At 54.1% G+C, this 243,793-nt stretch overlaps 3 protein-coding genes and 2 long non-coding RNA genes across 6 annotated transcripts; 1 reads left to right on the top strand and 4 right to left on the bottom strand.

Annotated features, from left to right (window-relative positions):
- Positions 1–17,727: 17,727 nt before the first annotated feature.
- On the top strand, positions 17,728–143,626 carry PBX1 (PBX homeobox 1). Its single transcript, XM_040564720.1, is given in 10 exon segments — positions 17,728–18,605; positions 21,201–21,274; positions 118,729–118,973; positions 122,013–122,203; positions 122,834–122,969; positions 125,846–126,005; positions 132,913–133,025; positions 134,489–134,578; positions 141,875–141,904; positions 141,906–143,626. Coding segments are annotated over 10 exon segments (1,293 nt in total). The 5' UTR covers positions 17,728–18,414; the 3' UTR covers positions 141,969–143,626.
- A 9,864-nt stretch (positions 143,627–153,490) lies between these two features.
- LOC121074119 lies at positions 153,491–156,015 on the bottom strand. The gene is made up of 2 exons (XR_005822140.1): positions 155,827–156,015; positions 153,491–154,300 (listed from the first exon to the last, which is right to left on the bottom strand). It is a non-coding gene; the product is annotated as an uncharacterized LOC121074119 (long non-coding RNA).
- A 5,632-nt stretch (positions 156,016–161,647) lies between these two features.
- LOC121074101 lies at positions 161,648–172,230 on the bottom strand. 2 transcript variants are annotated; one of them, XR_005822128.1, is made up of 4 exons: positions 172,172–172,230; positions 164,682–164,892; positions 164,013–164,324; positions 161,648–163,688 (listed from the first exon to the last, which is right to left on the bottom strand). It is a non-coding gene; the product is annotated as an uncharacterized LOC121074101 (long non-coding RNA). The 2 variants fall into 2 exon arrangements; XR_005822127.1 differs by having other exon boundaries at positions 164,682–164,895; positions 172,172–172,202.
- Positions 172,231–172,234: 4 nt separating this feature from the next.
- LMX1A (LIM homeobox transcription factor 1 alpha) lies at positions 172,235–201,638 on the bottom strand. The gene is given in 9 exon segments (XM_040565784.1): positions 172,235–174,116; positions 174,612–174,727; positions 174,729–174,783; positions 174,888–174,957; positions 175,034–175,111; positions 175,213–175,382; positions 177,839–178,071; positions 200,447–200,633; positions 201,099–201,638. Coding segments are annotated over 9 exon segments (1,146 nt in total). The 5' UTR covers positions 201,175–201,638; the 3' UTR covers positions 172,235–173,955.
- Positions 201,639–207,893: 6,255 nt separating this feature from the next.
- RXRG (retinoid X receptor gamma) lies at positions 207,894–226,223 on the bottom strand. Its single transcript, XM_040565779.1, is given in 14 exon segments — positions 207,894–207,960; positions 207,963–208,057; positions 209,050–209,155; positions 209,461–209,530; positions 209,532–209,553; positions 210,330–210,462; positions 210,729–210,859; positions 211,591–211,642; positions 211,645–211,749; positions 213,985–214,164; positions 214,815–214,850; positions 214,853–214,957; positions 217,646–217,921; positions 225,637–226,223. Coding segments are annotated over 14 exon segments (1,410 nt in total). The 5' UTR covers positions 225,686–226,223; the 3' UTR covers positions 207,894–207,910.
- Positions 226,224–243,793: the final 17,570 nt, after the last annotated feature.

Genomic DNA, 243,793 nt, shown 5'->3' with positions numbered 1-243,793 from the left:
AGCGGTCAGTCCGCTCCGCTCGAAGTGCCAGCCGTGTCCTGCTGGAGCAGGCTATAAAGCCGGCCGCAGCTGTATATCTTTCAGAAAATGGACCTGGTTACACGTGTCTTTGGGCAAGCTGACACAGGGATATAGTTTAGGGTGAAGACAGCAGTTCAGGAGCAGAAATCAGCATTCCTCACCCTTGCCAATAATGAAATCTCTGGCGCGACGCGGGGAGCTCCGCGGCCTTAAAGGTGCGAAATGGAGTTGTTCAGTTGACTTATAATGGAGCCGGGCCAATTCCGAAGCGAGCGCTGGATTTTATTCTGGGATTTTTATCTTTAAAAGGGGATTTGCAAACACTTTAAGGGGGGAGGGGCGTGGTGGGGGGAGAATATTCATTCAGCGTAAAATTGCATCCTGGCCAAATTCCAGTTTGGGTAATTACATTCTCTTTCTGTAGTGGCTACAGGACAAAGGGCCATTCATCACGCTCCAAACTGCTGCAAAGGGCTCCCGTGTTCCTCGGGAGAACTGGTTGCCTTTGGCTCTGAGCGAGAAAGTTTTTCTCCCCGTGGTCGAGGCCGCTCCAGAGAGTAATGGAGCTTGGCAGGGTTTTAGGATGCTTTTGGGTGAGATATAGGGGCAAGCATGTTGTCACGTGCCGCTCGGCCTCCAGCAAACCTGGATAAGTAGGACACTCAGAAATAGGCTCCTTCCAGCCTCCCGTGGCTCGCCACTCGCCCCAAGGACACGCTTTACTTTGCAAAGTGCCACCGGCGCTCCAGGGGAACTCGCTGGAGCAGAGGAAGCTGGATTTCCTCTCGGCAGATCTGCCGTTTTGGAAGTGCCTATGGGCTCAAGGTCGGGTCACATCCATCCGAGCAGGACGCAGGGACTTGGGGTGCACTTGGGAGCGGTGCGGACACGCTGCCATCCTCCTCCCAGGCCTCCACCCAGCCAGGGAAGAAACATTTGCAACCCTTCTTTTAGAGGGGGTCACCCTTCAACACCAGACCTCCGTTTTTGGCAAAAGTGATCCAGCAGCCAAGCAATAGGGCATAGTTTCCTCATCTCCTCGGCAGTACTCTGCAGCTCTCCGCTCGGCGAGGCCTAAAAAGCCCGTGGTTGGGTGGAGGCCGGGCGAGGAGGCAGCAGCACAGCAGCCCGGCGGGAGCATTGTCTGCGTGCCACCCACGGGCTGACCTGCCAGGGAGCATCCTCGGCCTGTGTGCCTTGAGAGTGTCCCTTTAAAGCAATTTGTAGACTGTTATCCTGTATCATTAACCTAATTAGTGTAATTGCCGCCATTTATGTAATGAGTATAAATACTGGAGGAATCCCATAATTAGAAGATGTAATTAGGTAATTAATAGATGACATGGTAACAAAAATCCAGGGGAAACTTTGCAAGGTGGACGCTGTGTGTGTGCGTGCGTGCCCACGGCTATGCAGGCACGCGGGTCCTGCCGGGCTCTGCTGCGGCTGCGCTCCGGGGCTGGCTGCAGGTGGGAGCCCCCCGATATTGCACTGGCTGTGCAGAGGGCCTTGGGGGGCCGTGAGAAGGCTCTTACACACTACAGGTCTTGCACAGAGCCACCTTTTGCCCAGGGGAAAGAGCGTGGCCACACAGCAGTGTGGATGCTCTTTGCTTTCAGATCCCGGGAGGAGCAAGGTGAATTGAGAAGAGGTCTGTGGCTTTCCCCCACTCAAGGCTGGAAGGTGGCTTCAGGTTGTGGTGCTACAACCAGTGCTGGAATAACATGAAGGCCAGCTCCTATGTGTATACCCAGAGAGACGAGGAGGAGCCCCAGGGTTGTGTTTGGCTGCATTATAAAGTCCTGGTTTAGTTCTCTTGTGCATCTGGCTTAGAAAAGCCATCAGCGCTGGAAATTGTGCTTGTGCTGTGGAGAGCTGACAAGGTTTCTGCTGTGCCCGAGGAGCGTGCTTCAAGAGACTCCTGAGCTGTGTTTTAGCTGGACTCTTGCTAGTTGTTGAAATGCTGACTTTTTCCTGCTGCTGCTCGCCTCTTGCTCCCCAAGGCCTGTTTGCATTTCCCGAGTAGTTACGTGCCCAGATGCCTCTGAAGAAGATAAGTCACGGTTAAGGAAAGGTTTTTGTGTTGTTGCTGAGGCTTGTTTGGCTTCCCAGTTTGTACCTGCCAGGAGCAGTCGTGGCAGGAGGAGAAATCTTCACAAAGACAGCTTGGGCCACGGGTCTGGGGAATGTGTCTCCGGGAAGGCCTGTGGGATGCTGAGCACTGCCTGCATCCCGCTGTGTGCTGGAGGGACAAACTTGACTTGAAGGGTGTTTTTTTTGGGGGGGGGGTTTCTCTGCATGCCATCTTCACCTTGGCTGCTCCATGCTGGCTTCCTCTGAACACCCCACAGACCCGATGGCTTTGACTCTTGGCCTCTCTGCCTCCTGTTCGGCCTGTGTCCTCTCCGAGGGCTGAGCTACTTCGCGCTCCTCACAGGAGCATGGCTGCCAGCGAGAAGCGACCCCAGGACCTTCAGCACTGGAGGCAGGGGCCCTAGGAGAGCTCAGAGGGGAGCTGGTGCGGGCGGTCAAAGGCTGCTGAGTCCCCAGGACCAGCAGCTAGAGGGAGATATGACCTCACGCTCGGGGCCGGCCTCCTCCGCACCGTTGATTCCTGTCGCGATGCCAAAGAAAATCCACTCGCTTTCCCAGTGTTTAGGGTCCATGTAATGAACCGCCGTAATGCGGGCTTCATTATGTGGCATAAGTAATTCTCGAGATTAAAGACTTTTAAAATGGCTCCTGCTGGAGTTCCTGCCAAGGTATTTCTGAGCCGCTATCTCCGTGGGGAGGTTTTATCAGGTGTATTGTGATCAGTATGTACGGGTCCAGTTACACCAGGAAGGCTCTGTCTAGACACTTTAATTCCAGTACAAAAAGGACCTTTTTTTTTCCCTGTTAGCTTAAATTCACTTGCAAACGGCCTTCACAACACTAGTGCAAGAGCCTCCCTGCATGGAGCGTGATGTTCAGACCTGTTTGAATCCCTACTCCGCACCAAGGCCTGCTCTGCCCCGGGGCCAGGGGCTTCTGCCCTCCCTGTCTGGGGTTTGGCAGCACCGGGACGGTGGGGACTCGGGGGCCAGGTCCGAACCACCCTAACTCAGACCCCACCAGAGCAGGCATTGGCCCTGCTTTGTCCCTTGCTCTCCTTTTGCAGTGAAAACCCTCTTTGCCATGTGTTTTTGTCTCCTCTAAGGCCTATCTCTGCCCACATCCAAGTGTCACTTTTTTCCTGCAGTTCTCCATTTCCAGATGTGTCTCATCGCTCCCCCACCTCATTGTCTTCCCTTTGCAGTCCTCACACTAAGTGCGAATACCCTTTTCCTTTTCGACACGGTTCCAGGCTCAAAGCCTTGCCTGAATGGTTGTTCCACCTGCCTTTCACACTCTAATTAAAAGAAAAAATCTGAAATTTCCTCCCTGTTCAAGGCTTTAAGCTCTTCAGTCGTGTTAGGCATGTTAATAACGTCCTAGTTCTGCCCTAGTTTTGTGCATCTTTTCCAGTGAATGTATCTACCTGGGATCGATATGAAGTTATTTTCTTTGTAAAACTGTGGATAAACAGGCATCAGAGCAAAGCCCTGGGAGCAGGTAGGGGCTGGAGCATCCCCAGCTGGCTGGCTTGGAGCAGCCACGGGGTAGCGGCCGTCACCAGAGGAGGGAGGAAAGCTTCAGCTGGGAGTAGCTAATTACGTTCCTTGGTAAGATTTGTCATGTTACAAAGCAAAATGGATCCAAGGAAGTCACGTGGCTCGTGCTAGGTGAGAGGATCACAACATTATATATATATTTTTTTCTCCTATCTATCTGTCTACGTGCTTATTGCAAGTTGGGTTGCCAGGAATGGTACTGAATAATTACCCTGTACTACCTTACGGTAACCTTTGTAAGAAAGTTGTTTAGGCGGGGAAACTGTGTGAACTACTCATTAATATCTTATAGGTCAGAGTTAAGGATGTTGCATTGTGATGAAATATGTATTTCTTCCTACTTCTTAGGAAAAAGGGCTCCCAAGACAGAGGAAGATTTATGATTATCTTAATTAGTTATTTCCTAGCTTTCAAAATGTTTGGGTTTCAGAGATGATATGATAGATAATTAACTTGTTGTCATACAGTGACTTTTAAAATGAAATGTTTGTTCTGAAAATATTATTTGTCTCAATATGCATCCTATGTATGCCATGGCACATACGCATGTGCATATAGAGATAAATATGAGCATGAATTTCCCTGCAGCATTCCCCCACCAGCTGCAGGAGCATGGGGCGATGCTCCCACGTTGGATGCTGAGCAGGGAGTGCAAAGGGCATCGCTGCCACGCAATGCTCTTGCTGCGTGTGTCCCTACCCTCCTGCTGGAAAGGCGACCTGTGAAGGGGACGTTTTCTGCAGAAAAAGTAAACGCTAAAGGAAGGAAGCTGTGTCCCTCGGTGCTGCATCCCACAGGGACTGGAGAGGAGCTGCAGGGAAGGCAGAGGACAGGGTGGTGCTGAGCCCAAAGGGTATCAGAGGTGGGTCCTGGGCCCACGGTGCCTCATTGCTGCAGGGGGCTGCTACAGAAGCAGGGAGGTCACCTGGAAGTTGATATCTTTATTTATTTATTGTCTTTGGGGGTTTTCATCAAAACTTTATAAATAACAGGCGAAACCCCTGGGGAAAACCCTCCCAGCCAGCTGCCTGTTGCAGATCCTCCAGGAAACAGGAGGTGGAGGGAAGGAAGGCTAAATTTGGTGGCTCTTATTTTTAACAAGGGCTATTTCAATCTGTTTAAACCCATGTGAAATATGTAGAGCCATGAGAAACTTTTGCTGGTGCCGTAGGGGCTCGCAGAGCCTGGTGCCCCTGGCTCTGATGCCAGCAAGGCCGTCGCACGGACAGGGATGAAGTGACGTGTTCAAGGCCCCTCAAGATTTCTCTAGCAAAGCCAAGAAACGAGTTTGCGTCCCTCAAATCCTGGGCTCGAAAGCTGCTTTTATTTTGCTTTATAAAAAAAAATTCCGTGACAATCTTTTTCTTCCCGCCTGGCCCTCGCTGGAGCCGGCTGTCTGCAGCACCTGAGGTGGAGGCACATCAAATGGCTTGGCAGCCTCCCTCCAGCGCTCCCCTGGCACTCTTTGGAGAGCAAGGGTGTTAACCTTGGTGTCTTGGCCACCTTCCAGGCTAAGTAATTACATTCGGCCTCCATAAATTAGCCCGCTGACCGCAGCCGTGGAGCTGCAGCCTCGCTGCCTCTGGGCTGCGCGGTTGCCAATGGGCTCCACCCCAGCACCGGCGGCATCTCGGTGCGTGGAGGACAGGCACGAGGAGCGGGGTGGACATGCTCTTTCTGCCACATTTCCTGGGGCAGGTTCAAGCTAAAGCCGTCTGATCGAGTCAGAGCTGAGGCAGGAGCGTGGCTGTGTGGAGGATGCAGGTGTTAGAGCAAACAGGTCTGCGCAGGAGGAGGTGTGGTGGCACGGTCCAGGCCATCTTGTCAAGGTCCCTGTCACAGGCTGGCTGTTTGGGTTCTGGTTTCTGAGACTGGATTCTGTGGGTTTCAGGATCCTGGTGCCTCCTTTTTGGTGGAAGCTGTGGCTCTGGCTTGGGAGCTGTTTGCAGGCTCCAGGGGTGCTGCAGCACAGGGGCTCCACCTTTGCGTCGCTCCTCTGTGTGTGGGAAAGGATTTCAAGAAACTATTGACCAAATGAAACCTCCGTAATGCTTCTAAATACTCAAACACATTAGACATGCCTGCCCAGCTCGGAGATAAATTAGAGCTATTATCACTAGAGCCCAGACAAACAAACGGAGGGCTCTCTCCAAACAAGCCATTCACTCAAGAGACTGGATTTACAAGGGTCAGGGAAGCAACGTGAGCTGCAGGCACCTGCTTTCCTCTGAAACCTCTTTAAATTGGCCATATTGACTGGGGCAGAGGGAAGGCAGAGAGTGCCTCTGCCCTTGGGGACGGGGGGAGCCTCACCCATGCGGGGAGCGCGGCACCATGACGTACTGGCTGGCGTCCTGCTCTCCGTGTCTGGAGAGCATCCGACCCCGATCCCCTTTGCTTTTCTCCCGAACGTGGTGGTTGTGGGAGTGAGGGGCTGGAGTGCTTCGGGAACGCTGAAGCTGCTTTGCTTTGCTCTCGGGGTTTTGCTTCTGCTTTCACGGAGGGGTGGGGAGCCGCGCTGGTGCTAAGGTGGCGTTGAGAGAGAGGTCAGATCAAATCAGCATCTTGGGCATCAGTGGAGCTGCCTGAAAGGGTAAACATAAGCCGGAGCATGTATTTTGGGCTTGGTTTCATGTGGCGGAGGGAGGAAGGAGCAGACACAGAGACTAAAAAGAAAAAAAAAAAAAAAAAAAAAGACCATTATTTTGCTTCCCTGGCTGTGCCCCAGTGCAGGGAGCTTGAGGTCACGGCTCACCACAACAGCTGCGATGGCAGGGCTGGTGCTCTGACCCCATCCCTGGCTGGGTTCCTGGAGATGTGCAGTGGTCAGTGTGGGGTCTTGGTGCTTGGCTGGGCTCCAAAACCCAGCCTTGGTGCAAGTGGGGGCAGAGCTGGGGGTGCTGCAGCACCGCAGCCCATCCGCTTGCCTATCACCCGCGGTGGCTGCGCTGGAGGGTCTTGTTCTCCGAGAGGTGCTCCTGAACCCACAAATGTGGTCCCGAACTAGTGCCCCGCTTCTTGGAAGACACCCAGGCTCCATGCACGACCTCTGACTGATGATGAATTTGCCATTTCCCTTGGTAACGGGGCCCGGTGATTAACTACCCTCACTGTTCAAAATTGTCTTTTATTTCCCATTCAAGGTTCCCTCACTCAGCGATGTCAACTCCTGCTATTTATTTTGGGCTGTGCTGCTTGCTGCGCCTTTTACCTGCGAGCCTAACGAACATGCCAATCTCAGCTCTTTTCACTCCGTGGGTATCTGGACTCAAGTCACGACGAAGATTTCCTCTGACTGCTGAGCAGACAGAGCCCTCTCAGGCTTTTGCAGGGCTGAGCACAGGCAGAGCAGGAGCTGCGCTCACCGCTGCTGTGAGCATCTCCCAGCAAATGGCATTTTATTTAAAGCCCCAGCCTCTGGACTCGCACCATTACAAGGGCCTTCTGCTTTATTTTTGCTGGCTTAGTGACTAATTATTGAAGCTGCCAACCCACCAGGGCACCACCAGGCTCGGGCGGGGCTCTCCTCACATGTGTGTGTGTGGTTCCTGCAGGCAGGGCAGACCCAGACCCGAAATTCCTGTGGCTCTTTCACCTGCATGGTACTTGAGGGGGTGTAGCTGATGAGGGTGGCCTGTCTGGCCTCGACAGCTCTGAATTTCAAGTCTTCAACATCGACAGGTTCTCCTGTATTGCTGGCTGGGCTGAAGGCTCCCCATCAGCATCACGCATGGAGATGGATGGAGTTTGCTTTCTGTCACACTCACTGGCTTCTTTCAAGGCTCTGAGGTCTGCTGGGTCGCGTTGACCTCCCTCCGCTGGGCTAAGGCATCCCAGGAACGCCACAATTTGCATTTTGCTCATCTTCCGCGGCTTTTGTCGCCCTCTCCATGTCTCCCGGTGGTGGTGGTGGGTGGAGCACTGTGGTGGCCAGGGCATCATTGCTGGGACAGCTGAAGCAGTGACTGCCCCAGCGTCATGTGAAGGAAAAGCTGCAAACAGAAGAAAAACTTGGATGACAAGTGGTAGTAATGGTTTGTCAGAGCGGAGAAGGGTCTGCCTTAGACTGACCTAGACAGTGGTGGTGGCACATTTGGGAAAGCCGGCAGGTCTTTTTAAACGGGGAAGTATAAACGGGAGTGTTTCAAACAGACACAGCAAGATGTCTCGTTTAAAAATAGTGAAATGAAGTATTTCCCCTTTCTTCCTCCTTCTCTGCATTTCCTCCCAGGAAGGAAAAAACAAACAAAAACCCTATCTGCGAAGCTGGATCTGGAGCAATACCAGCTTTGGCCGCTGACCCAAAGCGCTGAAGCACCCTGGTACCCAGGTGCTGAGGGTCAGGAGAGCCCGCAGGGGCTCTGCCCCCTTGAAAATGCTCTTGCTTATTGATGTGGTGTGGGGGGAGAAGTTTGTGTTTATGTGTCGGCAAATGGATTGGTTAAAGACAAAGAACCAAATGAATGTTCTTTGTTTTCTGTAAAGCAGAAAGCGCATCTTGGCTTTCGCTTACTGCAGGAGCCATTCATGTTTTCTCTGCAAGATGGGTGCCCTCCCTCTGCTAAGTGGTTTGTGCTTGCACCCAGAAAAATACCCCGATCCTGTCTGGGGGGCTAAAGCAGTGCCAACCACTGGCATCCGGAGACCCCCTGGCTTTGGACCCAAGCCCTGCGGTCCTGCGGCAGCTCTGGGTGCGCGCCAGCGGAGGTCACGGCCTGAAGCTGCGGGGAAGTTTGGGCACAAGCTGCGACTCCATCGCCGTGTAACACGCTTCTTGGGTTAGGAGAAGCTTCCCTGGCAAGCTGGGAAGGCATCCAAGCTGGGGAGCTGTTGTGATAGGAACTGACAGGGCTGGAAATTTGATTTCTGACTGCGTGTGTGCGTGTTTCTCGTGAAGGAAGAAGAGGGAGAGGGAGCCAGGCGTACTTTGAATCCTGCAATCATTAAAACCAATTCCACTTTTCCTGCCCCTGCCCACCTCCTGATATGTGTGTGAAACAATCTTTACAGCTACACAGCCATCAGATGGTATCGACCCAGCGGTGGAAATTGCTATTGACTGCTGCTGGTGCTGCTCTCTGCACTTCCGTGGCTTTTAAAGCGACACTATTCAGGTGATTTCTCTTTGCTCAGGATACAGCCGTGCTTCAGACGGGCCAGAACAGGCATGTGTGTGATGTGTGTGTGATGTGCGTGTGCGATGTGTGTGCAGCAAACCCCTGCTCCCCCTGCATAGCCAGGGGAAGGGCGTTAGAGCCAGGGGGAAGAAATGCAGGCTCCAGAAACGCTCGCGTAATGGGAAGATTTGGAAACGTGCTTCCTATCTTTACTCCATCACGAAGGGATTCTTGCATCCCACCACAGGTTTTCCCTTTTAGGTCCGCTGATTAAAAATCTGCTGCAATTCCAGCACCAAACCCAGTCTTCTACCTTTACAAAGGATCCGTCCAGTCCTAGACAGACTGAGGGACTGGAGACATCGATTTTCCTGTTTTAAGGTGCACCTCTGATCCTGCATTATGAATTCTCTCTCATCTGCACCGGGTTCCAAAGGAAAAAGCAGGAAATAATATTTTCCTTTTAATGTAAGTGGTTTGTGCAGCCTAACGAACTCCTTTCATCATGAAGCATGAGAACAGGGCTCCAGCTCAGGACCGTGAAAATGCACATTTTGTTTCCTCTGAGGCAATTTAATTGATGGCATTTGGTTATTCCAGCACTTGGGGTTGGAGCTAAGTGGTGGTGAGGGGAGATGATAAAAAAGCTGTGTAAAAGCTAAGGTTAGAGTCTGATTCCAGCTCCACGGAGTAAATCTTGTGCAATGCCATTCTCATGTTACCAGTATCGCTCGAGTTTCTGGTGTGGAGAAAGGCTTGAGCCTGAATGGAGTCAGCCTGACCATGTCTGCACAGGGTGGTGCTGCTTTAACTCACTCTGGCATGGAAATGACTGACTTCCAGAGCCTGACACCAACATGCAGGTGTCATAGCTCCACCAAGCTTTGCTCCTGGTGAAGGTCTCTCCTGCTGTTGCTTGCGCCCATCCATGCACAGGTGAAGAGTGCATGTTCAGCGAAGGTCTGGCAGAAGCTGCTGAGGACATCGTGTCTTGTACTGTCGTCTTCTGGAGCAGGCTGAGATGGTGGAGTGTCCCAGGGGCTGTTTTCTCCTGGGATGTCGCTCCAGGGCTAATGGCAGCACTGCAAGCCTCTGGTCCATCTGCAGCATTCACTAGGCTGGCTTGGACAGTGCTACACGATGGAGACTATGAAAATAGCCTGACCGTGCTCTGCTAAACGACACTTCTCTGGTCAAGGAATAAAGCTCCTTGTAACTGTTGTTTCCCCACGCTCCAGCCCACGCCTTGGGAACCGCTCTCCCTGGTTCACACTGAGCCTTGGTGTTCGTGTGCTGAGTCTGACCCTGCTCAGCCTGCCTCTCTTTCAGCTGCATGGGAGAACAGGGGTGAAAAAGAAAGGTCTGGATGTCTGAGAGCATGTCTTTGGGGAGGTTTGCATCCCAGTGAGCCTATGTTCCTTTGTTGCCTTTGCATCTGCTGCCCAGCCTGGGCTGGTCATGTCTGACACATTTTGGCTGGGGGGTTGATGACTGTAAAACACTCATGTTCCCACTTAGGCAAAAGCAAAAGGCTGCAGCTTTTTGGCCTCACCTCCCTTTCCCCTCTGCTCACGGTGGTCTGTATCTCCCATCCCATTCGATCCCACTGCTGGGAGCCCAACAATGCCTGTTCCATGGGACAGCGGGGACCTGGGAGGACTCTTCTGCTCTCTGATCCTCCTTGGGCTCTGCTAGTATCTTTCTCTCTGCCCTAATTCCTGTATTGCTTCAGAAATAGACTATTCAACTGGGGAAAGAACAATTAGCTGGAGGAAGGGGCTGAGCAGCCTGCAATGTGGAAGGAGTTTCAGCTCTTTTATTCCAGGCCAGGCAAGTGTGAGCCTAGTGGGGTCTTCCCTTGAAACTCAGGCTCCTCTGCAACACTCGCTTGGGGACCCTAAAATTTGAGAGCTAGATCTTCATTGTGAGTAAATTGGTACCACATCAAATGAGGTTTATTGATTTACATCCTTTGGGGACCTTCCCTGCTAGGAGACTGGGGGGAAAGCAGCTCGTTAGAGTCTTTTCAGTCTTGCGTGTCCTCTCTTTGTCTTCCCTATTGCTACAGGCACAGCTCCCTCATCTTCTTTCCAAGCGCTTGGAGAATATTTTCTGCCTCTCTCCCAACAAGCCCCATCCTGTGGACACCTTTATCTTGCACTTCCATTAAATTAAAGGAGGGAAGGTCAGAGGTGCTGCTGAACAGACCAGTGTGGGAGACCTAGGGAGGACAACCTGCTCCTCCAGCCCCGCTTGCAGCTCCACGTGTCCCACACCAACCGGGTGCCGCCGCGCCGTGGATGCGCCCTTATCGAACAAGCAGCCTTGGAGAGTTTTTCTTTCTTCCGGGCTTAACCTGCCTAAATCTTTTCGGGGCGAGATACGATATGCGACTTGACAGCGGTTCTAGGTGAGATTTTTTCCTCCTGGGGAAGCGTGGTAAGAAATGAAGCTTTGTGGGTTTTCTGCCCAGTCGACCAGGAAAAGTAAAGTCCCCGGTGAACTTGGGTTGGGGCTGGGGGCAGGAGAGATGCTGCCGCGATTTGTGGTTACAGTCTCTGCAGCACTGCCTCCTTTCTCGCAAGTGAGAGGCTTTGACACCTCTTTATGACCTGGGAGCCACAGGGAAGTGGCGGTGACTTATGGTCTGGACAGACAAGGTCATGGGCAAGGGTGGTGTGAGCATCTCTGGTCTGGCTGACTGCACAGAAAGCCAAAGAACGGTGAGGAGCTGATAGGAATTAAGTGAAATCCTCATTTTAGGCTGCTGGCTATTTGCAGTTTGGCGCTTCCCAAGGAGGTGTGCGGTACGGCAATATCACTGTTGGTAAAAGCAATAGGGAAAATGGATGTCCAGTTGTGGAACCGATCTGTCCTACAACCTTCAGGGCCTGCCAGGGGACATGATTCGTGGGCTGTGAAGAACCAATATGGGACACGACCATATATCAGTGATTATATCGATCACTGTCTCGGACCCGTTCAGCCAAGGGCACCAGCACCTTCAGGGAGGAAGTTTCCCTCCTGCTCTGGGAGTCTGCAGAGGGCGTTGAATGCGCGGCAGTGACTGCGTGAGAGGGGAAACGGCCCTGTTTTTGGGAATGCTGCGCCCGTGCTCGAACCAATTAGTGGAATGGAGCTGAGTAAAGCACAGGAGGGACCAGACTGATAATAAGCAAAGTGCTCAAATATGGGAAGTTGGGGAAGAAGCCAAATGAAAATGAAATGAAAGGCTAAGGTCCAACTTCAGCAGTTGTGTAGGAAGGAGGGGACGGATGATAATAGGAACACTGGGTCAAAACCCCGCTAGGGAGACTGGAAGAACCTGTGGGAAAGCCAAGGGAGGAGGTGGGAAGGGATTTTATCAAAAAAGAGAGTCAGCAAATTGGATCTGTTACTGCCACAGAGACTTACATGTCTCCCTGTGACCTCACTAGCTCAGAGAGCAGCGAGGGTCTCCTTGGCAGACCTTTGCATGAGGGGAACACTTCCCACCAGCTTCACACCGCCGAGAGTGAAGTCTGAAGCCTGTGCCTCTTCCTTTGCAGCCCTTCTCAGCCTGGGACTTCTGTGAAAGCTCAAGAGAGGAAGAGCAACTTCTGCCTGGAGATGGCCTCCACAAAAACCTCTTGAAAGTAGGTGATGTTGTGGAAAGCATCCCAAAACCATGAGCCTGCATCTGAGACACAAAGAAATCGTTCTGGTTCACGTGCAGCAGCAGGGTTTTCTTTCACACTGTGCTCCAAGTAGATACCTCTGAGCGATAACCTTGGCTCTTGCTAGTGGTTCACAAAAGCAAAGCCCTTCTCCTTATCCCTCCATTTCCCCATCTGTAACAGAAGGCTAGGGGCACGCCTTTTTTTAGCAAAGTGTCTGAAAATGGGCTTACTGTAAAAATGACAGTGGTGAAGAGGTCTCATTTGGAGGCCTGACTTGTGAGATCTCATGGAGGAGCTGTGGCATGTGGTCATGTGCCTGTCCCTCTAATGCGGCTTTCTCTTTTAAAAAGCACTGTGCAGAATGTGAGACACACTAGGTAAGAGTGAATTTAACGGCTATTTCCTATCCTTTGAGGAACATCAGTATTGGCTGAAAGAGGGAAAAAGACCTTTTTTGTTGAGACCAGAATAGACCTGCTTTTACTGGAGGAATCTGTGAGTGCTTTTGCTGGTATTTCCTCTGATAGCTTTTACCTGACTTGTTTTTCAAAATCCCTGTTGAAATTTCTCAGTCTTCAAAAACTATTTCCGTGCTGAAATTCAAGTTTGGGGTCTGGAAAAATGTCCAAAATGATTTTGCAAATGGCTTGCTGCGATGTCAGAGTCGCGGAAATGGGACATGCTGTAAGGAAAGTCACCTATTTATTTCTGGGAGGGCAGAGAATTTATTTTAAACAATGCCATTTGCTTTTCAATTACGGGCGTTTTTGTGGAAAAACATTGCAGCAGTCTCTAAGAAAGAGCACGTGATCACAATTAAAGAATGTGTTGTGCTGTATCAGAAGGTAGCATTTAAACTGAGGAAAGCCTGAATATTGACTATAACTCATTGTAATTATACCATCTATTTCAAACATGTAAATATGTTTGGTAGCACTTACGTGTTTATGTCAGCCATTGGGAAAAACAGTTTTCCTTTTTGGTAAACTTCTGATGATAAGGATTTTGTTACTTGCATTTGAATAAGCAACAAACAACAAGTTTAGGCACAACACATTTTTATGCAGAAAGAAGTTGATCCTCTCTCCTGTCACTGCAGAATTTTCCCCGTATTAAGGTTGTTTGTAATAATATTGTGGATAGGAAATGTTAATAAACCATACAAAACTGTACAGTTCTGAACAGAATACACCATTATCGTGTCAAAGTTGGCGTGATAGAGGCTTGAACATGAGACTGGGAGTGGGGTGACTGGGAATCTGCTTCTGGCTCTCCTGGGCCAGGTGAACATCAACAAAACCCTTCTCGTGCCCCTTTCAGCATCCTTTAGCTGCGAATACCCGTATTTGGCTCCTTTTGGGAGGGCTCTGAGATCCACACATCAAGATTACTCCAGAAGACCCAGGCACTTTGCTAAAGTTAACACACAAACCCAGCAAAACCTTGAACGCTGATTTAGCCTGGCACAGGGAGTGAAGACAGGTCTCTGCTAAAATGGATGAGAAAATTCCCTTTGCTTCTGGGGACTGGGATCCTTTGCCAGGGGAAATTATTCTGAGCCTATTTCCCTTCCCTTTGACATTTTCTGTCTTATCAAAAGCCAAATGAGTAAGGAAGAAGGTTAATGACTAAGCTGACAAATAAACATCCAGTTCAAAAAAGCAACAACATTTCCAGGAAAAATTAAGAATCTCCCCTGAACAGCAGCTAGGAATTTAAACCCTGCCACATTTAACCCGAGAGGGACCATCCATTTGGAGCTCATTGTGCTACCAGGGCTGCAGCTGACTGGGGAACAGGACAGGGGGTGGTTTTTCCATGGAATATGGTACTGGAAAATTGCAGAAAAGGGAGGAAAATTAATTTGGTCATGAAGAATGGAAAAGAGCATCATCACTGAGGTATCCCAGGTACCCATCCCCTGAAGTGGGGCTATATATCGACTACGGGGTCTCAGTTTTCGGACCTCAAAGTAAAAGAGTCCGTGGAACTCAGGCTGTCCTCACCAAAATGCAAATGTGTAACGATTCACCGGGCAGGAGACTGGTTTTCATCCTGTTGTGGCATGGGCATCAGGGAATGATGGTGGGGAGATGCTTCCCTAGTGCTCAGAGAAACAGTGTGTTTGGCCTCAATTTTCCAGGGCTTCGCTCCGCCACAGTAACGGTGCATTAACAACAGCTTGATTTTCATTCAATAAATAATAGGAATTATGTCATGATGGAGCCACGATTTTAAACAAGAGGCTCCCGTAAATGTTTTCTTCAGGAATCTGTGATAAACCAAAGACAGTGTCAGACGTACTCACAGGGAGCAGGGACAGCAGACTTGGACTCTGTCCATCTGCTTCGCCATTGAAACAAAACCACTTTATAATAACCACAGAGGAAAGGAAGCGATGCAGCTTGGCATATACACTTATACTATGTGTGGTGGAAATGTTTATTCTTTATTTCAGGAAGATTTAGTGGGTGTAGAGATAATAGAGCACAGCGCTTGCTTGTGTGCTTGTGTCTTGGGGAAGGAGGGGTGGTGGTGTTTGGGCTTTAAGGGAGTTCAGTGTCGGCTCCCGAGGGGAATATTTTCGGTAATACCTATTGCAGTCTCAGGCACTTGGAAGGCAGAAGGAGACAGTGGGATGAAATGTGCTTTTCAGGAGAGGTGTTGTAAAGGCCCCAGGATTAGTTATCTCTGACAGGAAGGATTTTACAGACTCCGGTAGACGGCAGAGGCAGAGTCCTGGCCGTTCCTGACTGCTCCTCCAAGGCCCCGTGCTGGATGCCTCCTGTGGAGCAGCTTGGGCCGCAGCGTCCCTCTCCCCATGAGACACCACGGGGTGAGCCTCGGGCTCACCTACCCCATGGACAACTCCTCTCGCCCCCATGTGAGCCTCATCTCCTACCCGTGACGGCTGTCCTAAGGGTCTTCTGGCTCCCACTGTCTGGCATCTACTCAAAATACTGCAGGACCATGCTGTGACTTTGGAAACGGGGAAAGATTTGCAATAGAAGAGTCTGGGGGGGTCAGCAGACCACCGCATCCCATCCCGTGTGCCCCGCTATCCCTGGGGTGCTGCTGTCCGTCCCCCCAGCCTGGCCTGTCACACCGCTCCCTGTTCTGTTGTGCACGTGGAGCTCTGCTGTGCTTCCTCTCCCTGGAGCTGCTCAAGATCAAACCTAAACCCTGTGCTGACCTCTGGGGATGGGAGAGTCCCTGCCAGATTTTGAGACAGCATATGTTTTAGACTTGGTGTGCGAGCAAGGGAGTGAAGAGATGACTAAGTGTCTGAAAGTTTGGGCCTTTGGAGAGAAGTCCCTTGGCTCCTGGTTCCTTGGATTAAGTTCCATTTCCTGTGGAGCCATGGAGATACTGGATATTTTCTCCTGTTTTTTGGCATTTTTGAAAAAGTAAAAAATATATAGATATGTCTTGGGTGAGAAAACAAATTTTTGAAAAATTTTGGCAAGTTGAGAAACAAAAAAAAATGTGTTGAGTGAAACATTTCATAGTGACAAAAATCAAAACATCTCACTTTGCCTTCAACCACTTTAAAACATTTTAATGGTTTGAAAGGAAATTTCAAAATGGAAAGTCATGTTTTGCTTAAAACACTGGAAAGTGTTTCATTAACGAGGAAGAGTAGAAGCAAAACAATTGCCTTATTTTTTTTTCTTTCCAATAAATTGGACAGCTCTGTCCCCGACCTGCACTGAGGTCAGGGGCTGGGGCTGTCTTCCCTTACAGTACGAGGGACTTGGAGCTTGGCAGCCCTCGCGTCTGATGAAGTCATCTCCCAAGCAGGAAGTTTTTCTGATTACCATAACTACCTTTTACATTTTTTTAATACAACTTTTTTAATACAACTTCAGCTGTCCCTGCTCACCCGCTGATGCCTACAGAAGTATTTTTGGTGACGTGGCAGCCTTGGATCCAGGAGAATGCAGAAAGGGGCTGGGGAAGTCCTTCACCTCTTGCGTGCCATGACACCATGACAAGTAGATCTGAATTGCAGTCTCCATGGCCTTGGGATCTCTGCTAGCTTCCCCTGCCCTGAGGATGTACGGTTTGGGCAGAGCACTGGCTGCAAAATCACGTGTGGGACCATCAGGGTGTAAGTGCCATGCGCCAGGCCTGCCTGGGACACGGCCTGTCCTGACTCCTAGTGGGGTCATCATAACGTCCCCCAGCCAGAGTGGCCCCTGGGCTTTAGATCGTGGAAGAGGAGCAGAAGAAGGTGAGGAGATGCTGTGGATATCCTTGGCCTTGCCCGGCTGCCCCAGCAAACCCCATTTATTTGTGCCCCTTTCCCCTGTCCGCTTGCTGGGCCACTGAGGGTCCCCTGTGGCTGCAGACAAGATGTTGGCATGTGGCTTAGGGAAAGCACTGCCACCACCATCTTATGGGGATGATACATCCCTATGAGCCCCCTCTTCCACGCCTGGGGCTGTTTTGGTTTGCTTCAACCCTCCCCATCCTTCCTTAGAGGATCTCAACTGTTGGCTGAATGCTTCCAGGCAAGTCATGGCTCCCTCCCTGTGGCGCTGCAAACCCCAACGCCATTTCATCGTGCGCAAGAGAAAGCCAAGGGCCTGCCTACTCAACAGCCACATCTTTGGGACGAGCTCTGTGCCACAAAACGGCTCTGCTCCCTCCATCTCCCCACGGCAATGGGGTGAGGGAACGGCACCCGCTGCGGGGCCACCTCTGCCACCCCACGGCCACGCACCCCAGGGTGCGCGTGGGGGGCACGGGCACGGCCCCTGCTGCTCGGGAAGGCCCGGCTGGCCTCGTGGGTGGAGGATGAGGAAGGAGCAAGCCAGCAGGGCGAGGAGAGAGGGAAGGAGCTGCCTGGGGGGCACGGAGCCCCTGTCAGGGGCAGCGCCTGAGGGGAGAACTGGGGGAGGGGGGGGCTGGTGAGGAGGGGGCGCTGTGAGGGGGGGGAGGGGGAGGAGGAGGGGGAGGAGGAGGAGGAGGAGGAGGAGGAAGGCCGTGGCCGCTTTAAGGCGCGGGCGGGGCGCGGCCCCCGGCCCACCTCTGAACCCGGAGATTGACGGGCGGCCGCCGAGGGGGCGGTGCGGCCCGCGGGGCCGGCCTTCCCGCCGCCGCCGCCAATGGGGCCGGGGGGGCGGAGAGCCGCCGCGGCCCCTTCCTCCCCCCCGCCTCCTCCTCCTCCTCCTCCTCCTCGGGCTCCTCCGTGCCAGTTTGAGGAGTCCGGAGCCGAACAAAAGCAGGCGGCGAGGGCCGGGGCCGGGGGCTGCGGGGAGCGGTGCGCGGAGGCCCGGCCGGAGGGCAGCCCCCGCTGCCGGGCACCGAGCGGTGCCGGCGGCCACGCAGCCCCGAGCCCGGCCCGGCCCGGCCCGGCCCGGCCCGGCCGGAGGGAGGGTGGGGGAAAGTTTGGAGCCCTCCCCCGGCGCGTCGCAGCCTGCCCGCCGCCGAGCTCCGGCCCTGACAGCGCCCCGCTCGGATCCGGAGCCACTCCGGAGCGGCTCCGGAGCGGCCCCTGCCCCGCCGCCCCCCTGCCCCCGCCGCCGCCTCCCCGGCCGGGGCTGGGCTGCCCTGCTTTTGGAGTCGCCGCCGTTTCCCCTCCCTTCCCCGGAACCCCCCCCTCCCTCGCTCCCTCCCTCCCTCCTTCCCTCCCTCCCTCCTCCTCCTCCTCCTCCTCCTCCTCCAGCAACCGAAGGGATTTTTTTTCCCCTTTCTTTTCACCCACCCACTTTTTTTTTTTTTTTTTTTTGCGGTTTTTTTTTTTTTTCCCTCCTCCTCCTCTTCCTCCCCGCCGCGGAGCTGGAAGCCGGCGTGAAGGATAAATAACAATAAAAAAAAAAAAAAAGGCAGCGCAAAGAGGAAGAGGCTGGGGAGGAGGAGGAGTGGGGGGGGGGAAGGCACGAAGAAGAAGAAAGCGAGCAAGAAAAGAAAGCGAGGAGCCGAGCCCCGGCGGCAGGGAAGGAGGCGGCGGGGCCGGAGATGGACGAGCAGCCGCGGCTGATGCACACGCACGGCGGGGTGGGGATGCCGGGGCACCCGGGCCTGTCCCAGCACATGCAGGATGGACCAGGCGGGGCGGAGGGGGAGGCAGGCAGGAAGCAGGACATCGGAGACATCTTACAGCAGATCATGACCATCACGGACCAGAGTTTGGACGAAGCGCAGGCCAGGTGAGGCACCGCGGGGGGGGGGGGGGGGGGTGTGCACACGCACACACGCGATAATTTGGGGGCAGGTGCCGGGGAAGTTTGGCCGGCCCGCAGCGCTGCCGCCGCCTTTTGTGCGCCCCCGGCTCGCCCTTTGTTGGCCGCCGGGGGGCAGCCCCGGTGCCCCCCCCCCCCCCCCCCCCCCCAACCTCCCGAGTCCTGCGGGGAAAGGCCGGGGGCGATCGGGGCCGGGGGGGGCGGCTCCGGGCATTGTTCGCTCTGGTGGGCGCTGCCCCCCCCCCCCCCCGTCCTCGGCAACTTTGGGCCAGTTTCGGGGCTTTGCGGCGCCGTCCGGCAGCAGCGTGCGAGGGTGAGGAGCGGATCCCCTCCGGATCCCCTCCGGATCCTCCAGGAGCTGCGGGTCCCGCTGCCGGGGCCCTCTCTTGCTGTTTTTCAGGCCGTGTTTTTGTGCTTGGAAGGCGTACGTGGACCTTTTCCTTTTTATTTTATTATTATTACTATTATTATTTTTCTTTTTTGATTGCAGAAGTGTTTAAAAAGGACGAAAAAAAAATAATAAGGCTGTGAAATGCAGCAGCTGAAGTGCCCTCGGCTTGGAGCAGTGCGAACCTCGCGCGCGCCTTCCGAGGTGCTAGCAAAAGTTAAGGGGGAAAAATATCCCAATTAAAAGCGCCTTTCAAAGAATAACGCTAAGAAAGTCGTCCGGGGGCACCCTTGAAATTTCTCCTGCTAGGTGTGGTGCCGTTCCCCTGGCATTTACGCTCCCAGCTGGAGCGGATTGCTAGAATATATTGTTCCTGGAAAAACGCACGGCGCAGTCCAACAAACCCGCGTCACGCCAACTTCCAGGGGGATAAAAGTGCCCCCCAAACCCCAGCTTACCTCCTGCCCCCCAGGTTGCGTGGGGCTCCCGCTTGGCGAGAGAGTTTGGGCTGACCTTATTCAATTTTATTTTTATTTTTTTGATCTTCGTGCAGGGGCAGAGCAGCTCTCAGGAGGAGGAAATAGTGCACTTTCCTCCCGGCCAGATGTGGGGAAGCGAGGGGGTCTCCCTCCTGAAAGTTGCAGGAATGGTGCGTGTTCCTGCGTGGATAATTTGGGGGGGGGTTAATCAGATCAATAAACCCAAGCCAGAGCAGACCTAGGAGAAGGCAATATGGTTTTGCCTCGCTGGGCTATTTCAGCTGCTTCCTCGCAGTACTTTTTTTTTCTTTTTTTTTTTTTTTTTTCCCTGAGCTGCCAAACGCACAGTATTTATCAATGATGTTTAGCTTTGCATTTCCTGCATCCATCCTGCTATTTGCGTGGATGTTTTGCTGCTTTTTTTTTTTTTTTTAAGCGAAGTTTTGGGAAGATGCACAGCGTCAGTATTATCTGTAAGAGGGCCCCTACAGCATACGGACGTGATTTGTGTATACCCCGATGTCTGCACCCATCTGGGTGTGCTGATAAGGGGACGCTGTGGTTCTGCGAGGGTATATACCTTTGAGAGACTTCATCAGAGAGATAAATCTTTTTAACATGTTGTGGGTGGTGGGGTAAGTAGTGTGAATGTTTGCCAGATGTTCACATCGTCTTTGCGTGTAATTTCGGTTGGTAAACAGAAATCCCGTAACTGGCGCCTGATAGGAACAGCCCTTTATACAACTGAACCCGTGGCAAAATGATCGTATGGGTTAAGGAAAAATAAATAAATCCTGCCTCAGCAGGCACACGGTGGGTTTTAAAGCCGGCCGATTCAAACCACCCCCCCAGAGTCTCTCCTTTCCTCAAAACCCACGGGAGACCGGTCAGCTCCGAAACAACAACCACTGAAAAGAAAGGCAGCGAGCAGGATGCCTTCCACTTCCCAGAAGCATCTGGCTGTGTTTTGTTTTTTTTTAATGCGTTTACTATCCCAATTGTAAAGAATTAAATTTTAACACCTGCAAATAGGCTGGCTGTATGCAAGAAGTGTAGCACGAACGCAGGGAAATGGATTTATTCCTCCATATGCGCGCGTGCCTGTGGCTGTGTGTTTCTGTACTCCAAGTTGGGCGCTGAAATTCCCCGAATTGACAGCTCTAAGCAGAGGATATTGCCAGCCCAGGGAAAAAAAGGGGGGGACATTTTTTCTTTCCCCTCTGCCTTGCAGAATGAGCTGAATGAAACACATGGCTGGGTTTAATATCGGAGGTGGGAGACGGAGAGAGCCCCGCGCTGCTCGTGTGTGTGTGTATTTGAATGAGGTAGTTACACCAAGCTTGCCTTCCGAACCCTGGCTCTGGCTCGGTGAACACAGCCCGCCTTGCACTTTGCGGCCGTGAGAGCCGCTCGGTGGCAAATACTAATTCCGAGCAATTCCCAAATTGGTGTAATTTATCTGCTCTCCGTTAGCTAGGTGGCTGCTGGCGGCACCGCTGCTCGCGCGCCTCGTCCCTCGGGTCCCGGCGGGGACGGCAGCGGCTGGGCCTGGGGTCCGCTGGGCTCCCAACCCCGGCCAAAACGCGTCCCCCCCGCCCCCGGTGCTCGCCGGGGGGCTGATGTGAATTTTGGGAAGTTCTCCCCGGCTGCGGCAACGTCCTAACCTCACCCTCCCCCCTTTTCTTCTCTCCCCAGGAAACATGCTTTAAACTGCCACAGGATGAAGCCAGCCCTTTTTAATGTCTTGTGTGAAATCAAAGAGAAGACAGGTAGGAAATCAGTGCTGTTCCTTCTACTATATATATTTTTTTCCTGCTCTTTGAAGGTATTATTCCACAAAGTTTGTGTGTCCCACCCCCCCCCCCTCCCTGGTCCGTGTGTAGGAGTGTTTAAGTGGGGAGAAATAACTCGCTGGTATTTAATGCTTCTGGCACTGGACTCGCATGATGTGGTTTGTGTGCGTAAGGGAAAACGCTGTGGTTTAATTTCTATTGTATGGCCGCTCTTTATTTCTTGTTTTCTGGGGGGAGAGAAGGAAGAAAATGGAAAACCTTGCAATTTCTCTCTTACTCTAGTTTTTTCTTTAAAAATGTGGCACTGTTTAAAAAAAATTCCTGCCTGTGGAGTGTGTGGGGAGAAAAACAAAATGCAATTGCGCAATTTTACTACTGCTCCTGGTTTGGTAAACCTAAAGGTTTCTTTTTATTTTTTTTTAACAAAGGGTTAAAATGCTCTTGTCTGCCAATCATCCGGGCTAGCTCACATAAGAGCAAGTTGTCAGCTGCCTTTAGTGAAAGCAATATATTAGATTGTTAGTTACTTTAGGGTACTGTTGTTTTATGACATGGGGTGTTCTCAGGCTTCTAAAGAAGCTAATGACATGAGAGCGTTGGCTCTGCCGTTTCCCACTTTCCAGACCTCCTACCATGTACTAACACACTTATAACACATCCCAGGGGGGCATTTAAATTTTAAAAGCAACAATTAAAAAATAGCAGTCATCAATCAAGGGTGATCTTAAACAACAGATGCTCAGGAAAGGACATTTAGCAACATGCACCACTTATTTATTTATTTGCTGGAATCCTTTTTTTTCTTTTTTTTTTTTTTTTTTCCAATGGGGGAAATTATGGAAATCCAGCATGGGGGGGGGGTGACTTGTCTCTGCCTTTCCGAGCTGATCGGAGGTGATCAGCGGGCTTCTCTGCGCTGATCCAGCGGCCTTGTTTTAGCACGCTGCAAAGTACTTGACTTCTCCCCCCCCCCCTCCCCTTTTACAACAAGGACTGTAACAGTCAATAATTCATATCTAAACCATATAAGCAAGGGCATGACATGAATGAAAGTGACAATAAATATGATTGTACGCCCCGTTGATATACATTGATAGTTACACATAAAAGGGGAACAGCTTTCGGAAACCTGAATCTGGGTCTTACTTTTTTTTTTTCCTTAAATATATATAAACCTGTGTAGTGCGAGCAGCTGATTGGAAATACAATTACTTGACTCCTGCAATATATATAAAACGACTAAGGGGGCCTATTGTTAAACGCTGTTTGTGCAGCTTGTAGCCTAGACAAAGCACCTCCGATGGCATTCAGCTCTCTGAAGTCCTTAAGGCCGCGTTGTCTGACCTTCCCGAGGAGTCGGGCGTTGGGTGGTTTCTTTAATGCCATGCGATGGGTTCTGCAGGGGAACCTCTGCAGAGTTCATACGGTGTAATGAGAAGGAGGTGGTATACGGATAGAGCTGTTTTTACAGTCTTTTGCTGTGCGCCCACCCCTCAAAAAGGAGCCCTCAAGTTCCTTTCCCTCTTCCCTCGTCCTCCTGCTTTTATTTGGTGCTAGCCGAAGGCAATGTTTGTCTGGGATGCTGCGTGTGCTGCCGGCGTGCTGGTGCTCTTTGGCAGGGTGACCGATGAATCCCAGCTCGCCTTCGGTAGCGGTGCAGTCAAAGTTTTGGGACGGGGAATCCACCGGGACCGGCCCAGGTGGCTGATGCAGGCGACATCCTAACGGGGATGCCGCGGGCAGACGTGAGCTAATTCCCGCCGGCCGAGTGAGAGGCGGCAGGCTGAAGTGTGCCCGTGGAAATAGAGGCTGCTCAGGTGTGGGCTGGGGCTGTCTTAGCCTTTTTAAATTTTTATTTGTTGGTGTTGTGCCTGGGTTACTTGGATACAGCGCTGCTGAGAGAAGCCTGAAGAGGTTGAATTGAGGTGGCTTTTGGAGCCTTGGTCGTCTGCCCTCGGATACGGTGGCTTATTTGTGCTTTGCAAATTAAAAACCCTCCTCCCCTTTCCCCCATCTGCATCCCCAAAAGTCACACTTCGTAAGCGAGCAAACGGCCAGATGGTAATTTATTATTTTTGTTATTTATTTGCCATTACCGCTCAGTGGGCCCGACTGCAGCAGGAGGTCAGCCCTGATTTTGCTGGGGATGAGAAACGCGGGGTCGCAGGAGGGTCTGTGCGGCAAAGTTGAGCCGAGTTCTCCCTCCCCGCTTCCCATTTTGCTTCCCAGCTTTTTACCGTGTGCTGCGGGGGGTGTTGTGTGAGCTGTCACCTGAAATCCCGCTGGCTGTTTGTGGTCACCGGTGGGTGTTGGGAAGTGCCCGTGTGCATGTCCCCCCCCCTCCCCGGCGTTATGATGTGCAGAAATGTGCATTCAGTTACCCGCTGCCTGATTTAAGTGACTCCAGAGCCTTATGGAGACTTTACCACTGACTCTCGCAACATTATGGCTAATATTTCATAGCGTTAACATTGTCTGAGCAAACCCAAAGTGTCCATAAAGTTCTTCGAAAAAGAGGTCGGCTTTATTGGCCAACGAGTTCCCTTCTGCACCTGGGCTTTTCAATTATTTTAAAGCGTTTATAAACATTATTTTTTAAAGCTCACCGATTAGAATCCATCGGTTCCTTTTGTCTGCAGCCTGGAGATGGTTTCTTTTGGGGCGATGTTTGTTTAGAAGCAGTAAAAGTTGGGAGATTTGGGCTGGGTGGAAGCGTGGAGAAAAAAAATTGCCGCTTAAATATGTGTGTAAGTTGTCCGCGTTGGTTCGGTGTGTTTTCACTTGCTGTTGGCTGCTTTGTTGTGAGCGAAGGGGCAGGACTGCCTTCAAATGGCTGGCTGGCTTTTTGGAATAATAATTATGGAAATAGGAGGCATTGTTGTCCTAAATACAATTGATTCTTCCATCAATAGGAATTGAAATCGGATATTGCATTGCTGATTTATAAAAAGTTTGAAGGCAGGGGTAGGGGCTCCGTCTTTATGTCCTTTTTTTTTTTTTTCCCCTTGTTTTTTTCCCTTGTTTTTTTTTTTTTAAGCTGTTCCCTGCCTGAGCAGAATAGCTAAGTAGAAGAATCAGGCAAGGCATCGCAGGCGTGGGGTCCTTGGATGGCAAACTGGAAAATATCTGCTGTCAAAACGCAGCAGCGTCTATTTCAGCTGGGAGCCTTTTCCAACTCCCATCTCGTTCGGTGGGGACCGGCGGGGAGAGGCTGAGCACAGGATATATGGCCGTTTAATCTGATTCCTCCTCCTTAAGAGCTTTTCCTATCGTTTCACTTTCTCTGCTCTTTTGGGGGAGGTGAGGGCGTCGGGCAAATGGTACTTCCTAAAAAGACCCTGACTCCTTGTTTGGAATCCCCCGGGTTGATTTTCTCAGCCCCTCGCCCCTCTGTGTCGAAGGAATTGGGGTTTAAAAGAAAAACCTGCGTACGACCAGGAGATGGGATTTACTAAGTGGAATATTTATAGGCAGCACTGATTAGCCGTGCGATTGTTGTTGAATAATGGGTTTATTTTTTTAATTTTAGAACATAATAGCTATATAAGGTGCCTCTTAGTTACCTTTCCCCGTGCATTATCTTCACCAAACTTAACTCAAATCAGATCTTTGGAGGAGGCAGGATTTTTTTTCCCCCTTCTTTTCTTCCTTAACACCCCTTTGTTCTCTCCAGCTCTGTGTTCAATTAACACCCCCATCACAGAACTGTAGTCTTTTTTTTTTTAATGTCTGTTACTGTATTTCACTTCTGACACCTCTCTTATTATTCTTGCCTGCCATTTCTCTTTAATATAGCAATTACGTTATGGGGTTTCTTTCTTTCTTCCTCCCCCCCTGCCCCCAAAGGAGGGAACGGGGGCAGCCGTGGTGAAGTTTGTGGCGGGGCAGGATGCGGCATCGGCCTTTCCTCCCCTCCCCGGCCCTCCGGTACTGTCTGAAACCCTGCCCTCCTTCTCTCGTGCATTTCCACGGAGGTTTCCCAAGGTGCTGGGGCGGGTTAAGCCCCCCCCGGTTTGAATCGCGGTGCGGTGCTGCACCTACGGCTTAATTCTCCTTCTGCAAAAGCTAATAATGAAAGTGCTGCAGCTCCAGCACCGAAGGATCTGCGGCCCTGCTCTGCTCCGGGAAGTCCAGCATCGCCTGCCTGCCCTTCAAAGGGTTTGCTTTATTTTTTTCCCCCCTTTTTTTTTTCCAGCTGGAAGGCTTTGGAGGGAGAGGTGATGCTTCTCCTCGCCAGCCGGGCGGGCAGTGGGTCTGTCGGTGCGGGGTCTGCTGGGTCCCTGGCTGCTTTGGGAGGGGAAGGCAAAACATTTCATCGTCTTCTCTTCCCCGTTTCATCGTCTTCTCATCCCTGTTTCGTCGTCTTCTGTTCCCTGTGGGCTCTGCTGAAAGCAGGGCCTCTGCTGGCGGCTGATGCTGTGCGGGGAAACCTCTGTGCAGCTCGCGATTAAATTACTTCCAGAAAGCTGCTAGCTTTAAGGGAAAGGAGGGAAGGGAACGTGCAGGAGGCTGAGAGGCAGGGATGGTCTGCAAGGGAGGACGGTGTCTGGGAGATGTTGGCTTGAGGGGGAGGGCCGTATCGTGCAAGAGGAGCAGCAGCCACCTCTGGGAGGGATGGAAACCAGTCACCCCGACGGGAAGGCTGGATGGACCCCGGTACGCCCGATGGGTTACGGGGCAGCAGCCTCCCCTGTTCTGTGGGGTCGGGCCTGTGACCCCGCTGCGAGTCCTTTTTCTGAGATTTTTCTCCTCAAATGCAGCCTGGTCCATCGGGGACCTGCCGAGGATAGGATGGCATCGGAGGAGCGCGCTCGCAGCGAGAATTCCTCCTTTCTCATTTTGTATTTTCTTCCTCTCCCCTGGTAGCACGTGGCTGGTGCCGCTCTTTGAATGGAGCAGGCTTAATTAGGTTAATCAAAATCGGCCTCCTGCGATTCACCGGGGCAGGAGTGGGGGGGAGCAGGGGGCTCCAGCGGGCTCCTTCTCACCGCCTCCCCCTCGGGCGTCACAGCCAAGAGGGGGACCAGGCACGGCGTTACCATCCCTGCACCTCGGGGAGAAAAATCCCCCGAATAGGAGAGCAAATCCACTCGGTTTTGTTCCGAGGCTCGTTTATTTTGGGGTGCCTGTTGTCAAATAAACTTTCCTGTGGCTGCGGCAGCCCCCTGGGCCCCTGCCCTATTTGTTTCCAGGGAGGTGGCCGAACCCCCCCGGAGATGGCTTACGGGGATGGACAAGCTCGCACAGCTCCTGGGGGGCGAGAGCAGGAAAAATACCCGTGTTAACCAGGTGCGTGCGCAAATAGCTGCTGTCATAAACATGTTGTGCGTCTTCCCCATCGCCACGGGCTTCTCTCCGCTCCTCACCCCTTCCCTGCGAGTGGTCTCAGCGGCGAAGTCCAGCCCAGGGAACGAGATCTCGTTACCGGGCCGTGTAGCTCCAAACGAGAAACTCGGAAGATCTTTCAGGCCTAAATTTCTCCGGGGAAAATGGCTCTAGTTCCCTCATTTGAGACCTGCGAAGGGATTTCCCCCTCTGAGCGCTGGCTGTCTGCGAGCAGAGCTTTTTCTAAACGGTCTCCAATGTGGGATTTATTCCTCGGAGCAGGCTCGTGCTCTCGGTGCCGGCCCTGGCGTTGAGGGCAGCAGCTGTAAACAAAATGCAGAGAAACTCCGAGACAATTTCATCAGGATTTTTTTTTTTTTTTTTGCCTGTCACAGGGAAATTACTGCATGCAGCAATTCTTTAGGGGAGCGGGGTGGTGGTTTAAATGTAAATGGGTTGGTTTGCAGGGAGATGCACTGGGCTGTGCTGCTGGTCGTGCTTCTGCTGAATCAGAGCCGGGGATTTTGGTGGGGAGAGCGGAGAAATACGGGAGTCCTCCTCTGCTGCTGGTGCAGCGCCTCATTTCCCAGTCCTTCCTTTAATCGGGAGCCGCTGTGTTCTGTTAATGAAGCTCTGCAAAGGATTTTGTGATTTATTTTTTTTCCTTTAAGCTCTATTAAGCATTTTGGTATTGTTTTTTTCCTTCACGTGCCTGGAGTTGGGGCGCTTTGGGGTGTGGGAGATCCCAAGCTATGTGCTCTGTGCACTAGGGGGGTTGTTTGCCGCACGTGCAGCTGATGCAAAATAAAAGTGGGCAAGGAGCAGGGGGTGAATTCGTGTCCAGAGAAACCACAGGTATTATTTTTTTTTCCTAGCCTTGAGTTTTCTCCTGCCTTGCCTTCCCAGGGCAGTTTTCCTATACAGTGAGTTTCTTCGTACTCAGGATCTGAGCCATGCTTGGTTTTGGGGCTTGCTGGGAGGGAAGCAGGGCTGTGGCCCCCCAAGCAGGGTGCTCCTGGAGGGCTCCATGCTTTGGGGCTGAATCCTTGGGCTTCTGGGTGCCAGAAGTAACGCTCCCATGCGCAGCAAGGATGTGTGCTTTCCTGCATGTGCAGCACCTAACGAGGGAACTCGGTCCTGGGTCGGCCTTTTGAAGGAGGTAATGTGATTTACAGCAGTGGATCTGGTTAATAATCTATCGCAGCTTCTGTATGCTCAGGGGCTGCTTTTATTCCCAGCCAGGTGTTCGCAGGCCAGATCAATACGTCCCCATTTGCATGGGGCAGCCCATAATCTAATAAACCCAGGCCCTCCCCAGCCTCGCTCTGCGTCCTCAGCTTTCCCCGAACATCCGCGCGGAAGCAGGCTCGGTTCGGTCGGCCTGGCAAGCATCGGAGAGGCGGGCGAAGCTGTTGGTGAGCACTCTCTGGCCTCTTGACCGCCAGTCTGGAGCAGCACGTGACGACCGGACGCTGCCAGGCTATGTGAGGCCCCGATATATCAACCCGTACCGAACCCCGGGCTGTGCGCTCTGTTTGGGCTCCGGATCACCGTGTGGTGCTCCGCAGGGCATCCGTCCCCCTCGCCGGCGTGTTCCGGAGGCAGAGGGCTCAGGGTTTTTTTGGTGAAATTCCCCCCCTCATCATGTCGCTTTTGGGGAGCATCTGCGGGGAACCGTGCTCGGGACCAGAACCGGTGGTTTGAAGGGCTGGGCTCTGAGTGCTGCGAGGTCCGCCTCGGGGGTGCCGCGTCCCCCGGCGATCCGCTGGCTGAAATAATACAAGGTGGCGGGCGGGATAGGTATAAATTACAGAAAGCCGTGGCCTGAGGAGGCTGCAGGCTGAATACATTGAAGTGTGGAGTCGCCAGACCAGCGGCAGGGCTGGGAAGCTGCGCGCTGTCGGGGTGGGGGAACGTGGGGCTGTTTTCTTATGCTGTGCGGGGATCGCTTGGGCTGGAATTGGTTTGCTCCTACGTCAGGCATTTAAAAAAAAAAAAAAAAGGCACTGAGGAATTAAATCTCTTGGCCTTGTTCGTGAGCCCTGCCCTTGTGTTATTTTTTTTGTAAAGCTGGAACAATGTGGTCCTGAGACACGCGGTCCTGCAGCCAGCTATACGCCAAGGAAAGGGGACGTGCTGGGGGGCAGAGACCCCTTTGTGCCCTGCCTGCAGGCTGGGGGACCGTGATCTCCCCTGGTCCGAGGAACAATCCTGCACATCTCCTGCTTGTTGTAAAGCATACCGGCCTGGCCCTGAAGTGCCGGCCCCAACTCGGCACAGAGGTGTTTTCGGAGGGGTTGCTGCTCTCCTTCAGGGACATCCCTTCCGAGGGGGGCACCGAGAGGGGTCCTGCAGCTCCCCGGGTGGTTCTCCTGTCTCAGTCGTGTTTGTAAATCTGGGTCTTGCTTTCCTCCCTGCAGTCACCTTTTCTCTGCGGTTTCCATCGGCGGTTGCTAATCTCCCTTCCCGGGCCCTTAATAGCTTTCTTCAGGCCTGGTGCACAGAGCTGGGGAATGGAGGGAGGAACCCAGGCAATCACTTGGCTGGGAAAACCTCCGCATACAGATTTTGCTCTACCAGCTCCTTCCCCTGGCTGCCCCGTGCCAGGGAAGCGCCCTGCTCATCTGCCCGCACCTCGTGGAGCTGTTTGCTGTCACTGCATCGCAGCGTTTCGGGAGCTCGCCGCAGCAGATCGCAGAAATCCCTTCCGACACCTTGGGAGAGCAGCGCCTCGTCACCGTCCTCTCCCTGCCCGGCGTGTCCAGCTTGCACGGCCTTTTATTTATAGGAGAAGCTGTCCCCAAAATAGCCTTTTTCCTTGCCTTAAGCTGAAGGGCTGTTTCCCAGCCCCTTTTTAAATAACACACCGATAGATTGAAAACCCTCAGAACAGGCAGTGCTGCGAGGAGTCGCAATAATCTGAAATAATAACTTTTGCAATTTTACTTCAGTCCTGATGGAAAAACAAACAGAGCTACCTCTGACTGGTTTTGTTTCTCATCCGAGTCCAAACCCAGGAACTCAGTTCCTTGCTCCTGCAGCTCCTTTTCGGTTTCCCACGCGGCGTTTTGTAACTAAACATTTGGCCTAGCCTGGCTGGCCTGCCCGTCCTTGTTATTAGAAGAGGAAAATCAAGTTTCTCTCCTGGTTGGATAACATTTTCAAATTCCAGAGTGATGTCGATTAGCAAAATTAGCAGTGGCAGGTTAACCGGCAGAAATACCGTTCCAGTGGCTAAGTGTGCATTGTTCCTTCCTGCTCCCTCCCGAACTCCGGCGGTCCCGATCCCGCGCACGTTTCCGCAGTGCAGGGCTCCTTTCTTTCTAATTCAGCGCGCCTATTTCCTTTGACATTTGATATTTACAAGGCTGGAGCCAAAGCGAAAGCGAATCTGCCTATAACTCTCCGAAACGTGCCTTTCTAATTTCAACATTAATGTTTCAAAACCCAAGCTGCTTGTGGGTGTGCGCTGGCTTGTTTACACACATCCTTCTTTTTTTTTCATGCGCGGTGATTCTCTGGTGAAACATTAAAAATGATACAATACCTGGCGCCTGCTGGTTGTGCCTCTGGATGGATCGGCCTCCGGGTTTAAGCTCTGAATTCAGCTTTTAACTCGAGCGGTCTCTAATGTTAAAAGGTTGCATTGTATTAACTCGGTCCTACTTTTTTTTTTAAATGTGATTTATGTGGCGCGGATTGCAGATCTCTAGACAAAAGGCCCAGGCCACAGGTTAAAAGAAATGAGTTGGAACTTTTTAGTGATCGATCCTGAGGTGGTAGCTTGGGACACAACCTTCTCCCAGTAGGTTTTGTGTGAAGCCTGTGCTTTCAGCTTAACAGCCTCTTTCAGCAGGGCGTTTGCTCTTGTGTGAGCAAGTTATGGGCAGTGGGAAACCCTCCACCACCGTCATGGAGGTGGGGTTTTGAAGGGTTTCTTACCCTTCCTTTCAGAGGAGTGCTCTTACTTATTTCTGACTCGGATTTGACAAGCTCCTGGCTGCTGAGTTTTGTTATGCGGTTCCTGCTAAGACCGAGGAGCCTGCGCATCCCTGCTCCCAATGCAGTTGCGTGTGTGGGGGAGCAGGTGGCAGGAATGGTGTTTTCGGTGAATGTATTATTCCCCTGGAAAATCCTGGCTGTTAGATATGGTCAGCAGATGTGAAGTGCTGATCGGTATTGGTGATGGGAAGGGGAGTTGCAATATACTTTGCTAATGGAGAAAAATCCGAGGAGCAATTCCCTGATTTACGCTTTCAGCGATGTGAAATGAAGCAGTCTGAAGCGCTTTGCTCAGCAAGCTCTTAGCAGACTGCTTCCTCCTTTGTACTTCATGCAGAATTTTGCAAAGAGGACGTTCCTCAACTTCGTCACGTGAATGCGGGTGCTTGGTTTGCAGACACTGCTTCGGGAGGTGCAGAGCCTCCAAAATACATCCAGAAAAAGCATCGCTCCTTTTCCCCGGGGTCGATGCTCGCGTGGGAGCAGGAGCGAGCTCCCTCTCAGCTCCCTCTGAAGCCCCGGTGCAATTCTGTCCCCAAGTGGCTGAAAAGGTCATTTAGCGCAATAACAAATGTTTCAGGGCTTTTTTTTTTTTCACTCCCTCAAATAGTGAAACCAACATCCTTCCCGGGGGTGGACGTGCCCCAAGAAGGATTATCAGTAGGAGCGCCTGGGCTGGGGCTGCTCCTCTCCCGAAGGTCCCCGGCTGCTATTTGCACATCCCGGGGTCTGACTGCGGCTGGCATTTCTCTGCTTGGCTGGAATTTACTTTCTTCCTGGCAAGGGCATTCGGTAACATTTGCGCACCTGGGCTGCTTAATCTTTGGAGGGGTTGGGGGATATGGTGGAGAAGGTCATGGGGCAAAAGTGATCTTTTTTTTTCTCTGCTTTCTTTATTGGCAGGAGGCGGCGGTGCAAGCAGCTGTTAGGCACCGTGTCCTCTGCCTGGGTGTTAGCACAAGGGAGAAACTGCATTATAGAGTGTGCTGGTACCCATGCTGCCACCTGGGTCCTGCTCAGTTTGATGTTGGGTGGGTGAGGGTTGGCCCTGGCTGCGGAGAGCTCAGACCCTGCCTGCTTTCCCTTTGTCATGGTGAGAAAGTTGGGCAGCTCTGGGCTGTGCTCCTGCTGGTGCCGGAGATATTTGCCTATCTCTCTGTGATGCCAGCGTGGGTCTAGGTCCAGAAAATGGTGTGGTGCTGGCTCATGGGCACGAAGGGGTTCTTGGGGGGGGGGGGGGGGGGGGGGGGGGGGGGGGGGGGGGGGGGGGGACAGGGACGATGCTCGCACCAGTGTGTGGTGGTGATTGAGGTTTAGCAAGGCTATCCCGAGGGCAAACAAGGGTTGTTTACCTTGAAAAAGCCATAGAAAAAATGGAATAAAATAAAATATAGAGAGGTGGAGGTACGGGAAGTCCCTGATCTTCTAAATGCACCTGAGGCAGGTGCTATGCAGCAGGAAGGTGGCAAAGTCCAGGCTGATGGCAGCACAGAATTTATTTTCTTTTTTTCTGTGGTGTTTGGTTAGGCCTTGGAAACATCCCTTGATGAAGGGAACATGTCCAGCTTGGTCGGATGCTCTGTGGGCCAAAAGCAGTAGCAAGTGTCAGGGGGGCTGCGACGCCTTGCTTCAAGCCCTAAAGGCCCCATTTCTAACTTGTTTTTGGTGCTTGTGAAAGGAGTATTGAATTGTTGTGGCTTGAGGGGGGAGCTGGAGGTCCAGGTCTGTTGAAGTCTGGATCTGGAGCGAGTTGCTGGAGGTTTTGTAGGAACCGTGAGGTAAATGGCTGCAGGGAGCCAGGCCCGGCCTTCCTGCCGCCCGTCGGAGCGGCTCCGCCGGCTGCGGGCCTGTCGGGAGCGCGCCGGGTCTTGAACGTCGAGGCGTGTGGCTGTAGGCAAGGGCGGCGGACAGACCTGCTTTATTGTATGCAGGCTGTGATTGAGAAAGGAACTGCACAATTAGGAGAGGTCCCTGCGGTTTGTGTTTGAAAGGAGCTCTATTAGAATAATTTTTGAGCTCCTGTTTAATCGGGAGGCTGTCTGCGGATGGAAAGTGGAAACCGCTCTCGCGGGCCCTGAGCATCGCTGGCGTGTGTGGCAGATCTCCATTGCTCCGTGTCCCCTTGTCCCGGTCCCTTCTGGGTTTTCCTTCGGTGGCTTTTTGCTTCGCCACGAGTCCCTCCTTGCCTTGGAGTCCGTCCCTTTTCTGTGACGAGGCAGGATGGTGCCTGGGCCTCGCGGGCCGGGCTGGCGCCGGGGAAGGGCTGGCCGTGCCCCGCTGGGTCACACAGCTCTCTGGAGGGCAGTCCCGAGCTCCAGCAGGAGCGCGGAGGAGACCTAAATGAAGAACAAATGAGAACCGTATAGAGACAAATGGGAATCAGATTTAGGAAGCAGACGAGACAAGGCTTTGGAAGGGAAGGGGCACGGGGGCTGTTTGCGTTAATCAGTCTCCTTGGGTTTCAGGCAATGATAAAGCAGATTTGTGTTCTTTTACCTTCTCTTCCCTCTTTCCCCCAGCCCCCTTCAGTTTCCGGCTGTTCCTCTCATTCGCTGGTCCAAAAATAGCCCTGGATCCAGCAGAAACGGCATCTCCTCCCCGAGCTCCCACCTTCTGCAAACGGGATAAGTGGCCGGGGCCTCCTGTCCAGCTTCCCCTTCTCCTGGCTGGTTCTCCCCGTCTGGAGCCCGTTGTCTGAAGAGCCAGGGCCACTGCCGGAGGAGCTTTTCAGCCTTTCTGGAGCGAGCAGTGGAGCAGGCTCCTCCAAAGCACGTTCTCTCAGTGGAGTCGATTTGTCCTGGCACACTCTGTGGTGTAATTTAGAGGCAGCCCCTAGGGACTGGCAGTGCTCGGAGCAGATCAAAGTTTCTCTGTCAGAGGTCCTGGGCAGCGCCTCCGAGATGCTCGAGTTACCTCCTAACATGTGCTCCTCGGGGACGTGGTGGAGGCCGGTGGCAGAGGGAGGACCCTGTGTTCCCAGCCTCCACGGGCGGGTTATTTCTTTGCCTAGCTCCTCTGCAGGCGCGTGCTTGCTTCCCATGCCTCCCTCTTTTCTCCGTGGTCATCGTCTTTGCATGCAGTAGGCAGATCTGTGGGAGTGCTGGAGCTGCATGTAGCTTTGGAAGGATGAACTCGAGCCTTTGATCCCCTGGACTTCCAAGAGTCCTGGGGCACTGTCTTCCCCGTCCTGCCTGGCAGCGAGCAGTTGTCTTCCCAGGCAGAGAGGCCAGACCAGAGCTGGAATTAGCAGTTCCCCTGCTCATCTCTGCAGCTCTGTGTCCCGTGCTGGGACAAAGAATAAAAACACAAGGAATAAAACTCCCATCTTGATAGGGAATGTGTCCCCTGTGTGTTGCCGTGCCTTCTGTGGCTTTGCTGCTCTGGCACACAGGGCTATTTTGGTTGGTACCAGGTGGGGTTGTTGGGTACAGAGTTGTTTCGCTGTTTGCTGGTGGGGAGCAGGGAGAAGAGAGTTGCAGGGTAACCTCCAGCACACAGCAGTGGATTGCTTTCAGGTGCTGTGCTGGGCTCTGTTACGGATGCAGCACGGTGGGATGGCTTGTGCTGGGCACCCTTCCCCTCTGGTGCTCAGCAGATCTCTCGAGCGCTGCAGAACCGCACGTACAGTCGCAATAACTTTCCTTTGTGGCCTGGCACGTCTTGCAGATGGGCTTTGCTCCTCGCTCGATGCTGTGCCTGGTCTGTGCCGTGGCTGCCCCTTGCTGTGGTCCCCCAGCCAACCTCTCGTGCCGCGGGGGGACAGCACACCTCCCCTCTGCGGCCAGGGGCATCGGAGCTGCTCGCTGAGAGCTGTTCAAAAGAAAATTTATTGTGGCTTTGCTGCCATCACTGACAGCCCGGGAGGGACTGATTTAAGTAGCGTTTGCAAGGCTGCCACAGGGCTTTCCAGTTGCAGACTGGTTTGGCTTTGCTCCGAGGAGCAGCATGAAGCGAAGGAGCCGAGTGTGCCCTGCGGTGGCTTTTCCAGGTCCCCGAGGTCGGCACAGGGAGGGTGAGCTTCCTCCCTTCTCAGCAGGCCTTGTGGCCACAGGGACAGCGGTGGCAGACCTCTGCCACTGGTTCTGAGGCCATTTGCCTCTGTAACCATGCTGTGGGCACTCGATTCCCCTGGCTGGTGCTGGGGGCACTCGCATGCTTTAGGCTCCCCGGCCCTCGATGTATCCCAGAGGTCCCAGTCCTGTGCCGTGCTTCGTTTTCCTGTGTTTCCAGGGAGGTCTGCATGTAAGATGCATCTCGCTCTGCCAGCAGGCTTTCCTTTAACCTTTCCACGGCGGGGCTTTAAAAAAAAAATAAAAATATATATTTTATTAGGAAATTCCCGTTTGGTTGCTTTAAAAAGCAAGCCCTTGTGGCTGGCCCCTGGCCCGCCGCTAACAGATTTGTTTGAGAAAAGGCTGCGCTGGCATCCTGCTTTATTGAACATGCCTCCTGGGAAGCTGGTTTGAATATCCTTCTGTCTCCTCGGAGCAGGGAGCTCTCAGGACTGCCTGCCGCCATGGGGATGGGGAATGCTCTCCTCTCTCTTCCCTCCCACCCCTTCCCCTTGTTCAAAACTTTTTTCTTTTTTTTTTTTTTTTTTTTTGAGGAGAGAGAGCTATACACCGTGCGTCCCGCTCCATGCGGCTTTTCTCTTTCCCCACGGAGTTCATCCAAAGTTCGTATCCAGACGATGAACAAAGTGGCTCAGACCTTTTCCTGACTCCTCACCCTTTGTCCTCATCACTTAGTGACAGACAGGAATCAAATGCCACAGACGGGCTGACGGGACGGGGCTGTGCGAACGTCCTCCGGTGGGGAGGAGGAGTGAAGCGGTCCCGGCTGGGTGGGGGCTTGCCTTTAAACTTTTTTTTTCCCCCTTCCCTGGGTAAAGAGCGGAGCTGCTTTTACTTCGAAGGGCAGAGGGGAGGTGCAGTATGTTTTTTGGCAGAACCCAGATAAATTTCTAGCGACAATAGACGTGGGGAAGGAGGACCGGATAGAGTTAGGCTCGGTAGTTAGCGCTGGGTGTGCCTCCCGGGGAAGGAAGGGGCTAAGGGCCGCTCGGGATCAGGGACATTTGTGCCTTGGGAGGGATGGAGGCTGCTGATGTCGGGCTCTGCAGATGAGGTTTTCCTTGGGAAAGGGCCCTGGGCATTGCCCTCTCTGGTGGCATCTTCATGCAGGTGTTTGGCGAGGCTGTGCATTGCACCGCAGACCGCCTGCATCGACTCCCTGCTGGAACAGGACGCTTTTCTTGAGGGACAAGGGGATTCATGGTCCTGGTGCCATTCCATTTCCATTGCCCTGGCTCGGTCTTTCACCTCACCTGGCTTCAGAGCTCCCCTCCGGGTGCTGGGTGGCACCCGCTGAGAGATGCAGGGCGGTGGGGTTTAGTGTCAGGGGGCAGCAAGGGCAGCCTGGTTCACCTGGGCAGCTGGCTTGTGCTTCTCGCTGCAGACTTGCTCCTTTCTGCCCAGTGCTGAAAGTGGCAGGAGGAGGGCTGTTTCCTTAGGTAACATTTGGGAGCGCTCAGGACATCCCGCTCAGGCTGGCAGGGAGGGAACGGAGCGGTTCAGTTTGTCTGCTAGCGCTCGTCTAACTCATTCAGCTGTCAGATGCTTCGGCTGAATCCCGATGGGTATTTATCCCCCTTTCAGACGTCTTCCCCACCATTCAACTTCTTTCGTCTTTGTCATTATTTTTCATTAAAAAAAAAAAAAAAATTAAGATGACATGTATCAGGAATGCCTGGAAGTCCCAGACGAAAGGACGGCGGCGCCTCATGGCAGAGATTTACTGGGTGCTGTATGCCTGGTTCCTTGGGGGGCCTGCTTTGGGCAGAGGGCTGGGGTCCAGTGGAGGGTAAGGAGCCCACGTGTACATCGGTACAACTTGCTGGAGGACCACGCCGTGAATATTTGAAGCTCCAGTGCTCTGAGGTGAAAGTTTCCATTGCCACTTGCCAAGGGCAAAACAGTGACCCTTTTTTTTCTTTTCTCCACCCGTGCTGATTTCTGGAAATGTCCCGGCGTTGCGTGCGCTGCTGTTCTTCTGGCACGGACGAGTGGCTGCAGCCTCCCGTGTTATCTGCAACACCCTCTGGAGCAAGCTCCGGGGATGAGGTACGAGGCAGGGCTGGGGGCTTGGCTGCTCTGGAGCCACCCCGGAGGCAGGGAGATGCGAATATCTCCCGTGTAGACAAACTCCACGCCCGGCTGTGCAAGGCATCGGTGTCAGATAGGGAGGGGAAGCATCGGAACAGGAATTAGGAAGGGGCATTTCCATGGTTGGGCCCTTAAATGGGGAGAAGTGCCCTGAGTTGGCAGGTAAGAGGAGTGCCTCTGCTTCGGAGCAGGAGCTGGCCCCAGGACACGGAGCACGGGGCTCGGTCCCAGCCCTGACCGCAGTGTCCCACGCAGGGGTCACCGGCGGCAGCAGGAAGGGGCCGGGGAGCTCCAGGCTTTGCCCTGTTTTGTTCGCTGGCTTTGCAGAGCTCGCGCGTCTGGCCCCCGGCCAGCTCTTGTGACTCACGGGGCTCTTCTCGTGCGTCTCCTGCACCCTCCATTACCTGATCCGAGCGCAGCCCGGCCTGCAGGCTCTCGCTGGTGCCGTGCGGGGAGCTGTGCGTTTGCAGGCGGGGGCTGCGGGTACGGGACCGAAGCTCGCACCTCTGCTGTCGTGCTGAAGAAGCCCTTTGCGACGCTCGCTCCCTTTTGCTAGGGGCTGTCTTTCCTGACCCTGCAAATGGCCTCCTTAGGGGCATTCTTTGCAAGGCAAAATAAAGATCTCCTTGCTTCTTATGAGGAAGAAGCTTGCTGGCTTTGTCCCTTCAGGTGCTGTAGGGCTGCTGTGTTTGTGTTTGGAAGTGCAACGGGTAGGACCTGGAGAGGGATTGTAGCAACGGGAAAGACGTAAAGGCTCCTTCCAGTGCTCCCACGTCTCTGGTAAACTCAGTACATCAACAGGAGGTGACCGGAGCAGTCAGAGCTCTGTGCACCGATGCTGCGGGCCCTGAAGTCCCCGTTGTGCAAAGGCAGGAGCGAGGCACGCTTGGAAATCCCCTGTATTTCAAACTGGAGTCTCCCGGCTTGCCAGTTGTGCCTTGAATTTTTTTTTTTTGCAGGCAGCCCTACCTGCTCACTGCTGCAGGGAAGCAGCGAGGGCGTGTTCCCCTCCGAACCTCATCCCCTGCGAGGTGCTTGGTTTGGCACGGCGGCTGTTGCGTCAGGCCGGGCTGCGCCCAGCACCTCGCCACCACGGGCGGAAGGTGCTGGGGGGCCGAGGAAGACGTGGTGCTGGGCTTTACGGCAGGAGCGTCGCCCAGAAGTAGTTTGATATCGTGGCTGCTCGGGGAGATCTGCGTTTTTGTGGCGTGTCCCTGTGCGTGACCTGGGTGCCAAAGGACTCAGGAGCCCAAAGGTGGCTCCCCGGCTGGTCCCCTGGCTGAGGGTGAGCTCCTTAGGTGACATGGCCTCCGTGCTGGGCTGAGAGCAGCTCCGCGCAGCCCTGAGGAGCTTGCTGTTGCCCCGGGAGGATGCTCTCGGTGACCCGATGAGCCGGGTCTGGATCCGAAGCCTGATGTGTGACGGGTGCAGGCCGCGGTGGCGGAGGAGCTGGATCTCCCCGCCTGCAGGAGCACTCAGCAAACAGCAGGGCACGGTGGCCGAGGTTTAAGTCTCCTCGAGCCTGAGCTCCCTGGTTTTGGGCTTTGTGCAGCATGTTAGGAGGGGAAGGGAATCTGAAAATGCTCTCCGAGGTGACTTAGGCACTTAGGGTTTTCCACCTTTTCAATATCCTTGGTGCCCCAGGGCTCTTAAAAATTAACCAAGTTTTGTACTTGCAGGCTCCCCCATAGCAGGAGGAGTCTGTGTGTGGGTCCCCCGTGGTCAGAGGGAGTTCGGGTTTGGGGGTGCTCTGTCTGCCTCCCGGTCGTGTCCCAGCCATGCCAAACACATCAGTGTCACGCAAGATTTGTGATCCTCGGCAAGCCGCCCCTTTCCATGGGGACATCGCCAGGCCAGCCCCGGAGCCGAGGCCTCTCCCATCTCCCCCAGCCCCTGCTCGCCTCCCCCGTGCCTGTGCCTCTGCCCGTGCCAGAAGCCCCCAGCGCTTCCCGAAAGCTCGGCACCGCCGCGCTCGGGTCCCGGCCCCCTCCCCGCCTCTGCCCCAGCGTTTATCAGCAGCCTCCCTTCCCTCCCTCCCTCCCTCCCTCCCAGGCGCTGAATTCTTTCTCCGTGGCGTCATCCTCCGGCCAGAAGCCGCCCGTCCCCGCTCTCCCTTCCTCCCGAACGAGCCCAGAACTGCTGGGCAAACATTTCGCCTGTTGTTATTACAGTATTCCCATCTGCATACTTAGTCATAAACCCCTTTTAATTCCAGCCTTTTCTGGGGCGGGGTTAAGAGTTCAAACCCATCATTTTTCTTTTGGGGCTGGAGGCTTACAAAAGCTGCCTGCAGCGAGATTGTTCTGGAGGACGGGCCCGAGAGCGGGTTTGGGGGGGGGGGGGGGAGAGGCGGGGGGCTGGGAGGGGACGGGGGGGTGCCGGGGATGCGGAGCCCCCCGGGAGGGCTTTGGCAGCGTTTGGAGCCGGGCTGCGGGGCCAGCCTTGGCGCGGACGCACGCGGGGCGAGGACGGTGGCGTGGGGCCCCCCCTCCTTCTCTCTCCTGCGTGCTTGCTGGAAAGCCGGAGGTGGCTGGGGCTGGCCCCGGCAGTTGTGTCGCTGCTTTTGGGCTCCTTGGGGTCATGAACACCGAAATCCCGAGGGGTTCGTGTCCAAATGTTCCCAGGAGGGGGGCAGCACGGGCTTTGCGTGGCAGCCCCGCCATGGCGCTGGCACTGTAACGATGAGAAGGTCGCTGCTGGGCTCCCCTCGCCCCAGTAAACCCTGATAAGCCCAGATATCTCGGTATTTCTCCCCAAACATGGGTACGTCGGTCCTGAGCCTACCTGGGCTGAGTGGGTGGCTGCAGGAGCTCTTCCCTCTCCTCTTAGGGCCTGGCTGCTTTTAATTCCCTCTGTCTCAGGCTGCTGGGTCTTAGTGCTTCCAACCAGCTTGATGTAATCCCCTTGTGGGGTCTCCCTGCCTTTTGTGAGCCACCCAAAACTCCAGGGCAGCACTTAATTCCTGCAGGAGGACCGGTGTCTGCATCCAGACGCTCGCCCGTACCCGCAGAGCAGGCAGACGGGGTGCTGACCTGTGCTCAGCGGGAGATGCTGCCTTCTCCTTCCATCACCCTCTCGCTTTCTCCCGAATTTCTCTGTGTTCCTGCCGCCCCTCTCACCCCTCAGACCCCTGCCCAGAGCTGGCTGGGGCTCGTGTGTCCCCTCCCGAGATGGATCCGAGCGTGGCTCCGTCTGCCCCGTGTGCGCTGGGGTGCTGCTCCCCCTGCGCGTGGGCCAGGGCTGTCTGTGCTGGCCTCGGAGGCATTGCAGTCATCTTTGTTCCCTTGGGCAGGAGGAGTTCATTTTTCTTTCCCCCCCACCCCTCCAAATTAAAAGGTCTCGAGGAGGAAAAGAAATAATAATGCCTATTTGGGTTGACAGAAACGTACGGATTTGTGCAGCTCAATTGCCCAACATCTTTCAGCAAAGAAGGCTCTTTTTGCTTTGCTTTTGGGAAGCATAAAAAGAGATGGAAGCGTCTCATGTTTACATTTGTGAAATTAAGCCTTTGCCTTTTTTTATTAAAAGCGTTTCTCTGAAATTTGGCTTGGGTTTCATATTGCAAAAGACTTCATGACAAATACATCTGTAAAGAGATGCTGGGGGGGGGGAGAAGTCACGAAAGAACAGGTATTTGGACAATTCTGTGTCAAAGTTGGGACAACAAAGCTGCTTTTGGTTATTTTTGTTTTGCTCAGGTGCAGGTGTGTTTTTTTGTTTTTTTTTTTTCTTTTTTTGCATTTATTCAGAAGAGGAGGAGTGGAAAAGCTCAGTTCAAACACCCGGTCGCCGAAGCCCCAACCTGCTAAGGGGAGATGAGCGCAGCGGAGCCGCGCGTTCAGAGACAGGAAACGTGAAGTTTGCACGAACAGCCTGCACTTCTCCTCTCCGTGCATATCCTGCCGTTCAGTCTTTAATTGTATGGTCGTGCAGTATTACCCCATTTGGGCTGCACGATAGCTCGTAACGTGTAGTTCGTTCCCCTTTCCTTAGGTGCACGGACTGAGGGCTTCATGGCACTGTGAACAGCCAAAGGGAAATAATGTGAGCAGCGTGCTCCGTGCCTTCAGTCGGTCACGTAGAGGCTTTCCTAAAAACTTGGCGGTGTTTGGAGGTACCGTGATCTTGATAGTTGTGGGGCTATCCCAGGCGGGATTAGCGATCTGAATTTGCATCTAAATTAGCTGCACCGCTCGATCCCCTGAATTATCCTGAGCTGCGCTTCTGGGCGAAGAGATTTTTTGAAAGCACGTGTGGTTGTTAAGCTGCTGGAGAGGGAAGGGAGCTTGTCACATGAGAAATGGGGATGTTAGTGGAAGCTTTACAAACGACAGCTTTTACAGCTGTGTTTCAGTACCTTAGCTGGCATAAAGCAATGCAGGAGGATCTGGCAGGGCCCGGGCAGCCGTGTCCAGCTCTGGGGGCTGGATAAATAAAACTCCGAAGCTTTCATCCTTCTGGCCCGAGCAGTTCGGTCTCTGCCTGCAGGTGATGAGATGAAGAACCCCTGCATGTTAGAAGTGGGCTTCTCAGTTTACAGATGCAGGGGTGGCAGGGGAGAAGGCCCCGCTGCATTTCCAGCAGCCTGCTTTGCTGGGCTGGATGCTCGCAGATACCCAAGCAGGGGCTCTGCAGGGCGTGCGCGGTGTTTGAGACCAGTTCTGCAGGAAGCTTACGTCTCTAAAAAGCACGGGCTTGCCCGCCTGGCGTGGGGCGGGTGAGCGGGCTGGGCCGTGTGCCGGTCTGGTTTCGGGGCACGCCGCCTTGCCGAGCGGTGCCGGTCGGGTCACCCCGCTGTGTCTGCACATCTCACGGCTGCTCGATCCATTGCAGCAGCTCGGGTCGCTGCGAGGAGCAGAGGGGAGAAAGGAGCCAGCCTGTCATGCTCTGCTCCGGCTGGGTGCCTTTGCTGGTGGGGACTAGCGGATGCCGGGCAGGAGGGCGGCGTTGGTGGAGTTGAATTTTGGAGCCCGCAGATCTCCGAGAAGCATTTGAAACTCTTCCCCACTTTCCCATCCCCATCCCCAAGGCAGATGCAGCGCCGCCGGATTCGCGTGCTTGCAGACGTCGTTCACCCGGGTGCCAGGGACGTGCGCTGCGACATCGTCCCCTGCCTCCTGCACGCAGCGGCGGCCGGCAGGACAGCTCCCGCGTGGGGAGGCAGCAGGGCTCCAGGACCTTGCGAGGCTGCACGTGGAGTTCACTAAATCAGGGTGAACTTTGCTTGTGCGTGCCGTTTCACGTTCGCCTGCGAACCGGGGCCTGGCTTGCTCGCCCCAGAAGGTCATAATGTGGAATGCATACAATCCTCCTTCCTTTATTAGTATTATTTTATTTGGGAAGCAAAAGGGCTTGTGAGACCTCTTCCCCTCCATGCGCTCACCTGCGCCGTTTGCCTTCCTGCTGCCCAGCGCGTTAATTACAGCTTGCGAAACGGTGTGCCAGTAAATCTTGGGAGAGGTCGCCCCTGTCTCTGCCCCTGTCTCTGCCCGCCGCGTGCGTCACATTCCTGCCCCGGGAATGCTCTCGGGACGGGACGGGGACGGGGACGCGCAGTCCCTCCCGCCCCGCGCTCCCGGAGCACGTTCCCATCGCCGCTTCTTCTTTACGCGCTCTCCCTTCTTAACGTGTTGCCTGTGTAATTGTTGGCTGTTTGTCCGCTAATGATTATAAATTAGCGGCCGAGTGTATAAAAAGTTAATGAAGTTCTGGTAGTGGAACCATTACGAGTTCCCAGGCTGGCACGTACAGGTCGGCTGAGCCGGTAAGAAAAGCCAGACACCGAGGCCGGCGTTTCAGGGTATCAGGTTTCAGCTTGCTCACTCTTTCCTGCTGCTGTGGGCCTTTTTTTTTTTTTTTTTTTTTTTTTTTTTTTTTTATCTTTTCTTTCCAATTTTTCTTTCTGGATGGAGTCAGAGTTGAGCGCTGGGGATGCCAAAAGGTGGCAGGTGATATTTGCTGTGCTACCAAAATGCTTTCGTGCCCCGCTCCCTCCTTTCACTTATTTCCAGCATGTTTCACCTTACCAAGGGCACGTAGCTTACATGTCCCCCCCCACCCCATTTCTTGCCTATTTCAGGCCTGGGGTCCAGCACCTGGGGGTTCCCCAGACCCCTCAGTTCTGGCCTGTAGCAGCTTTTCTCTGGCATGTGGGCTTCTTGGGTGGAAACCAAACATCTCAGCCCCCTTCAGCTTCTTGACTCTTGAGCATCAGGCCATGACCCCACGAGAAGGGCTTCTTCCATCGCAGCTCTTGTGGGCAAGCTGTGGGAAGGGTGTTGGAGGACAGAACATGACTGGAGATCCTGCAGGTTAAAGCTTCTTGCCATAAACCTCCCACCCCCTTATTTTTTTCATAGCTCAGAACTTGACAGGACTTTAACTGTGCGGCCTGAAGTTTCTCCAGGTGGAGGCAGATTTGGTGTAGCGCTTGCTAAAACGAGTGAGTGGCTCAGAAAAAAAGGAGATGGAGGAAAAGAAGGCGTCCTTCTTGCTGTGCGAGTGAGATTTTGGAGGTGCCTCTGAGGCTCTGGCATCCCCCTCTCTCTGGAAGTGCTGTGGAAACTTGGCAGTGGGGTTGCCTTGTGTCATCGTCATGAAAATTCAGTCGAACTCGGCGCGGTTACCCCGTCTGTTCAGCAGGTCTCTGAGGAGCCTGTGCTGCATTTTGGCAGCTAAACCCTGGAGAGCGCCAGCTTGCCCTTGGCACGCTCTGGTCTGGGCTCTGGGATGCTTCGCCTTTGCTCGCTCCTTGGCAGGGCCCTCCCCTGGGCCCAATGCTTTGGGGCGGTTGGTTTGGGCGCTCTCCCTTTCCTCCAGGATCAGCTCACCTCCTGGCCGTCCCCGTTGTGCGATGCCCCTGCTGCAGCTCAGCTGGGAAAGGGGCTGTTGGGAGAACCTTCATTGTGTGGAGCTCCTGGAGATTGGACAAGATCTGCAGGATCAGGGAGCCCTTGGGACCCCACAGCCGGTGCCCGGTCTGGGGCGACGTGCGGCTGGCACTGGAGCAGTGGTTGAGGGCCTTGGAGAAGGTGCCATCCTTTCCACCAGCCTCAGGTTTTTCCCAGATGGGATTATCCACGCTCTTGTGGCACTCTTCCCATCTTTAAGGGTGTTAACACTAGTCTCCTGGCCTCATTCCAGGCTGAACGATCGCTTTCAGCATCCCTTATTTCCCCCTGCTGCTCTCGCTCGGGGCCGGAGCTGGGCTTTGTTCCGGGGGGCTCCTGCCTGCCACTGCCTGTGCTGCTTGGGGCCGGGGAACAGGCTCATAAGGTTGCTCAGAGGATGGCAGGAGGAGCGTGAGTGTTGCTGGACCTCGGAGACGTGTTTTGTGGTGGGCTCGAGCCACAAGCTAAGCTGTCTGGGTAGCGGGTGAGGGAGGCAATGAGGCCGCAGGCTCGAGGCAGGCGTAGCGCAGGCTGCTGGGAGCCAGCGGGAGCCTTCCCTTTGATTTGGCCGAGGTTCGGATCAGCCCCTGGCTTTTGGGAAGGACAAAGCGAGCCAAGGAGGAGCAGCCCTGCATCCAGCTGTGAGCTTGGGATAGATGCTGGAAAGCATGGGTGAAAAGTGGAGCTGCGAGCGGTGGTGTGGGCAGCGCTTGGCGCGTGGTGGGATTACGGGCATACATCCTCCTGCATCCCCCGTGCTGGCGCTGCCTTTCGGGCTGGGGGCAGCAGCAGGGGGGCACAGGCATCCCCACATATAACACCCCCCAGTGAGCTGAGGAGGGGGCGTACAGATCTCAAATTTCGGGTGCAAGCCGCTTGCTGGCAACCCCGTGGAGGAGACGACAGGCGGGAGCCGCCGCTCTCCGTCGGGGACCTGCCCGGCACGAGCCGGCGAGGAGCAGCACGTGGGGACGGGTTGGGGTCCCCAGCCCCTTGTTGGGGACCCACGCCTCCTTCCCCGCGGCTCGTTTTTCGGCAGGGCGCAGGCATTCCAGGAATTTGTAAGGAATTACCGGGCGGGTGGCGGCGGGGACTGGAGGAGGGGAAGAGCGGGAAGCCTCCTGCAATACGAACCATCTGGTCTCGGTCTCTCGGAGCGGCGGTGTCTGGGATAAAGGAACTGATCGAAAACAGACATTGTTTGAGACAATAAAACCGTATTACACGTTAATGAGAAAATACATTTGAGAGCCGAGGGCCTGGGGCGAGCTGGGTGTTCTCCTCCATTTCCTCTCGACCCGCGCACGGCCCGGTGCGCGGCCCCAAGGTCGCAGGCTGCTGCTGCTTTCCCCGATGCTCCCCAGCGCTGGGGCTCGCTCCCGGCGAGCGTTTCCACGGGCAGATGCACCACGATGCAAAATGCTGGGACATGCACAGGGTTTAGGCACGGCACGCTTTGCTCCTTGGTTCGGTATCAGCTGCTTTATGAGGGCGGTAAACAACTGCCAGGCTGCTCCCGGAGGGGTTTTCTTCTCCAGCACCCAGTGTGAGGGGTGTGATGTGAATGTCTCCGTCTGCCCAGACGTTGTGCTGATCTGTAGGGACCAGGGCTGGGGCTGATACCCATCTCCTTGTGGAGGAAAATGCAGTCTGGCTGCAGGCAGGGAGGTGCAGGAGGCAAAAAACACCCTATGGTTGCACAAAGGGGGCTCGCTCCCTTTGCACCTCCTCCATTCCTGGAAGCCTGCAGGGCCTCAGGCTCGCACAGCTCCTCTCTGAGTAAATAAAGCAGGTCGGAGCAGGCATCCTGGCCCTGGGGCGAGTGGCACAGCCTGCCTTGCCATGCATCCATCCATCCCTGAGCAGAGCGACCTCGGCTGGAGCCGATCCAGGCTGCCCTGGGCCAAGGAACATCTGGGAGCTGCCCGCAAGCAGGCATAGGATGAACTTGAGTGTACCCGTAGCCTCGGGGACCGCAGAGCTGCGCATTGCTAATGCTGTTTATGAGATCCTACAGGCCCTGATTTCCTCCTCGCCGGCTCGTGCATCCGCCTGGAGAAGGCCCTGCGGGATGAGCAGGCTCTGCCTTGGCTCCCGCGGGGCGCACGGGCTCGGGGCTGGCAGTGCTCAGGTGGCTGAGGCTTGGTGGAGCCCCTGACAGCTCCCCCCTTTGGGTTTGGGGTCCTGGTGTTCCCGTGTTTCTCCTTCCCGGGCTGGGTGTGGGTGTCTGCATGTCCTCTATCCTGCCTCCCGCGCCTGCAGGGAAACCTGGTTCCCTTAGGAAGAAAGCCAGGGTGGCTTTTCACCTGGAGGGAACTTCTGGAACCCTTGACTCATCCAGGCTGAATTGAGGTTGGGCTCCTAACCCCGAGTGATGCTTGACTGCCCGCCCTCCTGGCACGCCGGTTTTCCCCTGGGCTGACCTTTGCTGAGGGGTCTGGGGAGGAGGGAGCTGTGGATCAATCCTGTGCTCAGCAGCAGCCTCTGTTTTTAAGCCAGGGGGAGGCAGGGATCTGCGAGGTGGGGATGGGGAAGAAAAGGGGCTGAGGGGGGAGAGAGCCTGGAGTCTGTACCTCCCAGCCTAACATTTTCGGAGATCTTTCTTCACTTAAGGCAGGAGCTAGGGAGCTGATGGTCCACAACAATGGCCCCTTTTCTTCTCCAGTGCTGGTGTTTTCATAGTGTTGGGTTACATCCCCCTTGCTTTGGGGGAGGGAGGGAGGTAAGGGGGCATTTATAGAACCTGACAGAGGCTACATGATGTAATGTTATTTTTCAGTACCGAAACGAGGCAATTTTTCACTCAAGGTCAGCAGAATTTATGTCGAGCCCTGCCGGAGGGAGGGAGCCTGGGCTGGGGGTACGGGATGGGGTCTCCAACCAGTCCCTGCACGCCCCTGGCACCCCCCTGGCCCCGCACAGAGGTAACACACACGTAACCCCGGGCCCTTCCCCGCTCTCCCTGCCCCTCGCCTCGTGTTTGAACTTAAATATTTTAATTAAAATAGATTCTGTCGGGAGCGTGGAGCCAGGGAAGCCCGCTGCAGACCCTGCTCTCGGTGCTTGGGCCCTCAACATCTGTTTCCTATTGAAAGCTCTTTGGAAAAGAGAGCTCCCCCCCCGCCTCCCGCCCCTCGGTTTCAGTCCCTTTGGAGGCCGATGCGCAGGCCTGGCCTTCCAGCGGTTTGTTCCCCCTCTCAGCCTCCCCCCAGCACAGCTAAAGTTTTGCTCAAATGAAAATAAACAAACGAAGTTGATTGCAACGAGGCCGGCCAGCGGGGAGGCTCGTGTCTCGCCACATGCCTGCTTCGCCCCGGTGGGGCTGGGGGCTGAGGATGGGGTCTCTGCGCTCATCCAGCAAGGAATGGGCACAAAAAATAAAAATAAGTGGGCCTGCCTGCCTTCCTGCCCCACACAGGGCTTTCCATCGCACATTTTCCAGACAAGGCCATCGAGTGGAAGGCTGGTGGGCAAAGCACCCCAAATGAGGCCCTGTCAGCATGTGGTCTCCTGTGCCTCAGTAACGTCGCTGTGGTCTTCCAGCAACGTGTCAGCACGTTAAAATTGTTGAGGTTTTTAGGGGGCAGCTCTTCTCTGTATCCACTATCTGATCTAGACGAGAGCTTCCCTGATAGCGTTTGAGGCCTGGATGTGCTCCAGGAGCGCAAATAGCTGTGGTAAATGTGTGCCCTTTATTCAGAGAGGTGCTGCCTGTGGCAGGGATGAGCAACGGCCTTGTCAGCGCTGGAGTTCCCTTCACGTTCCTTCCAGGCATGGCCTCTGATGGGCTGCAAGGCCTCTTTCCTAAAGAAAAATGGCAAATGACTGCGCCTGCTGGTTCCTCTCCAGCCTCCCAGGTTTTGCAGGAGTGTTGGTACGTTCCTACCAAGCAGGATTTTGCTGTGCTCTCCAAGAGAAACACATCCAGAGGATGGAGCACCTCGTGCCAGGCTGTCTGGAGGAGGCAGAGGTGCTGTGAAAGGTGGCATTTTGCCCTTTACTGAACAACCTGGTGAGATCTGGGAGGCTTACGCAGTGTGAGAAGGGAAAAGACTCACCGAGGTTGTTCTGCTGCACTGACAGAGACGTGGATGCATCTGCAACCCCTCCTAGGTGGTTGTGGTCACATTCAGGGGGCTGAGGAGGATGGAGAAGTCAGATCTTGAGGTGGGGGTTTAGATAGAGCAGGCTAGAAACTTCTGAACTCAAACGCTGGGTCAAATCCCAGAGGAAGGTGCAGCAGGCTTTCCTGCAGCTGGCAATCGCCTGGTGGCAGGACCAGCCAAGCCCTGGTAACACGAAGGACATGCTGGATAAAGGCAGTCTTTGCTGTGGCAAGCACACTGCAGGTGATTAAAAGTGAAATGGCTTTAGGATTTGAATGGATTTGTTGTTGTTGAGGCTATTTGCTTCAGTTAGTTAAATCTGCTGTTTTGCTCAGTTAAATCAGCCCGGTAAAAGCTGCTTTCTTGGCTTGCTCGTGTGGAATTACCACGCTGCACAAAAGGGGTCCTGGTCCTTCACGGAAAAGCTCATTGCAAATGTGTTTTGAAGCTTTATTTTTGTAGTTAAGCCTCCACATCTCACCTATGTGATATGGCGAAGTCCAGGGGAATGTGCACCTCCCTTCCTTTGATCTTTTTTTTTTTTTTTTTTTTTAAATAACCCGTGTGTGTTTGCAGTCTGGATTCTCTCCCTCTTCACTCTGCCTCCCGTCAATCTACCAAGCAAGCACACCTGAAATCCAGCCCCTGGGTCGGAGCGAGAAGCCGAGGCCCCATCCAGAGGAGCTGCATGCCTCCTGGCATCCCCATCCCAGTGGGGTGAAGGCTGCTGGCACTCAGCAGAGGGACGGGAGGTGGGTGGGTGCCAGAAGGGAGGTCAGGGGACCGCGCGTCCCGCAAGGTCGCTGCTGTGTAATGCCGGAGCTTGCGGAGATGGCCAGATGCAGAGAGGTCAATCCCCAGCCCTCCAGCACGGGGAGGGGAGAGGAGAGGTTCCCTCTGGCCATGATAACAGGGCTGCCGCCATTTGGGAGCGTGGCAGGGAGCGAAACCGCCTGGGCTTGGGAGGTGGGAAGAAGAAGGAGCGTGAGAGGGAGTTGGGGAGGGGAAAAGGTGGTTAAAAGCTACGGGGGGAAAAGAAAAAGCTGCAGCCTGAGAGAGTTGATTCTCACAGCATTAAAGGGTTTCAAACAGGGTTGTTTCTCTTCCCTTTCCTGGAACTTTTTCCTGACCCCTTTCAAATCAAAAAGCATTATCAAATGTTAGTGGCTTTTCTTTTTTGTGATTGTTGCTTTTGGCTTGAAAGCCAGGAAGCAAACAAAAGCAGTATGTGCTGTGCTGACTGCTGTAGCCCCCCTCTCCCCAAAACAATGGATGGCTTCCAGTGTCCATATTTCAGCAAAATGTTATGGTTGGGGTGGCAGGGAAGGGAGACCGCTCTGATGTGAATGAATACATCTGCTTGCTCGGGGAGACCTCCTGGTCCTCCTCTGACTGCTGAAGGGCTCTGGAGTGTTGCTGATCTCCTTGCAGGAAGCCTGGGTCAGGCTGGTACCTACTGTCTGGCCATTTTGGAGGAAAGATTTGACTAAAATGATGTGAGGAGCCGGTCTGGTGTTCCTGCAAACCCTCAGTCTCCCTGAATCTCCTGGAGCAGGTTAGGCACCTGGTGTATGTGTAACACCCACACGGTCCTGATCGCAGAGGTACTGGCACTCCGCGACTTTTCGCAGAGCCTCTCCCGGATAGGGATGTGGGGAATTAAGCCCCTTCCCCAGGACTTCTGTTCCTGTAGGCTACCAACCGATCCCACACTCTCCTGCCCTATATTTTATCTTCCTGGTGATAGTTTGCTGGCTGTGATGCTCCTCTGGTATTGGGACCAGCTGCTGTGCGAAGACGCGCGCATGTGCGGGACACAAAGGTTGTGTGTATGAATGAGTACAAACTCGGAAAGAGTCTAACACCATGTTTATCTCACAGAAGAGGAATTTTTTGATGAAGACTTGCAAAATCATCCATCTTCCCCATGTTGTTTTGGCAGTGGTGTCGCCCACAAGGATGTGTCCAACCCTTTTCTTAGGGGCGTGGGGGATTCGCTTCAGATGTGTGTGTAAAAAGCCCCTGGGCTGCCTCTGCTGAGCTTGTTTTATGTCTTTGTTCTAATAAAAAGTTCTGTGTTGCTTCATATTTCCAAGCTGTTGCTGTGGTGGTGGTGCTGTTAGCCCTCAGCAGCTGAAGAAAAGCTCTCGGTTGTTTCCTTCATTTCCTGCCCCCCCCCCCCACCTTTGCTTTAACATCTGGACAGAGATAAATGCACGTGGGCTGTTTTCACTTGCTCTGGCTTCTTCACAGCTTTAATGGAAAGATCATTTCTAATTTGGAGGAGTGGTGGCACGGATTGCGCTGGGGTTCGCTCCCCAGCCTCACCCCCGATATCTCCTCAGACAGCGGCGTGTCGAGAACAAACTCTGCAAACTTGGCACAGGCAGGGCGAGCGTAAGTGAAAGCTAATTGGAAGCAGCCCTAACTTGCACTCTGCTGGAGCTATTTACAATATCTTTCATGCGGTGACTTATTGAGTTATTCGCTCAAAGGGAAAAAAAAAAAAAAACTGCTTATTTATAGCAACAGTGGTAACCACTGATACATGAGCTGGCTTGGACATGGAAGCATCTGTCCTGGTCAAACCTTTGGCTATTAATTCACATCCTTCACCCCCCGGCCCTGGATGCATTGAAGCACGCAGGTGTCTGTTGCAGATATTGCTGTCTGTGTGTCCCACTTGGGCACCAGAGCCCTTTCAGGCCTTTCTTTTGTTTCTGACTGAGGTCCTGTGCCGTTGCACCGTCCTAGGCTGCTGCCTGTACTGCCTCCTTACCTCCTGCTGTTGAATGCCTGGTGGGTGGAAGTTTTTCACCACGGGTTTAGCCGTGGCTGTTGCTCAGTTTTGCTTAGGCTGGGTGAGGGTGTTGGCTGGCGTTGCATCACACCAGTCTTACCGTGGGGCTGAGCAGAGGGAGCGCTCCTGCTGCCTTTGGTTTCGAAGGAGGAGGGAACGTGCATGTGTCCTGTGCTGGCTTTGAGGTGTCCTTGTGTGCTGAGCTGGTCTGAGTGGTGTCCCAAGGTCGGTCAGACTGGGAGGGCTCAGCTGGAGGCATGGTTTTGTGCTGTCTTACCCCTCCCAAGCCAGTATTTCACGTGTGGTTGGCATACAGGAGGCTCTCGGCCAACACTTGGCCTCAAACCAGGCTGTGTGTAGGTAGCCTGGATGTTCAGCCCCAGGTGGGTGTGCGGGCTCGGGGGTGAGCTCTCCGTCGGATCCCATCCCCAACTTCATCCAAATCCCCGTGATGGCGGGTGCAGATCTGTGACCGAGCCATCCCTGGCTCGCACTGTCCCCAGATCACGGGGACGTTATTTTAGGCCGGGGAACGCGCGCCGTGTATGCGAAGCATCTCCTGGCCTGGAGATACGTGGCCTGTCTTCCACGTCACCCTGCTTTCCCGGCGGTTGGCTTCTGCCCCTGCCTCTCGCTGACTTTGTTGTTATTTTTTTCCAGCTCAGCACTAGTGCTTTTGATGTTCCCAGCCTCCTATCTCTGCGCAACTCCTGCAGCACCAGCCCCGTGCCTTTCATTACCGCGTTAACAAACTCGAGTCGTGCCTAACGAGGACGCCTCATACGTTATGCTAATGATCAAGAGACATGTTAATGATATTTTAGAAGCCTAATTAGTGGAATATATAACTATATGCAATTTGGTAATGGACTGTGACAAGAAGTTGTTAAAAGGGGGCTTGACAAATCCAGTTGTATGTGGCCTCAGACAAACAGTTGCCGAGGATAGATGAGCAGAATCGGGGGCTCGGCGCGTGCGCGTCTGGGCCTTGCCTGCCCGTGGCAAGGGGGGGGGGCTTTTGGCGCCTGCGCTCGTCAGCCTGACTGACACAAGCTGGTTTTTGGCTCTAAATTTCCCATTCTGCTTCTTGAACTGACGTGACCAAAGCTTCAATTTATGGGCACAGTAATTTTCTCTCTCCATCTGTCGATACCCGCGCGCGGACGTATAAAATACGGTCGGGCTGTCTGCGGCGGGGAGGCTGCGCTGCGGGTGGCCGAGGCTGTGCTCGACGTGCTGTCCTCCATGGCCTTGGAGGAGGCAGACAAGTCACTGGGACAGCACCAGGTCTCCCATGTGCCCTGTATCCCACAAAACGTCTCACTTAATTGCAGCCCTTCCCTCCCAAGGTACGCATCCGTGCCCACAGGAGAGATCTGGGGCTGCTCCTGAAGGCACCCCCTTAGGTGCAAATATTAGCAGGAGGAGGGGTCCCTGGTACCCCCTTTCTCTTCCCTCAACACCAAGGAGGGTGTTTTGGCTGTAGATGCCTCCACGTGGTCGATTGCAGATGCTTCTGCTCTGGTCAACTGAGCAAAATCTGGAAGTGCTTTGTGCAAGACCTGAAAGCTGGTCGCCTGGTTCAAGGCCAGGGCTGTGTTTGGAAACCTGACCTCCTCGTGGCTGGGCCAGTTTGAGCCTTAACAAAACAGCTTGGGTGAGGGCTTGAAGTGCCAGCTGGAGGGTGCGGTGTGGTGGCCAGCATCTCTGAGGGATGGACTCCGTGGCCCATCTGGTGGGGTTGTGAAGAGCACGGACACTGGTCTGTACAGTGCCCTCCTGCTGACAGCGGCAGGACCCTTTTACCCTGCCCATTCCCCAAGGTTGGAGGCTGCTGCTCCGTATGTCTGGCATCTCTTCTGCTTAGCAGAAGGGAAGCCTTCTTCTGGCATCCCATGGGACATGAGAAACCTGCTCTCCCTTCTGGGCTCTGCTCCATGATCTGGGGGCAACTTGTGTTGCTGCTGCGCTGCAGCTTCCCGTGTGGGATTAAGGTGGCTATCCTCTGAGAGCAGCTGGAAATAGGAGCGGGGGCAAAGGGTCAACAGTATTAATTCCTGTTGATTAAGAAGCAGTACCAATTATTAGATCTTATTTCTTGATATCAAACCTCATTTTTGTCCTTCCTTAATAACTTCACAGTTTTCCCAGCTGTATCCTGAGAGCTGTACTGTTTCATTACTTTGTGCCTCTTCATATGTGTGACTTACGTACCTGCCCTAAAATCTAGACTTTAATAAGATTAAATTCTCATTTAAACTCTTTCTTATATGAATATATGCATACCACCTCTCTCTGGCAAGGAGACACTGAATTTAAGGGACGGGGGGAGGTGCGCATGGCCTTTCTGAGAATTTTCGATATCTTCAGAGACATTTTTTGGTTTTGTTTTAATTTAATGTGGGTCTGAACTGAGTCAGCATCTGGACTTTAAGCCCTCAACTATCTCTAGCTTCTTCTCTTCGGTAGGACCAGCATGTGATGCTGGGTGGTGATGCTGCTTCGCGTGGCGATGCTGCTTCCCGAGGCATCCCATGGAGGGCTGGGGGAGAGGAGTGGGATCAGCCGGTCCTGCATGATGTGAGATGTGTTTCTGTCCTGCTGTCTGTCTGGGCCGTGCGGGTGTCCGTGGTCTGAGGACACCCTGCCTGATCCATCCAGGGAGCAGGGGTGGATGTGCGATGGGGAGCTGGCCCCAAGAGCAGCGCGCTGCCAGCGGGGCTGCCTGCAGTGCTTGAACGGGGGACTTGGAACCGCTCTGAAGCTTGGAGAACTTTCATCCTGTTGATTTTTCTTTTCCCTTCAAATACATATTTTTTAAATGTTGAGCTTTTTTTACTTATTTGGATTTTTTTCCCCCTGCTAATAACTAAATTATAATGAGGCTCCCAGTGGGATTAAAGGAAAAAAAAAATCGACAAAAAACCCTCACAAATTATTCCTCTTCCACTCCCCCCCCCTCTTTTTTTTTCCAGTGAAATCCATTCTGCATAATAGCTCTTTGTCTTGCTCGCAGATAGGCACAGGGGAGGCCAGGAGCCGGAGACGAAGCGGCGATGCCGTGCACAAGAGTTGGGGAGTTGTGCAATGGGGTTGGTGGCTGTGCACCCTGGGGGCATCTCCGCCGTGTCCTGGGGCTGTGGGGGACATGGCCTGAGCGGGACAGGCGTGGGAGCCAGCTGGGTGAGTGCCCTTCGCCTGGTGTCACCTCCCACGAGGGAACATCAGTGCTGGGTGAGGTGCGAGGCTGCGGCGCTCTCCTCCTGGCCACGCAGTCCTGCTGGGGTCCAACCACTGCCCAGCGAAATGGTGTCAAATCCCTCTTTTGGGGTGATGGCGAATTACACGCCCCATGAGCTACATGGAGCCTGATTTCGTGTCTGAAAGCCTGTTTTGTGCTAGATCTAGGAGGAAACTGTGCTGACCTCACCTCAGGCTCACCCCAGCCTCCCCACCACTAGACAGGTATAATAAAGCAGGAGAATCTTTACACTCCGTGATTTTATTCCACGGATCAAAGATCAAAGCAGAGGAATACACAGTGACCATAAAATTAACTGCTTTTTCAATTTTACAATGCTTTCCGTGATAAAGAATCATATAAATTTAATATTAATTAAACACTTAGCTTTTAACCTCCTCCTGCATCTACTTTTGGCTCCTTGTTGGGGAAAAATTAATTGGGCATCTTAAATCTTGCGTTACTAAATGCTTTGACAGGGGATTTCAAAAGCACTTAGAACTTGAGCAAAATGTATTTGCACCATTCGTCCTTCCACTCACCTAATTGAAAAATCTTAAAGGGGAAAGCGAGGGGGCAGGGAAGAGGGGAAAAAAAAAGTACTGTTTTATGGGTTTGTTTCTTAAAAGGGGGGAAAAAAAAGGAAAGAAAAGGGAAAAGGCATAACTTATAGCTGCTTTTACGGTCTCTGCTTTAATTCAATCCCCATCACACTTAACACCTCGCAAAATGGAAGCGATTGATCTCCTATTACACGTGGCCGATCGATCCGGCGCTGCGTGGCCGTGTCATGCGCGGCTCGCCGCTCCGCACCGGTCCCGCTGCTGCGCCGTCGTTGTGCGGGGAGGATATAAACATCAGCGTGTCTCACCCTGCCTGCCGCTATGGTAATGTGTGTTATTAGCTTCCCGAGCATTGAAATGCAGCTGCCTTTGGGGTAGAACCCAGCAAGCGGCTTTTTAGCGGCAACCAGCAACACTTCATAAATGCGCGAGGAAGGAATTGCAAAATACTACCGTCATGATCCAAACCGGAAAGATTCAGTGGGAGGAAAGCCCTTGGAAAGCGGTAATGTTGCAAAAGACCTAAGGAGCACAGCGGAGAGCAAATTAGCTGTGTTATTTGCAGTGTGGCTTGGCAAAAAGAGTGCAGCAGTGGGCTTTCCGGGCTGGAGAGGCCACACTTGATAGAGCAGGAGAGATCTTAGTTCCTTTTCCTAGCTGGGTATGGCATGCGTCTGCAGACGTCTTATTAATGCAGTGGTACTGGTAAAATAAAGGGGTTTCGGGAACTTTAGGTGCATGGGACTGAATCTAGGGGGCTCCCGAGACAAATTCTCCCTTGGTGGTGGGACCTCATTAATTCCCGTGACGAGCTGGGGGACCCACCGGCAGACCCCGTGCCAGCACCTGGTGTGAAACACCTAGCTGGAGGACGATGGAAGCTCGAGCAGATAACCCCGGGATGCTGAGCAGGAGCATACCCTCTGCCTGTTAGATGGATCGCATGTTACCTGTTCGCATTGCTTCTTTGCACAGCACTGCAGTTTGACGGCGTCTTTCCAAAAGCGCGCTAGCAGCAGAAGACCCTTTAATGTTTAATTAATGACTAATTTTCTAGCTGGTCATCTCGTTAGCATTCTTGATCTGAGATTGAATTTAGACTTCCCCCTTAATTTCGGGGTGGTTCAAGAATTATTTTCTTCAAAAAAAAAAAGAAAAAAGAAGCTCTTTCTCTCTAAGGAGCAAATGTTGCCCCGTTGTTTCTCCCTGGATGGGGAAACGTGGGTGTCGAATGTTGAGGAGTTATCTCACGGGTAACTGGCTGGGAACTGGGCGGTGAACTTCAGGATGGACAAGGTGTAAATTGAACAGCCACGCCAGGAGCAAGACCTAAATAGCATTGCTGGGGATTACACTGCAGGGGGTTGAAGGGATTTTGCAGCACGCCGCGTGGCTGGCATGATCTTATGTATCTCTCCTTCCATCTCGAGCTCCGAGTTTGCAAGATTCATTTTAAACTGGGGAAACTGAGGGAAATAGAATAATGTGGAGATCATCACGGAAAATTTCCAGGAAGCTGCTCTTTTTTCAGAGTTCGTTGAAGGTTTCCCAACCAGCCTCATTCTTGGCTGGTTGACTGCTTATATTTTTACCGGGGGTTTCATACTTGATGCTGTCCCTGAAAAGGATGCTGAACACCGTCTGGTCCAGAGTACTGATTTAAAGACTAGTCATTTAAAGGACGATTGTCACAGAGTGCCTGAGGCGGGCAAGGCTCTTTGCTGAAAGGCCATGTCCTCTGTATATGGTGGTGTTCAGGTAACACAGTAGGGCCCGCAGGACCTTTCCCATACCATTTCAGGCTCTAAGTGTTGACACCAGTGCTTCATAGCCCTGTTTTTCCTCTCCCGGTCTCTCTGCACAGTGAAAAGCAGGGGCTGCTCCTCTTCCCGGGCTGACCCTGACTCCCTCAATGCAGCACTGGGAAAATGAGCTGTGACGTGTGTGCCTTGCCTGCCAGGGTCTCGCCCTGTCCTCGGGAGCGGAGGGGCTGGCACTCGGACTCACGGGCTTGATTGATGGATTTATTCTAAAAATCTCAGGGGTTGGATGGGAGGCACTAGTAGAGGACTGGGCGGCGTTGGTGCTGCAGTGACTCCATGTGGGCTCTCCTGGGAAGGATGAGGGACGTTCCTGCCTTCAGGTGTGCGGGTAAATCCCAGACTCGGCATATTTCAGGGTTGGGACGAAGTCCTTACTTGTAGACCCGTTGTTGGTGTATTTAAAATCCGTGTTGCAAGTTGGGATGTGTTTTCAAACAGGACTTAAGCGAAGGATGTGCCAATATCTGAAGTCACCTCCGAGGCTCAGTGTTGGCGCTTGCTCGCCTCCGTCTGCCCCCTGCATCCTACAGGTGTAGGGACCGGCAGCTGCTTCAGTAAGTCTTTGGTTCTTTTATTCCCAGTTTTCTGTATGCAGCTGTGGAAGCGCTTTAATATGGTTTATCCTTCCAGGATCTATAAGGAAAGTCGTTGAGAAACAACATTACACCGGTGAGGGTTTTCTAAGTAGCCCTTTGTGCTCCAGCATATCAGATAATGCTAAGAGGCAAGCCCGGCGCAGCGCTCTTACCCGCGGTCCCCCACGGTGCCCGGCCCAGCAGCGGCAATAATGAGCCGAGGAAAGTGCCGTGGGGCCGCTCCGTGCTCTCCCCGACAGCTACAATTTTAAGGTTTTAATTTCTTTAGGATTGCCAGCAGCAGGGGAAGGTCTCGTGGGTGACCCGGTGCCCCAGAGGCAGGGGTTGGGACCCCGCTGCGAGGCGGAGAAAGCGAGGGGTCGGCCGCGGCGGCGGAGCTTTGTGCGGTCGGGGGGCGATGCTGGGAAGGAGAACGGGGGAGAGTTTTGTTGAGACCTCGTAAGATACCGGGGAGGGATCAGCAGCTGGCTTAAGCCAGGGTATTCCTGCTGGTGATAAAGGAGCTTTACCGATTTACACCAGCTGGGACTCGTCTTGTTTTTCTGCTGCGTGCCTAGAGCTGTGTGGGGGGCAGCGAGCGCAGAGCTGCTGGTTTTGGCTTGTTTCTAACCCCCTTGGTAACGTGTCTGAACTGCCCAAGTCGTGCTCCCACAAGGAGCTGAGAAGCCTCTTTCTTCGCCAGGTTTGCAAAGCTGACTTGGGGGGCTTGAAATACCTTTAGAAATGTGGGCTGCTCATTCTCCAGAGGGGGTGTACTTGGGGGGGTGTGCCCGCACGTGCTGCCCGTGGCAGCGGGGATCCACAGCCCGCTGGAGGTGCTGCCCTGCCTTAACGAAACCCGGGCTTTTCCTGAGAGGTAGGACGAGGCTGGGCAGCCAGGGGCTGTAGGTGCTGCCGCAGATGGAGGCGAGCCATCGCTGCGAGGGGCTGCCTCCAGCGGGGAGAGCTCTTTGTTCTCCTGGCTTCGGGTTGCTCAGCACGTCCCGCACCTCTTCTGTGGGCAGGGGGCTGTGATTAATCCTGAATTGCTGGGTTTCTCCCCACTGCATTCAGGCTCGTAGTGGTGCAGAGAAGCCGAGGCCTGGGGGTGGATGCATTCAGCACCGGTCACTTCTCCAGCTCTGGCAGGAGGAAGAAATTGTTTGAATTTGGGTCAGTCGCTCACCGGCGCTCCTCGGGGAGGGTCTGGTTTCTCGTTCCTGGCTCTCCAGGAGAAGCGGATGGCCCGGTTACGTTCAGAAAGGCTGCCTGGCTTGTGAAACATGCAGGAGCTCTTGTTACCTGCTCCAGCCATGGAAAATCAACTCTGTGCTTGCAGTTTGCTCTGGCGAACTTCTGCGTCTTTTGCTCTTAATTTTCTCTAGCTTCTCCCTGTAGTCCCTTTTGCATAAGTATAAGTGAAAGGAAGAAGGCCAGGCGGTGGAGAGCGGAAAGAGGCTGTGGAAGGGCTGAGCTGTCAGCAAGGGGAACAGATCTACCTGTGAACATCGATCCCACCGGGAGCAGTGTGACCAACAGGGCTGGCGATGCGAGCGCGGACACGGCGCCTGCCCGCGCTGCTGCACGTACACGGGAGCAGTCACGGCTGTGCTCTGGCCACTTAGTGCATACGTCAGAGAGCCGTGCTGAGTGTTTTGGGCTCCAATCCCTCCCCAGGTTGTTTGGGAAAGGTGTGGAAGCCAGCCAGGTTCGTGCCGCTGCTCTCAGGGGCGCGCAGGTTTCGGACAGGGCTTGTTTGCAGTTCTTTATTTCTCGTCCCGTCCCCGCCGAGGTGGCCGCCTCTGCGCCACCGTAGCTGTTTTTCTGGTTTGCGGCCGGCCCTGGGGGAGGGAATGACTTGCCTCTGTGGTTTTTCTGCTCCTTGGCAAGTCAGCGCTATTCAGACCTGAAAGGGGAGTTGGAACCGGCCTCATCCCAGCGCTTGCAACACCTCCGGGCCAGCCTCCTGCGTGCTACCGCCTCGCCTTCATCCTCATCCGTGGCATCGCTTGGAGGTGTTCCCACACCTCTGCCCGGAGCAGAAAGCCCCGTGTTGCAGCTGGGTCAGCGGAGAGGAGAAGAAACCCTGCCACCCAGCTCGAGCAGAGCCTGGTCCCCAGCCCGCGGGGACATCGGTGCCTGCCTCCCCTGTCCGCCTCCCCCCCGCGCTCTCCTTCCTGCCGTCGGAAGGAGGGAAAGAAAAGGAGGAACAACCATATGAAAAAAATGTTAATTTATTAATCACGGAATATATAGCAGTTCATCTGAAATGCTGTTGCTATGCCAACACCCTGGGAGTTTATTTTCTTAATCCAGGAGTGAAGCGTTTGGTCCCCCGCTCTCCTGCTGAGCTATTTGAATATGTTGCTGCTGCCGCCGTATCTGTTTAAAAGGGGGAAGGAGGGAAAAAGGGAAAAAAAAATAAAGTAGGCTAAGCCACCAAAGCAGTCAGATGCAAAGCAGTAAGAAGCCTTTCTCAGTACGACTTAGTAAAAATGACACAAATTAATATACTCTACTTAAACCAGACCAAGATTAATGCTTCTCTTTCAGAGCAGCTTAGTCCAACTGTCACTCGACAAGCGTTCGTCGGACAAAATCAACACTAATCAACATTTATTCCTCTCTTGCCCTTGGGTCTGAGGAGCGTAGAGCGGGCTGCGCCATTCTCCGGCTCGTCTCGCCACGCTTTTCACCCTCCATCCAGCTTCGCCATATATCACCCTTCCTCTCTGTGCTTCTGCTTGTACGGATCCACACGCTCAGCTATCAGGCTACATTAGAGGCATGATAGATTTTCTGTTTTAATTTACATCTATTATATTACAACATAACAGATCTTGATTCAGTGGAGACCAGTGTCTCCTGTAGCCACGCTCTTTGGAAGGATTTCTGCATTAACTTATTAAGGCTGGTTAGAAAGTGGCTTCACATCAACTCTCCTTCTCTCGCCGCCCTGTGCTGAGTCAAGGTGTCGTGGTGCTCCTCGCTCGGGGAAGCCTTCGGCTCTCGGGGAAGGTCTCGACAGCTCTCTGCGGAGCGGGGAAGCAATGGCTTCAGAGGGAATGGGCTGTGTAACACCGCCTGTGGGTGCTGCTGCTGCTCGGACAGCCAGCTGCTTGGCAGTGGGAGCCTGGAGAAGGCCCAGCCTTGCCCCGCGGTGCTGCCGCGTGCCTTAGACCCCATGCCGGGGAGAGGGGAGAAGGGCTGCTTCTGCCTGGAGACCCAGCAGGCTGCTGAAACCTCTCAGTGAACCGAAATCCAGGGGAGGTCACGGTGGTGCTGAGCCCAGCTTGGTGCTGTTTGAAGAGCTCTTCGTGCCCGTGGGCTGCTAAAATAGGAGGGAGGGGATTGTCTCTTCCCCCTTCCCATTTTTGTGCTTTGTGTTTAATGCTTTCTTCCCTGGTCGACTTGGCAGAGCACTCACTTGGGGTTTGGATGGTCTGCGTTGGACCCTTTCCCTGTGCCCCAAGTGTCTGTGTAAGCTTGGGCAGGACTCTTGGGCTTACTCCTCAATGGGAGTTGGTGGGAATTAGGCTCTTGGGGAGGCTAAAATCAAGATGGTTTTGCAGTCTTTAGGCCAGAGAGGACAGCAAGCACGCCCTTGGTTTCTGGTCTGATGGAGCAAATAGCGAAACTGAAAGCCAGGTGAGAAGTGAACCTTTCTAGGAGCAAATGCAACCTTCAGGCAACCTCTTCTTCAGGTTGGGTGTGCAATGTAAGTCTGTCCGGGGAGGTGGGAGGCCTGTGGTGAGTGGGGACCCAGGAGCAGGTTAGAATATCTGTCAAGGGTGCTCTTGTTCCAGTGGTGGAGAAAGGGTCAGTAGGTACGTGTCTGCTGGCAGATTTGGGGAGCGAGGGGCTGGTCTGGTGTTGGATCACCCAGTTTTCAGTAGGTGCTGGTGTGGCTGGTGTCGCTTTTATAGGTGGTGGCCAAGAAGCTGAGGTGGTTCTGTGTTTGGATGGGTTTGGGGTGGCACTGCATCCAGTGATTGTGCCCGTGGAGCTCTGTTCCTCTCCTCTGGGGGACGGACACGTGATGTCCCCTCTGTTACTGCCAAGCTTGCCTGCACTGGTGACGGACCGGTGGTCCCAGGGACAGGATCCAGTGAGAAAGCAGAGGTCAGCCTCTCGGGTCAAAGCAGAGCCTGGTGATATTGCCAGGAGTCCCGTGCCCTGTAGATCCTTTTGGCCTGTGTTGCTAAATCTAGTTGGAAAAATCGTAGCTTCTCCTTTCTTCCTGGGAACATACAAGTCCCAGCTTTGACACGGAGGCTTCGTGCCCTTTCCTCCCTTCGTGGCCTCCACCACGTCGCAGAGGCTGCTCAGGGACACGCTCCTTCCCAGCCCGTGTGAGGCCGAAGGCTGGGCTCGGAGCTGGCGGCATCTCTCCCTGCCTTCCCCTCTCTCCCTGCTGGTGTGAAGGAAGATTTGATTAATGCGGGCACTTTAGCACAAGTGCCATTTTCCAGGCCGTAGCTCTTGGCACCGGGAGCGCCGCTGGGCCGGAGCAGAGGGGAGCTGCAGGCAGCGCCGGGCGCTTTACGATGCGCCAGGAGGGGAGCTCCACGCGTCCCTCCCCGCTCCTTAGTGCTCAGCAGTAAAGTAAATGGTGCTTAGTATAACTTCGCACTTAGAGGGCTTGCAGCTCGGTTTAAAGAAAAAAAAAAAAAACGCAGAAAAAACTCCAGGAGCAGGAGGGGCTCCGTAGTGTCTCTGCGAACCCACCTCGTTGATTTTAACGGTGGGAGAACTTCTCCAGGCAGTGCCAGCAGCCCTGGGGCGCAGGCAGGGCACTGCCTCGACCCAGCTGCAGGAGGTGGGCTTGGGGCAGACCTCACCAGGGGGTCCCGGCCGTTTTCGGTGACTCATAAATTAGCCGGGCTCCCGCGCCAGCTCCGAACAATGGTCTTGAGCAAACGCGGCCTTCGGTGGATGCGAGCGGGGGGCCACGAGGCTGGGTGGGAACTGCTCGCTCCGAGGCTTCTCGGGGCTGTGCAGGGCTTTGCCAGCTCTTCAGGGAGGTTTTTGGAAAGGAGATAACATGCACAGGAATTACAGCTGTTTGCGAAGCACTTGGAAGATGGAAAGAGCTATAGAAGTGCTGTAATTAATAGAGGCTGGCTAATTTAATGTTCTGCCTGGACATCATCTCTGCTGATATATATGTAAGGAAAAGCACCTCCGTTACTGCTAGGGAAAATCGTTCCCCCCTCTGTGCTGGGAATAAGGAAGCCAGATTTATTTCTTTTAATTGTCTCCAGGAACTGAAGCCCAAACGTCCCTGCATCTTGGAAGTGGAGACAGCAGAGCTCTGCGTAGGTCCCTGCTTCTAGCAGCTGCCACCTCTACGGCAGAGGACAGCCCGGCTCAGGGCTGGAGGAGAAATTTGGGGAAATTCCTCAAATTAAATTTGAGAAATCTTACAGAGCTGCGTGGGCGTGGAGCAAACGGGACGCTTGCAAAACTCGAAGGTTCAGATGCTTCCCATTAGCAACCTGGCTGTCTCGTGCTAAGCCAGATCCGTGTTGTTTAGAAGTTCTGCTGCTGCAGTTAAGTGCTCCCAGTGACATTTGTACTGCAGAAAGCCTCGCTTATATTGCCTCCCCCCTGCCCCCCAAGCACTTTGTTTTGTTTTGAGGATCCTAGTGTAAGCTGTGTCTGTTTTAACCCAGGCTCTCATTTACCTCGCTGCAGTGTTTATGGGGTGAGCTGTTTTGACAAGAGAAAGAAACCTCCCTCCGCCTTTTGCTTCTCTTTTTTATTGCTGTAAATCCTCCCTTATTTTTCTGGGCACTCGTCTCTGTAGCTGTGCCTCAAGTGCTGGTCAGCACAGCTCTTCTGGCCTCTTCTCCCAGTGCGAACCGAGCCTGGGCTCCAAAAGCCATATATAGCTCTCTGAGAGGTTTTCGGAGATGCTGGCTGGTTCGTGTCCAGCTTTGGATGTGCTCTGCTCGCCGGGAAGCCGGGTTACTCCCTGCGCCTGAATATGGTGTTGGGGCCTGCCTGGGGCTGAGGACATTGGCCTTATAAGCATAGGAACATGCAGTTTCTACATAAATGTTTTTATAAGGGCTATAAACTGCCGTGCTTTGGAGTGCACGCCAACCAACAGCACAGTGGGTTCGGAGGAAGCTTCCCGGGAAGCTTCGCATCCCTACAGGGCTCGGGGCTGCAAACCGGGGCGCTGCGGGGGCGGCGGGCAGGGCATGTGGCAGCAGCCACAGTTCCTGCCCTGCTCCAGAGCTGTTGGTGCAGGGAAACAGCCCCAAAGCATAAAACCAGCCACAGTTTTCCAGCCGCCTCTCCCGGAAGGTTTGTGCCTGCGTGCTCACGGGTGGCACCGGAGGCAGCGGGTCCCGCAGCGGGCTCGGTAAGCACCCTGCTCCCCGGGTGCTGCTGCCTGCCACCCTGTGTGTCAGAGGTGCTTTTCCCTGCTGGTGAAAGAGCAAAGGAGAGGTCCCGCAGGAGGAGGAGGGGACGATAGTTCCTTGCAAGCCTTCTTTTCCTTTATTTTTCCTTTGCAAACGCAGTTGAGCCTTGGTTAGGAAGCACCAAGGGAGTCTGTGCAGCGCAGTTTCTACCCAGCTGGTGGGTTGGGTAGAAATCCTAGTCCGATAATCCTAATCCACCGAGGCTGGATTTTGGGTTACAGGGATGCAAAGCTAGGGGTAAAGCAGGGTCTCCCTGCAGGAGGCACCCCGACCCATCTGTGCTTAATGGGGACCACACAAAACGACAGCTGGCCCCGGGCCCGGAGATATTCTTGTAACTTAATGGCACCCCATGGAGAGCAGTGCTGTAAAGGGGATACAGGTTTTAAAAGGTATTTAGGAACCTGGGGCTACACCGAGGTGTCCTGCGGGCCGTTTAAAAACCGCGTGCTGTCCACCTTAATTGCCTGCCCTTACGTGTTCCCCAGTCACCGGGATCGTGTTCCGGAGCCTCTGGCTCGAGGCCACGAGGATAACAGGTGCTCTTCTCCCGCTGGGGCCTCGCTGCCACGGAGGGGACGAGCCAGCCCCGAGAGGCCTCCGAAGCCCGGGTCAAAGTGACTTGGGAGCCTGGCATCTAGGGTTTCCAGAGGGGTGGACGTGTGGGGTCACGAGGGCTCGTCTGATTTCACCCAAGAGGCTCCACAGGCAGCGTGCGATGTCCGTCCTTGGGCAGGTGGGTTGACCCCCCGGCGATGGTGCCACAGGCCGTGTATTTCTCCTTCCCGGTGAAACAGGACGGAGGGACGAGGCTTCCTTTGCAGAGACCCCGTGGTGGGGTTTGGTGGAGCTTTCACGTGCATTTGAGCCGAGGCTGGGTTTGCAGAAGGGTCCTGGCTCTGCCCGGTGGCCCGGCACAGCAGCTGTGGGACACGTCCCCTGAAGGGGATGGCACTCAGGGGGAGCTGGGGGGGGTTTGGGGAGCCCGGGCTGCCAGCTGGGGGGACATCCACCAGCCCGCTGCCTGCTGCAGGGGTGTCAGAAGGTGACAGCTTTCTGTCCCTCTGGACCTGGGCTGGGGATGAACTTGTGACCCGGAGAGAAAAGCCTTTCTCCCCCTCCCCAGCTCCAGCGCCCTTTTCCTTGGGTCTCTCAGGCTCTCATCCAGCCACGCTCACAATGGGGAAAGGTCATCGGTTGTGGTGCCTCCCTTCCAGCTCGGACCTTAACCACGAGGCCATCTGGCCTGGATCCTGTCCCTGGGACCACCGGAAGCCCACCTGGCTCCTGCTTTCCTTCCTCGTCCTCTGCTCCCCACCATCCTAGCTCTCAGGGCACGGAGATGGGCAAAAGGAGAGGGGCTGGGGGTCCTTTGATGTGGGTAGGAGCTGGGGGAGCAACCTGAGGGGCAGCAGAGCTGTGCTTTCACCAGCTCTCCGTGACACAGAAGAGGCAACTTCATGAAATCCAGATGGATTTGGGTTTTTTTTCAGGTCCTTGTGGCTCCCAGAGCCAGAAGGGCTCAGCAGAGAGTGGCACGGGGGTGGGCGAGGGCCGCGTGTGCGTCCCCTCCCTGCCCACCCCGGGAGAGGAGGAACGGGGTCTTACGTCTGGCATTAATTTCGTGATTGGAAACGAAGCAACAAAGGGAGGTGGCGCAGCATGAGGATGGTTTAACCTTGATAAAACAGTGATTTCACCAAGGATGATGTTCTCCCATCTATCTTCATCCATCAAGGCGCCGCTGAAATATGCTGATGAAGCCTGTGGATAAGAGTACAGTGCAGTTAAATGGGGCGTTGCAAACGCTCCCTGTACCCCCGTGACAAGGTGGCGTTACTTACCGGCCAAATTTAGTACAGGGAGCAGCGTGGATGCTGCCTTCTGCTCCGTGGGCCGGGGCAGGATGCAGCCGGGGCTGTAGAATCGGAGGTGGCAACGTCATCTCGACACGTCCCTTAATTGCCCCTTGTTATTTAGTGCTGCGGATGCAGAAGCAACAACCAAATTCAACGTCACCGTGCACATATCTTCCTCTCCCTAGCAGGGGGAGAAATGCGGTGGTGCAAGGTGGGAGCTCTGCAGGTGGGGCAGTGGTTGTGTTGGCTCTGGGCGAGCATCAGCTGGAGGGTCTGGTCTGAGAAGGGGTCAGGAAATCCCAGGGCTCTGCTCTCTGTTTGGCTACCGTGGGTTTTGCCTGCGCGCGCTGTGTCGGAGTAGCAGCAATTAAGCTTTATTTATATGGGGTTTCCCAGCTCGCGGGGTGGGAAGGCACCGTACGTGGGTGTGAGCGCCGCGTGTGAGCTTCTCGTCAAGTCTGGGGATTAGCAGCAGGCCGCAGTCTTTTTTGGGCATGTATCTGGAGCTGCTCGCTGGCCGCGCGAGGAGATCCGAGCACAGATGCGGGGAGGTCAGCGGTAAGCCGAGCCCGTAACCCAAGCCACCGTCCTACCCGGCCCCGCAGGGACCGGCGGCATTCTGCCGGGGTTACGGCGCTGCACGTGGCTCCGGCTCTCCCAGCCCAGACTGGGTGCCTGGGACCTCTTTTGGGGCTCTGCTGTCCCTTGGGACGCCACTCGAGTACAGCAAGGCCATCCTCCGTCACCTGCCTGCAGGCTTAGGCAGCAACGCAGACGCCGCACGGGCTTTCAACCCGTGGATCCTCTCCGTCCCACCACCAAACACACTTTGTTGGTAGCTCAGACTTCGTGAGGTCCTTCCTCGTCCTCAGAAATGGTGGGTGACGTTTGGGAACTAGGGGTCGGAGTGCCGGGCATAGGCTAGGCAGCTCACAGCCAAGCTGTTCCTTCCCACCCCTCGGCCTCCCGTGTTCCCATTCTCCCATCGCTGCCTCCACTCCCGATGCATTTGGGAGCATTTGGGGGAAGGAAAAAAAAAAAAGTTGACAAAAGAAATGAATTATGCATAAGGAATTAATTTCCTTGATGAATAGGGACTTACAAACTCAATTGCCATTCGCTTTCAAGGGATGCTTGGGGGAGTGGGGGGAGGGAATAAAAGCAGAGGCTGGAACCAAGGGCGAGCGGCTGAGCCTGGAAGTGTTCCTGGCCTTTGAGTGGACTTCTGGAAACAGCCCGGGGTCATTTAAACCATATGACGGGTCCCATATTCCCATCAATGTGTGGGGTTCTTCGCTGGGGTGGAAATCAGGGTGGCGAAACATCCAGCAAATCTGGCCGCGCATCTGACAATGAGTGCCATCCTGTGCTCAGAAGAGGAGGAAAACAGGGCCAGATGGGGATCCTGCTGTTTTAATAGACGGGGACACTGAGGCACGTGTGTTCGTGTGCCTTGTTGAGACCAGGTACAGGTCAGGAGCCGTTACAGGAGCGGTGATCTGGGCTCCTGTGCTCTGGAGGTTTGCCTTATTTTCCTTTGGGTGCCCTTCCCTTCTGTGCTGCTGCGTCCTGGGAGCAGAGCCAACAACTGGGAGCACTAACAGTGCTGGAGTGAAGATGCTGGAGAAGAAAACTAACTTCTGGAGACTTTGCACAGCCAGAAAAAAACTGCCCCCCAAACCCAAGCAGAAAACTCAGACTCCTGATGGAGAGAGAGCACCCACCTCCCGAGCTGGCGTGGGGCAGGCGAACTCCCGTGCCGCCTGCTGGTGTGGCTGGGAGGAGTTCTCCTCTCCTGGTGGGGTGGTGGGGCCGGCCAGAGATTTGGAGGAAAGTTGCTTTGATGCAAGTTGCTTTTGGGTTGGGAAGCACTTCAACTTGCAAAGCATCGGGGCACTGAAGGAGGTCGTGTCCTGGCTGATGGATTTAGGACGCAGTGGGCAGAGCAACGTGCGAAGCAGAGCCACGTTCAACCCTGCAGTCATCCCCAGGGGGAGCAGAATTAGTGCTGGGGAGGCCAGCGGCCCCGTCTTCCTTTAGGTCTGGTGGTTTCTCAACCCTCAGCATCACTGGGTGGTGCTGAGAGGGAAGCATTTTGCCCCGTAGCCCAGCACCAAACCTGGTGAGCTGTTGCGGGAGGGCGGTTTTCTCCTGGAGTCTCCTTTCCTCCCTGCAACTCGTGACCCCCCGCAAGCACCTGCACCGCTCTCCTTCCCCGGCTGCTGCTCTGGGGCCAGTCATCCAAGCTCTCGGTTCAGCTCTTGCCAAAAACTAGTTATTTTCAGGGGATTACCAGAGGTGCACGTACAGCCTGCCCCGTTCAACATTTGCAGGACCGGCTCCTGGGGTCTGCTGCCTGGGGGCCATGGGGAGGACTTGTAAAATACCCATGCAGAGCTTGGGGTCGTGCCCGGCCCGCTGGAAGGAGGTGGCACGAGGGGTTCCTGTGCTGGAAGGAGCTCAAGTGCCACGGCGGGGTGGTGTCGTCGCTCGGTTCCCTTCCCTTCGCCTTCTCCCCCCTCCTTTCGCTTCCCCGAGCGCAGGGCAAAGGGGAGCCGCAGGAAGGGGGCTGTGGAAGCTGTCGGTTTGCATTGAGCGGATGGGGAAAGGTCTCTACCTGCCTTATTTTGTCCCTTTTGCTGTCAGCGCTGACAGTGCTCATGTTTATTTCATCCGGCGTGGCGGCTGTCTCGTTTCCCTATCCTCCGATGTCATTAGCGCGCCGAGAGCGGGCCCTGCAGTGCTCAGCCTAATGAATTCCGCTGTGGCTCTTCTCTCCCCACCTCGTTACCAAAGCTCAAGGTGTCAAATTAAACCCGGCCTGGGAAAGGAGAGCGAGAACAAGGCGAAAGAGGAGGCGGGGAGGGGGAAAGGAGGGGCAGCGGGTGCTGTAGGTGTTCGCCTGGTGCTAGGCTTTCCCTTTTTCCAGCTGGTTTTTCTGTTTAAGCCGTTTCCTGCGCAGCTGGGATTTCTCCTTGAGGCTGGACGTGCTGTCCTAGCAAAGGTGGTGGCTTTGTCCTTGGCCCAGCCGATGGCGTCCTGGCACGGCCGCGGCCACGCCGTGCGCTCCGGGGCCACCTGGAAGCACCGGTAGGTGTAAAAGCGCTGCCTTAAAAATCGTCTGGCTGCTTCTGTGCTCCTGGCTTTCCTCGCGAGCCACAGCCTCGCGGTGGGATTAGTTCTGCCAGGCGTTTTAAGCAGAAGTTGCAACCCCCTCATCTCCGGGTCTGGCAAATACGGAGCGAGACGCAGCCCATCACAAGAGCAGTGGCACCGTAAGCCAAATGATGCTGTTTCTGGGCCACATTTTGCTGTTCTTGAGCATTTTTCTCTGGGTTCACGCAGCCCCCTGTGCAGGAGGGTTTGGGGTCCCCTGCCCTGCGGGTGCTGGGGGGGTTGCAGAGGTGGCAGGAGACCTGGAGTGACAGCAGCCTGTCGCCAGCCTCCCCCCCCACATCCGTCTTGGCTCTCATTGATTTAAAATAGTTTTGTAATGTAATTATCTCCTCATGGATAGTCTTTTTCATTACGTCGGCTGCTTCAGCTGTGGCTGAGCATGTTGATGTGGGATTAGTGCCGCGGCGGAGCATGCGTCGCTGCAGCCAGCCCCCGTCGTGGGGCTGCTCCCTGCCGTTCCCCCAAATCGGGGCGAGCTGGTGGCTGTGCTGGGAGGTGCTGGGCTCTGCAGGGGATGGAGGAGCAGAGCAGGAGCCCATGCTGCCCTGGGGATGAGGACCAGGCTTTCCAGGACGTTTGGAAGCCCTTTGCACCCTGGGTTTGGTGTCTTCGTGCTTGGTAAACTCTGGGGACTGTGGTATTGAGAACAGCAGCAGCTGAGAGCTGCGCTGGCACATCCTAGCTCTGCTTTTTATTTCTTTTTAGCATTTCCACTTTGTTTCCCTCCTGCCGTGTCTCCCCGGGGCAGACCCATCTCTTTCCATGCCTCCTGCCGTGCACCTGGGCCCCCACGGGAGGGCTCGGGGTTTTGGAGACCCCTCCTGCCCAGCCTGCTGGGAGATGGAGACCTCCGGCCCTGTCACAGCACCGTGGCCTCTTCCCGTGTCCCTGGTGGTTTTTGTAGCTCTGAGCTCGATGGGAGGAGAGAAACGTGGCCGTGGGCTTCTTCCCCTCTCCAGTCCCCGCGTGTAACCCTCTCTGTAAATCCTGGAGATCAGCAGCAGCAGGGAGCTGGCTGCTGGGTTCTGCCTGCACTTGAGCCCGCTGCGTTGTGTTAGTTATCCCCTTCATTGGCCTCGACGGCCTCGGTGGGGTTTGGCTGCCCCACTTCTGGCTTTGAGGGCTTGTTTTGGCAAGAGATGAAGCCATAGCAGACCGTTGTGTTTCTTTTTGCTTTGCCTCGTTTGCTGAGAGGGGCAGCAGGGTGAAAAGGAGGGAGCAGGCGCCTGCTCCTCTGCTCCATGACCCTGTATTTCCCCGGTCCCAGGGGGATGACCCCAAAAGCGGGATGGTGGCACCCGGGTGCTGGTCCCCATCCTGGGGAGCAGCACAGGGACCCCAACCCTGCTCCTGCAGCTGCACCGGGCACGGCAGCAGATCTGGAGTGCAAGGAGGAGACGTCAGCCCACGGCTGTCCCCACTCGGTGCGAGCACGGGTCCAGGCGGCCGCGGGCGGCTCGGCCGGGTGCGGCAGGAGGCGAGGAGCGATTTCACGTGCCATTGGAGCTGCGAAGGGAGCGCGGGGGTAGCCGCGATTTAATCACCTCGGCTGGCCGCGGGCCAAGACCACCAAGGTTAAAACACCTCTCTGCTGCAAGCGATGCCAGGGGAGTCGTAATTGGCGTAGTTCGTCAAGCACTTGGCACCTCGGGGCGTGCCGTCCGCGCTGTCGTGGCGCTAGGGTTGGGGTCAGCCTTGGAGGGGAGGATTTGGACAATTTGGAGGCTTTTCTGGAAAGTGGTTTAAACCTGGTGGCTCCAGAGACAGTGGTGCTGGTGGAGGGAAGGGCCTCCAAAACCACCTGCCTGCAGGTGGGGGTGTGGGGTGGATGGGGGTTTACACCCAGCCCAGATCTGGTCCCACTTGCTTCTGGAAAGGACCTGGTGCCAGAGAGCCTACGGAGCTAGCAGAACCCTCTCCTGTTATGGGGGGGCTGGGACATGGCCCAGTGGGTTCCCTGGCCGTACCAGTGCAGACCAGTATGGCAAAGAGGCCTGAGGAGGAGTTAAGTGATGTGCATGCTTGCTAAAGGGACACTCTGGGGTAAAACAAGGATGTTTTCCCTGAACTGTCCTGAAAAAAAGGCAAGCGAGAAGGCACTGCAAGTATCCCCTTTGCTCGGACTTGTTGGTTAAAGGCTCAGCCTGCTGAAAGAAGGATTCCCTTGCTGTGGAAAGGGGTAAGGGCAGCCTAAAATGGGCTCAGCGCGAGCATCGATCTGTTATGTGGAGATATTGCCACTTCTCCCAACCATGGGAGGCACTGAAACGCAGCCAAGTCATCTCGGTTTGAGCAGTGTACATGGTGCTCTCTCCGGTTGCTGGAGGTGGTGTGACTACCTCTTCCTTCCCCTGAAGACCTGGGAAATCAGGGGCTCGCGTGACCCGAACAGCCTGGTTCGTTGGGAAGGCACGAAGCTGCTGAGCGGGAGGTACCTCTGGGATGTGGGATTCTCCGGGTGTTTCGGGGTGGCTGTGCCACGTCGGGCTGATGCCCTACGCAGCCCGAGATGCCCTCGTTGCCAAAGGCTGGTGGTGCCTACTGATAGAGGAAGCAAAAAAGAGACAAAAGTGAAGCTGAGGGGGTCAGGGTGACTCTGCCTGGAGAAGGGGAGGCTCCGGGGAGACCTTATAGCATCCTTCCAGTGCCTAAAGGGGAGCACAGGGGAGCTGGCAGTGAGGTGTGATAACTTCTAGCAACACATTGGCTAGCTCTGATGCGATTCCTGTTAATGCAGGAGGATTGTTTGAGATCCTCCTCGTTATCACAGCGGTGTGGTGCCCTGCTCCCCAGCTGCCTGTCCCAGCACACGTGGGATCATGCCGGCGGTGCAGCCGGGCTCAGAAGCGTTCAGCTTCTTGTGTGGCAGGGGACAAGCCACCGGGCAGCACGCCTCAGTTTCTCCGTCACTGCAGAGGGGTTGGTGCGCATTGCTCCTGCTCTGAAGTACAGTGGAGACGAGTTCATTCAAGCACTTTGAAGCCCTCCGATGAAAAGCGCTGGAGGAGGACAGCGCCTTATTAATTGTTGGTGAGCGTATCTGTCAATCCAACGGGAGGAGCTGCTCGCTGATTTTCTGCTGTCTGCTCTGTCTAGAGGCAGATAGCGGCAGTATTGAGAGACTCAGAAAGTGGCTGTCACTCTCTCGGAGATCAGTCCTGCGGCTCAAAGCCTCCTGGTTTGTAGGAGCTGTGCGGCCCGGGTGTGATGGGGGAGAGCTCCGTCCCGGCCAGCCTTTGTTTTCAGCTGTGAACGTGTGGGCACTTCTGTTCCCGGTGGCCTTCCTTTTCCAGGAGCTTTCTGCTCTTTTCCCTGAGCTGGCAGAGCTGCCAGCCGGGCTCGGGGCGCTGAGCTCTCGTTGCCACCAGCACGTGGTAGACTTGAAAGCCACCAGTGATAACGGGGAGCTGTCAGCGTGCGTGCAAAACCCATGGCTCTTGGGGGTGATGGTCCCCTCCTGCTGCAGGCTGCCGTGGGGTGTGCTTGGGCATCCCAGCTGTCCTGGTGGAGCTCGGTGGTTTTCTATCTCCGGCTGGGGCTCTGGGGGATTTCTGTATCCCGTGATGAAGCTGCTGGTGGGGTCTGGCCTGCCCAGCCTGTCCCGGTGTGGACGTCTCCCTTTGCTTTGCAGGCAGGAGAGATTTGGGGTACGTGAGTGTGTCCGGTGAGTGTGCATCCTGCCCGGTCCACGAGAAGGGAGAAGCACCTCCCATCACCCTCCCCGACTCCCAAGACAGGGGATAAGGTTACCCTCTATTTCCCCGGCGCCCTTTGAGCCTAAGCCCTGCCGTGCTGTGGGCCCACCGCCATCCTGCTAATTAGGAGAAGTGATTAACCTCTCAGCTGTCTCGTGGCTCAACTCACACGCATCTCGGGGTCCCTCGCTGCGTGCGCAGCTCCGCCGGACAGGCGCTCGGGGTGGGAATTGCTGGGTGTAGGTGCCGTGTTTGGGGTGCTGCCCGAAGAACCTTTTGCTCATGACTTGAGGGAAGAGGTGCAAGCTTGTTTCGGGGAGCTGGGCACCCACTTAGTCACGGAGGGAGAAACTTTTGGGGATGGAAAACTTTCTTCCCTCTTGACACCTCATCGCCTCCTCCGTGCTTTCACCCGGTTAAGGGCTGTGGTGCTGACTTGTAGGGTCTGCCCCCTCCTGCTGGGATGCTTTGTCCTGCTGCATGTGAAGCGGCCTAAAGTGGGTTTGGTGTTGGGCAGGGGGTGCTGCTGACGGCGGGTTTGGGAGCAGGGAGATGTCCGTGCGCCAGGGCTGGGGCAGCTGGGCAGGGTGGGAGTGCTCCCCGGTGAGGGATCTGGGTAGGACAGCCAGGCAGCCCTACAGGACGGGCCGGGGAGAACTGGCTGCCCCCAAACACCGAGTGCAGGTGGTTAGTGACCCCGAGATCGGGGCCAGGACCGTGCATGGGGCTCTGCCAAAGCCTCCCTGGATGGAGGTAGCCTTGTGGCCGCGCACCCGCTGCTCCAGCCGGGCTCTGGGGTGCTTTTGTGGCACCCCCCTGCGTGGACAACCACGGGGACCGGACCGGGATGTCCCAAACCCATCGCCTCGTGTTGCGGTGTGCGTAGCCTCGGGAGCCGTCCCCTCGCCCCCAGCTCCATCCCGCGCTCTCCCTGCCTCCTGCAGTGACACGTAACATCTTCCTAGCGGCTGGATTTGGCAGTGCCAGGCTGGGCTTCCTTGCCAGTGTGGCAACAGCCACGGCTCCCAGCTTGTTAGACTGAAAGAATGTGCCGTTTTAATTAATGATATGTAAATATCCTTGAATGGGCCGCATTTGCATATTAAGAGAGATTTGCGGAATCTGCGGAGTAATATATTTTAATTAAGGATTAATTAAAAATAATGGGAATTTCATTTCGCCTGGCAGAATCCGTTTAGATCCTAGCACACGGCTGCTTGGGAGGCTGGTCTGAAGGCGCTGCCGCCGCGGCCCGCGGCTGCCACCGGGGCGCCGGTGCCCGTCCTCTCCCCGGTGGGTCCCCAAACCTGCGGCCGAGCTGGGTGTAGGGCAGGACGGTCTGCCCCCAGCGCCACGATGCCCGGCTGCGGGTTTTCGGGGCTGTTTTTTGATATTCTTTATGGCAAAATAAGCAAATGGCTGTGAGACACGGAACACTAGTTGTGTTGGCAATTATGTTAATAGCATGCTATTAGGCTATGATTCTATATGAGCAATTGGGGAGAAGAAATGCCTTACTGAGAGAGAATGATACAACAGACGTCTGTCTTATTGATATAGCTCCAGAGGAGCTTTCTGCGTAATTACACCCGGCCACTTTTCGGAGGTGGGGGAGAGGCCGCGGCCACGGGATGGAGGGAGCGCGGCCCCGCGGCTGCCGGCGAGGCTGGGATGCTTCTGGGCATCCTTGGGGTGCTCCGGGCAGGGCTTTGGCACCCAGCAGCGAGTCCGAGAGTCCTGCAGGCTGTGGGGTGTGCTGGCCTGGTGGCCCCATGGCTGTGACAAACCTTGGCGGCTTCCCGGGGCTCGAAGCTCAGCGGTGGAGGGCATGGACAGGGAGCCCGGAGCTCGGTGGTGGAGGGCATCGATAGGAGACCTCGTGGCTTCCTCGGCATGGTTGGTGTGAGCTGGCCGTGCCAGGAGGCACACGGGGTGGAGGTGACACCACGGGGCTGGCGAGGAGGGGACGAGGCGGGTGGCAGGCAGGAGGGGAGAGCAGGGGCCGGTGAGGTGCTGCTCCCTCCATCCCGCCTGCGTTTTCCCAGCTCTAAGCTGGCTGCAGCCTGCCGAATGCAAATGGAGAAGATGCAGTTTGTGGGTAAGTGCCCGCTAATAAATAACCTCGGAGTCTTCTCCCTATCAGGCAGTGACATCCTGCATTTCTCTTCCCTGCCGCACCAGCCCAAGACATTTAATGATGTGGTGCTCCTCCCGGGACGCGCTGCCCATGCTAAATATCTCCAGCCTCACAAAATGGTGGGAGGAGAGCCCAGCCCGGCTCCAGCACCCCGTCCAGCACCTCTCCCCGGCACCTCTCCCTGTGGCACGGAGGGCGGCTCAGCGCCGCGTCCCCTGCCCGCCCCGGCGGCTCCCGCGCGGCCGTCCCCTGCCCTGGCTCGCGGTCGCTGGAGGATTTCATTAACTGGCTGAAGTAAAAAAATAATCAATTTCAGATGTTCCCAGTGTTTGTGGTAATGGGCTCTCTAACCATTCTGATTAGCCGAGTGAAATGGAATTTTTCTTTTAAATTACAGCGCGTTGACGTTAAATATAGGCAAACTTTGGCTGCGCGGGGGGGAGGGGACGGGCTTTTTACATCCATCCTCGTCCCTCGCCCTCCCTCTTCAGCACTTGCCTTATCTCGCCATCGCCCCCTCCCCAGGCGAGCTGAAATCTCCAGCAGCTTCTTCCTGCAGCCCACAAGACTAGGATTTTTTTTCCCTGTGCTTTGTGAAACCTTTCTGGAGGTTTTGGGTGGGTGGCGGGGGTGTCATTTTTTTGGGGGGCGTTGTTGTTCCATTTTTAATTTTTCCCATAGTATTTTTGGGCTGGGATCTGTGCTGCTGTGAGATGGGCTTCATCCGTCCTTCCTCGGCCGTGTGGTTTCGCTGTGGTTTTGCCGTATCCCTTTTTGATCCACGGGCTGCATTGGGATCGATACCGGGAGCCGCGCGTTTGGGGTCGGGCTGCAGCCACAGCCCCCCCTGCCCACATACCCCACGCCTGCCTTCCTCTCCTAAATCACCACATTCAGCCCACGGTGGGCCTTTCCATTATTAATTTTTGTTTTCCCTTTTATTTCTTTTTCATGCCTTCCTGCCCTACCTTCCTTTATTCTCTCCCGGGGAAGGACGCGGCCGCGGCTGCGCGCGGGGCTGCGCTCTGGCTCGGGGTGCGTGCGCGCAGCCGAGCCTCCTGCCTGTACTTTTCCTTTTGATAAGCTGTCATCCCCCGGCCCTGCACGGGGATTTGATCAGAGTGCTCTCTCGACCCCGTGGAAGACATTAAACACCCTCCCAGACCCTTTTCTCTGTCTCCATCTCTGAACCTTTCACTCCGCTTTAATGAGAATTTCTCCTAATTATTTCAGTGGCTGCAGCACAGGGACCGCAGTGTAGTTAGATCTTGATACCGGGACGTGACTGTTATGCTGATAAAGGCAAAAGATCAATAATTTAGGCCCTAGCGTTAATGGCAGAGCTGAGAGCTTAAGTGTCTGTATTCAGGTTTAGTCCTGAAGGTTCCTGGAGTATTAATGATTTCCAGAGGAATTCCCCCCCCCCCCGCCTTCACCCTTTTCTTGTGCTGCCGTTGCTTTTTCCCTGAGTCCTGTATCTTTGTAAAAGCCCTGGTCCCTCATTTTAAAGAAAAAAAAAAAGAAAAAAAAAAAGGTTGTCTCTTTCTGTCTCACTTCAGAGATGGCAGGATTGGCCCCGAGCCCTGGGCGTGAAGCGGTGCCTGGGCTCATTTAGGGTGGGAAGGGGGAGCAGAAAACAGGACTGCTGGTGATCCTGGCTTCTCTCTCCCTAACACCACCATAATCCCATATTTTTGGGAGCCTCCTGCTGTACCTTCCCTCCCCATCCCCTGAGCCTGAGCCCTTCCTTGGCTGCTGGACTGTCTGGGGAGAGCTCCGAGGCCCAAGGTGGACAGGGGGAGGGTTGGGGGGACGGGGACGGGGAGAGGTGGGGGACATTACCCAGTTTTCAAGCGACTCAGAAGCGCTTCTTCCTCCTTGGCTTTCCTTCTAGTCCGTTAGTACTTGAGGATTCAGGAAATACTGAGTTGATTTGAAAGGAGGTAACAAATGATGAAGGGAAATTGGGGGATAAAGACTGTTATTTAGCCACTAGGAGCCATGGCTGGGAAACACTGTTCTATGCATTAGCTGGTTAATGGGAATTTCGCCTGGGTTATCTCCGTCCTGATTAGGGGAGGGGGTGAAGGTGCTCAGATTTTGTGGCTTTTTGGTCCCCTCAGCATCCCAGGCTGTCCTTCTGCCTGGGCAGGACTTGGCAGAGCGTTTTGTTGTGTTTTGTTTCATGGTACCAAACTGAGTCTCACCTCTCCCAATTCTCCTTGGGTTTTGGGGGAGAAGCTGGCCGGAGGATGTGAGCATCCCACTGAAGAGAGGGCTGGCAGCACCGCACGTCCTGCTGAGCTCTTCAGCCCCGGCTGGAGATCTGAGATGCCTTCAGCCTCTCCTCTTTGCTGCTAGCTGAGGGGTCGGCGTGCTCCTTCCCCTACCTGTGGCCGGGCTCGGGCAGAGGATGCAGGAGCTCGGGAAGCAGTCCTGCGGCTGCACAGTCCAGCTGGCTTCCCCTGTTCAGCTTGTGTTGGCAGGGCCAGCCAGAGTATAAATTAGTTTCAACTTATTGCAGCCACTGAAGTATACAAATAGAGCGAGGACATGCAGGGAGAACATCTGGCCGGTGCAGGAGCGTTTGCTGGCTTCACACGCTGACATTATTTGGGGTTGGGAGCGAAGAACCTTTAAAAGTAGTTTTTTTTCAAAGAAGAGCAAATTGTTTAAATGCTGCCCTGTCCATTTTTACAGAAATACATGGGCCCATGATGATACGTGTGCATATAGAGATACAGATAGAGGAATGCAGGTGGGTGATGGTGCAATCTGAGCTGGTGGCCTGGGAGATGCAGGCTCTGTTGTTGGGGGGATGCTCAGGAGAGGGAAGGAGCCCCACGGCTCCATTTCTTTTTCATGGGAGGTACGGACAGCGTGGCTTCATCCCAAATCATTTCCTTGGCTATCGGAAAAAAAGGAGACAGACCTTGCTGGAGGAAACTTGAGCACCACGTTCAAGGTCACGTCGGGTTCTCTTCTTGCTTTTCCTAGGGGGTCTCAGCTCATTCTCTGGGGCAGGACATAAAGCAGCCACCTAATGTTCCAGCCCGAGTGTTTTGCAGGTCGGGTGACATGTTTACACCCAGGTGCTCGGGTGCCAAATGCTGTTGACTTCAGCAGGATCTTCCTCATCCAAGGCTGCCCGAGGCACGCGATAGATCCACCTTGGTCAGTAGGCTGATGTCTGGATGTGCTGGCCTTAGGCTGCCCCTGTCGAATATTTGTAGAGCTCGTCTCAGCAAGCTTCAGAGAAGAGAGAGCTTAAGTAAGAGTAGCTGTAGGATTTTCTGGCCACCAAAACATCGGTAGTGAGCTCAGGGAAGGTTCCCAAAGCCCTGCCGATGGTTGTTGTGGGTAGCCCTGGGGAGCAGGTATTTGTATCTGAAATGTTAATGGAGAGCCTGAATTGAATGGTGCGTGCCGTCGGGGGAGCGGTAAAAGCCATTTACAAAAGAAGCCAAGAGAAGATCAGTAGAAACGCACACAAACCCTAAAAATCCCAATGTGATGCCTGAATAATCGCCCATGTGTCTGGGGAAAGAGATTAATCCAGGCAGGGTTCAGTTTAACAGGATTATTGAACGTGGCGGGGGGGGCAGCGGGAGGGAACACCCTGGGACTTTCCATCCGGCTCCAGACCATGGGGCTGTCTTCTCCAGTGGCCCCAACAGGGCTGGGAAGCTTTTGGGGTCAGGGGAACTTCGCTGGGCATCAGCGGGTTAACTGCGGTGGGACGCCTTCGGTTTCAGGGCGGTGATAGGGGTGTGTATGGGATGGATGTGGAGGTGTAGCTGGCGGGCTGGCTTTTAACCAAACCACCCAAAAATACACTTCTTGGTGGAGAAGACCTCGAGGAGGCTGGCTCAGCGTCGAGTGCCGTGGTGGAGCCCTGCCTCCAGAAGCAGCTGGTGCTGACAAAAGCCTCTCCTTGGGGCCATACCCACCTTGTTCGGGGACAAGACAGCTTCTGTCCTTCAGTGCTCGGCTGCCTGGTGGCTCTGATCCTGGCAGCTCTCCTGTCGTAAGCTATTTTCTAGGCATTAATGTGTTTTCTTCTTCTTAAAGAGGCTTTTTGCTCTCAAAACCAAGCAGGCACGTAGACGGGGAGAGAGAGACAGTTGCGCTGCCTCTACAGCGTTCCCACAAAGGCGATCACACAAAGTAAAGAGAAAGGAGAAATGTTGTTATGGTATTGCCTGTGTTTATGTGCAGATGGATAGGAGTGTGTGTCTGCGTGTCTTTGTGCGTGCTTTATAATAAAAACCAAGCACAATGTCTCCGCAGCGTTCCCAGAGAGCTGTCGATGTGCTCTCAGATCCCGTAACCTCTTTCAAGTCTACCTGGTGCGTGTGGCTCCTGGTGTATTTGGTGAGCGGAAAGGGAGGCAGAAGAACGAAAGCAGGAGGGAAAAAAGGGGGCAGAGATGGAAACCGTACCTGGCTGTGCTTTTCATGGAGCTCGTCCTTGCTTGCTTCTGAAATACTCGGTGCCTGGAGTTGGTGAGACCAGGGGAGGCTGGGGCAGCTCGTCTGCCCCCTGAGCTGCTCTCTGCCAGCCCGTGCGATGGGGCTGGCTAGTTTCTCTGTTTGCAGACCACTTCGTTCTGTTTCTTATCAAAGAGTTGGCGTTTGTTGCTCTGGAGTCGTCAACACTGCTGGGAGGACAGAGGGGAGTCCAATTCTGGAGCTCCCCTTTCCCACATCGGTGCCAGCACAGTTACTGAGTATGGCAGCAAAGCCCCACTCCTGTTGTAAAACAATAAAAAACAAAACAAAACATGTTGTTCAAAAGGTCACAGATTGTGCGTGCTCACTGTGCTGTGTTCCACAAAGACGTGGCCACTCTGAGCTGCCTTCTGCAGGAGGTCCCCTTTACCTTTTGGGTGGCGGTGAATACGTTCAGGGAGGGGTGAGAAGCAAAGCCCTAAGCCTGCACATAAACATGTCGCTATTTTGTAAAGGCATCGTTTTCCTGTTTTGCTTTTTCCATATGTTTAACCCACAGACTATTTGTACAAAGCCTTTCATCGAGCAGCATTGCGTCCTATGCACATGTGAGAGCAATAAAAGTGAGGTTGTCCTTCCAGCCGCTCCTTACCCAATCCGTGCCGCTCTCCTGTGCAGCAGGACTCCAAACCCTTTCCTAGGACTTATTTCTTCCCCATTTCCCCCCTCGCTCCTCGGCGTGGTTGCTGCCAGCCCCATTTGCTCAGCGGTGCATGCGAGGAGCCAAGGGCCAGCGACGGGGAGAAGACGCAGCCACCGCCGCCCCCAGCTGACTGCTCCCTTGCTGCATTTCCCTCGGGGATGCTCAGGAGGTTTTCCCCGGGCGTTTTCTCACGTGTATATAACCTGGGCATCCCTGAAACCCCACGGAGGAGTGCAGACTGTAGGTGAGAGAAGCTGCCCAGCAGCTGGAGCTGGCTGCGGGTGGTGCCCAGGAGAGGGTTTGATTTGGAAGGAGATGCGTGCAGTGGGTGCTCCTCGGAAAATCTGGTCTCACGTCTCGGGTCTCGGCCAGGCTGCTTTCGAAGCGATGTCTGGCTTTTGTTACCGGACTGAGGACCCCTGTCTTTAAAAGGCTGCTCTGCAGCACCCCTCTGGGAAAAGCTCTGCTGTTATTCTCATCTAGTGGGGATGCAGAGGTGGAGGGTGCGAGCGGAGGGCTCTGCACAACCACAACGTCCTGCTGCCTTTTCTCAGAAGGAGCCTGGGAGGACCTACGAGCAGCCAAACTGGCTCAGGCAGAAAATTCACTTGTCCCATTGTCTCATCCTCAGCAGTGGCCAAAGCAGCATGCCTTGGGGAAGAGTCACGAAAAAAATAAGGTGGCAACGTTACGTATGGCGTCTGTATTGAGCAGGCACTGCTAGGATCCACAAACTTGCCCAGCGTCCCCCTGAACCCTTGTGAAGGTTTGGCACCCAGAGCAGCCGGTGGCAAGGAGTTACTGCAGCCTGAGGGCAGGTTTTGTAGTCCACTGTAGCTGCAAATATTCCCTGGAGTCTGTTCCCCAGGGAGATTTCCACATGTAGACTGGGAGCGTGGATACCTCCGGTGGGTAGGAGCCTTTCAGGGATGATGCGTGGGGTGGCTGAAATCTGCACCCCGATGCAAGCAGCCAGCTTAGAGCCTCCTCTTTATTTTAAAGCAATTTCAGTGGCAAGCTATGCAGGAGCACAGACCTGGTGGGCAGTCCGTGATGGACTCCATCCCTCTTCCATGGGGATGACCAGCTCCTTTCCCATGCGATCATCCATCCCATGGCCACTGGCACCTCTCGTGGTGGGGACACGGGACGCTCGCCTCCTCACAGGCTCCCCCAGAAGGACAAGGAACACCAACACGGTGATGCTCCAGCCCGTGCCCCTGCTCGAAACCCCTCTGTGCCCCAGCTCGGCGGCCAGAGGAGCTGGGCAGGAGGGGGTGCCTGCAGCCCCCCACCGCCACGCCGTGCTGAGCCGGGGGATGAGTGATGGGGGCTCAACAAGGTGTTTAAACACCGGGATTGAAATTAATGTCCCCTCATTGCTGGTGAGGCTGCCAATACATTACAGCAAGCACCTTCCCAAAGTGAAATGAATGTTTGTTTATCCTCATGAAATATACATCAAAACATGTTGGTGGGAGAGGCCCCTAATGAGGGAAAGGGCCGGCTTGCCATTAATTCCCGGCTGGGAGTGGACACTGCTCCCTTTCCCTCTCCTCTTCCCTTTCCTCTCCGGGCTTTATTTTTGAAGCCTAACCCGTCCGCAGCTGTGCATCCAAAAGCATTAATACGGCTTTAATGAAAACTCTGGTTGATCTGTCCAAAGATATTGATGAGTGCTCCTCAATCGTATTAATCTTCTCGTTGCGGGAGGAAATGAAGGCGGTGAGTGAGAGCGCGCGGGGCCGTCCGGGGCCACTCGGAGGGCTCGCAGGGCTCGCAGGAGCGCGGGGACAGCCACCGAGCCCACGCTGCGGGACCCGACGTTGGCCCGGCTCGGGTTTATTTCCCGATGCTCAAGCCCTTTTGGAAGCTGGAAACAAAGCGACCGCCTCGGCTGGACCGCACGGTGAGATTCCAGGCCGGTATTTAACATTCAAATCATTAAGTTTCTGCCAATAAATCCATTACTGTTAATTATATTGAAGGGGCTAACGATCCGTCGACAATATTCCGCCATTGATTTCCATTCGCGTCGAATCAGCTCCTCGCCTTGGAGCCGTGCAGGGGCGCGTGCGTGCGCCTTTGGGTTTTTTTTTTTCCCCCCCTTCCTTCCCTTGCAGCATCCGCAGCAATGCAGCGCCGCTGCTCTCCCTGGCGATCCCGCTCTCTCCCCGCGTGCAGAACGCTCCTCGATAGGAACAAGCGACGTTTCTTTATGGCTTATGGCAAACTGCCTTGATTACTTCTACTGTTGTACCCATTATGTGAATTAAATATGTATTCAGTTGCATGCTGCTTGCGTTGTTATTGCAGGGTGACATATGGTAGTGACTCAATTAGAATGAAACTAGCATTAGATAACCCTTCTGATTACATGCGTCCCAGCCCGCTCGTCAGGCTGCCGCCGCTCTGCCTCAGCCCTGCCACCCGCACGCCACGGGTGGCACCGGCCACCAGCAGCTCCGCCACGCCAGAGGTGGGCTGCAGGTGGGAGCAGCTCCTCCGCGTCCCCTCAGCGCCGCTCTCCTGCCTTCCTCCTTCCGTCCTCGTGGCTTTCCATCACAGCCAGGTTTATCTCGCCCAGGCGGCGGCACCTGGGTTGGGTTTTTTTGGAGCCCACAGGTGCCCGAGCACTGCGGTCCCCCGGCCAGGGTTTGGGGGTGTCCTCAAAAAGGGCTCCGGCTCCATTTGTCACACGGCTGCATCGGGCTGGTAAATGCTTTTTGTAAAGGAGAGGGATCCAGGGGTTGGTGTTTCTTCTTTTCTGCCTCCTCTTCCTCCATATACAGCACGCACCAGGTGAGAAACGTCCTGAAAACGGGAGGGTTTTGCCTCTTGGGTGGCTCGGGGCTGGGAGAGGCGGTGGGTGGCTTTGTCACTGCTGCCCTCTGGTGCACACAGCGGCCGGCTCCCCGGGGAGCCCCGCGGCTCCGGGTCAGAGCCTGGGGTGCTGGGGGGTGCTTGCTAAAGCAGGAGGGCTTTCGGCTTCCTTGGTTGCCTTCTGTCCTGCAAAAACCAGCCCGAAGCTCGTGCTTCTTGCAAGTAGAAAATATGCGTTTCCCTGTCCCGCACACATCTCTGCTTCCCTCATTTCTGGGCTCTGTCGTGTGCCTTGGGAGCGGGTGTGCGCCCGCTCCTGACGTTTGGAAGCAGCAAACCGGGGAGGTTTGGCTCTCCCGGGAGCACCCAAACTTTCTGTCGTTATCCACGCACGTTTCGTCTGCATGGAGTTTGGAGACCGGGCCCAAAAGGTCAGGAAGGCTTGCACGCAGAGCTCCACGGCTTGTTTCGGCTGTGTTTTCACCCCAGCCAGCCCTCGATGTGCCTGTCAGCGGAGGTCTGAGGGACGGGCAGCTCCAGGCTGCTCTTCCCTTAGAGCTGCTCAAGACCTTTGCATTCACTGGAGTACACAAAGCTGGTGGTGAGCCCTCCCCGCAGCCCCCCAACCCCTGCGTTTCTGTTGGAGTTTTGCGGCTTGTTTGCCGGCAGATCCCGATGTACAAGTAAACGGGAAATGGATTAATTATCTCAACACGAGCTGGTTGCAGCAACAAACCCCAGCCTGCGAATTGTTTGCAAACGTTTCTCCTCTGGGGCTGCTCGCTGGTTGCGCGCTGCAAGCAGCAGCCGCCGTCACGGGGCCCGGCTCCTCCGCTCGCATTGGGCAGAGGGGGTTTTTAAACCCAAATAATGGCTGCGATCAAAGAGCAAATAACACGCCTGCCAGTGACAGGGCTCAGCTAAATACAAATCTTATCTGCGTACGTATATAGCTATTGAGGGGTATTTGTGAAGAGAAAATAACACGGCTCGATAAAAATGCGTTTGTAAGGTGTTTTTCTTTCGTATCAAAGCTGGGAGTTGGGTTTGTGGCTTTCGTTTCTCCTTAATTCTTTGTGTTCCTCTAGCATGTTCTGTAAGTGTGCCTGGATGGGTGTATGTATACGCACACGCGGGCCCGCATGCACATTATGCTGTCAGCCCTCTGTGGGAAGCTTTATTCTTGCCTTTGCAAGTGGGAAGTTTCTTTTTCCAGAGGAATAAAGGCCCTTCCCAGAGGAGAACCGCGAGTCCGTGGCAAAAATAGCTGCTTCTGGAGTCCTAATCCTTTATCCCATTCCAGCCGATAGCCCAAATCCCATTAGCTTCCTTCCTGGCTTGTTTGCCGAGAGCCTCCCAAGGCTCCGTAACAAAGCCCGGCTCTCCCCAGGCATCTGCCTCTCACATGCTGCCTCCAAACGCCGGGGAAGGCAGGGTCCTGCGAGCGGACCCAGCCCGTGCAGCCTGCCCTGGGCGGCATCGTGTCCCCATCCCTGCTGGGACGATGCTCAGACACAAGCATCGTCCTTCCCTGGCCGAGTTCTCCCAATCTGGGGGGCTGGCGGAGCTCCTTGTTGGCTTTGGGGTGTGGGTGGTGCTCAGTCCCTCCTGCAGAGGTGATGCTCCTTCTTGCAAGGAGGCAGGGAATGCCGTTTATTTCCCAAACTCAAAGCTTCCCTGGTGGCTCGGTGTGTTTTCATCCCACGGCAGCGTTTGCAGGGCTGACGTGGGGCTGTCGGAGCAGAATCCGTCCCTTTAGTGCTTGCCTTGCTATCGCTCGCGTTGCTTTCGGCTGGAAAACCGTCAGCTCATACAAATGACTGACGGCAGCCAGCGTCAGGCCTTGGCAGGTATGTAAACAAAGGAGGGAACCGTTTTCTGCTCTTCCTTCTCTCCTTTTTTTTGAAGGCGCCGTTCCAAGCACGCATGCGGGAGGCACTGGTGCAGCCCCGTGCACGTCCCCGTCGGGGGCTGGCAGTGGCCCCGCCGGGTTCCAGCAGGGTCTCGGCATTATTTCAGTGCGAGCCCCCGCGGCTGCAGGTGCCCTAGGGGCGGCCCAGTACTATGATGGCCCCGTCCCCATTTCCTTGACCCCCATTGATGTCCCTGAGCCCGGGGTGGCGGAGATGGGGTGCGCTGAGCTGCCAGAGCTCGGTTGCTTGGTGCAAAGGGACCGGGGAAGGGGATAAACAGGAGGTTTCGAGGATGGTGCCAATATGTTGCCTGCTCCCCACCAGCCCCTCAGGTTTTCTGGGTTCCCCAGCCCTTTTATTTTCTCAGCATCCCACATCCCACGCGTTTCCTCCCTGTCTGCCGTTGCGGTGCCTCCCTGCCTGTTTCTCCACGCTGCCTGACGAGCAGAGCCCCCAGGTCTGCAGGGCTGTCAAGGGCTGTGTCTCTCTGATTGATTGGAAAAGTTCTTGTGCGTGTGTTTGGTCTTTTGTCCCCGTGAAAAGCACCACCTGAGCAGGTCTCTGCTGGTGCAGCCTGCTTAGCTCTTGCAGAAGGAAGGCAAGCTTTCAGCCCACGGCTTCAACGCCAACGTAACCCTATTGGGGAAACCAGCATAACCCTATCAGGAAAAACCAAAAATATTGCCAAAAGTGGAGTTTTTCTGCTCGCTGTGTGTCGGCACAGGCTGCTCAGCAGGATGCAGCCGCTGTCCCAGCCTGCTGGTGAGCTGTCCCCTGCCCGCTCCGCTTCTCTTCCAGCCCTGCTTTCGAGGGCAGACGTGGCTGGGGAGGTTCCCAGGGGAGGAACGGTGAGGTTTCGGCTCCGGGGAGTCTCCTGGAAGTGAAAGGAGAGGGAAAGTAACGTGAGGCTGCTAAGCCGTGAGCAGCAGTGGATTATTTAAGCGGATTAGCGGCTCCTGAGCGGGGGCTCGTGCGGGGAGAACCCAGTGCCGGGACGTGGCTGGAGCAGGGGCCTCGTTCCCAGCAGCGGGATGGGGCCGGCTTCCTGCACCTCGCGCTCCCCGCTTCGCTCTGGTGCCCACAGCACCCTCCCTGAGCCGGGCAGGATGCGACCCTGCCTCCTGGGCTGGGCAAAGGAGGACGCGACGCCAGCAAAGGGCCTCGGTCGAGGCTCCCTTGCCGCAGCCTCCTCTCTCCCATGGCCGCGCCGAACAATGGCTCCCCCGGGCACCGTGTCACCGGCAGTGAAAGAGCGGGGTCAGAGGGGGCGGAGGGGTGGGGGGCAGCGGGCCCCCTCTTTGTCTGCACCGGACAGGCCGTGCACATCTCCCCTGGTCCTTCCAGCCTGCGTCGGGGAGGAAATTCCCTCCTTCCCTCCCCGCTTTCTCTGCACGTTGCAGGCGTGCACTTTTTTCCCCCGTTTCTCTTGTTTTTTTTTCTTTTTTTTTTCCCTTCTTGCTTTTCCCTTTCTCTAAAGAATATTAAAAAAATAAAAAAATAAAATAAAATAAACCCCCAGCAGAAAGCAAGCTGTGATACTGTCGGGCCTGGCGTTGATGTTATTTATTTTCCTCAGTTGCTGCTCTGGAAGCCCGGAGTTGACAGAGCGGTTTTGTAGAATAGAAACATTATAGACTGTTACTGTCAGAGTGTTAAATGTGATGGATAGAGAAATACAGGAGAGGGAGGGGACTTTATACTAGCCATGTCTGCCAGCGAGGGTGCTCATGGGAGAATAAACCATCCGCATATAAGAAATGAATGAGGTAATGTGGCGGGAGGTAATGGACTCGTGCAACACGCCGGAGCAGGGATGCGCGGTGCTGCCCGGCCTTAACCCTCACTGCTCCGGCCGATGCCGGGGGGCACGAGCTCCCCTCAGCTGGGCCAGGACGTGCCTGCCCCGGTGTGGGACCCAGTGTTGTTCCCCTTGATGGGAGCCCGAGCCATTTCCCTCTGTGGGTGCCCCGTGGAAAACACCTTTTGTCCCCGTGACCTGCTTTCTGGAGCGGCTGGGATTTTGCAGAGGGAAACACCTCTGGTTTCCTTATCTCTAGGTGTTTTGCTGCCTTTTAACGGTGCTGGAAACCCGCTGTGGTTGTGGGGGCGTTGAGCTCGGTCCGGGGTGAGCCCAGGATGGAGCATCTCCCCAAATTGTGCTGCTCAGCAGGCACGTAGGGTGCAGCAGCATCGTCCTGGGGGGGCTCGGGACCCTGCTGAGGGTGGGTGCAGAGACCTGGGGCTCGGTCGGCAGGTGGGGAGCATGGGGCAGGAGAAGGGGTGCCCCCAACCTGCCCTTCCTCATCCGTCAGCAGCCACAGGGCCTCAGCTTTCAGCACGGCTGACTGCGCGAGGTGCTAAGCCAGGGTCCAAAGCCATCACCCGGTGGCTGTGGTGCTCAGCTCACCTTTCGGACGCCGCTTGTTGTGCCTGGAGGGGCAGGATGAGGTCCTGTCCGTGGGCAGAAGCTGTGGTGGTGGCCAACCCTCTGGTTCTCGCCCAGGGAAGGCAGGCTGCCTGCGTTTCTGAACTCTTCTGCTTCACGTAAATGGCTTTTCCCGGCGTCCACGTAGCTATCAAATTGCATTTTGAAGGCTAATGAGCGCTCGGCGCTCGTTTCAGTCTCTCCTCATTACAGAGTCTCTCCATAGCTCCGGTTGTTTTTATTGCCTTCGCCTGAGCTGTTTGTGCCGCAGCTTCCTCGCATTCAGGGGGCTGCGAGGAGCCCGGCCACGGGCGCTGCCCCTCGCCGCAGGACGATGCTCCCAGCGCTGGCTGCCCCTCGCCTTCACGCTCCGCTGGGCGTCCAGCAAAGTTTGTCGTGGCCAGCGTGTGTGAGTAATTAAATTACTTCCCTGTGCATTTTACCCTCGCTGACTTTTACCTACCGTCTTATCTCCGGCTCGCGGCGCTTCGGTTGCACATCCTTGGAGGAGATCGGAGAATCATGCAGCCTTGCTAACCCGGGCTGCTCATGTTCTCCTCCACCTTGCTGCTGCTCATCTTCTCCTGGCAATAAGCACGAGAAACAGGTTAGCTAAATGCTAACCCTTGGACAAAGCTCCCGAGTTGAAAACACTAATTGTTTTTACTCTCTTCCGTCTTTTTTCCCAACCCTTAGCCCTTGCTTTTACTGGGCGAAAACTGAAATTTGTCATTTGTGAGTAACGGATGGAAGCTTGGGGGAATCCAAGTAACGTCAGCTGCACTTGGTGCCTGCTGTTGTTGGGTGCGCGGCAATTGTAATAGATTAGCGAGGCATGTTTTTTTCTTTCTTACAGGCACTGCTAGTTAATCTCTGTGGTATCGTGTCCATCTCGATGCTTTATCCTACCTATTTATCATCTGAGCTGGTACTGAAGTGCGACTCACAAGTCTGTGAATCTGTGGCTCATCTCACTCCATTTTTTAAAAATAGGGTATGACACTTTGTGTCCTCTGGTGTAATGAGAGATTGAGCTGCTAATGAAAATATGCAATCATTTTATTTCTGAGTCCCTGCAGAACTCTTAGACAGGTATTATCTGGTCCTGGTGACTCCTCATTTTTCATTTTCCGAACGTGTTTTAACATCACTTGTTCTGACATCTCAATCTCAGCTTGAGCCTCATCTTTGCCACCTGCGGGATCCCCCCGGTTGGGGACTGCGCGGTGTCTTTGTGGAAGGCTGAGAACCGGGATCCCCTCGCCTGCAGCCTTGCACTGGGACCATCGTTAGGTTGTGAAATGAATGAGTTCAAGGCATTTCCGTGTACCTGCCTGCTGCTCCTTAAAGATTTGGGTCAGATTTCTTGGGGATTGAGTGCGAATCCCCAAAACGTTCCTCTCCAGGAGGCGTCTAGGTGCTCTGGCTTCAGCGGTTGAGCTGCGGGATGCTGCTGCTGGACCTGCCCTCTGCTTGAGACAGCGGTGGAGAGGCAGGAGGAGCCACCCTTCGTCCCAAATCTGGTTTTGAGGGAATAGCACTGGGTAGGTGCCACCATACTGGGTGGCTGTTGGCCCCAGGGGTGCAGCCTTGGGTGCCCAGGGCCAGCGCTGGTGTCGGGGGAGCTGCGGGGATGGTGGCAGCCGCTCTGCGTAGCGTGCAGTCGGGCAGTCAATTAAAGGGCTTTTCTTATCCCTTGTGACCCTGCCACATTGCGAAGCAGTTGGCAAATCCTTTTTTTGTTAGGGGTCCCCACATCTTCCCGTTCTTCAGTTACACCGGAGCCAGTCAAGAGGAAATGAAGGAAAAAAGAGAAATAACCCCTTGTTTGTTAACATGTGCTTCGCTTTCTTCCCGAGCAGGAAGGCTGCTCTCCAAATCAGCTTGATTTGGTAAAATGCTTCCAATGCAGCATGTCACAGATAATTTATTCCCGGTTGCTGTAATCTGAAGAAAAACAGATAGAAGGACCTCTAGTCACACGTGCACACACACACAAAAAGTTAAGTATTCTTGCTTTCGCTGACAGTACAAAGGTGTCATATACGAGAAGGATTGACACAGACCAAAGGGTCTTGTGGGAAATATGATAATAACTATAAAGAAGACAGATTATTCCCCAGTTGCCAACATTCAAACCTTTTTACAGTCAGTTCAAACATATAAAACTTTATTGCTGTAGCAGAAAGGGGAACAATTTCTGGTTGCACAGCTTTCCCAGGGCTGGGTTTATACTGTCTGTGTTATTGCTCTATAGTGGCATTTTAAAGTTTATTGAACAAGACTTTTACAATTGAAGGAAGTATATAAAACTGTAAATTTATTAGATTTTTCAGGATAAGTGCCCTTTCTAGTTGTGCTCAAGAATTCGGAGCTACGAGAAACTGCTAGTTACAAGACTTATTAATATTAAAGACTGAGAGAGCGCACATTTTATACCTTAACTGATCTAAAAAATAATATTATGATATTACTGAAAATCTGAGCTGTCACAGAGCAGGGTGCACAGAGTGTTTGTATAGTTTGCGTACGTATAAATATTCTACAGACTGTGATGATACGTATATAGGTATGTGTCTGCATGTGCGTTAGGGTGTGTACATGCATGTGCTGTATGAGGGTTTATGCACGTACCATATGTAAACAAACAAGGGGATGTGTATGTTGGAGCATATGTAGAGAGATGTAAATCTATGTATTTCTGTGCATTGTTTTATTTTTGTGTGCGTTGATTTCCTATATTATGCAATGCCTTCCAGTGTGGAGTCTGGGTGCACGTGTGAGGCTTTTAGGTGGTGCGGAAATAGGATTAATAGGGCGCCTGTGCGGGTCTGACGGTTATATTGTGGTTGTTTGTGTGTGGTGTTCGTGGGCACCTCTGCGTAGCTCAGGTATGGAGATCTGCAGCATGTGAATTACACGATTTAAGCCACATTCAAACATTCACCTGATCCTTTGTGCCTAAAACCGGTGCGTAGATGAGCAGTGGTGGGGTGCCATGTTTGAAGGGCTGGCCATGCCCCGGTCCGCTGTCTGTTGTTCCTTAGGGCTGCAGCTGAGTAACACGAATAATAACTGTGAGGGGACTGGCTTCTCTGGTCTGCACATTCGCTCAGGGCTGCTTATGCAGCAAAACGGGGCTGTAACGCTGCCAGAGACAGCCCTCGGAGGGTTCGTCCTGCCTGCAGGCCTCTGGGAAACCTGGTCCCGATGGGCCCCTGTTGTAAGGCTGGTTTTCCAGCTTTGGGATGATTTCGCCTTGATATGTGACTTGAATTAAAATAAGCCCCAAATCTGCATCTTCTGCCTGTGTTGGCCAGTGTCAGCGGAGTGGCCGTGGGGACGCTGCCCACGTGTATGTCGTGGGGTGGCCTCGGGGCCTTGCCAAGTGGCTGCTGGGCCTCCTTCACTGCAGGGCCCGGCCACTGCCTTTTGCCTCCGTCCTCTGGTTGCCTTACATCCTGTTACTGTGCTAGCCTTTTTAATTAGGATTTCTATTAGATTTAGCTAGGTTTTAGCTGGGGAGGCATAATCTCCCTGTAATTGCAGTATCTGCATGCACGCGTTGAGGAGGAGGAAGAATGTGAATGAGAAGCGGTGACGCTCGGCACGAACCGACGCGACGTGACCCCAGGCGCCTCAGCACACACGGAGCAGGTCCTCGTTGGGAAGCAGAGGAGGACAACGAGCAGTGGGAATCGCCACTGGGGCCAGCCCCATAAGCACCCTTCACCTCCCCGGGGCTGGGGGCAGGCATGGGGCTGGGGGCTGAACCCCCAGGCAGGAGGAGAGCTTTCCTCTGCCCCGCTGGTCTGCCAGGCCCGCGCCGCTGAGCAAGCGTGCTTCTTCAACTTGGGCATCCGCGATGGCAACTTGAAAGGGATCCTTCGGGGGCCGAAAGGGAGTAAGCAGGAGCACCGTGAAACGGCAGCGAATGTAAGGAAGTCAATAAGGCCTGAATCTTTTATGAGACCTTGGATATTCTGATCACAGCTCCGCTGGCACCGAGATCGGAATACAGATGATGTGAGAAAGCGTCTGTGACTGGAGGCTCGGTCCTGGGTCTTCCCGAGGTTTTTAACTCGCCTCCCAGTGTTAACATTTTGCCGACGGTTCAGGGGGTTTCCCTTCTTTTCCCTGCTTTTCCCGCTGCAGGGAATCAGGCATGATTTCTCAGAGCCGGGGCTGGCTGGGGAAGAAAGCGGGGAAGAAGGTTAGTGCAGCTAATGGGGCTAAAAGCCTTATCCCTGCGTATTGTTAATGACAGCAGCAGGCAGGAACACTGCGCGCAGCGAGTCAAAAGAAAAGGAAAGCCCTCGGATCCCTTGTAATCCTGCACTGCGCAGCGCCACGGCACCGGAATTGCAAGGGTCCTCGCTGAATTCATTTCAGGTTTGGAGAGAAAAGAAGAAGGGAAGAAAATCAGGAGGATAGGGAGGAAAAAAAAATAAAAAAAGACCCCTGCACTGAGATGAATTTATGCCTAAGCTTGTCTTGGGAATGCAAATGTGTTTAAGGCTCTCTGAGCTAAACCACCCCTTTTGGGAAGAGGGAGGGGGGAAAGGGGGAAAAAAAAAAGAAGTATGACACAGAAAGAACACTGGGAGAATGTGAAATGAGGGTTTGCCGCCCCTCCTCCCGCACCCTGCGTGCTGCCGAACTGGCACTCGGCCGGGATTGAGGTGGTGGCTCAGTGGGGAGCGATGGGGATGGGGATGGGGACCACGGGGCACCCCGGGATGTGGTGTACAGGGGGGACCGGTGGGAGAGTCCATGGGCAGCACCTGTGCTCCTGTGGCCATGTGTGATCCACTGGGATCTCCTGTGACCATTTCGGGTGCCTGCCCCACGCCGCTTGCAGCCGGGGACCGGGGAGGAGGCACCCCTGTGCCCCGATGTCCCTGCTTTCCTGGCCTGCTGAGCCTGTGGGGCACAAACCATTGTGCACCGAGCTTCTATCGCATGGTTTCATCTCCTGGGTCAAGCAACCTCTCCCATTGGCTTGGGTGCTGCCAAGGCTGATGGAGAAGAGGAGAGCGAGCAGAAGGGCGGTGTGAGCAGCTTGCTTGCTCTTCCCTGCTCTCCTGGCTGAACTGTAGCCGGTCCCATGGGACCAGGCGGCTCTGGCACCCCCGGGACCAGGCAGCTCTGGCACCCAGAGGTCGGTGTGTGGATGCCTCCCCATGGCCGCAGCAGCCTCGTGCACTAGCCTGGCCGCATGGACGTCAGGCGTGACGTGACCGCACTCGTGCCACCGCTGCCCATTTTCCACCTCCAGAGATAAGCAGGGTGCTGTGCCCACATCCTGCTCGGTGGCAGCGGGGCTCTGCTGGCATTGCAGCAGTGCTCGCCAAGGGGACTACAAAGCCTCAGGAGGGGGCAAGTGGCTACCCACGTACCCTCACTGCACTGTGGTACCTCTGCAGGCGACCCGCAGCGGGACCCCGTCCTCTGCCAGATCCGGAGAGAAAAGGGAGACCGGGGAGAGCAGGAAACCGGCGGCGAGCAGGAGGGAGGGGGGATGCAGGAGAAGAGGCGAACCCACTGCCAATTGGGCAGTTGTGTCTGTTGTCTGGAGGCTGCTGCTAACCACTCGTTACAATTAAAATGAAGTGTCCGTCAGCGGCTATCTTCGCTGTGTGGCCCATATGTTTCTGAGCTGATACTGTCCGGATTATTCTGTTTGGGAGAACGATAACGGCTGTTTATAACCTTGGCAAAGACTGAGCCCTAATCAGGCTGGAGCACATTTTCACTGACTGGCTGATAACGGGCTGTTAGCTGCCTTATCGCTGGGGAGAGATAGGCCAAAATAAGCAGATCTGTGAGCACAGGAGCCCAACCAAGAGCCACATACTCTGGCCTGGCCTTTATTTTTAGATGCTGCTTTTTTTTTTTTTTTTTTCCTTTTTTTTTTTTTTCCTGGCTGATTTCAGAGAGAAGGGGGGATTATTTCAGCGAAAGGGGAGGGAGGCAGCAGGTTTTGTTCACATCAGTGAATGGGGTGGCAAGAAAGGCATGCAAAAATAACGCAGGGTGTTGTATTGCTTCCCATGTGCCCGTTGCTTGGCCTGTGAATTACTCCCTGGGCTCCTGCAATGCCCTGGGGTACACGTGGGCATCTCCATCTTTGGGGAAAAAGAGTGAAGTTCACCTCCTTTGCTTTCTCCTTGCTGCTTCCTCACTTCTCGAGGGCTGGCTCGCTGAAACCGATGTCCTGGGTGCCTCGCGCCCACCCCAGCAGCAGGGAAAGCGGCGTGTAATGAGGAGAGAGGAGGTGAGGGGGAACGGGATGCTTTTCTGGGGTAGCATCGCTTCAGTGTGGAGGAAATCCATTTTGAAAGAGGGCAGTCCTGCTGAGTTTTCTCCCCAAATGGGGTTACAGAGGAAAGACTCGAGCATTCCTGCTGCAGATACTGCTTTGAGCGAGAGCGTCTTGAAGTGGTGTGCGCTCAGATACCTAACGAGCCTGATTTCCCCGAAGGCAGCCTCTCACTGAGGGTGGTTAGAGCTCCTTTCCAGCCTGCTCTGGTACCAGGCTATTCCCAGGAGCTGGGATTCACCTGGTGCCATGATCCTGGAGGCACCGTCCTCTTCCTCAGCACAGCCCAGGTCTTGCTTCGTCTCCGCTCTCGAATCTTCCAGTGGAAATGGTCCAGCTCGCCCAGCGCCGCGCCTCCCTCCCTCCTTTGCTCAGGCTCCGTACTCTGCCTTGAAGTCTCAGGCAGGTGTTCAAATAAATAATGCAGCTAAAAATACCTTTTGGCAGCAGCTGGGAGTTCTTGTGAGCGGCGCTGGAGTGGTGGGAGTACAGCATCCCGGCTCCGCGGGCAGGTGCGTCTGCGTGCTCTGGAAAGTTGGAGCAAACGCTGGGGACACGGGGGGCTGCGTGCCTCCTGGCCTCCTGTGGCCTCAAAAAAAAATGAGAGACATTTATTCTGTCAAACCTGGCTTTTAAGTAAGTGTCACCTTCCCCGAGCGCGCCTGGGGTTGGCTTTTGTTGGAAGGATGCTGCAGAGGGGACCCGCCAGCTGCATCCCAGCTCGTGCCGGAGTGTCACGCTGTCCCTGTGCTCCCGCTGCGTCGCAGGGGTCAGGAAGAGATCACGGCTCGCACTTGGATAGCGTGTCGAACCGTTCCCCCTTCAGCGAGCGCTTGGCAGGCAGGGAAGGATGCCGAGCCCTTCCAGCCCCCGTCCGGTGCTGTGGGAGCGCTTCTCACCCAGGGCTTTTCGTCTGGTTTGGTGGAGCTGCCTGTTGTAAAATCTCAGAAAAAAACTCGTCAGCCTTCCCACAGATTGCCGTGGCCACCCGTAGCTCCCAGTGGCCTTTCCTCCTCCCTTTGCCCGTGTGGGCCTGGGCCTGGCAGCCCGCACGCTGGCGGGTGCAGATGGCTTCATCTCCACCAGTGCTCGTCTCCTGCCTCTGCGTGGAGACCTTTTGAGATCTCCCCTGGCAGCAAATTGTAGGACGACAGATTTAATTATGGCAGCAGGAACATTGCTGGGGGCAGAGCATCTTTCAGTTGGCTACAAACAAACCTGACCTTGGTTTTCCTCTCGCCCAACTGATAGCAAGCTGCCCGCTCCAGGTCAGAGCTGCCCCCGCTCCGCTGCGCGGAGGACAAGGGCCCCTCCTATGCCCCCGTGTTTTGGGATGTGCCAGATCCCCCTTTATCAGAGGGCTTAAAGATCAAAAAGATCAAGACAGAGACTTCACCTTTCCCATTATGTCTTTAGAAGATGTGTTTTGGGAGGCCGAGTGCCCTGTTAGAAGGGGCTGGCGGTGGAAGTGCCTCAGTAAAGGGGTACCCAGAGCAATCGTGCCACGGTGTGAGGGCAGGGGAGCCAGCGTGTGAACTTCATGCTGCTCTGCATGCGCTGTAGTGCCAGCCGAAACCATGTCAGCCCCTCTGCACGTCCTCGCTTTGTCCCCCGGCCTCTCCAGGATGGGTGGGACGGCGCCGGTGGCACTGGTGCCATGAGCGCTGCCCTGCTGTGCTTCTGCCCTGGCTCCCTTTGAGACCTGAAAGGACGAAGCCAAACAGCGTGCTAGAAAACTTCCCAGACACCGAGGGAGATGTTACCTAGGAATTGCTGGCTGCTTTTTGGGTGTATTTGGGCCCTTTTCAAAAGCAGAAGCGTGAGCGCTGCGCAAAATCGGCTGCGGGTTAGGCAGATTCGGAGTGAAAACGGGGAAAGCTTTGGTGTGGTTTGGCGTGTGCCCACCCACACGTCCGCGGTGCCTTGTCGCAGTGCCCCGCAGGGCTGCGGGGGCTTCTGTGCTCCCCCAGCCCCCCGAGATGCCGTCGGAGCGATGCGGATGCCACGAGCCAGGGCAAACTGACTCTTCCCATCTCGTCCTGCGCGGAACGAACAGAGCTCAAGGTAAAGCACTGAAATTCCACCGTGACCTTTTCTTAAAGCATTATAATCAAGTTGAACGTTTCCAGTTGTCCCACTAATGTTTGCCCCGTGGGGGAAGGCGCCCTGCTCCGAGGAGGATGTTGGTGGCGACTCCCGCGCTCCCCCGGAGCTGATTGCACTGGATGCCAAATGAGTGCTGGGGGCAGGGGAGGCGGGGGCAGAGGTCCGGCGCTGCCTCGTGCTGCGATGCAGCCAGGGGAAGGAATGTGCTCAGTGCTCTGCATCTGCTACAGCCTTTGCTCAGGGCTCTCCGACACATGTGCTGTAAAACATACAGCGCCTCGCGTGTTGCTGAGCACCCCTAAGGCCTCTGAAGTGTGATTTCGAGGCGTCCCTGTTGGTACGGGCTGTGGGATAAGCGTCTCCAGCCACAGTGCTTGCTACAGAGGGGTTTGGCTTGAAACATCTCTGACCTTTGGGCAGGCTTTTTTGGCCCCCACCAGAGTTTTGAAAGACGTTTAAGGGGTGAAGGATGGAGATACTCCTGTGTCTGAAGAGGGCTGTATGGATAGACATAGCGGTGTCTGGGGTGAACCCCTTGTGCCACGCTGGTCTGTGCCTCCTGTGGGCTTTGCTCAGCCCTCGGAGGAGGCAAAAGGCCCGGAGCGTCCCCGACAAGCCGCCCTCCTGCCTCGTAGCCCCTTGCGTGAGATGTGCTCCCTTTCCGCCCGTTCAAGCGCGACTGTGCGGCGGCAGAATGAGAATGGACAGGGGTTAAAACCAGCCACGGCGGTGATCATCGCCTCTCCGTGCCAGCCCTCAGCTCGTCCTCGCCCCGCTTGGTGTAAGCCCAAGCGTCTGCCCTGCTCCTGCGCAGGGAGGGTCCCCGAGTTGCGCAGCGTGAGCCCAGGAGCGTGCGCCGGCTGGAAAGCCCTCGTGGCACCGCTGACATTTAGCTCGGCGCGCTCGGACGATGCATATTTATGAGGAGCGGGCAGGAGGGCGGCGAGGCGCTGGCCCCGGCCCCGCGACCTCCGCAGACAGCGAGCCGCCGCTGCACACAGCCTCCCCGAGGGGTTTTCTTTTTGAGGTTTCTCATTGAAATGTTCCAGCAGCCGCAGTTTTGCTGCCTTCTCCCCCTCCCTGCGCACCGGGCAGGGTTGGTGGTGCTTCCCCAGGGTCTCCTGCAGGCAGCAGCACTGCTTGCAGCTGGCATCGGGTGCAGCTGTGATGTTCCCAGTGAGGATTTGTTTTAAGCAGGGAAAATAAGGTTCACCACATCGCTGGGGTCTCGTAACTGACTGCCATGCAATGTGGTTGGGTGCCGTGGTTTTGGTGGTGCTTGGGACCTTGGAAAAGGTTTTCTGTGGTTGGTCCCGAATGACTGCACCGGCGTTACACTCAGGGCTACACCTCCAAGATGATCTTGGCTTTAACTGTGCCCTTAACTGTGCCCCATGCATACTCAGAGAGCCTAAATACACAATCGTGCCCTGCTCTTTTCCTTCCCAAGCGTAGATGGTGCTCACTGGGGGTGGCTGGCAGGTGCTTTGTTCCCTTTCCTGTAGGTTTAGGGGTGCCTCCAGCCCATGCTGTGTTTAGGGAGCATCGCGGATGCACTGAAAGGTGAGCAAGGTTCATGCTGGTCTCAGGGTTAGATGCTGAGCAAAGCGAGGAGCCAGTCCTGACACCTTGGGTACGTGGCACTTGCTTAATTGCACCGCCCTGCGTGCTAGGTATCACAGAGCTGAGATTGACCTGTCGCCACACATCATCTGCTAGCGGACGAGGCAGAATCCCTGGCAAACAGACCTCACACACCCGGGGCAAAACCTGGGAAGGGGGAAGAATGCGCGATGCTCTTGCACACCTTCTCTCCTTCTCCTCTGCCCTGCAGCACCCTGCTGCGAGCGGCCGGGTGGCCGCCCTCCCCCTGCTCGGCTCCCCCGTGCCCTGTCTGCGTGTGAGCCCAGCCACGTCCCCGTGCACGCTGGCTGAGCACGGCAGGAGGCTGTCCCTTTGGTGCTTGAGCTTTTGGTTGCGGCAGAATCAGGTGAACAAACCCCTAGCGTTCATGTTTTCGCACAGCTTCCTTTCTCCCCTCCTCTACAAACAGGTGAACCGTGGGGCAGGGAAGTGAAATGGAGGAGGAAAGCCGGTGCTGAGATGCCCTGCAGGGCTTCCTCCCGAGCAGCTCAGGTCTGACAGCGTTAAAGAGCAGGAGGAGGTGAGGCTGGGCTTCAGGAGGGAGCGCAGCTGCTGTGTGGATGTGGGCTGAACGGCGGCGGCGCTCTGCTGCCGCACAGGCTCTTCGGGCTGTAGGAGGCAGGACAGTGCTGTGGGATGGTGGGGAAACCGAGGCACGGGACAGCTAAGGAGTAAAGCCAGCGGTCTCCTCGAGAGGCGATGCCACCTCCCCACCTCCCTGCCCACCACTGTGACCCCAGGATCGGGCACCAGCCCTGGTGTCCCTGTCCCCATCGCCCCGTCTCCCAGGCAGCAATCCCTCGCACAAAATGGCTCCCCCTGGGCTTCCTCGCCTCCCCCCTCCCCAAAACTTTCTGCTCTCAGGTTCACTGCAGAGCTGTCCTCTGTTTCAGTTGTTTCTGGCTGTCAGAGGTTATATATATCCGCTCTGTTCATGCTCATCCTCTGTAACCATTTTCTGCTACAGAATCTTCTGGCTGCTCGTTGAAGCCTTAATCCGTAATGCAGCGATCAATGGGTGTGCGCCTTTACCACTCGGATGCTCATTTTTTAATCCCCACTGCCTCCTTCAATGTCATCCCTTCCCATTTTTCTTTATAGAATTTCAGGTCTACTGTACCTGCTGATTACTTAGCGGAGACCGCTGGACATCTCCCTTAATTAATTCCATCGATTTCTCAAATCCCACAAGGTTTGGGGTCCTTAGATTTCTGAAGCAGCTAAATGGAATGTCTAAATTCCGACATTTTCCCTCTATAAATTGTTTTGCCAGGGAGACGCCGGGAGGCAGCGCTCCGGCTTTATTTATTCGGAGGCCACACCGGCCCCGGAGCCGGCTCTGTCCTTGCGGCATCCAGAGGACGCGGCGGTCCCTCGGTGCCCGTCTCCGCTGGCATCCTGCAGACCCCGAGACCTCCGCGTCTGTCCTCTGAGGACAGACATGAGGCCAGCCTCTGCTGCTCGTGGCCGCTGCCGAAAGCCTTGGGATGGGACCCGAAGCTCCTCGCAAGGAGCTGTTTTACCAGCGGGGCCCTCTCCACGCACGGCCGGGGAAGACTCTGTTGCTATGCGCAGAGAGCTTAATTTTATTATTACTCTCTGCTATTTAATGTCTGTCTCTCAGGCAGCTGGTGATGTTTTAATGAAGCTGGAATTGTATAGTCTGCAGCGCTGGATAAGCGTAAGCTGCCGAGTCAGAATCAAATTAATAATTCATGAAATTAAAGTGTATAATTAATTTGAACCGCGCAGATGAGGAGGGACCCGAGTCTTTGGCCCGAAAGGAGCACACACGCGTGTCTACAAAGCGTGCGCGTGTGTCCGTGGCGGGTCTGGGTGGGTTTGCTGCCTCCTGAGCCCCACTGCTGGGTCGTTTCCCTTTCCTGGACTGTAGGGCGTAGAGGCCTCGTTTTATTCTGTTTTGCATGGGGATTTCCCTGCACGTGCCTGCCTCTTTCAGATTAAAGCTTCCACGCCGGCGGCTGGTCCGAGAACGATGCATCTGATGGCTGGGGACACCTTTTTGGCTCTGGGTTTGGCCGCATTCCCCCTCCTCTGGGGAGAAGAAGCAAGATGTGCCTCCCCCCTTGCCTCAACTTTTGTAGGGTCTCGTTTGCTTTCTGGTTTCTAGACACCGCTGGCAATGGAGGGAGCATCGGGTTGCTCCTCAGACTGGTGCAGTGAGTCGTTCAGGGACTGTTTGGGCTTTGGAAGCAGGAGAGAGGTTTGTTGGAGTTAGCAGTTGCCCCAGGAGAAGCCAAAGGGACTCAGGCTGCTGCTCGTTCCAACGAGGAGCCACCACGAAGGCCCGCTTTGCAGGCGGACAGCGCAATTTAATCCTTGGCTGGCCAACGCTGAAGGTTTAGGGAGCTTCTCGCTTTGGGTCTTGCGCGGTGCTGCTGGTCCGTCTCGCAGGAGGCACCGAGCTGCTCCTGGTATTTCTGCCAGCCTTAGTCAACGTCGGGAGCAGCATTGGGCAGGGGAGCAGAGGGGGCTGCACCTCCTCGCCCCCGCTGCCATCCCTGCGTGGGGAGAGGCGTCCCGCGCTCCTTTTGCCTGCCTGGAGCAAGCTTTTGCCTGCTTGGGTGCAGATTTCTGATTTATTTTATTCTTGCGCAAAGCAAAATGTTGGCATTGTAAATTCGGGGGGTGTATTTCTCAAAGACATCCGTGAGGGAATCTTTTATTCATAAGAAATATATTTTTTTTCTTAACCAAAAATCTGTCTGCAGCAAGATAATGTGATTTGCTGTAAATGCTGTGAAGGCTCTCAGATTTGCTATGAAGGATCTCAATTAAAAAGCTGATGGAACGTCTATTAAAAAAAACCCTTCTGACTGAAAGCAGAATTGCACCGAAAGGACAGCGGGGTTCATTTCTGCGGCGTGAAGTGGGAATCCTCCCCAGTATTTTAAGCTGACTGCCAAATCCTCATCCCTTTTGGAGCAGTTGTGATTTGGGTGCACTAAAATCGTGTGCACGTGGAGAGGATGTCGTGCACCACGGTTTGTGCACCACGCAGGGCCACCTCAAGGTGCCAGTAGGTGCTCTCCAGAGGCCTGCCTTGTTCAGGGACAATTTTTCCTGCACAGTTTTTCCTGCTCCATTTAGCTGTTGGTGGCCCTCGGGGCTGCGGGACACCGCTTTTCTCCTTGGGAGGGGAGGAGAGCTGGGAATTGCCATTTCTCCAGCCAGGATGCAGATGGGTGGGTGAGGGGTCCGTGCTGGGCTCGTTTCAGTGGTACACAGGAATCCTAAGCGATTCGGAGTCAAAGCTGAGGTGGAGAAATCACATTTTTCTGCGAGGCTCTTGTGTGCGCAGGAAATTCAAACGGTTTGTTTTATTTTTCAATTAGGGGCAAATGTTGCTCTTTTCACTGTTTCATAAAACGAGGTTCTTTTGATCGTTTCCAGGGTGTGTTGCAGCTGTTGGCTTTGGCAATTCTGTGTGGTTTTAGTTCCAGGGGAGAGAAAATGCTTCAGCATTGAAGGGATTTTTAACACTCCCTGCCTGGGATTCGGGAGCTCAATGCAGAGGTATACCACCCATACGCCCCATACTGTGTGATGAAAAGGCAAGGTATACGGCACCTTCGTGTTCATTAATTACATGCAATTAAGCCCTGAGGCTTTTGCAATACCTGCTGAAATCAGGCGATTGCTTTTGGACCATCCCAGTTCCAGTTCTGCTCTCAAAATACCATTGGCACCTCTCTGCCTTGATGGAAATCCTCGTCCCAGGGCTTGGAGCGAACAGTACGGTTTGAGGATCGTGCTCAGAAGACCTTGTTGTGAATCGTCCCCAGTATTATTCTGATAGCTCAGAGCTTCCCGTGTGTCCTGCCCACCTGCAATTGAGTCAGGGCAGCGTGGTTTTGCTCTTTCTTTCACCATTCAAATACCACAAGCCATAGCTGAGCCTCTTGTGCTCCGTTTCATCTCGCCGTTTTGCCATTTCTCCATTGTAAGAAGGGGAAGGGAGGGATTTCCCCCTCCCTGCGAGCGTGGCTAAACATCAGCAAAGGTCTCCGAGGCTGCACGGCGCTGGGTAAATGCTGAGTGGTATTAATAATAACCTGCCCCTTTTGCTAATGTGCTCCCCTCTGGTGCCGAGGTCTTTTATTATTGGTATTATTGTGGCTGTTATGACACGGGGTGCGGGGAAGCCGAGGCTGCTCCGCGCGGGCTGCGGGTGGATGGCGTTTGATGTCCAACCCTAGGAACATCTCCTGTCCCCATGTGGGCTCATCCCCACCACCCCAGAGGAGCCAGGGCTTGTAGGGCAGCCTTTTGGGGCCATCCTTTCCTCTCCAGCTCTCCCGCTCCCCGTCTTTGATCCTGGCTGCTCCCTCCTTGGAGATTCACAACGCTCCTGAAAATTGGAGGGGGCAGGAGGAGCGGAGGTGTGGGGCGGGAGCCCGGCTGAAAGGGTTACTGCGAAGCGCAAACAAAAACACAATGCAAATGAGCTGCTTGCAACAGGTAGCCTTAATCAGATGCTGTCAGATGAATTCAGCATCTCTCCGATTGTCGCCTGCGCTAGCCTCCCATTCGGAAGCCCTCATCTGCTCCAGATGTGGTTTAATTTACTGCGACTTGGCTAATTACTGTAATTAAGGATTAATTACTGTTAATTACTTTCACATAAACTCAACGCCAGTCAAAGAGCGGAGCCTTATGAAGCCTGCCACGGCAGCGAACACAAGCGCGGCAGCCTGGGTGGGCCCGGCGGGTCCGCGGCGCGCTTGGGCGCTGGTACCCAGCCCCGGCCCTCGCCCCGCGGGGTCGCCCCCGTCGGCCCTCCCGGGGCCAGCGGGCGCTCGTGGCGGGGCTCCAGATGGCATCCGCCGAGCCAGCCGCCGTTATTATCGTTAATAATGAGATGGAGCAGGGATTCGCCGTGCGAACCCTCGTTACGGAGGGGAGGCAAGCAGCGGCTCCGGCAGGCTCGTGGAAGACGTGCCCGCAGCCGCCTCTCCTCCCGGGCCCTTTCTGCTCCGATGATCCCCTTCCTCAACCTGCTGGAGACGGTAAAAACGTGCGAGACACAAATTGTTATGCTTTTCCCCCCGACGTCACGCATGCAAAGAGGTGCTTTAGCAGGCAGGGGAAGATCGTCCCTGTAGCTAAGGGAACGGGAGCCGTGAAAACCTGCAGTGGGTGCGAGGAGGAGCGTGAAAATGATGAATACAGGGTATGGGATGCAATATTTCCCCTCAACGGCTGCATCAAGAAGGGGTCTGCTGCCCTGCTCCCGCCTGCGCTGTTAGACTCGTTATATATTGGATTTTTATAGTTTTAAAAGTCCTGGGGCTTTTTCCACCCTTGCCATCGTGCCAGCCGCGTCTGAGTTCTTCCTCGTCCCAGCGGGGTGCTGCCACGCGTGCGGGCACAGAGGGGAGACACCGATGGTAAGGGGATGAGGTGCAGTGACAGCACGACCAGGAGCGAGCCGTGCACACTCCTCACCCGTGCCCACGCCGTGGGGCACGGCAGGCGCCGGCGCAGCGAGCGGGCGGCTCGGCGTCGCTGCTGCACGCGTGTAATATGAAGGCAGGATGCGGAGAGAAAAATAGGAATGATTAGACGGGTATTGTTCTATTAGATCTCTGCCTGCTTGCTATTGTGTCTCAGCATTTGAAGATGAAACATATTCATTTAGCTCCCAGGATGAATGGTTTTAATAAGGGGAGCAAGATGAGGTGGGGTAGTCCTGATGACTTCAGAGACCCATCAAGTCTCCCCCTAAGGCCATTTCGGTGATGACATGGGCCACACGACCATTAACACTGCAATCAGGACAAGTTTTCTGTGTCCCTGCGAATCCTTCAGCCGGGAAGAGCGTGTTTTGGAGCCCAGGAGAAGATGTGTATCAGCAGTAATCAGATTGAGCCTGCGGGGAGGGGAGCGGAGCGGGCGAAGCACGGGCTCTCCGGGTGCATCTCCCGGGGGAGGCAGCAGCGGGGGCGAGCGCTGGGCTCCCCGGCAGATGCCAGCCGGTACCCACCACATTGCCACCTTCTCCGTGTCCCCAAACCTGGCTCGTGTCACCCCACGCAGGGACAGGACCTCGTTACGCTGCGCTCATTAGTTATTTCAGAGAGACCCGGTGCCTCTTTCTGCCTTCCCACCCAGCCCTGGCTGCTTCATTACGATCTGCCTCCAGGCTTGCCGTGGCCTGCTTAAGCCTCGAATCATTATAATTACCGTGATTAGGAGCATCTCTGGGGGCAGGGACAGGGGACACCACGTCGCTGCCCGCGTCCGCTTGCCCTGGCCGAGCTGGCTGAGAGCCGGGGGTGCGCGGGGGCAGCGAGCGAGGCGAGGAAGGCAGCCGGCGCTCCGGCTGTCAGCTCTGTTCACCCTGGCTGTCAGGCACAGGGACGTGGAGGGCCTCATTGCTTTAATTGACACCTGCCCCTCGCGTCCCACGCTCGGCCGTCCCAGGCTCCTTCGTGCTCTCGTCTCCTTTCTTTGCTCTGGGAGGAAGCGCGGGGAGGTCCAGCCCCGGCAATCCTGGAGTAGAGGCTGGGGGAGAGGGAGGGAGCTGTGCGTGGTGTGTCGCGGGGAGAGATGCCCATACGGTGATGGTGAGGGAGAGGCGGGGAGCTTTTGGGGTGAAGGGCTGGACCAGGCTGCTTTCAGGAGCGTGGTTGGCATCCCTCAGTTGACACTTCTGTGGGTGGTGATGCTCCTGAACACTGGGGCATCCCACGTGGGTTTCCTTGCTCCTGCCCAAGGTGCTGCGGAGATGCCTTATGTCAGCTTTTGGGTAATCTCTGCCCGTGGAAGGACCGTAGCCCTAAAACCCATAAGATTTCTGGTCATGCCTTGCTGGTTCAGAGCTATCTCTGTGTGCTGGTCAGCAAGGGGGAGCAAGGGCTGGCTGCTGTGCGGAGCACGTGGGGGCCTTTTGGAGCGCACAGGGGAGGTTCAAATGGTCCCCAGCGCCATCCAGACACCCCAGCGAGGCTCCGCTCCGTGCGGGGCAGGGAGCAGCCCTTGAAACGCCACGGCTCAAACGCCGGCGGGATGTCTCCTTTGTGCACCGAGGCGAGGTGTCCTGGGAGGTCACGGTGGTCAAATGCGTTTCGTGAACCGAGTCGCTCCCAGCGTTCAACCCCGGCGGCCGGGAGAGATCTCCCATTGACTCTGCCCTCTTTGTTATGTATTTATTTTAAAGTTTGCCCCTTTGATGTCTGACTTTGCAGCCCGTATTATGCCAAGAGGCTCGGAGCGGCCTGTGTAATTAGCCCAGAAAATGCCGCTTTCATGTGGGCTGGGGGGACCCGAGCGGGGGATGGATTTCCAAGGGCTTTGTTCTGCTGCGGGGAAATGTCGTTTGGGGTTTGGTGGGTTTCGACAGCGCTCTTCTCACCCTTCCCTTTTTCTCCTACTGTGGGGTGGAGCTCAGCGTTTTGGCAGTGAAAGCACACATGGCAAGCTGCTGCCCTACGGGAGGTGGGCCGTGCGTTTCTGCTTCGTGTTTTCGGATACGTGCGGAGCAGCCCGGGGTCTGGGGCAGCTGTGCTGCGCTTTGGCAGAAGGGCTCGCAGCATCACGCTCCAGCCACCCCAGGGGATGAGTCGAACAACCCAGATACTTGTGGGATGGCTCCCCGTGGCTACCATTTTTTCCTTTTTTCCCTTAAAAACCATGCGGGGCAGGGCACAGCTCTCTTCCAAGCTCCGTTGGTCTCAGCCTCCAGATGTTGCGCACACACCCCAAGGGGCAGCAGCCCCGTGGAGCCCACTGGTGCGATACCCGGACACAGGGCAGGCACGAAAAGGGGGGCCAGCTCCCCAAGCACAGTGTGGAAGCAGAGCCTGTGACTTTGGGTTCGGGTTTTCCTCCCCCTGTGAAGCAGACATGGGTTTTCCACTCGGCTGCCCCAAAGTGGAGCGCGGTGGGGACAGGGGCACACTGCCTCTGCTCAGGGCGCCTCCCGCAACGCCGAGGCTTTCCAGTTAAGCAGTTTCCATTCCCACTTGTCGGTGGGCACAGCCTGAGTTTCTCCTCTCCCTCCTTCTCTCTGCTCAGCCCACGTGAACTCACACATGGGATAGCAAACGCTCTCTGTATGGCGCTGCTGCGGGCCTGCACACGGGACATCTGCACAAAGGACGTTTGCTTTCCCAGCTTTTTGGGACAATCATCCCAGATCGTCCTGCATCAGCAGAAGAAGTGTCTTCCTGTAGCTGGTGATGCCTTGAAGATGCTTTTGCCCCTTTTTTGCCTTTTGGGGCAGGTGGATTGCCTTTCCCATCCTTTCTGGGTCCCCATCTAGTCCCTCCCAGTTGCAGCGGGACCAGCAGTGAGGGGCCAGAGACGCCCCTGCAGGAAAGGCAGAGATGTCCTCTTGCCCTGGGAGGTGGATGAGTTGGCAAACTGCGTTTCAGGATCCTGGAGACTTGGCTTGGAGTAATTTCTGTATCAAAATGATGGCAGTGTGGGGTGCCCCAGTCCTCCTGGTGTGGCAGGATCTGCCCGCCCTGAGAGCAACAAGAGGCAGAGAGCACTTTTGGAATTGAGCAGTGAATGTGTCTGGTATTTTTTTGTGTTTTGCTATTTCTCCAGTAGGACTTTGACAAAAACAAAACAAACAAACAAACAAAAAAACAAAAAACAACTCACCCAACAAAACCTAAGCCAACAGGTAATTACATTTTTCCCCAAACCAGGGCCAAGGCACAGAGCGAGCTGCAGCGTACGTGGGCAGAGGTTTTACCTTCTCTCTCCTCCTATTTCCCACCTACCTTTTGACAAGAAACCTCGTGCCATCTTTCAGCATACAAGGCAGCTGTGCCGCCTCCCGGGAGAGCCCCCCCGTGTCCCCTGGCTGCGATTCATTCAGCTTTTGTTTGGGGGCTGAATGGATGCGGTGAGCCCCTCGTGTGGGGCGCGGGCCCCTCGTGCGTGTGCTGTGCGCGTGCGGGGCGTGGGTTATCTGCGGCGATAACGCTCATGGAGAGCGCGCTAATGAGCGTGCGGGAGAGCGGGGAGAACGGATCATTGATGGTTATGATCTGGCTACTGTCAAAATAACGTGTTATTTTGACGCTTGCTTTGTCTTTGCTCTCGGAGCAGTGCGAAGGTAGTTTCTTAGCAACAAAACCGGGTTCTCAAACAACACCAGTGAAAAACAACCCCCCGGAAGAACGGCGCAGGGGGAAGAGGAAGGACGGAGAGCGCCCTCCAGCACCTCCCCTGGGCACAGAAATGAGATGGAGAACACCTTCCCTGGGCACGTAGATGAGATGGAGAACACCTTCCCTGGCACGGCGCTTGCCCGCCGTGATGGGGCCGTGCAGGCGGTGCCCAGCCCTGGGGCTGGGAGGTGGGGCTGTGTCCCCCTTCCCTTCCCCGGATGGGTAAACTGAGGCAGCCTGGGGGCAAACGGGCGCCTGGGGGTGACCTGGGAGGGTCTGAGCATTCCTCCTGCGGGGACACGGGGAGCTGCCACAGCCTGGCTCAGATGGGTCCCAGAAGGAGGGCGGGAGGGAGCTGCCTGCAAACGATTTGGCAAAGGTTTTCCTGCTCCGTGTGAAGCGTCTCTCCTTTGAAGCCGGCGCTGGGGCTGGTGTCTGTGCTGACGTTGGAGTCCATGAGAGCAAACGGCTCCTCCAGCCAAGTATCTGCCAGGCTGTGTCGGGAGAACTTTTATCATTTCTGTCACAGACATCACAACTCGCTTGTCTTACCATACATCTTCCTAAATGTGACAGAATATTCAGCTGTTATTAATTGAATACTCTCTAATTTAACTGCTTAGCAGGAGGAAGAGTGACTGGTTTGTTTCAGCGGGGAGAGCTGAGGATTCGGGGTGCAGAGGGATGTTTTGGGGGACAAAACGGGGCTTTTGGACCAGGCACCCCCCTTAGCATGGGAGGTGGCCAAGAAATGCCCCCCTTGCATGAGCCTGATCCTGCCGGGGAAGGGCTCTGGTGTCCCAGGCACGTGGCAAAGCCTGGTCTGGAGGTGTCAAGGACCTTGCTGCCTCCCCACCTGCAGCTGCTGAGCTGCTGGAAGCGAAGCCCAGCCTAAATATGAACCCTCCTCTTCCTCGTGCCGTGGGGCCACTGAGGAGCCGCGGTTCCTGCTCCAGCAAAAGGCTGCTGGAAATCAACCTGCTGGACCCCCGATCCCTGACAGGCGAGTGTGGCTTTCCCACCTCAGATGCACCATGGAGAGACACAAGAAGGCATCAACGAGGTTTGGAGCCTGGGAATTTTGGCAGCTATGGGTAGAGGGGAAGGTTGCGGAGCCCCTGTGCTACCCAGCACAGCAGCACCAGCGGTGAGGGACTGGCCACCCCTACCCCGTGCCCGCCGGCCGCTTGCACGCGCGTGTGCTCATGTCGCCACGCCACTCGCCGTGAAAGTTCAAATCTGGAGTCGAGTTTATTGTTTCTATCTCGCTTATTTTATGTATAGTTTTACACTTTATTATATGCTGTGACATCTTAAATGGAGCCTGTCACTCCATCTTGACTACTGCTAGGGGCTACAGCCACTTACTGTGTCAGGCTTTTCGGCAGCCCTGATTAACGATATCAAAACGAATGGATCCCAGCACAGGCACAAGCACGAAAATCAAGGGGTGATTTGCATATTCAGATTGGGTACGGCATCGAAAGGATGCAGCTAATGCAACTATTGCACCCATACACCCCACGGATGCAAACGCGTGTGGCCACGCATCCCCGTGCATGGGACCCATACGTGTTGTTAAGGTTCATGCAGACATACGTGTATTTATTGGTATCTTCAGCCAAAGGGAAAAAGCACTCTCCCTTTTTCCCTGAGTATTTTCATCTCCCAGGGCAATATATCAATTAGGATAGCTAAATGGAATAAATTTTTTTTTCTTGCGAGCCTGTTGGGATATGTTGCAGAATTACCCATGCAAACGCTTTTTTTTCCCGAAAGTAGCATTTTGTTAGGTTAATTCATGCACTGGAAAAACAAACTTTCTGTTCTTCCAGTCCAATCTCCACTTACAAGTCAGGTTTTTGTAACCCTGTCATTAAAATGCGAGGTAGCCTACAGTAATTTGAATATTTCATTCTGCCGGCTGCTAATGCACTCTGCATTACAGATGGTACTTGCTCCATCCTTCTGGACTGGGTTCAATTATAAATGAAAGTAGGGAGCTGAGATTTGTCTTTTTGTCTCTGCTTAGTTGGAATAACACAATAAAGCTTGATGGGTAGGAATTCCTCAAGCTGCCTCCTTACCTTTCTCCTCTTTCAAGGCGAGCCTGGAGTGTTTGGGTTGTCAGCGGCAGGGTTTGTCACCGTTCGTTTGTGCCTCGGAGAGATTGCGTCCCCTTTTGGGGGGCTCTTGGTTCAGCCCCTCTCTGTCTTTGCATGGGGGGGGGGGGGGGGGGGGGGGGGGGACCTGCTTTAAGCACCGTGGGGATGGGAAGGAGGATGCTGCAGGGCTCCTATGGTGCAGGGAACGCCAACAATGTCCTCTCTCTGCTTGGGGACGTGGTTTTGCGTCCCTTCCTAAACCCAGCCCGGGATGACAACTGTGCCTGTAGCTGGAGGAGCGGTGGAGCTGCAAGGCAGCTCTCCTCCAGCCCCAGGCTGCTGCAGCGGGCTCTTCCCAAAGCCCCCGGTAATGACAGGGCCCCTGGAGAACCAAAGAAAACATTTACCTCTGCTTTGTGATTAACAAAAGGGGGGTAGCAAATCTATAGCCCAGCTGCACGGCGGCTCTATATTACATACAGATGCCTTTTGCGAGCTCCTTCCTCGTCCCCGAACGGTAAAAGCAATATTGCCGAGGGAGTCGGAGGAGGTGAGGGCAGGGCTTTCAATTTGGTTTTACATTTACAAGGACCAGATGGCCCGCTGGAGATGATCTTTGATCTGGGACGCAGCCGGAGTTTGTCGAAGATTTTTGCTCCCTTTTTTTCATCTCCTGCCTGTTTATAGCGTGGGCCTCTCTCGCAGGAGGCTGGAGCTGAAGGAGCAGGGGGGCCGTGCGTCCGTCTGTCTGGGCAGCTCCCCATCCCTCGCCTTTCCAGGCTTGGTGTCAGCCCTGCTCTGCCCGAGAGCCTTCAGAGATGTGAGAGAGGATGGGCTTTGTGGTAAAATCCCCAAGCCAGGCTGTCCAAGGTCATCACCCCCCCTCCTCGGCCCTACTGCTTGTGCTCCCATGTTTCTGCCCTTTGCCTGTCCTGTAAAAAAGGTCCTCTGGCCCTCCTGCTGTGCCCCCTTGATTTTGGGGTGGCCTGGGGCTCTGTGGGTAGGGACACACAAACCCGGATCCTGTTACGCCGCTGCCCTGCAGCACGGAAATTTGTGTCAACAAGATCTTGCATGGAATATAATTAAACACACACAGACGCCTCGAAACAGAAATGCCATTAATTGATCCTTTTTAATTATTTTCCTCCGTTTTCTCTGGTCTCTCCCACCCTTTGAGGCGTGTGGAGGTGGACGGCCTCCTTCTTTCTCCCTTTCCCCCCCCCCCCGCCTTGCCAGCAAAGGCCAATTCGGGGTTTCTTTCTTCCCCCACATGTTTCGAATGGAGCTGAAGCGAACGCAGCTGATCCTATTTCACAAGCGCTTGGACTCTTGCAGTACTCTCCCTCCTGTCCAAACAGATCGTTTACAGAAGGGGCCTCTATTTAAAAAAGGAACTGAACGTTCAGAGCTGTTTTCTGGCCCTAAAACGCTGCCGACCGGCTGTTGCCTTTCAAAAAACTGGGCTTTGTCTGGCACGTTGGGGTTTGACGCCAGGCATGGTGGCACGAGGAGCCGAGCATCGCGCAAAGCGTGTGCTCCTTTGTGTGCCCGAGGTCGCTGAGTCCCAGCAAAACAGGGCTGTTGGAGCAGCAGGTCAGATCCTGCACGGTTGTTGTGGGCTTGGGGCACAAGTGGGAGCTGTATGTTGTCTGTCTCTGTTCCCTGCTCTGTTCCCAGGGACGTCGTGTGGTGCAGCTTGCAGCAGCAGGGACGGTGGTCAGGCACCCTGTGTCCATCACACCACGACCACCTACCCAACACCCAAATAAATACCTGGCCATACAAGCCATACACCTCAAAACTGCGTGTCGTAGCTATGTTAGCCCAGGCTTTGAACTTGCGGTTTAATTTTTTTCCTGGGTTTTGAATTGCCTGGAGTTGTGACATGGGGAGGGATGGTTCCTCTGAACCGGAGACCCCTGTCTCCTGGGGAAGAGCAGTGCCCAGCCATAATGGGGCCGAGACCCTGGGCCGTGGCTGAACTCCAAGGAGATGATCACCGATGGTAGGAGCCAGTGATCCACATGTGCTCAGCAGTGTCTGTAACCTCCCCTTGGCCAGGGCAGGAGGATTCCTCCTGCAGATTTGTAGTCTCCTGTCCGTCCCCAGCTGCTGGTAAGGATGTTTGTTTTGGTGGGAGAGGGAGGGAGGAATATTTCCTGCCATTGCTTTGCTCTGGGACCTAGAGCTTTGGAACACCTCTCCTGTATTACACAAAATCCTGGATTTAATCTAACCCATGGCAGGGCTTGGTGACGGGGCGGCAGCACTCGGCCACATGCTGGGCAGCAGGGACTTTGAATTGCTCTGCAAAGCCCAGATCTGAGTGGGGCATTGCCATCTAGCAAGCACCAGGCCAGCTTTTCGTGGATGGAGTCTCAAGGGCCGTCTTTCTGAAGGCTGATGGCAGGAGATGAGACTCTGAGAGGCAGCCGTTGGGCTTGGGCTCCTGCCAGTCCTTTCACCTATGACTTTCTTGCCCTGGCTGCTTTGTGTGTTGAGCAGCAGCGCAGCGTGTCCAGGGGAGATGACCTTTCCAGGAGGGGAGCGGGCTAGAAAGGCAGCTTCCTTCTGGGGAAAGCCTCTTCTTTGTTTGTCTCAGGTTTCAGGGCTTGGCCTGGGGCGCTCGAAATGGGACCCTTGTCCTCGGAGGGGCTCTGGAGGCCCCGGCTTCTCATTAGCAGATTCAGCTCATTCAAAGGACCCATCTCTTTTCAGCAAGGAGAATTCATATGCAAAGCACCGCACGGAGCAGGAGGCAGATCCCAGCCCAACTGGCATTCAGAGGGTTGTGGTTTTTTTTATGACTGGACCTGTCCTTGGAGCAATCCGGTCTTTTGTTTGCTGATTTGTTCCTGCAGGATTTGGGGAATCCCGCATCCACTCCAGGCTCTGGAAGTGTTTCCATGTGTGCACAGCACCAGGTCCAAGCCCCTTGGGGTGGGGACAATGGCTTGCTCAGTCCCTCGGTGACATCTTGCTCTCCTGGTGCTGTGGAGAGAGGACTCGGGGCCATCACCAGACCCCAACAGAGGAAGGTGAGGTCCCACCACAGCAGGCACTGGGGGACCGAGGCAGAGCCTTGTGCTGAACCACTGGAATAGCAAAATCTGATTCTCCTGCCCCACATCACAATCTAGGATTGGAAAAAATCCCAACTGCGCTCCAAGAGGTGTGGGAAGAGGGCATGTGTACACGCTTGTGTTGCCCTCCTCCCCTTCGCTGCCCGTAATGCCAAGTTACCATTACAGCCACCGGTCTTTCGTCAAGGCAGATGCTCCCCCTAGCCAGCCAGCCCATAGCCAACAAGAAAGGTTTCTCCTTTTCCTCACATCTGCTGCTCGGCCTCATTCTGCTCTGCTTTATCTCCTGTGGCTGCCGTGTGGAGCCACCAGGGGCCATCCCTGTGTCCCCCCAGCAGGGGCTGGGGATGAGCCAGAGTAGGCCGCATGGCCGCGGACAAACTCCCTGCTGCCGTGTGGTCAGTGGCACGCGAGGATTCGGGACGTGCTCCGTTACCTATGCAGACAGGGATTGAGTACACGTCATGGCAGCAACTGGAAGCTGCTAATCCTGCCCTGGTCAGGAAGGGTGAGATAAGATGAGTGCAGGCTCGCGAGCGCACCAGGCATGGCGGCCTGAGCCCAGCATCGCTCCTGCCTGCTTCAGCGTCGCTCCCGGGGTTTGTAAGCACTTCCAGCCTGCTTTCTGTGGCTAAATATCACTGCTCGGTGACCAGCTCGTGGTGCATGCTCTTAGACTGGTACAACTTAAATGGGATCCATGATGTTTTGTTGGACCACAGCGTAGCAATAGCTGGGAGTGAGAGGATTCCCTACCCAGCTCGGTTGCTGGCTGAGCTAAACCAGTCGACGTGGGGAAGGACTGGAAAGAAGCGCTCATGTGTGTTCATTCTGCTTCCTGGGGAGTCACAGTGCTCGGGGAATCTGGACTTCGGTAACCACCGCGATACTGTGCCTTTTTTTTTGTGGAAGGGGCTATTTTAGGTCATTTTCCACTTTGGGGGGGGATTTTTTTTTATTCTAACGTGCTTGTGATAATTTTCCAGACCTTTTGAGAGTTGTGCTGCCAGCTCCTCATTCACTATGGCAACTGGTTTGGCATTTGGGGAGGGGCTGGGGGAAAACTTGCGCAGGCTGTTCCCCAGCACGGTGCGATACATTTCTCAAGTGCAGCCTCCGTGGCACACGCAAGCTGCATCCTCCCGAAGTGATGGAGAGCTGCTCCTGGGAGATGAGAGACATTTTGGCATGTGGTAAATTCTCCACACTCCAAAATTACAGTGTGAGGGTAATTCAGACTGCTTTGTGAATTTGGGTTGAATTCAGCAAATAATTTGGCCTCTTCCACCCCAGAAAGATGCAAAGTTGCTGTTTTCTAAAGCAGTTTGGTTCTTTCGAAGTTGACCCGACTTTTGATTAAAAAGAAAAAAAAATGAGGAGGAACGTGATGACATGAAATAGAAAGAGAAGATTTCTTTTTTGGTTCAGGAAACATTTTTGAGCGGTCTGAATTTGCAAACTCCCGGAACTGGTGGTGGTAAGGAGGGTGCTGGGGTTGGTGCCTGTGCCCTGAGCATCCGATGCTTCTGCTGTCAGTCCAGGTCCCGCGTGGGTCTCCAGTGGGACTTGTTGGCCATGGCTGGAGCTGGCCTGGGGGCTAGATGGACCATTAATCTGACGTGACGTGACTGCTCGTGGGTCATTGTGCAACTGATGAGCATGTTTTCCTGCATCCCCAAGTCATGATGGTGAGCACGGTGCGTGTTGCACAACCGGGGACTTTGCCAAAGTCGGAGCATGTCCTGCGGTCAACAGATTTTCTGCTTGGGGTTAGCCTGTTGTCTGACCCCTTGCTCTGTGGGAGTATGTACTTTTTCTCAATTGTGTGTGCTTTATGGTCTGAACGAACACATCTCCACCTTTAAAAGCCTCTCTCACAAAATTGTTTAAGTAAGTGCTTTGTTTCCAAACAGCCCTGATGGACACTGCTGCGTTGGGAGAGGAGGCGGCTTCGCAAGGGTCTGGAGTGGGTTTGCGGTGCTTGTGCCTACAAGCCTCTCTTCTTTTATTGCTGTTGGGATTTGTTGGTTTGCTTTACACCTGTAGACTGCGAAAATTGGTGACAGAAACGGCCCATCAGTTTCACGGTGTTCCTCCTTTCACTGGGAAATAAATAAATAAGTAGGTGCACAAAAAGCCATTTTGCCAGCTGAAATTTTCCATGCCTCATCTCACGGCAGCCTGGTTTGGAAAATCTGAGCAAAATCTGTTCATCCATTTGTAAGTTTTGGAAAGGTTGGAGAGAGGAGGGGAACTTTTATGTCAATTGTAAGGAAAAAAAAAAAGTTCTCTTAATTCCTACTTCCTGCAAGGGTGTGTGCCTGTGTATTTGGAAATTCCAGCTTCCACTTGTGTTTGGAATAGGTATTTGTGTTTTGATGTTGATTTTCTCAGTTACTTGATGTAAACATGGTGAACATACCCGACTGCAGCTTCAAATGCTCTGTGTTTACTTAACATTAAAGTACTCTGCCTTGCTTGCTGAGATTGTTGATATCCATTTAACATGGACACCACGTGCTTTGCTGAGATGTTCACGTTGCTCTCCAGCATGGGGACCCTTGCAGGAGTGGTTTGAAGGTGCAGCCCAGTTGGAGGTGCTCAAGCATCCTCCACAAAGCTCCAGGAATGTATTTATTCCTTCTGAAAACAGGGTCTTTAAGGTGACTTGGTGTTTAAATTGAAAATCCAAGTCAGTGGCTGCAGCAAGAGCATGCAACTCAGCTTTGGTGTGGGCTGTCCCCAAATTTTGACGGTGGAAAGGTTGTGCCTGGGGAGGGCTGCTCCTCCTTCCCATCATCCCAGCACAGGGAGCACGGCTCCTTTAGGATTCTTGCAGTGATTTTACAGGGGCTGAGACATAGACTTACTCACTTTAACGTCTCTCTCTACATTGGCCAAGCCATGGTCATGATTTCCACGCATATTTGGAGCATGTGGTTGATGTGGGTGCATTAGCTTTCATTAGGTTTATGCAGGATTTCAACCTTCAGGGCTGCCAAGTTAGGGAATTTGATATTTTCCTTTGTGTCAGGGGTTTATTGTTGCATTGCAATGCAGAAGGCAAGCTGCAAATACACTTGAATACTGAAAAAAAAACAATTTAGGAAGGTGCACAGTCACAGGGGGCTTTTCTGCAACAGCAAAGTTTGGGAAGAGCAACTCAGGGAGTCGGCTGAGGAAGCAAACCCTGGCTGTCCTGCCGTGGGTATGAATGTGCACAGGAGAGCGAGCAGGAGACAGCCAGCCAGCCACGAGCCCCTTAAATGTGTTAAGCCCTTGCAATTTTAACTGTCCTCAAATATCAGGCAGACGGGAATATTTTTGTATTGGGTTCAGTGCTGTTGATCTTAAATGTTCGCAAACGTAGAATCAGGCTCCAGGGAATAGTGGCTTAAAATAATGTGCTTCGTTCCTGGCTTTGTTAGCAGGGGCATTTGTTGGCATCGTGGCTGTCCCTCTGCTTACTGGCTGTTGTTGCAGATCCAGAGGCCTAAAAGTGTTTCTTTAAGGAAAAGCTGCGAGCTCATGTAAATCCTGAAGCTGGGGCTTTGTGAACCCAAGCGAATATTGTGAATGGTGCTTAAATTGCAGAAGGTAGGAAGCGTGTTGATATTTAATACGCTGCTATGTGGGTGCACACTGGAGTTTCTGCATTCCCAGAGGAGCTGTCGTGCCACCACTGTACGTACGGCACATCCCGGTCCAGGAAAGGATTCGGGCAAGACCTTTTTCATCCCAAAACGAGGGCGGGGTGCCCGTGCTTCAGCAGTAGATGCCTCGGTGGAGGAGGAGGCATCTCGCCTCATCCGTGTCTATGCAAGCGGACAGTGAGAGCAGGCAGCAGGGCTCCACAAGTGGCAGTTCTGCTTGAGGCACCTCCGATTTCCCCGCGGGAAAGTCACGCAAAAGGCCAACGCGCAGCCGAGGAGTCGTCACTTCTCCCGAAACTCTGTCACTGGGTGGGTTGTTCCCCCCCCCCCCGGGAACAGTGCACAGTGGAGGCAGGAAAGAAAACCCTTCTGAAAATCACAACCTAATTACTCCCATCTGCTCCGGCACGGCTTCCCATTTCTGCCTGCCAGGATGCTTGTCTCCGATGCTAAGTAGCACATTATTTTCGATAAGTTGCAATCATTTACTTGAAATCTCCTTCTCCTTTCACATGTCCCCCTGGAAAGGCAATTCAGCAGGTTGGGAGTGGGCAGAACCAACCACCAGAAAAGCAGCCCAGCTTGGGCACTCATTAAAAGCCCTCAGCGGGTTTCTGTTTGGGGTGGGATTGTTTCGGTGTCCAGCTCTGGGGTATTTCTTCTTCCATCATCACAACCTGGGTTGGGCTTGTGATGATCTTGCTGCCAAATGTCCCTGTTGCCTCCCTGCCCGTTCCCTCTTCTCCACCTTGCTGTAGTCTCCCTGGCGCCTTCTGCTTGGCCTTTGCCTCCCACCCTGGGAGCCTTGGCCATACATAACCGCATGCAGCAGCGCTCGAGAGGGACACGAGGATGAGAAATGAGAGTGCACTGCTGGTCTGGAGGCTTTGGAAGGAGTGGAGAGCAGAGTTGAAGGGCTGAAGCGTTGGCCTTGGTGAGGAGAGGTTTCTGCTTGCTTGGCTCCTGTGCCGAAAGCTCTGGTGACTCTGTGCCGTTCCCATCCCGCATCCTGGGCAGGCAGGGAGCGGGGAGCTATTCTTGCTGGAGAGAGAGAAGGGAGCCCAGGCGCCATTTCTCAGCTGCTGGAAATACCTGAGGAGAAAACCTAGGCCTGACCCCGTGCATGGGACTCAGCGATACGTGCTGGTCGTGCGCCATGGTTCTCTCGGGGTCACTGTCACCCACGTTGTGATGCCTCCAGACCACTGCCTGTTTTTGGGGCTGCCCACCCTGCAGGGAGAGCAGGAGAAGGAGAACACGTCTCTGTGACCGTGGGGGTGTCTGTGGCCAGACCATATGGCTCTGGTGGTCCCCAGCTGCTCCTGGTGCTGGTGTGGGTGACGGTCACAGGGTGGCCGTGCTCGATGCGTGGTGTTCCCCTGTGCAGCGAGCTCAGGAGCGTTTTGCAACAGTGCAAACGGGGACAAGGTGTGTGGTTTTGCTTTGATTTTAAAATACATATATACGTATATATAATTTGTGTGTGTGTGTGTACATACGTCTGTACAAAAATGCTTTTTGAGCCAGCGGGGGCCCTCAGCGAGGGCTGAGCACCCTCTAGCGGCATTTGCTGCGGCTCTCGGGGCTGCCAAGCCAGCAGGAAAGCGGCCAAGGACAGAAAGTCTTGCATGAATTTTCCTCCCCCAGCACCCCCCGCTTGCAGTCACTATCTCTTTTTTTTTTTGTTGTTTTCCCTTTCCCTCTCTTTAATCGGGAGCAGCAAATGGTGGGCGCTGGGTGCCAGGGCAGGGACGAGAGAAGCGCCGATGCTCCTGGTCTGTTGGGAGCTGCGCTGGGGTGGCTCGGTGTGGCCATAAAATGTCCCTGTCCCCTCCGTGCTGAACGCTGCCTGCTTCTGCTGGCGTTTTCTGATGGTCACTAGGGATGGAGATTTCCCTCCCGGCTGCCTCCCCCTTTCCAAGACAGCCGGCAGAAGCGGCATCTCCAAACCACATCTAGAGGAGCAGAGGGGAGGCGAGGAGGGACAAACGGGTCCAGTGGCACCGGGTCCTCTGCTGGGGTTGGGGGTGGCACCTCGGGCACCCTGGCAGGAGCAGCGCTCGAGCCGGGTGCAGCTCTGGGAAGATAAAAAAGGAGCTTTTAAATAATCATTTTGTCTGAGTGCAGCCTTCCAGGGATAAATAGGCAGCATCAGTTCTGCTTAGACACGTTGCCCTTTTCATTTATTTACTCAGCAGTGTTATTCCGGCTGGCCAGCCAAACCTCTGTCAATTCCCCATGGTCCCTGGCCACGGTGGCGTTTTGGTGGCTGCTCCGGGGACGTGTGTCTGGAGGGTGCTGGCAATGTGCGGGCACCAAAATTTGCCTGTGCTCCCTGCGTGTGCTTCGTGCCGCGCAGTACCAAAGCGCAGCGGCTACGCTGTGCTTTTCATCACGAAGCAGCTCTCTAAACATAAACTAATTAATCACTTGTACCTACCTGTCAGGTCAATGATTCCTCAGATTTTTAATCTAAAAATATTTCCCTTTTGAAATCCAGATGGACCTGTTTTGGCAACTCTGTTTTTTATTTGGTTGGGGTTTTTTTGTTATTTTTTTTAACCTGTGTTGCTTCGCATTTGTATTTGGGCTTTTGATGTGCTTTTGTTTAATGATTTATTTTTTTTAATGGAAGACTTAGTCTTGCCATGCGGAGGAGAGAAATTTCAGACCTGGCTTCTCGGGACTCCTGTAGCTCTAAAATTGGCATCTGCATCCGGATCTGGCCCCATGCTGCCATCCCTCTTTACATACACGATTATCCCTAGTGTGGAGTTATTTAGTATTAGTTCATTTTATTGGCAAATTTACTGTTGCTGTTTTTTTTTTCTTTCTTTTTTCCCCCTTCAACTTTCCCACCTTTGTTGACAGTGAATGTTTTAATCACAAAAATGCCAATAAATATTAAGGTCTTGAAAACAGTGTTTTCAGAGGAGACTGGGGCTTTAAAAAGCTCTTTTACCCTGTGTTATCCAAACCTCTCAACAGGGTCTTCTACTTTGAGTGATTTTGATAATAACTCTATCCTTCTCTAACTTGTTCCTGATTGAGGAGGAACACACTCCTTGCTTGGCTGTATTTTTCAGCTGCTCTGGTTTTACTCCATATCGGCAACTGACTTTAGATGCATTTTTTAAACGATGGTGAAAATCACTTGCTTATGCTTCTGCTGCGGATTAGGGGGTCAGAGAAGGGGGTCGGACCCATCTCAGGTGTAAGCAGGCACAGCTTGATTAAAGTCCACACATCACCCAGCTCCGGGTGCGTGTGCGTGAGGGATGTGCATGAGTTTACACAGTGTTTTGGGTCCTTGTGACAGATGAGATGAGAAAATACAACTCATTTCTCTTAGGAGATGTCTTTTTTGTTCACTTGTCAAGGGTTTGTTTTATATTTTTGCAGATGTGCACACCTGTGGAAACCACAGGCCGTGTCTGTGTGTGCAAACACAGACTGCAGGCGTAACCAAAATGGCATTGCCACATGATGAAAACCCCAGAATTTTGCATGTGCGTGTGTTTATGTATCAATACATATGGGTGTGAAAGCTTTTGTGTCGTCTGTGCAGCATGCCTCCGTCTTCTTCTTTGCCGCCAGCCGGGCTCCAGCCAGGCACCCGGCGCTCCGAGCGGTCGGGGTGCTCCCATGTCATTTTTACAGGAAAGCACTCAAAGGAGAATGACTTTTACTTGAAGCAGTAATTGAAACAGCGAGTACAAAAAGGGGAGAAAAATTCTCTCCTTGGCAAGTCATTTTGTGTGGATTGATTTATTGTTGCCCCTTTTCTTAGCACGGTTTAGACTTCACTGGAACGACCAGATTCTAAAAGAAGGCGTTTTCCAAATAATAAAATTTATTCCATACTTTGTTTCTTTCTTTTTCCCTCCGGCGGCTAACAGCTCCTTGTGCTTTAGCCCTCTTATTTAAAAAGAGGGAAACTGAGGCACGGCCAGCCCTGGGCTCTGCATTTCCTCCTTCTATAGGGCTGGGGTGCTGGGGGCTGATGGTGCAGGATCAGGCCGTGCACAGCTGAGGTTTGGATTAGAGCCTCTCAACTTGCCATCCTGTGCATGGATCGGGATGTGGTCCATGCCACTTATTTGGGCAAGTTTTGGTAAATCTCCTGTTGTTTCAGTTGGTGTTGGTGAGCCGAACCAAGAGCTGTGCTGGACCGCTCCCCTTCCCCACCATGGGTCTGCTCTTGTCCTTGCTGACCCACCAGATGCGACTCAGGCTCTTGCCTTTGTGTCTCTGTGCAGTGCTGAGCATCCGGGGAGCGCAGGAAGAGGAGCCCACAGACCCCCAGCTGATGCGGTTAGACAACATGCTGCTGGCCGAGGGGGTGGCGGGCCCCGAAAAAGGAGGAGGCTCAGCCGCTGCTGCCGCCGCCGCCGCGGCATCAGGAGGAGCCGGCTCTGACAACTCGGTGGAGCACTCTGATTACAGAGCCAAACTCTCCCAGATCCGGCAGATCTACCACACGGAGCTGGAGAAGTACGAGCAGGTAACAGGCTCATTCGTGGTGCGGGGCAGGGCTGGACTGGGGATGCTGTGTGGGGACATGGAGCAGCCGCCGTCCGGTACTGCCGAGCTGGATGTGCGCAGCCTGGTTCGCTACTGACATCTATTGTTAGGAGTGCATGGGCAAATGCAAACTGTTGCTTTGTGTTACAGTGAAAACGTGATTTTTTAGGGTTGGGAGAACCCTTTCATATTTTTTTTTGCACTGAGATGGGCCATGAAAATAGGCTTGGTATGTGTTCCCCCCCTTGATTTTCAGTTTTCACTCCTCCCCTGCCATTTTGCCCAAAATTGGCCCTGTCAGAGGGGGACTCCTCTTTGAGGTGCTGGTCATGGTGCAGGCAGTTTTCCAAAGACCCTAAAGCAAAGCTTGAGTCAAAATGTTTCTTGAATATTTCCTCTGCTTCAAAAGTTAATTTTCCAGAAGGGGGGGGTGGAGGGGGGAAGTGGCTTTTTTCTTGTGGCAAATGATTCTTGGAAGGAAAAAAAAAAAAGAAGAAGAAAAGAAAAACTATTTGGGTCATGAATGCAGCTATTAGTAACACTGACAATTGCATGAGAAGCTTTTGCAAGCCAAAGCTCCAAATCGCTTTCTTTCAAATGCTTCCAGATGTTGTGCAGACTTCTCTCTGCCGCGCGACTTGCCCTTGTGATGAATGTGGTTTCTCCCCAGAGGTTTTGGTTTATGGAGTGCGAGCAAGAAAGTGTCCCTCCTTTTTGGGTGCACAGCCTGCTCTGCAGCCAGGGGCCGGGCGGCGCTTTCAGCTCTCCGGTTGAGCGCCGTCCCCTGCCGCGATGGCGGGGCTGAGGGCAGACTCTGGGGCTGAGGCCTGCACGGGCGCAGCTGCTTCAGATCTGTTTACCCAAGAGCAAGCTAGCCCCACCGCCCTCCCACCTAGCTAACCAGGTGTTAGCGGAGCTAGGGGACATGTCACCCCTTTATATGTGCCTCCTTGGCCACATGAAGGCTGCCGGGCAGCATCTTGAGGCCTCCAGCCTTCACGGTGCAGAGCAGCGAGGCAGGCCCTTCCTCCTAAGGGCCTGGTTGTCTTTGATGGCACCCGCAGCTCGGGGCTGGAGCCCGCGTTGCCAGCCAGGCCTGTGGTTGGAGAAGCAGAGCACGGTCACGTCGTTAAAGGCGCTTGGAGAGTGCATTAAATGAGGAGGGGGCGGCAGGGCCCGGGGAGCGGGCAGGGTGTGCTATCAGGGTGACCTTCGTGGCTGTCCTCAGCCGCTGCTACAGCTCCCTCGAGGCGCGTACGCAGTGGCGGCGTGGCACACAGGGGCAGCTCGGCCATCTCACGGGGGTACGGGTGGAGAGCACGTCACAGCTCATCTTTCAGGCCCCAGGCCCAAAGGAGAGAGACCCCAAGTCCTCTGGCATCCGAGCCCAAGGAGAGATACAGGAAGGGCAGAGATGGGGAGGACTCTGCTGCAAGGGCACAGGCTCTGGGGAAGGCGTTTCTGCTCCTTCCTCCTCTTAGGTAGTTTTTGTTTGTTTGTTTAGTTGTTCTGATTTTGTTTCTGCACAATTTTTGCCCCCCAAATGGACACTTATGCACCCACGTCTCACCCAGCACCTTCCCGTGGCTTGTTCCTTCTCACAACCCATTTACAGAGTCATTTTTACCACCAAGATGCTCTAGAAATGGGGCCGGGCCACATCTTTGCAGCTGCGGAGAGGCAGAGCCAGTATCGCCATCTGCAGCCCTCCAAAAGCTGGGTTCAGGACGGCGCTCTCGACTCTGCTCCCCTCTTTCCAGTCCCCTTGCTGCTGGCCTGGCTCCACACGGTGTCTGGCTGCCACTGTGACAGCACGGCGCTCTCCTGCAATTGTGCCTTTAATGCTCTTATTTCACGAGGAGACAAGCTGAAATTGCTCAGGCATCTGGGAATAAAGAGTCGCCTGGCTCAGAGCTCTTACAACCGCTGCTCAGCCAGCACTTCACCCCGGGGAGGTCGGGGCTGGTAGATGAAGCTGGTGATGGGCGATTTGAGGGGCTCTGCTGGCCTCAGTGACATGTCCCTGTTGGGTCTGAGCTGTGGGGATCTGTCACCTCCCGAAGTGCTCATGGGCTGGACCTAGGGATGATGATCAGAGGGGCACAAATTGCTGGAGAAGCTTGGAAGCGTGGGGCGGCAGATAGTAAGTCAAGCCCATGTCACCAGTCCACAAAATCAGTTTCTCCTTCCCCTTCTAGTCTCTTTTTCCCTATGCTGTCCCCAGAGCATCTGCCCATGTCCTGGGAGCAGTAAAGCTGCTCAAGCAATCGGTGTCCTGGTGCTGCTTTCAGCCTGGTTTTGGGGGCTTGGATCCCAGACTGGTTCTGAGAATTGGAGGATCCCATTTTGCCCTTGAGGAGGTGGGGGAGAGAGCAATGAAGTTGCCTTCATCCAGCCCCAAAATCCCCCCCTGTCCTCACAACGTGGCATGGGGACAGCAGGAGCAGCCAGGCAGCGCTCTGCCAGCAGCAAGCTAATTGGGATTATTACCTGCTTGCCCTTACTTGTCAGGGCTCCTACCTCACTCAGGCTTTAATTATTATCGTTATTTACTTCTCATCTGATGTCCTAAGAGCCTGGAGCAGGGCTGTGTCTCTGTGGGAAGCACGGGGGGCTCTGCAGGATGCGTGGTGCTGGGGCAGCGGGAGGAGGCACAAAGGGCTGAAAGGTTGGTGGCCCTCACATTCAGCTGGAGCTCCCCCAGTCCTGCCCAGAAAAAATGTAAGGGCTGGGACTTTTTATGGGTACTAGAGCTTCACCAGCACCATCTCCATCTGTGATCTCTGAGAGCAAAATATTGGCTCCTGCCTTTGGCTCTGCGTGCGCTGGGGGTCTCTTGGTCCCTCTGCATGGCCGGTGAGAGCAGCTGACCCTCGCTGCGGGTCTGCCCTAACAAACCCTGGCCATCGAGGCCTCACCTTGCGTCTCCCTCCTTAGCTGCGTTGCCTCCGTGTTGTCCTTGACGCCGTCGAATGACCTTCCGATCCTGGGGTTTCTTTTGCTTTTCTTGCCATCCCAGGCATGCAACGAGTTCACCACCCACGTGATGAACCTGTTGCGCGAGCAGAGCCGGACCCGACCCATCTCGCCGAAGGAGATCGAGCGGATGGTGAGCATCATCCACCGCAAGTTCAGCTCCATCCAGATGCAGTTGAAGCAAAGCACGTGTGAAGCCGTCATGATCTTGCGCTCCCGATTTCTGGACGCACGGTAAGTTCGCTTGCCCAGACCTTTCTGCATAGCCACTGCGCAGCCTTGTTCAGGCCTGGGAGAGGTGCTGAGCTTCAGGGGGGAATTGAGGAGGATTAGAAGGGTAGGGGCTCCTGGTCTTGAGCCCCTGGGACTGTTTATCCTCCTTATCGTTTGGACTGGGGCTTAGCAAGGGAGGGGAGAGAAATACAAGACATTCAGCCTGTGTCTCAGGGAGGTCCCCAGAACTGCACACTGCTCATTTAGATGTGACGGAAGGAAGGATCTACAGCTGCTTTCTCAGCACAGAGCTTTGCAGAGTAGCACTGACATCTTCGGCCAGGGCAGCCAGGTGTCAGGAGTCACCTTCCCAGGTGTGGGAGCTGGGTGCCAGTGTTAAGAGACTTCTGTGAGCTGAAGGATGCAGCGATAATTTGAAGAGACTTGCTTTGGAAGGTGCAGAGAGAGGAGTCACCTGCAAGGTGCAGATGAGAAGATTCATGGCCATGAGTCCATTGCATCCAGGAGAAGGGGAAGGAGGGAGGGAAATGGAGAAAGTCAGAGCATCTAAAATTGTATTCCTGTTTCTGGATCCCTGGCACTGATTTCCTTTCCTTTTCCTTCTGTTTCTCCTTCTTTCTTCACACTAAGGCGGAAGAGACGAAACTTCAACAAGCAGGCTACAGAAATCCTGAATGAGTATTTCTATTCCCATCTCAGCAACCCTTACCCCAGTGAGGAAGCCAAAGAAGAGCTAGCCAAGAAATGCGGCATCACAGTCTCACAGGTGAGAGATCCCAGAAATACAGCAAAGGCTGCTAAAGGAAACTGTAACATGTCGAAGGGCACTCCAGACCTCCCCAGTGTGAAACATTGAATTACTAAATGGGTTTAGAGCAGGCTAGTGCAGTGGATAGGAGAGTAGACAGCAGTCTTGCAGGATGAAGCTGGGGATGGAGAAGGAAAGTCTCGAAGAGGACTTGGGAGGGATGCAGACTTAACACAGCAATGGCTGTGTGCAGCCGAGGGGTTAACAGCACAGGAATGATCCAGCAAGAAGCAGTCTTCTGCTCGGGGAATCGGTGATGGTTTGCAAGAAGAGCTTGTCTGAGTTGAAAGTCCCTTCTCTGGAGGCGGTAGGAAGAGTTGAGCAGAGTTTTCCAGATGAGGTCGAAGGAGCAAGGTCCTGGTGGGAAGGGTTTGGGTCAAACAGGCTAGTGGTTGTAGTTTGTGCCCAAGGAGGGTGGGCTTCCCCAGGTCATTTCTCTCTGTTGTTACTCTTGTGCTGCTGAACATGACATCTCCCCGACTTGCTTATCCTTCAAAGAAAGGCTGTTGATAAAGACCAATTGAATTATTCCCATACATTTGAGGCAGCCATATAGTTCCTGCAGTCTGTAGTTTTGACCTGGGAGCTGCTGGGATTTGTGAGGAGAACAGTCAGTACTTGAAGTGTTCAACTGTGCGTTACTCAGGCCTGCCCTTCTTTATTTCTTCACTTTTTGGAGCAAGCTGACCGACTGAAAGCCAGTAAATTGCCTCTGGTAGTCTTGTCCTCATGTGAGCTTAGCGCTCCCTCTAGGCTCCTGTTGCATTCCTCGTCTTGGGCCTCTTTCCAGCCCCAAGGCACATGCCTGTTCATCACTTGAGTAAACTGAAGACAGCAGTAGCATCTGGTGTCCTTGTGAGAGCATGTCTGCCTTCAGCAGGAGCAGCAGCATCCAAGGGTAGGTGTCGTCACTGTGTTGAATGCCTGCCGAGTGACTCCGACTGCATCCCCTGTGCCAGAAGACCCAAACGTTGATTCGCTTCAGAGTTACCTGCGAGAGACCGCACGTATTGGCTCCAGGAAAACTACAGCTGTCCTGATGCTTCCCCTCTCACTTTTAATTCATCTGTTCGCACTTACAACTTCTCCCTCGCGAAGAGAAAATGCCCAGGAGAAATGCTGTGCTTATCAGCCGAGTGGGGAGGCTGCGAAGGAGGACGTGGTCATTAATGAGAAAGCTGGACCGAGAAGGGGAACGGGGCTCCTGACAAGCAGTGCCTGCTCCTGGTGCCATTGAATATTCACTCTCAGATCTGGGTGGGGTGCTGATTTATTACTTCTTGCCACCCTGGAGTCTCTGCATGTTATATTTCTTTTTACTGCACTGCAACAGCACAGGATTGGGTACGTGCAATTCAGTAACAGGTAAATTGGCAGATGAAGCCACCTCTCTATAGAAGTCACTGAGCTCTCTATAGGATCATAGAATCATTTAGGTTGGGAAAGACCTCTGAGATCATCAAGTCCAACCATTAACCTGGCACTGCAGACAGAAAACATCATAGGAATAAATCTTACAGGTTTCAGTTATCGACACTGCTCACCAGCAAGCAAACAAGAAAGTCGTCTGAGTCCCACTAATGGGGTTGATCAGTTCGGAGTCCCAGCTCCAAACAATCCCAGGCGGGGTGAAGGTCCTGTGGGACAGTTACAGCATCCTCTGGCATTTGCCTGTCTTCTTCATCCTGTTAAGCTTTCTAAAACAAGGTCAGTGGTGGCTGCAAGTTGTTTTCTGCTTCGAGACCTGTAGCCAGGAAGACATTCCCCTGCTTCTGTATGTCCAGTGTCATCAGAGGAGCTGAGAGCTGCATCCCAAACTCGAGGCTGAATCTTCCCTGCCTCTCTGGAATTGTTGACTGCAACATAGTGGCCACAAATGAACAAGTTCAGCAGCAGCAGGGCTGATTTGGGGAATGCAGAGCTCATGGTGGTTCAGGAAGTAACCTGATGTTCTCTCTGCTGAAGCAGCTCTGGCTGGTTACTCCCACCTGGTTGCACAGCCTCAAAATTTGCTGTTGCTGTGCTGCACTGCTGACATGCAAACTTTGGGATATTTATCCAGACACCCAGCAGGGACACACTTCTTCCTTGGGACCAAAGTTAGGTCTTGGGATGAGCCCCATGCTCCCCGTCCAGCCTCACCCTGAAGGTGCTCTGTGCTCCCAGGCTAGCTCTCAGCTTACGCTGTATCACAGGGAGCAGAGCTCAGCTGGATGAAAAGCATTCACTTCCAGCATTTTGTGCTGATTTAACTTCGATGGATCAAAAAACAGAGCGTAGATAATATCAAGGCAATTTTGTGCATCTGCCAGGTCTGAGTAAATTCACTGAGTATTTTTCCTGGGAGCCACACAGGCTTCTCTAAAAGGAGGAGAAAGTGCATCTGGGAAGAGAGGGAGGAAGCGCATTGTACTGCTGTCCCTGTCGAAGGGATGCTGTGGAGAAGGCAAATACAAAGTACCGAAAAGAAACGTGCTCATTTTCAAATCCTGCAATTTCAGGGTCATTTGGCTTTCTTGTTTTTTTTAAACCCATCTGATATTTTTGTGGGGTGGGTCTAGCAGTTCCTATAGAGGGTTCCCTCGATGGCAGTCCGATCTGCAGAGGAACCAGATGTATCTGCACAAACCTGGTGATCCCAGGAGGGTCCCACTGTCTTTCCAGGGGTTGGGATGGCACGCACAGGTAGAAGAAGGTGCTCCCTAATGGCTAATCAAACTGGGAAAAAAAGAACGTGATACATGCTTAACCTGAACTAATCCTCATTCCTCACCCAGCCACGGTTTCCAGAGCAGAAATGTTAACGTCTTTGTCTTTTCTTAAACTCGCTTTAGGTATCAAACTGGTTTGGAAATAAGAGAATCCGGTACAAGAAGAACATAGGTAAATTTCAAGAGGAAGCCAATATTTATGCTGCCAAAACGGCTGTCACGGCTACCAATGTGTCAGCCCATGGAAGCCAGGCTAACTCACCCTCAACTCCCAATTCAGCTGGTTAGTTTTTGTTTTTTTATTTTGGGTTGTTAGTGTTCGTTTTTTTGTTTGTATTTCCCCCCTCCCTCTAATCACTCTCATTTTCTCCTTTGGGTTATTTCAGTTTTTGTTTTCTGGTTTTGGTTGGTTCATTTTTGTGGTCTTAAAAAAAAAAAAAAAAAGAGAGATGGGTTTGGTTTTGGGGTTTGTTTTGTGGGCGGCACTTTATTTTCATTACATTGTTTTTTTTTTCTTGGCTCCCCTTCTCTGTTCTGGTTTTTGTTCAAAAAGCAATGTGATCAGACCGTGTGAGTGACGGTGATGTCTTGGGTGTTAGATGCATGGACGGTAAACACAAAAGCAGAAAAATGATCTGAAAAAAAAACGGGATTGTTTGCTCTTTGGGGGGAGAAAAAAAAAGAAAGAAAAAGTCCTTGTGTAATTGTTCTATTTCAGTAGGGGCTGAAAGCATGAGTGGCCCTATTTAAGAAAGCCCAATATTTCTGGGATGTCGTCACTCATGCCATTTTGGAGGTTGTTTGGGTAAACTTTTATCCTTTGGTTTTCTTTCTGTTGTGGTTACCTTTGATTGCTTACATGACAATGTCTGGATCACCTGCAAGAGTGTGCTCTGTGTGAATTTTATTTTCCCTTTGTGTCAGTACGACACAGGGAAATCCATGGCTCGCTTTGTTCCCTCCCCTTTCCCCCTTTCCTGCCCGTTTGCTGTGGTTTCCATTTGTTTGTTTTGAGGGTCAAAGGCACAAAGCACTTTGCCCAGATTTCAACTCCTCCGCTAGAGAATGATGTTCAGTTCGTCTGTGGTGCATGCCACGAGGACAGCCGACCCCAAAACGATCCCAGGCTGCGGTCGGCATGCTCTGTGCTGCTTGTGCCCAGCTCCCAGGAGCGATGGACAAGTGGGACCTGATTAAAAGAAAAAAAAAAGGGGAACTTCACAGGTGCCATGCACTTGATTATCTGTACAAATACCTGTGTGCCTCTTTTCTTTTTAGGGGTGGGAGGGAGAGTGGGAACGGGTCACTCTTGTGCCTTTGAGCTCGGTGTCCGCTCGCGATGCCCTTTGGCCAGGGGGTGACACGTGCTGTTAGCAGGTAGGCTGCTAAGAGGAAGGAAGCGAGATGTGGCAGCTTGGGGTCAGAGATGCTGCAGGGAGGCATCCTGCCCACCTCCAGCCCCCCGTGAGCAGGCTGTGCTGCCTGCTCTGCCTTGGCTGAGGCGCTCAGAGGGCTCGGGTGGGTGATGCAGAGTTTCGCAGGGACAGATGGTTTTCAGGAATTTTCTTTCATTCTTTTCTTTTTTTTTTTCCTTCCATTGCTGTAAGTGCTGAAGATTTAGAAGCAGTTTTTAAAATGTCATCCTTTCCAAACAGCTCACTCAAAACACCTGATGAAATGGCTAACCCCCCAGTGTAGAAAAGCTGGGAGGACAGCAGAATTGTGTGTTGAGGGAGATACCGACTGCACGTGATGCTGCCCTGCAGTCCACATCAGCTTGGAGCGAAGAGACACAGCTTTCCTCCTTTTCTTCCTTCAACAGGAGTCAGACCCAGTGGTCTGGAATAGCAAGGGAGAGGCTTCAGATGAGTTAAATGGGTTTGGATCTGGCCCACGGGTAGTGCAATAGGCATTTCCCTGGTTAAATAGTGCTCCTGTGCGAGTCTGTTTCTCCGACTTTCCCACAGGCAGTAACACGGCCGTTTGAAAGATAAATTGGCTGGTACCCTGCAGTAAACGGCTCAGATAATCCCTGGATAACACCGTGCTTCCAAGGAAGGACAAACGGCCTCGTTATTAACACGTACGACTTGAGCTCCTGGGTCCTCTTTCTGGCTCACTTGTCTGCTCTCCAGAAACATCGCCCTCTTTTCAGGGGCCTCGGCAGTGCTAAAGCAGCACGTCAGTCCATGGAGGTCCTCGCTCTGGTAGAAGCAAAGGGTCTCCAAGCCGGCCAGGTGCCACCACTCTCCCTGTATGCTGCAGCAGTGGCCCTGCTGCCAGTACCGCAACAGCCTCTGGGTCAGCTTGCAGAGGCGGTGGGACTGGATGTCCTCGAAGCCTTCTCCTGAGAAGACAGCTGGAAGGGCCTCAGGATTTTGTCTCCAACAGCAGCACCCCAGGTTGAGATCTCCTCAGCTGAGCCGTGTGGATGTGACAGCTCAGTCGAGCATCCCTGCACTACGTCGCGTTGCGGGTCACAGGCATGTCCTGATGACACCTGGAGTCCTGCGACCGTCCCTTCTTCAGGTTGGCCTGTAGGTGCCAACAGCAAGAAGCACACCTGTACACACTAGGACTGAAATACCCATCAGTTAAAGATTTAGAGGATGCTATCGAGGGCCGTGACCCACCCAGGTGTGCTAAATTGCACTGGGAGGCATGTGGAAGTGGATGAAGAGGTGAAGGACTAAGGTGGATGATACCTCTTCTTTTATACCATCGATTTTTTTCTGTTTTCAGATCCTTGGCTGAGACTTTGGTGAGAAGGAGGCTGAACAAAGACTGGATGTGCTGGGAATTTTTAGGTTTAAATACGTGGCAGGGCACATGGGAAGAAAGCGAGTAGGCAGAGGACAGGTCATGAGAAAGAGGCAACCAGCAATGTAGTCCCTGGAGGGCCGTGATGTTGGAAGAGGAGGTGGAACTGGATGCGATGGGACCTGAGACAGGAGCTAAATTCATTTCTGCCGTGGCTGGGCAGGCCCATCTGTTCTCTGCATTGATGACCATGATACCAGAGATTGGCGAATGGCTACAGTCAGTCAAAGAGATTGGCCACACATTGACAAGGGCAAGGACTGCATCTGTCTGGCCATCTGGCACGTTCGAAGCAGGGTCCCCCACCCTCAGTCACCCAGGCCTGAATGTCAAACACCTTTTCATCCTGAATATGCACAGTTGGGCTTGATCAGCCAGATGTTCAAATAAGCTGAGATGTCTGGCTCATTTGGGCTAACAACTCCCCATCCTCACTTTGATTGTCTGGACACTCTCAGCACAAAAACCACATGGCAAATGAAAGCTATTTCATGTGGGCTGACCCTTTTGCCAACCAGAGTCCTGGAGGACCACACGCAGGTGATGACATCCAGTGAAATCTTCCGTGCAGAGGAGCCAAAATCATCCTGAACTTTTTTTTTCCTGCTCACCTTTTTGTTTTGTAAAAATCTTCGTGCAAAGCTGCTAATGAAGGGGATCGTATTCTCTGGAAATGTACTTCATCAGGCACCAGCTTGGTTGCTGCATCTTCTCTGCCTTCCTCCATTTGCTTGTGGCAGTTGTTTTTTGGGTAATGCCAGAGTGCAGCGTTGGAGGGGACCCAGCTTTGGCAAAGAGACTGTTCTGGTTGTGGTCTTACTGTCTTGAGCATTGGTCAGCAAGAACAGCAAATGTCCTGCAGAGCCAGCCCAGGCTTACATTTGCTTTCAGACCTGCTATCAGACTCACTATACGTGACCAAAGTTGACTTCAGTGGCTCTGTGTGCTGGATCTCTGTCTCATTGGTGGTAGGTGGAATGAAGCAGCAGATGAAGGTGGCTTGATTTCAGCTCCGATGAACACTATTATGGTTTATTCTTGATGCCTTTTCAATCATCAGACACTTCAGAGAGAAAGGACTTGTGAGAGGTCCTGGAAGATTGCCCCTGAAGGTGCAAATGGAGACTGTTAAAAACATGAGAAAAGGCATAGAGAAGCTGGAGAAGAAGCACTCTGGAGAGCTGGAGAAGTGGTGCAAGAAATACCAGCAATCAAGCTTGTGAGGTTTTTTGAATTGAAAGCAAACTTGACGTGGGTTGTGCTCATCACAAATGATAGGAGTGGAAGAGATCTCTTCGCTGGCATTGTTTTGATGTAGGCTCTCACCCAATGGCAAGTGCCGTAGCTAGTTTCTTTTTAAACATTTCTGCCTCTTTCTCTGAAGCTGGTGTTGTCCTGATGGGAACTCAGCACTAGGGAATGATGGTGATAGGTCTTGAGGTTGGTAAGATGTGAGGATGCTGAAAATGAACCACTGTTTCACACTGCTACGAGTCATGCTAAGCGTTGTTTATTCTGGCATTTTTTGTCTACATATGGAAGCATCAAGGGACTTGTTGCCAAGGTCAGAGCCTGGGTTCACAAGCTCAAAGGTGGTCATGACATCTCAGTTCTCAAGGAGATCAGACTGTGACCACTGAAAAGCTTTGGTGTGTTTACAGTGGAGCAGAGAGATGGATTAGATTGATGATGGAGCCTTCTCCAGCGGAAGGATGTGACTTTTGTTCCTTCATCTCGTTTCCAAGGAGGATACCAGTGCCTTCATTCTGAGAGCTCTTCACATTCCTGCCCCCTCTTCTGCCCCAGTGCATCAGTCCCTCATAGCCGAGTCTCCGACACTTTGGGCCGTCGTAATTTTCATACATGGCTAGTACACAGGCAGCAGAGTGCTGAAACAGCAGCGCAGAAGCGCACAGGGCTCTCTGCAATTATGGCTCTGATACAAACGCATCCATACATGCGGGCCATTGCTATGCGCATATTTATCTTTGCATCCGCATCAGCAGCAAGGCACATTTGCCGTTTAGATATGCACATATATTGTAAAAACACCCCGTGCCAATAGCAGTGTATATCTTGTAAGTGACATCTCCAGCGCTCCTCATGATTTCCAAGACACCGGCGCTCTTCAGAACCAGAGTTTGTGGCTGTTTGTTTATTTTATTTCCTCCCTCCCAGTCTCAATTTTCCAGGCAGGTTTGTTAAGTTTCTGTAAAGTGTCGGTTATGTTTATGGCATTTTTATTTGTTATTTTATTTTGGTAAGGGAAGGTGGGATGAAATACTGCTCTGTCAGGGGTAGAGTGATGGTGGCGTCCTGTCAGGTGCTCAGGGATTCCCAGGTCCTCTTTCCAGCTCTGATGCTGATCGTCTGTGTGATCTCAAAGGTTTTTGCTCACCTTTAAAGAGCAAGAGAATATTCTCTGCTTCTTGTGAGGATTAACTGCAAAACCCTTTGGTTCTCAGCTGCTGTGGGAGCACAAAGCCATCATGCAGCTCTGGGCTTTTATGCTGGTAGTCAAAATGATCATTCAGAGAACCCGGTAGGAAGCATCCTTGTGTATGTGAAAAGTGTCTGTCCTGATGCTTTCAGGTGTCAGCATGGGATATCCTTGGCCTGCCAGCTGATTCCTATAGATTTTTTGCCTTTAAAACAGCAAGTAACCTGAGAGGCTGGGAAGTGACAGGGACCCTTTGCCAGCCGAGCAGAGGAGGCGATGGTTACAGCTGCCTTCTGCCTAGTCCCAGTTATTTTACGTAGCGCTGTTGGGTCGTTCTCTGAAATGTGCCGGGCAGGGCTGACAGTGAGCACAGACAATGGAGCTATTCCTGGCTCTGCTCCTTTCAGGCACCGGTAGGAGGGTCCTGATCCAAGGCTCGGTGTGCTCAGGATGAATCTTTCTCTTGCCTATCCTGGGTGTTGTACCTAGCTGTGATATTTCTGCTTCCCTTCAATTCCGAGAATTGCCAGCCCTCAATAAAAGAGCCATTTGCAAAGAGAGTGGCAGAGAGTTTAGTGAACGCGCACTCTCTGGCGTAGACCTCCCACCTACTCCCTGGTCTTGGAAGTGGCTTCCATCAGGGGAGCCTTCCTGGGCTCTGTCCAGAGTGTGTCTTCCCTCTCCAGCGAGGAGATGGGGATTGTCTGACATTTCTCAGAGCGTACGCATGAGCCATAGTTGGGCAATTCCACCAGGACTGTGGTTGCCGTTCTTCCGAGTTGGAAGTGGCGGTCGAGATGATGAGAGCGTATTTGGGTTGGAGCCGAAAGCGTAGCTGACCTGGGCCCCTGAAGTCTCTCCTTTCCAAGGCTAACGTCATGTATATAACCAAACCTTGCACGTTGAGCTGTCTCACACTTAACGCGCTGATCTGCACGATGAGTTCTGAAATAATCCCATAAAACCTTATTTATTTATTTATTTTTTAACCCCTTCCCTCCTCCCCTGCCTTCCAGTTACATGATAGGTTTGTTTTCTCTGTTCAGCAGTCGAGGAGGTGCTCCGTTATCTCAAATCTGGAAGCGGGACCTTTTATTTTCTTATTTTTTTCCTGATCCCACCCAGTTGTCTTCACCGTTACCGTTTTTTGGTGTAATGCTGGCGACTGGTGCATGCGGTGGGGAATTTGCTTATGGAGCTCATTCTGGGGCGGCTGGCCCAACGGGGCTGTGACACCCCCACGTTCTCTCGGAGCCCAACACGAGGAAAGAGCTGCCAAAGAGATCAGTAACGGGAGTCTGGCCCAGGTGCCTTTACATTTTTTGTGTCCCTTTGCTCCCATTGGCTCAGCGGGAGCTCTGGACGTGGAACTGGATGGTGTCCGGATGTGTCCACCCTGCAGAAGGCAGCACGGTGAGGATTTACCCACACTGAGCTGAGCTCCTCACAAACAACAGCTGCACGGGCCTGGTTAGCCTCGCTGAAAAGGCTTCTGCTTTCAATAGCGGGGCTTGTTTGGGTAATTCCATTCTCCAGTGCAGTCTGCCGGGTGGACACCTCCAAAAAATCGAGATTTGCAAAGCTGCCTGAAGGATTTTGATGCCCTGAAATGAAGGGAAAGGGCTGTCTGAGTCCTCCAGGCTGGGTTTTGTTTATCTCAGTCCAGAGCATGAAGAATCCTTCCTCCAGCTGAGGAGCTGTTGAAGAATGTTCTTGGCATTGAGCTGTAACAACATGTGGCTTTGAATAACCTCAAGAGTGCATCCCTTTTTTTTTTTTTTTTTTGCTTGCTCTGTTCTTCATACTACTAACCTGACTGTGTGTTTTGTTTTGTGGTTGCTTTGCATGTTGTTCCTTCCTCTTGGCTGAGAGTCATGGGGTGGATCTTTTTCCTTTCTGTGATTCAGGTGCCTCACTCTTTCCTTTCCAGGTTCTTCCAGTTCTTTTAACATGTCAAACTCTGGAGATTTGTTCATGAGCGTGCAGTCTCTCAATGGGGATTCTTACCAAGGGGCCCAGGTTGGAGCCAACGTGCAGTCACAGGTAGGGACCCATCCGATGTACTGCCAGTGAATGCATTATAGTTGGAGGAGCCTTTGATTGTATTGGCACTTCTCCCTCCCGTCCGAAAAGAGCAAATCTCAACCAGCACAAATGAACCAACCAACACTTAAAAAAGCAAAGCAAACCAAAAAACCAACCAACCAACCAAAAAAAGCAACAGCGACAACCACCAAAAAAAATCAATCAAAAGAAACCAAAACCAAACACCCAACCAAACCAACAACCATGGTCTTGAGGAGACTTGCCCACACTTTGTGAATGCATTTGGCTCTGGCTTGATAGTCGTACTAGGAGGAGAGGAGGTTTAGGAGAACAGGCATGTACTCAAACAAAAGCAGATGAGGTTTAGGTTCTGCTTGCTTTATTCTTCCAAGGGAAGGGGCCAGAGGTTTGGACTGGTGTCTCGTTTTACAAGGCTTCCACGTACTCCTTTGATACCGAACCAGGTGTCTGCTGCAAAGGCAAGAAATGTACAAATACACAGCTAGATTTTTTTTTTTGTTCTAAATTAAAAGCCACCCCTCATCAACTCCCCACCTTCCCAGAGCACAGGCACTCACACCACCCATGTACACACCAGCAAGGTAGTGCAAGGGAGCTTTGAGCAGTGTGACTGAAATGTGAACCCATGCTTTTGGGCAAAAAGAAAGAATTTAGAGTAGCTGGTAGCTCACCCAGATCTCCCACTTCCCATCCGATGACCAGATATGCCATGAGTCTACTCTCTGGCGTTTAAACTCTGTACTGTGTTGAGAGACGACAGCCACTCTGCCACTTCTACATTGGGCAAGGAGAGCTTTCTAAAGCCAAGGTTGCTCCCCTCGCAGTGCTGGACGCATCCGTGGGCAACGAGATGCTCACCGCACGTACCGCTGCCGGGGCTGGGCTGGGGTAGTGGAGGGAGAGGAATGGGGCACACGGAGGAGAGCTGACGGTGCCCTTGCCATGGTAGGTATATCCCTCTCAGGGCCCTCCGAAATGAAAGGAGGAGCTGCGCTCGCCCAGCCCCGAAGATCTCCTTCCACTGATGTCAGCTTCTCGCCGCTTGGGGCCAAAGTTTGGAAGGGTGTAGGGGTAGGAACGTGGCTCCTGGAGCGTGGTGGTGGAGCTGGCCGCAGTGACATGCTCCAGGACGTTGACCACATGCCTGCCATGCTGTTCTCCCTCCCTGCTCTTCATATCACAAGACTTGGGACCAACGAGAGCATGACGAGGCTGCCAGGGCAGGCTGGGGGAGGCGAGGGAGGCAGGAGCGCTCCTCAGCTTGGCTCTCACCCTGAGACCAGCCACGGTTCTCCCCCCTTCCCTCTTTAAACACGCACCTTTATGACCGTTGTTACTGTTGATTTGTTTTTGCCATGCCAAATATGAACCAAAGCGGCTTTGCCCACTAACCTTTCCTTCCCTCTAATTTGTGTCTTTGTTGTCGTTGGTCTGTTTAGGTGGATACCCTTCGCCATGTTATCAGCCAGACAGGAGGATACAGTGACGGACTCGCAGCAAGTCAGATGTATAGTCCGCAGGGCATCAGTGTAAGAAAAAAAAAATAGGCTTGGGTTCTTGTTTTATTTTTTTTCATTTTGTTCTCTCACTACCAATTATTTCAAAGCCATAGGGCTCAGAATGCCACTTAGTAGGACTTGTCTTTGCTTTTACGGTCACCTAGTTTATTGCTTCTGTATCGGTCACGCCAACGGCAGAGCTCTGCCCACGAAAAAAGTGGCGACCGGGCAGGCTCTGTGCAGGCAGCTGGCGTCTAGGACTGTCACAGCCGATCAGCGTTGGCGCGGCACCTGCGGCCACATGCGTTCGGCTGAGAGGAACTGCTAAACAGGTGACACCTCGCGTAACCGCGGTGGGGAATGTCACCACGAGCACCCCAGCCCAGTGATTGCTCCACACCGAGGAGGCCAATGGCACCATCCTGGAGCGGCCACCCAAAAATAGCCCCTTCCTGGCCAGCATCCAAAGCTGGGCCGGGCGAGCGGGAGGGGGCTGTAAGCACGGTGACAATGGGGTTGACGGCAATAATGATCATAAATAGAAGGAGAAGGGGAAAAAAAACAAGCGCAACCCAAGAAAACCTCGCCCAACTGGGCCGGGGGAGGCTGCGAGGGGGAGGGAGGGCTTCGAAGCATCTTCTCCTTGTTCGTGGGTGCGCTGGCGGGTTCTGACTAGCATGAAAATTCGTAGCGACAAGCTGTGTCGTACAGGGTGAAATCGATCAGACACACACAAGGAGAATCGAGTGTAGATTCGGGACAGCAATCCAACTTCATTTCTCAGATCAATCGTCCACCATCTCAGCGGCGGTGACAGCAAGCTGGGAGAAGAGGGCAGCCTGGAAAAGGAGGCCGTGCTTGCAGAGTGGCTGGTGGTGGCGGTGGCTGGGGTGGCAAGGGGAGGAGGGGGTGGCTGGCCATGGCCGTGGCTTTCTGCCACGGCCCCGTTGAGCAGCGAGGAGGATGAAGGTCAAGGTGGGGTGGTCTTGGGCTGGGCAGGAAGGTGGCAGGCGCCGCGTTGTGTTTTGGTGAGGATGTAGCCGATGGGAAGGTTGGGAGATGTGTATCAGAGAGGGGGTCAGGTTCCTGCGTTGGCTTTCAGCTCACCCCGGCAGCACCGTGGGGCATGGGAGAGGTGTATCTGTGGGGAAAAGGGGTCAGGTCCCTGTCTTGGCTTTTGGCTCGCCCCCACAGCACCGTGAGCTGCCCCAGCAAAGTGCCCGCCCACGGCAAGGCGGCCGAGGGAAGCCCACGGAGCTCCCGGCTCTGCCAGCCGGCATCTGTGGCTTCTTGTCAGTTCGAAACAAAGGCACTGAGAAGGAGACGTGATACATGAGGAGGCATTAAAAGAGCTTCCTCGCAGCCTCCAGCCCTTACCTGCCTCTGCCTTTTGTTCAGGGATGGGAGAACATGGCCTCAACCGCCAACCATGGGGCGCCTTGCCCTGCCGCGTCTCCCTTTGAGTCCCTCCACGGAAGCCACCTGGATCTTGCCATTTGTCACCTTGCATCTGGCCATTTTGGGGCCCTTGGCATTCAAGAGGCCACCACCGGCGCGGGGAGACCCCAGGGTGGAGGACGGGCAAGAGAAGGGGCCGCGGGATGGGGGCTGCGCTCCCCGCTCCGTCGGGTGCCGGGGCTTAGCGGGCAGCTCGACGTCACGAGGCAGAGCCAGGGAGGATTTGTGAAGTAATGTAATTGAACATGTGCAGATAATTATGTCTCATTACATAAGCCCGTTGCAAAAACGGTGCTTGAAAATGCCACATGAAAGAGCCTATCGTTCCGCATTAATTTCTCTGTGCGCTGAATTTATTCCCTTTCTGGCTTTTTAATACTTGAAGAGTAAATGAATCAGAGGCTGATCATGATAAGAGATGATACTTTTGTATAAATTAAAATACCCCCAAGGAAAGAGGCTGAGCTGATTACGGTTGCAGTTGGCTTGGAAAATAACAGTGGGCTGGGTTGAGCCAAAATTTGGGGGGGAAGGGTTGCTGCTGGGTATTACGAGGCAGGGAGGGGGGTGATGGGAGAGGGGAGAAGAAAGAAGTAGTGGGAACTTGAAAGCCAAACACAACGTCAGCGGCTGGGCTGGTAATTCTGGCTGCCAGCTGTGGTGGTAACGGGAGCAGCACTGGGAATTGGCGAGCTGACAGCGGCTCGGCGCTGTGCTCTGTGCTTCCCAAATGGGGACCCGGGGTGGGTGGCAGGTGATGGCTGCTCAGGCTGGCTTTCTAGGTGGGCAGGAGCAAAAATTGGCCCAAAGGGACCAGGCATGGGAAGGATGATGTTCGGAGACAAGGAAGTGGGCACATAGCCCACCCATTGTGGGGGACACGCTGTATATCCAGCTAGTGTGGTTTTCCTAATAGGTATCTGGAGGCAGACAAGGAGTCCACAGCGGAGCAGAAAGTTTAGGAAGCATCTTCTAGGTTGTCTCTCAAGATCTTTTGCTTGCCACTTCATGTCTTCCCATTCAGCCAGATCCCAAAGCACTCGATGGACCCAGGCTGTGTGGTTTGCCCACCCCTGGCTGCCCTCTGGGAAGTGCTGGTCCTGGGTTAGGTGATGGGCAACTCCGTGCAGGCAGGGGCTGTCCCGTAGCTGGAGCGGCAGGCAGGTTTTCCCTGCCTCTCCTCAACCCCTTTAATGCCGAGGAAGGGAAGCAGGATGCAGAGCAAAGCTGCCAGCAACACAGAAAGCTGCGATCCCTGCCTAACCCGAGCATCCCTGTGAGCTGCTGGAAGGAGATGAGCCGAAACCGAGTCAAGAGCCCTGTCACAAAGATCTCCGCACGGGGCTGAGGTTAAGTCATCCCCAGAGCCCGTCAGGTCCGCAGCAGCAGGTTGCCCAGCTCCACCGCTGTAAACCTTGGCAGGGGAAGACGACACGCAGGGTTTCGCCTTCCTTGATGGAGGCTGAATTTTGAAACGCGTGTACGTCGTGACAGCTGAGGACAGAAATACACCCAGAGCCCCGTTTCCTCCCCGGCTCTTCTGCAAGCGCGTCTTGCCGCTGACAGCTCCACCGGCGCTGGTTCTGCATCGTTACCAGGATGATCGGCCATGTCCCAGCCGCTGGCTCTCCGTGGCCGAGGCAGAGCACACAGCCCACCTCGCCTCTCCGGCTGGAGATGGCGCTGAGCAGCACGCGTCCCAGTGAGGAACGGGTCTGCTTTCGGCCTCACTATATTAGATCCCCCAGTCTTTGTTAGGCACACCTGGAAGGAGGATGTCCCACCTGCGTCCTCCGCACGGCGCGATTGCTCCTGTGTGGGGATCTGCACATAAACACGCTGTTAATGCGGACTGGCTTGCTGCAAATACTCTGCTCAGTCTGCTACTTAATTAATGATTTATAATCATATTAAAGAAAAACCCTTTCTGAGATTTCTTTTGGACTCCCAGCTCCCTCTTTCCTTCTCCCCCATGTCCCCTCCATCCCTAATCGTCCAGCGAAGAAAATTGAACAGGCTAGTTTATAAATCATTTTTAATACAGGAGGCTATTTTTAAAGTTCATCTGTGCAGGATTTTTTTTTTATTTAAAATGCTGTTTTACCTATTTACACAGCCACCGTGAGGGCAGTGGTCAGTAACTGTGTGCCAGTGGGTTTGACATCCACGGCTGCCAGCTGAAAGCGAGGAGCACCATGCTAACTGTGGGAGGTGAGACCCCTTTCTCCAAGAATTTACGCCCCCCAGCAAGCTGCCCTTCACGACCTGCGATGATGCTCACGAGCTACGATAGGAAAGGTGCTCTGAGAGGTGTTCGGTGCCCAGGCCCCATCCATCCGTCAGCCCCCTGCCTCATGGGAGATGCCTTCGCAGGACCTGGAGGCTGCCACCGTCACCCTCGGAAAGTGGCTTTGGGTTTTCCCATCTGCTGCCAGGTCTGTGTAATAAGAGCTTCAGCATATCGCAGGGAGACCACGATCGGCTCGTAGAGGTATGGGACCTCTTGGAGGCTGCTCCCCTTCTCTCAGACTTGCTGGTGTCCGCTGTGTTTGGAGGCTGACCTGACCTCCTGCCCCGTAGATGGTGGGACAAGGATTTGGTCACACAGAGCGGGACGTGGCGACAGCCTCCGTGCCAAGCAGAAAGCTCCGTAAAGACCTGGCAGAAAACCAGCCCCATGTAGGAGGCCCAGGCGGAGAGCCAGCCAGACTTGCTGGAGGAAAAGCGCTGGGAGACCTGCAGGAAACGGCCCCAAAACCTGTTGCTTCAGCGGTCCACCACCGGGGCTCCACCACTTGGATAGCCACCAAGGATGTGCCCATGCTTTGGCACCAGAAGGTGACATTTGGAGAGACGTCCCGGAGAGAGCCCTGCTGTGCCTTTGGCTGTGTCCCTCCCGAGGAAGTCACAGCTGCGTGCGGGGGCTGTGGGCAGGGTCAGCCGCTGCTGCCTCCTTCCCAGGCTCCCTCTTTGAGGGGTGTTCATCACAGCGGATCCCGAGGGATTTACTAGTCAGATCCCAAGAGATCTCCTTGCAAAGGGGCCGGGCCAGCTGGGTGGGATCGGGTTCATCCTGCACATAGCTTGGTGAGTGCAGCAGTGGGGTGAAAGAAGAGGGAAGGATCCAGCCTCGTCATGGAGAGCTTGTACGTGCCGTGCAGCAAAGGATGGCATCGAGATGCTGAAGTTGTGGCCAACCCTGGGGCCTCTTTTGGCCCCTAATTTAGGGGCTGGGGGAGCAGGAGAGTGAGCGGAGGGAAGCACCTTTATGACCAGACCCATGGGAGTGTGGGTCAGTGCCTCACCAGATCCTCTCGTCTTCCCACTGGATGGGACTGTGGGAAATGCTCATCAGGGGCACAAAACCTCCTTTCCTGCAAAAGGTGAAGGCTGATTCCCACCTCGAGCACAGCGGGGCTTCCCTGTGTATGGGGGGGCACAAGAGAGAGGTGGTGAGCATCGAGGCACCGCAGCCATTGTCTTCAAGACGTTCCCCACCCCCCCACCCCCCCCCGCTCCTCTCAGCCGTGGCAGGCATGAAAAAGCCTCTCTAAAAATAGTTCAGCACAATAGGGACCGAGCCCTGCTCTGAGCAGCCCCCGCCGCCTCTCCCCCCTTCTGCTCGCTGTAATGACCCTGCAAACACTAAATGGCATCTGAGTGCATTAAGCAGCAAACTCTCCGGTGACATAGCAATTACGGCTCTGAAATAGATTTGGTGCGTCACGGAAGATAAGGGTTTTGAAAGTTTCTGTTGTGATTATAGCTTGTAACTCCAACAAATAACAGGCTTCGTAATAAGAGGCTGCCAGCGCAGCTATTGTGGTTCTCTCTCACTGATGGCACGTAAATTGCTATTAATGTCCTAAGTGTACTTGAATATGCCAGTCTCTGGGCGGTGGAGTTGGCTCTGTGTCTCTCTTTACACGGCCTGTCACTGTCGGGCTGATAATCTACAGTAATTGCTGCCTCTTGCAGTGGTCCAAGACGCGGAAGGGTGGGTGCCGCGTCTCGGGGTGCGAGATATCGGGGCCCGTGCGTGGGTGCGAGCTGGCCACGGGGGCACTGTGAGCCCAGGTGTCACCGCAGGCACCTGCAGGGTTGTTAGTGAGGCCGTAAATGTCTGTGCGTGGTCTGGTTTCATGCTTGCACCCAAGGTGAGGGCGAGCGGTGTTTGCTAACCCGCCACCAACTTCTGGTTGTGGTTTCCACCTTTCTTTCTGTTGCCTGCACGCTGTTGCAAGGCGCGGTGTGTGCTGGCACACTTGGAAGTGTCCATGGGGAGTGTGCAAGCCGGTTATATTTGACTCCTGCCTTTTCTGCTTTTTGCACGCCGTGCCACAAGTTGGTTTTAGACCCCAAAACTTGCCTTTTGGTGGCTCTTTGCTCCCAGCCCCGATAGCCCTTGGCGAGGGTGGGCAGGGGCCAGCCAGCAGTCCTGCTCCATGCACCGGGCAGCTGTGGGTTCCTACCCATACCCCTGGGCACTTTGGGGTGGGCACGTCCCCAGAACGTCCTTGTGGCCCCCTGCCACGATGCACACAGCTCTGCGTGCCGCGGGGTCCCGGCTATGGGGCTGTCAGCCCCGGTGATGGATGCCCTGCGGCAGGAGGCACCAGGACAGGCAGCCGGCGAGGGCGCAGCAGCCCGGGCACGTCTGAAGCGGGACGGCGGCTGCTGCCGACTCAGCGCGGGCAGGAGTCGGGAAGGATTAATTAGCCGAGCACTGAATCAATGTCAGAGCGAGCAGAGGAGGTGGGGTGCGACATCTGCTCCTCTCCAAAGGGGACGGCAGCCACGGAGGAGCAGCTTTTGTGAGCTCTGGCGTGCGGCAGCCGGGGCCCTCTGGCCAGCTCTGCCCTCCAGAGGCCGGAGGATTTGGGCTGTGCACGGGGGCGTGCGTTGCCCACTCCTGAATTGGTTGAAAAAACGAGAAAAACAGTGCCTGCTTTTGCTACATGAGCCCTTGGATGTACAGTGGTTGCATCTCCTCTGCGTTGCAGCTTGGGGTCCTTCACAGAGGGACACCGGGGAGCGTGGAGGACCAGCCCCGGATGGCAGAGGCTTGTTGGTGCTGCTCCAGGGAAGCCTCTTGTGCTGGGAGGTGTCCCAAAGCCCTGCGTGCCCAACGTGGCCCTGGGGAGGATGCTCGGGGTGCAGCTCTGGGTGTGCTGCTCCACTGGGGGACGTAGTGGGACATCCCCGCTGCATCATGTGGGGCAGTCCTGGGATGTGTGCACGTGGCACCGGGGGGAGCTTTGGGGATGGGAGTCCAACCCGCTGAGCCCCAGAGAGCCACGGATGCATGGGGCAGCAGCTCTGTGCCTTGCTGACAGCTTCCCCTGGCTGAAGCCTCCCCAGCAAGGGCAGTGCAGGAGGAGGGGTGCCCCGAAAGGTGGCAGCGGGGCGTGGGGCGATGCCAGGGACATGCTGTGGCTCATAGGTCCCATGGGTGCTGCTGCTTTTCTCTTGTCTTGCATTTTCCTAGTGCCTGGGTCCACGTAGAGTACCAGAATGGGGTTTCCTGTTCAAAGATGGAAGTTGTTTGCTATTTTCCTCCTTCTGTATGGGGAAGGATCCTATAAGAGGGTTAAAAAAAAGAGTACAGGGTTTCTGCAAAATACCTTTTTTTTTTAAAAAGGACAGAATTCCCGTGAACACTTCCAATTCACCAAAACCCCCATTTCCACCCAAACCGTCCCAAGCTGCCGTGGCCACAATGGGATGGGGGTGACGGAGCCGGGGGGGGACCCATCCCTAACGCCACCCGATCACACCGCTGGGAGGCAGGTGGACGTGTCGGGGGGGGTACCAGGCGTGCTGTTGTGTGCCCTTGGTGCTGACGGCTTTGTGTCTCCCTCCCCGCAGGCTAATGGAGGTTGGCAAGACGCTACTACCCCCGTCGTCGGTGACCTCCCCCACAGAAGGCCCTGGCAGCGTTCACTCTGATACCTCCAACTGATCTCCCAGCAAATTGCATCCCTGGCTGAGCCGGCCCCGGCGGGGGCGGGAGGGGAGGGGGCCTCTCCTAACACCGCAGCAGTCAGACTGGAGGTGAAACCAATCAGCACACACAAGAAGACTCCTTCTCTTCTCTTCTCTTCGTCGGGATGCTTTTTTCAGCCAATCTGGACACTTCTTATACTCTCTTCCCTTTCTTTTCTGGGTAGAAGCCGCTCACCCCCCGCCCCTTGCCACCGCCACAACACCTCCCTCCCCCCCACCTCCCCACCGAAGGATATTTCGACAGGTAGAAGGATTTTCAGGAGGAAAAGAAAAAAAAAAAAAAAAAACAACCACAAAAAACCAACCACCGCCAAACCAAACAAACCAAAAGCAGTGCATGGCCTCGTGCTGGCTGTCTTCCCGAGGAGCCAAAAAACGAACCTCAGTCGAGTCTCAGCCCTTCGCTCGCAGGCAGCCCCGCTCGGCCCGCTCCTCTCACGCTACCTCTCAGTAGGAACACGCCACGGCAGCCCCCCGCCCCGCTGCCCCCTCACCTCTGCCGCTCCTGGACGTAGCGAGCGCATCGCCGTGCCGCGGCGAGTCGTCCCCAGGGATGCAGGGCGGGCGGATGCGACCCCGGTGCACGTAGGAGAAGGAGCCGAATGCCCCCCCTGTGGTGCTCCCCGGTGCTTTCTGAAGGTACCAGCCCCTTCCCAGCCCCCGGACGCCACCAGCTCGCCTTTCTCCCCGCCCTGCTCGGCCGCAGACCCCAAACGCGGCGGCTCTCTGTGTGCTTGACCCCGTGTGCCTCGAGAGGTGAAACCTTGCCAGGCCCTGGCCTTGCGGAGCTGCTGGGGAAGGGCAGGAGCGGAGGGAAGGCAAGGAGGCAGAGGCAGGTGAGGAATCGCCCTCGCGTGTCACGGAAGCGCCGAGCGCGTCCGCGGTGGTTTATGTGACCGAGCGTTAGGTAACGATGGATGGGACCCCGGCAGTGTTCCCGCAGCACCTGGGGAGGCCAGCAGCGGACGTTTTGACGTGGAGAAGAGCATCGCGTGGTGTTGGCTCGTGTTGTCACCAGCTGCAGAGCCGAGCAGGCGCCGGGAGCGCGCTGTGCGAAGGAAGACGTGGGTTTCCCCAGCACAGGCAGGGTCCCAAGAGGTTGGTGGCACCCTCCGGGTCCCCAAAGCCATTTATCAGTGCGTGGCCGGAGCAGCGGGACCCCACAGGCGCCGGGTGCCTTTGGTAGTGATTAATACAATGGGTTTGCTTGAGGGTGAAGCCCTGTAAGGCCAAGCGGGCGTCCCTTTGGGGCTGTCCTTCACCTGCAGCTTGGAGTTAATCCGCGGAGTGGCAGCCGAAGCCGTGGGAGAACTCGTGATTTTCTGCCCTGCTTTTCTGGTCTGCTTTTTGGACAGCAGGCGATGGGTGGAAAACAGGGCTTCGTCCTGCTGAAATACACCTTGGGGCAGCTCCTGCAGGGAGGCAGGGGCTTTGGATGAAGAGCTGGGTGCGGAGCATCCATTGTCCCATGCCATGCTTGAGCTCCTGGCCATGGGGGTGCTTATAGCAGACACAAGGTGGCCAGGTAGGCATTCGGGGGCGCAGGGCAGTGTTAAGCAGGAAACTTTTAAAATTCAAGCTCTGCCAGAACAATTTTCACCCTTCTATCAAAAATAAAAAATAAAAAAGCAACAGAGGCAGGATTTGGTCCCACGGAGGCAGCGTGGCTGCTTCTCAATGTGGTTCGGGTGCTGTGGAGTCGAAGCCTGCCTTTCCCCAGGGGGCAGCCCCGCGGGGCTCCAAAAATAGGCGACCTTCCCCCAAATCAGGGAAGTCTTGTGTTGGTGAATTGTTCTCTTGGGGGGGGATCGGAGCAGGACTAGCGCAGATGTGAAAGGCAGGCCGAAAGCTGCAAAATCTGCCGCTTGCTTGGTTTTTGTGTCTCTGGTGACGAGGTACTTGCTGCTCCTGCTCTGGAAAGAAGATGCTTACAACAGCGCCTCGGAGCCCTAGTCCACAGCGAGCCCCCTGCAGCCCAGCTGCTTCGGGCAGGGTAAGCCTCTGTCTCCCACTTCTTACTGATGGGAGTAAATGCCCCAAGTCTTGGGAGATTTAGCCCAAAAAAGAATCCTCAGTCGGAGAGGGGCAGGGTGGCTGGGACGAAGGCTGCTGCATCCTGCAGGCACAGCGCGCTCCCTCCTTCCCGTGTCAGGCGGCGTTTGCAGTGCTAAATCCAGGGCTTAGGGCTGCCTGTGCTGCACCTGCTTTGGGGGACGATGAGAATCTGCAGAGAGCAAGGAGAAGGTTATTTTTTCCCCCAAAATGCCAGCCGGCAGGTGCTGCCCATCTTCCCACTGCGCCCATCTCCCCGCTCTCCTCCTCCCCTGGCCACCGTCACCTCCAGCAGCTCTGGTACCTCCCAGAAAGCAGCCGGGGACAAGACCAAACTCCAGCCCCATGCACGCTGCCAGGGCTGCCTGACCCCGTCCCTGTCCCTGTCCCTGTCCCTGTCCCTGTCCCGTCCCTGCCCAACAGCCCCTGGCCGCCCTGCGCGGGCACAATGCTCGCTCCTCGCTCCTCCACGGTACTTCTTCACCCATCCCCACCCTGCTTCGTCCCTCTGGGTTGCGTTGTCGGAGCTGGGCGGTGGTCGCTATGCCTTCTTTTGCTTTGCTTTTATTATTTTTTTTAATTTTTATTTGAACGGTTTTAGCCCCCAGCCCGTCCCCTTTCCCCAACCCAAAGTGTTGTGGTTTTTTTTTTTTTCTTCTTCCCCATTTTTATTTTATTTTTTTCTGCCCAGAAAAACCTGACTTCGATACCAAAAAAAAAAAAAACACAAAACGAACAAAAAAACAAAAACAAACAAAAAAACTGCAGAAACTCAAAAAAAATAAAAACAAAAAAAAACACAAAAAAAAACTCGACGATTCTTTCAGCTTTATTAACATTTTCCATTGTTTCTTGCGATTTGTGTCTCGTTCTTTGTAGTATTGATGATAACGAACATTGATAATGAATGTTCTTGTATATTCAGATAAAGGAAAAAAAAAAAACCAAAACGCAGTCTGAATTTAATAGTGTTTATAATAAAAGAATAAAAAATGACCCTCTTAGCACGCAAAATTGAGCAGGGGGAAGGTCCCATCCCTGTTCTTTCTGTGGCAACAAGCGCTTCATTCCTGTATAGTTTATAACATCAGACTACCCTACATTCATCTTCTTTTTTTTTGTTTGTTTTCCCCATTTTTTTTAATTTTCTCGCATTTGTGAATTAGTTCAAGAATGCTAGAAAAGTGTAGAGTTGTGCACACTCATTTCTTATTACACAATGTTTAAAAAGTGACAGTAATTCATTTTGTAAAACTTTAAAAAAAAATGGGGAATAGTGAGCATTAATAGGTACATTCTAACACTTTATGTTTCTTAACGTTGAGACCCAGAAATTGCCTTTTTTTTTTTTAATTTTAATTTTTTATTTTTGGCATTATTTGGGGGGGGAGGGGGGTTGATGATGATGACGACTTTTTTTGTCCTGTCCGAGACAATGGCCTTGCAGCTTCTTCTCCCCTTTGCTTTTTGAGCTGGGATCTGAGTGATGTGAAAAGTGACAGCAGTGTTTTTTTGGGGTGGGGGAGCTCTTCTCCACGTGGTCCCCACCTCTTTTGCCACCCGGCCCTACAAAATCCTCTCTGACTGCTTTGGGGTTTTGGAGAGGAGATGCCCCCCGTGGGGATGCAGATCTCCGTGCCTTGGGGCAGTGTGTGGTGCTGAGCTGCACCGAAGGGATTAAAAAGGCAGGAATCCTCCCCAAAACTCCGGCAGTGGGCTTCAGCACCCTTACTCTCTGCCCCAAATCCCGGCCATGCCACAGCTCCAAACATTTGTTGCAAGAGCCCAATGTGCTCAGCCCCCAAATACAGAATGGGGAGCCGCCAAGGTACCAACCCCACTGCCACCATCCACCCTGTGGGGTCAGTACAGGGCCCACGGGTGCCACCGCAGCGCAGGGGCTTTGGGAGGGACAAGGGACAAGGAACAAGGGACAAGGGACGGGACGTGGCAGTCCCCAGCCACGGGTGGGACACGGCCAAAATGCCCCCACGGATCTCCCCAGATGGGTGCAGCTGCAGGTGGGGTTCGAGGAGCAGGCATCTCCTCTTGAAGTTGCTTTTCCTTGCCACCCCCCCCTCCCCCAAAGAAAAAACTCTAACTTTTCACATCACTGAACAGTTTAGGGTTTTGGGGTGTTCTTTTTTAATCCTGAGGTTTCCTGGAGTCCTTTTGTTTTCATACACCTTTATTATTATTATTATTATTATTATTATTATTAAGATGATGTAAATCAGACGTTGCCTGGGGGGTTGGTTTTGTTGGTTTGCTTTTTTTTTTGGTCTCCTTGCAAAGCCTTCTCTGTCCCTTGTAAAGATGATCCACTTGTTCTACGTTCTTTTCCCTCTTTTTTTTTTTCCCCCTTTTTTTTCCTTAATGGTTTCCAAATATTAAAAAAAAAAAAAAAAAGCTAAAAAAAAAAAAAAAGGACTCTGTTCTGACCTGGTTTTGAAACTTTAAGCTTTTCTGCTTCTGTAAAGAAAAAAAAGGCCTCTGTCTTTCTGATCCCAATTGAGACTTTTATGTTCTATGACGATACTAACAAGGTGTAGGTTTTACAGTTTCCTGATTTGTACTGGTAATGCATATTCCAAATAAATAGTTTCTTTTGTTGCAAAAAAAAAAAAAAAAAAAAAAAAAATTAAACAAAACCTGGCGTATTTTTTGGGAGGAAAAAGGAAAGCAAGCCGGGGTCGGTGGGAGACAGCGACCCCCGGGCTCCTCTCCTCTGGTGTCGGGTTTGGGGCAGGAAGGGTTTGGGATAAGCAAAGGTGCTTCCCTCATGGGGGCATCCCCTGGGAGCAGGAGGGAGGAGACGCGGGGCCGGTGCCTGATGCGGAGCATCCCGCTGGCCCCCATGCCTCAGTTTCCCCGGGCAGGGGGAAGCGGGGGGGTTCCTGGTCCCCGTTTCAGTGCTGGGGACCACGGCTGGGCTCTGCTGGGAAGGGACGAGGGCTGTGGGCGCGGCTGGCCCCATTTCCACCTCTGCCAGACGGCTGCGTGATGCCTTCGCCCCCGGCGGCACTGCAGGTAGCGCTACGGCCACCACGGAGCTCCCAGCCCACCTCTGGGAGAAATTCCCGTCCCGGCAGCGTGCCTGGAGAGGAAGCACAGATGTGGCTGAGCAAAAAAGTTTTTTTTTAAAATCCTTCATTTCCATTTGTTTGGGGTTTCCTGTTGGTGCTGCTTTCCAGAAAAAGCTCAAAATGGGGTTTTTCTTTATTACCTCCAGAGATGGGGCAGGGGTGGGGAGGGAGAGGAAGACTTGGTGTTTTGCCTTTTTTATTATTATTATTATTTTAGTTAAAAGAATAAAAGTTTTGAAAATGTTTCTGAGCGAAAATTTATTTTTCAGCTTAAAACCAATTTGCCATTTCCAGAAGAGTCCATGAGTGGGCAGAAACCCAGGGCAGCGCGGCCCTGTGCCAGGTGCTAGCAGAGGAAGATTTCGGGGCTTTTTGGGGGACTCCCAGCACACCTACACCACTGCTGATGGCTGGGGGTGCTCAGTGTGACCCCGGGGGGCTGGCATGTCCCAATTCCAGGTGTTCTGGAGCAAAACAAGTGGGATGTGGGATGTGGGATGTGGGATGAGGGATGAGGGATGTGGGATGAGGGATGCAGTATGCCAGCCAAAATCCCCGGCAGCACGAGGATGCCCGAGCTCTCCTGCAGTCGCTGCCCCGCGCTCCCCTGTGGGTTTCTTGTCAATGATTATTCAATCTCCGGCCTGACCTTTCTCTTCTAAATAACACAGCCGTATCAGCGTGGGCCAGCCTCCAGCGCCGGCTGCACATTAGCTGTATCGCTGGCTGCCAGCAGCCCCCCGACACCGGCACTGCAAAACCGCCCCAGGAATTATCTCCCTCCGCCGGTGCTCTCCTAATACCAGTCTAAATATCACCTCGCTCCCAGCTGGTTAATTCCAATAAACGCTCAGCCGGGATCCAAGCAGAGAAATGCTAGGTCTCGGCGGGCTCTGTTGAGACAATCACCCCGAAAAAATTGGCGGTGCGCTGGGGGCCGGACACGAGCAGGATGGGGGCTGGGGAGGGCGCAAGCAGCCCCAGAGAGGTGCTTTTGGGGTGCTGGAGGAGCCCAGGGGGTCAGCATCCCCCTTCCCTGCCTGTGGCTAACGGGGGAACCCAGCCCACGTCAGCCAAACCGAGTTACCTGCCTCTGTGCTACGGGAGCTGCCCCCTCCTTTCCCTCTCTGCACCCACAGCTTCTCCTTCTGGCGGGGCTTTCCCCCCTTCTCACTTATAAATGGGATTTTTTTTTTTCCTGTTTTCCCCTGTTTGGGCAACCAAGTTTAGCTGCGGAGGCCCAGCTCTGGGTATAGCAAGCCCGGAGGGGAGGCTCTGCCACATTTTCCAATTCTCATCCAATTCAGTTTACAATTTTTTGGAGCAAGAAGTGGAACAGGAATAAAATAAAATATAAAATGAAATGAAATGAAATAAAATAATACAGCAAAATAGAATAAAATAGAATAAAATAAAATAAAATAAATAAAAGTAAAGTAAAATAAAATAAAAGTAAAGTAAAATAAAATAAAAGTAAAATAAAAGAAAATAAAATAAAAGTAAATAAAATAAAAGTAAAGTAAATAAAATAAAAGTAAAGTAAATAAAATAAAATAAATAGGAAAAGAAAAAGAAAGAAGAAAAAAGAAAAGAAAAGAAAAGAAAAGAAAAGAAAAGAAAAGAAAAGAAAAGAAAAGAAAAGAAAAGAAAAGAAAAGAAAAGAAAAGAAAAGAAAGTAAAATAAAAGAAAGTAAAATAAAATAAAATAAAAGAAATAAAGATCAGCAGCCCTGTCTGGCCCCAGCAGATGCTGCAGAAGCCTTTCCCGGATCAGAGCCCTCCCACCAGTGGCACCAGTGCTGCCAAATGCGATCCCAGTGCAGGGGACCAGTCCCTGGGCTCGTCCCCACCGTGGCCACCAGGACCAACCCTGCATGCAGTTATTCATAATAACCCCCGCCCCAGTTATTCATAATCCCTCCAAAATAACCGAGTGGTTTGGAGGCATTAAAGTTATGGTCGGCAGTAAACCCCGTGTCTGTTTGCCAGGGAATTTAATATACTGCGGGAAGTTTCGCCTATAAAAGGTGATTGTTATGTTTTCTCCAGTTCACTGGGAGTCTATAACTTACGGCCGCCATAAACATGAGTGGGTCTCGCCAGCCAGCCCATCACTCTTTGGAGTCACTCTGCTTTGTAGTAAAATATTTTTTATTTGCAGGCAGAGCCCCCGGGGCGGGCAGGGGACGGAGCTGTCCCCATGTCCCTGCCCTGCTGGCACCGTGGGGACCTCCTGGGGTGTCACAGCGGGTGTAGGAGTCTGGAAAAGAAAAAAAAAACAAAGTGACCCAGCCTGGAGGCAGGACCTACTGGGAACGTGCACTCCACCTTTTAATTATTGCTAATGAGGTTGAGTTTTAATAGCTTTAGAGGGGGATTGTGTTCAGGAGCAGGATAATGAAGCAGCAGAGCTGCTGCCGGGTGCAGCGAGGAAAAAGGGGATGAAGGTGGGGAGTGGAGGAGGAGGAGGGCGGGAAGGAAGGAGCCTGGGTGGGCACAGCCGCGGGTGACGGTGACAAGCCGAGGTCTCTGTGCCTTGCCCTGGGTGCTGGAGGGCTGGGAGACACCTCCGTGCTCTCCGTTCCCTGCAGGCCACCAAAACGCTTCATTCGACCCCAAAAATCGTCTCCGTTAGCAAGCGGCCACTGCTGGCCCCAGCAAGGGCAAGGGAGCCCAGAGGTGCTGCGAGATCCCAGCTAATTAAAAATGCAAATGAAAGCCGGAGCCGCATGCCTGCTATCGCCTTCACAAGGTGCTAATTACAGGAGCAGCGCCTGGGCAGCGCGGCAGCTTCTCCTCTCGAGGCACGTCCCCGTCCTGCCGGGTCAGTCTGTCCTCCCCCTAAACCTCCAGAGCAGGCAAGGGGTGGCAGAAAGAAGGAAAAAAATAAAGATTTTTTTTAAAATAAGTTTTCCTGCTGTGATTTTTCTTTGTTTTCTTCCTAGACCCTAGGGGATGCTTTCTGGGGCCGTGGGTGGCATGGCGAGGGGGCAAGGGGCATGGGCAGGGGCTGCCTGTCCCATTTGGGGACATTTTGGGGATATTTGGAAGCAGCCAGGCGATGATCCCGCTCGCTCACTGACTCAGCTCCAGCATGTCTCCCTCGTCCTGCTGCTAATTAGGCTCCAGCCTCTAATCTCGTTAATAAGCTTCCAGTCGCATAGAAGGAAAAGGAAAACCAGAAGAGTGAAGGCAAGGAGCCTGTTCTACCTTCAACGCATGGCTAATTCCTATTAAAATATTTAACCTGTTATTGCAGCAGCATCCCGGTGGATGATCCAGGCTGGACACCCAGCTTGGTGCATCCCACTCAGGCCCTACAGAGGCTGCATTTTGGCAGCAGCCCCACAAGGGGCAGAAACACCCCTGGGGTGAGAAGAGCATTGCAGGAGTGCCCACATTTACACACCTATGCACTTACACAGAGACAGGTGGAAGTGTCTTAAGCGAAGTTAATTAGGCTCTTTTTTGGGGCATATTGATGGAGACAGCCCTATTAGGCACTAAGGAGATGCATGCGCCCTGCTCCCACAGAAAACCCCATTTAAATACACGGATACACAGCTGTCACCCCGGCTTTACCCAGCACTAGGGCTCACACTGTACAAACTTATAGGGTTTGTCCTTATAGGGTTTTTCCCTGTAGGGTTTTTCCTTGTAGGGTTTTTCCTTATAGGGTTTTTCCTTCCTCCTCTCAGGATCCTGACGTGCTGGAAGGGACAAAACCAGGGGCTGGCGAGCAGGGTTGAGGCTGATGGTGGCTGAAGGCTGCTGGGGAGCCTCCTGGGGGACCTCCGCTGCGCACAGCCAGGTGGGGAGGACCCCAGGGCGTACCTGTCTGGCCCGATCAGGGCCTCTTCCCGTCCGCTGAGTGTCCTCTGAAGGTCACCGGGGCTGTCCCTGCCCTCGGGCGCTCTCCCGGCTGCGCAGACGCTGCCTTTTGTCGGGAGGCAGTAGTGGCGTGTGGCTGCAGCCCTGACTCTTCCTCCTGCTCCTTGCTCCTTGGTGGGCTCGCTGCCACCCTGGGCTGCTGCTCCAGGAGGGGGAACGCACCCCAACAGCAGCACAGGATTTTCACCTGGCTTCCTAAAGGCTTCCCCATGCAGCAGGACCACCTCCCAGCACCATCCTTCTCACCCCTTGCATCCCAGTGGCCAGAGGGAGGAGGATCAGGATAGGGCTCAGCAGGTCAGGAGCCAGGTCCTAGGGCTGGTGGTGGCAGGATGTGACCCCTTTGCCCACCCCTGGGTTTATGGGGACCCTCCTGGTTTGGGGGAGCTCCCATCCCGCTGGGCTCGATCAGGACCCCCCGGTTCGCGCACTCACATGCCATCGTTATTTTACGAGGCCACCGCAGTGGGTTTTTTATGCGATTAGCCGCCGAGATGAACGTTAATTAGTTTCCAATTGCCATAAAGTACCCCACTGACAGAAAGATTAGTGAAACCTGCTAACGGCCGCGGAGGCTCGTGCAGAAATTGGGAAGGGGGGGGGAGGAAATGGGGTGCGGGGCTGCTTTTTGCGCAGGGGGGCAGCGAGGCTCTGCGGGACCCCCACTGGGGAAGGGGTGAGCGCATGGTGATGCTTTTAAACATTTCCCCCTCTTCCAAAAAAAAAAGGAACAAATGCAACCAACAGCAGCCCCTGCCTGAGCCAGTGCAACCGAGGGGGCTGCAGCTCTGCCCTCACCCCCCCCCCCTGCCCAGCCCTCCACGTGATGCCCATGGAAGGGAATCACAAATGACATTTCATTAACGGCTTGAATAAAGCTGTTTTCCCTCTTTTCCACGATGCCCAAAAGCAACCGTAAGCCTCAACCTCCCCCCCCCCCACCCCGAGAGCAAAACGGGGCTGGAGGGCCGGGGGGGGGGGGGGGGGTCTTTTGGGGGCGGGGAAGATCTGCCTCCCTGTCCTACCTGGCTTTTGGGACAGGGTGATGCAAAGGGCGGGAGGCAGTGGGTGAAGAGGGGGGTGTGTGCCCCAAAAGAGCACCTGAACAGCATGGCGAGGCCACCCCAAGTGCCACCGCTGTCCGCTGTGTGACAACGAGCGGGCTGGGAGCTGATGGCCCTTGTCACCCGGCTCTGTCTCTGCCAGGAGCATGGGGACACCACGCCATCACGATGGCCCCGGTGCCACCACGCTCCTCTGGGGACCTCGCCTGCCCCGAGGCCATGCATGGGGACAGCATCCCTTCCTCACCCCACAGGCTGCCCCAACCCCATTGACAACAGGGGACATGAGGATGTGACAATGCCTGGGGATGTGGGGCAGGAGGATGCCCAAACGCTTCTGGGACACTTCCCGGGAGGGGAAGCAGGGGTTTAACACCAGATCTTGAGCTCTTCGTCTCCACGGGATGCAGCGGGTGGCCGGGGGGCACCGGGGAGGTGGCAGGAGCAGGGAGAAGGCTGCCTTGCCCCTGGTGGTGGGCGCGCAGCTGGGCACCGCTCGGCGTCCCCGCTGTGCCCCTTCCCTCGGGTGAGCCACGGCCAGCTGAGACCTGGGGCAGGGGGTGCGGGGCGGGCATCCTACGGGGTCCTCCTGCAGCACCCCAAACAGCCAGGATGAGGTCTGCGAGGCCACCAGCGTGGATTTCTGCTGGCCATGCTCTGCCCTGGCGCGGGGGGTAGGCGGGGGCCCCTGTCAGGGCGAGCGCTGCCTTCCCCACGAGCGCCGCTGATGTTATTCGGCCGGACAGAGGGATGTCTGCCCGAATCATTTTCAACGCTATTCCATATTCATAACGGGCTAAATATAGGGGAGCAAAGTGGGACCTGGCGGGCAAAAAACCCTCCCCGTGGTCAGCGCGGATGACTTCGCTGCCGAGATGAGATGCCAGCGCCAGCCCCGCCAGCCCCCTGGGCACGGGGAGCCAAAATCCCGCTGCCGCCAGCACCGGGAGGTTTGGGGCCCCTGCTGCCCATGGCCAAATCCGGAGGACGTCTCGGCCAACCGAGGCATTGCAATGGGCAGGAATCTGCCACGCAGCCCGGGAGGGGTCCGGCAGCCCCCAGCCATGTTCTTCATTAAGCGAGAAGGTTAATGATTGCAATTATGTAAAAGGCAGGCGGCTAAATGGGTATAAATAAAGCTTTTTCTTGGATGCGGTGTGGGGGCTGTGGGGCTGCCATGGGGAAATGGCCTCCTCAGGATGTAGCTGAGGCTGTACCTGGTGTGATCCACACCAAGAAGAAGCAGCACAAAGTCAAAACTTGCCCCATGCCGTGGAGGGAGGCACCAGCACCCTGCTGCTTCTCGGGGGCCCATGTAAAACTGGTGCCCGCCGTACATAGCAAAAGCCATGAATAACATCAAGCCCAGCCAACAGCACTGTGGGTAACTTTTAAATACAGTTTATTATGTCCTAAATCTGCTGGTATCCCACACAAAGGCGCCCCTGCCCTGATGCTGCGGGGCACGGGGACGCAGGCACTGGGCAGAACATCCCACAGAGCCACCCAGCTCCCCCAAAAGGCAGCTCTCAGCAGCCCTCCCTGCAGCCTCCAGCCTTATCCTGCCAAAGGGACAAAGAGAGGGGGAAAAAAATCAGAGGGGGTTTCTATTCTGGGGGTTGATTTAACATATTTTGGGCATCTGGTGTTAGGACAGAGAAGCATGTCCCCTTCCAGCACAAATAAATCAGCGCTTGCGCTGGACTGGCTTAGCATGGATTTTTTCACAGGCTGCCAAACAAGAAAGGTCCAGGAGGTCGTGCGTGTGTGTGGCAAGCTCTCTCAAGCCAAAACACGCAAATTCAGGCACAAATGCCTAAACCTGTGCAGACAGGCAGGTAAGGGACCAGCAGCAGCATTGAGCACAGCTGCTGGAAACAGCTTGCTGCTGGTGGAGAGGTTTGGGAATCAGTCCCAGCTGGTGGCCAGAGAAGCTTTTCTGCCTCCTTTAACCAAATTGCCACTCACTGGCAGCGGGTGGCTCCCAGTTCAGGGCTGGGAAAGCCGCTGTTTTGGCTGGGAGGAGATCCGGTGTCTCAGACCGCTGCCACGGGGCCATCGGGCTGGCATCGGGTGCCACGGCACCTGCAGAGGCACAGGATGGTGTCAGCAGGGGGAAAGCGGTGCTGCCCCACGGGGAACCTTGACATCCTTCAGCACTTTTCCCCTTGTGAGAAACTCAGCAATATCATTTCCTTGAAAAAAAGAAAAAACAAACAAACAAACACATGTTCTGTGACTCATGGAAAAGGCAAGATAAAGTGCAGCCCGCCCCCCCCCCCCAGCTGAATAGATATGTGGCTATTTTAATAGATGGGGTTAATAAATAAACCTGGTCGAGATTTTTCAAGTTTTCATTCATTTTTGATGGAGGGAAATTATTTCCTTTTCTCCATCAATAAAAAAATAAAATAAAAAAAACCACCAACCCAGCAGGTCAGGAGATAGCCCGATGCCCCCAGCACCACCCAGCCCCAGTACCCAAAGCCTTTTTCCAGCCCCAACACCCGGAGCTGGGGCACGCAGTGAGAGCAGCTTCTGTTGGAAACCAGCCCCAGAAACACTTCGACCCTAAAAGCCCCAACTCCATTAATATTGCTTCCTATTAATTAACCCATGCAGTTCTTGAAAATAAACATTTTAAGCCCATGTGTGGCTTTCCTGGCAGGTTGCCCCCTGATTTGGGAGGGCTCGGTCTCACCCCAAGCCCAAGAGGCCCCTCGAGAGCACGGGGGCACCGCAGCTCATCAGAGACCCTGCTCCAGGACGGGGGGGGGGGGGGGGGCCTCTGCAATGCCTTTCAGTTCACCTTTAGGGTAGATACATTTAGTAACTCACCTTAATATTGATGCCCTCCTTGCGCACCACCGCAGAAGGACTCTCGGCCTCGGCCAGCGTAATTATATGTTCAATATTAACAGTCCTCATCCGTCAAAGCTCCCTGGCACCCTGCAGAGAGCTCCACTGCCCTCAAACCCCAGCAAACCCCATGGAGGATGGCAGTAGAAGGCAACGACTCCATCTTGAGAGCATCTTCCAGTGTTGGTTTAGGGCTTAGCCCCGCTGAGGAATGGAACACAAGAAGGTGCCACAAGAAGGTGCCTGCAGAAAGGTTTGTTTCACTCCATTCATGGGTCTCATCCCACCTGATGGACCAAGGGAGCACCAAGGTGGCCAGGCCAACGGGACTGGTGATGGCCACAAGACCTGAGCAAGGAGGTCATGGCAGCTAGAGACCTTCACCATCAGTGCCAGCCCCACAGCCACCAGCAGCAAGGCATGGCCAGGACGGGGAAACAAGGTGGGACCCTGACCCATGGCAGAGGGGATGGGGCAGGCATGGGGTGGGTGCTGCATGGCCGCCTCCGTGGGGATGGTGAGGTGAGATAAAAAGAGCTTTTTCTGGCTCATTCTTTGTGCTCCGAGGGCTTTTCCCTCTGGGTAAGCAAGAAGTGTGCCTCTTTCCTCGCTATTATTAAAAGTCAGGGCTAAAATCCCTTTGGGAGCAGGGAAGGCAGATAATCCCCGCTCCTCCCGACCTTATTTCCCTCCTCGCTTTGCAAGGTTATTGTGACTCCCTGGCAGTAGCTGCCCGGCACAATATACTCCTTCCACTCCAAAAAAAAAAAAAAAAAAAGCATTTCCACCAAGCACCCCCTCAAAGCACTAAACTCCCACCCCATTCCTCCTCTGCAAGAACAAGCAGCTAAAAGCAGTTTACTCTCCTCCAGCATTGCAGACATCTTTCCCTGGGGCTGAGAAGCCGTGTGATGAACTCCAGCAGCAGAGAGGAATATTCGTTTTTTTTTCTGCTGCTTGTAAGATACCCCCAGACACAGGCTTTGCCACCCAAGCTCGGGCAGGGCCGGACCACAAGGATGGAGCCTGTGAGAGGGGGCTGCATCGAGCAACCTCCTGCTTTTGGCTGTGGCAGGCTAATGGCTTATATTGATGCAGATCTTGGGCTGGGATGTGGAAATCCCCAGGCTGGCGGTGGGTTGTGCGTGGCTCCAGCTACCTCTAGTGGAAAGCAGACAGAAGCGGCTGCCCTCGGCTGCATGGCTTGCGCATGAAGGACCTCATTTATTTATTTACTCCACCTGGCTTTGCATCCACCTAATTTGAAGCCTCCTTGCAATTTTTTTTGGCTGCGAGACACACTTGAACCATCGCTCTCAGTGCAAGGGGAGACGTGTTATAAAATCCCACAGCCATCTGGCTCGGAAAAGACCCTCAGGGTCACCAAACCCAACCATTAGCCAAGTCCCACCACTAACCCTTGTACCCCAGTGCCACGTCCACACATCTCTTGAGCGTCTCCAGGGGTGGGGACACCCCCACTGCCTCCAGTGCTTAACCACTCTCTAAGCGCAGCAACTGCCCTGATTTTGGGTGGCCTTTCTCCTCCAGCAGTGCCAGGACCTGCTCATCCCCCTGGGTGCAGAAGCTCCATGTCATTATAGACCTCAAGATCCAGAAAGAGCCATGCTTGGCAGCCCCAGCAGCTCGGGCATCCTCTTGGCAGGGTTTCCTGAGCAGCCAGAAGGTTTTGCAAGCCCACAAGGAGCATCCCAGGGCCATTTCCACATGGCATGGGTGGGTCGGTCCCTCGAGGTCTGGCGGGGCTCAGAGGTCCATCGAGGTCTGACAGCTGCTCATTGCAACATGGCTATAAAGGGGGGAAAATGGTATTTCATGGGGAATTCATCTGAAACCCAAACCAGTGCAATTTTGCCCCAGTTTCAGCGCTCCCTGAAAAGTGCTGAAAAAAACGGTTAACAAGCTCAAAGTGTCAGGGACAAGTGGGGCTGATGGGAAGGATTAGATGCTAATGAGAGCCATCTTCGAACGCATCCATCACGCCGCTTTCATGAGTTTCTTAATGTGGTGGGAACTCTGCCACGGCTGGATCCCTTTTATTTAAAGCAGAGATAAAAAGCCGGGGAAGCATTAATATTAATTAAGGCACAGACATTTGCAGAAACTTTCCTTACCCCACGTCACACCCAACTCTCAGTCCCACTCCAGCAATCAACCAGATTTTTTTTTTTATTTTCCAGAAAGGGCTGAATCGCTAGGCAGAATTTATGAGCCTTTGTCACTTGTGCTGTGACTTTTCTCCCGAAGGGCAGGAAGCAAAGACCACGCCAGATGAGAGCTGCTCGCAGCCCAGCCCTCTGTCCCGCGGCGCCTTGCGCATGTTTCCATTTCTCTGGAGATCCCCCAGGGAATTTCTGCAAAGGGGAAAAAAATAAATAAAACCACCCCTGCTGCAGGAATAAGCTCTCGATGTTCAAAAAGGGAGAAACCGGGGAAGTTTAAAGGCAGTGCCTTTGGTTTGTGCTCCTGACCTGGGGAGATGCAGGGGGAGCTCCGGGTTTGGGGACAGCGCAGCTGGGCTGAGCCCCAGGCTGGTGGCACTGGGGCCACCAGGGGAGAGCTGATGGGGGAAGGAGAGGGGAAGAGAAGCTGCCTCTCTGTGAGAGCACCCCAAAACCTGTGCTGCCCCTCCAGACTGTCTGCATCAAGCTTTTCCCTGCTTGAGAGAGGAACAGGAGTCAAACACTGAGCTTAGCAGGGGTTCCTCCACCCTCAGGTGTCCGTGTTTTCCTATGCGGTGTTTTTTAAGACCCCCAAGCTTTGAACAGCTTCATTTTTCTAATGGGAAGCTCCTGCGAAGATGGAAGCTTTAAATTCGAGGGTTTTTAATGCCACTACAAGCCTCTGCTGCACTGTGTGCCTTACCTCCAGCTGCAGAAGTTTCTGGGCCTTTCCTTTCTTATTGAAAACACGCAGGAGGACTTGTGCAATGCAGGGAAAGGATTATACACAGGAGGCTGAAACCAGGCTTGCCCAATCTGGAGGCAATCCATGCAAAATCCATCACAGGGAAGAACTGGGCTGGGAAGCAGAGAGCATCAAGGTCTCCTTCCCTGACGGTGAGGTGGGGTGGATGCTGCTGCTTGGAGCATCTCTGTTTGGTGTCATGGAGGATGCGACCCCCATGGTAAGCAAGAACAGGCCCTGAGAGCTGGGCAGCAAGGGGGGACAAGCCAGGACTGAGCTGCCCTATAAAAGCAGTCCCATCACTTAAAAGAAAAAAAAAAGAAAAGTAAAAGTAAAGAAAAAAAAAAAGAAAGAAAAAAAAGACTAAAAAAAGAAAGAAAGGAAAAAAAAAAAAAAAAATAAAAAAAAAAAAAAAAAAAAAAAAAAAAAAAAAAAAAAAAAAAAAAAAAGAAGAAAAAGAAGGAAAGAAGGAAAGAAGGAAAGAAGGAAGGAAGGAAGGAAGGAAGGAAGGAAGGAAGGAAGGAAGGAAGGGAAAAAAAAGAAGGAAAGAAAGAAAGGAAGGAAGGAAGGAAGGAAGGAAGGAAGGAAGGAAGAAAATTTAAAAAAAGGAAAGATAAAAAGAGAAAGAAAAATAAATAAATAATAAATAAATAAATAAATAAAATAAACAAGATCCGGCCCTGGGCTCGGCCACCAGAGGAGGCTGCAGCCCGCGCTGCCGAGCAGGGACCCGATCCCCGACCTTGCTGCTGCCCCATCCCCAATCCTTTGGGCAAATGTGCGGCATTCCCGCTGGGATTCCCTTCCTTTGGCTGCCGGGAAGGCTGGATAAAGGTGCTTTACTTCGCCTCTTCGGTGAGCCGAATTTGAGCAGAGATGCTTGCCTTCTGCCGGCCATTCCAGAGTAGAACAGGAACACACACAGCCAAAATCACATTTCTCAATATATATATATTTTTTTTTTTTCCTGCAAAAAAAGGCCTTGCTAAGTATTGATTAGAAGTTGCAGCTCTCTGGGGTGGGGAGGAGGTCCCCTTTCCTCCCTCTTTAAACTCCTTTCATCTGCATTGGATCCTGGAGGGGGCTGGTGCAGCCAAAAGGACAGAGCGGGGATGACCACCGGGACCCCTGCACCTTCGCACAGAGCGGGGCGCCGGCACGGACATGATTAATTAGCAGCACGGTGAACATGTGTCGGCCTCCACATCTGCCCCCCGACAGCAGGGCGCCGTAGGCGAGGTGTCACCGCTTTCCTGCTCACCTCCTTCCCCGACGTGATCGGCTGCGACATCCGCGCCAGCTGCTCCAGGAGGTGAAACGCTGCCCGGTCCCTGCCCGGCACCCCTTGTCACTGCATGGCTGCGTGGAAAAGCAAAGCCACCAGCTTTTGCACAGCCACCTCTGGGCTTTTGCATCACACCCATGTCCCCTTCCATGGGTGGAGAAGGAAACTGTGCTTGCCTGCCAGCTCTGGGTTAGTGGCAGCATCATTTCTTCCTTCGTCTAAGCATAAAGTCAGTGTTAATTTTGGAAGGGACAAAACATGGGGCCTGGCTGAGCACGAGCAGCACGGTGCCGTGCTAACACGGTCAGCATTTCACAGGATAGGAGCACCCAAATGCTGCTGCAATGCTCCAGCTGTGGGACTGAGCCCCCCCCATGCGGTGATGGGGCAGCCACCACACGGTGCCACCCATGGGTACCCCCTGAGGGTGCCCAGTGCCAAGACAAGGGGAGCAGAGTGCTCCCACCCTATGTGGGCAGCAGGGCCAGCAGCAGCAACCCCACAGCATGGTTTGCAAGTCTTTGAGTGTCGGAGGAGTTTGACAACTCACTGTTTGCTGCATGAGTGATTAATGTAAATGCTAACAGTGTGCCGGGGCTGATCGGCTCAGCAAGGCAGTTTGCAGTTGCTGTTGGATGGGGTGGGACAAAGAAAAGCCTTGGGAGACTTTTAGACCCTGCTTCCACGAGGTGGCTGGTGCACGCTGTGCTGTGCTGCCCTCTGGCACCGAGCAGGCTTGCGTCCTTAAGAAGTCCCCTTCTTCCCCAGGCAGACCTGGGGCAGGAAAGCCTGCAGCTCAAACACCATCGCCCAGCTTTCAGAGCCAGCCCTGCCTGCAGAATGTCTTCCTCTGAGCTTCGTGAGCGAGGATCAGCTCCCCAGTATGGGCCCTGCCCGCTGCAGAAGCCCTGCTCGCGCCTCTCCCCATCACCTGTCCGTTCCCACAAAACTTGTAGGAACTTAATTATCTCTGAGACCTCTCCCACCGCCAGAGTGGGCCAGGAGTGTTCATGAGATAACGAAGGGGGTGGACAGGCAGAGTGGCAGCATCTCCTCCGCAAGCAAGGTCAAAGCCAGCCCCCCCCGCCCACAAAGCCCTGTGCCAAAACCGCGAGCAAGGGCAGGGGGACCCTTCATGGAGCCACAAGTGGGAATTGGGGTGAGGACGAGGCGAGGGATGCTGGTGCCGGCCGTCAAGCAGCGGGCCAGTAATAACCAGTAATAACCTCATTATGAGGCTGGAGATGCCGGGAGAGAGAGAGGGGGGCAAGGGGAGGGGGGGGGGCAGATGCCGTCCTTCTGCTGCCTGCGTGCACCAGCAGCTTGCGGAGCCAGCGAGTTGTCAGCGCGGTCTCCTGCCTCTCACCTTGCTTCTCATTAGCTTCCCGCCGTGCTGCCGTGCAGGCAGATGGGGCAGGGCTCGTGTCCGCCTGCCGCCGCCGTGCTGGGGGGGTGCAGGGGGTGCCGGGGGGTGCCAGCTTCTGCACTGCTCCCCCTTAGTGCTGCCGCACCCTGGGCACCGCCGGGGGATGGAGAGGGGTACCACGGGTGGAGGGGGAGCTGGAAACAGGGTGCTCAAAGCACCCGGGCAGCTTCGGCCAGCACAGGGTGGCCAGGTCATGCCCTAGGATTTGGGGACATCCCATTTGGACCCAGATTTGGGAGGCCGGAGCGTTTTCCTACAAGTTGTTTTGGGGGCTGAGGGTGCTTTCGGGTAGTCCCAACTCTGCCACATGCAGGGTGCTTATTGCCAGAGCAAGGCAGAGACATCCTCTGAGGACAGCAGCCCCCAAAAGGCACACGAGGGGGGCTGAAGAGGAACTTGAGCCAGGCCAGGAAGCACCAGCAAGGACCAAGCCAGAGGGATGCAGGGCTGGACAGGCAGCAGCAGGAGGCTGGGCTCTCACCCACTAATCCCCAGACCCATCTCCAGGAAAGCAGGCCCAAGATACCACCCCAGTGTCCTGCACGCCTCCTGCCTCCCCGAGGGGAGAGATGTCTCTCCATAAGAAGAAGAAAAAGCAGGAGCCCCTGCACCTTCCCATCATGAACAATTTCTCCAGGCTAGGTGAATATTCCCAGCCAGAGGGGTTGTCCATCAGGACAACACAGAAGTGCAGGGGCTCCCAGGTTCATTGCTTCGTTATCATCTCCAGCAGACCACAGCCGCCAGGAGCAGCCCCAGCAGGGGTGCTTTCTGCTCCTTCTTCCCTCCAGGGTCACCATCCCTGGGGGATGCCGACACCAGGGCCGGTCCCACGCTGTGCCAAGCAGTCAGAATTTCCACAAATTTGGGCAGAACGGGGCATTTTTGCACCTTTTGTCAGTGCAGTTCTGTGATGGGAGGGAAGGAGATTTGAAGGCATGCGGTACCTGCGCTCAGCAGAGGGGGTGCGGGTGTGTGTGCAGGCGTACAGAGCTATTAATTAAAACTGCTCGGTCAGATGCCTATAGAGAGATTAGTTGTCACATTGTGTTAATGGCAAGCTTGGCAACACCGCGAGAAGGGGCAGGACTGCCCGCCCCCTCAGCTGTTCAAGTGCCACGTTATACCCAGCCAGAATGACTAATTGGCAGGTTTTGTCCAACAGAAACCCCTCGTTATCAGGAAGAGATCGGCGCCTTAATGAAGGAGAGGGAGGAATGGGACGGATGGGCAGCGACCGTCAAGACAGAGACCCCACGTGAGGGGACAGCTGTGGTCCCATCCTCAAAGTGACAGCACATGGGTAGGCTGGAAATGCCTAGCACCATGAGCTCCTTGAGCCCCCCAGCCCAGGGGGTGAGCAGAGGGCAGGAGAGCCTCGTTCTGTGGTTAATCCCTCAACTTCATTCCCTGACTCATTTTTCCTACTACAAGGAGGAAGGGAGCATAAAAAAGGCTGTGGGAAAGCTCCCAAACAGCAGCACAGGGGGAGCATTGCTGCCTTGGTCACACAGAGGGCTCTTCCAAGGTCCGTGCCTGGGAAATGGATTTTGTTGTACACTGACATCAGTGAAGCAGCAAAGCCCCAAGGTTTGCTATTAACACAGCAGCCTCCAGAAAGCTCAGCTGCAGTGACAACTTTATGGTTTTTCTTTGTGGCACAAGGTTTAGCAGTGACCTTGGGTGGGAAGCAGCTTCTCCCCTGGGCAAAACAGCACAGCTCTGTGGCAAAGCTCAAATTTCTGCACAGTTTTAGAGTAGCGTTCAGCTTGACATGATTTGAGCTTCAAACCACAGCCAGGTGGAATCACTACAGCCCAAATCTGAGCTCAGTACTGCTGCCCAGCTTGGTCCCTTGAAGGAGCTCAGTTACATCTGCTCTCCTGCCATCAGGAGCCCCAGCTGGTTCACAGCCATGACTGAGACACCACCTCACCCAGCTCCCAAGCTGGCTGTGTATGAAGATGAGGAAGAAGAGGTCACCACCAGCACCACTTGGCTCCCTAAGGCCTAGAGGTGATATGTGGATGGGGCAATACTAGAGATGCAAGAGTGCCCAAAGCACTGGTGTCATCCACAACTTCAAACAGCCTGGCCCTAAGCAGTTTTTAGGAGGTACCTGAATAATGCCTATACAGCATCCTGCAAGGCATTTCCCTTGGCCCCATGGTCTATTTGCAGGTTACCAATCATCTTGGTGTAATTACTTGGCACTACTCTAAGACAATTCACAAAAATAATCCAAACCTCATCCCTATACTTCTCCTCTCCTCTGTTAACCTCCTGCTGTTTTACCCCTTTATTCTATCTGTCCTATTTTAACATCACATTGACCTTAATAGCCCCAAGCAAGGAAAACATTAGATCAAGGGGGGAAAAAAAAAAAAAAATCAAACAAGATGTTGAACCCAAACTTTTATTTTGTCCTGCCCTCTCCACCACTCAGTCATGCAGCCACCTCCCGCACAGCGGTTACCTGTCACAGAAGACACTTTGTTCATGCACTGGAGGCCAAGTTCCAATCACTGAATGTAATAGGGGAAGATGAGTGATAGATTGACACAATTAATTTCCATGTTCCCACTAGTAACATTGATTTTAGGGCATTCAGCCTTTACAAGTCTCTGAACGCAAGGGAAAACTTGGCTCTGATCTTTTCAGTAGAGGTCAAAAGGGTGCTCAGATCTTATGGGAGCTGCCGAATACCCTTCAGGGTTTTGACACATGCCCCTCTCACACGAATCTAGGACATGCCTCTGGGATTGCATTAGCTCAGGAAGAACCTACTGAGACATTTGTGTGGGCACATCCCTGATGCCACTTGAACACTCAGAGCTTTCTTGAGCCCATCTGCTTGGTTCCTCAGACTCACTGTCCTCCAGGCTTGTTGGATGTGTGTTTAATTTGCAGCTATTTTACCACAACTCATCTTCTACAAAATCCATTGTCTCAAGACTGAACAGCTTCTCAAAGATTTTCCTTTCAGCATAGACATGCAGGCAAATGTCCTCCTTCCACCATACCTTTTAATGCAAGGACCCAAGGTGGGAGACCAGCTTGCTTTCGACAGAAAGGCAGGTTGAACCTAGCAACAAATAGAGAAAAAAAATGTCAGATCTACCTCAGATCCCTTCTTGGAGTGAAGCCCATGGCATCCAACACAAGCTGCTGTGCTTCACCCTCCTGCTCACCACCCCACGAGGTCCTCAGGGATGCTCCTTGTGCTCTACCCTCTCCCTGCCCCTGGGCCACCGGTCACGCTCCTCCCTTTCTCCCCATGCCTCTCCATGCCCTGCCACTGAACAATGCCTGCACTAAGAAACACCCGTATAAGCAGGCAAGCGGACCACGACAAAACAGCCCTGCTATGCGCGGCATCCCCGCTCACCAGCCAAGCTGGGAGATTCACCTGTGCGGCCCAGACAGTGAAGGATTGTTTGGAGCAAAAACACTGTGCAATCAAGTGGAGATAGCAGAAGCAACGGGGTCAGGCAGGCTGCCTGGGGCATCTTTCATCTCCAGCATGGGGAGGTGGGGTGTAAATCGTGCACAGCCGGGGCCGGGCCAGGCTGAAAGGAAGCCTTGTTCTGCCAGCTATCTGCCATCTTCTGATGTCACACGTCGCGTTTGGGCAGCTCACTTCAAAGGGCCCTTTCTCTTTCGGGTTTGGAGTTTGCTGTTTGGGGGGATGATAGCATGGCTTTCCCAAAAAAGCATTTTGCTGCACAATAAAAAAATAAAAAGCTTGAAGAGCAGCCCCCAAGTTAACCCAGCTCAAGCAGGGTTGGGACAAGTGATGGGAAACCAAAGTGTCCCACTCTCCTGCTCAAGCTCTCTAAAAGCAGCAGAAGACTGGGACTGGTGTGGGACCAAATTTGCCTCCTCAAGCACTACACAGGGCTCCCCTGAACCAGCATCACCAAACACTTTCCACCAGGGACCTGTGTGGCCTGACTCCTGCCAGCCACACAGGTCCACTTTTGTCTAGGGTTTCTAGGGCAACTTCAACCCTACCATTGAACCACATCAAACACCACCTTGGCATACTAATCCAAAGCAAGAGGGTGACAGCACACACCTCTGCAGCTCTTGCTGGGTGCCTGGAGGCACATCCTACAGGCGGGAGGCCAAAATATCAACCATGCCTTGGCCACACCAGACACGACATCTTGCTGGGCTGCAGCCTGTTGTTGAATGATGGTGTCTCTGCCAAGCTACACAAATTTGTCCAAGGCTGTGCAGCAGAAAGGTGGCATTTCAAAAGACTAATAAGACTGTATGCAAGTTACCTGCTGGGAGAATGTGTGTCCCATTAAGCAAAACCTTGAGAAACCCAAAGAGGAGAAGATACTCAGAGGATCTATGGGAGAAAGACTCTGGCCAAAAGCAATTTTTTTTTTTGTTCTAAGTATGCAAAAATTCACAAACCCTCCACTAAGTAATGGGTGACATCTGCCTTTTTTTTTTTTAATGGAGACTGGCAAATGCTGTTTCAAACTTTCCACATCTGGGTCAACTGGAAACTATCCCATGTAGTAAATATCTTCCTGCACGTGTTATGCTTCCAGGATTTAGAACCTAAAAAAACAAGCTCAAATGTGGGATCAAAGAGGAGTAGGATGTGTGCTTGTACCCACAGGGGTGCAGAGATCCTGGAGAGAAGCAGCTTAAGCTGCAGCACCATGTGGTTACCCACATCAGCCCCACCACTGCCAGGGCGTAGAGGAATTCAGGACACCAGGATTTCCTCCTCACAAAACTGATATTGGTTTTAATGGCAGTAATAGGGGAAAGTGCATCAAAACTCAACTAAAAGATTCAGTATAAGAAAGAAAAATTACACATGGATACACCAGCCCTGACCCTTACTCAGGGTGCTTGGACCACAGCATCCCTCGAGCACCCCAAACCTGCCTGAGGGATAACAGATGTCAGGTCTCACCTCTAAGCGATGCTCTAATACTAACCATCAGACCACATGGACAGCAGCCCCAAGGGTGCCTCCAACCACCCCAACCACTGCCCAAACCCAGATGCCTCCCTTGGAGGTTCATGTTCCTCCTGCACCCTGGGGACCTCCAGCTCCATCATCAGTGCCTCATCTCATGGGGAAAGGGGACAAAATTCACCTACAGAGAGGTGAATTCACCTACACATAGGCTCTTTTGAGACCCTGTGGAGGACAATATCAGAATCCCCGGAGGTCTTTTCTTACACTGACAGCTTGGAGAGAGGCAGAGGCACCCTCCATACCGGCACTGCAAGCAGCCGCCTTTGCTCCCCAAACCGAGCGCCTGCGAGAGGATTTAAGGGACTGGCAGAATTTACTGGCAGGTATTAAAAGTTCACTGGGGCTGTAATAGCAATCTGTCAGCCCACTGCTAATCCTTCTTGACAGAAACTTTATAAGAAGCTGAAGTGTGTTAAATAGTCCTGCAGTCTGAGCAGAGTGAGTTTGAGGAGGGAGGTTTGAAGCCATGTCTGCTTTTCCTTGGACCCCTGACCAAGAGCCCGAGGGGCAGGTCAGGGTTTGACTCTCACTTGCAAAAGCTGCTGCTTCCCTGCAGGAGAAGGAGCAGAGACCTTGAGAAGGTGACCACACCACCCAGGCAGCAGCACCCCAAGCACTCCAGGGGCACGGAGGCGGCGATGCTCCTCGCCACACAATAGCAGCTCTGTGCGCTCACCTGGGAGGTGGGGAGGACTCGCAGGGACTGTCCGATGCACCTGCGCTCACCTTGGAGTCAGGAATGCGAGCAATTCACATCTGCAAATCCTGGGAAACCCATTAGCAATGAAACTGGATCCGCTCACCCCACGAGGGAAATCTGCCTGGGTCCGTGGTGCAGGCCTGTGGTTTAAAGGAGGGGGGGTTATCAGCTGGGTATCACTGAGCCCTGGGTTGGGACTATGGCACACAGACAGGACACCAGGTTGTGTTGTCCCAGGAAAAACATCTTTGACAGCCTCTCCTTGGATGGCCAAGCTGTTACCAGCAGCACACAGTTCCTGTCCACCTCTGAAATAAAGGGATGAATTCAGGTGCACATCAGGACATGTTAGGGACCAGCAGCTGAGGTGCCACCTCCAACGGGTCCCTGCACCAGCAGTGCTGCATACACATCACAGGAGCAAGTTCATGTTGGCACTGCCTGAGTGCTCCCCGCAGTCAGTTTGCCCTGGAGCAGATGGCAAAGTTTCATCACCATCCCTACATTTTACTGTTCTGTTTCCCACGGACTTCCCGAGCCTTTTGCCTTTTAGCTGAGCTCCATCACCAACACATCCCATGGAACAGAAAGCCCCAACAGAATCAGCTATTAGGGTGGCTTAAGATACCTGCAGAGAAAGAAGCTTGCACATCCCTGCCCCATTGTGGCCAGGTCTCCTGACAGAGGGAAGGAAGGAGCCAACAACAGACTCGTGGGTCTCAGCTCAGCTGTCCAAAATTCACGGGTTCCTCAGGCAGAGAATCCTGCTGGCCAGCAGGACACAGTGGCACAGCAAACAGCCCAGCTGGGGAGCTGAATCTCCCAGTGCATCCCAAGTGTGACACTGGTACCAGCGTTCTCCAGTTAATTCCCCACGCCCGCAAGGGCTGTGCTCTCACTGAGGCCTCCCAAAGAGAAGAGAAGCAGAGGACATTAATAGAGCTCTTCACCACCCCTTTGTGCAGGACCTACAGAAACCTGGGTTTTTACTTTACCGAAACTTGCAGAAATCAGTTGACAGCTACAAGAACTATTTGGGCAAGGAAGTGGAAGGCCAGGCCACAAGTTTTGAGCAAAATCACAGCATGGTTTGGGTTGGAAGAGACCTCAAAGCCCACCCAGTCCCAGCCCCTGCCATGGACAGGGACACCTCCCACCAGCCCAGGCTGCCCCCAGCCCCATCCAGCCTGGCCCTGGGCACTGCCAGGGATGGGGCAGCCACAGCTCCCCTCTGGGCAGCCTGTTCAATGCCTCACCACCTTATAATGAAGAATTTCTTTCTAAGAAGAACAGAAAAGCAGGAAACTTGCTGGGGAAGAAAGCTACCACCAACCTTGCCAGGATGCAGAGTGGGACCTGCAATAGCAGCTAGGAGTGCATGTCCCAGGGGGGCTGTGGTGAGCACAAGCCCCCACAGCAGCATGGATTCAGGCAAGAGGTATGGATGAAAAACAGGTCATCCACTGCGTGGAGGGAGCCCAGTGACTGAAGCACCCCAAACAATCCCAGGGGAGCTCACGAAGTGGCATGTCATTTATTTTTCCAAGCCCTCCTTCCCCCTAGCACACTGTCATCATCTTCCCCGGGCCCAGAGCTGTTCCCAGGTAACCAGATCCCCCCCAGCCACAAAGCACCTACTGTACTCACCCCGATGCTATCAGCGGGGGCTGGCCCATGCACGCGGTCAGGCAGCACCTATAAGCTCAGGTGGCCTGGGGCTGCAGGGTGGATTCAGGCTCCTTCCTCCCCAGCACAGCTGCTTTGGGCCATCACAGGGATGCTCAGAAGTGCAGCATCCCTGCCGCTTATCGGTATTTCCTCGGGGAGCCTTTTCCCAGCACAGCCACAGGCATTTGTCAGCTCCTTGTCTGCTCCTGGCTGGAGGTGAGCTGCTCCTACCAATAGCAGGTTTTTGTTCAAGGAGAGGGAAAAATAAGCAAGTCAGGGAAACAGCTGTTAAACTGCAGGAATAATCAATTAAGAGGCAATTTCATCATCTCAAATAAGCTCACTTGCACTTTAAAGCTTTCTGGAGCAAGTGATTAGTCTCTAATTGATGGGAACTGGAAAGCCCAGGGAAGAGGCAAGACAGCCCAGTTTTTACAGCCATTTCTGGGGCACCATGGGGATTGTGGGTCCCACCACCCCACAATGCCTCTGAGGACAGCACCCACCTTTGGGCTTCATGGGTCCAACCCCTTGCCAGGCTCACTGATAAATTTCTCTGGATTCTGTGCCCCCTCCCCATCTCACCCTGGGTAACCCAGCTGGGAGTGGAAAAGCCATTCTGCAGCCATGGCATACAGAATCAGGCCCATTTCTCATACCTGAGCTTTGGATTAAAACAGCCTCTCAGATGGAGACCAGACCTCCACTGAGGCCGATCTTGCAGCACATCCAGGGTGAGGGGACATGCCCTACAGTGGGGACACCACCCCACATCACCCCTGCTGCTCCAGCAAGGAGGCAGCCTCAGGAAAGGACTTGGGGCTGCATTTACTGATTGCCTTTGCCTTTAACCACCACGCCCAGGGCTTCTCCAGCTCCCCTCACAGGAGGTCTGTGCCCCATCCCCCAGCACCGTGGGGTGCTGCTGGCCCTGTCTGCAGCAGCTCTCCTGCTGGCAGCGCCCTGGGATGTCACCGCTCCTTCCTCACCCCTCCGCCTACTCCGGGAGGAGACCACCAGCAGTCAGCAGGCTGTTACAGCTTCTGGCAGGCTCCAGCTAATCCTTTTGGAAGGAGTTTCACTGGTCTCCTCTTCCCATGCTCCTTGGGGGCTCTCCAGTTACCTCCCAAATACCTCCATGTTCCCAACCACAGAGCCAAGCCCTCCAACGCTGGGACACCAGCACGAGGTTGTCAGGACAACATAACCAGCCACCCAAGGCACAGGCATTACGCTACATCTTTACTTCCATGACCTCATGCTATATTTTCCATACAGTCCCTGCCTCACTCAGCAAACGGGTGGTTTTTCACTATTTTCCATATCCTCCTCCTGCGCACAGCCTCAGGGCCCTCCATGCTCACGTATTATTGAGTTGTGTTGAGCAGAGACTTGTTTCCTCACAGATGCTCTCTGGGAAAGCAAAGAGAAGCCGGAGGCTCCTAGGATATCTCCCTTCACAGCCCCTCTCCTCCTGAGCAGATATTATTGCATTTGTACTGTGAGGAACGGAGCACAAGGAGAGCTGGAGCTGTTGGGGGCCAGCCACTTTCACAGCATCAATCTGAGATGCCAAAGATACTCTGCAGAACACCGAGCCTGCCCGGGCTTTCCAAAAGTCATAATTAAGACTAGTAAATAAAGGGTCATTGGTTCTTTACCCCCACATGAAGCCACCAAGCAGGTAAGGACACCAGGGCACTGCCTACTGGGGCTTGCCACCAGCTCCCCATCTCTGTGCCACAGGGTCTGTCAGCCTTATGCTCCCTGCCCTCTGGCAGGGATTTTCTCTGCCCCCAGACTGTGATCCAACCTCCAAGCATCCTCCTGAATGAGCCCCTGTTCACGGGGTCACCGCAGGAGAAACCTGATCTCCCTCCAACGCAGCAGCTCGGAGGGCCCGGGGCACTGGGAAGCTGCTGTTCTTCACGAAAAGAGCTGTCAGTATTTGATCACTTGGAGTGTTTTGACACGGCTTTTGGTTGGATACACTCATCCTCAGCCTCTGAACTTATACATGTCAGCCTCCACATCAGCATCCAGGAGGTGTACAGCTGACGAGATAACCTTTCCATGACCAACACCCTGCCACTGGAGGAACAGAGACAGGAATTTGGTCTGATCTCCAGCAAGATAAGAAACCACGATTCACCTTTTTACACCTGAAGGGCTTTTCCTGCCTTTCCATTGCAAGTCTTTACTATTTCATACAAGATTTTTTTAAAGGAACTGATGCATATGAGCAGTGGAAGAAAGCAACTTAGCAAAGGCAAACCTCAGACCTGGCCAGCTGGTGCCACCTGGGATCCTGCTCACACATCTACCATAAGGCCGAGACACTCATCCTCAGTGGTTTGAGCCACATCATGTGTCACAAGACAAGCATTTTCTGATGGCAGGTGACATCTTATGCCCAGAACAGCATCACTATAGATATCAGACGTCGTCTGGCAAGCGATTTCACTCTGGAAAGGTGACAGCAACCAAAGCTTTGCCTTTTCCCCTAGAAAAGCACCATTTGCCACCTCCCAGGTTTGCTTTCAGGGAAAGACCCTGCCTGCATCTAGAATGATTTCCTAGAGAACCTCATCTACAAGGTCATATCCTTCCAGGCAGGTTTCTTCCTCCTGTGCCTGCACACTGCAGGTTGCCTACAAAGACCTGGAAATACCACCCAGGTACAAACATGGCCAGTATTGGCCAAGTCCATTTTTAGTTTCTTTGCAGTCTGCATCTGCCCCAGGATCCCATCCCATCCATTCACAAAGAGCAAGTTAATTAACATAATATCACTCAGAGCTAGCTTGTTCCTGCCTATCAGTATCATCTAATCAGTGTCCTCAACTGAAAAGCAATCTCTGGCTTGATCTTGGCCACTGAGCAGTGCCTGAACAGAGAGGGCTTTGTTCACTGAGCCACTAGAGATATGAAGGCTGGCTCCCAACCCCTTCCTGCCATTGCCCTTGCCCTGGAGAGCAAGGTAGAGCCTGTTTTTTTTTTTTTTTTTTATGTCAGACCTTGCTCTTTTCTCCCTGGGTTTGACAATAAGCTGTCATTCACCCTAGGGAATCGCTCTGTGGACTGAGAGGTGGCTCGGGCACAGAGCACAGGCATCCAGCCCAGGATCCAACAACCCACAAGAAGTCATTTGCCACAGCATCTCCATCCTTCACCTAAGGAGACAATACTCAGATGGCTTTGCTTTGGCAGGATCAGTCCACATGCTGAAATGAGGCACAGCAGAACATCACACCCAGATGAGAGGAGGACTCATGTGGGCATTGCACCATTACCACACGGACTGTGCCAAGCACAGGCCAACTACAGAAAAGGGCAGGTTTAAGACCATGAACTCTGCTAATTTTGCTAGATGACATCCTGCCCACTTCCACAATACCAATCCTTCCCCCTAAATACACCTATCTACTCTCTATATAATCATTTTATAAAAGTATATGCACACACTTTAAGATACTGTTATTATATTGTCATTATATCATTGCAAGACTTTAAAAGAAGTAGTCAACCAGCCTGTGTGACATGGGTTTTATGGGGGGGAGTATTTTGGGAAGTAATCTCATAAGTATAAATTGATAGGTGGGCTGACGGAAAGGCAGATGGAGGTGAATATTTTTCAAATAGGAGATAACTGTGGGTGGGGAAGACAACCCTTTTATCTTTAATCTTTTTTTTTCTAAGAAAAACTTAAAACATTGTTTCAGGAAACATGAAAGTGAGGAGAATTTTTAAAGCAATTTTAATGATCATTAATGAAAACATTTTTTTCTATTGCAAACCCAGCTGGTGTTAATCCAGCCATTAGCTACACCTGGATCCTACAAATTAGACTCATGCTGGCTTCACAGCCCACAGCAGCTCCTCCACACCACCCATACTCCATCCTCCCCCAAATCCTTTTCCCCAAGCAGAGCACATCCTCACTTTCATCCCACAGTGAATACTATCCTCACCCTGACACTCTCTGCCCCACTAGCACCACCCAAACTTTCCCCAAGACCACCAAGCAACAGAGAAACCCCAAGCAATAATTTCCCAACCCACCCATACCAGCAAAGTCCAACCACCTTCCTAGAGCAGGAAGATGGAGAGGGGACCCCATCCCCACATCCAATTCCCTCTCAGAAAGAGCAGGGCTTTAGAAACATGGATCTTGCCCACAAGCACCTACCTTGCCGTCCTTCACAAGACCTCAAATCAGGCCATGCAGCTTCCTAGGGCATATCTTCTCACCTCCTCCCAAACCCAGGCAGCCTGTGAGTCCTGTTTTTATAGGCTTTTGCTCTCCCTTCTGCAACACCTTCGCCTGGTGACTCACTAATTACATCCCAAATGAGCAAGCCAGCCCAGCTGGGATATCTCTGCTGGAGACGACCTCACAGTTCAATACAGCTCACTTAGTTCTCCATGGAAAGCCTTCTCCTACATGCTCGATATTTGTCCCTGTCATGTGCTCCAGCCTCATGTTAGAGGCAGCACAGGCCAGAGAATGGCTCTGAGGTTTGTAATCAAAATGTTATTGTCAAGAGAAAATAAAGCCTGTGCAGTGATTAAAAATTAGTTGTTAATTCAGTGGGCACTAGTGAGATTTGTGTCACCTTCCACAGCCACCCCCTCCGTCCATCGGCCACAAAGGATCCTCCAAGGTCAATTTAGTGCCAAACCAGAGGATTTGATATCTAAAACCTGATGAGCAGAAGCTTTCCCATATGGGTGTTGGGTCTTGCCATACCCAATACCTCGCTGACCTGGGAGATTATCCAAACCCATTCCCTCCTGAGTTGATGGAACACACAAGAAGAGACAAGGCATGTTTGGTGTTTTTTTTCAGTTTTTGTTTTTTTTTTAATTTCACCTTGCTACGCGATTCCTGTCGGTGCGTCAGCACCTCCCGCCGGACCGGCCGCCTCCAGGCCCCGCTACATTCAGTGTCAGGTCATATGGGGGCCACGTGCCGGTGTTTCAAGCCTCACGGTCACTTGCACGTCTTTACAGGCGGTCGCTTACATCGTTTGGGAACAGCAGCACAAAAGGACACAACGCATGGAAACGAGAGGGGGTGAGGTGAGGGTTGGCTGAGAGCTCAGCCTGGAGGAGAACTTGGAGAGGTGGACCCGCACGTGGGATGGGAGGCGCAGGGCTCCTTCCTCCTTCAGACAAGGGTGGTGGTGTGGGCTGGTGGCTCCTGGAGCCAGGACAGCACCTCACACCTCTCCAGCACCTGTATCTGAGGGTTTGGGACGGGTCGCTGGTTGGGGAGAGAGTTGGGGATGTCCCCCGGCTCCAGCACCGACCTCCTGGCCACCGCGAGTAGCAAGGACGGGATATGGCCACCTCACTGTCCCCACCGACCTGCTGGCAGAGGAGCTGGTCCCTGCCGTGGGGTTCAAAAGCAGTGGGGCAACCTGAGAGCACCAAAAATAACCGGCCCCGAAACCCAGACCTACTGCCTGCCTACACAAGCCGGTGTTCCTGCCCTGCCACCGGGCTTTTGCAACCTAAACGTGACGTTTATAAAAAGTAAATTATCTCATCATAACTTAAGTGCATCGAGCATTTCCTTAAATACGGTTCGCACTGAAATAAAGTTACTTTTGCTGTACAGTAAATTTCTGATAGACTTAGGAATAAACTTTGTGGGTACAACATCCCGGCGGGTGCGCCCGTGTGGGACACCACCACGTGCAGCCGCACGGCTCCGCTCACGCGCCGTGCCCACACACACAAACACCACACACAGCCTTGTCCCACTGCACAGGGGGACATCTCTAGCTTTCTATATTCGCGTGGGAATTTGAAAACCAACCCACCAGCTGCCAAACCCACTCCTGCCCCTAACCCTAGGATTTCCTAAGAGAAACGTGAAACTACGCAACCCAAAACTCGCTGGGTCCCTGGGCATCCCGAGCTACAAAATGCCGCGTGCCGGCCTCCCGTCGCGGGGCTCTGCTGCGCTCAGGAGGTGAAGTAGGAGCTCTGCATGGAGTAGAGGTGGTCGATGGGGTTCCCCACCCGTGCCTGCAGCGGCCCCGCGTCCGCCGTGGCGAGGAAGCAGTCGCCCAGGTTGCTCAGTGAGGTATCGTCGCTGTCCATGTCGTGGAAGAGGGGCTCAGCACCTGGGGAAGCAGGAAAGGAGCAGTGTTGGAGGGATGCTGTGTGCTGCTGCAGATCCTAGAGCACTGTATCTCCTCTTCCACCATGTCCCTGAGAGCCCACTGAGATGGTTTGGGGACGCTGGCACACCTCGGGGAAGAGGGTGCTGTACATCATATGGGGTGGCGCTTTGGAGAGGTGGTGGCACCGCTGGAGAGGTTGTGGCACCATTGGAGAGGTGGTGGCACCACCAGGGAGGATGTGGCACTCCTAATTTTCCCACCGGACCTTCAGAGCTTGCTTTCTGCTCCACTTGGCTCCAGCTTCTCAATGGGATGCTTTCATGGTGCTGGCCACCTTGGTGCCCCCACTTCTGCAGTGTAAGGATTTAGGGGAGCAGGGGCTGCCGCCTGCCCAGTACTTGCTGCACCCCCATCACGCAGCCCTCATTTTGACAGAGAAAGGGCAAGAAAAAAGCCCCGGTGGGGTTGCAGACATGCCCCTTTCTGCAGCCTTACCGTAGGGGTGCATGTGGTCTCCAGGCATCTGTGGCGGGGTGAGCCCTTGCCGGAAGGGGTCGGAGCTGTAGACGCCCTGCTCCATGCCCAGGAGCTGTTGCGGGGGGGGGCAGAGCAGTGTAGGGGTTCATGAGCCCCTCCAGCCCCCCGCTGCCACCGCCGTTGGGCTGGGCTGGAAGACAAGAACGAGCCATCAGAGAGGCTTTTTTGGAGGGGGAGGCTTGGGAAGCCTGGAGAGGGCATTTGGGGCGGGGGGAGATGTGGAGAGCTGGGTACCTGAGCTCAGGCGCTGTGTGTTTTGCTGGTCCTGCTGCTGCTGCTGCTGCCTCCTAGCCAGCTTCTTCATCTGGACGAGAAGAAGGGAAAAACAGGGGGTGGCGGCACGGCCACAGGAGGGGTTGGGAGGGGGCCCCAGCACCCACCTTTGCTCTCTGGTTCTGGAACCAGACCTGCACCACGCGGACGCTCAGACCCGTCTCAGCTGCCAGCGTCTCCCGCACCTAGAAGGAGGGAGGACAACATCTCAGTGGGCCTCACATGGCTTTGGGGGAGACTTTAGGAGGGGGAAGAGCCCTTGACCAGCCTCCAGACCACCCCGTACCTTCCTGCAGGGCTTGGAGGAGACCTCGAAGGACGCCTTGAATGCCCTCCGCTGCTGCGTGGTCAGGATGGTGCGGGGCCGCTTGGGCCGCTTGTGGTCCTTCCCCTCCTCGGATCCCTTCCCTGAGGCCGGGCCCATTTTGCAGATGCTGTCTTCATCATCACTTTTGCCTTGGGGGAGGGGGTTTAAAAAAAAAAAAGGACCAAGAGTGAGGTCTTGTTATCCTCCTTGTTATCCTCCTCACCCACCTTGGCACCGCCACAGCGATGGCCTTGCTCACTGAACTGGCACGGAGGGTGCAGTGCAGGCTGGCCGGCACGCATCCTTCCCTCTCACAAGCCGTAAATCACTCAGAGCCCTTTGCAGAAAGCTCACTCTGTCTGGTAATTGCTACCGAAGCTGTGTTCGAGGCCACGCAATGCACAGCGGGTTGCAAGGTTGAGCTTGGCCTGGGTCCCGTTTCAGGGCTGCCGTGTCCCCGGGATGGATGGGTGGATGCAGGGCAGGAGGGGGCAGTGCTGCCTGCGGAGGAGCGGGGATGCTGTCCGGTCACGGCTGTTTTCTGGGACCTCTCCTGGGCTCAGCATCTGGGGACACCCTGCCCATGGTGGTACAGCAAGACGTCCCCAAAAACACCCGCTCGGCACGCGGTGCTACCCCGGAGCAGGGAGGAGGGATGCTGCTCCTGTGGGCATGCCGTCTGCACAGCTCCCAGCATCATGGGTGTTTCAGCAGCCTTTTCGGACCCAGACACGAGTTGCCACGAGCTGAGTTTTTTTGGTGGAGGGCAAGAGGTTTTATGAATGTTGGGAGGGAGGCATGCACTGGTGGAGGCAGTGAGGTGCCTGGTTTGGGGTGCCCACCCAAATACTCCCCCAGTCCAGGATGCAATGAACTCAGCTGGGGGAGCCAGAGCCTCTCCAGATCAAGCAAATGATGCCCAAAACCACATCACCATGCTCTGGGAAGGGGGAAAACCCACTCCAAGCATCCCCCCCCTCCTCGCCATCCCCCCCAACACCTGCTCCCCAAATCCCTCCGTGTGTCAAAGAAGAAGTGGAGCCGGATTTGGCGGGGTATTACTTTTAATTAACTCTCCCTTTCAAGCCTTCACCCAAACGAGGGGGGGAAATTAATGACTGTCTGGGGCTGCCCCTGACGTCACCCGGGAAGGGGCCGGGGCAGGGGACATTGTGCGTGCCCCCAGCCCGACCCGCCGGTACGGGGGGCCAGCGCGGGCCGCAGCGGGGCCAGGACATTCCTCGCCTGGGAGGATTTAGGGAGAGGAGAAATGTTAGGACGCTTTTAATTGGAAACCGGGGTCCTCTTTCAGAGGGGCTTGTTTGCTTAGGCTGCGCCGGGAGGGGGGGCTCGGGGGAGGCAGTAATTGAAGCGAGGGTTGGGGAGATTACGGGCAACATATGGCTGGCTTTTTATCGGCGCTTTCTCATAAAGTGGCCTTTGGTGTGCGTGGAGGCTGGGGGAGGGAGGCAGGGGGGCCAGGAGAGGCTGGAGGCTCACATCACTGGTGGAGGGCAGACGGGCTGGCACCCCAGCGGGGACATGGATATGTTGGGGGACATGGGGTGCAGGGGGCAAAGCCATGGCTCTGGATGTGCACCTGGACCAGGGGTGCCGGGGATTTGCTCTGGGTTCCCCACCAGCCAAGGGGTTGTGCTGCCCTTGTGACTCCTGCACTGTCCCTCTGCATCCCTCCGCCCGGAGCTTCCACCAAAATATGCGTTTTTCCCCAGGGATTTCTGCTATTAAAGCCCTCGGCTTGGCCAGAGGCGCTGGAAGTGGGGCTGGCCGCAGGCCGACGAGTCGCTGGGGAGAAAAAGCTCCCCAACCTTTCCCAAACTGCCCTTTTCCCCCAGTAGGAATAAACCCAAAATGCTGTGGGACCAGAGACCGATTCAATCCTTTTCCTGCACGACGTTTCCTCCTTGGTTCCTATTTTAACTGGAAGGATTTGCATCTCCCACAAGGCAGAACGGCGTCTCCCGGCTGCACTTTCCCAGGGCTCCCAGCACAACAGCCCCGCTGCTTTTTACTTTTTGTTACCATCGCTGCTATTTGTAGGAAGGCTTTATTATTTTTTTTTCTAGGCTCTGGCTGCGGAGGATCATGATATTAAAGACCTGGGGCAATTCCTGCTCCGTCCCCACTGAAACCATCCCTGTCCTCCCCGTTCAGAGGTAAATTCTTCCCTCTGCAAAGCAGATTTTCCTGTGATAATGTTTTTTTTTTTTGTTTTTTTTTTGGTGAAGAGTGTGATTTGGGAAGTGCCAACACCATCTTCAGGGATACCATTACGACAGCAATTTCTGCTCACAGCTCATTTCCCATTTTGCTGGGTTTTCTCCTAAATTCGTCTTCCCGGGAACCATTCAGACTTGCATCAAATGCACATTTGGATTTAAACGCTTATCTGATGCTCTGGGCAACCTGCCCTCATTAACAACCAGAAAGACCCCCCCAAAAAATGACACCCCAGGGATGCCACCCCCTTCCCTATCCCCGCAGCATCCCCACTCTGGGTCTGCCTTTTCCCTTCCCACCACGGACCCTGGAGCAGGAGCAGCGGGTCGGGGCGATGCTGCGCCGGGCGCGGGCGGCCCCTTACCAGAATCCGACAGAGCCGGGCTCACCAAGCTCAGCAGCTCCCGCTCCTTCTCGTAGTCGCCCTTACAGAGCAGCTGCCCCTCCTTCAGCACAAACTCGTCGCCCTTCTGCAGGCGCCGCTCGCAGACGCAGCAGCAGAAGCAGCGCAGGTGGTAGACGCTCTTCTGGGCGCGCATCACCAGCTCACTGGGCGCGATGGTCTCCAGGCACCCGGCGCACTTCACCGCGAACAACCTGCATGGGGAAAGCAAGGGGAGACCCGCTGGGATGCCCCGAGGTGCCACGGCTGCAGCTGGGGGGTGGCATGGTGTTGGGGCACCCTGGGGACCAGTGGTGGGGCTGGGGGGCATCAGCACACGGGGGATTTGTCACCGCTGCTGTGCTTTGGATGTGCCAAGGGGAGGCACAGGATGGTGCTGGCTCCCCACGGTGACCAGGAGCGGGCTGCAGGCTTGCCCTGTGCCAAAAGTGGATGCTGGTTTGGGTCAATGCTGGCATTTTTGGTGAACCACAAATACAGCCAAAGGATGAAGACCCCAATGACCAGGGGCAAACAGGCATCAAACCCAAGAGCCCGGCTACCAGCACGGGATGTGGGACACACCACCTACAGGAGGTTTAGGATAATGATACTAATAATAATTCTGGCTTGAGAGGGCTTGGAAGGACCTGGCGCCAAACCTGCTTGACATGAGCATGATGCTTCCCCCAGTATTGATTTTTGGAGGTACCAAAGCAGAACGTCTTCACCATCCCCAATATCCGTGCTTTTGGCTTGGATCCCATAAAGAGAAAAAAAATCGCTGTTTACCCAGCCTCGTCCTAAGTATCTGTGGGAACTGGACATTATTATTCCCCTGCCTTAATGACTTTGGCCCAGAAAGAGGAGGCAGAAGTCAGCACACATCCTGCGGGGGTTATCTGCGAGCATCCCCGGGTCCCAGCGCTGCTCCCAGCCCTGGTCACCCCCTGGTCCCCGTTGGGTGCCTTGCCCGGGGGACCTGCACAGGCAGCTCACACTGCTGCTTTGCTGAAGTTCTTCAGGCTTGCTGTCCATAGCTGAAGTATTTTATTGTTTTTAATGAAAAAAAAGGCATCAAGCTCTGGTTAAATAATTCAAGCAGTGCTGGATGCTCAGTGTCCTCTGCCCGGCTCCCTCACCCCTGAGTTATCCCAGGGCATGGACCTGCCTGCCCGGAGCCTCCGAGCACAACATTTTCAACCCTGATTTTTTGGGACAGTTACCAAAAAAAAAGGCATAGGAAATGCAAAGTGCTGAGTCAGCCCTGTTGCAATAAGGAGAGGAACAGATGTATGCAACAGCTTCACAGCAAAATCATCTGAAAAAGGGGGAAAAAAATAAAAAGCTTTATATACTGACGTTTATATGAGCTTGATAGCACATAAAACAAGAAGGCAGGGGGCAGAGCGAGGCACGCTCATATCTTTGTGCCCTGGAGGCATCCCCCAAGAGTCCCAAAATGTATCGACTTCATCCTTCACCCTGGGTCCTCTTTTCTTTTTGCAGCCCGGAGGAACGCGGCCTGTGTCAGTGCCGCGCATTTCTGCTGTGTCTTTTGTTACATCTCCTTCGTGGCAAAGTGAAGGCAATTTGTAGGCAGGGGGCAACGCGTTCTCATCCTGCTTAAATAAAGTTTAAGCCCTACCTGGTGGGACTGCTGAGTGTTTTCAGTAATAAAACACCGATGAGCTACTCAGTTAGTGCTGTCTAATCTTCGCGAATGAATGTGCCCCAAATATCTGTTTTCAGTGCACCGATTAGAAAGCAACAAAGCCATGCCAATTAGGCACATCAGCACCCACTGAAGAGAGCATTTGTCTAAGCTCAAAGTGTTCAGCACTCTGCAAAACAGGAAGGTGTGAGGTTTGGGTAGATGGGTGCCTGATATCGGACACTTAAGGCTGTGCATAGGGCCCTGGATAAAGGACAGTTCCCAAAGTGCTCCCATTAAGGGACGCTGAACAGATGGGGCACCTTTCCCTGCTCCATCCTGCGCAGTGTGAGACGGAGAGACCCCCACAACACCTCCTGCTCAGCACAAAATCTCAAAAGCCACAGGCATCGAATATTGCAGCCCACCCAAGGAGCAATGGGACAGACCAAAGGTGTCCCAGCCCAAGGTGGGGCTGCAGGAAGATTCCCTTCCAGCCCCAGCAATGAATTCCCCGTTAGAGCCTGAGCAAGATGCACGAGAGTGTTTTCCCCCACCCCGGATCTTCAGCCTCCTCCGCAGCGTGGGGTTCATAGCTAAATGGCAGCCTGTGGCTCTGTCTCATCGTGTGTGATGCCGCCAGGCACAGGGGCAGGACACCCTGGTAGCTTGGTAAAAGCCTCAGCAAAATTGGCAGTGAGTATTTATAAATTTTGGAAAATATTTCACTTAGGGAGAGTTGGAACAAGGATGTGGTGATGTAAGCGATTTTTATCACTGCACGTGATCCTTTGTTTCTGATTTTCTGAGCGTTCTCTTTCCTCTATTGATTAATCTGTATTAAAAGCAATTTAAAAAAAACAATAATAGGTCCTTTTTGAAATGACAGTCTCCAGTTTTGAAACAGAAAGGTGTTGGCGGTGTGTTTCAAGAAAATATTTAAAGAAAATATTTGCCATTTCCAGAATCAAAACCTTTTCTGCCTGAAGATCCCCAAGAGAGCGAGATGACATTAAAGGCACCCCCTCTTCTTCTGAGACAAAATCCAACTTTTCATTTCCTATTCCCAGAGAAAAACATCTCGGTCTTCTGCTTCTGGCTTCCCCATCCTCGCAGCATCACTGAAAGCTGGCAGTTTTCGACACGTGGCCGAAGCCACCCGTGGGGCAGAGCATCGTGCATCCTGCGTCCTGTGTCCCACGTCCTTGGTCCAGGTGCTCCCCATCCCTGTCAGATGCTTTCCCATGGGGCTGTCGGAGCAGAGGATGGGGGCCGGGGAGTGCCTGCCTCCCCCTCTTTCTCCCTTTATGCGGAGGTGACACAATGAAAGGGGCCGTGATTGACGGGCGCTTCCCGGCTGCTGTCTGTCTCCCGGCCGCCTGCGTGCGCCGCATACAAACGGGGCCCGTGGAGCCCCCGGGGGGTGGCGGGGGTTCAGGGATGGCGATATTAAATACTGACGGACAAATCCAAAACGCTGCAGAGGTTTGTTTCGGCGTGGCTCTTCCTGAGGTGGAGATGTTGGAGTCCCAGTGCTTGCCAGGCTGCACCATGGATGGGTTTGCTGCTCCCAGGATGCTCCTTGCAGCTTCTGCGCTGCCATCCCCGGCCATCTCCTGCCCCAGGGGCCATCCCTAGGGCAGGAGAAGCCTCCCAGCAGGCACAATGACACATTCGCCCAACCCGGCTTCTCCGAGAGGCAACGGGTGCGTGGGGACAACGGGACAAGCCAGCGGTCCCGCTCTATGCGAGGGACACAGGGGGATGCCAGCGGCGGGGCTCGGCGCCGCCAATTGAGATGTCCTGGCACCCGGTCGCCTTCCCTCACTGTCACCCGTCGGAACGGGGGACTGCAGCACCGGGGACATGGAAAAATGCCAGTCGCTGTCAACCACGCATCCAGCCCCCGGGGCTGGGCTGGGACGTAGCTGCTGTCCTGGTGCCACCTGGGCGCACCAGGACCAGTTTTGGTCCCCAAACCAAGGGGTGTCAGGGGAGCAGCAGTGGTGCTCACCCACCCCATCCCACGCACCCCCTCCCCACAAGCCCCAGCTCTCCGTGCCATGTTGGGGACGCCCCTGGGCTGTCCCCTGACCCTTCCCCGTCTCCTGGCTCCCTCCCCCCGAGGCAGACAAGTGTTCGCTTTACTGCCTGGCAACGGCGCCCGGGCTAAGCTTGCTAAAATATGAGTGGTTTTTGGCTGGAGTACCAGAAGGCTGCAGTCCTACAGAGAGAAAAAAATTGAGCACTCCATGCCATGGCTCCAGAAAGGGGGAGAATTAGATTTCACACCGAGCAGGCTGGACCATGGCATTCTTTAGTTAATGCTTAACAAACGCCCAAACAAAAGCGGCCAACTTAGCTGCATGTTTGTAAAATGTATTCTCAGCAGATTCGGGTTTATTGGAGAATTCACTCGCTTTGCAGCAAGTGCCGTTTCCCTTTTTTTTTTTTTTTTTTGGTTTAATTTCCCTTCTCCTCCCCCCCCAACCCCCGGCTCCAGCCCCTCTTCTTCCTGCTGGTGGGATGCAGCCTCTGATGCTACGAGGGGATGTAGCAATGGGGCTGCAGGAGCAATGCTGCCCCTGGGCATTCCTGTGAGCCCCCCGGGTGCAGACTGGCCCCCAGGCAGCTGGGGACAAGGACCCCAAAAAGCCAAGGCCTTTGGCAAACCCACCCCTGAGTTTCTGCAATGCAATGCTGATTTTTGGGGACCCCTCCTCCGTAATAGCCTGTAGCATCACGCAGGGTGCTGGCCCCATCAAACACCTCAATCCATTGGTTTTGCAGGCAGGAGAGACACGGGGAGCAGGGGGACACACAACTTGGTGCCCAAACCCAAAAGCATCCTGATGGACACAATCCAGGGACGTTGCCCCCACCAGCCCACATCACGGCAGCTCTGCAGCACGGCCGCCCACCGAGCTGAATTTCCAGCCCCCTCCCCCATGCCCCCAAGAAAACAAGCATAATTGAAAAACCACAATATCACTAGTCAAATTTAATATTGAGAAGGAGCGAGCGGGAGCCAGAGGTCAGAATTAATTACACCCCACCATATTTCAGCACGCTGCCGCGGCTCCGTGTCCTTTCCTAGGGGAGCAGCGCTTCCACGGAGAGGTCGACAGACATTATTAGAAAGGACTGATTTAAACGTACCCCCAGGAGCTTTTCAGCTTGTCTCTTCAGAGCCTTTGTTTGTACCGAGATTAATGGGGAGGCAAATGATGGAAAAGCAAAGTCACCAGAAGCGGGAGGATGCACCACTGCCACCAGCAGCCGTATTCGGCCGGCTTTGTAAGCGGGCAGGGTGACAGGCGCTGCTCGTGCCACTCATTTTGCAGACTAAAATGTGATTATCTTGAAACTTTTTTTTTTTTTTTTTGCTTTCCAAGAAACAGGAATTCTGGCTGACCCCCCTGAGAGCTTGTTTTCCTGCCCCGTGGGGATTTTTTACACCCCCACTGCTTTTTCGGCATGCTGTGCCACCGTGGGGGTAGGAGCCGTTTCCAATCCCTTTTGGGTTAGGCTATGCCCCCCTGCATCACACCACATTTCCTACATCTTTCTTTTTTTTTTTCCCTGCATCTTTCACAAAACTCCCGTGATAAAGAATGAAAATAGAAAAAAATGGGGAGAAAAAAATAATAAAAAAAAAAAAGGAAAGAAATGCTTTCTATTTTCTGCTCAGAATTTCAAAAGGAAGGTTAATTAAAAAAAAAAAAAGAAAGAAAAGGAAGAAAAAAAAAGGCACTTAAAATTCACGGGGATTTTAGGGGCAAGCGCGCACTCGCGGGTAGCCAATATCCTGTTGCGCTGCCGGGCGCTTCCCAACGCTCCGGCGGCTGTAAAAACCGCTCGGCTGGATGAAATCTAAACAGAATCAGCTAAGCCCAAAATAGAGGCCAGCTGCTTCGGACTGGCTCAGCAAACTGTTATCAGCCTCCCGGCGTGGCTATATCTTGCATTTCCACGTGCTGGTTTTGGATCTTGCATTTCCAAAAGCGTTTTGCACGAACATCGCCCGTGCGTGTTGTCGCGGTGATGTTGGGGCTGTTTTTTTTTTGTTTTTCCAACATTTTTTCAATGGAAAGCAGCTGTTGTGGTGAGGCCAGTGAGGCGGCTGCGGGGCCGAAGCTGCGGCGCACATCGAGGTGTCTCCAAAGAGGCATCCTTCATTCATAGCTGCGTGCACTAGAGAGCACTGTAACATGTGGTTCGGCGCAGTTTGGTGACTACCCGTGTAAAAGAGCGTGCTGGAAATGCCAGAGGAATATGCTCTGGAATGAATGGAAATATCCATCTGAAGAGACGTTAAATTTAAGCCATCTTTCCCCCCCCACCCCCGCCCCAATCTCGTGTTGCAGCCCTCTCCTGCAGGGATGCTCGCAAGAAAAACAAATCCTTCGCTCGCATCCTGCAGGCAGAGCAGGGCAGGGGCAGAGACCCTGCAGCAACCCGCTCCCAAATCACACCCCATCTGCCAAAAGCCAGAGCAGCTTTGTGGTTTGGGCTGGGCAGCCCTGCCCTGTCTGGGCATCATCTCCCTGGAGGCACTGAGCATCCTGGAGGAGCACAGCCTTGTGCTAAACAGGATGAAACCCCCGGAAAATTGCAGTACTGAGTGGTTACAATTCACTTTCTTCCTTAGAGCTTTTTGCTCCTTGGTTTGGAGAAGTCAGGGAGCAGGGATAGTCTGTTTTCAGCCAACAGCCTCCCAAAAATTCAATATTACGCCCATGCAAATCCAAATCTTTGTGATTTCTGTGCAGCAGCTGCATTTCAAGTTGGCCTCAGCAGCCATAAATGCCAAAATAAAGGCTATAAGAGATGTCAGTGCATGAGAAGCAGCCCCAGACCTGGATACCAACCAGAGGGTCAGCGCCCATCACGGGGGGAAGGTGCTCGGGGGGCTCCAAACCAAGCTAAAGGGGCTTCCCCGTGAAATCAGTTCCCTTCCTTTACTTGCTATATAACACACCATATAATATTTAATAACATACAACCTATAATTGTATATTTTATATACTTTATATATATTTATGTAATGTAATTAAATAATTATATTAGGCTGCAAAAGCAAACACACTTTCTCTAGGAAACAGGTTCCTGCCTCTCGTTTGCTCTGGGTTATCGCAGCCCTTCCCAGCAGCCTCCGGCGGCCGGCGAGGCAGGATATTACTTTGTTGCTTATTCATTTTATTGCTTCTCCTTTCTAAATATTTGCTTGGCAGGGAAAGGATTCCCTTTACACAGTATCTGTTTTTTACAGGTCAATTGAATTTCTGGCTCTCGCAATCCCTCCCTCCCTCCAATTGCGTTTGCAAAACAAATATTGGTTGTACCAATTAGCTGCTGGCCCCTCATGGAGGCGGCTCGGCGCCTTCGGCCGTGCACGAGGAGGCTCTCCTGGCCCCAAAACGCACCGTGGGGATGTGCTGGATGCGTTCAGTGGGCTGGGAGACCACAGAGGGGCAGTGACAGGGCTGTGCGAGCCCCCAGCAGCACCTTCCCCTCACTACCGCCTCTGTAAGGCACCAGCAAAAAGGACATTGCCCGTCCTTCTGGTCGCAAAGCAAAAACTTTGAAGGGCATTAAATTGATGCTGTGATGTCCCTTCATGGCTCCCGATGTGTGACAGCCAGCCTGAGACGTGTAAAATACCTCATGCTGCTGTTCACTCTGGAACCTAATGGTTGCGACCAACAGAGATTACAAACACCCCCAAGAGCAATAACAAATGTGTCTGGGTAGATTAAATCTGTTAACCCCCAAAACCACCCACCCAACAGAGTATCAGAAACCCCATTTCTTTCCCTGAAACACCAAACACACCAATTTGGGACAGGTGTGGGGTAAGACCCCACAACCCCCCAGAACTCAGGTGCTCCTTTTAGTGTTGTTTTTTTTTTTCTGCCTGGCATGTGACAGGCAGGTGGTTTTGGGCAGCAGGGGACGGGTACGCTTCTCCTGCCTGCCCTTCCAACTTCTCATTCCTGAAAGCTGGAAGATGTGTGGGTTTTTTTTTATTTTTTTAACTCTTTTAGGGTCTGTCTGCACATAAGCCGATCCTGCAGGAGCCATGCCGGCACAGGCGGAGGTGCTGCGGCGGCCGTGTGCGTTGGGAGCACACTGCTAAATCTGTCCTGCCTGTGCCAAAATTCACAGCCCAAGGCCAAGGCACAGCGGGGACACCAAGGAGGGGGGCGACGGCATGGCGCCTGGCACCCACCATGTCCGTGTAGGGCAGCCCCAATCCCCCTCCCGTGCACCGAGCGCATCCCCTCCTACCGGTGACATCCCCGAGGAAACGTCACCGCGGCACCACCGGCCCCCAAGCCCCGTCCCCGAGCCCCATGAAGGTCAGCACCAGTGGCATGCCCACCACAGATGGTGCTCAGCTCCCCGTGGGTCCCGCCGGCCCTCCGCCACAGCTGGGCGAACAATTCGCAGCGCATAAATTTACCCAGCGGATTTCAGCCCACGTGCTGTTTGCTGGGAGAGGCAGCGCAGAGGCTGTATTTCATCCCTTTGGGTTTCTTGGCGAGCAGTCAAGCTCCTGACCCTTGATTTACTCGCAATCGGTCAAGAGCCACATGACAGCTCCCCGGGCATCTCCCACATCACGCAGCGGCCTCGGGACAGCCACCGCTTCTTGGTGGCACCTCTGAGAGGTGGCCAGGGGCTCGGTGGTCAGAAATAGGTGGAGGCTGGCCGGGATGAAGACCACCTCTCCCACGTGCAAGCACGGTGCTGGCCCCCAGTGCTTCTCCATTTGTCTCTTTGCCCACCTATTTATAGCAGGACACGTGGGGATATGCATGAACAGCAGGAGGGCAGAGCGCGTGGTAGCGAATGCTGCTCCTGAACCTCCCCATGCGCACGACGTCCTGCCTTTGGGGTCAACCTGTTCTTGGGGTCAGACCTGCTCTTGGGGTCAGACCTGCTCTTGGGGTCACCCAGACCCCCCCTTGGTGACACCAGCATTACAGACCATCACCGACTTCGCCCTGTGGGTTCCATGAACCACACAGAGCTGCATCTCGGTGAGGCTTTACTTGAGGAGTAAAGATGGCAGAAGAAAGCAGAGAAAAAGACCGACATGAGGGATCAGGGTTAGCATCAGCCCTATCTGACATCTTCATCGGCGATCGCAATTAGGGACTTAATTAGCATGTTAATAACATTAGCAGGAGATGATAAATTGGAGAGGATGGGGGAGCAAAATGAGCTGAAGGGGACTCCGGAGAGATCAAAAAATAACGAAGGATGAGCAACCGGGTGCGCTCGCTGGGAGGAATGGGCTGAGCGTCCCAGCCCTGCTAAATCCTGACTCAAGACGCTCACACCAGCCTCATAACTGTGTCCCCTGCTGTGACACCAGTGTCCCAGTGCCCCAGCCCTGCCCTGGGCCAGTTGGAGGTCTGACAGCATGACCAAGTCAAGGGAAGCTCCATTTGTCCCACCGGTGCTATAATACACACAAATCCTGGAGGCTTGTGGCTGTGCAGCAGTCCAGCACCAGGACGGGGCAGGAGTTTTATCACCCAAACGGGGATTAAAGTGGTTCCTGATGCACGAGGAGCTGGAGGCAGAAAGGGAGGAGGGAGATGCTCTGCAGTGATTTGTGGGCTGTTCCCGGGCTGTCCTCGCTGCCAGCTCTTGGGCAATGGGATGACTTTTGTTGCAGACTGGAAGAACGGGAGACATATGTGAAGGAGGGAACTCGCATTCCTCTCTCGTAAGAAATCCCTTCTCACTTTCCCCCAAATCGCTCGTACACCCGGAGCTCGGCCTCTCCGGCCTGTCTTGGACACCGGCCCCCCTCCCACGCCCAGATGACCTACTCATCCAGAAATGGCCGGGGCGTGAGGCTCTCCTCCTCCCTGCCCATGGCCGGGGGGACCCTTCATCCTCCTCCTCTTCCTCCACCAAGTAGAGACATGGAAAACACCAGATAAAACCAGCACCGGAGCTGATGGGACCCCGAGACCCCAAAACTCGCCCTTGGCTTCTCCAGGGCTGCGGATGGTGAGGATGAGGCCCTTCACATTCGTGGGGCTGGGATTTCGCCTGGCATGGATGCTTGTCCCCCCCATCTCCCAACCACAGCGCAGCACAGGCTGGTTGGAGGCCCCAAAAATTTGCTAGCAGGAAGCCTGAGCCTGCCTGAGGTATGCACCAGGAGGAAAACCACCTGAGCACAAACAGAGCCTGGATCAAAGCAACATGGAGCCTCTGATCGTGGGGACTGCAGCAATCACCCCCTGCAGGAGCCTCCCTGCTGCCCCCCACGGCATGTTGGCACTGAAGCCTAATGATGTCCCCTGCGACCTGCTGAACACTTCCGAGCTGACACCTCCGGGGGCAGGCAAGGCAAAGAGACCTGCACCCCACAGCAGGGAAAGGCTCCTCCGAGCCACTTTGCGAGGGGCAGAAAGCAGGGAGCTCAGCCCCCACCTGGCACAAAGCAACCTTTCCATCCCGTGACCGTCACGAGACACCTCCCACCTCCACCTCCGCATAGACAGGAGTATCTGGAGAGCTTCTCACTGGCGAAAGGGTGAGGCTGAGACCTCATGTGAAGACCGCTGGAGGAAATCTGGTGGTGGTGGGTGAAGCCAGACCCTGCAATCCAGCTGCAGGATGCTCACCACAGCAATTTCGGCTCTGCAGTGAGATCTCCACCTGATTTTTGCAGGGCAGCCCTTCCTGCCTGCCCAACGGACAAGCCGACAGCCGCATCCTCCCAGGGCATCCAAATACCAGCTGCTAGATTTGATCTTTCAAGCAGCAGCGCCTCGCCCCAGGCAGGCAGCAAGATGATTATTAGGGCTCGAGGCAGCCCGACTTCTTCCCCTGTAAGCGCTGCCCCATTAAAGGACGTGCAATTCCCACCGCGGCTCCTCTCATTGCATAGATATTGGATTTGGGAAATACTTCCTGCCGCAGGTGAAACATTTTTTTTTTCCTTTTTTTTTTTTTCCCCGTGCCTGCCCTTTCAAATGAGAGAGGCTGAACGTTGTTTGCCGAGCTCGCTGGCTCTCGGAGGCAGGCAGCGTCTCCAAACGCCAGTGGAGAACGCAGTGCGTGATGCTAAAAGCAAATTTGCCATCCAAAGCCATGGCTCTGCAATGCTCCTAGCGTTAGCTACAGCTTTTTCCCCCCATCCTCCGGGCTGGGGGGAGCCCCAGCAACAGCAGAAAAGCAGCGAGTCAATGAGAGGTGATGGGAGGCAGCAAACAGCCCCACGCGCCCGCACCTCTCGCGAAATAGCTCGGCGGCCCCGTCCGCGGGCAGGGGAGGTGGCGAGGAGGTGGTGGGGCCTCCTGGAGACCTGCACAGCTTTAGGAGGAGTGTAGAGAAGGAGCTGCAGTGCTGAGAGCGAGGTAGGATGCCACCTGCCTTGCCATCACAGCCTAAAGTCCTCCTGAACTGCTCCTCGAGCTGGGCGAGCATGGCGCAGACACCCATGGGGGGACCACGATGTCCCCAGATGCCACCATGACTGGGGACATCAAGGCAGCACCGAGCCCCGCTCCTGCTGCTCCTTCCTGCGTGGAACTAGCCCCAGCAGCCACCCCGATAATCTCGTTTTCCAGGCTGTAAAATCCCTCCTGGGTCGCTGGGGCCTCACCGCGCTGCGCTTCTAATGGGCTCGGGGTCCTCAGTGGGGAATTGTGCCCGGTTTCTGCAAACTATTATCTAGCCTAATTCCCCCCATCCCATCACTTAAGGATTTACAACACAGCCTCCCTTGAAACGGTTTCTGGTAAATTCTTTGACAGCCCTTCTGGTCCTCAAATCATCCTCAGGGTCAGCGGTGCATTAATGGCCCAGCATTTACGCGCCGGGTAACTCATTCCCTGGCAAGCCAGTTTATTTGTGCTTTTTAAATTCAGGAAGCAATTAATAGTTGCCACAAAAGCAACGTGCTTCTCCTGGGCCAGTGCCATCAAGTCCTGACTCTCCTTGGGAGATTCGGATGCTGCTGTGGTCCTCCAGACCAGGCCAGATTTCGGCTGAGGACGCATGGCAGGAGCCGGGTAGGATATGGACCTGGTTTCTTCTTGGGGTTTTTTGCCTTTATTGCTTTTAAATCAGGCTGTTCATGTGAAAACCCTCCTCTGTTTTGAGAGGGGGGGCAATGCTCCAGCTCAGCAGACATCTTCCACGAGAGTGGGATCTGCAAGGTTAAATCCCGATGCTGGGAGGTGCTGGGGAATCTCCAGGCACCTGCTAACCAGGGGGGTTAGCTTCCCGAGCCACTTTGAAGGGAGCAGTTCAGAAAACAGCACAAATAACATCAAAAATTCAGGCTGTGAAACCTGAGCATCTTCCAGATTCTCCTAGGCCAGAGACCAGGCATCCTGCAGAAAGCTGGAAAACCCCATCCCCAGAGCCCAGCATCCTCTACTCACCCCAAAACTCCATCCCTGGAGCCCAGCATCACCTGCTCACTCCAAAACCCCATCCCCAGAGCCCAGCATCCTCCGCTCACACCGTGCAGCTGCAGTACTGGAGGCAGAAGCATCTTCACGGTGGTTCTTCCTCCTTCCCGACCAGCACAGCCATCTCCCTGGACAGAAAACCCTCTAAAGCCACTCTCCGGCTGCCGAGCTGCCCAGCTTTTAGGACACGAGCTCCCTTTCCACGCCGGCCCCCTCGCAGCCAGCAGCAGCAATGATTTCCAGGCGTACCCTCCGCTCGAGACTCCCAGCAGCTGCAGCCCGACCCGTGCACATCCTCTCCCTAATCCTTCCCTCTCCAGCCCTCTCCAGCCCCTGGCTTCTATTATTTTCTGGCAGGAGCGAGCACCACGTTAACCCCTGTGCGCAGCCCGAGCATCTCTCAGCACATCCCCGACCTGGCTCCGAGTTACAGACGAAACATTTGTGTAACAAAGAAGGGCCAATTGCCCATTAATATTTTAAACCCCCGCTAATTCTTATTAACGAGCCGTCCAAAGGGCCCCTCGTAATTGCTCTGTACAGCCTGAACCGGTTATTTATTGATAGGGAGCGCCTCTTCCCAGGGGGTGGCCGTGCCCTCCTGCTGCAGGCCAAGCACCAGCAGTGAGACAAGGGCCAGCAAACCCCACTCAGCTCCCCTGGATTTAGGAAGAAGTCCTGAAGCCCTCAGCATGAAGTGTTTTGAAGCACTAAGCCAGAATATCATCATGTGGATGCCCCCGGTGGAACCGCACCTGGTGCACGTGTCCTGGATAAGGGGCAGAGGTCTCCAGATTTGGGACCCACACGTTGCTGGCATATGAGGGCACAAAAGAGCCCTGGTTTTTGAGTCCCTGATCCCAAAAAGAGGTGGGGAAGCACCGCCAGGCCTGAGCTCCCTCTGACCTTGAAGCTGACACATCATATGATACGTCCCAAAACACGACGGGCTCCGCTCGGAGGTGACACGCGGCGGGGACGATTTTAACACCCGACAGCGTTCCCGATCCCACTGGAGGAATTCCTGGCGGGGGTTCAGCGCTCGCCCACCACTGTGAGCAGCCGAGCACCACCACGTCGGCTGGGCTGCAGGCACCAGGGCCTCATCCCCCCTTCCTGGTGGGACACACGCTGCCACTGAGGGCCTGCAGCACACGCGGGGATCGGTCCCACCGCGGTGGGTGGAAGGAAAAGGCGCTGATCCCAAATGCCGCCATTGGTTTGAGAAAGGTATTTAAATAAGCCTGCAGTTAACGAGCTGCATTGAAGGAGGTCCACGAAGACGTGCTGGTGGGCAACAGAAGTGCAAGCACCTGGAATTGGGGTGTCCTCTGAGGACCGAAATGGACAGCAGCTCTGTCCATTTGGAACTTCCGAAGCCATAAGAAATGCTCGGTGCTGGGAGCTGGCCATTTTTGGAAGGGAGCAGTGCAGCCAAGCAGGGCCTGGGGAGGGCAGGGGGCAGGAGGGGTGGGAGAGCATCCCCCAGCAGCGAGCCAGGCCCTGCCACTCCCTCCTCCTCCTCTTCCTCCTCCTCTCCTCCCCTTCCCTTTTGACCGGCCCCAGCCCGGTTTTTGGAGCACGAGGACTCAGCTCTGCCCGTGCTGCTGCGGGGCCCTGAGCCAGCCCTGGCAATGACCTCGGGATGAAAACATCATCTCCAAACTCAGCAACGTGGAACACAGACAGACGGACACGTGTGCATGGCTGGGGGCTCCTGCGCTCAGCAGAGCTCCTGTGCTCATTTTTGGGGTGATTTGGGGCACCTGGAGGATGCTGCACTTCTTTGAGGCAGGCTCCTGATAAGCAGGAAGGAAAGAGTTTGCTTCCAGCCCTTCAGAGCCAGGATGTTCTGCTCCCAGTGTTTTTTTTTCCAGCCCTGGTCCATCCACATCGTCAGAGATGCTCGTGGGAGCAAAGGAGCATGGCCGTGACCATAGGTGCCCCGGCGCTAAGAAAAGAGCAGGTCGGGAACGCCAGCGTGGAGGCGACGGGGCTGGGGCCAGGGCAGGCGCGAGAAGCCAGAAAACGTCGTCAGCTATTTTTATCTGCAGGGCCCAACACTTAATACTCTCCTATCTCCCACAAAATGTCACTCGAGCGCCAGCCGAAAGTTTACACCACTCGCAGACAAGGGCTGAAACCCGAGCACGTAATCCCTGCTCCAGTCAGAAGTTTTAGTGGGATTCGCAGCGTCTGGATGGGGGAAGATGAGGTTTAAAAAAAAAAAATCTTTTCCCCTGAGAAATTAGAGCAGGGGCAAGGAGAGATGGGACAGGTGGGTCCCCCCTGCCCACCCAGGACCGTGTCCCTCCGTGGCCTGCCCCATCTGTGGGATGCCAGCATCACCCCCCCTACACACCAGGCACATCCAATTACTCCAAATGCCGCCTCCTCCCTCCCACCAGAGGCTCCCCTTGCTTAATAAAGGCATGGCAGAGCCAGGCTGCTTTTAAGGGTCCCCTGCACCCCTTACAACACACCAAACCCATATGCGTGCAGCAAGGGAGGCAGGGGAAGGAGCTCGGCGCGAGCAAATAATGGATGCTGACGGGGAAAAGCGGCTTTGCTGGGCCCAGAAACCACCTCCTGCAGAAAGAAGCGGGGTAAAAACCCCCGGGAATCCACTGCCGAGGCGAAAACCCGCATTCCTGGGATGGTCGAGAAATGACCACATCTATCTCCCTCCTTCTCCGGTTTCTGAAGCATCGCCGTCCAAGAAACTTCAGTGGATTGGACGCAGTTAAACGAACGCACGCAAAAAAAGCCCTTAGAGCTGCAAATCGAGCGATCTCCCCAAACATCCCACATATTTTCAAGGATGTTAACGAAACGCACGTTTCCCCCCACACACACTTTTGTGGACACATTAAAAAATAAAAATAAAAAGTGCCCCGAGAGATAAAGCCATTTAGAACGACTTAGGAAACGCAAAGCACAAAAATCCTGTAATTATTTCTGCCAAGAGCTTGTCAGTTTGAAAATCCCCGCTCTTGAACCACTAATCCACGTGGAAAAGAAAAAACCACGCAGCTCTCGGCGGGATGTGCCAGAGGCTGACTTTTGCTGTGCTTTTCCAGCGCGAAGGCGACCAGAGGGGAAGGCGTGGGCTCGCTTCTCGTTTTGTTAGCACCTTTCACCCACAACAAGCCCAAATTGAATCCTTTCCCCCATGGAGGGAGCTGGAGGCGATGCGAGGGGCTTGCTCCCCCCAAGCCCAGGCTGGGACCGATGCTCTGCGGGCGCGGGATGGGGAAGGAAGGAACAGGGTTGGTGTTTGGAGGCAGGAGTGCCTGAAAGAGGTGAAAATAAATCAGCTTGGGCGGGGGGATGTTGAGTGTAAAAGCCAAAGGTTCAGGGAGTTCCTGGGATTTTTGTTCCGCAGTTGGAAATAACATGAAAAGGCATTGCTGGCAGAGAAATCGCGCTTTCTCTGGAGGAAGGGGCTGGGCCATCCCGGCAGAGCAGGGCGGGTTTGGGCTCTCCAGTTCAGCAGCCAGGCTCGTGGTGTGATGTGCTGGGGCACATCGAGTCCCCATGCCCAGGTGAGGGTGGGGGGCACCCATCTTTTTGTAGCCATCACAAAATGGTCCCACGAAGCTAGCTGCATCCCCATCTGCTCCCCAGCATCACAGCATCACGCTTCCACCATCCTCACTCCAGCCGTGCTTAACCCACTTTTCCCATCTCGGACCTCCTCTCCCATTACTTTCTCCCAACCCATCCCCGCAGCCCAACCTCCCACCAGCGTGGGTTTTTATTTCCTGAAGGTGACGCGTGCAGGAAGCCTCTCCTCCCTTCTGGTTAACATCCTGGTTAACCTTCCTCGGGGCAGAGCTGAAGCGAGCTCCGACTCCAGAGCCCAAGCTCCAAGACTTTAAGCCTCATTAAACTTTTAAGCCGGTCCGTCGAGGGCCAGTCCGTTGTAATTATGGATGCAGAAGGAAGGAGCAACGTCCACCCGAGCAGACATCAAGAAGACTCAAACAACGCTTAATAGCTTTCCTAACATCGCTGTTTAAAGGATGCTGCTCGATACCACTCCGGCGCTCTGCCCGGCAGCGGAGATGCTGAGCTATACATAATTCAGTACTGCACTTCATGGCCAACCCAGCTGGCCACGAGCAGAACCGGAGGCGCACGAACCCAAGCCTTCGTACCCCACCAGAGGCCATGGGTGCCCCAGCCACGAGGACGGATGGGTTCACAGCTGTGTTTCAGGGGAAAAAGGGTCTCAACTCCAAAATCACCGGGCAAGAGTTTTGGGGTTGTGTCTTGACAAACATCGAGTTCATCCAGCCCAACGCCACCATCAGCATCCCTGAGTTTGTTCACCCAAAGGGGTCAAAACTTCATCGCTGTGGAGGGGGCTGCAAACACAGTCTCTTTTCCATGTGTTTTTCTCCCATTCTGTTTGGACACGTCACTGCAGAGGTTATTGGTGTTTTGCATACCCAAGGCACTGCTTTGCAGGAGCACACACACTGAACAGAGCCAGCAAGCACTGATCAGAAACAGTGACAATCAGAGCATCCCTGTGCTTTCTGGGTGGTGGGGTTAGGGGGAAGAAATAACAACCTCTGTTCTTTCTAATAAAAACCCGCCGCATCTGAGAGCTGCCTTCGGGTCCCTTAACCTGCTCCTCTCCCCGTTCCAAATTCTTCACACCAAACGCTCCCCCGAGCTTTCAAGAACACAGACAAAGCTCCAGCCTCCCCTTGCTGCTCGGCTGCTTCAGGCAATGCTCTACAGCAAGAAAACAGCACAGAGTGGGGTGTCCCCAGACCGGGGCAGGGGCAGGAGCCCTCACCGTGCACGGGCTACGGGTTTATCCAAGGATCTCCGCAGCGACAGCCCGAGGAGAGGCTGCAGGCCCCAAGGAGCTGAGTGACAACCCAATAAAGGTCTCCTCCACGAGGCAGCGTTGCCTCTCGGCGTGTTTTTTGAGCTCCCTTGTGGGGCAGGCTCCGGCAGCCTTGCCCAGAGGGGTTTTTGGGGCCGGGAGGTGGCGGCGGTTGTTCCCCAGGAGCACCGGGGAGGGATTTTGCACGGTGGCGGCGGAGGCGGAGGCCGGGAGGAGGACAATGGGCAGAGGGGCGATGGTCGCGTGAAAAGGGATTTGTTCCGCTGTCAAGGACAGAAAGATCTCCCCAGGAGCTGCGCTCGGCAAAAGGAGCCCACGAAGGAAGGAGAGGGGAAGGGAGCGGCAGGAGATGGTGCGCAGCCAGCGGTGCAGGATCAGCGCCGGGCCGGGATGGGCTTGCAGAGCACCACGGCCAGCCAAGGACTCCTCCACCAGCCTGCTCTGCCCTGCCCTAAGAATTAGCATGAGGCTGTAATCGGGCTGTCCCCACGGTCCCCTCGCCTCAACCCTGCCCACAGAGCCCAGGAGAAGCCATCACCCGTGCAGCACAACCCCTTCAGTCAAAGTGGAAAACACAAAGGCAGACATGACATAAAAAACTAGGGAAATCTGGAGAGAGGCTGAGAAATAATGCCCAAGCAAGGCTTCCAGGCAAGATGCTCAAAGCACTTGCGATGGTGATTGAACCCTTGCTGGATATATTTATATTTCCAGCTCTGTTTCATGGGCAAAGAAGCTGAGGGTCAGCATTTTCCTGCATACTACCGTGGCCCATTTTAGCTGAGCCCAGCCTGGACAGAGCCCAGCAGCAGAACTGTGCCGGGAGGGGTAGGAAAGGCTGAGCCTCCACTGAGAGGAGGCAGGTGCACGCACATGGCATGCTCAGGAAATGGACGGCTTGCATCAAACGTGACACGACTTCACCCTGCTATGGAGAGATGCATGCACCCCTCCTGAAAAATCAGGTGTTTTGGGGAGGAAAAAAACATTTTCAAGTTAACAGCCTATGAAAGATGGGGCAGCTAAAAGACCCCTGGCAAACCAGGGAAATCAGAATTTTATTCACAAGAACCAAGAAAAAAAAATTAAAAAATAACAAAAAAATAATGAAATTCCAGGAGAAGGTGCCTGGGAAGCCCTGGTTTGGCTCTGTCCAGGTGGGACCCAGCAGTTTGCTTCCAGTTTAGAAATACCAATAAATAAAGCTGGGCTTGCAGCGTGGGTATAGACCTTCACACGTCTGTGCGACGCTTGTGATTTCAGGGAGCGCTTCTAAAATCAGTTGTGGATATACAGAACAATCAAATTTCTCATGAAAACACATTCACAAAAAATATATGGATGTGGGGTCAACTGCCGTGTTCCTCCCCGCAGAAATACAACTATTTTCTCCCTGCTGTAAAGCAGTTGGTCACGCCTGTTACGGAGGTGCTGTTCTCTTAAGCCGCAGGCAGAGCCCTCCGTCCCCGTGCTGGTGCCTGCACCCCGTGGCTGTGTCTGCGGAGGGCACAAGCCCGAGACAAAGCAGAGCTCATCGAGCACCTCGAGGAGAAAAATCCCCGTGCTCCTCTCCCCTTTCCACCTCCTCTTCCTCAGGCATCCTCTGGACTGGGGGTGTCTTGAACACCTCCCCTCGGCATTCACCACAAGTGGGTAAATGCTGAATCCAGAGCCAAAAATCATGAAAATTGGAAAAAAATTCCACCGGTTCTGGCCACCCCAGGGAGATGCCAAGGCTGTGCACTGCCGGGCTCGGCCACGAGAAGCCTCGCCTCCATCGCACACAAGGCTGCTGCTCCCTTGCAGGCCGTTAGGTGAAGTGTTAATTGTAAGGCACGAATCTAATTACAGGCACCAAAGCCGTTGTCCTCGTTCTCCTCATGGGGACGGGGCTGAATCCAGAGAGGGGTTTGCTATGGGAGAAATGGCCAGAGGGGACAGAGAGCAGGGAGGAAGGATGGGAAGGGTCGGAAGAGTGCAGGAGGGGAAGGGAGACACCAGCGGGGGGGACACCCACATTCACACCATCATATCCAGAGCCCTCTTCTCTCTCATCAGAGGCATGAAATTCACATTTCACCCAGCCTAGAGAGGGCAAAGGGCTGTTCACAGCCAGCAGGGACCCTCCAGACCCCAGGAAGCGTCCAGGCAGCAGGACCAGCCTGCCCTAAGTGTTCAACACGAGCACCCTCATGCGCACCAGGCTGCAGCATCCCAGCCCCACGGCCCCTTCCCAGACAAAAATACCAGGTGTGATTTTTCAAACCCATCTTTAAAAGTTTTATTCATAGGCATTTCCCTTCGTGCACGTGGAAGAAGCCTGATTTGCACCCCGTGACGGCTTGGGTGGATTTCGGACCTTCACCTCCCAAACTTCATGACAGCGGCGCGGGAGCTGGCAGTGGCGCACGGAGCTGTCAAGCAGCCCACCGACAGCCCCGGTGTCACACAACTGCCTCCCCCGGCATCACACAACTGCCTCCCCGGGCCGGGGAGCCCCGGCACGGCGGCGGCGGCGACGCGGGGCCGCTGCGGGCGCCCGCATGCCAGCCTGCTCCGAGGCGTGCTGGCCATCTGCTCCCGCCCGCCGCGGCTGGGGATGTGCCAAGCAGGCACGCCGGCGCCGCTCCCCAGCTGCGCCCCCCTGTCACGGCCGCTGCTGCTTGCAGCCCCCCAGGGGGTTTTCCAGCGCCCACCCTCGCCTCCGGCATCGCCCAGTGGTGCTGGGTCCTCCCCACGGCTCTGCTGGCCCATTGTAAATCCGACGGACAGGGAATGGGTTTGGGAAGCCCCTCTCCTCCCAGCCCACGGCCTCCCCTCCCTGCTCGTGGCCAGGCTCCATGCTGTCCCCCCCCAAATCTCCCTCCCACCCCCTGGGTCCCTCCGACACCCTGGGGTCAGCCAAAGCGAAGCCTGGACCTTGTCACCCATCCAGGTTTGGACAAGCGCCGGGGTTTGGGATGTTCTGTAACAAATATCCTCTGCCCCAAATCTGCGCCGTCCCGGGGTGCAGGTCAAGGAACCCCCCCAGTGGCTCTTCCCATCCTGGGGGGCACTGGGGACACTGGCCACTGGCCCCCGCCTTCCCCCATGGCCACCTCAGCTCCTTGGAGATGCCCCAAGGCGCTGCCAAGCCCTGGCCCAGCATCCCCGCTCTTTAATCCATCCCTCCGCAGGTCCCCGACCTCTTCACGAAAGATAAAGAAATGCAAAACATCTGTTTTAATAAATGATTCATCAATTTCTACAGCCCAGCAAGTCAGCCGCTTGCCTAAAGCCGCCCCGTAACACTTTCCACGGGTGTATTTATAACCAAAGGCACAACTCGGCCGCCTCGTGCTCTGTCATTAACCCTCTGCAGCCTTGTTACGACCGGAGCTCAGGCGGGGAGCGAGGACATGCGTCAGAAAACACCGCACCAATTCCTCCTCAGTAAAACCCCCCAGCAGCCGCCATCCGGAAGAGCAATTCCTTCTTTTAATTAAAAATGAAACAAACCACTACGCATCACTAGGAAGGATCCTCAGCACCCACCGACGTGGTTTCACATGAATTTCCAGCCCGCGGGACACTCGGCACACGGAGCATCGATCGCTGCCACCATGAACCAGCAGCAGTTCCCAGGGGCTTCCAAAACCTCATCCTCTCCACCAGCACCAGAGCATGGGCACAGTGCTCCGGGATCTGGTAGAGCCCAGCCGGGAGAGAAGGGGCAGTTTGGGCAAAAAAACATATTTTTTTCCTTTTTAAAAATTATTATTAATTTCAGTTACGGTAGATCTCAATAAAGGCAGAAGGAAACTGCTCCACAGGGGCTCTGCTCCACATCCTTGATGTCCCCAACCCCAGGGAAGGTGGTGACAATACCACCGTGGTCACCTCACCTTTAAGGCTGAAACCCTCACCCCTGGGGGAAGGCACTGCTGCAGAGCCCAGGCAGAAGTTACCAAACCCGGGAACACCCAGACCAAGCTGTGCGACGCCCGAGCTCGCAAATATTTATGACTTCTTTTTTTCCTTTTTGCAATCATTCTCGTTCATCCCGACGGCACCGGGTGCTCTGTCAGGCAAGGCGCACAGTGAGAAAGAATTTATTTTGTGGCCGAGAGACACGGGAGGAATATTTTGTGTCGGAGCTCCCAGCATTCGGACACGCAGGCAGCAAAACCCATGCGTGCCGCAAGCTGGAAAGGCGTTTTTGCAGCAATATTTTCCCCTTTTCCCCTTAATGGGAACAGCTCCGCGTGCTCCAAACAGAGGTACTGGTAAAGCAGAAAACATATTAAATTGTATTGGAAACCTATGAGAACCAGTAGCCGAATTTCTACGGATTGACAAGCTGCGCACCCAAACTCGGCAAATTTTTGCCGAAAAAAAAAAAAAAAAAAGCCATACTGCACCGCGGATCTCTCCCTTCCACTCCAGCGGCAGCTAATTCTTCCGCTCTTTTGTAAACATTCGAAAACAAGGTCTCACGCACAAATTCTGCTTTCAATTTTCCTTGTATCCATAGTGATTAAACTCAGACCCACAATATGGGACTTAAAGGGAACTCGAAGAAGGCGCCGAGCAGGGCTGGCCCCGGTGCTCTCGCCGGCACGCCGAGGGCTGGAGGCGAGGAAGCGGCCGATGGGGATTTCCTCCACCAAAAGCCCCCCTGGGAGCAAAACCATGGTGCTGAAATCACTGTGCCATCGCTATCCCGAGGGACCCAGCCCTGATATTCGCCCTCCCCGAGAAACAGCCGGCCCGGAGGCACCGCGAACGCTACGGCTCCAGCCCGGAAAGCCAAGGGGACGCAGGGGGACGTGGAGGACACCGCGGCCTCTCCCGGCTGTGCACGGGCCTGGGGGTGAGTTTTGCAGGGAAAGGAGCACCCAGCCCCACGGTGAGGATGTGGGGGGCTCTGATGGGGCCCCCAGCAGCTCCCCACTGGGGAACAGGGAATAGCTCAGCCAGCAAGAGCTGGACACAAAAAAAAATCAGCTGCAGGAGCGGGAAGGCTCAGCAGCCTTCTCCCCATTCCCACTGGGGAGATTTTTCTTTAAAATAAAAATTTTTTAATTGATTTTTTTTCCTCAAATTCTGATCATCTCCCTCCCGCAGACACATACACAGCTCCACGCTTTCTGAAGGGCACCTCCACCCGAGTTCCTGCTCCACCGCAGCCCCGGACACAGGGAGAGCCCCAGCCCCAGCGGGGCCCCCCGCCCCGTGCCTCAGTTTCCCCACGCGGGCGGTGGTAACGATAGCATCATCCTGCTGGGGGGATTAGGGAAATAGCTGCGTGTGGGACGGGGCTCGGACAGGACACGGAGTTCCTCCAGCAGATGCTCGGTAGGAAAATAAAGCCGGGGGACATTGGAAAATATTTTCCCTTTGCCTGTGAATTCCTGGTCTCCCGACAAAAGACTCCTAAATTCCCAAAGGCAACGAAACACCTCTAAAAAATGGGAGAACCAAGGGGGGGGCTGCAAAGGAGAAGCAAAACTGGCGATGCCGACACCATGGGGACGGAGGGACCGGGGCTGGGAGCAGCCAAGGGGGTCCCCGGGCACCCCACGCTTTCGGAGGTGGGGACCAAAATTTGGGGTGTTGGGGCCGGGGCGGGGAGCACTCACTTCTCGTAGTCCAGCTTGCAGTAGAGCTTCTTGTCGCGATAGAAGCAGGTGGTGTGCAGGGGCTCCTTGCACGACGTGCACTGCACACACTGCTCGTGCCACAGGCTGTCGTTGAGGCGCAGCAGGAACCGGTCCGAAATGACCCGCTGGCACCCCTCGCACACCGAGCGGGGGGGCACGGCCCTGCCTGCGGGGAAGGAGCCGGGGGGGGGCAGCGTTGGTCCGGGGGGGGGAAGGCTGGGAAAGCCCCTGCTGCCGCCACCCCCTGGGATAGGCATCAGGGGAAGGCAGGGCAGGGGGTCGGGAGGGTTCCTGGGGGTAAGGGGGGGGTACAGGGAGCTGCTCCCGGTCCCGGCGGACCCCCGTGCTCGGGGGGAGCCGCGGGGGGGGGCCGCGGGCCCCGATTTCGTTCCTCTCGGGATGGATGCGGCCGGCGGAGGTGGCGGTGGCGGGGAGCGGCGTGAAAACGAAGGGAGAAAAATCGAGGGAATTCACCGCCGGGAGAGGCGGGGGGGAAGCCTTGGGGTCGGGGGGGGCTCGGGGGGGCCGCGGGGAAAGGCTTTAGGGCGAGCGCGGAACGAAGCGGGGGGCTCCCCTTGCGGACCCCCCCCCCCATCCCGGCGGGGCCAAGGGGGGGGGCTCCCCGACTTACCCAGCAGCGAGGGGAAGGGGGCGGCGGGCTCCAGGGCGCTCTGCAAAGTCTCCTCCATCTTCAGCCCGTCCAGCATGGTGGGGAGCCGGGCCGGCCGGGGGGGGGCCCGCCTGCCGACACAGCCCCGCCACGCAGCGCTCAGCCCCCGGCAGAGGCTCCCCCGGGGCACCCCGAGCCCCGTTACCCCCGGTCCCCCCTCCTCGTACAGCCGCCGCCCCCGGGAGGATGCGGGGCAGCCGTCGGGGGGCTGCTGCCTGGGGGGGGGGGGAAAGGGGCTCGGCCGCTTACCTGCGGCTACCCGGGCGGTGCCTTCCTCCCCCGGGGAGCCCGAGGAAGAGGAGCCCTCGGGGGGGAACCCCCTGGTCCTCAACCAGCGGCTCTAAATGGGGGTGGGGGGCTGCCGCCTGCCCCCCTCCTCCTCCTCCAGGGGTGCCGGGGGAGCCGCTGCGCCCTTGGCCGGCTCCGGAGCGGAGCGCAGAGACCTGCGGGGAAGCGCCCGTCCGACTGCTGCCAAGACACATTTCCTGGAGCTGATACCTCCCTGCCCGACCCCCACCCCCTGCCCTCCCCTCTCCACCCCACTCGAAATAAGTTTCCTCCCCGCTCTCCTGCCTTGCGCGCACCGGCCCCGCCACGCCTCGAGGGGCGACCCCAAAAGAAGAGGGGGGGGAGGGGGGAAAGGGGGGAAAAATAAAAATAAAATAAAAGGGGGAGGGTGGTGCCCCGCCACCGCGGCTCTCCCGGTGGTGTAAGAGGCTGGAAATCGGCTCCCGGTCCCGCAGGAGCCCGGGGGGGTTTTTTTTGGGAAGCCCCAGGGATGCGCGTCGCTCCGGGAGCCTCGCTGCGGGGTTTTAGAGGCAAACGAGCGTCGGGAGGGGGGCAAAAAAAAATAAATCCCGAAGGCGCAGAGGGGCCCCCGGGGCCGGGAGCTGCAGGGGGAGGCGGCCCCGGGCAGCGCCGCTCCGGCCCCGCCAAACTGCGGCGGATTCGGGGAGGGGAGAGCCGCGGGGGGACCCCCCTGGCTGGGGGAGCCGAAACTCGGAGCCCTCCCCCGGCCCCGGAGGGTTCCCGTCGCCGAGCCCGGCTGTCCCCGTTCCCCCGCCCGGGGGGGCTGCTGTTTCCTGGGGAGTCCCGACCCCACCGGGACACCTTGGGCACGGAGCGGGGCCGGGTCCCCCTCTCCTGCTGGCAGCTGCCAGGGACCCTCTATGGGTTTGTGAAGGATTGGGGGGGTGTTTTTGGGGACCCCCCCTCCCCGTGCCCAGCAGTGACCTTGGCAGTGGGGACAGGAGCGCTCCCAGCCGCCCCGCGGGGTGTCCTTGTCACCAGGAGGTCCCCAGGCCTGTGTGGCGTGGGTGATGCAGGGGCAAGGTCGTGTCCTTGGGAAGCTCGTGGGAAGGAGAAGGGCCCCGGGTGAGCGTGGGTGGACAGCCACGCTGCCAGCATCCCATGTGAGAGGGGGACGGGATCCCGGGACAGACCCAGTATAGCCCAGTATACCTGCACTGGGAGGCTAGGCACAGGAGCACTGGTACCAGCATACACAGGTCAGTGTGAAAGAGCTCTGAGTCCTCCCGTTCGGGAAAGCTGAGCTGCGACTGCAGCAGGGAGGCGCTGGGCTCTGCCACCCCCGTCTTTGTCTCTCCTGAAGGTCTCGGAGCAGCTCCGGCCAAATTTCTAGGTAACTGGCCCCAGTGCCAAGGCACCAGGCCGGCAAGGATTGCGGCGTGAGCAGGGGCTGCAGGCATTGCGTGCTGCTCTTCCTCCCTGCACAAACCAGAGCAGCCATCAGGGCGGTGGGGCTCGGCCCCGTAGGGTGGTGATGCCATCCTTCGGCTTCGGGAAAGGCTGCGGTGATGGCACAGCAGGTATTGTCACCCCAACATGTTCCCTTGCCTCCTCTCCAGGCGAGGAGGGGGCTGGAGACTGCCTTGCCTTGCGGCTCTTGTGCACAGTCCTCAGCTCATTCTGCATGGGATTGGGTTTGAGGGATGGTCCCGGGGCGTAACGCTGAGGGGCTGCAGCAGGGCATCGCTCCCGTGGTTGGCACACCTCCACCCACAGCCTGGTGATCCCCCTGAGGTTGTCTGCACAGCACCCGGCGCTGGGCAAGGCAAAGCCTGACTCAGTTTCCCTTCCTTCTCCCTTCAGGAAGCAGCAAGGCGAGGTGTGAGCACCCCAAACCGCAGAGGGGCTCGGGGGTCCCGCACTGCCCCTATGCCAAGGGACACGCAGGGTGCTGCTGGTCAGCTGTGGGGCAGCAAAACCAGCCCACCCTGCCTCATGCGAGGATGGTGACCCCAGGAATCAGTAAAACATTAAAGACGTATGCTCAAAAACCCCTCCCTGATAGATTTACAGGGTCACCTGGCAATTTCCCCTTTCAAAGCACACCTTCACCTTGAGAAATGTCTCTGCAGAAGATGGGGGGAGTATTTCAGCCACCTCACTGTGTCCTCCAAGGGCCAGGGTTTCCAGCATCAGCTGAACTAGGCACAGCAGCCCCCAGCACCACCAGCTGAAGAGAATTAAATAGGATTTCTGGGAAGCAGGACCAGGCTTTCTCCTGTAGCTCTAGGGCCTGCAGGCAGCCAGGTGCTACAGAAGGTGGGTGGGGAAGAAAAACCAGCACCAAACAGGGGCTGCCTACCAAAGTGCCAAGCCTGCAGTGCTCGCAGGGGGGCTGAGCATCTCCCCTGGCAATCTCGCCCCTGGACCTTCCCAACCCTTGTGTTTTGTGCTGAGGAGCTTTGGGGGCAGCAGGGCACAGGTGGCCCCATTCACAGACGCGGTCCCAGACCCCTGCTCCAGCATCCCCTTAACTCTGCCCAGCAAAGCAGGCGCAGGAGCAGAGAGGTCTGGACCCAGAAGCAGGCACACGGGAGGCTGAAGAAGAGGGTGGTGCCTGAAGTCAGGCACACCAGTGCCTCAAGTCGTCGATAGGATGTGCCCTTGGCACTCTAAACGCAGCGGGGAACCCAGAGCTGAACCGAATGCACACCAGCTCGGACCATTATGGCTTGGGAACTCTTTGTTTTTATTCCCAGTTCAGAACTGTTATTTCCAGGTTTATGCTGAATTTCAGTAGCAAACGAAGCAGCTACTACAGAACCCAAACAGGGCAGGAAAACACACAGGCTTCATTACTGGGTGAGAAACGGACCCAGCTTAGTGAAAGCAATGGGGTTTAAGTGTGTTTTTTGTTTGTGTTTTTTCTTTTTTACCTCTTCCAAGCTCATCATTATAAATGGCTAAACCCACTATTTTTTTCCAAGTTCCCCTCCATGGAGCACCACAGAGCCAGCAAAATAGAATTGAAAAATGCTTTGAAATATTTGGCTCGTGCTAAAACAGAGCTCATCCACGGTGTGGGGATGCTGCTAACTCAGACAGCTCATGAGATGTGATGCACGGTGGGAAAGAGGATATGTCGCTCTGCTTGCACCAGTCATTACAGGGTCTGGTTCATTCAGGAAAGGAAAAAAATGTCAGAGCTTAAGCTGAGACTGTGAGGGTTTTCATGGAGCACCCAATGGCTGGGTGCTTCAAAGTGGTGGCAGGAGCCAGCAACTGGAATTTGGAAAGAACAAAATTCAGATGAGATAGGAGTCCGGTGTCAGGAGGAAGGGTAGGTGGCAGGACGCTTTCACACCCTGACTTGTTATGCCTGAGAGGCAGCTGATGTGCCTGCACTTCGAAGGCACCATGCCCACATTTGAAGGGATTTAACCTTTGGTGTCTCTTGATTTTGGAGTTCTTCAGCATACAGCTATAGCACCACACAAGCTGGGCTGAATGTATGTGCAAGGATGGAAGTTTGCTCTGACTTATCCATAACAAAGGTTTTTAATGTTTTATTTTTTTTTTTTTCTGGGCTGCAGAACTGGTAAGCTCCAGCCATGGCACACCGATGTTCTTCTGCAGCAATTCATCCTGGAGGAAAACCACACCAGTGAATTATTATGACCTGTTGTGGGTTTGCTCCTTGGGGTGTGTGCAGTGACCAGCCCTGGTGCTTTTTAGGGTAGGAAAGTGCTCTGGGCAGCAGCTAGACATCGCTGCATGGAGGCCCATTACATAAACAAGAAGTCCCAGGGTCAAGACCAAGCTGAAGAAGTCCCTTCAGACCTCAGGTCTGCTGCTCAGCAACTTCTTTCCTCTGCACAGGACGGCTGTGTGGTATTGACACTTCCAGAGGAGCAAGAGGCCTCTTATTTACAGAAGCTGTTCTGGGTATCTCATGGTCTCATGGCCCTAACAGCCCTGGGAGGGGAGAAGTGTCAAGCAGGTGATGAAATACACCAAAATTTCAAACAAAACAAAACAAAAGCGATCTGAAGAAAGATGACAAGCCCTGCTTGAAATGTAACCTGGAGACCTTGTGACCCAAAGCCAAGAGACCACCTCTCCAGGGCTTTGAGGTAGACTGCCAAGAGCAAGGCTGTTCAGGAGCCACAAATGGTCACGCTGAGACTTTCTGCCCCAGCCTTGCTTATTTTCTCCCGTAACTTCCTACCTCAAAAATTCACATTGCAGGGAGTGGTCTGGATTTGTTCCCAGACAGTGGATTGAGACCGGCACAAAGACAGTCAAGGTGAAATGCTTATGGGACTTAGCAAGCTCTGAATCTCTCTCTGCTGTCCAGTTTATTTCATTGTTACCCACGTGTTGAGCTGCTCTGCTGATGGGGAGGATCAAGGAGCCTGAAACCCTCATCACTTGCTCAAGCTAAGCCAATAAGAGGCATTCTGCTGGCTACATTAAACCCTTATCAGATGTTTTGGCCAAATTAAGCTTCAATGCCCCATCTCCAGGGACACGGATTGAAAGGGCCAGCACTATTGGCATGGCAGCACCCTGTCCTCTCCAGCTTGTCTTCTCCGGCTGGCTCAGCAGCTCACTCCAAAGCACCTTCTGAGTTATCGCTGCATGGCTCAAGGACAGCACCCAGACACCATCTTGACAAGAGGTCTGCTATATGCATAAGGAACCTGTCTTTTTCTGTGTATTTCAACAAAACACATCAAACACATGGTCAGTCTTCAGGAGGTGCCATCACTTCTGCAGCCCGTCTCATGCTAAGCCTGCTAATGCCAACCAACCTCCTGGATGCAAACCAGCAAAGTCTGCGTGCAAGCTCTGAAACTCTGGCACGGGACATTTCTTTCTTTAAACACTTCCTTTTTAATGAAAGATTACCTCTACAATTAAAAAATTCCCCTGGTCAATGCTTTTCATCTCATTTGAAATTGTTTTTGTTTGTTTTTTGTTTTTCAGTATCACTGGAGAAAAAATAGTATTAGAGTTCTTTTCGGTTTTGTTTCTTTCTCCTGCTCTTTCAATCCTCTTCCTCCTTTTCACAGTGAAACGCCGGAGAATGAATCATGTCCCTGTGTGGGAGTTTTAACAAACCGTTTCATTTTTATCCTTCTTTCTTTCCTGTTGTCACTCCTCCTCTCCCCTGAACTTCCCCGAGCCGCCGAGCGGCAGCGTTGCAATCTGTCACGCGGACAGACGAAGCACGGCTGCAGCTCAGCGCACTGTCTGCCGAGAGGGTCAGAAGGGGCAGATCACTTAACACTACACCTGTTTTAAATAAATAATACAGGCGGTTTTGCTGGGTTCCTGGGAGGACATTTTCCCACCAGGATAAGCTCCGTGTATTGAACAAATTCGTGTCTTTAACTCGTTTGACTCTGGTTAGCTGCGTTGTACCAGGAGCTCCAGCAGTGCTGTTTGAGCTGGGGAAAAGCCAGGTGGAGCTTTGAGGCAGGTTTTGTGAGCGCCTTGAGCTTTCCCTCTCTGCAAGTTTCAGTCACAGATGCACTCGGTCGCAGATTTGCTGTTGAACAGCATGGTTTTAGTGCTAAAGGAAGGGGGGAAAAAAACCCTAAGAGGATCCATGAAATCTCAGAAAAATAAGAACTACGCTAAAGCTATAATAAACATTGTGGCGCACAAGCCAGCCTGGTGCTCCTGTAAGAGCTGCCAAAATAGGATTTTTTAGCCTTTTGGACTTTTTTTTCACCTCCTCCCCACCCCAAGCATAAGGTCCCTGGGCAACCAGCACCACAAACACAACCCTGCCCCGCGTTGGACACGGGCAGCATCGCACAGGAGACACCGACCAGCACCATCACCAGGGCTGGGACAAGAAGTGCCTTCCCATCCAGGCTGTGCAAGGGTGTGGAGCAGCTTAGCAAAGAAAAAACACATTAGAAGAGTTGCTTTCCAAATAACTTTACATTTTTTAAGAGTTCAAAAAAGTCCAAGAGCTCTGTTTAAGATGCCAAAAGAATTTTTTTGATTGAAAGCAGCAAATTGCTACAGGTCTTCCCTTAGCAGGAGCAAGGAACAACAATATCTGGGAAAAGTCTTCCACCAAGAGATCCATCGGCAGGAGCAGCAATATCCCAAGTGAGGTTTCTGCCCTGATTTGGACTGCCCAAGAGCCTCCACAGGGTCTCCTTCAGCCCCATCCAAGCCCAGACCCGTGACCACAGCAAAGGAGGACACTGCTCTGCAGGCTCCCATCAGCACCTCTCATATATTATTTTATTTGTTCTGTTGGCTTTCATTGAGAGTGAAAAAATTTAAAGCAATTATCTGTACAGGGGGAGCAGGTGGCTGGTTAGCTGGGTGGAGGATCGGCGACCACTCCGAGGAGGGTTAGAGGGGGTGATTTACAGCTGTACAAAGACATGACAATCCCACCGAGGAGGAGTGGAGGGTGGAGGACACCTCTCGAGCTCTCACGGACCCGGAGCAAAGGGGTGGGAGGCTGTGCGGGGACACGGGGGGGCAGACCCTTCTCAAGTGACCTGCAGGGGCGTCTCCAGCATCTCCATGAGGAAGGTGTCAATGGGGTGTCACCGATCAGCTTGAAGAAGAAGAGGTGCTCCAGGCACTTCAGCCCGATGGACCGCAACGCTGGCAGGCGCAGGAGGAGTTTGGCAAACCTGGAAGGAGGGGAGCGGTCAGAGGCGTGAGGAAGGTGCTGAGAGCACGGTCCTGCTTGTTTCTGAGCCTGTGCCAGGGGCCTGGGAGAGCAGAGCCTGAGTCCTCCCAAAAATGCCTTGTGGAGTCACAGTTAGACACCCCCGGGCAGATTACCATGGTTGAGCAGGGTGCAAAGGAAAAGGGGAGCTCTGTTTTTCCTTCCCTTGTGCTTCCAAGTAAAGACATAAGAATTTTTCTCCGTATGTGTAGAGGGAATATTCATCTTCCCCAAAATAATGTTGCATTTGTAAGTTCCAAAGGAAAAGCAAAACGAACAAAAAACCTGGATTCTCCCCCCAGACAGAGAGCTTGAACTAGTGACTTATATCTCCACTGTGCCATTAAAACATGTCCTGAAACAGCCTTCAAAAATCCTCCCCCATTTCTCCGACAGTGCCTCTGCCTCCTGTTTTGGGGTGTAGCGGGAGGCTGCTCCCCCCTTCCCTTCCCGATCGCAGGAACCCGGCCAGAGCTCAGCACCACAGGAGGTGCCACGGGTGCAGCGCTCGCCCGGGGCACAGGGGCCGGATCCAGCCACCGGCGCTTCGGTGGCGCGGCCAGCAGAGGGTGGGATCGGATCGAGAAGGAGGAGAAGGGCTTCTCCCAGGCGTCCCCAAGGCTCCAGCTCAGCATCGGGGAGCCTCAGCCTCTCCCCTGCACCAGCCTCCCTCTCCAGGGTGGGTACTGGGGTGAGCAGGGAAGCAGCTGGCAGCGGAGCCGCGCGCTGCTTTCTGCAGGATGCCCTCAGTGCAATCCAAGCGTTCATGGAGTACGGGAGTGGGAAAAGTTCTGGGGACGGTCCTACGTTTGTCCAAACTTGGGAGTCCCCAGGTTCAAAAGGGACGTCCCCATGCCCCACAGGACCCATCGAGTGGCGTTTACGACCTTCCACGTGCCCTCTGCTGACCCAGCCCCAGGCTGGAGGGCCGCGCTGCCCGCTGGGGACACTCACCGCCCTGGCTGCTCGGGGTACTTCTGCTTCGTGTAGGCTTCCAGCGTGGCGTAGACCTTCTCCCGCAGCGATTCCACTTCTGAGGGGCTGGACAAGCCCTTGGCATCTGGACAAGAGAGAGCTCTGATGGAGGGGAAGTCACTGCAGAGACCTTTCTGCTGCCACAGTGACCAGGTGCATGGGTGGGAGAAGATTCAGGCTCTCTTTAGGCAAGCACCCAGAGACTGGGGCAGAGCTGGGCACAGTCCTGATGCCCAGTGCCACAGCTCTCCTGCTCGGACCTGCAGAAGCCTGGAGCCTTGTCTTTTCACAGGGAATTTTCCCTCCCCTGGCCCAGCACAGAGGGTAAGTCACTGCTGGCAGCCCTTGGCATGCAGGGGATGAACACCTCATGGCAGCCCCACAGCTTACCTGGATTAAACAGGACAATGGCTCGCAGGCAGCCCAGCTCTGACTTATCCATCTGCATGTCCTTCATTTTGGGACACCAGCTCTGTCAACACCCTGCATTTGGGGGACCACGGGTGGGCAGATCATCAGAGGGTTTGGACAGCAAGGCTAGGGACTGAAGAGTTTCTGGGATAGGCACTGGGAATTCCCCAATCCTTCTCTGCAGGGAGAGGCAGCAGTGAGGGACAGCAATGCCACACTGCTCTTTTACATACGCATCAGCAGCACCTGGGACCCAAGCATCAAATTCACCCCTGCTCTTGCTGTGCTCAGCACCTGGCCTCTGCACTCTTTGGATTTTTAAAGAGCAATTTGTGTTTGCTTGAGGAAAACCACATGGGTGTTTCTCCACATTTCACTCCGCGAAACGTGGCCAGTTGTGTAAGAGTAGTAACACAGCACCCTGCCAGGCTGTGAGCAGACGTGGCACAGACAATCCCCGTGGCTGTTACATGAGCAAATTCTGCAAGCTGCAGCTTAAGGCTCTGCTGGCTAAAGCTCTTGCTGATCAGTATTAGCTCTAGATCCAGTTACGGCAAAAGGTTCAAGCTGCAGGGGAGGGCAGAGAGGCATTCCTCCCCCTGCAGAAACACACACCCAAACGAGATGATGATTCTGCAGCTGCAAAATCCCTTCCCAAGGTGCTTTCAACCCTTTCTTGTTTTTTTTTTGTTGTTTGTTTGTTTTAAGCCAGTTGAGCATCTCCTCCTCATTCTACCTAATTTCTGCCCCAAGTCTCCATGGGTTTTCTCTAGCTCTCGCTAGAAGAACGTGCTTCCCTTTCAGAGGGGAGACACATTGCTGCTGGGGGTGACAAACTGGCCACATACCTGTCGAAGATGGAACCCACACCAGCACTGTGAGCGCTGCTACGGTGCACATGCAAGCCCGTGGCCAGGAGGATGCCATCCTGCACCGACACGGAGCGGTGGGAGAAAGAGGCGATGAGCAGTTCGTTCCAGCCTGGGAGAGGAGGGACAGGGAGGTGTGTGGGACACAAGAGGGCAGGTGCCAGCAAAGCATCAGTCCCACATGGAGTGGGGAGCTGGTCTCTGCCCACTGGCTCCACCATCAGGTTCCCAGTGCTCCATCTAGTTTTTGCCAAACACCCATCCTGGCCCTGCTCACCCTGTGAGCTCAGGGTCTCCCATTCTCATGGACTCTCAGAGTCCAGAGGAAGGATGGGGATAACAGGAAAAGCCCCAGAGGCCACACCTCGGGGACATTACCTGCCCGGAGGAGGATGACTTGGTCCTCCAGCGTCAGGTCAGAGAAGTGGGGGATGCGCTTGGCCCACTCCACAAGCGTGAAGAGCTGCTTGTCAGCGGCGTGGCAGATGTTGGTGACGGGGTCGTTCGTTCTGACGGAGCGGCGGCATCCAAGGGAAGGAGCAGAGGAAGAGGGGAGAATTGATCAATGTAAACTCACTGATAGTCATCAGCAACACGGCACGCAGCATCAAATCCAGTTAGCAATACTCAAAGTAAATCACAAGTAAAACGATCAATCACAATTTCAGCTGTGGTGCTTTTGGAATAGAGGAGATTTTTTTTTTTTTAATTATCATCATCTCTTATCAGCCAAATTAAGAGGTTGCTAGACATTTCTGTTTTTTCTCTGTTCTTCACAAGGCAAGTTCTGTACGGCCGGGCTGGAGTCCTGCTCCCCAGGGCACATCTCAAGCCATCCGACAGACACAAACAGCAGTTTTACCCAAACCCAGTGAAACCAAAGCAGTGAACCCACTGTGTCCAGCTCCACCTCAGCCTCGGTTGCTGGGGCAGACAATCTGTGCCCAGGGCTGTGCAGGCACGGAGGACAGCACTTGGCACCAGCTCTCTGGCATCCAGCTGTTGCCCTATCTACTCCTTGAAACCACAGAGGGAACTGGAAAAAAATCTTGCAAAAACATACAGACTGTTTTATAGCAGTCATTCAGAGTAGCTTTAAAACAATCAGTGGTTTTTAGATGTTGCAAAGAAAAAGCATCTTGCAAAATGCTAGCATCGGGTTTGTCCTTTCAAATCACACCTCAAATGCTCTCATCTCAAGATGTGAGTGACTTACTGAAACCACACGGAGCCCCTTACTGAGCTCTCTGGGTTGACGTCGCTGTACGCCTCCGTCTTGGGTTCGACTGCAGCTCCGCTTCCAGGATCCTCTCCACGGGCATGTCCTCACTGCCGCTGCTTGTGGACTCAGCTTCATTTTCGCTCCGCTCCCTGCTCCTCTGCCTCTCCTCCTGCACAGCTGGAGGACAGAAAAGCATCTCTTTACACCCAGACAACACTTACCTGCTTGCTTTGGTTTCCTTTTTCCTCTGGAAAGAAGGTTGAGAAACCCTTCTAATAGGGGGAGCTAGGGGGAGAACTGAAAATAGACAGATATTTCAGGGTGCCCCTCTCACCCCCCAATAACTTTGGGGTTGCTGCACTCCAGTGGCCTCCAAACTTGGCAAAAGGCAGTGAGTGACTTCCAAGCTCCATCAGAGAGGAAAGAGGAGTTCATGCCTCCAGATGGCAGCCTGGACTCAGCCGTCTCTGGATGCTGGAGGAGGCAGGAGGGCCCCCAGCACCCAGCTGCTGGGGTTTGCTGCATGCCCAAGTCCTGACCCAAGCTGAGGCCTCCAGCTGCACAAGGGGGCACGGGGCTGAGCAGGAATTCCTCCTGCTGCAAACTTGGATCCCTCCTTCTCTTCTACCATCTACGTTTTCCAAAATATCTGCCAATAGGAGAAACAGAACCACTGAAATTCTCTACGGATCTCAGCTGTTAACCCTGAGGGCTGCTGGGTGTATGAAGAACAGGTCAGTGTAGGATGTGCATACTGGCATGCCAAGCCTCGTGCTCAGTACAACATTCCTGGGTACACGTTTTTGTTTGAGGAATCCCAAAGGGAAACATGGAAACCTTGCTTAAAAAAGGAAAAAAAAATCAAGTGACCAACATTTTAGCTTATTGCTGGGGAGAAGTGTCCCAGAAGAGCAGCCCACTGGCACCACTCCTGCACAAGATTGCACAGCGCCAACCAGGCAGCACAGCCCCTAAAGGACAAGTAGGCGGCTGGCCGGTCTCAGATAACCCGTGATGAGCTGTAGGCATTTTATCACTTCAGGTGTATAAGGTTCAGTGGGGGAGAAGCTGGATGCAAAGCTGGACCCTTATACAGAGATTCAGCACCTTAATGACTTCCCCAGCCTTAGCTGTGCATCGGGCAGTCAGTAGCCAGAGAAGTAGGGAAAACCACTTACCGTGAGACTAAGAGATAAAAGGGACTTTTATCCATTTTAATCCAGGAGAGGGGACCTGCAGCAGGGGAAACTGAGGAAGGGACCAGCTCTGCAAGCCCACAGCAAGCCCTAGGGCTGCCTGAGAACTCGATTCCTGTTCTCTCAGTTAGGTAACCACTGCTGGAAGAAGGGCGGGCAGTGTGGGACACGTGTGTTAGGAAAAAACATTTATCCTCCTTAGGCTAATGAACAGGAAGAAGCCAGGGAGGTGTTTCTAAAGTCCTCAAAATCGTACTGGAAGAAAAAGAATGCTTGGGAAACACCAGCCCCGTCGCCTGGCCTCTGAACTCACCCAGGACCCCTTGCTCCAGCTGCAACCTGCCCCCAGTTCCTGCAGCCCCCAGAAAGCCCCCGTCATTACTGCAGCCGAACAGCCACAACTGCAGCCCGGTACGGGTTTGTTCTCCCACTGCCCGTGTCCACCAGCAGCCTGGGGTTTCCATTTTCATGCTCTGTGAAAGGGAGCTGCATTGACCTCATGGTCCTCTGAGCCACTTTGCACCTAGCAGGAAGGGAGAGCTGTGCCTGAGATTAGGTTTTTGATTCCAGACTGGCATTTCACAGTCCCCTGCTGCCCTAAGTGCTCAGGGCAGCACGGCAGTGACCATGCTATGGGGAACAGGCTGAGGTTCAGCCTGTGCCTAGCATCACAGCTGCCTGCCCAGGCTTTGCCCTGCACTGGAGTGTTTTGTGTGCTGTCATGGGGACAGCGTGGCCTCCAAAAGGGACAGCTAAAGGATGCCCCTGCTAGCATCCAACCCTGGAGATAGCAGGGTTTTTTGCCTTGGAAAAAAAAGCAGCTTAAAAGCCACACTGGGGGGCACTACCTGACCTTACAGTCAATAGCCTGAGGAAGGAAGGGGAAAAAAAAATCACCCCCCATGAAGGTGAAGGACAAGATGTCCTGTGAGAGGTGACCTGCATAAGCACTGTGGGACACCAAGGACCAGCTCTGTGAGTCTGCAACTCTTGAAAGCCCCTTTCCTACATTACAGCAAGCCCTAAGGCTGCACGAACACCAGCGCTGCTGCCCTACATCCTCCTGCAGTATGCAGTAAAAATGGTGCTTCTTGCTCTGCCACGCAGAACCCAGGACAGCACGCCATGGGACCACATTGTCCCATCATGCCGCCAGCAGTGCTGCACGCCAGACTGGCCTGAAGGCACAAAGTACGTGTGTAAGGAGGATTTTTACCTTCCCTCTTCATCCCCATGGCGAGGCACTTCTGATAGCGGCAGTATTGGCAGCGATTGCGCTGGCGCTTGTCTATGAGGCAGTCTTTGTTGTCCCGGCAGGTGTAGATCAGGTCCTTCCGGATCGTCCTCTTGAAGAAGCCCTTGCAGCCCTCACAGCTGTACACCCCGTAGTGCTTCCCTGGGGAGGCAAGGACAGGCTGTGAGCAGGCAGGCATCCCTCCTTCCCTACAGTGTGGAGGAACTCAAACCAACCCCAAAACATGAGTGAAGAGGCTGCAGGGTGCGACCTTGGCAGGTCTGGCTTGGCTCTAGCAGCTCTTAGCAGGAATAATGACTTATCACTTTCTTGTGGTAAGGAAAGACCGCATCCACCTCCTCCCCAAGGGAGGAATGCAGAGCCACTTCTTAGCTAAGGTTCAAGTGCAGAAAATCTATAGGTAGCAAACAGGGTACATGGACATTGTGGAGTTCACCAGGCTGCAGGAATCTGGGGCAGGAGGGAAAAGCAAGGCACAGCCACAGCCCAGATAACGCAAGGCACAGGTAAACAAGAACACAGTGATTTTGTGTTTTACCTTTGATAAACAGGCACAAGGTGTGAAATGAGATGATACACAGAGAAGAGCCTGTTTTTTGGGGTTGCTCTCTTTTGTGCACAGCACAAAAGCGGGCAGCCTGCCCTTAGGTAAGCCAGACCAGCTACAAATCCTGCAACACCAGCACAGCCTCAGCAAGAGGCTGTAGCACTCACCCCTGCACAAGCCCCACTCCAGAGCATCAGGGGAGTTTTCATTGCACAAGCCTTCCATGAGGAATAAAACCTCCTACCTGAGGACCTGTCCCCACAGATGGCACAGATGTGTTGGCTAAGGAACCTGGGCTTGTAGATGAATAATTCATGTTCCCCATCCCTGTGAGACCTGGCAGGGGCTTGACATCCTCCGAGCTGCTGACGTTGTTGAGACGTTGAGCTGCAGAAGCAGAAGAAAACACATTGAGAGGGCTGAGCTCCATATCCTAGTGAAACCATCCCCATATTGAGCCCTCCCTCCCTGCCCAGGCTGGGCTCATCCCAAAGCTCATCCCCAGCCCCAGGTTGCCTGGAGCAGACTGACATCCTCCAGTGAATCCAGCTGGAGGGATTTAAGCAGAAGCTGGGTAGCAGAGATCACCTCCCACACCGCCCTGATGCTGTAACCGAAAGACAGCAGTAAGCAGAGCTGGAAAAGGGCAAACAGCAACCCTCAGCTGCTCAGTTACAGCCTCCAAGCGACAGTGCTGGTGGGATCCTGCCTGCTTCATTAGGGGATGCTGGTCACCAGCTGCCTGGGGCCTCCAGCACCAACTGCTTAGTAAGGAAGAGATCTGCAGCCAGGTGATTTGTTGCAATTCAACCTGCATGGCTGGGGAGGCTGTAACGATGTTAATAACAATAATGTGTGCTAAATGGGGGTAGCTTCCCTGCCTTGTGACATGCAAATCTGCATAAACACGTGAAAACACAGCAATCACAGTTGCTCTCTAGGACTCAGGTTCCCAAACTCAGTAACAGACCGGCGATCAGAGCACATTTGGGGTTGCCAGATCAAAAAAAGGAGCGAGCTAAGCATCTAAAATGTGCTGCAGCGAGACGCAGGCGAAGGGCCCAGAGCTCCCAGCTCGGATCCCCTGGAGCTACTCGTGGCTGCTGCAAGTTAAAGGTTACAAACTGACATCGATCAGAGACCAAAGCCCGATGTTGCCCAGGGCTTCCTTTTATTGCTATTTGCTCTAGAGCCGTTGTCGGCAGGGCAGCGAGGATTAAGGGCCATTGAGCACGTCTTGTCAAAAGCTGCCCGGGCAGAGCAACATCTCTCCAAAACCATCGGCAGATCATCTTTCCCATCACCATGCTTTGAGGGATGGTTTCTTCATCACTGAGCTTGTTTTTAACAGTCACCACAATTTGTCAGCTAAATTTCTGCTTCCTAGCAAGAGTGCAGAAGCAGGGAGAGAAAACAGGGCTTGGGATGAAAGTCGAGCTACACCTCTAGTGAGTCTTCAGAGTAACTAAACCACCTGGTTTTATACCACTCCTTGCAGGTTATCCATTTGTTCCAAGAAACCGTCCATTTCCCATGAAAAAGTATAATAACCTCCACAGGGAATTTCAGCTTAGAACAAGGAGAGTTGGTCCCATCGAGATTTTTGGACCTGTCATTAGCTAAATAAAAATAAGAGGTCTGTCCTCATCTTCTCTCACTGCTGGCCCTTCATTTTCAAAGCTTCAGAGGTCTGATGGCATTGAAAATACAAGTTACCAAGCAAAAATTATCACGTTAGGAGCCAGCTTGTTTTCTCCCACTGAAAAATAGGACTCTACAGAAAAATATTGCCCTGGGTAACAAAGGTTTGCTGTCCCCAACAGAGACCCAACCCAGACAATGGGCAGCTGTAAATCCATATGATCCAAAGCCCAAACTTGGAGCAAGGAAAGGATTATACAAACCTTTCCTCCCCTCCCAGTAACCACACAAATTTAAAAAAAAAAAAAAAAAAAAACTCTGCAAACTTCTTGCCAAGATGCTGAGGCAGGAGGAACTTTTTATGGTTTAAAATATTACTCAGAGCTCAGGTATCACCTTTGCTTTCACTTTGGCTGCACTTCCAAACAATAAGAGGGTGCACATCGGGGGAGAAGTGGGGCAGTTTTAGCCAGTGTCTTTGGAGCTTGAGTCCTGCAGGTTAAGTGCAATCATGTATGATATTTGGGACAACTGCTTGAACCCAAATCCATTAGCAGCCTCCCTGCCGAATCCCCAAGGCCCAGCTGTCTCCTTGCATTAGAGGCAACACAAGTGAAACACTCCTCGAAGCTGGTAGCTTGGCGCAGTGCCTGGATTGGGGAAACTGCCTCCTGGAGCATCCCCTGCCCCAAAGGAAAGGGTCTCTGTACAGCCAGCATTGCCACCAGCTCCAGCACCACCAAGTACCTGCTCAGGGTGCCACGGGCACAAGTATTGCCAGAGCATTTCAGCACATGAGCAAAATCCCACACTGCCACCTGACCGAGGTGGTGGTGGGCTCTTGGCAGCTTGTTCCTGCCCCTGCCCTGCCCAGGCACCCCATAAGGGTCCCCCCTAGCTCTGGGGGACACCGACCCCAGCCACAGGGATCCCCCCCTTGTCTGGAGGGGAAACCTCAGCATCTGAGTGAGCTCAGACAGTAAGGACAGGAGTGCTTTGTTTTTCTTCAGGCAAGTTTACATGCAGCCCAGAGTACGCGGCCGGCATTTAGCATCAATATTTGTCTCTCTAGAAAGTCTAGCTCCTTCCCATAGAGTGAAACGAAGCAGATGCCCTTTTGCAGGAGGAATGAGAATGACTATTTCCATTTACAATACATGTATGTGTATTTCCACTCGTAATAATTATTCACGTGCCAATAGATGCAGTGGTGGGGATCAGAAATTGGGATTAGCTCTCTCCCCTCACTGTGCAGGGTATTTGGAAATGTAGACAGGAATCTTCTGTGTCTGTGCCAGGGGGATTTATGCAGGAAGACTCATGTGCTTATTGTCCTTTACATCCAATCTCCATAAGTGGCCAAAGCACACCAAGGACTCCCCACCAGCCCACCCACGCCAGTCTCTGAGCACCCCAAACTGGTGCAAAGGCAGCGAGCACCTCTGCCTACCTGTGGGCCGGTGTGTGTCACGAAATTCATGCCCGGGGCCGAGGACAGAGCGACGGGATGCGAGCCAATGGAGGACGCGATGACCCTGTACGGCGAGCCCAGCGCGCCCACCGGAGACCCGATGGCGTTCATGGGGGACGGCAGCACCCGGGAGGCATTCGTGGGAGCCTCGAGGTAGTTGTGGTGCCCGTCCACCGTGCTGCCCGCGGAGAGGCTCGACACTGGGCTCACGGACGTGGGGCTGGCGTGAACAGGGGAATCTGCGGGAGAGGCAGAGATGAGGGACACGATGGATGAGCCTGGCTGTGCAGAGATCCACTGCCCTGACTCGGTCGCATCAGCTTAGATGCTGGCCGAGGCTCAACACCGGCCAGCAAACGTGCCTTATTATATAAAGGGAAAGAGCAAAACATTGCTTATGGTACAGGAAATAGGGTTATATACAGCAACAAAACATATTATGAAGATAATATTTAATAATCAAATCTCCATTCGCTGCTTCAGTGCCTCGGCTGACTTGGAACAAGGCACCGCTGCTGCCTGCCTCTGGCTGGTTTTCTATTCCCTGAGGTCCCATGTCTGTTGGGAAGCCAGCTCTGGAGACAGCATGCAGTTAATGCCATGATATCCCCACCAACCAGGCTGGAAACCCCAAATGCTCCCTGGGACACTCCCTTGCTTCCCGTGATGGCTCTGCTTCCCGTGATGGCTCACAGTGTCACGCCCTGCAGGCTCCTCTTCCTTTCCCCATGGCTCAGCACCTTACCCCCCCCCCCCCCATGTACCTCCCCACCATGCTATTTCACACCTTCCTCCTGCTCCTCTTCGAGATGCCTCATCAGGCTTTGGGATCCATTAACCATACAACCCACAAAATGCCAAGCTCCAGCTCAGCAGTTCTGCCCGTAACTATCTAGCAGTGCAGACGATAAGGCAAGGCACCCAAAAGAGTTTTTATCCATTGTTTGTCCTTACTTATTGGTACAAGAGGGAGCAGACAGAGGCTGTGACCACACAGACAGCCCTGGGCAGACGGCCTCACAGCCACGAGGAAAGAGGGACAGTGAGCACATGGCCAAACTGAGTCACGCAGTAGCCCTGCAAGAGCAATCTGCCCCTGAACCCTGCTGAGGAGGAGGCAGCATAGAAAAACCACACAGCCTTCATCGTTGGCACTTCAGGGCAGGCTCTGAGGCTGAGCTTCTCAGCCAGGGGCTAAACTCTGTGTTCAACAGGACCAACCTCACAGCTTCGAGAGAGTGTCTGGGCACCAAATGCCTACCGGCCTCGGTGGGTTATGTATCTAGTTGCACTTTAAGGATTTATGTATGACCTTTTTTTTTTTCCCCCTTCCCTAGAATTTAGCAACCCCGGTTAGCATTAGCTGTCATTAACATTTCAATGAACCATTGTTTCTCTGTTGGCTTTTCAAAACAGGAGACCATTCCCCGGAGCAGCAAGGCAGAGATGTTGTGTGGGAAGGTCACACAGCTGGTTTTCCATGGCTGGCACAGAGGATGCTTGCTCTCGTTGTGTTTGCAAGTAAGGCAGAGGTTTGGTGGTTCCTCCCCCCCCAATATTATTGCAAAGTTATTTACGTGACAGCGTTTGTTATTTTACCTGAAGTAACAATCAAATCTGATTCAAAAGGAAGATGCACAATAAAGACGGGAAAAGGTCAGCTTGCTGAATAACATTAAAGACATTTGTCAGAGTCAAGGAGGACTCGATCCGCTGTTATCAACCCACTTCAGACTTAATTCTGCAGAGGGAGGGGGAGAAAAGGTCTTTGTCAATTCTTGCTTTGGCTTTTTGGATCGATCCTCCCAGTGGGAAAGCAACGTGTGGCAAGAGGAAGACAGCATAACAACAGAGCCCCAGAGGCAGCATGGAGGTCTGGAGGCAGCCCCAGGGCACACGGTTCAACCCTGCCACTGGAGGACATGCCCCAAGTCCCCCTGCGACCACCGTGGGGACAGCAGCACGTGCAGCCTGGGTTGTTAGTCAACAGCAAAACTCCTACCTTGGAGTGGCTTCCATGTAACGAAGCCTTTCACCTAGAGACAGCTGCCAGGAGAGCCTTTGGCGGGGGGCAGAAGACGTGCTGCTCACTTATCCTCCACCTCACCTAGCACCTGACTCTGAGGCACCTTGGTTGTTCCTTGGGACTTGAGAGGAGCATCCTGACCTGTGCCATCAACAGCTTCAGAGAAATGGGCACATATTTCTCATCGCCTCCAAGTAGTCTGGTTCCAGAGCGTGTAGTCCTCCCCAGCATCAGGCTTATAAATAAATTAATTTTTATGTCACTTTAAACAATGAGATAACAGCATTACCTTTTAGGATTCTTCAGCTTGGGAGAATAAGCCACCGAAGGGGGTTTGGGCAGAAGTCTGTCACAGCAGAACAGCTAAGGAGAAGAGGGATGTTTCTTCATCCTTTTCCATAACACAGAAAAGGGCATCTTTTAAAGTACAGTGCAGAAGATGTAAGCCAATAAGAAAAGCCCCCCAGGTGAGATATTTTACCTGTGTACACTTACACCAGACCTAACAGAAACGCTGCCGCTACTAAGTTTCCCTATTAGGAAGGCTCCAATCTTCAGAAAGACATGGTGATCCAGGATTTTCTTCAACTTCCAGTCCCTCCCCAGGATAAGGGCATCAAGTCAGTCCCCAGGGGAGCCAAACTGCTCCCGTGTGCACCCTCCTTCACCAGGAAAACTCTCAGAGCACTCCAGCCTGGGAATGAGCGCCTGGGAGGGACATGGGGTGCGACTGCAAGGCTCTGCACCATGTGCGCAGGACAGGACATGCCAAGGCATCCTTGAAAGTGGGGTTACTTACTCCCTGAGGTGAGCACCCTCAAAGCTGTTTCAATCCAAAGGAGCCAGACTAGCTTGGACAGAGCAGAGACTGCACGTCTTGTTGATTCAGGCAGAAAATGGCTTGGAAAGATTAAATGAGATGTTCTGCAGGAAAATATCATTTGTGTCACGCATCTTCCAACAGACAGTGACCTGAACATCTCGCAGGGACTTTCCTCAAGGTATTTTCTTCCATCGCTGGGGGATGAACAGAAGCATCCGAGATGCTCCGCAGCAGGGATGTGGCCCTAGGATGGCGCAGGGGAACCGTGGAGCCAGAAGCCAGCCCCAAGAGCCAGCCAGGGCCGCCTCCGCCTCTCTGGCAGCGCTGGGCACAGGTGACATTTACACAGGCCTGCAGCCCATCCGTCAGGTAATGCGAGGTGACAAGCGGGGCCAGGGACTCGGCCGGCTGCGGCAGGGCCCTGCACAGCCAAGGGGAGGAGAGGGCTCTGCTCCCAGCCAGGCTGGCGCAGCCCAGTGCCAGTGTCCAGAGGACCCAGTGCCTCGATCAACCCATCACAAGCTCTCTTGTATGCCCCCCACACACACACCAGCCTTCTCTTTGTAGGAAAGAGAGTTTAAAAATAAAAGGGAGCGAGTTTCTGCGTGCTCTGCTGCTTCCAGCTGCCTCTGCGAGCACAGCACAGGTGCAGAGAGAAGCCAGGGGTTGGGTGCACCCTATTGCTGCAGCAGTCGGGGTAAGATCATATGAAATTATTGACGACTCTGCTGGCATTAGAAAGAAACAAGAAGAGACCCCAGGAACTATGCAGCTCTCTGCATTTTAATAACGTTGCCCTTGAGCAAGAGCATTGCGTTCACCACCTAATGGCCACTGAAAGCAAGCAGGCACATGACAAAGCTCTGATTCTCCACTTCAATCTGGGTTTTATCTCCACCACAGCAAAATCCCAGCCCAGGATGGGAATCTTGCACGACCAGCCTCACGTAATTGGGAGTACAGGACCGCCATCTCCATCAGAGCACAGGTACAGGTGCCTGGCAGCTGCAGAGCACAAAGCCCCAGGTCCCCCCCACCGCTGCTGAGCAGCCAGGGCTCAGCTAACACAGCTGAGCTGGCCCAGGGCCAGCACTGGCTCCATGATGCCAGCTTGGACATCCCTTTGCCATGAGCACTTCCCAGGGGAAAAACTGGACCGTGCCTGAAAGGGAAGACAAGCTGCAAGAGCACGAGTGACCACAGGTACTTCAGTAGAGGCAGTAGGAAGAGAAGCGCCCAGCCTGCAACCCATAAAGATGTCCTGGTTTTCACCCAAATAATGGCAGGAGACACCAATCTCACCAATTACATTAGAGAAAAAGTGGAAAGAGAACACAGACTAGAAACATCCAAGCCTAGATGATCATCTCTAGATGATCCCACTTCCAGCCTTTACAGTTGTTTTTGCTAGTTTGGCAGGCGTCAGAGAACCAAGAACTGGAGCAAACTCTTCAAATAACGAACATGCCTGTGCTTCTGGGGTCTCAGGTATGCACAAAAAGGGTTCATTTTGTTGGCATGAAGGATTAAGGTGTGAGCTGTGCTGCCTGACACGATGACTAGCAGAACTTTGCAGGTACCTCCTCCTCTGCAGATCCGAGCACCGGGCAGAGGCGTGCAGGGAATGGCTTCAGCAGAGGAGTGGGAGGCACAGCCAGGCAGGCAGCTCATCCTTGGAGACAGCCTTTGTGGGGAAATACCTGCGAGGAACGCTCCTGAAATTGGACGCAGTTGTGTAGCAAGGACTACGAGTTAATTAGAATAAAAGTTTTGCTGCTATGATTGCATATTTTTTCAATACATGTAAGCTAACCCAAGAAACTATCCCCTTTCTGGTGATATTTTTAACTGTCCAAGCAGGTTTCCACGGGCAGTAGATCCACACGTTAATATCCTACAGAAAGGTTACTGGTTTTGCCTCGCTTTTAAGGTCCAGTAACCTCTGTGCTTCCACCTGCCCACTCAACTCTGCGAGTAGATAAATAACGCAGCCTTCCCCTGACAGCTGACATCAGAGAGGAGCAAACATTTTTGGAGGTGAGCAGGGGCTTCCGCAACGGGGACTTGCACAGGGCTGGAGATGAGCAAGCAAGAGAAGGTTTCCCTCTGGCAGCGGGAAAGAGCTGTCACCTCTCCTCTCAGACAGTGCACATGGCTCCTGTGCTGCCTCTGCAAGCCAAGGCCACCCAAAACCTGATCCACGAGGAGTAGTGGGCTGGAAGCACGAGACTTTCACCTGGCTTGGTCCAAATTCTGCATCGGATGCTGGTTTGAGATCTTGGGCTGATTTGATTGAAATTGGACAAGGTATCTCTATGGCAATGGTGATCTTACCAATCAAAGAATCCCTTAGCAACTGCTTGTCAGGTAGTTAAAATAAAGACCGCATGCCAAATTCACCACCACCTACCCCTACAGGTATCACTTCCCCCTGGTGACAACAGTAAGGCACAAGAGTTATATAAAAGTTTCCCATTCACAAAGAAAAAAAGTCACTGAATTTGAGGCCTGAAGGATTTTTTGTGATTGTCTGATCAGATTTCTCACTGGGATCTCCAGCACAGCATCCACCAGGGACAAAACATACACACAGATCCAGGGACAAAACATACACACAGTGGTCTTTGAGCTCCTGGAGAAGCTACAGGTCCCCATCAGAAAGCACCCCATGGGCTGCAGAGTCTTTGGCCCTGTGAAGGCAGGTGAAAGCAAGTCTCTCCCACTTTTAAAACAAAATCTCTATTTCACTGGCTGCAGGAGGTTGCCCCATCACTGGGTTTTCTCACACTTCTGTCCGTCGGGTCAGAGACCTCTCTGCCACCTTCACAAAAGCACTCTCACAGGTCTGGCCACGGCAAGCTGGGGCACCCAGAGGAGAAGCAGCCTGTGGCACAGACACCACGGGAAAAAAGGTGCCAGGCGGCCGGGCAGCAGCCCTGCTGCAGGCACAGCCTGGGCTTTCCTCTGCAGCTCCCCCAAACTCCCAGCCGACCCGGCCTAACCCCACTTCGCCTGGGAGAGCTGACAAGATCGCAGCCGGAGGTGGTGTGGCCACAGGCCAAGTTACATGAGTACTCATAAAAGAGACTTTGTGGAGGAGCCAAGTTAGTTCTTGTCCCCAACCAACTGTGCCAGAGTGCTTGGAGAGGGGATGGCCAGCGCAGCATCTTTCCTCGCCCTGGGAGCGAGGCGTCGGATGAAATGCATCCTTCTGGGGAACAAGACCATGGGTTGAAACCCTTTCCGTGTTCCTACAGCCCAGGCTGTGAAGGCAAATCCATCCGCCTTAGTGCGCATCCCCTGCTTTGGATGTGTGAGGGTGACTAACCTGAGCGCTGGCACTGCTGCTCTCTGCACTCCTTGGTAGCATTGCACAGTCCCGAGTCCTTTTCTCAGCACAAACCATGTGCTTCTGGGCAATGTGTGTGTCTGTTCCCTGACACAAACCTGGTGTTGTTCAGACATTTAGGATCATAGTGACGGTTATACGCACCATCAAAAATGCATATTTTATCTCTAAGTTCAATGTAGACGAAGTTAAAGCATACATAGCAGTCACTTAAATGCAAAAAAAAAGAAGGAAGCAAATACAGTTTTCGGAAGCCAGAGCTCCAACGGGGACACGGGAACCCTCCGGCTTTGAGGGGAGTGTGGATGTGAGCAGGGACCCCAGGTCTATATCACATCCAGGGAGCACAGGGCAGGCAAGAGACATGGTTTAAAGCAGCCCCAACAAAACTCAGCCAATGCTTTCCCATCTCTTGCCAGTGATTCACCAGCAGAAAACTCCTCTGGTTTTCTAAACCGAGCTAGACGCAGGTTAAAATACCACTTAAATGCACTTCTAACTGAAAGTTAAAGTCCCAATATATTGAACTGTCGGACAGATGTTGGATTGGTGCCCTAGTCTTCACTGGCGGAGCAGAAATACCTCTTCTTGCTACCAGCTCCTTTTCCCAGAAGCCTCCCGAATGCTCCGCTGAGCGCTGTGACCCCTGCCTCTACAGGGATCCGTGCCTGGTTCCTGCGAAGATCAGTCTGAATGTCTCCTTGTACATTCGTAATACTCAAGGAATTAAGCACAAATAACACTTCCATTGTTTCCCTCTTATTGCAGCAATAGGAGAGAGCTTGGCTTTGCTTTTCTTGTTCCTTAAGAACACCAGTGAGCAGTAGAATTTTTCCAACAAGAAGTCTGTTTTCTGCAGAAGCTGGCTAAGGACTTACTTTGGAAAGTCAAGCGCTTGTGAAACTCAGGGGTGACGATGCAATACCTATGGCTTTTATGGAGCTGTAGAATTACTGGAAGTGAGCATCCATTGCAAGAAAGAAAATTATACACGGTGGGAACATCCATGTGCAATCCAACGTCTGCACAAAGCTCACCTCCAGCAAAGAAATCCCACCCAGCAGCACCCAACAGCTCCTCAGCCCATTCTCCCTCCGCTTCCCCCACATTAGGGCAGGGGAAATAGCTTAATACCTTCAGATAAAGACAACAAGCGAGCCCTAGGAACTGCAGAGCCTGTTTCCCAAGAGCAGTTCTGGTTTCTGCACGGGGGCTGGCTGGCGTGCAGGGGACTGGTGCAGCCCCTAGCCCTGCAAGCGGGCGCAGCCCCCCGCACAGCCCCTTCTCCCTGCTCGCAGCCTCGTTTGGCAAACCCGAGGCAGCTCCTGGCGGTTACGGGGGGGATCTGTGTCCCAGGGGACAGTGCCACGATGCGGGCTGCTTTATGTCTAAAAGCATTTTTTTTTTCCCCCTCCAGTAACTTAATGAATAAAAATGCAATTGGAAAGGTAATTCATTGCTCTGCTCCTGCTCTTTGAAAGAATAGATCCAACTCACACACATCTCTCGAACACCAAACTTCAGAGCAGAGCCTGGCTTTGATTCAAGCCTGCCTGATTTCAGGCAGCTTGCTTTGGCCGTGCTGAAGTAAATCGCAGGACAACTTCAGTCACAAGCACACAGGCACCATAGGTTACCACCGCACGTGAGCTAGGCTAAACACATTTTAAAATTGCCTTTTCCCCCCCCGTACTCCTACAGCAGGATCAGTTTCTCCACCTAACCCACCGACTACAAACGCAAGGAGAATACTCACTGCCAAAGCCCACGGGAAACTTAATGAAGTGAGGATAATTCCCGTACATGGTGAATCTTCAGTTCATCTCTTGCCTTTCTAAACACAACCGCCTCCTCTCACTTCAAAGCTGCCCGGAGCGCGGCACAGCCCACCGGGGTCGGGACACGGCTCTGCAGGAGCGGGGGCTCTCGGGGGGCACTGGGGCAGCTGCCTCCTCCCGCGGCCTCATCCTCGCTTCACGCTGGCAGCAGCTGCTGGCTGGGATGAGATGGGCTCTTGTTCCCGGCGGCTCAGGGCTGGCTCCTGTCTTCGGCTGTCTCGGCTCCCTGTGAATTCACTGCAGAGCGTCCCGGTAGCATAATCGCCCGGCTAAGACACCGATGGATGCATACAGGCTCCGGTATAGATCAAAAATTGGGAGGCGGAGGGGAGGTTAAGTTGTTTAGGGGAGGAGCATCGTGGAGAAGGAGGCGGCTGTTTGCTTTTCCACCAGTCAAGACTCGATGCAGGTTATTAGTTATGCTAGCCCCAGCCATGTGGAGGTGTTTTCCAGGCACACGAAGGGACAGCCCTCGCTGGAGGGGCTGCTGTGCTGAGAACAGGAGCCCCCATACAGCTATCCAAGCGCTTTGGGGGCTGTGCAGGACGTGGAGCATCATGCTCCTGGCCATGCTCTGCTTTACCTGCACTCCTGGCATCGCGCTGTACAGTTGTGGTCACCCCTAGGAAACACTGGGTGGAGCTGGAAGGGGCAAAAACCCAAACCCCAAACCCAGTATGCACTGTGGCAAGCATCACGTGCAAATATCAGCCTCCTTGCTGCACCACGCAGGGCAGGGGCATCGCTCACAGCATCAAGCACCCAGGGGCTTGCTTTCTGGCACCCAAGTTAGGTGCAGGGTCCCCGCGCCCCTCCTGGAGCCAGGACGGGGTGCAAGGATGCGAGCTTGGCTGGTGGGGAACCGCTCGGGGGAGATGGGGAGCCCACTTGCAAGGAGCTGGCTTACAGCAGGTTGCTGAAGCTGCATGGGATGAGGAGGGGGGGACACAGGACAGAGCCCAGGGGGCTCAAACCACACCACAAACAGCCAGCAAAGAGTTCACAGCCACAGCAGCATAAGGCGGCAGGCTGCACAGACAGCCCCCATCCATCCCTAATGCTCACTTATTTGCCACCCACCCGGATAATCAAGTACTGCAGAAAATAAGCAGAAATAAGGGGAAACAAACAGGCAGTTGCCAGAGCAGGGCAAAGCCACACGAAGTTCTTTGGCACTGCCTCCTCTAGCGACCGGTGCTCTGCAGGGGGGGCATCCCAGCTCCCTGCCCGGGAAGCCCCCTGCCTTGCGGCTGCAGTTCTGGGGGGAGGCAGCAGGGATGGAGGCAACGGCATGGCCCCGTGCTTCTGAGCCAGGTGACCTCAGATGAAGTCACCTCGAAGGAATGGAAGAGGGAGGAATTTTGCCCGAGGTTGTAAAGCAAGCAGAGGCCCAGGTCTGTGCTGCCTGATGTGCAGAGCTGTGCTGGAGGAGGAGAAGGAGGAAGGAGGATCACAGCCCTGCCACTGCCACCAGCACATGGTGGAGAACAGGGACAGGAGGCTGGTGATGGAGGCCAAGCATCACCCTCACACCTGGCGTGGAGGGTGAAGGAAAGGTTACCCTAGTTAGCTCCATTTCTTCCTTCACTCTCAGATATCACTATACTCCTTCCTCTCTAACCATAGTTTAAGCAAGGAAACGTTTTTATTCCTCGTATTAATATCTTTAAAATTATTTATAAAGGTGATTCGGCCTCCTCCCATTACCTGGTAACACACAACATCAGGAGGACATCATATCACAAACAGCTCCTTACAGGCAGCACGTACATCGCGGCAGCTCCAGGACTTGGCCTTCACCTGGGCATCTCCACGCAGCAGAACCGGTGCCAGGAGCAAGGAGGCTTGCAGGCAGCAGTGTCAGTGTTCTGCATCGCCCGTCAGCCGCGTCCCAGGCGCATGCATGCAGTTTTCTCAGAGTACGACATGAGATCAGTATTCAGAGTAGGTTTTACTGATACAAAAAAAAAAAATAAAACTGCAGTCTTGTGGGGGGAATACAAACAGAAGAGATGGCTCACCTAGTTTCCATCAGACCACCTTTCACATTCCACTCGCTTTATTGCGCAGACAAGGCGGGCACTGCAGGACGGTTTCAGAGGGGAGAGGCATCCCTGCACGCCTCGCTCACCGCCCGCAGGGCTGGGGGCTCTGACAGCTCCCCAGGGGCTACGTCCTGCCCTGCTCGGCCCAGCTCACGTCCTCTCAAGTCCCCTCCACCCTGCACTATCCCAACTGGCAGCCACGGGGATTTCTAACCTGTAGGCAAGGTGGGCTATTTGGGGATAACGCTGGCTGTGACTTCAGCACGGTCTTTTAGTGTGGCACTGGGGCTCTGTGAGAGGCCAGGAGGTGAGACGCAGCAGGGCAGGATGCCCCACGGCCCCGCAGAGCCGGCTGCAAGGTGCCTTGTTTCAATCTCTGGATTGAAAATTGGATTTCTCAGCAGGGAAAGCATTTTCCCCTCTGTGACAAGCCTGAAAAACATTTTTCAATCAAAAAAAAAACACCAACAAACCAGCAAACAATCGCTTGGGAAGAAGCGGTGCTTTTTGCCCCCACGAGCGGGCGCGGGGCAGAGCCGGAGCAGAGCTGGCAGCGCTGGGACAGGGAGGTGTGAGCAGCGAAGCCGCTTTGTGTTTTAAGCGCCCACCACGCTGAGTGTTAGCGGTGGTATTAATCCTCACCCACCACGCAGGATCTCAGCAGCCTTAATTCCATGCTAATGACGTTTTAGTAGGGAATTATTTTTATTGATCTGCCCGGAGCAAAAAGCCTGGTTTTAGCCCGACTCTGTCAGCATCCCATCCTTTTTTTTTCCCATTTCTTCCAGCTTGTAAGAAATGGGAGAGAAAAGAAAAAAACAGCCCTGAGCTCCTTAAAAAGGCTGGCAGTCCCAAGCAGTAAGTGGATTACTTTATTGATTTTTAGCAGATCTGGGTTAGCCAGTGCTTAGTGCTGCAGAACACATGCATGCTGAGCAACTCCAAGGGAACCCCTCCAAGCCCTTTCCTCAAGGAAAGTAAGCACTGGGAAATTCATTTCAGGGTTTTGGGGCAGGGAGAGGCTCCAGCCCCTGTACACAGATCAGTCTGACAGGCTCCAGGAACCAGCCCAGCTTCCCTTAAGTGCTGCGGGACCATACAGAGGCAGCCCCTCAGCTTCTGCAAGACACTGCTTCATGTTCTCAAAGGCTTACCGTTTCTCCCCTCTTATTTTGTAAACGACAACACCGTGACCACGACTGTTGTCTTACAAAGGAAAACCACTGCCACGCTGCACCCAGATGCGACTTGGTGCTGCTGACTGCCATCCAGGACATCAGTCAGAGCAGGACTCCCGACAAAGCGGTGCTGGTTCAAGCCACCTGAGATGCTAATGTTGCCTTGGGGTCCTGCCTTTCTCAGGTCCCCATCAGCTCCCCAAGGCCACCGTACCACAGCTGATGTTTTGGCAGCACGTGGGAATAGCATCCAAAAGGTTTCTTGGCACTGTTCCACCCAGCCTTTTGAGATACTGGACTCTGAAGCCAGGCCCTGAACATGTGAAGGCCCAAAGTTGAGTCATCTTATCCCACCCTACCCCAGAACCAGAAAGCAGAGATTAAATACGATCCCCATTCCCTGCACACATGGGATTGAACCATGAAAACCCCAAACATGACCAAGAATCCCAGTCTCCCATCCCATCTCTGTTTAAAGGCAGTCTGTGGTCACGTATATGGCAACAGCATATGCAAACAAGAAGGCTGCAGCCCTCCTAACCCCGCAGCTGCACGTGCATCTCCCTCCCATCACACTGCTTTGAGCTGCAGAGACCCATGGGGTGCAGGTGGCCGAGGTGGGGCTCCCCTCGGATGGCCACTGGGGTGCATCAGGGGTACCAGGCTGGGTGCCCCATGAGCCAAAATGCCCCTTCCTCTCCCAGCTCACCTCCGAGGGAAGACACACAGATGCCAAGTGATGTGCTCAAATAATTATTTGGTGACAGAGCAGGGACTCGAGGCTGGGTTTCTCCAGGCAAATTGATTGACGGAGCCAGTCTCAGTGTCTGCTGTACTGGTTGGCATTGGCATGAGACAGAGTGAGGTCAATTTGGCCATTCCTCACAGATGGAGAGGAAGGGAGCTGCTGCACCAGCCCTTCCCCACCCAGCTCTGCCCTTCCCCACCACTATCTCTCGTGAAGCACTAACCACAGACACCAAGCTAATGAAATTAGCCCCAGAGCCCCACCAGGCTAATGCAATTACCAGCAGCAGCACAGTCCAAGCGCAGCACCACCAACACACCTGCAGCAACGCAGCCTGCCCTCTCCTCCTCCCCACACCTTCCCCACCTCCCCCCGAGCCCCACGGGTGCCACCAGGTCCCCTGCCCATGGCCAGGACCAGCAGGGTCTGGAGGGCACAGGTCACTGTCCCCCGCTCGGAGGGCACTGCCTACCTTGCAGAAAGCACCGTCCCCTGCAGCCAAGAGCAGGCTCCGAGGGCAGATAATTCCCAGTCTGTTTAAACCTCGGGAGTCCTTAAATTATCAGCACCATAACGAGGCCCTCGATGCTAATCAGTGGTGTCACTGAATCCTCTTACACCAGCTTAAGCGCCTCCAGCAGCTTTGCCGGTTGCGGGGCCCAGCTGCCCACTCCTCCCAGGAATTACCTCCCCCCGGCAGGCACCGGTGCAACGCGAGTGCTTTTGGACACAGATGCGGACAAGATGCTTCCAGGCATGGTACCAGAGAGCATCCAGGACCAAGCCTGCAGTGGAGTGAGCAAACATACCAAAATCAGCTAAAAAAAAAAACAGGGAGATCTTTTAATGCTAACACTCTTCTAAACCACCAAGCCAAGCTCATTCTCCAGGATGCTCCAAAAAGCTTTTTGGCCCCTGGTGGTGGGTGGCAGGTGACCTTGTCCTGCTCTGCTTCTCTGTCCTGGCACTCACTCGTGGGGCAACAGGCAGCTCTCTCTGCACATCCGTTCTGACTCCGGCTTTCTGCTCCAACAATGCACTTTTTAATATCATGCGAGGAGCAAAAACAACAGGTCCACTATAACGCCGAGATATCCTGAGGCAGAAAATCCATTTGGAGCCCAGCGAGAGAGAGTCAAGTCAATTAGACACTTTCTGGGGCGTCAAGCTGCCAACAATCCCAGCCTTTGTAAGAGCGAAGAATCACTGCCTATGTGCTTCCCAGCGACTCCCCCTTGCCGGAGCAGAAAGGTCAGCAGCAGCAGCGTCATGGAAAAGCATGCAGTAAAATATTCCCGGGAAGGTGGATCCAAAGAAATAGCCATGTGGACCTTTTCTGTCAAAAGCATCCATTGCTTTGGGGTCAGGGTTCGTGGGGGAATGAGCATGGCTGTTAGCAGGGAGATCGGGTGTGCCAAATTAAGAGGTTTGGACACGGATCGCATTGAGGGGTGATGCTGGGTCTGCAGGCTGCTAGCTCGGGGTCTGGGAGCTTGTGGCTCCTCTGCCTCCTTCCAGGCAGGTGCCTCCATGTTTTGGGCTTTGCCAGAAAGAAGCACGTAGAGACAGAAAGGTGCAACAATACTGCAAGTGGAAGAGTCACACGTCCTCTGCATCTCAAGGAAAGCATCCTCCTTTACTTGTTAGTCATATAGGGCAGAGAGCTGGGCTATGGAACCAGGACCGCAGGTTGGATGAGGACGGGACAGAGCCAGGATTTCTGCTGGCAAGTGCCAAAATCAGCCAGATCTCAGGCAGGTCTCTGACCAAGAGCCCCCAGTTACAGAGAAGACTTGGGCTGGAAACAAACTCAGCTGCACTCTGATAAATCATTTGGTGCTCAGCAAGGGGCTTTCAAAGCACACAGTAAGATGAGATTCACTCGATGCCTCCCTGATATCCCCCTGCAAGCAAACTTTATCAGACTGCCAGAGTAACTCCAAGCTGTAATGCGAATACAAGCCCCACTCCAACCCTGCCGTATACACGAATGTGAAGCTGGCATTTCTGCACGCTTGAGAACAGCCAGGTTGGCCTCCTTCAAAGCAAAATGACATTCCCTCATCGTCTGAGAGCAGCCCCCAGGTTTTCAGAGGAGTTTTAGAATACACAGCCCATGCACTTGCCTGCAATGCTGCTGCTTTCCCTCAGCAACCATTCCTCGGAGGAAATTTTTCAATAGAAGATGGATCCTTGACTGCGTTAATCCTGCATTAGTGCTTGTAAGGACAGCAACATAAAAACAAAATCCCTCAAATAAAAATCTCCATGATTTTAGGGCTTCCCTGACTACCCAGAAACAAACTACCTAAATAAAACTCTGTCCTCCCACCTATCTCTGCAGAACTCCAGGAAAACTTTCAAAAAGCCTTATTTTTTCCTGGATCCTGCTCAATACTTCACTCTTTTGCTGTGAGACCTGCATTTTGTGAGACCACCTGCGTCCCCAGGGGTGGACGCTCCATGCCCCATGCAGCCGGAGGCTGTGCTTGCTGCTCTCGCTCCGTGCATCCCCACGTTCGTGCTTTTGCATTTCCTCCTGCTTCAGCAAGTGCAAAACTCCAGAGACAACCTGTCAATCTCCATCACATCTGGCTGCCTTGCGTGCTCTATTTATACCAGCCAGGCAAACGTGGATCTCGAAGTTCAAGGTAACGGGGGTTATTTCTGCTCTGAGTAGCTCCCTTCTCAGGGGAGGAAGGATTGGAGGCATGCAAGAGGAGCAGCTTCACATCAGGGGCTGGCACCCACCCCTTAAAGGCTAGGGCACAGCAGCAAGCACCAGCCACAGCACCATGGACGTGAAAGCCCTGAGGTTGACACCTATTGTTGGACACCTCCCTCTCCGTGGCATGATACAGAGGGGCATGGGAGGGAGACCAACACACCCCACAGCCTTTCTAACCCATGTTCTCTTCAAGTAAGCAAGGCCACAGCGTTAAGCTCGCTCTCACTGGGTCTGGCCATGGTGCAGGCAGCTGGCTGCCCGGTGTATCCTCAATGCCACGACAAGGGCTTGTACCAAATCGTGGCTGCCTCTCCAGTGTTTTCATGCCGACAATACCCTGGCAGCCAGAGAGCAGATTGTATCTGATGCAGCATAAAGCCTGCCTTATCAAGCTGCCCCATTGCTATCATTTAAACAGATCTGAAGAAGGAAGAAGGCATTTACACCAAATTAGCACTTGGTGTCACGTGGCTGCAGAGCTTTTCATCTGAACCAAGGGCCCTAAAGCCACATCTACCGAACCACAGCTTCCGTCAGCTCTTCTCAGCCAGCTGCCTTTGGGATTGTCCTCTCTCCAGCCAGCGAGGCCCTGTCTGTAAGACACAGAGGAACGGCAGGGCTGCTCTCCCTTCTATTAGATGTTTGCTGCTCCTCAGGAGCCAAGGTGCTCACCTGGATCCCACCTCTGCAGCACTTCTCCAGATGCCACAGGCACCTTAACCCATTTCCAGCAGACCTCAGGCTGTCCCTTGGGTCAGGGGAAGGAAATTAAGCACCACCCATACACCAATGTGTCTGCATGGAAGAAGGAGGGGCGGGTTTCTTAGTGCTTTGCTGTCTCCTCTAACGCACAAAGACCTCACCCGTTTCTGTAATGACGTGGTCTTCCTGGGGATGGCTCTCCTGAGCTCCACGGAGTTTCAGGCAAGTCTTGGAGCAAGTTTGCATGGCTGCAAGTACCCTGATTCAGCAGCCCTGGCCTAGCACTACTAGCACTAGCTGATCCCTCGGCTCACACCTATAATGCCTCTGGGCCACCAGGAAAATAAATGAAGACCACATCTTCGCCCAACCAACGTAGGTTTGAGACAGCCAGCCTGCTCTGTTTGACATTCAGGTGACTGAGCCATCGTTGCCTTGTTCCGACAGATGAGCACATCCCTCATCTGTGGCCGCCCTTCCCCTGGGACCCACCTCTCTGTGGCAGCCAAAGGGAGACACGCACAACATGAAACTCAGCCTAAACCTTCTCCCACAAGACCTGTTCCCCTCAGCGTTTCCCCACAGAAACTGTTTAAAACCCTTCACCCACCTGCATAGCCAAGGGGCAGATAAGGAGCCAGCGGCAGCAAGCGTCCCTTTCCTTATCAACAGCCTCCATCACCTTTCAAACAAATTCCCCTCCTGAAAGCCACATGATCGCCCTCAAATAGAAAATCCACCGCTATTTAAAGCCTTGTGAGCGTGACAAAATTCCCTGTGCCTCACAAAAAGCAACAGCCCTGGATCAAGGCAAGCGCAGAGCACACCACGCAGAGAGCCAAGACAGCGCAGCAGCGAGGAGCAAACGCATGAAGAATTGGCAGGGCTGTGCAGTGACATTTGCTGGCACTGTCAAGTATCTGCTCTCTGCCCCCAACCTCTTCCCAGTAGAAAGGGAGAGGAAGAAGCAGCAAGAGCCTGCCCGCAGCCACATGTTTCAGCCCCAGCCGCTCGAGCCTCTGAGCAGAAGGAGCAGCTCCGTGCAGCAGGAGAAGGGAAAAGGGCTGGGATAATGCAGGCACAGCGATGCACTTCTGTGCACTGACTTAAGAAATCCACACACTGCATAACAAAGCAAGCCCTGAAGATGCCTGAGCAGCTTCTCCAACACAGTCCTGTCTCTGTAAGCCAAACACATCCCAGTTGCAAAATCCAGAGGCCTCAAACTTTCCACAGTTTTTTTTTGTTGTTGTTTTGTTGGTTTTCTTTTTTTTTTTTTTTTTCATTTTGTGTTCTTTGTTGTAACTGTTTCCAGCAGCACAGCCCCAGAGGCTACATCTGTACCAGCAAATTCACCAGCTCCAGGGCATGGTCCCAGCATCTGTCCTGCTGGTTGTAATCACAGGCCCTGGCACTTTCCATCGGATCGTTCCCAAGAGCAGTTTGGGAGTCAGCACAGGCCAAGGGCTGTTTCCTCAGGGAAGTTTTGACAGCCAGGCTGCCCTCACAGCCTCCCCGGGCTCATTCCACCAGCAAGGCTTTTGCATCATTTCTATCCACTAAGTCTCGCAACCCCAGAGCCTAAATCCAGGGGCGGCCAAGACCCAACACTTCAAGCATCCCAGAAATTGTGCAAGACATCCCTCAGTGCCCCAAGTATTCCTCTGAGCCCCGTAGGGCAGGTGTGCCAAGTGGGAAGCTTTCCAAGGCTGCTCTGCCGAGACACGAGCTACTTCTGGGTCTGTCCTGCCTTTGGGACCTTGAAGATGCACATATCTGCCAGGCTTTTGCACATGTAACCTCTAATCTAGGATGACACAGCAGCAAGGGAGGATGAGCATTGATGAACCCTTGGTCAGGTGAAATCGAAGAGCTAAAAGAGCTGAAGGCCTCAGCTAACGCTGTTGGACACAGCTCTCTGGCAACCAAACCTCCTATTTGGCAAGAGCCAAGAGCTGCCCCCATGCCTCCTTCGCGATGAAGACCCACTGAATGGCACAGCCTGCCTCCCAGGAGCCCAGGCGGAGCTGAAAGCAGCTCCTCTGTCACGGCTCTCTGCCTCTCCTGCTCCTGTAGGTAGCTGCACCTTTCCATACGTCTCCATCACCTCTGGGAAAGCATTTCCCAAAACCTCCTCCATCACCAGCAACCCTCCTCGGAGAGCAGCTTTGCTCGTGTCTCTGCCGAGCACCATGCACAGCCATGTTCCTGTCCTTTGTAACACGAAGAAAAATGTCCTTTATGTCCATCCCCATGGGTACAGCCGTGATCCAGGCAGGAGCCAGCCCATGCCCTGTGGGGACATCCATGCATATCCACCCCGGGACAGCCAGCCCTGGAGCCTACGACTGAGGGAACAGGGCAACAAATAAATAAAATCACAGGCCTAGCTTCAAACCCCAGCATCACATTTTGGCCTGACAAGGACGGCAGCGAGAAGATGAGACCTTTGCTTGACATGAGATGCGATGCGATCTCTCCGTGCCGTCCCAGGCTCCAAAGGGCACCTGGCTCCCCAGCCCCATCCCCAGCTGAGCAAGCGCAGCCGCCCCAGGGCACCTGCGGCCCCGTGCGTGCGGAGACAGCCGGCATGTCAGGCTCCCCACGGGATCACGCTGCCCAGCTCCTGCTTGAGCTGTCAGGGCAGGGATCACGGCTTGGTACAGGGCTGAGCTCTCCATGGAGCGGCACGGCTCAGACCCACGTGCGTGGCGCAGAGGCAAGGCTGGCTGTGAGGCTGCCAAGTGGGACAGGGGATTTTGCATCCCGAGTACCCAAGGTGCAGCTGTGGACGAGCCCAGGACAGTTCCCCAGTTCACTCCCTTCTCCCCCAGCAGGGATCAGTACTCTTCCACCCCTTTTCACTCCTCCAAAAACACTTAGAGGGGAAGGATTTGCCCACTGCAGGGTCACTCTTTGCTTCTGTTGCCACATGCCCCTAAGGAAACTCGTCCCAAGGGATGTGGCAGGCTCAGCGTACCCATGAAATGCCCCTCTCCAAACAGAACCCAAGCACTTTGGCTTGCAAATCTGCCCGAAGCCCCAGTGCCAAGCACTCCACTTCCCTGGCTGCCATCCCTCCTTGCTTCTTGTATGCTTTTAGCAACGTGCTGGCTTACCCACGGCAGCTAAAACAACAAAGCTACCAAAAAAAGAGGAGAAACAAACGTGATATTCTGCAGCAATTAGGACTAAACAGGGGAGAGGGGAGCGGGGAACGAATGGACAATGGGGAGGGCAGGGACACAGCGGGCCGTGCACGAACTGTCCTCGGGAAGCCAGGTCCGAGCCAGGCAGCCCGTAAGGAAAGACAGGGAGATGAAAAGGGTTAGTTAAACAAGCACAGGGCAGTCCCTGCAGGGCCTCCCTGCCGGCCGGGTTCATCATGGAGTGCCCAGCACCCAGCAGCTCCCGCTCGCCCCCTCGCCAAGTCCTTTTGGGTGGCGGGAGGATGCTGGCAAGCTGCGGTGGGGTCCACTCAGAAAGGAAGGAATCCATTAATCTCCCTGGTAATTACTGCCACATATGGATTTGCACAATTACACTCTGTTAATTGCTTATTACGGGCAAGGCGGACTGATTGGGCAGAATTGCTGTGCTTTAACCCCTTCGCTGCCCCTGCAGAGCAGCCTTCCTCCCAACACACGGCTCTATCCTCCTATAACCTTGCCGCTTCCCACACCAAGGGCCAGCAGGAGACATTCGCTCAGACCCTTTCCTTTCAGCTGAGTACCCCAGGGTGATGCAGCACCTCAAAGCAGACAGATCCCCCAGCAACTTTTGTCTGCTCTGTGCTCGCAACACACACACCACGCGCTCCTCGGGGTGCTGAGGGACTGTGTGCTCTTATTTGTTTGCAAAAGGAGCCCCAGCTCCCTCGTGCACTCCGACTCGGTGCCCTCAAGCCCAGCAGGGTTGGTGCCAATGGGAGGAGGATCCACCCCCAAGTCTCACTCGGTCTCTGAGCACAGCTTCCTCCACAAGATTTGCAATGCAACGTTTCTCCTCCTCAAAGCACAGAAAACAGAGGTTTTACATCATAAATACGTATGTACGGCCACAGCGATACAAACTACACCAGGAAGCACAGAAAAAAAACCCTTGTAAAAGTCCCAAAGGTGCAGAACCTCCGCCAGCCGGGTATGGAGCAGCCTGGCCTCCCTGCCCTGTGGCCATCACTTCTGACACTGCTCTCAGGTAACAGACAACCCATACCTGGCCCCAAAATGTCTCCTTCAGGATCCATCAATGCTTCTGGAGAAAGCAGGGCCCAGCAACACATCACGATGTCAGACAGTGCCTCCCCATGCTGGCATTTCCAGTTTTGCTCTCATTTTTTTGTAATATTGCAGTTTCCCAGAAGTTTCCTCTCTGCCCTTGCTGTCACACATGTGGATGAGCCACAAGGTACCACCCTACTACCCCATCTTGCCCCATTCCCAAGGGAACCTACTTGAAAGATGCTGCTCAGCACAAGCAAAAGACTCTCAAGAAGAGCAGAGCCAGGCATCGCACAGGGCACACAGTGAGGACTTCCAGCTCAGCTTCTGAATCGCCCCAGCTAGCCACTGCAGTGGGAGCAAGGAGAGAAACCAAGCAGAGACACCACAGCAGAAGAAAACTCTACCTCCAAACCACCTTCTCATCTTCTTCTCTGGGTAAAAAAAGCCCTTGGGAGGCCCACCCTGAGCTGCCAGCTGGAGTAGATCAAGACTCAAAACACCTGCAATAAACTCTCACAGAAATGCCCCCTTGCTACTGCAGGAGTCCCTACTACATCACTCTAGGTCCAGCCTAGGAGAAACCTGCTCCTCATCAGTGAATTAAAGGACTTTTACTGTTCCCTCTCTGCTGCCAGGAACAGGTCAAGCAATAAGTTTTCTCTCCAGAAGGTCACCAGAACTACAGGAAAGTAGCAGCAGCAGCATTTGCTCCTTTTATTTCAGTCAGCAGTGATCTCCTGACTCCCAAACTTAAACGCAGAAGTTTCTTCCTTATGCAAAAGCCAGCTCCAAGCTTCACCAGCTGAAGAGGACCCTTTTGTCCCCTGAACTGGCAGCATCTCCCTGAAGTGTTTTCAGGCATGCGTGGGTTCAGCTTTAAGGAAGAGAAAGGCAGGCTAGCCCTGCACCCAGGGAAGGCTGCTGGTCCCTGCCATAAACCAGTCGTCACCGCAAAGTTCAGGGTGAATCTTCAGAGCTGTCAAAGGGAAGAGGGGGCAGAACCTGCAGCCATGCTTCAAAAGGTCAGCTGGGAAAAGTCAGGGGGGGAAGGACATGCGCTTTATTGACAGATGCAGAGTGGAAGGGGCCAACCTATGAGTACCTGCAAGCTGGTTTTGGCAGCGCACGCAAGACTTCAACTCTGGACTCTGTTGGCTGTAGCCAGTGATGAATCCTTTGTGGCTCGTTTTCTGACAACAGAGGCTGGGGATAAAGCCTGAGACTGGGGCCGAGCACCAGGCAGCCTTCCTTCATCCCAAGGGATGAGAGCAGGCCAGTGGGATTGAGGGCTTTCCAGCTCTCATGATACAAGTCAGCTCTTTAGGTCTCTGAGCCTTGGACATCAGTCCCTGTCCTTCACTTACACGCACACCTATTTGTCCAGGGTTCTGTAAGAAACGGAGCCGTCAGCACCCAGGACTATACTTGCAGTTTCTCAAGTATACAGTGAATCACCCCTGTAAAAAGGCAGGGAATCTTGCAAAACTGATGGATTCAGGCCATGCAGGTCACAGGGTGCCAAGCCCTGTCCCAGGCAGGGCAGGAAGCTTGACAGAAGGAACACATCTGGTATCTTTCCTGGCTCACCTCGCAGACGATGGTGCGAAAACCTTCAGGGCAGACATTAGCAAAGGTAGGTGACAGCGGGCCATGCAGGCAGCTGATACACCTAGGGCAGCTGTGCTCTGCCTGGACTTTTGGGGGCAATCCCCACCCAGGCCAGCTTTGGGTTTGGATTCCCAGGATTCAGCCCCGTAGTGCAAAGAGACTGGCTGATGATGCCTCGGCACCGGGTTGCCCTTGGTTGGGGCACTCACTGCACGCCCGAGCACACGGGTGGCAGCACCAGCAGCATCCCCCACCTATCTGCTGCACAGCATCGGGGTTATCTGCAGCACCCCATAATCCCTGGGCGAAACAGTGCATCCACCAGCTGCTGCAGCTGTTATTAATGGCCAGGAAAATCGATTCCAGCGTTGTGCCACTGGCTTACCCGATAGACGGGAATCATCCGAACAATGTATCATCTGATGCTAATTAAATTCCATATCAATACGGATACATGACATATATTTACTAAGCAAGAAGCAAGAGACGTTGCTGTTTTAAATCTTATGTGACTTGGAAATATATAAAGGCAACTCAATATATTCCCCGTGCTCAGGATATGGTTGTACATATACCGTAAAGAGCTCACATGGCAGTGGAGGTAGTGAAATACATTGGGTCAGTTCGAAACACAAACTAGGTTCAAACAAATCTGAAATGAACAAGATTATTTTGACAATTTCTAGTGGAATTCTCAACATCAATTCTCTTTCTCTCCATACGTACACATATATATGGAAACGTATATGTATATATGCACACACATATTAAATACATTTGACAAAATATTTATCCAAGAAGACTTGCAGTTTTTGGAGAAATAGCCCTTTGTTAAAAGACTTATTCTCAAAGAAAATTCATGACTAACTTTACGTGTAACTTCCACCCATCCTTTATTAACCTTTATGAGCTGATCCCCACAACTCCTTTAATATGAGCCGTTGCAGGCCTCAACCCTAAGTGCAGGGTCCCTTTCCACACCCTGAATGCCCTCCACTTCAGGAGGAAAGCACAGACTCACAGAAAACAGGTCTGGAAGGGACCTGGTAAGCTCCTCTCACCCATCTCCCTCCCCAAATCAGGACATGGGGCGGTCAGTGATGGAGCTGCCACCTCCTCCCCAGCCCAGCTGTCCCTTCACATCTCCACCACTCCGTTAAATAGTTCTTCCCAGTGCCTAACCTGTTTCTTCCCTCCTACAACAGAAGTTCATCATTTTATAACTTGCCCCTGGTGTTAAAGACTTCTGCTGCTCCTCTCTCCTCTCCTCACTGAGCAGCAGTAGCTGCTCAGCCTTTCTTTGAAAGCCCTGACCTCCAGCCCTCCCACCATCCTTGCGACTGACTTTCCTGCAGATCCACGTGGCTGTGCCTCGCAAAGACGAGTCCCCTACACCTGCTATCAGAACTGTACCTCTCCTCGTCAAGCTCAAGAAGAAACTATTGCTGAAGGAACAGGACAGCGCAGCAGAGCGGTTTCTTTCCAAAACCCGCACCTGAATTAAATTCCCATTGAGGCTCAGCCCAGTTGCCAGCCTGCATTGCAGCTCAGCATGACCTATTCGCACGAGGACAAAGCAAGGACTTACAGAAGTGAGGGAAGGAGCCCGTCTCCAGGGAATAAGGAGCCTGCGTGCCCGGCTGCATTTCCAACCTGCGTCCTGGCTCTTCAGGGGACTCAACCATGAAGGGAGGTTTGGGATCAGCTCTCCCATCCGCACTGGGCTGTTGGAGAAGGAGAGGATCAGAAAGAAAGGAGTGTTTGTGCATGACACAGCAGCATCCTCACGATCTGTCCTAAGTTACAAATTTACCTCCCAGACCTTGACCGGGGCTGGGGTTTCCTGTGTTTGCTCTTGGGCTCCTGTCCCTTTGGACAACAGGAGGTGTTGCAATGCCGGGGGGAGGGCTGGCTGCGAAAGGCTGCGCGACACAAAGGAGATGGTCCAAAGCAGCTCTGCTGAGAATTTGCCTCCTGGAAGCAATTCCTTTTCTAAACCTGGCTTCTGATGGAAGAAAACCAAGCAAACAACTGTCATCCCATCATGAGCAGCCTCGGGTTGTACCCAGCCTGTCTGACTTCAGACTGCGATAGCTGCTGTCCTTTGAACTCTTATCACAGCTCCATAAGTCGCCCATCTCGGTTCTGCTTTCCTCCTCCTCTCTTCCTTTCTCTCTGCCAGGTGCCCTTTTTTCTCCCACCTGCAAACATCCCCACTCTACATGATAAAAAACTTTGCAGTTAGGAAGGTCGTAGTGCTAGCCACCTCGCTGCTGGACTCCGGGGGAGACCAGGCATAGCTGGCTTTTGCCTCAGAGAAGCTGTCTGAGGACTGTGGGGGCAGGTGACAGGGGAGAAATGTCCTATATGCATTCCTGCGCCATGTCCTTGGCTGCGTACAGGTGACCTGGACAGACCCTTGTCTCCAGAAGGCTTTCAGAAGACAACCAGCCTGTGCTGCAACCAGTTTTTCTGGTGCTGAAGTTAGAGCCCCTGGCTCTGTCTCTGTGCCTGCTTATCTCTGTTACACTCTCAAACCCTGCGTGGGCGTCTGCCTGCATCTTCCCTCCGCGTTTCGATTTTGCTAGTCCTGATGGAGAGGAGCTACGAGCAGATGGAGAGGAGCTACAAGCAAACAACATTCCTCTCCCCTGTCTGCACTGATAATCTCGGGAACTCATCTCCTCTGTGCTCCCCTCCAGGCTGTGTCAACATCGCCGGGGTTGCAGAGGGCAGGATTGCACCGACTGTGCTGCCCCATCCCGTACGCCGTGTGCTGCCCGGCCCAGCACACCGCACCGAGAATATTCCTCTGGGGGATGAGTCAGAGCTGTGAGGGGTTTATAAACCCCTCCCTCTCCTGGATTTCTCCATATTTACAGCAACAAAGCACGCAGGTCCTGGAGTGCAAAGTGATCTTGAGTCTTCTCCTTCCAGAGGCTTTCAGAAACCAGAGGCCCTGCATTGCTGTCATCCCCTCAGATCATCAAACAGAGCATTGCTAAAGCCAAGGTGGACCACAAAGCCTCTTCCACATCAGTGCCAACCACTGGGACAATTCCCACAGGAGAAACAGCCCCAGGGAGTCCAGGCAGACAGAGCTAGCAGGGATGTCAAAGTGCTGGTTTGACTTTGCTTGCATATTCGGGGAACTCCTAATCTGAAAAGGCAGCAAATTCCCCAAATTCATGTTGTCATGGAGGTGAAACCCTGTAGGGATGTCCAGATTGGAGCCAGGACGTGAGAAAAGAGACATGGAAAGACGAGGCACCCTGTGGCATCAGCTCTGGGCCTCTCTAGGAACCAGAGAAACCCCGAAAGCTATCTGCTGTCTCTTCTCACAACAGGCATTTCCCCTCTTCCATCCGAAAACTGCCATGGGTGAGATGGATCCAAACTCCCCTTTCTTTTACCCAGGAAGGACCGTCCAGCACCCAGAGCAGTAGTGCAGGGCTCCAGGTCCTCTCGGCCCTACCACTGACCTTGCAGATGCACTCAGGTTTGCTACCCCAGTGCCCACAGACTGCAAGACTTCCCTGCCCTGAGCTGCTGTGCCCGGATCCCTCTCGTGTTCCCTTCCCCTTCCTCAGACCAAAAATACAGCAGCAGATGCCAGAGAGTGGAGCCACCCCAGAAATCAGGCTGCGGTGTTAGGTGACACGGCTTTAATATGCGACAGGAGCCAGAAGAAAGGCTATGAAACACTGCTCCTTCAAAATCAGAAACCTCCACGCAGAGCACTTTGTGTGGCTGTGAGCAGGAGTAGCAGGGACGTGAACTCTGCCTGCGAGCACACAAAGGAGCTGAATCAATGTCCTGATGATACAGCCCAGCAAAATAAGCTAATGATGGACAGGACTGCAGGTTTTCATATGTGAGGGAAGGATTTACAGTGATACCAAAGGAATTATTTCAGCCCCGCAGTGGCAATACCCACCCGCTTCCTTATTATATTTTATTGATCTTGCCCTAAATACATGTGGCTGGAGGAAATGATGCATAAATTACTAACGAGTTAATTTCTTGCTCCAACACAGACTCACAACAGCCCTTTGAAGGGGAACCAGGAAACACAATGTGTGAAAGGATAAAGGCAATGAGACAAGCTTGGATGTAATAATCCCATGTGAATGATTATTGCTGCAACTAATGTAATCTAATAATGAAGAATTTACGCCAGATGTCCCCCAGAATATGCCAGGCAGACTCGGGATTCAGCAGTGGATCCATTTCTAAGGAAACCTTGTTAGGAGGAAAAAAATATGCTGTTGTTTGGTTTTTTTTTTGTTTTTTTTTTTGTCAAGCAAGAGGCTGTAGACCTTTACAGATGGAGTCACAATAAAAGCATGCCGTGCAAAGCTTCCTGGGAGCATGTTCATTAGGCCTGATTGCAAATTTGTTTTCAGGTGAAGTTTAAGATGTTGGGTTTGGCCTATACAGTTCCTAACAATCTGGGATCAGCCTGTTTCAAAAGCTAGCCCTTGCCCCAAGCCAGAGCTGACACCAGGGTTTCCCCTGCGTCTCCCTAGGGTGTGGAAGGAGGCGCTGGGAGGGCAAGTGAATGAAGAGTGAAAAATCACCTCCTTTTGTTTGTTTTCAACTTGCATCCTTCCTGCTCCCAAAGGATCCTGGACCAGAGCTCCATCCCTGTCCCAGGGCACAATATAACCCATACAGCCCTTCCTCACACGCTGCAGCGTACAGGGACACCACATAGAAGGGAAAACACAGAGAGCTCTGCACCAGAGGTGCACCACGGTGAAGCCATGCTGCAGTGTAACAGGACCAACTTCTCCTTGGCTCCATGCTCTTTAGAAGCCCGTTTTGTAGCCTGCAGGTTGAG

The sequence above is a fragment of the Cygnus olor genome, chromosome 8 (assembly GCF_009769625.2).
Source record: "Cygnus olor isolate bCygOlo1 chromosome 8, bCygOlo1.pri.v2, whole genome shotgun sequence".
Lineage (NCBI taxonomy): Eukaryota > Metazoa > Chordata > Aves > Anseriformes > Anatidae > Cygnus > Cygnus olor.
This window is presented reverse-complemented; position numbering and strand designations above follow the sequence as displayed.